The 287,648-nt window shown below is 43.1% G+C and overlaps 9 protein-coding genes across 10 annotated transcripts; 2 read left to right on the plus strand and 7 right to left on the minus strand.

Annotated features, from left to right (window-relative positions):
- Positions 1-31,542: 31,542 nt before the first annotated feature.
- CDC5L (cell division cycle 5 like) lies at positions 31,543-55,712 on the minus strand. The gene is made up of 16 exons (XM_069850790.1): positions 55,575-55,712; positions 53,982-54,085; positions 52,894-53,055; positions 51,608-51,735; positions 50,888-50,987; positions 50,409-50,627; positions 48,678-48,822; positions 47,999-48,187; positions 46,238-46,386; positions 44,363-44,525; positions 42,203-42,367; positions 41,180-41,260; positions 40,584-40,829; positions 39,218-39,415; positions 32,890-33,102; positions 31,543-32,015 (listed from the first exon to the last, which is right to left on the minus strand). Exons 1-16 carry the CDS (start codon positions 55,617-55,619, stop codon positions 31,911-31,913), a joined length of 2,412 nt encoding a protein of 803 aa, XP_069706891.1. The 5' UTR covers positions 55,620-55,712; the 3' UTR covers positions 31,543-31,910.
- A 1,063-nt stretch (positions 55,713-56,775) lies between these two features.
- On the minus strand, positions 56,776-64,139 carry LOC138717296 (zinc finger protein 607-like). Its single transcript, XM_069850779.1, has 3 exons — positions 64,092-64,139; positions 62,399-63,049; positions 56,776-61,527 (listed from the first exon to the last, which is right to left on the minus strand). The coding sequence occupies exons 1-3, from the start codon at positions 64,132-64,134 to the stop codon at positions 58,865-58,867; spliced, it is 3,357 nt and encodes a 1,118-aa protein (XP_069706880.1). The 5' UTR covers positions 64,135-64,139; the 3' UTR covers positions 56,776-58,864.
- Positions 64,140-76,740: 12,601 nt separating this feature from the next.
- LOC138717315 (opsin-5-like) lies at positions 76,741-83,747 on the plus strand. The gene is made up of 4 exons (XM_069850823.1): positions 76,741-76,910; positions 80,563-80,856; positions 81,593-81,924; positions 83,090-83,747. The coding sequence occupies exons 1-4, from the start codon at positions 76,838-76,840 to the stop codon at positions 83,435-83,437; spliced, it is 1,047 nt and encodes a 348-aa protein (XP_069706924.1). The 5' UTR covers positions 76,741-76,837; the 3' UTR covers positions 83,438-83,747.
- Positions 83,748-84,130: 383 nt separating this feature from the next.
- On the minus strand, positions 84,131-98,724 carry MMUT (methylmalonyl-CoA mutase). Its single transcript, XM_069850791.1, has 12 exons — positions 98,346-98,724; positions 95,931-96,298; positions 94,754-94,911; positions 93,421-93,592; positions 92,513-92,761; positions 91,058-91,169; positions 90,535-90,650; positions 89,429-89,544; positions 87,063-87,194; positions 85,042-85,189; positions 84,763-84,930; positions 84,131-84,521 (listed from the first exon to the last, which is right to left on the minus strand). The coding sequence occupies exons 1-12, from the start codon at positions 98,722-98,724 to the stop codon at positions 84,393-84,395; spliced, it is 2,247 nt and encodes a 748-aa protein (XP_069706892.1). The 3' UTR covers positions 84,131-84,392.
- A 1,873-nt stretch (positions 98,725-100,597) lies between these two features.
- On the plus strand, positions 100,598-107,144 carry CENPQ (centromere protein Q). Of its 2 annotated transcripts, XM_069850825.1 has the most exons (9): positions 100,598-100,686; positions 102,139-102,294; positions 103,023-103,080; positions 103,566-103,680; positions 103,942-104,010; positions 104,890-105,019; positions 105,289-105,408; positions 105,657-105,734; positions 106,634-107,144. In XM_069850825.1, exons 2-9 carry the CDS (start codon positions 102,142-102,144, stop codon positions 106,760-106,762), a joined length of 852 nt encoding a protein of 283 aa, XP_069706926.1. In that variant the 5' UTR covers positions 100,598-100,686; positions 102,139-102,141; the 3' UTR covers positions 106,763-107,144. The 2 variants fall into 2 exon arrangements, with proteins under 2 accessions (XP_069706926.1, XP_069706927.1); XM_069850826.1 differs by lacking the exon at positions 100,598-100,686 and having other exon boundaries at positions 102,108-102,294; positions 103,026-103,080.
- Positions 107,145-109,101: 1,957 nt separating this feature from the next.
- Positions 109,102-117,348, minus strand: LOC138717307 (cytochrome P450 2K1-like). Its single transcript, XM_069850811.1, has 9 exons — positions 117,119-117,348; positions 115,807-115,969; positions 114,140-114,289; positions 113,377-113,537; positions 111,574-111,747; positions 111,004-111,145; positions 110,113-110,297; positions 109,769-109,910; positions 109,102-109,395 (listed from the first exon to the last, which is right to left on the minus strand). Exons 1-9 carry the CDS (start codon positions 117,299-117,301, stop codon positions 109,208-109,210), a joined length of 1,488 nt encoding a protein of 495 aa, XP_069706912.1. The 5' UTR covers positions 117,302-117,348; the 3' UTR covers positions 109,102-109,207.
- A 2,985-nt stretch (positions 117,349-120,333) lies between these two features.
- On the minus strand, positions 120,334-137,624 carry RHAG (Rh associated glycoprotein). The gene is made up of 10 exons (XM_069850818.1): positions 137,405-137,624; positions 129,820-130,003; positions 128,199-128,349; positions 127,863-128,010; positions 126,940-127,103; positions 125,897-126,034; positions 125,161-125,282; positions 124,434-124,504; positions 123,680-123,753; positions 120,334-122,018 (listed from the first exon to the last, which is right to left on the minus strand). The coding sequence occupies exons 1-10, from the start codon at positions 137,538-137,540 to the stop codon at positions 121,941-121,943; spliced, it is 1,266 nt and encodes a 421-aa protein (XP_069706919.1). The 5' UTR covers positions 137,541-137,624; the 3' UTR covers positions 120,334-121,940.
- A 7,607-nt stretch (positions 137,625-145,231) lies between these two features.
- Positions 145,232-151,252, minus strand: LOC138717783 (serotriflin-like). Its single transcript, XM_069851617.1, has 7 exons — positions 151,193-151,252; positions 149,365-149,496; positions 148,552-148,642; positions 147,679-147,824; positions 147,018-147,112; positions 146,270-146,358; positions 145,232-145,556 (listed from the first exon to the last, which is right to left on the minus strand). Exons 1-7 carry the CDS (start codon positions 151,250-151,252, stop codon positions 145,429-145,431), a joined length of 741 nt encoding a protein of 246 aa, XP_069707718.1. The 3' UTR covers positions 145,232-145,428.
- Positions 151,253-171,835: 20,583 nt separating this feature from the next.
- Positions 171,836-182,728, minus strand: LOC138717319 (cysteine-rich venom protein pseudechetoxin-like). Its single transcript, XM_069850829.1, has 8 exons — positions 182,443-182,728; positions 179,516-179,577; positions 178,149-178,268; positions 177,584-177,671; positions 175,746-175,891; positions 174,940-175,034; positions 173,464-173,552; positions 171,836-172,451 (listed from the first exon to the last, which is right to left on the minus strand). The coding sequence occupies exons 2-8, from the start codon at positions 179,573-179,575 to the stop codon at positions 172,441-172,443; spliced, it is 609 nt and encodes a 202-aa protein (XP_069706930.1). The 5' UTR covers positions 179,576-179,577; positions 182,443-182,728; the 3' UTR covers positions 171,836-172,440.
- Positions 182,729-287,648: the final 104,920 nt, after the last annotated feature.

Consider the following 287,648-nt stretch of genomic DNA (forward strand, 5'->3'; position numbering starts at 1 on the left):
GTATCTCCAGGGGCTGTTGCTTTGGTTTCCCTGCCCTGCTGGTACTGCAAGAAAACCCCCTCCCAGCTCAGCTCCTCTATCCTGCTGGGAGCTGCTCCCAGAGCAGGAGGTGGGGGAGATGCTGGAAAAACCTTTCAGCACAGATTGTGAGAATCATAGAATCATAGAATAACCAGGTTGGAAGAGACCCACCGGATCATCGAGTCCAACCATTCCTATCAAACACTAAACCATGCAAGAAGCAGGTAGATTTCCCTGTGCTGACAAAGGACCGCTTAGTACCTGCTGTCACAGCATGTCCCAGGAATAAGCAGTGTCTGAAGACCTCTCTAAATGAGAAGAAATTGTTTGCAAGTTGACCAGTACTAGAGCATTCCAGCTTTTGCTTTCCAGCTTGCTTAGCAGGGCAAAACTTTCAGGCTTCATATACAAGAGTGTTCGTCCCCCGAAGCTGGGTGAGTGCTTCTGGGCTTTGTCCCTAGCCCTTTATCTGGGCGAGGATGTGTGCCTAGATGGCTGTGGAAAATTTGATGGCTTTTTCAGGGCTCTTAAACCCAGGGGGGCAGCACTGGTGGCTGCCATGCAGGGACAAACACAAATCATCTGGGAGGAGCTGATGACAGTTCAGCACCATTAACCCCACCTGGTCATTAACCCCCATGAAACTGAATCACATCACTGAACTGGAGGATAAAGGAGTTGAGTGGACCTTGTGAGACCGTGTTATTGGACCCTCTGCAATGTGGCAACATCAGGGAGCCCCTGTTCCAACACTTCTCGGTGTTGTGAGCTAAAAGAATGGAGAAGGGGAGGGAAAGGAGAAAAGCAGAAGAAAGCGTTTAACAAGAACCGCGATGTTATTCATTCAATTTATTATTCCCTCTCTGCTGGCCGTCAGGCATTAGTATGGCCAAAGAGGAGATTTCTTATGGCACAGACCCTCTCAGTGAAAAATTGGTGTTGAGCATCTCATTTCTGTTTAGATGTTAGGAAGGTCTTGATGCTCTCCACCTGGAGCATATTATGGCCAAAAGGTGATGGGCCCTCAATGAGAGCATTGAAATACCTCATCAAGGCAACAATGCTGGATAGACTGTGGCTTTTCTCCTTGGGCAAGTGCAGTTGGGCTTTGTATGATGATCCTCCTGTGCCCCTGAGCTCCATTTGCAGGGATGTGGGTTTTTTCCTCATTTTTCAGCTCATTATGAAATCATTTCATTGCCCATAGAAAATATAAGTAAAATAAGTACTTTTTAACACCCATTGATATTTTTGAAATAGAAACCCTAAGGCATCCGTTAAATCCCAGTCAGTGTTTAAAGGGACAAAGGTAAGTGAAAAGGTTCAGGATTCAGAAGAAAGCTGAAAGAAAGATGACCTAGGAATACCATACAATAAAATAAAAATCCCTTTTCTGTGAATATTAAACGGAGAAGGAAAAATTCTCTCATTTCCCCAAATTGTTCTGTGCAGGAAACTTGATGTGATGAGAAGAGGTGGTTATCCATGATTTTCTGTGTTGCAGAATAAGATGGTAGATACTTGTTTAATTGAGATCAAAACAAAGAAAATCTTCATAGGATGACATTTTATTAAATCCAAGCAAACCCAAACATACAATCTCAAGATGCAACAGATAAAGGCTGTATAAACCTGTTTTTTCATGCCTTCAGTGCACATTTTGATTATTATTCCCATTTTTCTAAAACATCTCAAAGCCCCATACTGGGCATTTCTGTAAATCTGCCTGTTGCCTAATCAGCATCTGAATGCTTTGAAAATGTATCTCCAGTTGGGCGAGCTGACCACTTCTGTAAATCTGGAACAGGTTTTCAAAGGGAATTAGATATTAAGATTTGAAAACACTGGTAGGCATTTGAATACCACCAACAGCTTGGCTCTAGGTGCTCTGAGGATAATAATCCTTTCTCCTCTTCATCTAGACTTTTTTTTTTTAAATTTATTTAGTGTCCTCTTGGATTGTAAATCATTCTGTTTACAAGCTGTTGTGGCAGATGCATCTCCCCATCTCCATTCTGAGGAAATCATAAGGGCTACCAACGCTATCAAGGAGTGTTCCAAAGATGGGGGTGGTAATTTCTGGCTTTGGTCACATCTGCATGGTGACTTTGATCATGTGTGTGGCAGAAAAGGGGTGATAATCACCAACCTGGATATGAAGGTACAGTCAGGCACACCCCAAAAAGCAGGACAATTCAGCCAATGGGTATGACCACAGGTGAGATTTGACTTAGGGTATAAATGAGTCCTCACCAGGAGAACCTCTTTGAGCCAGTCTTCCTTGAGGCAGCAGGTCTGCAGTTGGGGGACTCTCCTTTTGGAATTGGGACACTGTCCAAGGAACCCTCCTGTCCTCCTCTTAATTGGAGAGTGAATTGTGCATTTTGAGTCATCATTCTGAGCTTAGAATTGACTTTCATCATGGAGTAATAGCTCCCAACCAACATCCTGAACATGTAAATAAGTCACAATCATCAATGAGTTTATAAGAAAAGTTTCTATCAAAACATATATTCACTTGAGTTAACCATTCTATATTTTGTGATAATAATTTGGCTTTTGGAACATATCATGGTCTGTCTTATGCTCTCGTGACAGCTCTCTCCCATGCATGTGTGCATCAGAGCCCTGACTCTGGTTAGAAGAGCTAACCCTTGCCAGAAATGCATTTGCGAATATTGATACGGTTGGAGTTGATGATCTCTAAGGTCTTTTCCCACCTAATGATTTTATGATGATCATCCCTTTCACGCCTCTAAGTGAAGAAGCATGCAGAATTCAGGCATAAATTGACTTTTATCATAATTGGGCCCATTATCCTGGTTTTATGGTTTTACACCGGGTACTACATGTGCTCACTGCTTAGAGTAAGTAAACTGGCAGAGTGAGCTTGTTGTGAGTTTAGTGGTTACACAGCCTGAAACCAGGTTTAATGTTATTTCTGACACCCGTGGCTTCGGTGGAGATGCACAGACAAGCAGAAAATGCCTGATGTTGTACCAGGGAAGGTTTAGACTGGAAGTTAGAAAAAAACGTGCAGGGAGTGCTGGGTCCCTCTTTTATGAGCTCATCACTCACGGGAGTTTGGGGAGTCAGGGGCGATTTGCAAGCTCCAGACTCATCTCTGTGGGTGCAAAAGGCCGGTCCATCTGCTGCACGGTGTACGCTTACGTGGAGCCGGCAGAGCTGGCTGCCAGCTCTCAGCAGACAGGTCAAAACAGCATCAAACTAGACGAGTACTTAAAGTCTGGATGGAATTCCCTGACGCTACCCCTTAAAAGTTTCAGGTGGAGGGGATAAAGAAAAATCTTGTAACTCAAAACCTTCTGATGTCCAAATTGTTACGTTACATAGGAAATCTCCTTCTTTCTTACAGCCCCTGGTGGACTTTCACTGATGAGTGATTGGGCCATCTGTTTAATTTCATGATGAACACGTGTCATGCAGTTACAGCCACTATCGTCCCGGCACTGCCCGGCTGCCCATATCTGAAACGTAGCTGATTGCAGTCCAAAACCCACAGCAGGGCATGTAATTAATTAATAAGGGCAATGCTGTAATATGAGAGGTTTACTGCATGAGCCCACTGTTAACTCCAGAGCTGTTAATTTCAGGGTAATGTTTTAAGCTGGTTTACATAGGAGATAAGCAAATTCATCTGTATTACAGCAATAAGACTGCTTTGCACTCACCCAGCTGCAGATCTTAAAGCTCTTCATAAAGATCAATGAATTAAACTCCAGGTTCAACACGGCTGCAAACAAAGTTGCACTGTTCTAGTGCTGTTGCTAAAAACAAAATCCAGAAGAATGGGAGAGAAATCAGTGTTTTCCTCACACCAGCTCAGGGCAACTGCCTCCAGTTTTCATTACTAGTTGTAACCAGTTGATTTTGAGGCTCTGTCCTTCTTTTGACATCTGGGGCAAAACTCCCATTAACTCTGACCATTCAAGGTTAGGTTTCCACTTCCAACTTAACAGTAAAATATCCCTTTACCAAAAGCTAGTGTTCAAAACACACCACTGATAAATGAAGAAGAGGGAGTGGATGAGTTTTTCCCCATGGTGTTCCAATCTATACTAGAAAAATGTCTTTTATGCCCCATTTATCTATGCTTGTGCCATCTCTGTCTCTACTCAACAACAGGATGAAAAAGAATGTCTATATTTTTGCAGCAGGCAGTAGGGGTCTATTCCCAGCTCTGTGTAATCAATTAAAAGGGTCCTAGTGCTTTGCAATGGCTCTGGATCAGACCCTGAAGATAAATACTCCTTGTTTACAGATAGGTAGCTCTGCAATAAGCTAGCCGAACCCATCAAGTAAATCAAAGACATTTTAGCTGCCCTACAAAAATAAAACCCCTCATTGATTAAACAGAACTTATCCTCCTAGGTTTTGCATCATGTGGTGTTGCCCTGCAGGCATTATTTTGTGGTGGGATGGGCAGCGTTCGGTAAGATGGCTTTGATTGTTGTGATAGGGTTTCATAGCAGGAATACAGACGCCGGTGATCCTGATTGCTTGTGCTTGGTGTTCGACTGCTCAGTAGAAATGGCAGCTAGGAACTTGAAAGTGTCAGTAACCTGCGATACAAATATAACCCCAGATGGGGAGAGCTCGTACGCTGCGGAGCATAGAAGGAGGTGCCAAGAAAGGAGCTGCCAACATCCCCCTTCTGCTTGTGGAGAACAGAGTCGGGGGAAGATCATGCCAGATTCACCATGAGCTCCAATCCCAGCATCAGCAGGGTTCACCTCCTAGGCACCTAAATAAACAGTCTTATTTTCTAGAGCATGGGTGACATGCAGTTGCCATCTCTGGCCACCAGTATTACGTGGTGATGGTTCTTACATGCTCTGTCCTCACACATCAGGGAAGGATCACAGTCTCCTGACAAGCTCTGAGAACAGATGCTACTGAAAGCAGCACTCAAACAGGATTTGCATCCTCCAGTCATATCCTAAAGGCCATGTCCATGCTGAGTTGCCTTTGCCCAAATCCCAGAGCAAACCCATGGCCCTGTTGGCAGGGGAATCGCAGGGCGATGCAATTCTTCACACTCATGTGGTGCTGGCAAGGGTTTAGTTGTTACAAGGGCCAACTTGCTTTGCATAAAGGCATCTGGAGGCAGGTCTGCTATAACTGCATTTGTTATTGAGAAGAAAGGAGTGGCTAAGTTGGACAAGTCTTGCTGAAGAGACTGACCGCTGTGTGCCACGGAGTCCATGACACTGCAGTTTGAAGTGTCTTCTAATGTCTGGGACCCGCCCTGTAGAGCACACTCATATCAGCATTTTTTCCTCATATTTGGCATAATTTCTGCATAAATCCCTATTATTGTTGGCTGGGATTCTTCTAGACATCACCTGTCACTCGCTTTTGTGCGGAGCACTGTCAGGGAATGCGTGAAGTGCTTCCAGCTGCAGGTTTTTAACTGCTGGTGTCACTAAAAAGAATGGAGCTTTGCAAAGCTTGTTGAGAGATAGGGACACATGGGAAAGAGAAAACTGCATTTATGGGGTTGGCATTCCCCGATACATGAGCTGGGGCACGCATCGTAAGCCTTTGCTTACAGAAAGAAAATAATCAGTAACAGGAACTTATCTCCTTCAGCTCATCTGAAAGAAAAAGTGTGCCAAGAACAGTCCTATCCAGGGCCTCCTAGACACTTCCCCAGTGCCAGAGGATGATCTTTAAACATCTGCTACAGCTCTGCACATGAAAGGCTCACAAGCACATTAGTTTGCATGCTCAGTCATCCTATCTCCAAGGGGAATGTGCTTGTCGGCTCGCAGAGCTATCTGCAGGATGCAATTGTTCATGCTGCATCCAGGTACTTGGCAAGCAGTGTGGGTGACGATGTTCTTGGCATCACACCTGCCTTGTGTAATCAGCCACGGGCGGCGATTTCCGCATTGCTATCTTGCTCTGCTCGGGGAGGAGAGCGCCTGCAAGCTCCCAGCTGGAGCTGGCCAAGCCGAGCAGCTCAGGAGGAAGGATTTCATCTCTGCTTTCAAGGCAGAGCTGTGAAAAGACTTTGATTTGATGGGTTTTTCCTCTCTAACTAGATTGAAGATGCTCAGTAGACCTGGTGGAAAGTCTTTGACTTTACCTTATGAAATAGTTTCTAGGTAACCTGTTCATCTTCCTTGGGAGGGTATGGAGGTGACCTGCCAGAGGTGACACACCACCTTCGCTCCACCAACTGCATCTATAGCTTTCCTGGTGGTTTCAGAGCAGCCTCAAATTCATCAAGGCAGTGTCAGAGGCTAAATCCAGGTGTTATCAGCTCCTGAAGCCCACCTTCACAGACTGCGGTATCTTGTGATGTGAACAACAATTACCAGCATATTCCAATTTGCCACTCACCTCCTTTCACTTCTCAGCCTGGAAACGGTGACACTCACCACAGCTGAGAACAGACTTCTGGGACCTGTCAGACGTCTCAAGCCTCTCGGTGTTGTGTCAGTGCTGCAGTTCACAGCAGCATAAGTGCCATCCAAAGCAGCATCCTTTGACCCTGTCTGCCATCAGGGTACCAAGTTAGGTCATCGTGAGTTTTCTAGACGTGCTTTTTTACCCAGCAGAGTCAATTTTCTGAAATAGCTTGTGCTTCATAGTATTTGCCCAGCTAGAAATGCCAGCAGTAAGCAAAGCCTCCCAGGCCAATTCTTTCAGGTGAGGAGTCAATAGGAAAAAAGAGGACTGGAGGACTACTGCGGTGTCCTCGGGTCTGAGTCGCATGACTGTTCAAGCCAGGACATGTCTTACCTAAAACTCTTTGGTTCATTGCCCCCAGATCTCTCTCTTATCTCTCAGAGTGGTCTGGGTTGGAAGAGACTTTAAAGATCATCTAAATCCACCCCTCCTGTCCACGGGCAGGGATACTTCCCACTGGACCAGGCTGCTCCCAGCCCCATCCAACCTGGCCTTGGACACCTCCAGGGATGGGGCAGCCACAGCTTCCCTGGGCAACCTGGGCCAGGGCCTCACCACCTTCCTTTTGAAGAATTTCCTCATGTCTAGTCTGAATCTTCCCTCTTCTAATTTAAAGCCATTCCCCCCCCACCCCATCATTCCATGCTTTTGTAAAAAGCCCCTCCATAGCTTTCTTGTACACCCCCTCTTCTACACATTCCTTTCAAAGAAGGTACTTGGACTGCTCCGAGGGCAAAGCGCCCTATTTAGTTCAGTCCCCTGGTATATATAGCAATAAGTCCATCTTGTACTTGGATTTAAGACTTTTTCTGCATGGTGTAGACAATTACCTGTCAGAAACCAGGCACAGAACAACACCTGGTTCCATGGAGCATGTCAGGTAAATGCTACACGAGTAGCAGCTTTTGATCCCTGGTGGAAAGGGCTGGCTACAGCTACTTACCTGAGCTGAAAAAGCTGATCTGCTCACACCATCTGCATGGTCATGGCACTGCCTCTTTCAGAAAAGGACTCACCGTGATGGGACAAAACTCTATCCTAAATCTTACCAGAGCTTTGATTTTTCTCTCTCTCTTTTTCTTCAGTCTCACCCCATTTAATTCAACCCTTGCTTTCCAAATTTGCAATAGCAAATATTTTGCATCTGCAGACACAAATCCAAATCCTGATCCCATTAAAGTTCGTGGCAAAACTTCCAATAACTTCAACTGCACCAGGACTTGGCTCACTGTGAAGAAAATGTTGTTCTGAAGGCAATATGTACTGCCACAAGGACTCAGACACCCATAAATCCATCAAGGCAATGAATATTTCCATCTGCCATCCAGCATTTGGAGCTGGGTGTGTTAACAATATGAGGTAGAGAGTGAAAGTTACCAGCAAACACATTTCTGCAACCATTTCTCCTACTCTTATTAACAAAGTTTTTTACATTTACTGGCAGAAAGATGAAGAACAGCTTCCAGAGCATGGGGAGATACGTGCAGGTTGGGTTCTTGGGACACGAGCTTGGATGCCAGTGTGGTGGGCACCTTAAAAATCTCAGAGCCAGAGCTGCTTTGAAGAGACTGGTTTGGGTCTTGGGGAAGCCGACCTCATTTCCCAGCTCTGCCACAGACCTTCTGTGTGTCCCAGGGCAAATCATTTGATCCCATTGTGTCTTGGTCCTTCTGCTACAGCATTTCTAACTGCCACGCTCTGCCCGTGCAGCCTTGAGCGTGAGGCTGTCACACACACCATAACAACAACAATAATAATAATGATAATAATAATGACAACCTGGTATGTGCACTGCATCAAATCCCAGCCACCCGCATCTGGTCAGCTGCATTCTGGAAGGAATTTCACAGCCGAGCAGCACACACGGGAACCCTTGAGCTGCGAAAAAAAACTTTTCCCTTTCCCGGTGAGTAATTTTGAGGACTAGACTGGTAGCAAAGCCAGGGTGAAACCTGGAGGCAATTTTGCTGGTGTTCTGAAATGAGTTTTATTTAAGTCCATAAATGTTTTTGAAAAGTCTGTTTCAACAGAGGCCAGAGTGCCCTGAGGTGACTCTTTCTAAAGTGCTTTGTTTTGTTAATAATGATTTGTAAATGCCGTCTGTCGGAAGTGTCGCTGACACTATCTTGGAAAAGTCTGGGCTGGGAAACACAGGTACCTTGTGTTACTTGCCGTGCTTCGAGTGTTTTTCCTTGCAATAACGCCTGGTTAGGCTGTGAGGCTCTACATCCTCGGCTGCCACGGTGAAGCTCTGCTCTGCTCCACAGCCAAGGTCTGGGGCTGGATTCAGCCGTCCCTCCCTCCAGCAGCTGTGGGAGGTCAGCACGGGGAGCATTAACCTGGCATTTGGGGAGCTGAACATCTTGGGGAGCTCCCCAGGTCATTTCTGAGTGATGGCATCTCATCCCTGGAAGAACCCTGCTCAACCGCAGCTGGGCTATGCTGTCATATGAAAAAAGGACCCGTCTCACCCATCAGAGGCAGGACCCGGTTCCTGGGATGGAGAACAGCAGCTGTGCGGGTGCTCTGAGCAGAGCAAAAAGGCCAAAGCCACCAGTCCTGGCACTAATTGTCAGAGAAAGGAAAAAAACCACAATTATTTCTACACCTGCGCTTGTATTTAGTGGGAGTCAAGATCCCTGAGCACCTTTAGGAAATACTCGGACTTGTACCTGCTGATATTTCTCCAAGAACGCATGGTGTGAAAACACACTCACTGCAATTTCCCTCTAAAATCTCACAATCTGGTCTGCCCACAAGCACCATTTCAGGCCTCTGGGTCCTTTCAGGAGATCCAGCATCATCTGCTAGGGATCCACAACACTATTTCCACCTCTCAAATCTACTCCAGCAGCTTCAGTTGGGATAAAATTACAACGGCCATCAGTCCAGCCCTCCGACTTCAGCACATCCACTAATCACCACAGAGGGGAAGGAAGCAATTTTCTTCACACTTTATTACTGTCCAGCCCTGTATGTGACAGATCTTGGTGCTGCTCTGTGTTTCGCATCCTTGCGGAGCATCCGTCATCGTCTGCTGACGGAAAGCCTGATGGAAAGCCAGGCTGGACAGACCACCGTGGTGCCCAGATGGGATTTGCCTGAGTGAACTGGAACCACCAGCAAGCTTGGCTAGTGCCAGATATCCTCCTTTAGGCAGTGGAGAAAGCAGGAGAGGGTCAGGGGATGATTCATCCCATGCTTAGAGAGGTGTCCGAGGCAGGAGGGATAAATCACCCTTCAGAGGCCCATCTCTTTGCGCTGGCTGGAGGTGGAGCCCATATGATTTGCCTCTGTGAGAAAGAATCACAGAATCATCAAATAGTTTGGATTGGAAGGGACCTCAAAGCCCATCCAGTTCCACAGGCAGGGACACCTGCACTGGACCAGGCTGCTCAAGACCCCATCCAAATTAACTTCTTGTTGGCTGAAGCGAGGTGTCTCTTCCCTCCTTTGGCCACATGTGCTGTATTCCTCCTTCTCCGCAGGATTTCTTCTTCAATAAATGAAATACCACAAGATTTGCTTATGCTTAATAAATATTATCCAAGTGCACTGCCTCATAGCAGGTTGGCACTGGGACACCAGCACAACGTGGATGTGCAATGATAAAAATTTCTGTTTCGATAATTCATTTCTGCGTTGGAAGAGGGGGGTGTAATAGCTGAAATCCAGCAGATGGGCCCAGCAAAAATTTCTGTTCCAGAGTGATTGAGCACTGAGAGGGGGTGGAGGAGGAGGGGAAGTTTAATTAATTATTGTTCTTAAACCTGAGCGATACAGCAAACATCGCTGTCTTTAAAACTTCCCAGCTGTTCTTTCCTTTGTTCTGGTGACTGCTTGGAAGTCTGAGCAGTGATAAAAGTAAGGACTCTTAAAGCAGTCTGCAAAGTCATAGGAGACTTTAAAGAGCTGGTTTGATAAAATACCCACATTTCCCCTGACAAATGTAAGCTCCACCGGTAGCTTTTGGAGAAGGGATCCGTACCAGAGCCATAAAAGAAATAAAATCGTTAAGTGTAGAGGTGACGTTCTGGGTTTTCCCAGCTCAGGAAAGATATATCTACCCAGGCATTATCACACAGGTGCACGTATATCATTCAACATCAGACATCAAGGAAAAATAATCACCCGGAGTGAGAGAGTAAAGTTCAATGAGAGTTTGAAAGCATTACGCACCGGCGCTCCTGGAAGGATAATCAGACACTGCAAAAAAATTACTCCCATGCTTTTGTTTGGTTGATGAGTTTGGGTTTTCTGGCTTCATCAAATGAGATCTTACACAAATCTGTCTTCATTAAACTTCTTCTAAAAACAATTGTACATTTCCTGGAAGCTCATTAACAGGGGAGCATTGCCAGGCTCTTATTCATAATGACCCTGACTCAGCAAAGTACTTAAACATGTGCTCTGAGTCCAATGATTTATAATAGAGGGTATAAAAGTAACTCGTGCTTTTTTTTTGTTCATAGACAATACTAAGCCATTTTCATTGCCATTTTCCATTTTCAATGAAAATTCTGGTCTATTCCTCTGGCTCCCCCTCTGCGTGCACTGGTTCTTCATCTCTTCTGGAGTTCTTCCAGTCCCCATTCAGTCTGGGAGGGCAGCCGCTGCTACCTTCTGGGCACAGGGACATCTCTGTCTTTGTTTGATATCATCCCACCTGGTCAAAAATTCAACCCATACATTTGAGCTAATTGACCCTAAATGTTTCCTACTACAAATGTCTCTTTCCCCTCCAGTAATCTACATTCCTTGCAAATTTTTGTTCCCACGTTCCCCTGCTGTAAACAACCACCTGTGTTGAAGGACCAACCGCTCTATCTCAAGCATCGCTTCGAGCCTGCCTCCTAAAATGCACGTTAGAGGGCAGCTGTGGAGCTGGAGGGGTGTTGTGCTAGGTTGTTCTGAAGTTCTCTGAGTTCTGGAGTATATTGGAACATCAGGCAGTTTCTGAAGCCCTTTACAAGTGTCTTTCCCTGGTTTGGTCAGGCGGGGGTGGCTCTTCCCAAGTGACCTATGACGGAGATGCTGAAGGTGCTGTAGGATGGACCATTATGAGTACCGTGGGCCATCCAGCTCTGCTGGCTGTCCTGCTGGGACATGCTGAAAGCCTCCAAAGATATTATTGCTTTTGAGACCCTCTGCTTTTCATCACTCTGCTTGAGGCACCTCAGCAGGAGACCAGTTTTGGAGAAGCTGTTGAGTTCCTGCCTTTGCAAACCATCTGCTTGGCTGGGCAGCTGCCTGTCCCGCTCACAAGCTTTTCTCACCCCCTCTCAGCTCTCAGGAATAAGGGTGGCTCCTCCGTCAGATGGACAGTGGGATGTGCAGGGATAACTATCTCTCTCCCCTAACCCGGAGCCCAGCAGCAGCTGGACCGCTCCCAGCTCTGGCCACCCTCTAAAAGCCTACAAAGCCTATAAGCTGAATAGGTGAAATATATAAAGAGGTGAAATGATTTGCCAGGAGGAAAACCTGATTTTCAGATTTGCACCTGCCGGCGCCGGGTCTCAGCGCCTGGTCATTAATCCCCGACTGCCCGGGGCGGCGCGTGCGTTACCTGCTGGAGGTCCCCAGCTGGAAAACCTTTGCGCTGTGGGTTTCCTACTGCAGTTCTGCGGGAGACGAGTCGCTCCTCGTGAGACGCGCGGAGTCGTACAAAGCCTCATTACACAAAACGTTTTATGCTGTCAGTCTTCCAAAGCATCATCACTGGCAGCAGGGCACTGGCTTAAACACGGTTGGATTGTGCTTCTGAAAGCTAATTAAAATCATTAGGAGCTCCCTCAGATCACTTGCCAGAAGCTATCCTTCATGACAATAACCTCGTATTCGCCCATTTAAGAGTTATTCCAAAGTTTACTATCTACCTATTAAAAATTAACTCATGGTTATTTTATGATAAGTATGGAGAGACTTCTGAAAATGACTATGTGGACCCAGATATGCAATAAAAATCACAGAGGTCAAGAAAGAGAAGGCTTGTTCTGAACCTTACAGGTGCTCTGTACCTTCTGCTAGACTCAAGCCCAGAATCTTTGCCTCTTGTGCTCTCTGCCTCTTACAAATGATAGTCACGACGCTGCTCAGTGGGAAGGGAAGGATGGGAGGAGAATTCTCACCCAAATACAGTCACAAGACAGTATCACCACTTAGGAGTTATTTTCTTTGCCCTGAGTTTCTAATTCTGTCATCTTCCACCTTTCCCAGCTTTTTATCCTCTGGAAATGGATAGAAATGAGAGTTTCATGCCAGCTAGTATATGAATATTTATGGTATAGATAAAGACTTTGACAAGGATTTATACTGCTTGTGTGTATTAAGAGCACAGTTGCCCCAAGTCCCTGGACAGCGAAGGGTGATCCAGTTTGCTGAATATAGGCTGTGACCCTCAATAAACTTGTCCTGCTGAAAGTGCATTTGCCTTTTCCCTGTCGTACATTGAATTCCCCAGATGCTGACACAAAGCACGTCAAGATTTTTAAGCCGATTCACACCCACATGGTGCTGGGTGAATGCTGCGAGAGGTGCATTAATTTCAGCTGTGCTGAGAGCTGCTTGCTACGAGCATTTTGGCATCGGGTGGCTAAAACAAAGGATTTTGGGCTACTGTGGGCAAGGCTTGGTGTGTCTGATTGCTTTCATAGACACAGAAATCCATGCTGGAAACATGGTTCTAATAACTAAGTTCATTTAGATATTTAATATAGAATGTCGGCTCAGTTCTGTAATAATAAATTCCAGTTTCTCTCCTGTTCTGTTTGCAGCAATTTAACTCTTGCTGGAGGAATAATTTCTGCTCAGGTTCAGCTTCACCCACTCTGGTTACACCTTGTGCCATCTGTTAAATGGATTTACCTACCTAGCAGGATGCCAGTGACCCCTCTATGATTGTGAGTATATAAAATTAACAAATATTAATCTATGAATCCTAGGCAATTAAATTTGGTCTGAATTTAATGATGCTTTCGTTGTGTTCTGCCTCTTTAGGTGGGCAGCTCTGCCCAAACCGCATTGGTTTTAGTCTGGTTCTCTTGAGTAGAAAGCACAGTTCCCACCAGTGATGATTATTGGCAATTGCAATTGTAATAAAGAACTGGGGTCTGCAGCGGCTGGGTGAGCAGCAGAAGACCCACGGTCCTGCTTTGCCTCCATCAAAGGCTCGTTGCTGATGGACTGTCCTCAATAAACATCTCAGAGTCAATCGGTGTCCCTCTCATGGGCACCACGCCACAAGAAGCTGCATGCAGACCCCATTTTTTCATCACCAAGACCTATAAACTACAGCTCGTGATACATGTGGGATTAGGGCCTTGCTCACAGCCTCCTGGCAGTGACTGCAGAGGTCTCCTTTCACCCATCCCCTCTCTGGTGGCTGTTGGTAATGCTCACATGCTCTCCACATACCTGCTTTTCTGTGCTGAGGAAGCAATTTCAGTGTCTAGGCGAATACTTGAGGCTTTGAGGGAAGATCCCCCACCTTACAGAAGATTAATTTGTTGGCACTTGAAGTCCCCTTAGGAGGAGGATGGGAGGCCAAAGCTGGCTGTGTCACACAGGAGGGATGCATTCATCTAAATGAATGCCCTTGATTAAGGGGTTAACCCACTTTGCTCTTTAGCCTGGTGCCCAGAGCTGTAAATACCTGCTTACTCTGCTGTGCAGCTCTTTTCCATCTGAAGCTCTGTTCTCCAAATGCTCCACATGCTTGGGACCATCCCAAGGCACCTATAAGACGGGACACCCATTGCCCCGTGGCCAACCCAGCCTGTCAGCATTGCTCCTGCACGTGGGTACCAAATTGCACACCAAATTGCAGCTCTGGATGGGTTCACTTAAAAAAAAAAAAAATAGAAACAATGCTTTTGGTGGCTGCCCCCTACAATGAGCATTTTCCATGGTGGTGGAATGCCCTGGTCCAGCTCCTGCTTCTGTTTGAGGTGATGAAACCTCCTGAACCTACCTGAACAGGCTACAGGATAAGAGTTTTTCTGAGAGATCTTTGACTCTCTAAAGGCAGGGCTGCACAGTAACTTGGAACAGGAGGAAAACAGGTAAATGTGAGGGGTTTGCTCCCTTAGCTGGGACTGAGGCACCATAAGGCTCTGCTCCCTGGGCAAATAGTGTACATCAAATTGTATTCCTTGGGTATGAGGCAAAGACTATCTTAGGACCATGGTAGGGAGGGCAGGATCCCCTCCTGCCCAGCCACATGTAAGTGAAGTTCGCTCCAAAGGCTGCTCAGTAGTTGTTTGGCAGGGATCCCTATCAGCATTGCTGAATTCAAGGTTTCGAAGGCAATGCCTAACGCTGCAGGATGAAAAGACAGCGACTGACAAGACATAAGGAGGAAATTCTTCACGCTGAGGGTGGTGAGACCCTGGCCCAGGTTGCCCAGGGAAGCTGTGGCTGCCCCATCCCTGGAGGGGTTCAAGGCCAGGTTGGATGGGGCTTGGAGCCCCTGATCCAGTGGGAGGTGTCCCTGCCCATGGCAGGGGTGGGACTGAATGGGCTTTGAGGTCCCTTCCAACCCAAACCATTCCATGATTCTACAATTCTCCAGCTTTAACTAAGTTGCTGTTCAGTCACGTTCTGCTCAAATTCCTTGAAATAGCTGTTTAAACCCAAATGTGCCCAGAAATGGAACAAAAACTGCTGCAAGCCTGATCCCTGCCATGCACAAGAGCTGTACCTGCAGCATCTGAGCTCAGTGACAGCCACCTCTGCAGGCATCCTGGAGGGGAGCGGCAGCCCCTCCACACTCATCAGCTCACAGTGAATTAATGCGGGAGCTCTGTGCATCATTCACCGAGCGGCAGGCTGTTTTCAAAAGTTTTACAGCTTTCTTTTTTTGTTATTTTGGTAGTAGGAAGCGTCCTTCAAGTGAACACAAGGCCATTTGATGTTACAATAAACCATTCTGCTGGCTCAAATCAAAGATGAGGCACCAAGGTGTTGTAAAAATCTTTGAGTCAACGAAAGACAGCTGGTTGAATCATTTCCCAGATTTTCATATGACTCATAAATTTGTTACATAGTGAGGAAATTCCCTGAAAGCTTCTTGGCAGGCAGCACCAGTCTGACCAGTAGCTAAGAAACACATAACCTTCCAGTTATAAGAGGGGGAAGCGATGTGGGGAGGAAACAAAGAAGACTCTGCCTTTGGGTTTGAGCATGGGGTCAGCAGAAAATGCATTCCTACCACCAAAGCCAGCGTCCTTCTGCACGAGAAGCCAGGAGATGTGAGGGACAGCTTCTCAGTTGTCATGCCTAAGGCCAGAAGAGGCTGCCTCCTCCCACTCCCTCCTTCCTCTTACGCATCTGGGTGTACGTGAGCACAGAAACACACGTGGGGGTGACCTGGTGGTGTACGTACCCGCACATGAGTTGAAGGCATGAAATTCAACCCTGTCCCCGTTAACCAAGAGCATGACATTGGGTTTCATCTCTTGGCAGGCTGCCTAAATCCTGTTTTAATCAGACATCCAAAATTATAGATGTTTCTGTCACCGAGGTCCACGTTTCTTTGGGTAGTTAATGGTAAATACCTTTAAGAGCCTCTAAAAGGAAAAGCCTGTCTACCTTGGGTGGGTAGGTGCTTTGGGTACTTGTGTTTTGGTCTCCCTGCAAAGCCTTCAAATGCTTTTTCTCCCACCACTGACTGTACACGGAGAAGAATGTCTCCTTCAAGCAAACCACTTCTTTAGGCACCTACAGTCTTGGCATGGGTTGGGCCCTCAAGCGTAGGGACCTCAGCTCCCTAATGAGTCCACCCCAAATTAAGCAGTGGGAATATGCCCCAGTGCCCATCTGTGCTAATGCAAGCACGGGGACAAGATCTTTCCTGGCATCTCAGAGACCTTTTGAGTTGTCCCCACTGCCCCAGAAAAATGGAGCGTTAGCCACAAAACTCCCTCAACTTCAGATGTCTCTGGTGCAGACGGCTGGATCTGAATTACCCTGTTATCCCTCCCTCACGGCCAAAGGAAAGAAAGAGCAGGTTTCTCTCATCCCGAGTTATTGAAGCTCCATGTGATCTCTGGTATCATACAGATAAGCCCACAATAAATTTTCATCATGACCTTGAGATACATAAAGAAGAAAACAAGGGACACATGGTTCAAAATTGTGACGTAGCTGGGGTTGTTTAGCCTGGAGAAGAGGAGGCTGAGGGGAGACCTCATTGCTCTCTCCAACTCCCTGAAAGGAGGTTGTGGAGAGGAGGGAGCTGGGCTCTTCTCCCAAGTGACAGGGGACAGGATGAGAGGGAATGGCCTCAAGCTCCACCAGGGGAGGTTTAGGCCAAATATTAGGAAAAAATATTTCACAGAAAGGGTCACTGGGCACTGGCAGAGGCTGCCCAAGGGAGGTGGTTGAGTCACCTTCCCTGGAGGAGTTTAAGGGATGGGTGGATGAGGTGCTGAGGGACATGGTTTAGTGATTGATGGGAATGGTTGGACTCAATGATCTGGTGGGTCTCTTCCAACCTGGTGATCCTGTGATTCTATGATCATTAGTGCTATAAAACACAGGTTTTAGTTGTCCTGTTGGGTCTCTAAACTCCATGCCTAGTTATTTTGTGAGGAAGCACCAAGGCACCTGCAGGGCTCGGTGAGTCAAAATCTTGTACAGTGTGGTTGGAAGTGTGATTCTGTGCTGGGCATGTGCACGACTCGGTAGCAGAGGTGCTGTGGCATGTTGGTGAGCTGGCAGACTGGTCACCTCAAGGTGGTTCCCTGTCACCAGCACCATGGGTGTTGGATTGGATGATGGAAGGGAGACAGCGTCCAGGCTGGAGAGCGTGAAGATGATGACGGCTGCCTTGCAGAGACCTGGGGACCCCCAGAGAGATGTGGGCTCCAGCCTGAGAACAGTGGAGTGGAGACAATTTTAACCAGTGTTTCGGAAGCTGTGCGACCTGGCGATTCGCCCCGTGGAGTTTGCACACATTTAATTAATTCATTACATGATCCAACAGCCATGGACAATCCTGTATAAACCTCCCAGTAAAGTCCCAGTGCACGAGCACGCACGGGCACATGAATCACAGTCCCCAAATCCTGCTGCCTTTAAAAAGGCCAAAGGAGACACAAATAACATTTTGTTTCTTCTCTGTGAAAAAAAACCCCACTTGCAAACTCTGAAAGGCAAGAATGGATTGCATTTCAGGGACTTGTTTATTCATCCAAAGCTCAAAAGATTTAAGAGTTTAAATAAAACGTCTGAATGAGACTCCGTGTATGTGAGCCTCTGAAATGCTCTTTTTAAGAGACAGACGGCTGACGCCTTGGAGGAGCTCCTTGGTGGCAGAGGGGGCTTTAGCAGCCTCAGTCGTGTGCAATTAAAGCTGATCAGGGCTTTGGACTGGTTGACGGCGTAAAAACTCCTGCCCAACGCACCCTTCCAAAATGTTTCCCCGCGTCACATGTTTATCACAGCTTTAGCTTCAAGTTGCAGCACGAAAAACACAGCCAATCACCAGGTTGAGGAGGAAAACTGTTCCTAGGAATTCAGGAACTTTACCAAACCGTTATTCTGACTGCTTTCCAGACCTGAGTCTCTTTCCCCCCCCTCCCTCTCTCTTTCTTTGGGTTGCTTTAATTTAGGAGAGGAAGTGAAGGCAAATAGTTTAATCATAACCATCCCTAGGGGCAATTTAGAATCATTTTCTCATTAGGGCATATAATATGCAGTAGAAGCAATGTTCAATCAGACGGTTGCTACAAAGGCCTGTGCAGACGCTGAAATGAAATGCTCTGAGCAGCTGAATGAGCATAATCTTGTCTTTTTGTATCTTGCTTCTTTGTGGTGAGTGAATGGGATATTTTTTTTCCCCTTCTGTCATTTTTTTGGGGTGAGGCGGGGGGGGGGTTAGAAATCAAACTTTCTTCTAAATAGTAAAATCAAATCATAAATGTGGAAGTTTTCCAAGACTATTAAGTCTCCAGGGAATTCAATCACAAACAGCCAAAGCAGGAAGTATCTGAAGAGGGAGAAGAAAGTAAAAACATGAGAGAGCAGGAAATACGTGCTCCATAAGGATGGGTTAACTGGGACACGTGTCCCACATCCACAAGAAGAGCCCAACAGGACTACCTGAGGGTAGAAGCAGAAGTTTCAAAGGTTCCTTATCCCCCCCGAGCTATTATAGAATCATAGAACAGTTTGGGTTGGAAGGGACCTTAAAGATCACCCAGTTCCAACCCCCCTCCATGGGCAGCGACATCCCACTAGATCAGGGTGTACTCTGGGATTTCCTACTTTCCAGCTGGCTCCAGGGTGGTGCCTGGGGTTGGATGTTGTCTCTGGATATAGAGGTCTCTACATAAATATGTAGTGCCTTCACTGGCCTGTTTTTTATAGGTTGGAAGAGATGTGAGTGCTGCTCCCAGCATCCACAGAGATCAAAGGTATGAAACAGGACTCCATAGCAAGGGGTTTTGCAGATTGTTTTTCAGGATCATTCAATGAAGGTTTGAACCTCCCAAGTTTCACTTAATTCTTCATAACTGAATAAAACCAAAAATTCAAAGTGAAACTCAACACAGAAGTCCATGTTCAGCTTGGTTTTGGATGGAAACCAAAGGAAATCATTTAATCCCAACATGGTTTCCACCAGAAGCTCTGTGTTTGTGTCTAGGTTTGGTTGAAACTCAGTTTTTGCTTCCCTTTGCTGAACAGTTCATGTAAACTATGGGATAAAAAGAAACAAATTTAGGAAATACTTGTATATTTTCCTTTCACGGTTTAAAAATATCTTCTGAATTCTATCAAACGCATCAGTTCCATGAAGCTCCATGAAATAGATCAGTCCAAATTCTCTGTAAACTGGAAATAAGAGAAATTTGTCACTGCTCATTGTCAACATAAATACAGACATGCCAGCACTGAACTAGGAATATGTGCCCTGCAAACTTTCCCCATAGGTGGAGAGAAGAGGCAATTCCAAAATATATTATTTGTTTTAATAAAATAAATGGAAGGCCTGGACACTGTGATAAACTGGTTGTTCCTCTCACTTTTATAAAGTCTGAAGGAAGCAGAAGCGTCACGCTTACTGCTACAACAAACTTGGAGGATGTTTTCCGAGACCTTAAAAATGATGGTGTTGGACTGATGTGGGGAATGCAGTTCTGGAGTTCCCTGCTCAAGAAGGACGTGGATCTGCTAGAGTGAATCCAGAGGAGGCTCTGAAGATGATCTGAGGGCTGGAGCACCTCTGCTATGAGGACAGGCTGAGAGAGTTGGGGTTGCTCAACCTGGAGAAGAGAAGGCTACAAGGAGACCTTAGAGCAGCTGCCAGTGCTGAAAGGGGCTCCAGGAAAGCCGGGGAGGGACAGGACAAGGGGGAAAGGGTTTTCAGCCGAAAGAGGGGAGATTGAGATGAGATCTTAGGAAAAAATGTTTTCCTATGAGAGTGGGGAGGCCCTGGCCCAGGTTGCCCAGGGAAGCTGTGGCTGCCCCATGCCTGGAGGGGTTCAAGGCCAGGTTGGATGCGGCTTGGAGCCCCTGGTCCAGTGGGAGGTGTCCCTGCCCATGGCAGGGGTGGGACTGGATGGGCTTTGAGGTCCGTTCCAACTCAAACCAACTCTATGATTCTATGATTAAGGACAAGTCTATTTATTGTCTTATCTTGTAGGTCATTACAAGGAAAACTCTATTAAAAGCGACAGGATTGTTCAGATAGGATGTTAGCAGTGACCAGTGGATATCAAAAATGGATATATCTTATTCTAGGACGTTCTTCTATGAAGCCCACCAGAGACTGACACAGAATGGCAAGCTTATCTAGCACGCATCCTCCAGAACATGAGAACATGATCCTTTCTAGGAAGGAATGAGAAACCATAATTTATGCTCATGGGATGAGCAGGACTATTCTGCTAAGACAACACTTAGGATTTGCTTGAAGTGCTTGCTCCTTCGAGCACACAGATGTGTTGGCATCAGCTGATCAGGAGGACTGCCGTACATTGGTGTTCCTCCTTAGGCAAGCTGGGTGGCAAAACCACTTCTTTTCCCGGAGTTCTGTGTATGATTTTTACCCCATAGGGAGTGCTGGGCAGCTGCAAGCTACGGGCAAGGCAAACTCACAGCCCAGACATATCTCATGGAAATCCCACTCACGGGCTCCTCGGTTGTTTCTCCTCAAATTCCTCATTAATATGTTCTCTACTAATAAATCTTTTCATTGCTCAACCAGCTCTGTAGAAAACAAAATTACTGTTGGGGGAGTGTGATTGCAACAGCTTTTTTCTGTAAAAATAATTATTGGCCAATAAAGTTTAAAGGAGCTTGGCAGAGTTAAATCTTCCTCTTGGATTGGGTGCTTCTTCATTGGATGCTCTTGAAAAGGCTCAAATAAATTTTGCCTTTGCCATGATTTTATTAGCTCTTGTTTCATATATGGTTGGGCTTCAAAACGGAGATTTAGATCTACATCTCTGCTCACTGCAGGGGAGTTGGACTGGATGACCTTCATGGTCCCTTCAAATCCAAACCATTCAATGATTCTACAAGAAAGCTGGGGAGGGATTTCTTACAAGGGCATGGAGTGACTGGACGAGTGGGAATGGCTATAAATTGGAAGGGGAAACATTTAGATTAGACATAAGGGGGAAATTCTTCACGCTGAGGGTGGCGAAGCCCTGGCCCAGGTTGCCCAGGGAAGCTGTGGCTGCCCCATCCCTGGAGGGGTTCAAGGCCAGGTTGGATGGGGCTTGGAGCCCCTGGTCCAGTGGGAGGTGTTCCTGCCCACGGCAGGGGTGGGACTGGATGGGCTGTGAGGTCCCTTCCAACCCAAACCATCCTATGATTCTATGATTCTATGATTTTATGATTCTACGACCTGTGCAACAGCACTTGTTGCTCCTTTTGATGTTAAGCAGAGCATGAGTGTATTTCATAGAATCATAGAATCATAGAATAACCAGGTTGGAAGAGACCCACCAGATCATCGAGTTCCAACCATAAAAAAGACCATTTAAACCATTTTAAAGACACGTTAAAAAGCAAACATAAAGAAGAGATTTAAAACACCGACTTACACACATGATGATGTTGCTGTGCCTCTCTCCTTACTCTGACCACATGCGAGAACACAGTGTGTTTTGGCCAGCCCTCTGTCAAAACAGACAGAGATTAATTCCTGTGGCCATTTGTTCTGTTACCAAAAAGATAAAAATAGCTCATGAGTCATGACAACAGCGAATATTGTGGAGCCAGATCCTGCATCCTGTTTGCCATTTTCTAGCCTCAGCACAGAAGAAAAGATGTGATTTTGAGCAATGATCCAGTGCTATCTTTAGTTCCTGTGCAGTGTTTACACGGCCAGGGAAGCTGGTGTCCAGCAGTGCCTTGCATGACACGCAGATGTGGTTTAGGAGAAGGGTGTCCTAGAATCATACAGTCATAGAATCATTAGGTTGGAAAAGACCTTGGAGATCATCAACTCCAACTGTACCTGTCTACTACAAAACCATATCCCCAAGCATCTCATCTGACTAGATTTTAAACCCCTCCAGGGATGGGGACTCCACCACCTCCCTGGGCAGCCTCTGCTAGGTCCCGAGAACCCTTTTGGTGAAGAATTTTTTCCTGATGTCCAGTCTGAGCTTGACCCCGGGGTCTGTGCTGGGCAGCTGGTCAGATGCTCCCTTTGCATTATCAATTCCCAAGCTTTGCTCAGCTGTTAGCAAGAGCACATTTTTAACACATTTATCATTCTGGGAGAATGAATGGAACAAGGGCATGGTCATACCCCACCTCAGGGATGGGGGTAGGCACTATAAGAAGGACCCTGTAACCTCACAGGGAGCAGTTCTGGACTCTGCACTCAGGTCCAAGAAATACTCTATTTTTCATTTAACAGTGACTGGGTATAATAAACAAACAAAATGAGCGTCTCCTGGCCTCTTCCTTGAAGCACTCCTGCCTGCCTCTTGCAGGGAGAGGGGAAGAGGAGCCCAGTGCCTCCTGGCTACAGCACAAAATTGGGCAGCTCCTGGTCCAGGCATCGCTCCCCAGCAGAGATCTACGGGGCTGAGTATCTTCCAGGTGAAGCTGTCCCTCCTCTTGTTCTTTACCAGGCCAGCAGCTCTGCTGAGGAGCTCAAGCCAGAGATGGCCAAGGACCAAATACATCACCAGAGTCCCATCGTCTCTGGGAGCGTGGTGGTGCCAGACAGAAGGCATTTGAGGTCATCCCCACACGCGTGACATGAGCAAAAAAGCACCAGGACGCACATTTTTCCTAATTTCACTGGCGCGCATCTCGTGTGTCAGGTCGATCCTTCACACAAACGCATGCGTGCGCTTCATTACCGCTCCTCATCTCCCTCCCTCTTCCACTTCACTCCACCTCCCTGCAGTGTCCTCCTCCCGCCCGGGTCTTGGGAGCTGCAAGAAAATCGCTTCCAGCTGTGGGCTGTGCGAGGCTCTCAGCCGCCGTGCAGCTGTGCTCAGGCTCCCTAAACCAAGGAGATGGGTGGGGAAGGGCTGATCCTCAGTGCTGAGCATCTTCAGGAGCTGTTGCCTGAGCCTGGAGTTGGAATTTGCCTTTGGACACTGCCAGCAGAAGGGACAGGACCCTGCTGACAAGCTGAAGCGATGAGCCCCGCAACACGAGCTAAAGGAAGATTTCAGCAGGCTGGGGCAGAGTAATCTGGGGTCACAGAATCATAGAATCATTAGGGTTGGTAAAGACCTCTAAGGTCATCCAGTCCAACCGTCATCCTCACCATTGATGCAAGAAGGCTCTAATGGCTTCTTGGGGGATCTCCCTTCTCACAGTGAATTCAGCAAAAGAGGATCTTCCATATATTGTGCCCTTGTAGGGGACATCTGGGGACCTGGGGCTGTTCAGCCTGGAGAAAAGGAGGCTGAGGGGAGACCTCATTGCTCTCTGCAACTACCTGAAAGGAGGTTGTAGCAAGGTGAGTGCTGGTTTCTTCACCCAAGTGCTGGCCTCAAGCTGCATCACAGCAGGTTCAGGTTGGACATCAGAAAAACTTCTTCACTGAAAGGGATCTCAGGCTCTGGCAGAGGCTGCGCAGGGAGGTGGTGGAGTCCCCATCCCTGGAGGGGTTTGAAATACAGGCAGATGAAGTGCTTAGGGATCTGATATAATAGCGGACAGGTACAGCTGGGCTTGGTGATCTCAGAGGTGTTTTCCAATGCAGTGGTTCTATGATTCGAGAAACAGCCCAGGTACATTGGCTGAAGATCAACAAGAAGACCTAAGTGCTTGCAAGTGGGTCTTGCAGAGGATTGAGCTAATTTAGCCCAAAAATCTCTCTACAGTCCTTAGGCCCCTTTATTTCTGCGTAACAAACATGCCTAGAACTGGCCTAGACTGCAGATTTCTTTCTAATCTAACCAGCTCTGTGATTTGCACAAGCCCAAGTGTCCCTGAACAGCCAAGCAAGGTACAACCCATGGAGTTCAACACAGTGTAAATGTCCATAACTTCATTCTTACACTTGGAGACTTTCGGAGGTTCCACTCGGTACCTCTGCATCCAAAGGCAAGGAAATCCTTTAGAATAGTCTCTCCTTACATCTCCAAGGGGCTGTCAACCTGCTGTCCTGCTGGAGGCCTTATCGAGAGGTGGGCAGGTGCCTCCTAGCCAACCGGCGTCTCTTGACCAAGTCTCCATCATGGTTTGTGGTTACCTTTCACTTGGTGTTTCCAAGATGTGTCTGCCTGGCTCAAGCTTTTGCTGTGAACCCTCGTTCTTGTGGCTGATTCAGCAGGTTCCTCAGTTGCTGTCACAGCCGCCCCTCGCGTGGCCGCGTTGGCTTGGCCGCGCTCCTGCGCTCGCTCGTTATTGCTGGAACGAGGGAGGGCAGGGAGACGTCTGTGCATCCTCTGGTGATGCACAATCTGTGTCCTGCGGTCACCGGGTAACCGTAAAATTAAAACAGAGCCCTGCTGTTAACCAAAAGGGATTTGCAATAAAAGGAAGTGAAATGCAGTGCTGGAGGGGTTGTTTTGCTGCTAACAATTCATTCTGGGACCTGCTAGGAAATTGCATTCACTAGTTTTAGCCTTGCTCTCATGATTAAGTTCACCCCCAGTTTAATGGGAGTTAGAATTAGGTGGGTTATTTGATGTTGAGGGTAGGTTCAGGGATCCAGCTTCTGCCTGGGCTTTTGTAACATTGCCCTTGGTAAGAGTGACAAAATGAAATCCAGAGGATGGGCTGTAGCAAAAGAAGGGATGTTTTCCAGGGGTCTGGAGTGATAGGATGAGGGGGAATGGCTTTAGACTGGCAGGGGAAGATTTAGGTTGGACATCAGGATGAAATTCTTCATGCTGAGGGTGGAGAGGCCCTGGAACAGGTTGCCCAGAGCAGGGGTGGCTGCCCCATCCCTGGAGGGGTTCAAGGCCAGGCTGGATGGGGCTTGGAGCCCCTGATCCAGTGGGAGGTGTCCCTGCCCGTGGCAGGGGTGGCACTGGGTTCACTTTGAGGTCTGGCAACTCTTTTGCCAGTCCCAGAGATCAATCACCCAGCATCACAGGAAAAAATCCAAATTCCATCAAAGGCAGAATGTTTTGGCTCTCACCTCCTGCTTGGTCTCTAGATAGGAAAGTGAGAGTAGGTGGCCATCCTCCTCCTCATAGAAGGATTTTAGAGATAGGAGATGAGGCTCAAGAGCTGTATTTTATGTATTTCATAGAATCATAGAATGGTTTGAGTTGGAAGGGACCTTAAAGCCCATCCAGTCCCACCCCTGCCATGGGCAGGGACACCTCCCACTGGATCAGGGGCTCCAAGCCCCATCCAACCTGGCCTTGGACCCCTCCAGGGATGGGGCAGCCACAGCTTCTCTGGGCAACCTGGGCCAGGACCTCCCCAAGGCAATAGGTGCATTCAGGGTATTGAAGCCCTGCTCAGCTCATCACCACTGATGAAAAATAAGCAGTTTGAGCAGATGCGATCCATCAACATCTGAGAGCTGAGGGATATTAGTATTTAAGGTATTCTGTCCTCTCCTGACAAAGCACCTATTGCTCCTAAGTTTTGTCTTGCTTTTCTCTAAACTTAAAGCAAGAGAACCAGCGTTGTCTTTTCAACGGAAGGACCAGGAAAAAAATGGAAAGAAAAATCTTTGAGGTCAGTTTTGTAGCCAGGAAGAACTAAGAATAAAAAAAAAGAAACGTGCCTTGAAGGGAGAACATCTTTGAATAAACCAGCTGGAATAGGGAGGTGAGGCTGTAGTTTCAGAGTTCAAGAGTTCATAAATCACAGAATCACAGAATAACCAGGTTGGAAGAGACCCACCGGATCATTGAGTCCAACAATATCTGTGTTCTCCACCTGTCTGCTCTGTGGAAAAAGCCTACATCTCCCCAGCCCCTTGAAAGTGCTTCGGGTAAGAGCATGAATGAAGGAGGGGCAAACCTGTTCTGTGGTAGAAGTTGAGCTTGAATTAAGAAAGAAAAGGCGGAGAACACAATCTATGGAGTAATTTAACTGCTATTTATGGTCTGCCATGCAGAGTAATTAACCTGGCCAGTAAACTCCCTCATTTTGTTAAGATCCAGCTACAGCGATGGTCCTGCCCGAGCCCTTGGATAATTCATGAGCAGCAGTAGATAAGAGAGAGACAGCTTGGGAAACAATGCGTTACATAAGGGCCAGATATTGGAAAGATCAGTGCAATTATTAGCTTAAAAAAAAAAAAAATCATACAGTTGCATTACTCCTGGGGTGCCTCCGTGTCTGAAGTTCAACCAGTGGATTCAGTCCTTTTAATCAGAATTAGTTCTGGAATAGATATTTCTGGCTGTGGAGCTAAAAACGTAATCCTGGTTGGCTCGTTCAACATTATTAAGCATCTATGACTATTTTTCAAAAGAGGATCTCTTTCTTCTCCTGACAGAAAGGCTCATCAGCTACAGACAGGAGAGGAGAGGGAAGGAAATCTCAGCTTCATTGAAGTCGAAGCCAAATCTCCCCTTGGTTTCACTGGGGCCATGATCTCACCTATGCTGCATCCCATGCTTCAAAATGCTACTGGCACGATAATGATACAAAATAGACCCCACATTTCTTTTTTGGGAGAGGGGAGGGAGTGGGAGGAGAAGAGGGGAACCTAACACATACGTTTGTCTGATCCTAGAAGGCACTTACCTGTAGCATGTACTTGGCAAGAGATCTGATATATGAACTGAACGGATAATAAAACAGTCTGTGTTTCCTCGTGTCACAATTCATAAATGCTTTCGATGTACATAAATGATGTTAAAAGAGGTACTTGCATGTCCCTTGAGGAATCTTTAAGGAATCCAGATACATCAGAGCCACGGCTGTAACTTGGAAACCTGAAAGTGATCTAATGAGACAGGCTCTGTCTAATCTAGTATGTGAAAAACCTTTAACTTTGACTTGAAAGTCAGATTTGCCTAATCCTGATACTAAGGCATCTCTTAATAAATTACAAAGGAAACACAGAAAACACCCCCCCAACACCTGGCAAGCAACCAAACCCACTGTGAGGACTCGTACGGGCAGCAGAAGCGATGCGGTAAAGCACCGCGTGTACCCACTTCTTTACCTTTTCACCCGCTGAGTGGACCACGATGATGCCGAGGCAGCAGGAATTGGTTAAAGCCACCTTATTTAAATACATCAAAAAAATAAAAAGCCACAGTCTCGCTGGAGGGGAGAAAAGAGACATCATGGCAACGGAAAAACTCCTTTTTTTTAATCCACCACCACTCCCCTCTGCTTCAAAGCCATTCAGGCCCAGGTTACTCAAAGACAATAATTTTCAAAGTGATGAGACAGCTACGTTCTTCAGTAGAGACACAGGGATGGGGCGGCTTACACATACGCTGAGCACCTCCTTTAAGTCCTCTTCCAAATCAGGGTCTGATCTGTCTCCCCTGTGAGCTAACGCGAGTGCAAGTCCTCAGCACAAGCAGGTTTTGTGTTGTGAGCAAGGACAGGTACAAGCTGGAGCCCGAGACGGGCAGAGAGGACAGTCTGGAATCAGTTATGAGGACACTTGGCTTTCAGAAGAGTATCTGGCTATTTTTCAACATGCGTTTCACTCAGCTAAGAGAGAGGGGGGATCGTTATTTGATACCTCACTTTTAAATCCTGCTTGGAAGACAGGTGTTGCTTTGAACCCGCAGCACGGAAGATAACTGAGAACTGGATTCCTGAGATGAATGTGAGGCAGATTAAGTCCAGACCACACTAATGTCATCTTCTCCAGCAGCATCGCCGTCCTGGGATGGCGAAGGCAAGCCAAAGTTCACACACCAGTCCAAGAGACTGTTAGATAGTTTGCAGCCAAAATGAAAAGTTCAAACATGTTTTTTGACACCTTTTGTTTAGAGATCTATGTTCAGGCCGTGTTTGCGGAAAGCAATGCATTTCCAGTGCTTACCATCGGGGCTAAGATCCAGCTAAGTCACGCGAGTGCTGAGCTGTGGGTAGTTGTCCCCTGCCAGCTGCTTGCCCTGCAGAGCGTGCGTCACGGTCCCTGTAAGGCTCTGACAAAGGCGTTTCTGCCCCCTTCCATCTTCACTGGCACTTCCTACCTCGAAACTCAAAATCATCTTGTGAAACTCAAGCCGTGTTCGTGCCAGGGATTGAACAACCGAGCAGGGTTAACACATTGTAAACTCGATGCCTGCCCCGGTGCTTGCACCAGCAGACAAGAAGCAGAACAAGCAGCACCAGGCAAAGACAAGGTGCTCCTTCTGCTGGCACCGTGAGTCTTTGCTTAAGGAAGGCAGAGAACCAGGATGTCTCTTGGCCAGGGCTGCCTGGAGTGACTAATTACAAAGTTAAAGCAGCGTGAGTGTCTCTGGAGCTCTGCCACGTTTTGAAGAGCTGGCTCCAACTCTGTTGGATTTCTCACAGGGAACCTCCTGTGCCTTAGCAGAGTCTCCCCCTTCCCTCTAGGACACGCTGGGGTTTTGTTATCTGCCGGGTATGGACGAGACATCCAGCTGTTATCATTCAAAGCTGCTGTCCTGTTGGCTTCCCCAGGTACCTGCATCCAACTCAATTGAAGCAAATGACAGTCTTATCAACCCCACGGGCTCGGGCGCAGGCTCCAGCGACGGGATTGATCCAATGTGTAAATGCCAAGTTCAGTTCCAGGAAAGGAGGAAAACGATCAGCTGAAATGCTTTTAAAGACTAGCAGATATGTTTTGGCACGCTGAATGGAAGCAAAGGAATTTCTCAGGGAGAACATTACATAATTCTCAAAATAACTGTTAACACACACAACGCAACCCCCGCCCCACCCCTGTCACTCGGTCAACTTAGGGTTTACCCTCTGCAGTAAACTGTTAACTAGTTTGTGCTATTCCTTGTTCTACTTACTATTGTTCTTGGAAACAAAGAGCAAATTAGTGGCCGGCTTCAGAAGTTTGCAATAAAAAATGAGGGACGAGGTGTGCTGGTCACTCTCCTGTCCACCAAACACCCGCATTCAATTACAAAGCATTTTAGGAAGACATTCAGGAGACGTTGTTCAGGACACAAACTGGGTCTAAGCTCAAGAAAAGGATCTAAAAAGCCCAAGCTCCATCACCGTCTGCTGTTAGAAGCATTGACGCCAGCATCCAGATCTGGTTGAACAAATTTCCTAAGCGCTCCAGTTTAAGCGACCACGCTGTAATTCCTTGTTCAAGGGACATCCTAATCAGGCTTTGCTGCTCCACCCACATCTCTCTGGATCCGACCGACACGTGCGAAGAGCATCCAGAGTGAAGTTTCAGAGGTGATTTCAGCAGATCTAAGCCCACAGCTGCATGCGAATGGGCACTGAGGCCACGGCCCAGGACTGACCACCGCAGGCAGCATCTTAAGCATCTGCCAGTGAGAAGCAATAGTCCTGTGGCATAAAAATACTTCTAGAAAAGGAGGCAGGAGTGGCGCCTCTGTCAATATTCAGTGTCTGCAAAGTAAAGGCCCAAAGCTTGCGTAGCGGTTACCTAGGACGATGATGAATTTGGGAAGGAGTCTCTGCAGCTTAACAAAACCTTGGTACCTTCTGTTGTCCGCTGGCTTGAGTCCTGGTGCCAGCCAGGCTCAGTTAGGACCCTCAGCAGCATCTGCCACCGAGCCTTCTCCAGCACTCAGAGCTCAAGAAGAACCACAGACCCTTCAACACCTGAACCAAAAGCCTCTCTCCCTGGCTCACAGCAGGATTTCCTGGCGGCCCAGGGTAGGTGGAAAGCCAAAGCAGGGTATATGTGGGCTTTAAATCAGACAAGAATCTCTGTGTCATCAAGGTTTGTTTCATTATTGAGACAGGTAGAAAAAATCTGACAGGAGACAGGGCAAACAGCAAATCTACTTAAGCGTTGTCTACACTGAACTGGAGAAAACAGCGAACAAAGCTCCTGTGGGTACTTTTCAACTATCACTGCTTCCTATCTGCTGCATCCAGTGCTACGGATACTTATCTGCTACCAGGAATGATTGGTTAATTGTGTGCATCTCAGCGAAGAAGAGTCTTCTGTGATTTCTCAGTCCTGAATTTGCCTTTAAAATATTTGCTAAGGCAGAATATTTGAATATCTGTTCAGCTCCAAAGCTGCCAAATCCTTCACGCTGAGGTGGGGAGGCCCTGGCCCAGGTTGCCCAGGGAAGCTGTGGCTGCCCCATCCCTGGAGGTGTTCAGGGCCAGGTTGGATGGGGCTTGGAGCCCCTGATCCAGTGGGAGGTGTCCCTGCCCAGGGCAGGGGTGGAACTGGATGGGCTTTAGGGTCCCTTTCAACCCAAATCATTCTATGAGTCTATGATTCATTCTAAAAACACAGGAAACAAAGAGGCTCTGCTGCAGCGCTAAAAAGAGAGGAAATAATTGTAGTTGTGGTATTGGTAAACCTACACAGGTTTTCTGTTAATATCTCAAGCTACCACACAACCATGAGAATGTCATGATGTGCCTTCATCTGATTTTCTCTTTTGGGTACAACCATCCACGCTAAAATACCCCATATGCTCCAAGATTGATGCTTAATACTTCTTTCCAGATGTGCTCTGGTTTAGTTAAATATTTAACACATTTCTGGAAGTACGTAGTCTCTAATTGCATTAATACTTCAGAAGAATGATATCCTGGTGAGTACAAGGAGAAGGGACCTGGGGTTGTTTAGCCTGGAGGCAAGGAGGCTGAGGGCAGACCTCATCCGTGTCTGCAACTGCCTGAGAGGAGATTGTGGTGAGGTGGGTGCTGGGCTCTTCTCCCAAGTGAAAGGTGATGGGACGAGAGGAAATGGCCTCAAGCAGTGCCAGGGCAGGTTTGGATTGGACATCAGGAAACATTTCTTCACAGAAAGGGTTCTCAGGCCCTGGCAGAGGCTGCCCAGGCTATGCTGGATGCTTTTATAAAACTTAAAACTTACCCTGAGCTGGAAGGGACCCACCAGGACCATCGAACTCAGCTCCTGTCCTGGCACAGCACACCCCAACATTCACACCCTGGGGCTGAGGGTGTTGGCCAAAGGCTTCTGGAATATTGTCAGGCTCAGCACCGTGACTGCTTCCCTGGGAGCTGTTCCAGGGCTCCCCCACCCTCTGGGGGAAGAACCTTCTCCTAACGTCCAACCTAACCCTCCCCTGGCATCTTCCTGCTGTTCCCTCAGGTTCCCTCATTATCACCAGAGAAAAGAGCTCAGCGCCTGCTCCTCCATGCAAGGAAGCAGTGACCTGCGATGAGGTCTCCCCTCATTCTCCTCTTCCCCAGGCTGCACAGACCAAGTGACTTTAGCCACTCCTCATAAAGCTTCCCCTCTAGACCCTGCACTAACTTCAATCCCTCCTCTGGACGCTCTCCAGTAGTTTTAGGTCCTTTCTTTGCTGTGGCACCCAGAACAGCACCCAGTGCTCGAGGTGACACTGAAGTTCCGGGTGTCCAGTCACACACACAGAGAAGCAGGAGCACGGCACATGGATCACCATTATCCTGTACAGGTCCTACCTCACACAAAGTAGTCTTGGAAAAGAAAAGCAGACAGGAGAAGGCAAGAAAGACAATTGAGCAGAAAGACCAAAGAGGCCTGGGATTGGGGAGTATTCCATTTGAGTGCAAAGACAGGCATTTTGTTTCTCAATTATTCTTGAGCATTCCAGGTTTATTTTCAAAAGACATCATTCTGCAGGCAGCTATCGTACAGATCTCAAGACTGATAAAACACTAGGAATAAGGTGAGAATCCTAGCAGACGAAGACATGGCTAAAATCATACCAGAGTGGTTCTGCTTTTAATCAGGCTTTTGACGTTTCAATCTGACTTTTAGTACTGGCCAAAGCCAATTCCTACCTAGAGCACTCAGAACAGTCCATTAAAGGGACAAAACGTGACAAGATGCAAAGAGCAGGCGACACTCGATTTCTGCAACTGATGGCAAAAGCTGCTGGAGAAGTATCTGTGCATTCAGAAATGTTACAGCAGTTGAGTATTGTGCTTTAATACTTAGCTTGAAAAGTCTCTTTATCCAACATGAAGTCAGCAAATCTCTGCTGCAGCTCCTTTTCTCTCTCCTGCTGGCGCTGCACATCTTCTTTCAGACACTGAAAAGAAAGCATAATTAAGCATAATTAAGCACCGTTGTGGTTTGAGTTAAAGTAGGATCAGTTTCTAACTTCAGCTCAGCCTCGTCTGAGTAGCCTCATTTTCTGCCAGTGCCCTGCCTGTTTTTTCAGACAGTTCCTCCCCAGCAGCGATCATGGGGGCACTGGGGTGCGGAAAGGCCGATGCCTGCTCTTATTCCTACAGACACCAAGGCCCCTGGAGGCCCTTGATCCTGGATCCGTGTGTTCCAGAATGTAGTTCCAGCTCCCTCCTGATCTCAGACCCTTTCCCTCATGGTTTGTGATGATGGAGAGCCATGTTTGAATCAGTACAGTAATTCCCTTTCAGTACTGGCTTTCTAGAAGTCCAGCTGTCTCCAAGTCTGACAACAACATTAGTTCCAAGCAGTAAGACAGTCAACATGCAAAAAGAAAGGAGGATCTCCTGCAGGTAACACTGGCACTTGGTCCTTTGACTTTTAAGGGAGTCGAAAGCTTTACACAAATTTCAGATCTGCCCTAAGTTCTAACAGTAATGAAAAACAAAACAATCCAAATTAAGAGAGATCTGGAACTTCTGCTGATACACACTGCAGAAGATTAATAAAATAAACCACACAAGGACATAAAATTAAAACAAACTTAAAGAACACACTAGAAGATTGGTCCCAGCTTCTAATATATAGAACACGGGATCTTTGATATTAAAGCAAGCAGCTGAGGAGATTGGCAACAGTCAAAAGTGTCATTTAAAAAGACCATTAAAAACTCGATTCAAAGTCAGGCTGTGAACCGCAGCGCTCATGCTTCATAAAAACATCTTTTTCACAAAGTGCCTGTATTTGCCCTAAGATATTCCAGTTGGGAATCTCACCTCAAGTCTCCGCGGGATTGCGGCGTCTTCATGTTTCTTCAGTTCCTCAAAAGTACGCAGCTCCAGATGAGCCTGTTCGATTTGGTCCCACAAATCATTCAGTTGTTTGATGAGGCCCATTGCTCGAGACTGATACCCACCAAGCAAGATCTTCAGCTTCTTCTCCATCTTGGCAGCTCTCTTTGCCTCAGTCGTCATGTGACCTCTGTTTATCTGTAGAAGGAATCCAAGAATTGTTTTATTTATCCAGGACGCAGAAGTCAAGAGAGAAAAGTCAAGTCCAGCAGGGACACCTCCCACTGGACCAGGCTGCTCCAAGCCCCATCCAACCTGGCCTCGAACACCTGCAGGGATGGGGCAGCCACAGCTTCCCTGGGCGGCCTGGGCCAGGGCCTCATCGCCCTCAGCATGAAGAATTTGAGAGAATCATTAAGAATCCTGCCTCGTTTCTTTAAAAATCAGAGTTTTGCTGGTGAACATCCCTAAACACAAAGGAATTACTACAGATCAAGCAGAAAGCAGAAGCTTCTCACTGCTTCGAAGCCTACAGATACCCAGGACACCACCTTTTATCAATTAAATTAAACTCCATTGGGAGGAACTACTTTCTTATCTGTCCTTTACACTGGGAACAACAGTCAGCCCAGTAACACAGCACTAGGACTGGTATAGTTGTGTGCACCAAGGTACTGCCACGTGCATTTTTTTAGAACCATTCAATCGCTTGTTTGGAAAACACCTTTGAGATGATCCAAGTCCAATCGTCCCTGTCCACTACTAAACCAGATTCCTGAGCACCCCATCTACCCAGCTTTTAAACTCCTCTAGGATGGGGACTCCAGCACGTTCCTGGGCAGCCTCTGCCAGTCCACAAGAACCCTTTCAGTGAAGACATTTTTCCTGATGTCCAATCTGAACCTGCCCTGGCACAACTTGAGGCCATTTCCTCTCGTCCCATCACCTGTCACTTGGGAGAAGAGACCAACACCCACCTCACCACAACCTCCTTTCAGGCAGTTGCAGACAGGGATGAGGTCTCTCCTCAGCCTCCTTTTCTCCAGGCTAAACAGCCCCAGGTCTCTCAGCTGCTCCTCTTAACCCTTGTTCTCCAGCCCCTTCCCCAGCTCCGTTCCCTTCTCTGGACGCACTCTGGCCCCTCAATGTCCTTCTTGAAGTGAGGGGCCCAAAACTGAACCCAGGATTCAAGATGTGGCCTCACCAATGCCGCGTACAGGGGCAGAAATCTCTCCCTGATCCTGCTGGCCATGCTGTTTCATCAACCGTTCAACCACCCACGTCTGCCACAAGCAAGCTCTGCTGTTCAGTGCATGTTCCTGGGAAATGCCCCACTCCTTAGCAATGCATTCACTCATTTAGAACAGTTTTTGTGGGTTGTACAGAGATAAACAAAGAAAGGGGTCAAGGAAAAAACTGTTGATGGGGGAAGTGAAAGAGGAATCCAACTCAGAGTTTGCTCTGGGGGAGATGGGTGCAGACTGCTCTGCTTTTCAGCTTCTGTTTGAAATGTAGACTCAAGCTATGCCCAAGGTGCTTTAAGCATACAGAAAGGCGCCTCTTTTTCAATATTTATATACATCTAGAGAAAATTAAATAAATAGATTAGGGAAAAGTATGAAAGCTTTAAATGTCTCTACTGGTACATAATACACCATTACTGCAACAACAAACCCAGCTGGGTGGCAAATGAACCCTTTTCCAATCACTGTTTCTTGGACCAAAAGCGTGTGTTGAGAGCACTGGCATTTAGAGCTCACGGAGAGATGGATGCACAGGCAAACAGGATTTTGTTTGTGACAGAGGTCCAGTGCTAGAGACAAATCGTCTCTTGTTTCACAGCATCACAGGCAACACTAAGCACCCTTGGTGCATACCGGGACTGCAATGAGAACAGCACCCCTAGAGCAGGCTCCACTGCTCGGCTGTCCTGAGTGAAGATCCGTCAACAACTGCATTTTCTAGTAAAATATAAAAAAACTGAGTGCCTGAGCAGCCTGGTCCAGCGGCTGGAAAGCTGCCTGGCAGAGAAGGACCTGGGGTGTTGGTTGACAGCGGCTGAACATGAGCCAGCAGTGGCCTAGGTGGCCAAGAAGGCCAACGGCATCTTAAAACACCCTTTCTAAAAGCAAGACGCAAGTGTACAGTTTGCAACTATAGGTTGCAAGCTGAATAATTTTTTAAATAATAAATAAAAAGCACGGGAGTTTAATGAAGAAAGAAACATACAGCGAAAGAAGCACCACATTTCTTTTCCTAAGCCATCTCTGCAAAGGCAAAACCTACATTCATTTTAATGTTCTTCCACAGAAAATTGTCTGAAAGCAATATCAGTTGAAATCAATATTTTAATGGGGAAGTATCAGACAACCTTAATGAAAAGCAGGGATATCGGCTCAGCTTTCAGAACCCCGAGATACTTGCCTGCGCTCTTAACTTCCCTTGAGAGAGGAGCAGAAAATGAGACATAGTTTGCTAGCAACACAACCTGCCACGGGTCAGCTTTGGGACTGCTTCTTCCCCTTCAAATCTCACCAAGAGCACTGGGAAGAGACATGAGAGTGCAGTGCTGTTTGCTAGAGGCAGCTGCACCTCGAGCAGTCACTGCCTGAGCCGAGTGGTGGCTGCCCCATCCCTGGAGGTGTTCAAGGCCAGGCTGGATGGGGCTTAGCCCCTGATCCAGTGGGAGGTGTCTCTGCTCATTGCAGGAGGTGGGACTGGATGGGCTTTGAGGTCCTTTCCGACCCAAATCATTCTATGGTTCTATGCTGTTCTCGTTCGCTATAGCTGGTACAGAAGTCAGCAGAACCAAAGCCGTCCAAGACTCCATACAAAATAAATAAGTGGAGAAATCATTCAAATGTCTTTACATTTTCTGGTAGGTTCAGGGGGTGAATGGTTCTCAGATTTTACTGAAATCTGTTTCTTAGCTTTAAGCAAATACTGCAGGCTCCTGTTCAAACACACCTCTTCATAACTGCTTGGAATTTTTAGCTTGGTATCTGAGCCTTAAAATTTTACGAAGCTTGAACTAAAATTATATGCAGTTGTTGGCATTAATGCAGCAGTCAGCAATTTTTAATAAATAGTATTTGTTACAAAAGCCCGGACCTCCTTCTGACCTTTTCATAGTAGGCCTTAAAATCTTGTAGTTGGGAGGGAGGAAGAAAAGTGGTGAGTGTTCACATTTCTGTGTAAGCGAGGAAGGAAGACAGGGCTCTTATTTCTGGGTTTAGAGATTTGGGAGGGTTTTTTTTATTTTCCTCTTTTAACAGCAGTGAGGCCTGTGATCACCCAGGACAGAGAGGAACAGAGTAGAAAAACAACAGCTGAGTAAGCAGCGTACAACCTAAGGAGCTCTAGGTGTTAGAAGTGAGAAACCAGAGCCAGCTTCCTACCCTCGAGCAGATCCACCCTTCCTCCCAGCTTAGTGTCATCCACAAACTGACTGAGGGAGCACTTGGTTCCCTGATTCAGACCATCCATAAGGAGACTGCCCAGAACTGGACCCAGCACTGCGCCCTGCTCAGGCAACAGAGCTGCACTAACCTGCATTTTGCACATCCTTGGGAGAGATTTTCAGCTCCAATTTAACTTTGCAAAGAGCCCACGTGCACTCAGCAGAGAGGGGGCTGTGACATGCAGCGTGGTACACGCACAGCACGCTCTGCCACCCTGGGACTCCTAGTACCTGGAACACACACACGGTTGCTCTCTCACTGCACTCCAAGAGCTCTGAGCTTTGCCCAGCAGCACTCCACGCATCCAGCTGATCTGAAGAGGTGTAACTACATTAGTGAGACACAGAATCCCACAATGGCAGCGACCAATCACAGACACAGCTAGCTGGATGCTGTTGGCTGTCTTCCACGGAGTCCCATGCAAGGCTGGGAGCAAATGAAGCAATCTTTTTTTCTTGGCAAGATCTCCGATTCATATTTTGTTTCCTGGGTGTCTGTCTTGTGACTACAGAGCAGTGAGCACTTACAGAATGAAGACAAGCTTGACAAATGGATGATCTGTCTGCAGGAAGGCTGGGAAAGGGCTCCGCATCAGGGAGTGCAGGGACAGGATGAGAGGGAATGGTTTTAAGCTGAAAGAGGGTGGATTTAGATGAGATCTTAGGAACAAATGTTTTCTTGTGAGGGTGGGGAGGCCCTGGCCCAGGGAAACTGTGGCTGCCCCATCCCTGGAGGTGTTCAAGGCCAGGTTGGATGGGGCTTGAGGAGCCTGATCCAGTGGGATGTGTCCCTGCCCATGGCAGGGGTGGGACTGAATGGGCTTCCAGTTGGCCAGGGCCTCCCCACCCTCAGTGTGAAGAATTTCTTTCTAATGTCCAATCTAAATCTCCTCCCTCCCAATTTAAAATATTCAGTAGCTCCTCATTAAACAACTGCCATCCATCCTGGGCAGCAAATACGTCTGCGCAAAACTAGGCCGTAATCATGAAATGAAGGGCTGTCTCAGGATGCCTGGGCACAGGGAAATGAAGGCAGGCAGAGTAAGGAAGTCTGCACATTGCCCAGCTTTCACTGTTTGACATAGCAGCTTTCACAATGCACTTCTAACGTAGTTTTGGGCCCAAGATATTTAAATTTCAAAAGCGCTTGTACACCCATTCCGTGCAGCCGTGAGCTTGCTGGCGTGGTGCTGGCACAGCCCCTGCTGCTGCGCTCAGACACTGGTTGCTGCGAAGAGCAGAGCAGAGCTCAGGAGCAGGGAGCCTTGGGCAGGGCGATGGTGCTCTCTGCTGGGACAGCAGCAGCACAACATGAGCTCCAGCAGCACGGCTGAACTACTCAGCCGCTGGGCAGGTGACCTGCTCCTGGCCCGCGTAGATGAGTAACACCTGTGGAGACTTCACCTGGACAACATTCTTGACTGACTGACTGACATTACAGGACACACTTTCAGGTTGAATTTCAGATGCATGAATCCAGGGAAAAATTCACCCTTTCTGGCCCCCCTTCTCTTGTTATTTCTCCTGTTAGCCGGCTGACCGTAAGCCAGCAGTGGCCCAGGTGGCCAAGAAGGCCAAAAGCATCCTGGCCTGGATCAGAATCAGTGTGGCCAGCAGGAGCAGGGAAGGGATTCTGCCCCTGGACTCGGCATTGGTGAGGCCGCACCTCAAATCCTGGGTTTAGTTTTTGGCACCTCACTCCAGGAAGGACATTGAGGGGCTGGAGAGCGTCCGGAGAAGGGAACGGAGCTGGGGAAGGGGCTGGAGAACAAGAGTTATGAGGAGTGGCTGAAGAGCCTGGGGCTGTTTAGCCTAGAAAAGAGAAGGCTGAGGGGAGACCCCATCCCTGTCTACACCTGTCTGAAAGGAGGTTGTAGTGAGGTGGGTGTTGGTCTCTTTTCCCAAGGGACAGATGACAGGACGAGAGGAAATGGCCTCAAGCTGAACCAGGGGAGGTTCAGATTGAGCATAAGGAATAATCTCTTTACTGACAGAGTGGTGAAGCACTGGCAGAGGCTGCCCAGGAAGGTGGTGGAGTCCCTGGAGGCGCTGAAAACGATGCAGACGTGGCACTTCGTGACATGGTTCAGCAGGCACGGTGGGGTTGGGCTGACACAGTTGGACTAGATGAGCTTAGAGGTCTTTTCCAATCTTAATGATTCTCTGATTCTATCTGAACCCTGGCATTTTGTACTTGCAGAAAAGTATTAGTTATGCAAATAGCAAACTCAAAATTTGAGTTTAAAATGCACTCATAAGGCAGCCTACTATTTCCTGATAAAGTAGAATGGGATCACAAACATCCATTGTTCTCTTACTTAGAGGCAATTGCTGGAAATGGCAGAGGATGCCAGTCTGGCAAGAACTCAAGACCATCTGGACCTTCATGTATGTAACACTCCATCAGAAACCAAATCTTAACTTGGAAAGAGACCTTGACAGGAGTTTTGGGACAGAGACACTGTTTTTAAGCATCTTTCTCTGAAGTATCTCATAGTGGCCATTATCAGGGATAAAGTGCAAAACTGGAAAGATCAGGTATCTGATCCGCTAATAGCCAATAATCCACATGGAATTATGACAGAGTGGAACCTGATCTTCTCTCCAGTTGACAATAAAGAGGGTGAGATTAGCAGTGCTACAGGTAATAGTGCAGGGAGAAACTGTGGAATACTCTAGGGCTATTTAGAGAACAGGACAAGGACAGAAGGTGATTTAAACATCACAAGAACATCTATGAACTCCCTAGGAGTTCCTCAACAACCCTTTCAGAGGAATGCCATCAAAAGACCTGAATGATGTGTAAGGTGACCTGTAACAGAAAAAAACGAAAAAATCCACAGCGACACTAACCTCAAGCCTCTTCTCAAGTGACTCTATCCTGTCTTTTTTGCTGGCCAAGTTAGCTCTCGTGTAGCGGTTCTGTCCCGGCAGGTACAAGACTTGGCTGTAACACTCTTCCCACACCTGGTTATAAGCTTCACTTGAGAGCTCTCCATGCCCCATTCCTTGCTTTACCACCTCCATCTCTTGTGCCAGCAGATCCTGTGCCTGTTGGAAATAAAGAGAAATAAATTGTGGTTACAATACGCAGGATACAAGAAGATTCACTCAGTCCTTCAGTGTGAGATTCACAGGGGCAGTTTCTCTTTTCATACTGAAATCTCACCATCAGGTTAAGTTAACTATGAAATCTAACACAGATGCTGTGGATTATAAATGAAACCAGGCTCGAAGGCTACTCACAGCGCAACTATCCCTCATTTTATATAATTTGGCCAAACCTGACATCACTCTGCTCTAGCTAATGAAAGCTGCGGCACAGCGAGACACTTCATCTTGCTGCAAGAGAAAAGAGATAAAAGTGAAGACCTTGAGGGGAGGGAAAACTGTACAGACAGAAGCAGCTGTTCTAAGAAACAAAAATCACTTTTCATTTCCTTTTGCTTGCCCCTCTCCACACAATCTCAAAAGTCAACTCTAAACATTAATGGGTGAGCTGTATAAGCTCCATTGCTGGAAAAACTACTCTGATTTTAACTAACACATGAAGCTCGACAGGAGCCGGCAACGTGCATCCACAGTCCAGAAGGCCAACCGCGTCCTGAGCTGCATCAAAAGAAATGTGGCCAGTAGGGCGAGGGAAGGGATCCTGCCCCTCTGCTGCACGGGTGAGACCCCACCTGGAGCCCTGTGTCCAGCTCTGGAATCCCCAACATAAGGATATGGACCTGTTGGAATGGGTCCAGAGGAGGCCAAGAACATGATCCAAGGGCTGGAGCACCTCTGCTATGAGACCAGGCTGAGAGAGCTGGGGTTGCTCAACCTGGAGAAGAGAAGGCTACAAGGAGACCTTAGAGCACCTGCCAGTGCTGGAAGGGGCTCCAGAAAAGCTGGGGAGGGACTTTTACCAAGGGCCTGGAGTGATAGGACGAGGAAGAATGGCTTTACATTGGAAGGGGGAAGATTTAGATTAGACATTAGGAAGAAATTAGGCTCAAATGCAGCACCCTCAGCATTCTGCTGATTGCCCACATGAACATTAGCTCATGGAAAAGAGAACGTGCACTTCAGTTATCCTTACAGCTCTTGATACGACCCTCTGGAGATCTCCCAACTAAACTCCATGCAGGCTTGACTCCACCTTTTTTCCTAAGGTCACAGGACAAGGACATCAGGATACACCAGCTCACTGGTAATTATGCCACACAGTTCTCACCTTCTTGAGATCCTCTTTGGAGAATTTCTCATAAGGATTTTGTTCCAAGTAAGCCATATGTTCTGCATTGTTGCTTCCAAATCCTGGGCCTTTCCCCTTCTTACCACTAGGCTGTTCTCCAAATGGGTGGTGTAAAAGGTCAAAATGAAGCATAGTAATCATCTCTTTCTTTATTAGCTCTTCACTCTTCTGCAAGTCTGTTAAAGGTGGCTCCACATTTAAGGGTCTCAGTATTGTTTCATTAACCTACCCAGGAATAACAAACACATTTATGAGCACCATATCAAAGACCATATTGAATTCACACACCTCCATCTGAGCATGGATTTTATCTATGAGCCAAACTATGCAGAACAGGTGCCAAAACCCCTTGTAGTGGGACACACGGAGAGATCCCAACGCCCCATGAGACTTTCAGTTGTGCATATGAAATACTTCAAGACAAGCTCGCTGTGAAAGTCTGCCATAGTGCTGAAGTCAGCACGCTCAAATAAAGATTATCATTCTCTCATGATCCACCCAGACTGTATTTCTTCCTATGATGGTTAACACCTTTATTTCTATTTTCCTTATATGGCACTTTTGGTTCCACTCACATCTGAGGGCCGCGGCAGGTTCTTCTGAACAGCTTTGTGCATTCTCTTCAGCTCCTTTGCACGCTCTGCCTCTCGGAGAGCCTAGACAAACATGGAAAAGTGTTAGTCCAGCTACGGTGGTACAATCAGATGCTTTCTATCAACGTATCTGATATAAAGCCTAATCCCTTACTGCAGCAAAGATTCCTTTGAGTACAAGACTTCATATTATGAAGCCAGTGTCACTCTGACATGCAGACACTATAATTTATTGCCTCTAAACTAAAAAGGAAGAGCACAGCAGACCAATACCAACAGGACAGACATCCCAGAAAAGTCATTTCCAGCCATCAGATTCTCCTTCAGCCTCAACACGAACAAATGTAGTTCTTCAAAAACTTTTCCACATCAAGTCTGACAACTACTATAACTCTTCAGACAGGAAATCCACCAGGAAAAGAAACACTTTACAATTACAGCCAGTACTCCATTTGTCCTCTTCTATGACAAAGTACTTCACTAAAACAATACTTGTAAAAGCATAAAAATAGCTTTCTCCTTACGTTCCACTTTCAGGCAACAAATAACATAAAAAGGCGGTGATGCCTGAAAGTTAAGGTCAGTGTTCTAATCCCGGCCATGTTATGACTTCACTTGAAAGGCCTTTGTATAACATGACAAGTCAAATTCTTCTCTCTATTCTTCACAGATAAATTATCTATATTTATGCAGACTTTTTATTTGCGTGTGTATGCATGAGACACGCATATAAATGTACACATTCGTTCCTGAACGGGACATACCAGGTTGGATGGGGCTTGGAGCCCCTGATCCAGTGGGAAGTGTCCCTCCCCATGGCAGGGGGTGGAACTGGGTGGGATTTTGAGGTCCCTTCCAACCCAAACCATTCCACGATTCTGTGATTTTACTTCGTTATTCTGTAGCAGCTGCACCGCTTCCACTATACACGTGAAACTATGGGAATCATACAAGGACTAAATTTTATTTTAAACAAGAGACACTATCCCCACTACACCCCCCTACCTGCTTGCGGGCATCTATATCAGCAGCATCTTCTACAAAGGCTTCATCTACTTCATGTTCCTCAAGTTCTTTTTCTGCATTTTCAGGTAAAACAATCTCAAAGTCGTTCTTGGGAGCAGGAAGGGACATGAGTCCAAGGCGCAGGTGTTCCCGAGACTCTCTCTCCTGTTGAAATAACAGCAAGCTGTAATGCTTCTGAATTCACACACCAAGGCGTAATCACATCCTGTTCATCTACATTAACAGACACAAAGAATACACAACTACCACCGTCTGGCAATCTCAGTCTGTTATAAAGACAACAGAAACACAGTGTTTGAAGTCTGACAGAAGAGGCCTGTTACTAATGATACAAGAAGTAGTTACTACTGCAGAAAGTGGAATAATTCTACTTTAGCTTAAAATAAACTAAGTTCCATTTTAGGTAACTATTTTTTGAAAGTTAGACAAAATGTCCCTCTCACAGCATTTTTTTTATAGCATGTTTTTTTTCAACAACTGTTTTTCCAGACACTGCTCTTTGAGAAATAATAACATCTTGTGTTCAGTATCAGTATGAGCTCTGCTGAACAGATGCGTCGTCTTCTACAATCACCTCTGTTTGCAGTATTTCTCTATCTAAAAATGCAAGGCCAAACAGAGAGATGGCTCCAAAGCTCTAGTGGGCAGACACTTGGATGTTGTGAAGTTCATAACAACATTAAAATGAGTCCTTGGAAAGGAACAGAATATGCATAAAATTTCTGGGAAAATTTATACATATACACATAAATGGGAGAATCTCTTCCATCCCCAGCACTTGTCTGGTGATGCATGACTGATGGAGATCCTTCCTTCATGTTTCCAGTGCTGCAATAAAGGATTCTCGCTTTCTAAAACTCCAAAACGAGTCTTGGAGAATTTATTTGCCAGCATTTTCAGTATCACTAATCCAGGCTACAGATGATCACCCCCAGAGTTTATGGGCTATTAAGCACAGAAACCCTCTAAAGCTAAAAACCAACGCGCAGCTTTCCTAAAGATACCTAAAGGAATTTTTAAATGGGCTTAAATAAAGCAGGAAATCAACAGCACGGCACCTTCGCCTCAGTACAGCAGCAGAGATTCAAACAAATGCCTTTCAAGGAACTGAGAATATGTGAAAATGTGTCTGTCTGAGCTGGGACACAGGGCTATTTGCAAGCCTAACTGGAACTTTTTTGCCTTGCAGTTGCTAACAAATGTGGGAACTGTGGCACAGTACAAAAATGAGACAAACATCATCAGATCTGGAAACCAGTGGAGACCATCAGGAAACCAAAGCCCTGGTTTCCTTCTAGCAGTAAAAAGCCTTTTTACTCTAGAAAGGCTAAGACAGAAACAAAGTAAGTATAAGAACACCAAATAAACCTTGTCCTGCAAGCTAAAAGGAAAACCTGAAATTCTGAAATTGAAGAGTTATTTTTGCGAGAAGAACATGTCAAAAACTTGAAGTGGGTATCCTTAGCCAGCCCAAAGAGATAAATATCCATACTGCTGGGGGGAGATATCCAAAGCCGCAGTTAAGGCTGTAGAATCAGCCACCTAAAAGGAGTTCCCAAGGTGCTACCTATTAGGTCTAAGCCCCTTTATACCATGCCTAATTGGCAGGGTACATCTGGCTGAACCTCCACGAATGAAAACATCTGTTGCCAAAGGCGATGAAAGAATCTGGATGGGATTCAGATTACTGGACATCTCAACCCCAAGTGCTTCTAATGGCAAAAATTAAACTCCTTCAGCTCAATGCTGTCAACAAGACAGACTGATTAAAAGATCCTGTAGGTAAGTTCAGAAGCCAAGATGAGAAGGGATTTGAGGGCTGCACAGGACTGCAAGAAAAATTAACCTTTCCTTGAGATATTTTTCCTGCTCAGCTTCAAAGGTTCAAGTAGAACTGAAATTTAATGAAGTCCTTGACAAATGGCTTTAGAGTGCTTTTCCTAAGCACAATGAAAGTTGTTCTAAGAGGTAAGACTTTTGTCCTTCCAAAGATTTGATTTCATCAGGTGATGAGTACAGGCCTGTAGACAAGTGGTAGAAATAACACTTGCTGTAAAATAAAACTCTGTCTAGGAGATGAGAATTAAAAATCTTGAAAGTTAAGGAGTGGAGATTGCTGCTCTATTAAGTCCTTCTTACCATTTGTTTTGCATAAGATGGGTCACTGTAATCTGCCATGCCCTCTTCTGGGTTGATGTTCAGTTTATCACGCAGTGGAGTTCTACCCGGAGTTGTACCAACCACAGCCTTAGGAGTCAGTCCTCCACGCGGAGTTAAGCCTTCCTGTCCATGAGAAGGTGTTCTAGAGGAAGAGCAGATACAGTAATTTATCTTTTCCCTCCAAAAATCTCCAGTTGCACAAGTCTGAATGCTGAAAAAAGTTATGGAAATACCATTAATAAATTAAACCTAGATTTTTTCCTTGGAAGGCAGTGAAACCCCAAGATGCAATTACAAGAATCCAAGAAATAAACTCTTTAAGCCTGCCAAGGTGTGACTAAGTACCTGTCCAGCTGGCATCTGGGCACCTCGTTACATTAAGAGAAGTTTCAGGAACTACATCAACACTAAGTCCTACTACTACTTTCAAGAGAAGAGATTATCCAGTCACCAGGCACTATGCTGGGATATAGGAATCAGGAATACAAACTCCAATTTCTTATCACTTGGGGCAAGTCATACACTCTGAATGAATCTAGCATCAACTGTCCCACCTTACAGCTGGATTAATCACTCTGAAGATGCCTCTTCGGTTTCACTGACTACTGACGGTGTAATTTACATGACAACTATTACTTCTAAGCACCTAAGATTAGGCAATTTGGGCCTGGCCATGTTGCCTAAACTAAAGCAACAACTTCAATAAAAACCTTGGATTAAAATATTGCAAATTTCATACCATCATAGAAAAATTGGCATACTTAAATATTTGCTCCTTTGCCCTAGATAATAAGATGATGGCTCTGCTTCACTAAGAAGTTAAGGTTTCCCTCTATTCATTTTTAACCACTTAATGGATGTATTTTTCTCTCTGCTCAAGGTCTTGGAGTGTCACATTGAGCGAGCATTTCTTCAAGCAAGCCAAGCCGCTACATAGGCACCAGACATGTGCAAATCTGAACTTCAGAAGCTAAAAAAAGCATCACAAACAAATAAAAACCCAACAAAACAACAAAATTAGTACGTCTTGACATTTTTTTCATATAAAATAACCCAAATGAACACCCAGATCGCTCCAGGCCAGACTCTGCATTCATTCATTCTGCACCGCTCTGACGCCAACAGATCTCCAGAAAAGGATTCATTTATGTAGATCCAATTAAAAGAGCAGGGCTTCTACACCCAGCTTTTAAACAACAAAATAAGGCTGCTTTTGAAAAGGTGCCATAAAGGTCCTTTTTATTTCATTCTCTGCTTTTCCCGTTAGCATGATACAACTAAAATTAGAACCTAAGCTGAAAAAAAATGACAGACAAAATGTACCAAGCGTGATATTTTTCAGCTCTCTGGCACTTGGCATTTGTGGGATAGTTATTTATTCAGCATCCACTGTAAAAGTTAAACCCGCAATTCCATACTATTTAGATTGGCAATATAAGAAATATTTTATTTTGGATATATATGGCTTATAAATATTTACTCCAGCTTTTCAAAGGTTCAATGTGGGTTTGGCTACCAGACCTCCCCCACCTTCCATTTGGAGGTAGTACTTTGGGAAGGCTCGGATCCACAGATGGAACGACGCTCCCTCTTACTAGATACAATTTGTTTTACTTCAGTATCATTTACATCGCTCCAGACCACAGGAGATCTCATTTTGGACCAAAACGCCGCTGTACAAATAGAGATGATGTGACTAAGTTTGTGAAAGACACAGAGAAGGAGAAAGTTGTACAGCAAGGGCTTGAGATAAAATTGAGTTCAAATTTGGTCTGAAGCAGTGATCACACTGTAATCTGCCCCCTTCCCTAGATACAAGCGTCGCCACACGCTTATTAGGAAGAGTTTGCTTACCTGAAGGGTGTGGAAAGCACAGTATTTGGAGTCTGAACAACCTGTTTCTGTGGTGTCACTCCCGAAAAGTCACTTTCATGCAAGGGAGTGTTAAGACCTCCTTTCAGTGGGGTGTCCACGTTTGTGAGAGCCATCAAATTCTGTGCTTCCTGCGTAACAGACAACACGTGCAGGACATCACCAAGAAGGCAAGACCTTGAGCAGCCACTGGCATCTCCTTACTTCTGCCAGCTTCCTACACAGTCCCACTCTACTACACGTATTTAACAGATCCAGCAGCAGCAGGAAGGCTGCAGAGTTATTGGAATATCAATCAGTGTGTGGAAAACGTTTAAGATTTCTTAACTTCAGCACCTATACACTAGCATTTACAAACCTTACTGTCCCAGTGAAAGGGATTTTAATCTTTATTTCCAATTAAATATATTATAAATTGGAGTTGCAAAGATGAGCAGATTACTTAATGCTTCAATGTCCATTGGTTTGCTAGGCTCCAGAGATCTGCAAACTCAGAAGGGTTCTCAGGCCCTGGCAGAGGCTGCCCAGGGAGGTGGTGGAGTCTCTATCCCTGGAGGGGTTTAAAAGATGGGTAGATGAGGTCCTCAGGGATCTGGTTTAGTAGAGGACAGGTACAGTTGGACTCTATGGTCTCAAAGGTCTTTTCCAACCAAATGATTCCATGGTTCTATGATTAGTAACTGAAGTCCTCGTAAGGGTCTCGATTTTCAGAGGGAACAGCACTCTCGCTCTCTGAAATCCAACATCAGTGAGGTTTGGATAAACTTCACTTCAAAAAGAATGTTCCAAAAGACATAGTCATTATTCATACCTCTGGTCCATGACTCAATTGGGCTTTTACGAATACCCTCCTGGTTTTTATTTTCTGTTTATTTTTTCATATGAAGAATTAAGGCACTCTGAAAATCAGTTGAGGTACCAAAACTATTGCATACGGCAACTGCCTTTAAAGAAGGCAACTGAACCATCCACAGAACTCTGTGTGTGCTTAATACTGCGACAAGGTGAACGTGACCACACCTGCAAACACTGCACAGATTTACATCATGATCTGTGAAGTCAGGAACTTTCTCTATTCTCCTGAGCTGAAATTCAGCTAATGATCAACATAAGGGTTTTTTTTTGTTGTTTTGGGGTGGACTTTTGTTGGTTTACACACTAATCGCACTGATTTCATTTAGCCATTTCCCCGTTCTCCAGAAAGCATTTCTCAGCACTATCAGCTTTCGAAAGAACCCAGACACTCACACAATTGTTGTAACACAAAGATAATTCACAGGTTGCAAAGTAGGGCTTTGACGATCTTCAAGTATTTTAAGCAAATAAAGTGCTAGGAAAATATTATTGCATTGTTGCAGTTCACTTCTTGTTAATTGAAATAAAAGCTGAACAGCAAAACTAAGTAGGAAACAACATAGAAGATGCTGTTTTGAGGACATGTACATCATATACAGCTTCAAGAGGTACCCAGGATAAGGGGAAGTTCTGTATGACACCAGGAGAATGGTTAACACGAAAAGCTGCACGCAATATGTAATACCAGGAAAGTATCACAGTGCCTCGAAACACCACGATAATGATCCACTGAAGTGGATCTGCTTTCAGTGTGCCCTGGAGATCACGTGCTAGTTCAAACTCCAGTATCACGCATAATCCAAGAATTGTTTCTATGATACTGATCCCTTCTACACAGCTGACTACTGCACTTAAACTAAAAGCCCGTTCCGTACACTTGCGCCGTACCTGTAGGATCCTGTCTTGTGCTGCTGGAGTTTTGGGAGTCCTTAGCGCTATGCTGTTGTTGGTCACGTTATATTCAGAGAGAAGAGTGCTGGAAGCTGAGTTTGTAATTCCAGATTCCTCAGCAGTCTGGCGCGCAATCTCACTCGCCTGGCCTACTTTTACAACTTCTTCAAGTTCTGTATCAGAGATCTTTAAAAGGAAAACAATACCAAACAACATACGATCAAACAGAAACCTCAAATCCTTACTTGTATATTCAGGAAGTACTTGCTGTTTGTTTTAACAGCACCTGATAATAGTCTTCTCATACCATTACCCCCAACCCAGGGGAGAGTTGCATTGATGCTGTTTAGCACACCCAAAACAGCTAAACAAAAAACCCCACTTTCTAAAATATCGTGGTCATAACATACAGCCCGTTTGCCTCCTGCAGAAAGCTCAAACATACAATCATACAACATACTTCTCTTGACCTTTACTGCCAAGTCTGCTTTAAAAATCACACCAAGATATATCTTCCATCCAGACCGATTTGTTTGGATCAGCTTACATCTTCCAGCAAAGAGAAAATTCTAAGACACAGTAAGATAAAATATGACCACAAGATTTGCTAGATAAAAAAGAAACCATTGGTTGGCATTGGCATTGTAAGTCATTTACCGATCAACGCATGGTTTACCTGAGGAGCTGGAAGCACAAGCTTACTTCTTTTCTTGGTAAATTCTGACACTCCGCTGGTCTGCAAAATGGCTGAAGGCAAGTCTGACTCCTTTTTACGTTTCAGATGTTGTTTGTCTTTTTTGCGTTCTCTTCCCTCTCTTTCACTGCCATCACAGGTAAGAGAGTTATTTTAGAACGCACAGAACAGCTACATAGTCAAACAAAAACAAACAAGTGCAGAGCAAAAAGCTTGTTCCCTAACCAAAAACTGGATATGCTGAAATAAAAAGCACTGCAGGAAGAGTGAACCACCTCGTGGTGCAGAGGTTTAGGGTTTTTGGGCCCTGGCAGAGGCTGCCAGGGAGGCGCTGGAGTCCCCATTCCTGAAGGGGCTTAACAGCCGGGTGGATAAGGTGCTCAGGGTTCTGGTTTAGCAGTGGGCAGGTACAGTGGGACCCTACAATCCCACAGATCTTTTCCAACCAAGCGAATCTATGCTGCTATGATCAGATATGGCCTGCAGATGTTGCAGGGAACCTACAACAAAGCAGTATGACACTTCCATTTAATGGAATCAGGCAACAGGTGGCTGCTTCACCTGTATCTGCAGGGTCCCTGAAGGAAGACAAAAATGTCAGGCCCAGCATTTAGACAGCAAGCACCAGAGCATGTGAACAGCCCCTTTTCCTCCAGCAGCTGCTAAAAGAAGGCAATTTTTTTTCTGTGGGATATGGGAATCAAGTTTTCTTCAGTGTTTAATCAAAATGGTGTTTTCTTCAAATAGCAATGGAGCCAGCCTGTGAAATCGTAACTTAGTAATCCGCAGCTGCTTGAAGCTGCTGTCAGACATTCTGAACTAAGGACTGTACAGAAAGAATTAATCAAACACCAAGCTAGTAAAACAAATTGTATGCCGAGTGGACCGGCTCTGTCAGTAAAAAACAGCTGGCAGAAGCAGTGGGACATGCAATTGCACAATTACATATGTGCCATTCCACTGACAAAGATGGGCATTTACCTTCTCAACTGCACATCTGGGGATTTTTTGGGAGAAAGGGGAGAAATTAAGCATTTAAGGAGATTCTTCTTATGAAAATAACATCAAAAGTAATACCACAACAAGTAAAATCTACTCTTGAAGGCAATCTTAACAATGTTATGACTTGGAGAAAGGAGTGCAAATAGACAATTAAATCTACTTCTAAAAGAAAATGAACCTCAAAAAATTAAGATAATCATAAAAAAACCAAGAATGTCCATGAGGCACTTTATTATCATGAAAAAAAGGGTCAACTACAACTTTTACAAAGATTAATAATACAGGAGACTGAAAAGGAAGAAGCAACCCACACTATAAAATCATAGAATCACTTGGTTGGGAAAGACCTTTGAGACCACTAAGTCCAACCATATCTGTTCACTACTAAGCCAGATCCCTGAGCGCCTCACCTATCTGACTTCTAAACCCCTCCAGGGATGGGGACTCCACCACCTCCATGAGTAGCTCATTCCAGTGCCCAAGAACCCTTTTGGTAAAGAAATTTTTCCTAACATCCAATCTAAACTTGTCCTGGCACAACCTGAGGCCATTTCCTCTCATCCTATCGCTTGTCATTTGGAAGAAGTATCCACCCCATGGAAAATAAATCGCCTGCCCGCATTATATTTCAGACATTTCCAGGACTTAACACCTTACTAATGGCATTTTATTCAAATATACTGTTTCCTCCTTAGTATAACACACACTCACGATCTTAATTCTCCATCCAGGTCTTGCTGACGGAGCCTCCTAAAATCTGCATCCAGGGACTGGTAGTTTTCCTCTGATGTATCATAAAAACCAGGAGCAGGCTTCTTTTCAAATGGAATTTCTGCATTATAATCCACACCTCTCTTCTTTTTCCTCTTCTTCTGGATCTCAATTCCAGCAGCCCGAAGTTCTCGTCTCTTCTGGAGAGCAGCAAGCCGCCTAAACAAACAGTAACACTACATGATTCAAAGTGCATAACCTGTAGGTGGCTCCTCTGTCCTAAGATCCCACACTACTCTAATGAGTTGCTGCTGAGATGCGGTTGCACATACTTAAACAATAAGAATGCAGCTCCTGTCACAAACAATTATCGAAAAGTTTGATTCTGCAATGACTTAAGGCTGTGCCTGACTTTATGCATTGTAAACGCTCCCAAGTAAGTAAAAGCAGCCTCAGTACACGCAACTAAGCATGCTTACCTAGCTTCTTCCAGTTGCTTCTCTCTTGCTTTTCTTTTGGCCTTCTTTCCCTGCGTATTAGCCAGACGAGCTCTAGCTTCAGACAGCATTTCAAGTTCATCTACAGATAAACACAGCTATGAATTTCCACTTCAAGACAGGAGTAACGGAAAAAATACAATAAAATCAGAAAGCAATCTTGAAAAGCTGAATGAATCAACATTCTCACAGGCATTCTGCATGATCATTAGATTAGTCATCTCCAAGATGCTCCAATGTATTTTCAAAGTCATTGGCCAGATGAAATTAAGACTAATGTTGAAAATAATTCAACCAGTAACTACAGCAAATCAAAATATCTACATAAAGAGGTAAACTGACCACACTAATGAAATTATAATTTCATTTACATCTTCATCTCAGAGTACTGTATTACAGAACTCATTAATTTCATTTACATCCAGATCCAAGAGCGTGATACTTCTGAACGTGTGACTGTTTTAAAAAACCCGCTGGGCCATTCATGGAATTCTAGCTTTTTAAGTTCACAACATTGCTTTATGCAAGGAAAAAAAGTCATGCAGTCCTTCTATGCTTCATCTAGGAGGTAGGAGCTGATGAGAAAAGATGAAGATAGAGAAGTAAGAATGCAAACAAGCAGATCAGTTGTCAAAGTAAAGAAAAAGAAAAAACAAAGAGACTGGATTTCTGTCAAAAACAGCACACAAACTCCTATCCTACCTTCATCCATGTCAATAGGATCTGGCCTGGCTGGTTTGGTTTCTGGATTTGGATCAATTTCTCCAGGTTTAAGTTTCCGAGGATCATCAGCAGTTTCTTCCTCATTGTCTCTCTGAGCAGCTTTGTCCCTAAAACCACATTGCATTTATGTCACAACGCGATCTTTGTTTTTCTCCAGGCTCTTCATAATCATCCATTCAATGCCCCCAAAGGCTGATGCAGAGAAATAACCTTGCAGTAGGTACCGGACATCACACTGGTTATGCAACTACTGCTGAAAAGATTCAGTTATGCAATCTTAAATCATACAAGAGAAAGAAGCCAATACAGTATGACATTGGACCACAAAATACTGTATAAATATCAGATCCCTGAGCACCTCATCTGACCAGATTTTAAACCCCTCCAAGGATGGGGACTCCACCACCTCCCTGGGCAACCTCTGCCAGGGCCTGACAACCCTTTCTGTGAAGAAAGGTTTCCCAATTTCTCATCTGAACCTGCCCTGGCACAACTTGAGGCCATTCCCTCTCATCCCATTGCCTGTCCCTTGGTTGAAGAGCCCAGCACCCACCTCGCTACAACCTCCATTCAGGCAGTTGTAGACAGCGATGAGGTCTCCCCTCAGCCTCCTCTTCTCCAGGCTAAACACCCCCAGGTCCCTCAGCCGCTCCTCATAACCCTTGTTCTCCAGCCCCTTCTGCAGCTATGTTACCTTTCTCTGGATGTGCTCCAGCCCTTCAGTGTCCTTCTTGGAAGGAGAAGCCCAAAACTGAACCCAGGATTCGAGATGCAGTCCAGTCCAGGGGCGCAATCCCTCCCCTGCTCCTGCTGGCCATGCTGGTTCTGATCCAGGGCAAGATGCCATTGGCCTTCTTGACCACTTGGGCCACTGCTGGCTCATGTTCAGCCGCTGTCAACCAACACCCCCATGTCCTTCTCCTCCAGGCAGCTTTCCAGCTGCTCTTCCCCAAGCCTGGAGCTGCACAGGGTTGTTGTGTCCCAAGTGCTGGACTTGGCACTTGGCCTTGTTGAACCTCATCCTGTTGGTCTCAGCACAAGGATCCAGCCTGTTCAGATCCCTCTGCAGAGCCTCCCTGCCCTCAAGCACATCCACCCTTCCTCCCAGTTTAGTATCATCCACAAACTTACTAAGGGTACATTTGGTCCCCTCGGTCACCTTGAAACCACCACACTTCAGCCTCCCGGGAGAAGGGAATGACACACTGCTACAACAAACTCCGCAAATTTGCCTGGCAGGAACATCTAGCAGAAGAGTAACTCACAGCAGAAACTCATAGTGCTCCAAACACTGCGCAGCGGTTCTTCCAATAATAGGGGCGATGGTTCTCCATTGGGTTGGCATTAACTTGGCCAGGTGCAACAGTTTCTCCTCCTCCTCCCGCGACCACTCTGTCTTTTTGATGCTTGGGTCCAGCCATTCATACCTGGCAAAAGGTGAAAAAATTAAGGATGACAGATCCAAGCATCCATTAATGCGCCTTGAATTAATCCAGAACAGCATTTATCCAAATCATCACAATGAGATTTCAAACCTTGTCAGGCACATTTCACACAAGTTTTTTCCATACAAAAGGACGTTACTCCAGAGTATTTTTATTGCATACTTATTTGAGCTTTAAAATGTATTACTTATCCAATGCTTTTCAAACAAATTTTGACTCTTTTTCCTTCCCCCATCTCAATTCCCGTAAACAGTCACAAAACTAATCCAGAAAAAAAAAAGGTAAAAATCACAACAACCAAAGGTATCGGAAATGGTAAATTTGTTTGGTCTGGATCCTGCAACAATTCTCCTTCTGATCTTTAACTGTGTCAGTACCGAACCTTTATACAGAAGCATTTTAATAAGTATGTGCCATTCAGTACTGGAGAAACTGATTCTCAAATAGATTCATACTGCACGTATTTGCATTAGTTTTCAACTTCTATTTTTCGTTTAAAATGAAATTCCACAGTGGAACTTCTAAACATTTATCCTCGAGTCAAACTCTCATTATGAAAAAACAGAAAAATTATCTCTAACACAGAGATTAATGCCATAGAATTCCATTTTCTTGGTAACATTCACTGAATGAAAATGAGTAAATATAGGAGAGAAACAAAAAAATCACATTTACCATTTTATTAAGTGACCCTGCATTTGCTAACACCGCAGTCACTGGCAAAGGGAACATTTTCCTACTTTTATTAAATTACTTTCAAGCAACAGGAATTCAAACTATCTTCAATAGCCAAAATCAAACAGTCTTAAAACTACGATCCCTCTGTTTACGTAAATTAACCTGTGCTAATTGCTGAACGGCGACTGACTACAAATCTTGTTTTCCCAGACATGGAACTTCTCACTTACCATCTGGCTTTGCACTGCTTTGCTGATTTTCTATGCAATAAAGAAGCAATACGAGACCATTGGTTTTTGCCATATTTCATCACAGCTGCTTTCAGAATTTCATCCTTAAAAAAAAAGGCATTATTATGGATCACAAGAACTTGCAAAAGAGAAAGTCTGAGCTCAAACAGAGGACGTGGTGGATTTCACTCCCCCCAACACCACTGTCCAACACAGTCCCCCACTCCAAGAACACCACCCCAAAACCACCCCCAAACACTCCCCTCCTCAAACACCAACACCATCCCCCCCAAACCAGCCCCCAACAAACGCACACCACAAATCCACCCCCACTCTCCTCCCTCAACACACTTTCCAAAAAATACTCCCCCAACAAACACCCCAAAACCCTCTCCCCAGCACACATATACCCCAAATTATCCCCCCCAAACCACATCCCAACAAACACACAGCCCCAACACACACTCGAAAGCCACTCCAAAACACTCCCCTTCCTCAACACTGCTCCCAAAAGTGACTCCCCCAACACCAACACAATGCCCTCACCCCAACACACACCCCAAACCACCTGCCAAGTCCCCCCAACACCCACACACCCCAAACCACCCCAAAATCACCCCCCATATGCACCTCCAACACACACACAACCCATACGCCCCCCAAACCCACTCCCAACACCCAAACACCCCTCCGTCAACACCACCACCCTCCAACCCCCTCATGCCCCATACCACCTCCAAATCACCCCCAAAACCCACACATCCCAAAGCACTCCCCAAAACCAGCCTCCAACACCCACACACCCCAGACCCACCCCCAAGCCCATCCCGCAACCCCTACACACCCGTACACCCCCCAAACCCACCCCCAACACCCAAACACCCCAAACCCACCCCCAAACCCCCCTCTCAACACCATCACCCCCCAAACCCACCCCCAATACCCAAACAACCCAAACCCACCCCCAAACACCCCTCTCTCAACACCATCACCCCCCAAACCCGCCCCCAACACCCAAACACCCCAAACCCACCCCCAAACACCCTGCTCTCAACACCATCACCCCCCAAACCCACCCCCAACACCCAAACACCCCAAACCCACCCCCAAACACCCCTCTCTCAATACCATCACCCCCCAAACCCACCCCCAACACCCAAACACCCCAAACCCACCCCCAAACACCCCTCTCTCAATACCATCACCCCCCAAACCCACCCCCAACACCCAAACACCCCAAACCCACCCCCAAACACCCCTCTCTCAACACCATCACCCCCAAACCCACCCCCAACACCCACACCCCCCCATAAGCCCCCAAACACCCCTCCCTCAATACCACCACCCCCCAAATCCACTCCCAATACCCAAACACCCCAAATCCACCCCCAAACACCCCTCTCTCAATACCATCACCCCCCAAACCCACCCCCAACACCCCCACACCCCCTATAAGCCCATAAACCACCTCTAACACCCACAGCCCTCATACAAACCTCAAACGAAGGCCGTAACACACACAAATATCCCCCCAACATCCACCCTCCAGCACAACCCCGCTACCCCCCGCCCCGGTCCCAACCCCGAGCCCACCTCGGTGTTCCGCCACACGCCGCCTTTAATCATAATCCGCGGCATTTTGGCGGTGAGGAGGGGTCGGTGCCGGCGGCGAAGGCGGCGGGGTCAGCGCTCGGCCCGCAGCTCCCCGCGCAGGCCCCGAGCCGCCTCCACCGCCAGGACAGCGCGCACCGCGCATGCGCCGGGTAGCGGGGCGGGACAGAGCGGCGCCGCGTGGTGGGGGGGAGGGAGGCGGCCGCGCCACAGCGCCCCCTGCCCGCGGGAGGCTGCGCGGCGGCGCGTGGCGCTGCACCGCCTCGAGCCGGTCCCGCGCGGCGCATGCGCAGAGAGCGCGCCGGGGATTGGGGGTGGGAGGGGGGAACCCGCCCCGCTGCTCGTCTCTGTGAGGCCTCGTCTGGAGTCCTGCGACCAGCGCTGGAATCCCAAACATAAGGAGGAGATGGAGCTGTTGGAACGGGTCCAGAGGAGGCCACAAGGGTGATCGGAGGGCTGGAGCATCTCTGCTGCGGGGACAGGCTGAGAGAGTCGGGGTTGTTCAGCCTGGAGAAGAGAAGGCTCCAAGCAGGCCTTACAGCAACCTGCCAGTCCCTGAAGGGGCTACAAGAAGGCTGGGGAGGGGCTGTTCACAAAGGCCTGGAGGGCCAGGGCAAGGGGCAATGGGGATAAACTGGCGAGGGGAAGACTTAGACTGGACATAAGGAGGAATTTCTTCACACTGAGAGTGTGGCTGCCCCATCCCTGGAGGGGTTCAAGGCCAGGCTGGATGGGGCTTGGAGCCCCTGATCCAGTGGGAGGTGACCCTGCCCATGGCAGGAGGATTGGAAGTTGATGATCTTTAAGGTCCCTTCCAACCCAAACCATTCTATTTCTGTGATTATATGAAAAGAACACCTGTTTGTTCAAGTTGCTTTCAGTAATGTGGTTTCCTGTCACATCTCACTGTTTTGTGCCGATTTGAGATGTGTTCATAAAGATGATCAAGCAGATTCTTTTTGGTCAAAATAAACTTCCCTGTACAATTTAGGAACAAAATTGATTTTTGTCAAAGCTCTGCAAGATTAAAAAACAGTGCACTTTACACTAGGAAAAAAAATAATATGAAGAAGAGCCTGTGTCCTTACTTTAAAAGGAAAACACCTTCACAGTTTCTCTGACAAAGAATCACCTCCAACTCCCCAAAGTGCAGTGCATTTCACGAAGAACAGAGGGGCATCTCGTCAGTCATGAAACACTTTATTTTTATTAGAGGCAACCATCTGGAAAAATAATTTGTACAAACTTATCAAGCCCCATTGGAAAATACCTTCTGTCGCTCACACAACTATAAGAAACTTGAAGTGTCCACAAACTCTCAGAAGTTCCCTTCAACAAATTCAGCCCTTTGAAACTGGGGTCCCTTCCCTGTACACCAGACTTAGCAACAATTATTCTCTATCAGATTTACCTTTCCACATCTCAATTGATACATACAGGCGTATAATCCCCTTCACCATTTTTGTTTCCTCTTTGTACCCATTCTTTTGAATTTATCTTCACAGAAATGATTGGAACTCTATGGCACTGCAGGTATTAGTTGCTCCATGCTTACATAACAGTGTTGATCTCCCAGAAATGCTTTTCTTTATTCATATCAGGATAGTGTCCTTCTTTCCCACAACTGTACCAGGCTGTTAGTTTAATCAGCCTGGTTGCTCATTCCCAAACAGTGACTTCCCAGCTTGGAATAAAGCCATCTGTACTCACTGGGATTCAGTCACAGGTGTTCCCTTGTCTGACTTTACTGCAACTACAAATAAAAGTTAAATACTTTTGCAGGTCTGGCCTTAAATGCATGCCTCTATTGCTGAGTTTTAATCCACTATTGGAGAACCACGTTCCGGATCACAGAACAGCTGTGGGACCTCTGGAAGTCACCTGGCCCCAACCCCTGTTTGAGCTGAGCCACCCAGAGCTGGTTGCCCACGACCACGTCCAGGTGGGGTTTGAGTCATCTCCACAGGGGGAGAGGCCACCACCTCTCTGGGCAACTGCTTCCAACCCACCTGCTGTGTGACCAAAAAGCCTCTGAGAGATATTATCTGTATTGATAAAGAAAAGCATACCTCTGAGAGCAGGACAAAAGCAGCGGTGGGTTTGTGTTCACATTCTCTAAACTAAGCTACAGCTTTTCTCTGCTGTTTTGTGGACTGAAATGTATCATCAGTTAGCACCAGCCCTTTGGCCGCTGGGTCTACTTGCTGCTCTCGATACCACCAAGCATTTTACAGCCAGCAATGTCCACAGTTTTTTAGCACCGAACAGCTCTGCAAAACAGGCAGATATTTGCCTAGATTTGACTATAAATTGGAAGAAGCATCTGTCTGTCTTCACTGTAGCAGGTAACAACTCCTGTTTCACACACACGGTGCTTACATGTGGTCTTTTAGATGCACAGTAAAGCTCTTTAACAAAATACACATTACAGTTCAAGGTCATCAGCATAACTAAGCATCAACTGGTTAAATGAACAGAAGAGTTCTTTGAGAAGTGTGATATTGTCTACTTTAAGAAAGAAATGGCACGGCAACTGTCAGCCTGAGAAAAGATAAGGCCCTTCATATCAGATTATCATTAGACACTTACCTAAAATTAAAGATTAATTCAAGGATTCTCACCATCATAAAATACCTGCTTAAGGCCTTTCTGTCTGTCTGCTTAAAGAATTATCAAAAGCACAGGCAAGAAAAATAACAAATAAAGATTTCATATATACACATAGAGAAAATATTTTTGTATCCCAACTACCCAGTGACAACACGAATTTCTTCTAATTTTGTGAGACTATTTTTCTCCCTGTTGCCTTGCAAGAGCATCTGGGAGCAGGGAATGTAACTTTTAGCAGGAGGGAGGTAGCATTAAGCCTCCAAAGACGCTGGCAATTTTTAAAAGGGAAGATACTACTATACAATATAATGTGCACTCTCTTTCCTTTAACGTTCCTTTAGTTATAAAAGTTATTTTAAATCAATTTTTACAAGAATGTAAGAGGCAGAGAACAACTTATCAATACTGGCCAAATCATAACTGACCTCATGGCATTAAGAAGTTACTTGGGGAGGAAAAAGTGCCTCCAGGATCTTCTGTAGCACAGCCTGTGCTAGGACCGAAGCTCTCAGAAGAACCTGGAGCAAAGCAGTACCCTGAGTTTCACCCTCTGGATGCTTCCATCACCATCCACCCTCTGGGGACAGCAAGGGGAATGAAAAACTGATGTGCAAATTCAGCACATGCAAACCTCCGTGCCTGCAATTCCCAATATGTTATGTTTATGTTCCAAGCTGATGTTGCCGCTTATGCTTTTCCAGCAGTTTTTTGGTAGGCAGCGTCACATTACACCTCCCACACTTGTACTTTCTTGTGTGTGTTTTCACGTGCTTTTGGAAAGCGCGTTTATCTACCGTGGAAAACCTACACCTCCTGCAGCGCAGCCTCAAGTGAATCTGCAAGTGGCGCTTGAGGTGGCTCGACGAGCGGAAGGCGGCCGCGCACTGGCTGCACTTGAACGGCTTCTCCCCGGTGTGAATTCGCAGGTGCAGCTTCAAGTTCCCGTTGTGGGCTGTGGAATAGCCGCACTCTTCACACGTGTACATTTTGACAGGCAGATGTTGCTCGTCGTAGAGACAGCAAACAGACGAGCTTACCTCACCGGCGTGGGACGCCAGGTGCCGTTTCAAGGACAGCCATTTGTTTGTGGAATAGTCACAGTTCCCGCACTTGAGATGCTCCATATTAAAATGTGTGATTCTGTGTCTTTTCAGGTGACTGGAAGTACGAAACTTCCTCTGGCAGACGCTGCAGCTGTAAGGTTTCTCCCCTGTGTGAGTTCTTACATGGAGCTTAAGGTTGCTTAGAAGGCCAGTAGTGTACTCACACTCCACACACTGATAGAAGTGCGGCCGGCTTTGTGCTAGCAAATTGTTTTCTTTGCCCCTCCAGACACATGTCTGCACTCCACAGACTTCCGAACCAAGTAAGGAATGGCTGCTGTTTGAACCTTTCAAGGAACCTACATCTCCTACTGGACACTCGCCCACACACCGCTCGTGGCACAACTCCAAACGGCCGTCTACACAGAGGCAATGGCCAGTCTCATGTTCATTCTTTACGTGAATAAGGTTGTGCTTCTGCAAATCTTTTGATGTCATAAACTTCTTATTGCATTCTTTGCAAATAAACTGTCTTTTATAGACATGGACTTTTAGGTGTACCTTAAAGTTGCTGTGAACAGCGGTAGCATAACTGCAGTGTTGGCACTTGTATGTTTTCAATGCAGACAAACTGGAAGGCCACTCATCCTTTAAGTTCTCCACAACTTTATGATATTCATGATCACCTTGTGCTTGTGAACAAGAGGCACTGGAGTGGAAGACAGGTTCCTCTTTGAAAATGACAGTGTCCATTTTGCAGGAATCCAGAGCAACTTCTGATCTATTCCCGGTAACAGGTAAGCTGTTGCTCCCATGGCTATTTTCAGGGAATTTCTTTACAGAGCATATTTTCTTATCCTCCAAATCACCTGTCCATTCAAAGTCTACTTCTGCAGCCAGCATCGCCCCCCTGAGACAACCATTCTCTTTACTAGACAGAGACAGAGAAACCTGGTCCTGGGAACCACCGCCAACTTTGCCTATTCTGCTTTTATGACATTCATCACTCTGATCCGTGTAACCGTTAGCAGCGGCCTCGATCTCTGCGTGAAACTTCTTATGGAAGCTGAGATGTTCTCTAGCGTAAAACACCACATCACACTCGCCACACGTGTAACACTTTAAAGGTCTTTCAGTTTTCTTTCTTCTAGTTACAACGTCGTGCTGCTGCCCTGGGCTCCTTTCTTTGCCTGCGTGTGAGCTCCTGTGCCTCTCCAGCGCAGCGCTGCTCGCGAATGCCGCCGCGCAGACCCGGCAGGAGTACGGCTTGGCCCCTGTGTGCACGTAGCTGTGCCTCACCATGCTGGCAAAATACAGCGATAAAAAGGTGCAAAACCTGCACTGGTACAGCTTATAACCAGCATGCCAATACATGTGCTTTAACAGATAGGTTAAGCTAACGCAGGAGTAATCACACTGAGGACACAAGTAAGGGGGCCTTTCTTTATGTCTCTTCACATGGCGAATAAAAATCCTAGGATTTGATGAAGCAAAGAAACAAATTCTGCAAGAAAAACTGACCGGCACACCCAGAGGTGCAAAGTCCCTTTTGATTTTGATGAAAAATTCCTCATATTTACTTTCTTTTTTCTTGGCCTGGGATTTTCTTTCTTCAGCTCTCGTCTGCCTAACTTTTCTCGCATTCATTCTATTTTTTCTTGCCTTTTGCAATCTACACATTTTCTTATGAAACCTAAGGTGATTCTTCAGGTTGACAGGGAAGAAAAAGGCTCTTTTACAAAAGCAGCACTTATGTATTTTCTTATCTTTATGAGCCGAATAAACATGTTTCTTTAGGTATGCACTGCATTTATACACAGAACTACAAAACCTGCACTTCAGATTGAATCTTTCATCATTATGTACAGAACAAGAGGCTTCAGAAACAGGTTTGATGGTCACACTGTTACTTAGATGAGCTAAACCTTCTTGTTTTGGCAACTCTTTTGGGTTTGCATGAGGACAAACATCTTTTCGTTGCCGATATCTTCTTTTAGGAAATGGCGTTAGTAACACATGAATATGATCTCCAGTGGCATTTGATTGAGCAGAAGTTGAAGCGTTCGTCTCCAGTTTCTCTACATCTGTTAGCAAACCTTCTGAAGTAGAGTTCTCTTCTGGGGAACATCCGTTAAGGAAGGGAGCAGAACAGTTATAGGTAGATTTTGATTCTTCTTTCAAGCCATGTTCCAAAACAGAACTAAGAGTTTCATCTTCAAACTTGCTTCTCTTGCTTTTCCTGTTATTAGTTTCATAATTTCTAGTGCTTGAAGAACTGGGATCTACAAGGAGATAAAAAGTCACATGCATGACTTTTCATGCTATCACAAATGTTCATGATTAATTGGTAGTAACAATCCCAAGTTGTCTAATGACTTGCTGGCTCTTACTCCTTTGATTCCTTAATATTTCCCCATCTCCACTTCTTTCCTACTGTCTTTCTCCATGCTTGACCCCCTCCCAACATTTAAATAATGTTTAAGAGAAGACATGCTAGTTATGAGCCTCCTTCTTTCCACATGCTCTTTTCACTCAAAGCTCTGAGTTTCACAGGACAACCCTGCATCCCCTATGGTTTTCAGTGAAACACACCAGAATTCCTACGAAAGTACTGTCGTCAAACTTTGCCAGGGCTCTATTCTCACAAGTGTGATGCTCCTTCTGCTGTCTTCTGTCTGTTAGAAGGGTAAGTACTCTCAGCACTTCTCTATGCCTTTCTTTCCAAAAGACTTCCATCCGCTATAAGGAACGGTGGAGTTTAAACCTAAATTACCCCTCTCCCAGTCTCTGCTTAAATAGATGAAAGTAACAGCCTGTTGGTTTTCTCTCCCTAATATCTCTAATTTGGATAATAAACCCTTTAACCCCATTTTTTGTTCTCAAATCCTTATCTTTCATTAAAGTCCTCCTCTTTGCACACTGCAGTGGAATGAACTACTACCAGTTTATTGCGTTTGTTATTTTTCACAGGAGTCTGTGAAAGAACTAAGCCTACTCCAGCCAATTCTCTCTTTCTGCTCCACACAATACTGATTTATATCAAAATCCTTACTCTAAAATAAGTGGATTTGTCATTCTTCCTATAAACTTTCCTATTTCAATGAGATTTACCAGATCTCTTAAAATCTTGCACTAGTCTTATTATGCAATTACCTTCCATTTCAACAACTGTCTCCAGCTCCTTATGGATTTCTGGCTGTTTCTCTGCACTGTCATCAGGAAGAACACTTGCAACACTGACGAGTTCCTCTTCGCGTCTGGATATCGCTGATGATGCCGACTGCACGCTTGTCTCAACAGTCTCATCTCTACTCTCATTGCCAGCGGAGGAGAGGAGAGGAGGAATCACCTGAAACCCACCATCGCCATCACATTCTTTTCCATCACTGGTTCCGTTTACCTCTGCAAGCTCTGTTTCACAAGACAATGCAGGCAACACGTCATTCTGACTGTATTTATCCGTGCCTGCGTCACACCCATCACTTAACACTGATTTTGATTTGTCACACACGCTCTCAGCAACCCATTTTTCTTCAGAGAATTTACTACTACTATCCTTATTTGAAGCAGTCTTGTTTTCTTCCCAAGCAGTCTTGTTTTCCTCCCAAACGCTTGAACTGTTATTGCCATCTGCAGGTGCCACATCGTTTTTTGGGAAGCCGCTGCTGTTGAAGCCAGCCTCCTTCTCCTCCTCAGTCAAAGTGGGAACCGATGCCTCTTGCTCCTCAGCATCATCTGGGACGAAGTCATCATCGCTCAGCACAAGAACAGTGATGGGGAGAACAATTTCAAACACATCTGACTCTGAGGACACAGAAAGAAAATATCAGAAACAGCGTGGCCAGCAGGGTAAGGGAGGGGATTCTGCCGCTCTGCCCTGCCCTAGCGAGACCCCACCTGGAGCCCTGTGTCCAGTTAGAATCATAGAATCACCAGATTGGAAGAGACCCACAGGATCATCGAGTCCAACCATTTCTGTCAAACACTAAACCACGTCCCTCAGCACCTCGTCCACCCGTGCCTTAAACCCCTCCAGGGAAGGTGACTCAACCCCCTCCCTGGGCAGCCTCTGCCAGGGACCAATGACCTTTTCTGTGAAAAATTATTTCCTAATGTTCAGCCTAAACCTCCCCTGGTGGAGCTTGAGGCCATTCCCTCTCATCCTGTCCCCTGTCCCTTGGGAGAAGAGGCATGAGAAGGACATGGAGCTGTTAGAATGGCTCCAGAGGGGGGCATGGAGATGATCCAAGGACTGGAGCACCTCCCATCTGAGGCCAGGCTGAGGATGTTGGGGATGCTCAGCCTGGAGAAGAGAAGGCTCTGGGGAGACCTTAGAGCAGCTCCCAGTACCTGAAGGGGCTCCAGGAAAGCTGGGGAGTGACTTTTCCCAAGAGCATGGAGTGATAGCATGAGGGGGAATGGCTTTAAATTGGAAGGGGAAGATATAGATTAGACATCAAGAAGAAATTCTTCACGCTGAGGGTGGGGAGGCCCTGGCCCAGGTTGCCCAGGGAAGCTGTGGCTGCCCCATCCCTGGAGGGGTTCAAGGCCAGGTTGGATGGGGCTGGGAGCCCCTGATCCATGGGAGGTGTCCCTGCCCATGGCAGGGGTGGCACTGTGCGGGCTTTGGGGTCCCTTCCAGCCCGACCCACTGCAGGGTTCCCGCTCACACGGCGCCTGCAGCCCCCGCCCCCCCCGCGCTCAAGCCCCGCCCCCCCCGCCTCGGCGCGCGCGGAACGGCAGCTCAAGGCCCGCCCACCCTCTCGCGCCGAGGCGTTCTCGCCACCCCCCCCCCACCCCCCCCGGGTCTCGGGGCCGCGCCGGGGTCCCTCCCGGGCCGACCTACCGCTGTGTGCCGCGGGCCCCGCGCCGCCCCGCCGCGCCGCCATCTCCCGCCGGGGGCGCCCCCCTCACCGCGCGGCCCCGCCCCCCGCAGCCCGCCGCGCACGCGCCTGACGCACGGGGGCGGGGCCGCCGCTTCCGGGTTGGGACGGAGGGGGCGTGGCCTCAGGCCGGAGGGGGCGTGGCCTGAGGGGCGCGCGCGAACCCGCCCCCCCCCCCCCACGTACCAATGAGCCTCTAGCTCTGGGTGATTGACCAGCTAAGCCAATTAAAACTTTCCTATATTTCTTAATTAGGTGACAGAAGAGATAAAAGATAGAAGATAAAGAGGTAAAAGATCCCATAAAAATATAAAATATAAAAGGTAATGGTAAAAGTTAAAACATAATGATAAAAGATAAAAGACAAAAGATAAAGATAAAACAGAAAATTAAACTGAAACACTTTTGAACCCACCAAGACAATCTTTTAGAACTGGCATACATTAATCAAGTAAAATTTACGTATTTCAAGAGAAGCTAATTGTTTTCTCATACAAATAACATGATGAACTATTAATGAAGCTTCTCAAAAAATGCCCCCAAGTCCTTTTCACTCCCAGATTATGGATCTTCAGTGATAGGTTCTTTCTGTGGATCATCCCTTCCAGCCCAAACCATTCCAAGATTCCATGATTCTTCTTACTGCTGCTCATTAAAAAATCACTCTACCCTTTCAAAGGTTAAGTAGAGTTTCCAGGTGCTTTCTGAGTGTAAAACTCCTATTGAGCTTACCAGAAAATCCAAACTGGGCTGAATTTTCAGAAATACATACTGATGTCTTATCTCTATTTCTTCATTTAATTTTTTCAGAATAGCAATGCAGCTCTTAGAATCATAGAATCACCAGGTTGGAAGAGACCCACTGGATCATCGAGTCCAACCATTCCTATCAAACACTAAACCGTGTCCCTCAGCACCTCGTCCACCCGAGGTGCCGCAGAGGGAGCTGCGTTCCGTACTAGATGATGTGAGTCCATACAGCTCAGAGAAGTCTGTTAAGTTCACAAAGTGCACTGAGATTTCAAAATAGAGCTATTATGGAAATAGCCCTTGTTATTCTTGTTTATTAGCTGCTGACAATCATGAATATTTTAAGGATAAGTGCCAAGTTAGAAGCTGTGATTCTGAATAGAGGTTTTCAAAAACACAAGGATTCTATTAAGTTGTGGGTAATTTTGTGAGGAGCTTTATGCGTGTGTGTTTGGACTGTCATCTGAGAAAGATCTGGTGGAACGGGATCAGATGGACACAACAAAGACTGGCAGCCGTTCTTACGTGTCCCACGATGGAGCCAGTTTGTGGCTGGCCTTGTGCTAAAGAAGCTGTACCCTCATCTTTGCAGGGCGTGAATGAATTTACCTGAGCTGTCGGAAACTCACCATTTCCATTTCACGGCAAATGTCAAAGTTTCACAGCAGATTTTCATTCTCAATGTGAACAAACCCACAAGTATAAAAGCTTTCCGGCCCACCTGGAGTCCTGTGTCCGGTTCTGGAATCCCCAACAAAAGAACAATATGGAACTGTTAGAAAAGGTCCAGAGGAGGCCACAAAGATGATCAGAGGGCTGGAGAACCTCTGCTATGAGGACAGGCTGAGCAAGATGGGCTTGTTCAGCCTGGAGAAGAGAAGGCTCTGAGGAGACCTTAGAGCAGCTTCCAGCACTGAGAGGGGCTCCAGGAAAGCTGGGGAGGGGCTTCTTACAAGGGCCTGGAGTGACGGGATGAGGTGGAATGGTTTTAAATTGGAAGGGGAAGGTTTAGATTGGACGTTAGGAAGAAATGCTTCATGCTGAGGGTGGGGAGGCCCTGGCCCAGGTTGCCCAGGGAAGCTGTGGCTGCCCCATCCCAGGAGGGGTTCAAGGCCAGGCTGGATGGGGCTTGGAGCCCCTGGTCCAGTGGGAGGTGTCCCTGCCCATGGCAGGGGTGGAACTGGGTGGGCTTTGAGGTCCCTTCCAACCCAAACCTACATCTCAGTAGCAGGCCTGGTAGACTAAACGAACTACCTCTGGTAATGAGGGAACTGAAAGTACCTTTGATAAGATTCAAAGTAGACAAAACTTTTGGGATAAAACTACATTCTTCCTCTCTGCCAGACAAGCAGAGGTGTTGCCTACACGAGGGAGAACCGATAAGAGGAAATATATCACTGAATTGTGTTGCTGAAGCCTGAAACTTCGTTCGTCAGCAATAAGCTACACAAAAGGACACGGTAGCTTTTGGGACGAATGAAGATTGTGGCGAGAAAATACAAGGGCTTAAGGGTTTGTCTTATTTTTTGTGGCCTTGTGGGTGCTTTCGCAATACTTATACTTTTACTCACGCCACTGCTCCAATGTTCCCTTTCAGTTTCTGGGAAAGATTACTCTTTTCAGCCTGGAGAACACCTCAGAGAACATGCAATTGCCTTACTAGTGGAGCCTCACAGGTACCAACAACTGCCTGCAACACCGAAGTGGCAAACCTTGGTTCCCCTGTTGTCCAGGCCAGTGTGACAGTCAAACTGGGATCATTCAAATGATAATAACGTTGTTGTCCAGTCATGTTGCTACAGGAAGAAACCGGTAATTTAAAACCTTTGAGAAAATAATATGAATGTTGGATGGCTAAATAGTTTTTCATTTTGAATAGCAGGTGGGATTCATAGAATCACAGAATCATAATATCATACAATCATTTGGTTGGAAAGACCTTTGAGATCAGCGAGTCCAATCATACCTGCCCACTACTAAACCAGATCCCTGAGCACCTCATCTGCACGGATTTTAAACACCTCCAGGGATGGGGATGCCACCACCTCCCTGGGCAGCCCCTGCCAGGGCCTGAGAACCCTTTCCATGAAGATGTTTTTCCTGATGTCCAATCTGAACCTGCCCTGGTGCAAATTGAGGCCATTTCCTCCCATCCCATCACCTGTCACTTGGGAGAAGAGACCAACACCCGCCTCACCACAACCTCCTTTCAGGCAGGTGTAGACAGGGATGAGGTCTCCCCTCAGCCTCCTTTTCTCCAGGCTAAACACCCCCAGGTCCCTCAGACACTCCTCATAACCCCTGTTCTCCAGTCCCTTCTCCAGCTCCGTTCCCTTCTCTGGACGTACTGCAGCCCCTCAACATCCTTGGAGTGAGGGGCCCAAAACTGAATCCAGAATTCGAGGTGCAGCCTCACCAGTGCTGAGTCCAGGGGCACAATCCCTCCCCTGCTGCTGCTGGCCACGCCGTGTCTGATCCAAGCCAAGATGCCGTTGGCCTTCTTGGCCACCTGGGCCACTGCTGGCTCACGTTCAGCTGCTGTCAACCAACACCCCAGGTCCTTCTCTGCCTTTTGTGTGGTCTAAGGAATTTCAGATTTTCGTTGTAATGGAAACCAGGAGAATGCAAGCTAGAATTTAAAGCCTTAACTCCAAATTGGAGACACTTAGGTTCCAGGTCATCCTTTCCTCTAGGTTTCTTGTGTTGCCTAGAATAAGTTTGTTAGACCAGGTTCAACTCAACCAAATGTAGCCACCTCAAACCAACCATCTTGAGGGAGACACTGCTCTGGGCTCCATGTAGTGCCCTCTTCCCAGTGGCAACTGATCTCCTTCAGATAAGGTGCACCAAGAGAGCCTGTCTCACCGTTGGCTCTACAAGTCTGGATAACCAGTTTAAACTACATCTGAAACTTACAAAGTATTTTATTTAGCTGAAATAAACTTTGTTCTGAAGTTAAGTTTGTAAAATCCATTTCAGTACATGTCACAGACAGATTCTAATCTGTTCAGTTGCAAGCCAGTAAGGTTTTTTTTCTAAAGTTAGGGTTATAAAATCCATTTAAATACATGTCACAGACAAATATTTTAATATATTCAGCTACAGAAGAAAATAGATCAATATTATGTTGTCAACTCCATGCATTAAAGTGGTCACAAGTCAGCATCACAGAAACAATTAGTGAAAAAAGCATCATAATTATGGTTCTTTATTTACCTCGTGGTTTTTGTTTGTGTTCATGCTATCAGAGTTTTTCTAAATAACCATAATAAATAAAAATGGCTTAAAATTCATCCTTCTGAATGAAAATAGAGTCTCTCCTAATGGTGAAATGGAGCTAACAAACAAACAAAAAGCCACATTTGCAACACAGACTGAATAGCAAATGCTCTTGGGGAAGGATTCTCCAAGTGACAGGCATCGCTACTTCCAGATAAACCAAAGTGTGCCATGGGGACCTTTGCCCCAAACAAGAAGCCACCTTTTATAGAACCATAGAATCACTTGGCTGGAGAAGACCTTTGAGATCACTGATTCCAACTGTCCCTGTCCACCACTAAACCAGGTCTCTGAGCACCTCGTCTACCTGCCTTTTAAACCCCTCCAGGGATGGGGACTCCACACCTCCCTGGGCAGCCTCTGCCAGGGCCTGAGATCCCTTTTGGTGAAGCGACTTTTCCTGATGTCCAACCTGAACCTGCCCTGGTGTAACTTGGGGCCATTTCCTCTCATCCCATCACCTGTCACCTGGGAGAAGAGACCAGCACCCACCTTGCTACAACCTCCTTTCAGGCAGTTGTAGGCAGGGATGAGGTCTCCCCTCAGCCTCCTTTTCTCCAGGCTAAACAACCCCAGGTCCCTCAGCTGCTCCTCATAACCCTTGTTCTCCAGCCCCCTCCCCAGCTCCATTTTGCCCCCAAGCTCTGTGTTTATGTGAGTAAAACAAGGCATCAGCTGTGCTCCGAGGGGCAGGGCAGCTGGTGGAGCTCAGTGCGGATCTACACACCCCAATCCTCTTCCATCCCAGCATGGGAGCAGAACAGCCCACCAGGAATGGTCCCAGGCACATGGGTGTCCTTTAACTCATGTCCAGACATTGTCCAAGAGAAAGCTGGTTTGCCCAAGCCAGAATTCCACCAAAAAGCGTGCCAGCAATTTAAAGGATATAAAGAAGCAGAAAGCTTGATGTACACCCATAGTTTAATTTGGGGGCATTAAGGCACAGCAAGTTTTAATCACTTGCCAAGGAGCAGACACGAAGGCCTTGGCAAAGTGAGGAGCTGAGCCCAGCACTCCCCAGGGCCCTCACCACCAGCCTGTTGTTTGGGTTTTTTTCCCTGGGGCTGGCTCATCTCTGGTTTTTGGGCGTAATTGAGTGCAGAAGGCAGTCACAGTGGCTCTTGCTGGGTTTAAGCAGGATCGGTGACAGAATAGTCTTAAAAGTGAGGTGATATCTTTTCCAGTGCACAGCAGATGACTTGGGCAGCAGAGGATTTTTTTCATACCTACCCGCAGAGGCAGAAGGCTGCAGTCATCATAGAATCTTAGAATGGTTTGAGTGGGAACAGACCTTAAAGCCCATCCAGTCCCACCCCTGCCATGGGCAGGGACACCTCCCACTGGATCAGGGGCTCCAAGCCCCATCCAACCTGGCCTGGAACCCCTCCAGGGATGGGGCAGCCACAGCTTCCCTGGGCATCCAGGGCCTCCCCACTCTCATAGTGAAGAAATTCCACCTTATGTCTAGTCTAAATCTGCCCCTCTCCGGTTTATACCCTTGCCTCTAATCCTATTGCTAAAAGCCTTTGTAAACAGTCCCTCCCCAGCTTTCTTGTAGCCCTTTCAGGTACTGGATGTGAAGCTTTCCTGAGGTCTTTGGTTTTCTTAATGAGTTTTAACTGTAGAGTTGCCCTTGGAATGCAAGGAGAGGGGTAACTCAGTGTTAGCAGAGCTGAGCACTGTCTGAACAGGGAGCAAACATGGAAATTTCTCTGTGCCAATACAGGGAATGTCCACTCACTGGATCACAGCAGAGGGGCAGGATCCCCTCCCTCCCTGCTGCCCGCGCTGCTTTGGACGCAGCCCAGGACACGGGTGGTTTCTGGGCTGCGAGCACACATTGCCGGCTCATGTTGAGCTTCTCATCGCCCAGCACCCCAAGTGCTTCTCTGCAGGGCTGCTCTCAGTCACGTTGTTCCCCAGTACAATCCAGGGAAATTACCTTAGCAGGGGGTGGACGGATTAGTAGTTGCTGTGCAGATAGTTGTGGTGAATGCTGTCCTTGACGGGGTCATTTTAAAAGTACTGTTGATGCCACCAAAGCTTATTGCAGAACAGGAGTTTTGTCTTCTCTGTTCTACCTAGTAAGAGATTTGTTATTACCAAGTGTCTGTTGTACCTTTTTCCCCCTAATCTTTATGTCTTCTTTCTCCATTAAACATCGTGTTCCAGACTGAATGAGAAAACCTCTTCAGTTCCATGGAAGAGAAGCATCTCCATCTATTTCCACTCCTATTCCCCACTATGTTTTCACAGGATTCAGTCTCTCTGCTATTTTTCTCTGCTATGCCTCTCTAAATAACAAGTTGTAATCCTGGCATTTCTGAATTCCCAGTCTGGGTCCATTTAGACATTAAGAGCAAAATTAGCCAAATCCTAATATGAATGAAAATTAGCCGCCTCCTTAAAACCATTGTTGTTGTGTCACAATGGTGCTGCGAGGCACAAGCCAATAACGGCACGGGCATTGTTACCAGAGCCTGAGCAGAAAGAGAAGGAGAGCAGCCAAGGCCTGGAAAATGAGCAATCTCGGTGGATAAATCAGAGGCAGAAAGAGGAAGGAGGTGGCTTGCTGAGTGTCACGCAGTAGGCGAGAGCAGGGCCAGAGCAGCACCGTGGAGTTCATCTGGAGGGCCTCGTGACTGCACCCCTGCACCCCGCTCCGCTGTCTGCGCTGGATAGACGGCCACGCTTGCTTTGCTATCACACCTCTGGTCTACCGTGTTCCTGCCTTTGTGGAGAGGCTGGAAGAGATGAGGTGGGTGCATCTTGGAGCTTCAGCCCTGCAGACAGTGTTCGTACACCTGGACAGTGTCCAGAGACTCCGTGGTGTCAACACAACTAGGTTACACCACTCGGGTACAGAATATCAGTGTATGCTTCAGCTCTGGCCCCAAAGGCAGTAAAAATACCTTGGTCTCATCTCCCACTCCAGTGACCCTCCTTCTGACTACCTTTAAATAAATTTAACAAGCTCCCCTCAAAGCAAATTCCCCTTTCCCTCCTCTGGTGAAGTGCACAACACCCACACAAGCAAGAGTGTGGCCAGTGGACTGTCCCAGCGGCAGCACTGGGGGGTTTTACTGTCCTGATGCACACGTTGAAAAGACCCTCTGGTGTTTGCCATTCCATATGATCCTGTCTGCCCAACACCCCCCTTCCAGTTTAACGCCGTTCCCCCTTGTCCTATCACTCCAGCCCCTTGGAAAAAGTTCCTGCCCAGCTTTCCTGTGGGCCCAAATTTAGACTTTGTGAATGACCCCTTAGGCAATACCGTGCGAGTCAGTGCAGACATCCAGAAGAAAACAATTTATAAATGACTGAGCTTGAGGTTGCAAATACCAGCTTAAACAAGATTTGGTTGTTGAGAACATACAATCTCATGAGCAGACTCTGAGACTTCAACTTAAATGCTGATTCTAGTTTTTATAAATGGAGGTGAAAGCTAGAAGCTAAGCTGCAGGTCTCAGCGCAAAGATGAGCTTCCAAAACAAAGACTGCAGGAATACCTAACAGCTAAATGGAAGGGAGTGGTAGGCATTCCTGGAGAATACAATGAAGTCGTCTCCTGCAGCGAGTGTGAAAAAGGTGAGATTTGTTAATGAAAAAGCGAGAGCGTGCATGATGGCAGACTTGTTTTGAAGCAAGGAGAAGGCATCCAAATGAGACTGTCCAAACAGACTGTTTGTAGTTCTCTGCTCAGCTTGAAATCTCAGAGTCTTCACAGAAGAGAAGATCTGGACAGAGCAGCCAGAGATAAACAGGAATAGCAAAGTCACGGTCCTCTTCTAAATGATATATGGCTGGTTTTGATGGACATGAATTCTGTGCAGAAATGAACATAGATTCATAGTCGTCTCTGGATGTAGAAGGCCACAAAGTTGGTGCAGGGTCTAGAGGGGAAACTGTATGAGGAACAGCTGTAGTCCCTGGGTCTGTTCAGCCTGGAGGAGACCTCATCCCAGGTCACTGCTTCCTCACATGAGGAGGAGCAAGCACTGAGCTCTTCTCTCTGGTGACCAAGGGCAGGACCCGAGGGGATGGCAGGAAGATGCACCAGGGGAGGGTTAGGTTGGAAATTAGGAGAAGGTTCTTCCCCCAGAGGGTGGTGGAGCCCTGGAACAGCTCCCAGGGAAGCAGTCACGGTGCTGAGCCTGACAATATTCCAGAAGCCTTTGGCCAACGCCCTCAGCCCCACGGTGTGAATGTTGGGGTGTCCTGTGCAGGGACAGGAGCTGGACTGGGTGAGCCTTGTGGGTCCCTTCCGGCTCAGGGCATGCTGTGACTCTGTGATATCAGGGAACATCAACAATATTGGGAAATGTTACCAAAACAAATCCAATATCCCAGCACCAACAGCTCTGAACCTTGAGACATTTTATATCTGCAAAGTGAACTACCATGTCCTGGCAGACCAGGACAATTACCTTGCTCTTATGGATTCAGAATATTCTCTTTTTTGTCCTGTGAGAAGTAAGAAGAAGGTTGTAGGACATTCTAACCTGGTAGCATCAAGCAATTAGTCAACCTATACCCTGTTTTACATCAACAATAGGAATTTGTTGTATAGAGATGTAAATATTTACGTCAAATATATCCATCTGGTACATGTTTTGTTCCAAGTTTCACATCACCTTTCAGAAGGGAGCAGGCAGCACCTTTACTCTTCTGCCCACCTAACTGAACGACTTCTTTCTTAAATTGATGGGGAATTGCACAAAACCAAGTCTAAAATATAATCCCCCCAAATTGGATCTGTCAAGACGTATAAACTTTGACTGTGCTCTGGTTGTAAACAGATAATCCAGATTGTTCTGAAGTGCAGAAAGATGACGCTGGGTAGAACTTGCTATTGTTAAGTGACACATGAATAATGCAGTGGGTTTGGGATCAGTCATCTCTTCTGGTTTTAATCATTTATTTCCTTTTCTTTCATTTCATAACTGAACGGTTGATGTAATCCTGCCCCATGTGAATGTGAAGTTCAGGGTTTCACAATAAATGAAATGCCATCTAAACCAGCATGAAAGATCCACACAGTGTAATCTAAGGTGCCCACAAAAGCTGGAAGAGGACTGGGCTCCTGATGTAGCCAGCAGGGTCCCCAGAGAGCAATTAAAGTATCAGCAAAATGCTTTAAACCTGCCTCTGGTTTCTCTTTGCTTGCCTGGAGGAATTTAATAACTTTTTTCAGCAGTGAGAGGCTGGACCATGCGACAAGTGGGAAAGCAGGAGATGTGGCCTGGGTCGGGTGACACGAGGCTCCCTGAGTTGAGCCCTCAGTCATGTTTTTGCCCAGAAAAGTGTTTCTCAGAGGTCGGCACTGGGACTGGTGCTATTTAACATCTTTGTCGGGGACATGGACGGCAGGATTGAGGGCACCCTCAGCCAGTTTGTCAGTGACACCAAGTCTGACACGCTGGAGGAAAGGGACGTCACCCATAGGGCCCTGGTCAGGCTTGAGGTGTGGGGCTGTGCAAACCTCAGCAACGTCAACAGTCAAGTGCAAGGTCCTGCACCTGGTTCAGGGCAATCCCATGGGCAGTTACAGGTGGAGAATGGACTGGGAGCAGGCCTGAAGAGAAGGGCTTGGGGTGCTGCTGGGTGAGAAGTGTGATACGAGCCAGCAACGTGCACTCACAGCCCAGAAACTAACCGTGTCCTGGGCTGCATCCCAAGAAACAAGGACAGCAGGGAGGGAGGGGATCCTGCCTTTCTGCTCTGCTCTGTGCCCAGCTCTGGGGCCAGTGGTAGGAGGGATATGGATCCATTGGAGAGAGTCCAGAGGAGGCCACAAAGAATGATCCAAGGGCAGGAGCATCTCCTGCATGAGGCCAGGCTGAGAGAGTTGGGGTTGTTCAGCCTGGAGAAGAGAAGGCTGCGGGAAGACCTTAGAGCAGCTTCCAGTGCTGAAAGGGGATGTATAAGTAAGATGGGGACCAACTTTTTAGTAGGGCCTATAGTGACAGGACGAGGGGGAATGGCTTTAAACTGAAATGGAGTAGGAAGAAATTTTTTCCTGTGAGGGTGGTGAGGCCCTGGCCCAGGCTGCCCAGGGAAGCTGTGGCTGCCCCATCCCTGGAGGGGTTCAAGGCCAGGCTGGATGGGGCTTGGAGCCCCTGATCCAGTGGGAGGTGTCCCTGCCCATGGCAGAGGGTGGAACATGATGGGATTTAAGGTCCCTTCTAACCGAAACCATTCTATGATTCTGTGATAATTATAAGCTCTATTTGAGCACTAAAAATCCTTTAAACCCATCACATTTTATCTAATGGCTGCATCTTGAGAATCTATTCTCAGCTAAATGTTTGCACCCAGAATGAGGGCAAAACCCCTGGGCAACATCTGCATGAGGGAGCAAATAGTATCGCTTTGTCTTTGAAACCAAGGATTTGGAACCCTCGGCTGCTGCGAATGGCCCTGAGAAAGTCCTCACTGACCTGTGCCCGTCAAGCCGCGCTCCGACTGCTTTGTGGATTCAGCCAGGTGAACGGTCAAATTCCAGCATCGTTGCAGTGACCTGGTGTTGTTTGATTTACCAATATTATAATTTGGTGTGCACAAAACTGTATTAATTGGAAAATGCAGCAATCTTCTACTTTTTCCTCACAAGTGTGGCTTTTGCTGACTCGAGCGGGCATTTCTGGGCTCCCCAGGGAAGCAGCCCCATCCCCAAGCCTGACAACATTCCAGAAGCCCTTGGACATCACTCTCAGCCCCACGGTGTGAATGTTGGGGTGTCCTGTGCAGGGGCAGGAGCCCGACTCGATGGTCCTTGTTGAGTCCTTTCCAACTCAGGTCAGTCTGTGATTCCGTGACCTTTCTGTTAACGGCATTTTCCTCAACCCAAGGCATCGATAAAGTGCAGAATTAAACACTCTTAGAGGAAAAACCTGTATCCAAGTCTCTGAAACCAATGGAGGGAGCCTGTTTCTCCATGGCTAAGGTTTTAGGACAAACGTGCCCCGAGAAGGCTGCGAGTGCCCCTGACCCTGTGCCTGCTGAGTTAAACTCCTCCAAGCCTTCAGTGCAGGGAACCCTGATGTATGAAATCCCAGACACTTCCAGCAGGGGCCAAGCACAGAGACATGCCACAAAGTGGAGGTGGCAGCACAGATCGGCACGGGCCACTTCTGTGTTATGGTGAAACCCAAAGATTCTGAAGTCTCTCAGACTCCTAAGGATTTCAGAATTCAGGCTGGTGCTGCTATACTGAAGTGCCTCAGTTCCACCTAGTTTGCATGTGAGGTGCCCACGTACTCTCGGGGACCTTAAAATTCTCTATGTCTGAGCAGAGTGAAATAGGCCAAGCAGAGAGTGATGCTAATGCAGCTTAGCATATCCAGGTACAGGAATTAAATAATTTAGAATAGATCAACTCTTCATGGAATCACAGAATCATAGAATCACTTGGTTTAAAGAGACCTTTGAGACCATTGAGTCCACGCACCTGTCCACTAGTAAACCAGATCCCCGAGCACCTCATCTCCCTGTATTTTAAACCCCTCCAGGGATGGGGACGCCACCACCTCCCTGGGAAGCCTCTGCCAGGGCCTGAGAAACCTTTCTGTGAAGACTTTTTTCCTGATGTCCAACCTGAACCTGCCCTGGTGCAACTTGAAGCTGTTCCTTGTCCTATCACCTGTCACTTGGGAGAAGAGACCAGCACCCACCTTGCTACAACCTCCTTTCAGGCAGTTGTAGACAGGGATGAGGTCTCCCCTCAGCCTCCTTTCCTCTAGGCTAAACAGCCCCAAGTTCCTCAGCCACTCCTTATAACCCCTGTTCTCCAGCCCCTTCCCCAACTCCATTCCCTTCTCTGGACGCGCTCCAGCCCCTCAATGTCCTTCTTGGACATAAAGGGGCCCAAAACTGAACATAGATTTCGAGATTTGGCTTCACCAGTGCTGAGTCCCCGGGCACCATCACTGCCCTGCTCCCAAAAGAACTTTACGATGATTTGAAGCTCACATATTAGAAAAAGAAGGAAAACCTGGCTGTGAGGCATTGATCTCCGTGCTTGGTAAGTAACAACACCAGAGCATCACGGCAGCGAGCTCAGAGTTCGGTTCTGCTGGGGGGCTTTGCAGCTGCGCACACCGGGCTGAGCCTCCACCAGTTCTGCCCTGGAGCAGCTCGAAAGGTCCTGTCTTCAGTGGGGTGACTCGGACCCTTCTGGAGCCCTGCAGCACAGAGAGCCCCCCACCCAACCTCCTGTTTCCCATAGGCAGTATTAAAGGTGGAAACTAAACTTCCAGGCTTCTTTCCCTGCCTGTTCCCTCAGCCTGGATTTATCTCCCAAGGCTGCTGCTGGTGGGACTCAATGATTTTGTGCTCGGCAATGACAGTCTGAAGGGATTTGTGTTGTGGAGGAAGCCAAGAAGCAGAACAGGGTGAGAGGAGGGGGTGGGTGGAGATGCTCTGCCAGGCAGGCGGGATCGCTCTGGCAGTGGCTCTGCCAAGCTTTCATTCCATCTCCCCTGGGAGGGAGCCTTTCTCTCACTCCAGGCTTCTCCCCTGCCACACAAGAGGGAGGGAGAGAGGAGAAAGCAGCAGGGTCCCTTCACCCTGGCAGCACCCGGCGCACATCGGAGGCAGACGAGCCATGAGGAAGAGCTTCTTTGCCCCTACAGTCTCCTCACCTCTGATTTAAAACCTTCACCTGCTTCCACGAGGGACGATGGAGGAGCAATACATTTCCAAACTCCACCCAATAGTGGATTATGGAGCTGGGGTCTTTCTTCTGATCATAGGTGAGTTCTGCCTTCGCTGCCTGCCCGCGTGCATCGAGCTTAGAGCAGAGACACTGGGGCTGCCCTCTCCGTGCTGCCCTCAGCCAGGGGGAATGGAGAGAAAAATCTGTTTCCACGCAGGTTCCCCCTTTTGTAGCGCCTTCGAGTCAGCTGGATGCCAGGATTCATCCCTGCCCTCACATTTGCAGCCTTTTGTTTCGATGCTGAAGACTTGCCAGCACAACTTTGCCTCTGCGGCTTCACAAGTCTGCAAAATAAGTTGTCCACCTCTTCCCCTGGCACCTCGACCCCGTGCACGGGAGACGGGGTGGCTCTGTAGGGGAGGGCGGCTTTGGGCTGACCCTGGGGGGGTGGTCAGGAGCAGCTGTGGCTTGGTAGGAGAAACTGGTCTAAAATAGCAAAGACATGCCAAAAAGCAATTCTGGTTTTTTACAAGGGCCTGTTTGCCCTGCTGGAAGCAGATTGACCACGAAAGACAAGCAGGGCTGAGCTTCAGCATGGCTTTGGCTGAGTGATTTTCTCCTTGTGTCTTTGTTGCATGTCCCCAAGCGATGTCTTTGGTGCCACATCCAGAGGAATTGCCTCAGACATACACTCCAACTGAATTTTGCCACAATGTAAGCGCCTTCCCCTCTTCAGCTCATTTGAAAACCCTGCCTGAGATATGTCTAAGCCAAGTGTGTATTTATATGTGGTTTAATAGAGAGGCTCTAGGCAGCGATGCTGGGCTCCAGCAGTTCACATCTCAGCCCTGGTCCTGCAGGCTGTTCCCTGTGCTGTGTTGTCCCCTTTGCTGTGCTGCACGGGGTGAGAAACATCACTGCCTGCATCATCCGAGGGGTTTTCTTTTCATCCAAGGCGGGATGCCAGCTCCTTTCTCACAGACCTGTAATGGTGTAGATGTGGTTAAGGTGACGGGATGGGGCAGCAGCAAAGAAAAGGAGGACCTGGAGGTGTTGGTTGACAACGGCTGAACATGAGCCAGCAGTGGCCCAGGTGGCCAAGAAGGCCAATGGCATCTTGGCTTGGATCAGAAATGGCGTGGCCAGCAGAGCAGGGAAGGGATTGTGCCCCCGGGCTCGGCCTTAGTGAAGCCACCTCGAATCCTGGGTTCAGTTTTGGGCCCCTCACTCCAAGAAGGACATTGAGGGCCCAGAGCGCATCCAGAGAAGGGAACGGAGCTGGAGAAGGGGCTGGAGAACAAGGGTTATGAGGAACAGCTGAGGGACTTGGGGGTGTTTAGCCTGGAGAAGAGGAGGCTGAGGGGAGACCTCATCCCTGTCTGCAACTGCCTGAATGGAAGTTGTGGTGAGGTGGGTGCTGATCTCTTCTCCCAAGTGACAGGTGATGGGATGAGAGGGAGCAGCCTCAAGCTGCACCAGGGCAGGTTCAGATTGAACATCAGGAAAACTGTCTTCACGGAAAGGGTTCTCAGGCCCTGGCAGAGGCTGCCCAGGGAGGTGGTGGCGTCCCCATCCCTGGAGGGGTTTAAAAGCTGGGCAGGTGAAGCGCTCAGAGATCTGGTTTAGTGTCAGAAGAGATGCTGAGCAAAAACGACCATGAATGCTGCTGAGCCTCTGGAGATAAGACTGCAGAGAGCTTTGATAACCAGCCAGCCTCCAGCCTGAGAAAATTCAACATCAGTGACAAAACCAACAAGGCATAGAAACAATAACAGTGGTCACGAGGAGCTGGGAAGGAGAAGAACAGCTGTGGAAATTTTTATGAAGGACTTGCAGGACTGTTGTTGACATTTCACTAAGGTATAAAGATGAGCTTGTAACAATAAATTTGGTCTTAGCTTGAAATGAAAGCAGAATCTGTGTGTGTTTAATACGCCACTGTTTAGTAGTGGACAGGGATGATTGGACTCAATGATCTCAAAGGTCTTTTCCACCCTAGCGATTCTATGAAAGGGCTGGAGGCTGGAGCTCTCAGTCCTTCACCTAACCTTCAGGCACGGTTTCCAGAATCACACCAAGAGCCCCGTGTGGCTGCCAGGCTTGCTTAACTGGAAACTGGGTTGTATCTGTTGTTTGTCACCTCTTGGGGGGCTGCAGCAGGGCCCGTGTGTCCCCTGAAATCATGTTTTCATTAGGAGATGGCACAGCCAGGACAAGGGCTGCAGCACTCACCACAAGCCTCTCTGCCATCTGAGTGCTCACCCACCCCTGGACAATTCTGTCCCGTGCCATCGAGCAGAGGTGGGGTGGAGGGGAACAGCATCTGTCAGAGTGAAAGAGAGGGAGTGCCTGGATGTCTACGCCTGTTGGCAAGACTAAGAGCTACTTCCCCAACATAAGAAGGAGATGGAACTGTTGGAATGGGTCCAGAGGAGGCCACAAAGATGATCCGAGGGCTGGAGCACCTCTGCTATGAGGACATTTTGCTGCATGTGCCTTTATTTATTCCTCTGTGGGCACTTCATTACCTAGTTTCTGTGTTGCGAACAGCCTTTCTGCTCGCATGGTGACGAGGGAACACGCCAGAGTCTTTTTCTCTTTCCCTGTTTCCCTTCTGACTCTAGAGGACACTTTCTCAGGGAAACCTGTGATCAAAATGCAGCTCCAGGACGATGTTCCCTTGAGAGAAAGGGGGGAATGAGGTGCTTGCTCCATGTCCTTCTGGCACTTGTCAGTAACATTTGAAGCCCCGTGGCAAATCTGAATAATGTATGTCCAACAGGTCCTTGGGCAAAGCAACCTCCGGGCTGCCGCACGCCTCCGGCAAAACAATGTGCGTTGTCTGTCTCGCTGCATTCAGAGGCCTCTGGAACAGCGTGGGGGGCTGAGCTGGGCACGTAGAGATCGTGGTGCTTGACCAGAGAGCACCCCGAGCTCCCAGCCAGCACATTGACTATCACAGAATCGCTTGGTTAGAAAAGACCTTTGAGATCACAGAGTCCAGCCGTCCCTGTCCACTACTAAACCAGATCCCTGAGCACCTCATCTGCCTGGCTTTTAAATTTCTCCAGGGATGGGGACTCCACCACCATCCCGAGCAGCCTTTATCGATGCAGCTTAGAGCCCAGGGGACTTGCACTGGGGCTCTGATGAAAGATAGATGGCAAAGAGAGACTTTCCCCTAGTCAGTAAGTCTTGCCAGCACCACAGGGGGCCGTGAACAGTAATCTGGATCCCTCTTTGCTCTCCCAGGTCCATAGTGGAAATCCAGCCTGACTGGGGAATCCTTGTCTAGCAGAGAAACAGGAATTGAAACCCAAAGGCTGGATGAAACAAAGCAGTGGATGTGGTGAGGGTGCTGAGCTGTGTAGCAGCTCTCAGAGATGCCGTCTAAGTGGTGGTGCCTACCTGCTATCTGAGAGAACGAGTTTCCTCACCATGAGCTGAAGAACAAGCTTCATAGCAGGGCATTGCAGATAGATGCACACTGGCAGGTTCTCAAAGCATCAACACAAGCTAGCGTTGGCCTGGGAGGAGCTGAATGAATGGATGAAGTAGATGAGGTGCCCAGGGATGTGGTTTAGCAGTGGACAGCTACGGTTGGACTCAGTGATCTCAAAGGTCTTTTCCAACCAAATGATTCTATGAATTCTGTCCTGTCTGCTAGGCCAACACTGGGCACTTCTCACACCTTCTGTGCCGATGTGCTAACTCTGCTCTTGCTGTCTGTGCTGATTCTTCTCTCCCAGGCATCCTCACAATCCTTGGAAATGCAGCCGTCCTCGCTACAGCTGTGAAGCGCTCTTCCCTCCTCAAGTCCCCGGAGCTGCTTACAGTGAACTTGGCGGTGGCAGACATCGGCATGGCAATCAGCATGTATCCGCTGGCCATCGCATCTGCCTGGAACCACGCTTGGCTGGGAGGAGACGCGTCCTGTATGTACTATGCCCTGATGGGTTTCCTTTTCGGTGTCTGCAGCATGATGACCCTGTGTGCCATGGCTGTGATTCGGTTCCTCGTTACCGATTCATCCAAATCCAACCGTAAGTCATTCCCCCCCTGGTGACTTCATAACAGCCTTTGGGCTGTTATGGTGAGACGTGCCTTGCTGAACGTGGCTCGGGGTGTCTGTTGGGTCTAGTGGGATGTCCCTGCCCATGGCCCAGGGGTGGAACTAGATGATCTTTAAGGTCCCTTCCAACCTAAACTATTCTATGATCAGTTCAGTAACTGTAGGAATAAGCCCCACATTTTAGTCCAATATCAAACCTCTGATGTTCCTAGAAGGATCTGTTACATTTAAAAGCCAGGGAGATGAAGTGCTTAGAGATATGATTTAGTGGACAGGTACAGTTGGGTTAATGATCTCAAAGGTCTTTTCCAGCCCAGTGATTCTATGATTCTATGATTCTCTACCTGAGGGTGCAAGAGCCCAGATGTTTTGCAGGACCCACCTGTTCCATGCTCCTCTTTGAGTGCAAGCAGAAATACCGAAACTTGAGGAAAGATTGTTCCCCCGCCATTCCTGGGATGAAAGCACAGTACATTTGGGTCAACTAGATCTTGTAAAGCTCCCTGATTTACCAGAGTTTAGATCAGCACTGAAGGCTGCGTTGAGGTCTCACCCAACCCATAGACACCGTCTGTCAGGTTTCTCAAGCAGAACAAAGCTTAGGGAACTGCAGCAGCAGCCCAGCTGCGCTTGTAGCCACTATCCTTCTGTTAGAAGTTATGGCTGAGGTGAGATGCATGTATGTTTGCTCTTTCACTTTCTTGCAGGTAACAGAATAACCAAGAATGCTGTTTGCATCTTGATTACTTTCATCTGGCTCTACTCCTTGCTCTGGGCCATTTTGCCCCTGGTAGGCTGGGGCTACTATGGCCCTGAGCCGTTTGGCATCTCTTGCACCATCGCCTGGAGCGAGTTCCACAACTCCTCCAATGGCTTTTCCTTCATCCTGAGCATGTTCCTCCTGTGCACAGTCCTGCCTGCACTGACCATCGTTGCCTGTTACTTGGGAATCGCCTGGAAGGTTCATAAAGCATACCAGGAAATCCAGAATATTGACAGGATCGCTCACGCAGCTAAACTGGAGAAGAAGCTGACATTGGTGAGTTATCCCAGCTATGAGAAGGGTCTGCAGCCATCAGCAGCTTGCGCAGAAATGGCTCTGCTCATGGCACGTGGTGACCCTTCATTGCTTTTGTCTGGACCAAAGATGGAGATGTGTTTCCAGCCTCGCCCATACCCTGCACTCCTCTGAGGAGCTGGGGCCTCCTGGAAACCTTGTCATTTCAACAGCTTAATCAGGTTTAGCATAGGTGCAACACAGCTTGTTAAACCTTCATTAGGTAGTTGCCCCCATGGTTTTCATGAACACAGAGACTTCACTTCATCTGGAACAGCTGCTGAATCCGTTCACACTGCAGCTGGGGTGAAGATCTTGTTCTGTCACAGAATCATAGAACAGTTTGGGTTGGAAGGGACCCCAAAGCCCATCCAGTCCCACCCCTGCCATGGACAGGGACACCCCCCACTGGATCAGGGGCTCCAAGCCCCATCCAACCTGGCCTTGAACACTTCCAGGGATGGGGCAGCCACCACTGCTCTGGGCAACCTGGGCCAGGGCCTCCCCACCCTCAGCATGAAGAATTTCTTCCCAATGCCCAATCTAAATCCTCCCCTCTCCAATTTAAAGTCATTCCCCTCACCCTGTCACCCTGGCTGTTTCTGACAGAGCTACACAGAAATTCTGTAGGGAAACAGGATTCTTTAACATTTTTTTCAATTAAGCCCTTCAGTAGCTCCTTCACGCTGAGGGTGGGGAGGCACTTGAACAGGTTGCCCAGGGAAGCTGTGGCTGCCCTATCCCTGGAGGGGTTCAAGGCCAGGTTGGATGGGGCTTGGAGCAGCCTGGTCCAGTGGGAGGTGTCCCTGCCCATGGCAGGGGGTTGGAATTAGATGATCCTTAAGGTCCCTTCCAACCCAAATCATTCCATGATTCTAGAGGCCACTCTGTTGATGGGTTTTACTTTCCTGTTGGGCTCCGTCCCCGTGACGCTGCAGCCAGAATCAGGGAAGATGAAAACATCCACTGCCTCATGAGAAACCTGCAGTGTAGATCTTCCAGGTGGGAATAAAAGCAGTTCTGCCCTGTCCACTGTCACCTGTGCTCGTGTCACAACAGAGCAAGCAGAGAGTTGGGGGTATCTTATCTGGCTCCTCTCGGCCCCAGGCTGTGCCAGCTGAGAACTGAAGCCCTGTTCCCCTTTCAGATGGCCGTGCTCATCTCGGTGGGGTTCCTGAGCTCCTGGACTCCCTATGCAGCAGCCAGCTTCTGGTCCATGTTTAACTCCAGCGATTCCCTGCAGCCCATCGTTACGCTGCTGCCCTGTCTCTTTGCCAAGTCTTCGACAGCTTACAACCCTTTCATCTACTACATCTTCAGCAGAACCTTCCGTCGGGAGATCAAGGAGCTGCGGTGCTGCTGTGGCTGGCGAGTTCACTTCTTCAGCGCTGACAACTCTGCTCCAAACCCCGTGTCCATCACGTGGAGCAGGAGAGACAACATCCGTCTCTCTGCAGCTGCCGAGGTGGAGAACCAGGGAGCTGCAGCTCGATGAAAAACCCAGCAGAGCTTGAAACTTGGGCTCCCTCGTGGGTCCAGATGAGTAGGAAGGCAGCGCCTCGGGTTGTCACTGCGTATCTTATGTCAAATACAGAGCTTTAAGCATATGTTTTTAAGCAACTCTCAAATATTATCTTTAAGCTACACAACAACAACAAAACTCACTATTTTTTTCATGAGTTTCCACTTCAGAGGAAATAGGTTGATGTATTAAACAAAAACATGTAAACTAAACTTATTTTCAGGGAAAAAGCTTTAAATAAAAGAGGATTTATTATTTTTGTGGGTTTTTTTCCTTGTACTTCTGACTTTCCGTGCAATCTCCTGCAAACCCCTGGCTCCATCAGTACAACAGCCATCAGAAAACTAGAGGTTGAACACAAAGTGAGGGCCTTGAGGCCCCTGGGCCAGTGGGAGGTGTCCCTGCCCATGGCAGGGGGGGAAATGGATGAGCTTTAAGGTCCCTTCCAACCCCAACCATTCTGTGATTCTATAAAACAGGACAGTTTATCTACTTGTATGTTTCCAAAGAGAGTTAAGTTTGATTAACCTTAGCATCCAAGTGCTGCTGGATTCAATCACATCTCCACTGAACTTCAGTAATTTTTCCTGAAGGCTTCCAGGTCTACAGATGCCTGCCAAAAAATTCCAGATGAGTTATGTGCACATAAAAGATCAACCCTAGAGCTGCAGCAGAATTTTTATTTATCAGTATAGGTGAAAAAAAACCCAACTCCACCTCCTGAATTCCCTTCATTCCCTGAAGTCATAGTTCTAGAGATGCAGTTTTCCTTTGGGCACATGTATAAATGATCCTCAAGTACAACAAGCAATTACAACTTTCTCAGAAAGCACAAAATATGGAGGAGTGGGGCTGGGCAGCCCTTGCTGATGATTCCCTTCTGTTGGCAGTTAGCGTCAGGCTGGTTGTGCTCTGTGACAGTTTCGGGTTACATGGATTGCTGCCTCTTCTCCAGGTTCTTCTCAATTTCATCCAACACTTGGACGGCTGATGTTGGAATACGAGTCCCTGGACCAAACACATTGGTAACGCCAGCTTCATACAGGAAGTCATAATCCTGTTTGGAAAGAAATGGAAGAACCACAGAATGGTTTGGGTTGGAAGGAAGATTAAAGATCATCCAGTTCCACCCCCTGCGATGGGCAGGGACACCTCCCACTGGACCAGGCTGCTCCAAGCCCCATCCAGCCTGGCCTTGAACCCCTCCAGGGACAGGGCAGCCACAGCTTCCCTGGCAACCCAAACCATTCTATGATTCTAGGATTCCTGGTCTTGATGAAAATGATGTTGACCTATACCTGAGGTGGGATGACACCTCCACACATCACAAGAATGTCTGGTCGGCCAAGGGCGTTGAGTTCTTTGATAAGTTCAGGCACAAGAGTTTTATGACCAGCTGCTAGCGTGCTCACGCCCACACAGTGCACGTCTGCATCCACCGCCTGCTGGGCCACTTCCCGAGGTGTCTGTGTGGAAAGAGGACAATGTGACAAGCAACAGCCCCAGCCTGGTGGCTGAACAAGCATGAAGGGAAAAATCACTGCCCAGGGAACAGGCCGGACACTGCTCTGTCATACCTGGAAGAGGGGACCGATGTCCACATCAAAGCCAATATCTGCAAATCCTGTAGCGACAACTTTGGCACCTCTGTCATGGCCATCTTGACCCATCTTTGCAACGAGTATACGAGGCCTGCGCCCCTCACGATCCATGAATTTGTTGACTCTGGTGGAAAACACATATTGTATCACTAAGTCACTGAGAATCATCTTAAGTATTTCCACAAATAAAAAATGCATGAGCTGTAACTGCACATCAAAAGATCTCCTAAGTCATGGTTTGTCTATGTAGTTGGCAAACTATGCTAATATTCATGTTATAGGATTGCTATAGATTTATTATAATTACTATCCAGAATAATATATTTTTTTCCAAAGAAAAACATTCTGCTACTTTTGTGGTTTGTAATGGACAAAATATTGAATTCTCTGGTGGTTTAATGAGCTGAATTACAGGCAATTAAACCACAATTTTTAGATTTGAAGCATAATTATGACCAATTATTTCAATTAATTTCACAACTCTGCTGAGGTTATCAATGTATCTTAAAAGATGTGGGATATATTACAATCCTTATCTCTCTATTATTTTCTGTTTTCATGTGCTTGTTCTCTTAATTCTCCACCCGTGGGCTCCTTCCCAAAAGGACCAGCCTGCCAGGCTCAGGCCTCCTCAGTCACAGCAGCTCAGGGGCTTTAAGTGCTTTAAGTGTGGGGCAGGTGCAAAATCTCTTGTGAGGGCCTGGGCAAGGTGACACATAGTAAATCCAGTTTCGTTAACACGTTTACTAACTGAAACATTTGATCTTGGACGTAAAGGCAGGCCAGTAAGAAAGGGAGCTATCTCTTGATTCTCAAGGAATCAGCTCAGTTCAGTTTCAGGTAAATGCATAATTACAAATATTTAAATAGAAATCAAGTAGCTCAAATAAAAAATGATGGTGACAGCCCCACATACAACTACTTTTAAGTCAGGCTAAACACCAGCCTTGGGAAGCCACCGAGTGATTCCCTTTTAAGAGATCCTGTAACTCTTTTGCGTGTAAGCCCCAGCACAGCAGGGACTTAGCAGCATCGATTCATTTTACATCACCACCTGCTGCACCAATTCAGTCTCTTCACCCAGGAGGACAGCAGCAAAGGCAGAAGCTGACAAAAGGCATAAATGGTCACTCTTTTCGCTCCTACTGCCACCTCCTGATGTCTTCTCCCTCGTGGTATGGGGCAGTAACACCCATAGCCTGGAGGCTGTGTGGATATCCAGACAGATTTTAGCCTTAGAATTTTAGTAACAATAAGAGTGAAGCTGCAGGGACATCTTATAAGCAGACCCAAACCAGATTTTGCAAGTAAAAGCTGCTGGACATATTTGTGGAGATGACTATGACAGTCTTCAAAAGAAGCAATGCAACAGACAGGGATTTCAGGCAACGTTTCTCAGCTTCTGAGTGTTATGGCTGCCCAGTCGATTTGAGAAAAGGCCTCAAATCATAATATCAGCCCAGGAGCCTTTCTGTACTTAGAGGGGCTACAAAAAAACTGGGGAGAGACTTCTTACAAGGGCCAGGAGTGATAGGACAGGGGGGAATGGCTTTGAATTAGAAGGGGGAAGATTTAGATTAGGCATTGGGAAGAAATTCTTCACACTAAAATGCAGCTGCCCCATCCGTGGAGGTGTTCGAGGCCAGGCTGGATGGGGCTTGGAGCCCCTGATCCAGCAGGAGGTGTCCCTGCCCATGGAAGGGGTAGAACTGGATGGGCTTTGAGGTCCCTTCCAAACCAAACCATTCTATGATTCTTTGATTTTGTTTGCAAGCAAATGCAAGCTGAATTAAGTTTTGACTCTTCTCTTATTGCACATATTTCCTCTCATTCTGCTCATTTGCATAGAGGCACGAGAATGACCACGCAGCTCTTTGTTTTGTTCCAGGGGTGTCATTCAGGTTTGGGGAACGCTTTTTTAGGGCATGGTGAGTAGCTCATGTATCTAATGGATCAAGTGCGAGGTTGTGTTCGGCTTCCTGGGAAGCTATTCCCACCTGTTGATGGCATGAATGATTTCATCGCTCTCTCCAAACTCCTGGCGATAAGCTCCGCTCACCATTCGGTCGCTGGCTTTGTGCTCCCCAAACACCTTCTTCATCGCGTCTGTTATCTCTCCAACAGTGCATCTGGGACACAGAAACAAAGTGTTAATGCTGTCAGGTGGCCTGCATGAAAACACAACGCAAAGATCACCAGCAGTGGCCCAACTGTTTGCCTTGCTGCAGGCCAGCTCCGTTTAAACTCGTTTCCATGGGATCATGGAATAGTTTGGGATGGAAGGGACCTTAAAGATCACCCAGTTCCAATAAAGCCCTGAATAAAATAAACCAAAGATCACAAGGACTGAAGCGTAACTTTTTCACTGGAATTTTGTTTGTCTTTCTTTTGATGTTTATTTTTTCGTATTTCTTCTTCTTCTCTACTCCTGATACAGCTCCTTTATCCACTAAGATGCAGAAGGAGCTGGGAAATCAATTTCCACGCAAGTTTCCAGCAACAAACAAAGCTTGTGACACTGGACATTTGAAATAATCCACATTTTCCTGCTGCAGCACAAGTGCTAGAAGCAAACCAGGCTATGCTGTCCTCTTGTATAAACACCATAAACAACAGCCTCTGTCCCAAAGCACTTAAAAATCTCATGATAATGGATTCCACCTTTCTGTGGAAAATCTGTAGTGCAGACTGTAAAAAACCCCAGTGCTGTGCTCCAATTACAGCTGAGCAAATATGCAACCAAATACTTGATGAAGGGCACCTACTTAGAAGGTGGAGAACAACTCCTCTGTGGAGAAAGAGCAGTTCAATATGTCTCCATAACAGCAAGCTTCTTACTGCTGGGATGAAATTTACTGGGATTCGGTGCTGTGTAAAAATTTTGAAGGGATACTACTGAGTCCTTGATGAAATCTTTCATCAAAAATATCTTGATGAAAATGTCTTTTCCTATTCAAACACAAGCTAAACCAAGAGAATTTGTCCATACTAAAAAATGAATCAATTTGCTACAAAATTTGTCAAAGGAAAGAAAGAGAGAAAAGGAAGCTGAGAGGAGATCTCGTCACTGTCTACAACTGCCTGAAAGGAGGTTGTGGTGAGGTGGGTGCTGGTCTCTTCTCCCAAGTGACAGGCAATGGGACAAGAGGAAATGGCCTCAAGTTGCACCAGGGCAGGTTCAGATTGGACATCAGGAAAAATGTCTTCACAGAAAGGGTTCTCAGTGGTTGTACTGGCCTACTTGTCTACTACTTGTCAAGGATGAATGTGCTCACCTAAACAGCTTTTCCCATGTTACCCCTAAGAGGACTCCTGGAAAAAGTTCACAGAGCTCACAATCCTCTTTCAAACACTCTTCATCAGATGCCACGACAACATTTTTCTGTGGTCACGTGCTGTAGTGTTTTGAGGCAGAGGTAAATTTTCATGTTTGCAGCTTACAAAGTGGATCTACAGTGCATTAATACTTTTACAAATAATAAAAACAAGATCACCAAGGAGAGAAACTAGCAGTTAACTGGTCAGTTTTGGAACAAAGGATACAAATCCCCAAAACTGACATCCTGTGACCTTTACAGTTCAAAGACGCAGTAGACATTCTGCTGACAGCATCCTGACAGGCTCTATGGGAGAAAACTGTATTCAAAATGTGTTCTAGGAAAGGGAGTGCAGGAATTTGAGACATCCTAGTGAAAACAGGACAGTGCCCCATTGAAAACTGAACTTGGTTTGCTCATTCCTGGGGAATTTAATTAGCAAAAAGACAGAATGTACTGCAGAGACTGATGCTTAATTTGAAGCAGGAATAAAAACTGTCTTAAAAGCACCTTAGGTGAAAAAAGTTAATGTTCCACTGGACTCTAAGTGACTCCTCACTGCTCTGCTCAAGACAGCCTTCTAGCTCTTTGTCTGCCTTGTTGATCCTTCAATCAAGAAATGTTTTCACACCAATCTGTGGTGCAAGGAAGGACAAAGCAACAGACCATGATGAGAATGTGAATATCCATTTTCGCATCTCAAACACTTCTTAAGCTCCCTGAACTATGAAACAGAAGGGTGGCAGAGAAACCCAGCTACATCCTGAAACTGGAAAGTGTCTTGAGTTGTAAACACCAAAACGTGTGTGAAAAACATTTCATATGAGATTCTTCGTACTACTCTTTATAAGAAATTAAATCACAGCCTTAAGAGACTGTAAAAGATGATAGGCAAACTTTAGCTATCTTTTACTTCCACCTTGGAATCAAGCCCCAAAATGGTTTGAGACACCAGCCTCACTGACACCACGCTCAGCGGTTAACAAGGTGGAAATGAACCATGGATTTTTAAACAGCAGTTGGATATTAACCCTCACCCCCAATACCTTGAACGAGCTGCTTCCACTGCAAGCGCCAGTAAGTTGCCTTCCCCAGTAGCGGCACATTGTGTCAGAGCAGCAAGACGTTGCTGGGCTGCGGCTTCATCTCTACTGGCCTTCACCTGCAGCAGAGGAGAAAAACACTAGGTTAAAACAAAGTGAACTAGGAAGTTGAGCATGTAAGACTTTCTCATTTCAAATGTTAATTCTGGAGGCATGAAGTATCAATTGTCAATATATGCTATGTTTTTCAAAAAGATTAGAAGTAAAGAAGTATCTCAGACTTCAACACATGTACAAGTCATTTTATCTACATTTCTACCAGTTATGGAAGTGGATGTGACAGGCTGAGAGAGTTGGGGTTGTTCAGCACCGAAAAGAGAAGGCTCCAAGGAGACCTTAGAGCAGCTTCCAGTACCTGAAAGGGACTCCAGGAAAGCTGGGGATGGGCTTCCTACAAGAGCCTGGAGTGACAGGACGAGGGGAAATGGCTTTAAATTGGAAGGGGAAGATACAGGTCAGACATTAGGAAGAAATTCTTCACGCTGAGGGTGGGGAGGCCCTGGCCCAGGTTGCCCAGGGAAGCTGTGGCTGCCCCATCCCAGGAGGGGTTCAAGGCCAGGCTGGATGGGGCTTGGAGCCCCTGATCCAGTGGGAGGTGTCCCTGCCCATGGCAGGGGTGGGACTGGATGGGCTTTGAGGTCCCTTCCAACCCAAACCATTCTACGATTCTACGATGCCGATAGCCGATTCCATAACCCCATCCCTTAACTGCAACTGACAAGCTGCACTGTGAGTGCAGTGCTTAAGCAATGTCACATACTTTCAGAGAGAAATATCATATTTACTGAAAATAAGATAGGAATTAGTTATGTGAAGTTTTTAATTTTGAGAGGTTAGACATATTTTCATGATATCTGAAATATCTGAAATAACAAGATAAACACCAAATGAATATAACAAACCCATTTCTGTTTAGATTCTAAAGCTGCACTCCCTGGGGTTTTCCATCAGCCTCCATTGAAGCTGAACAGAAATCAGGGGTCAAGTTTCTAGCAAACCACTAGGCTTATTGCAATTACAAGAAGTTTCATGCATAAGGTAGTTCCCACCTTATTAATCTTCTCGATCTGCTTGCTGCGGACTGAAGTGTTATCAATGGCCAGAACTTCGACTGTCTCCTCCTTTTCTAGCTGATACTTGTTTACTCCGACAATTACTTCAGCCCCTATTTCCAGCAGAAAAAACCAAAAACTCAGAACACATTTGCAAACTACTGCAATATTGATAGGACAAGAAAATTTTGAGCATTACAACGCAGTACTCTGCTTTATAACTATAGACGTTTCAAACACTTTAAATTTGCTCCCATGGGAAGGATTCAAGTCTGTATTTTCCATATTTTATGATAAGATTAGATGCATGACCATTTAAATCTGTGAATACAGGAAAAAGATTTGTAAAGCTTCTTTCCAGAAACCTTCACTGCCATTCAACTGAAATATTACTATTTATCACTCAGAATCTGCTACTACTACACTAAGAAAAAAGAAACAATCAAAATAAGTGTAAAAAATCCTTATAAGAAGGCATTCTATCATCTATTTTCCCTTCTGTCACCTCCATAGCCCCTACCAGAGTCAATCCTGGCTTGTCTTCGGGCTGCACACTCTTCAATACGAAGTTTGGGAATCCCCTCAGCAACGGCCTTGGCCATTCCACCCATTTCTTCCACCTCCTCGATGAGCTGTGGAGTGAAAAGGATTGAGAAAATGAGTAGGAGTGAGGTTCACGAAACAAGCTTTGCCCTTGCACTACCATCCAAATTATTATTATATCTATTTACACATATACAATCCTGTGCTCTAGAATTATGTTACTGCCCTCATGTCTCTGACAACAGCTTTTGATATAAATTAAGAGGCGTCTCAAGCAAAAGAGCATTTTTATTATCAAAACTCCATGAATCCAATAACAGCCCATGGCATATTGTCCAAGCAGTAACGCTCATCGCTTAAAATGTGACACCTTGACTCTGCACTGCCTTCTGCCTGCTAGCCAGCCCTTATCATAGAATCACACCCATCATGGGTTGGAAGGGACCTCAAAGCCCATCCAGTCCCACCCCTGCCATGGGCAGGGACACCTCCCACTGGATCATGCTGCTCCAAGCCCCATCCAACCTGGTCTTGAACCCCTCCAGGGATGGGGCAGCCACAGCTTCCCTGGGCAACCTGGGCCAGGGCCTCACCACCCTCAGTGTGAAGAATTTCTTCCTAGTGTCTAATCTAAACCTCTCCCCTGCCAATTTAATGCCATTCCCCCTCATCCTATCACTCCAGGCCTTTTTACAAAGCCCCTCCCCAGCTTTCTTGTAGCCCCTTTCAGTACTGGCAGTTGCTCTAAGGTCTCCGTGGAGCTTTCTCTTCTCCAGACTGAACTGCCCCAACTCTCTCAAGCCTGGCCTTAGAGCAGAGGTGCTCCTCTTACAGTTCTGTGTATGCAAATACAAATAATTGACAAAAGCCAGGGTGAGTTCGCTGATCTCAAGGACAAGCGGCCCAGCACGGTTCAGCTCACACATGCCATAAGCCCATTCATCTCCAACAAGGGCGGCTGTATCCAAACTGTCAACTGAGAACAGTTGTCACACCACACTTGGCTCTGTCCAGAAGAGCCCCAGCTTACAAGGGCCTAAAAAACACGTGTCAGATACTGAGCAAACAGTGTCTGCACAGTCACAGGCCTGCGTTTGAGCCTGTGTTAGCTTAGTAATCTAGGACTTTGCAGAAGAGCAATAAGTTGCTCAAAATTATCACTGCGTTTAGCTGTGGGCGCGTATCTCCATGCAGGACTGCCAGCAGTCAGATACACTTCCCTTCTGAAAGCAGTCTACTAGCAGGCCAAAATCTCTCTATAAATACACACTGTTTTTGTAAAGTTCATTGACAAAGAAATCACTGAAGCACACACGTAAAATAATTCCCTCTTTAGAAGATACCAACTTCTTAAATAGTCCCCAAAGGACATTGCTAAAAACTTCCACACCTAACATTTTCCCACAAAACATAAGGGGTTATGCAAACTGACCTTTAGAGCAGCTTCGTAGACATCATCGGTGAGACACTCCATGAGGTAAGACCCTCCCCAGGGGTCTGCCACTTTAGGAATACCCGACTCCTCCTGAATGATGATCTGCGTGTTCCGAGCAATGCGAGCGCTCTTCACTGTAGGCAAACCCAAGGCTTCATCAAAGGAATTGGTATGCAAAGACTGTGTGCCTCCAAACACTGCAGCCATTGCTTCGATTGTGGTACGGATAACGTTGTTAAAGGGATCCTGAAAGGAAAAGGAGAGCTTTGGAGCTCAACAGTTCAGCCACGGGGCTGAGGCACATCAGTCACACATACACTACTGCAGTGAAATGAATGCAAGAGTCCCTGCTGAAACACTGTAAGCATAGCAAAAGCTGAAAAAGAAAACAAGTCAGTAACTATAGAATGGTTTGGGTTGGAAGGGACCTCAAAGCCCATCCAGTTCCACTTGCCTGCCACAGGAAGGGACACCTCCCCCTGGACCAGGTTTACTAGTGGTTGGTCTTGATGATCTCAAAGGTCTTTTCCAACCAAGCAATTCTACGACTTCATGAAAATGCAGCCAGACAACGAAAAGTTGGGCACCGAGCCTCTGCCCGTCACCATATCAGGATCCCTCTGTGAATACAGAACCAGCTCTAGTCTCTGCCCTTTACCCAAGCGCTGCAGGGCAGACCTGAATACTGAGATATTTCATAAAGCAGCATTTTGGGAAGCAACAGCGCTGGCACTCATCCAGACTTCATATATTATGTATGCAAAAAGATGTAACCCATGCTAAAGTGTGCGTTTGTCACAGAGAGGAGGAGAGGCTGTCTCCTTCAGAAAGCTGCAGCCCCCTTTAAGACAGACACCGTAAGAACATATTTAAATGACAAAGTTGGCAACAGTCCAATTTCTAACCTGCTCAGTGAGTGACCAGCCTGAAGTCTGACAATGAGCTCTCAGCAGAAGAGATTTAGGATCCTTGGGTTTAAACATTTTCTCTATCAAGTGAGCCCACAGCCGCCTCCCAGCTCTCATCTTTGCTATTTCCATATAGAAATTCATGCCAATGCCCCAGAAGAAGGAGAGCCTGTAATAAGAGCCCATGAACAAGATAACGTGTTACTGAAACAGTTATTACAGTGGTCTGAAGGAGGAGTCCTACAGCAAGGTGTCTGATTAACTTACTTTTACAGATATAACCCAGACCCATTATGATGGGAACGCTGCTGGACACAAGCTACTCATGTGGTTACGCTCACAAAGTACTTATAATGAGAAGACAATACATATCCTAAACATGCTTTCATCTTCTTCACAGAATTTTAGAAGTTTTGGTTGGAAGGGACTTCAAAGCCCATCCAGTGTCACCCCACCCCTGCCATGGGCAGGGACACCTCCCACTGGCTCAGGCAGCCCCAAGCCCCATCCAACCTGGCCTTGAACACCTCCAGGGATGGGGCAGCCACCACTGCTTTGGGCAACCTGGGCCAGGGCCTCCCCACCCTCAGGGTGAAGAATTTCTTTCTAATCTATTTTTTCCCCTTTCCATTTAAAGCCATTGCCCCTTGTCCTGTCACTCCAGGCCCCTGTAAAAAGTCCCTCCCCAGTTTTCCTGGAGCCCCTTTCAGTACTGGAAGCTGCTCTGACGTCTCCCAGAGCCTTCTCTTCTCCAGGCTGAACAACCCCAACTCTCTCAGCCTGCCCTCACAGCAGAGGTTCTCCAGCCCTCGGATCATCTTTGTGGCCTCCTCTGGATGATTTTAATCAAAACCCAAATCAAACACCGGTTCAATACTGGATAGCACCAGTTCAATACTGGATAGCATATCAGGGATCAGATTCATTGATCTACTTTTTCCTACTCATAGCTGTGATTTACAAATGCAAACATGCCTTGTCCAAGCCAGTAAAACTCATCATACTAAAGGTGCACTTTTGCAACAGTGAATTACCTACTAGAACAGTTTGCCAAAGGCTCCTAGGGATTCTTCCTCCCTGGAAAGTCCGAAAATAAGGCTGTATCTCTTTCTACCTGATCCACTTTGATTTTGGCACAGATCTTGGAAACAGGTTAATTCAACAAACTCCTAGCACGGCCAGCAGGGAACGGAGGGGATTCTCCCCCTCTGCTCCTTTCTCACGAGACTCCACCAGGAGTCTTGTGTCCAGTTCTGGAATTCCTGACGTAAGGATATAGAACTGTTGGAACGGGTCCAGATGAGGCCACTTATAAATTTCTTTAACTCACCTTGGTGCAAATTCATCGATGGTGAGGCCAGCTTTAAGTCCCGTTCTGCAGTACTCCAAGCCATCCGCGATAGTGTAAGCCAATTCCAGAATGGCGTCAGCTCCTGCCTCTTGCATGTGGTACCCGCTGATTGAAATAGAATTAAATTTTGGCATATACTGCAAAAATAAAAGACAACAGGGTATAACATTGGAAGGGGATTGGACTCAATGGCTTTTAATGGTCCCTTTCTACCCAAACCATTCTGTGACAGCAGAAGAGGGCACAAGGACCTATAGTGATGAGGGAGAATAGCTTTACATTGCAAGGGAAGGACTTAGATTACACATTAAGAAGAAATTCTTCATGCTGAGGGTGACCAGGAAAGCTGTGGCTGCCCCATCCCTGGAGATGTTCAAGGCCAGGCTGGATGGGGCTTGGAGCAGCCTGGTCCAGTGGGAGGTGTTCCTGCCCATGGCAGGAGGTGGAACTGGATCATAGGATCACAGTACGATTTAGGTTGGAAGGGACCTTAAAGATTATTATTATTATTAACCATTTTATGATTCTAAGAAGGGACAATCTGATAGTTGTTTCAATAACATCCACAAACAATCCATTCTTTGTAGATCACGAATACACCCCATCTCTATTAAAGGGTGCTTGCAGATGTATGCTTTAACCTGCTTTTACCTTTTTGCACTATCCCTTGAGCTTAAACTACCACCCACCATGTAATTTCTCAATGTGGGGCTGCGTTCCACCTCTCCAATGAGAGCACAGCTAGGAAACCTGTACTCAGGACTTCATTCCTTTCATTATCTGCATCTCATGCTCAGTTTTGCAGTAGAACTCCTTCAAGAAGTCTTACCTCTTTACTCCTGCTCACAGCCGTGTAGCATTTACATATATGGCTACTTACTTTCTATGCAAACAGCCTGTCTGTTCCTCATTTCCAAACTTCATATCACCCTTTCAGGCTCAGGTTCATCTTACTCTAACTCTGATTTGGATTGAATTAAATGTCTTAAAATTTACATCCTAAGTGATTTGGGATTTTAACTTCTTCTTCCCAGCCCTTTTCACAGCCACATGATTCTTCACTACGACAGGTTATCCTATCTTCTGCTTTGTTCCCCAAAGTGCCTCATAAATAGTTAAGTGGGTAAAAACAGAAGTACATTTAAACAACAAATACCTTTGAGGTGTACTGGAAGATGTCAGCAATAACTCGCATGGATGGTTCTGGGGGGAAGATGTACGTATTTCGGACCATGAACTCCTTCAAGATGTCATTTTGGATGGTCCCTGTCAGCTTGGCCTGAGGCACGCCCTGTTCTTCCCCAGTTACAATGAATGTTGCCAGCACAGGAATGACTGCCCCGTTCATTGTCATAGACACAGACATTTTCTCTAATGGAATTCCATCAAAAAGGATTTTGGTGTCTTCCACTGTATCAATGGCAACTCCAGCCATCCCAACATCTCCTCGAACTCGTGGATTGTCTGAATCATAACCACGATGGGTGGCTAAATCAAAAGCAACAGATAATCCCTGCTGGCCAGCTAAACAAAAAGCAAAACCAACAAACAAAACAGAGAGATTGATTCAGAAGCATTAAAGAGGCTTGCACAAGAAACAGATCTAAAATAAATTTTATTTTACATGATCCTAGCTTGGGCAATAAACCAATTTTAGTTATTAAAAACTGTTCTCTGCCCAGACTTGTGCAAGTTCTACTAGTCTTATTTGTTAAATGAAAAAGATTTCCATAGACAGAAAAGGATATTGTAGTCCCAGCTCAGCCACACAACCTTCTTAGCATGCTTAAAAACTTAGTGAATAACAGCCTTGCCATAAGTTAGAGAAGTGCATAGACAGGCAGTAGCAGGAATAGACAGAAACTCTACTTAGCTTAGCTGGAAACAAAAGCATGATAAACTACATCCCATTGCTTCTAGCAACAGATGTCCATAAAATCATAGAATTGCTTGGCTGGAAAACACGTGCAAGATCACAGAGTCCTACCACCCCCGTCCACTAGCAAACCAGATCCCTGAGCACCTCATCTGCCTGTCTCTTAAACCCCTCCAGCGCTGAGGACTCCATGACCACCCTGGGCAGCCTCTGCCAGGGCCTGAGAACCCTTTCCGTGAAGAAGTTTTTCCTCACGTCTAATCTGAACCCGCCCTGGCTCAACTTGAGGCCATTCCTTCTTGTCCCATTGCCTGTCACTTGGGAGAAGAGACCAACACCCACCTCACTACAACAGGGACGGGGTCTCCCCTCAGCCTCCTTTTCTCCAGGCTAAACAACCCCATGTCCCTCAGCAACCTCTCATAATCCTTGTTCTCCAGCCCGTTCCCCAGCTCTGTTCCCCTTCTCTCGAGTTGTTTACTTGTAAAGCACAGCAATGCGTTACTAAGCCTGCAGCAGGAGAAAAGCCATTCCCCCTTGTCTGTCACTCCAGGCCCTTGGAAAAAGTCCCTCCCCAGCTTTTCTGGAGCCCCTTTCAGTACTGGAAGCTGCTCTAAGGTCTCCCCAGAGCCTGCTCTTCTCCAGGCTCTACTCAGCAGCTAACATTGCTTCATATTAGCTAACCATGACGTGGCAAGTGGCAAAAATCCCCCAACAACTCTTCTCCCAGCCCTAAAGGGTGATGTTTTGATTAGGAAGACCTGTAAAGTGGAGAAGAAAAGCACCACAGATATATTACTCAGAAGGTAAATTTCAGTAGTCTTATCTTGACTGTAAGGTTATAATTAGCCTCTAACATTTGCTAAGATTTATAGCTGTTGTAAAACTAATGCTTCTGTCCACCAAGGAAAGCTCTTTAACGCTGGTTTTACAACAGCTGTCTCTGTAATATGTTATGATGCTGGCTTGTAGCTAAACTAACTGCTGCAAAGCATCACACTGTGCAGAAATATTGGGAAAACTGCTCTCAAATAAGGAAAACATCAATGCTTCTAGAAAGCTGCCTTTACCAGTACACCACGAGTGACACTATTCCTACACGTTTGTGTGAGTTCACTTAAAATTTACAACAGAAGATGGAAACCCAACATGCTGGAATGCACCAACAGGAGGAGCGCTATGTAACAACATCCAGCAGGTTTTTCCACTATAATTTTCTTCCACAGCCACAAAACGAGTGGAAAGTGCTCCACGATCTCTGCTGGTTGGACCTTGGGATGCATCAAAATTCTGTGTCTAAGCATCAAGGTGGAATAACTACAAATAACATTTAACACGTTTATTTCTCTATCTCATTAGCAAAACAAAGTGAAGGCACTTTCAGAAATCATCCAGTTTCCCACTAATGAAGAAATACAGCATGAAATATCAGAAATCAAAACACTGAAGGCAGAACAATCACATCTCATAGAATCACAGAATGCCAGGCTAGAAGGGACCTCAGGGATCACCTGGTCCAACATTTTACGTGATACATAGTTTAAATGAGAAGGCCCAGCACCCTGCCAGGTTAAGCCTTGAAAGTCTCTAGCGTAGAGGAATCCACCACTTCCCTCAGGAGATGATTCCAACGTTTAACTGTTCTTATGGGGAATGATCATCTTCTGGAATCCATTTCCAAATCAGCTGTCTTACCTTTAATGTTGTCCTTGTAGAATTTGTTGCTTTCCTCCACCGTACTGAAGCCGGCGTACTGGCGGATAGTCCATGGCCTGTAGGTGTACATGGTCGGGTAGGGGCCACGAGTGAAAGGTTTCACCCCTGGCAGCTCCTCGGGGATGTCTTTTGTGTCCCTTTTGGAGTACAAGGGCTTGATGTTAATCCCCTCCGGGGTGCGCCAGATTAAATCCTTTGGGTTCTTGCCTTTCAGCTGCTTTTCAGCAAGGACAGCCCACTCGGGGTGCAGCGGCTGCCTGTGCAGCGAACGCCAGGCGAGCCGGCAGGCTGGAATCTGTCCCAGGCACGTGCAGCGGTGAGGCCGCAGGCATAGGAGAGCATCCTTGGCTCGGAGCATGTCTGTCTCGCTGGCTGGCAAGCAGGGGGTCAGCTGTAGGAAATAAAACCACGTATTTTGCATTATGACATAAATCCAATACGGGAGAAGGGAGCATGAAGAGGTCAAGCAGTTTGCCAAAGTCTAAACAATTATTCAGGAATAAAATAAGCATATTTATTCACTCACTCATTTCACAGAGTCTTTTCCAACTGTAAAGATTCTATAGACAGCCCCTGCCTTTGACTTTCAACCAGATAATCATAGAATCACCAGGTTGGAAAAGACCTCTTGGATCATCGAGTCCAAGCATTCCCATCTAAACCATTTCCCTGAGCACTTCGGTTTGGGTTGGAAGGGACCTCAAAACTCATCCAGCTCTACCCTGTTGTCACGGGCAGGGACACTTCCCACTGCCCAGGCTGCTCAATGCCCCATCCAACCTGCCCTTGAACACCCCCAGGGAGGGTTTGGGTTGGATGGGATAATAAAGGTCATCCAGCCCACCCGTCCCCTGCAGCACACATGGACATCTTCAACCTGATCAGGTTGCTCAGAGCCCCATCCAACCTGACCTTGAATGTTTCCAGGGCTGGGGTTTCTACCACCTCTCTGGGCAACCTGTGCCAGAGTTTCATCATCCTCAGTGTAAAAAATTTCTTCCCAATACCCAATGTAAACTTCTCCTCTTTCAGTTTAAACGTATTACTCCTTCTGCTATTGCTACAGGCCCTGCTAAAAAGTTTTTACAAGCACTCTTTATGTATTGAAAGGCTGCAATGAAGTCTCTTCAGTATTGTTTTCTTCAAGCTAAATCCCATCTTCCTCAGCCTGTCCTCAGAGCAGAGGTGCTGCAGCTCTCAGATCACCTTTGTGGCCTCCTCTGGACCTGTTCTAACAGCTCCATCTCCTCCTTATGTTGAGGATTCCAGAACTGCATCCAGGACAACAGGTGGGGTCTCACCAGAGCAGAGGGGCAGAATCCCCTCCCTCCCTGCTGCCCGCGCTGCTCTGGATGCAGCCCAGGGCACGGGTGGTTTCTGAGCTGTAAGTGCACTTTGCCACCTCCTGTCAAGCTTCTCATTCTTCTCCTCAGGGCTGCCCTCAGCCACATCACCCCCAGCCTGTATTGAAATTGGGGATCACCCTGACCCAGGGGTACGAACTTGGCCTTGTCGAGCCTCACGAGGTTTGCACAGCCCCACAGCCTTAATAACCAGGGCAGGCCGTTCATTAGGCTCCCTGATGATAACCCTGGTCTCAGAGCAGTCACAAGCACTTCACAGAATCACTAGTTTGGAAAAGACCCACTGGATCATCGAATCAGACACAAAAACCACCCTCACGCTTATCTCTGAGCATGGAAAGACACCAGAGGCCTTCCCGCAGGAGGCTTCCCATAGCGCTGGCCGCTGTACAAACACCCAGAGAAGCAGCCGCGTAAGAAAGGATCGTAATTTGATACTGAACTCCCGGCAGCAGAGAACGGCAAACAACGAAACGACGCTGGAAGCAGCCCAGGGGACGCTCGGCCTTGTGAGGACCGACCCGAGCTGGAAGGGACCCACAAGGCTCAGGGCCCTGCGGGGGAAGAGGAGCCTTTCCCTCATGTCCGGCCTCTGCACCCTCACCCACTGCGGAGACCCCTCCGCCCCCCTAACCTTGCACAGAACTCACCCCCCCGCTACCTGCTTATATCCCTCCGCCAGGCGCCGCGCATGCGCACTGAGCCCCGCCCACTGCGCCCCCCCGCCCCGCCCCGCCCCGCCCCGCCTCGCCCCGCCTCGCTGGCAAGGAGGCGGGAAGCAGCGCTGCGCATGCGCACGGAGCGCCCCCCCCGCGGCCTGCACGGCTCGCCCCGCCCACACCGCGGGAGGCGGGGACCAGCACTGCGCATGCGCCCCGGCTGCGCGGGAAAGCCGCTCGCTTAACGGCTCGGCTCTAACGCGGAACGGGCCGAAGAGCTGAGGATTCTCCGCGGCGGTGAGTCTGCGGGAGAGAGGGAGGGATGAGCCGGCAGCTTTTGCCGGCAGCTTTTGCCGGCGGCAACGGGAAACAGGAGTTTTGGGCGCGGGCGCGGCGAAAACTACAACTCCCGGCATGCATTTCGCTCGGCGGACCCCGCCCAGCTGCCTGGGCCGGTCGCGGTGCATCCTGGGAGCTGTGGTCCGCTAATCGAACCGCGGTGCATGCTGGGAGCTGCGGCCCGCGGCTCGCGCGCGGTGCATGCCGGGGGTTGTAGTCCGCGGCTGGCAGGTGGGGGCAGCTGTCCCGGGGGAAGAAGCAGCCTGAGGGCAGGAGGGGAGAGCTGGGTGACTCCAGCTACTCCATCAGACTCCTCTGATGTCTTTCCATGCTCAGAGATGAGTGTGAGGATGGTTTTTGTATCTGACTCGATGATCCACTCTACCAGAGTGGTTGGGCCTAGAAAAGAGGGCGGTAGGGCGTGAATGTCATGGAACCATGGAATTGAGGTTGGAAAAGGCCTCTCGGCTCCCCCAGGCTGCTTCAAAGGATGGAGTTTCCAAGCCCTGCTGGTTTCTAACCCTCCACAGCGAAGTGAGCAAGGATCCCCAGATCATAACACTATTACAACTGGATAATCACCCTTACTTAGCAGCGCCAGGTGCGTGGGGGCATTAATCCTCAAAAAAACCCGCATGCCAAGTGAGAAAACTGTGCTCCTGCTATATTACAGATCTCTGTGCATATTCATTTCATCACCCGAAAAGGTATTACATATTCATTCCTTTTCAAAGAGTAATTGATAACGTATCTTCATGCTGTGTTCGCATGCACAGTCAGTCTGTTGAGGGGTCTGAAGAAGAAGGCTAGAAGTAAGGGGGTGCAGCCCAAACTTAGAGAAAAACAGTCCTCTTTCTGCTGGCCAGCACTGTGGATTCCAGGCTTCGTCATATTATCTTGTGGAATGTGTGTTCCTTGCACTGTGGTTCCCCTTTTAAATAAACATCCCTCAAGGCACAGACCTCTATGGGATATACAAGTTTAGACAATTGCTATAGGTAAAGACACAAGCTCAAACATTTGCCATTCGTCAGTCCCCCTTTAGAAAAAAAAATTCTCAAGACACATATCATTATAAGACTTACTAACTTAGACAACTGCTATTGACTAATATACAAGCTTAAATGTTTGGCTCTCATCAAGTCCATTTCTGCTCTTTGGCACAGACATACTGGCATTTAAATTTAGAAAGACATGTTGAACACACAAAGACTCATCTAAAAAAGCAAATGGTGATGCTTTTCTAGTGGTCCTGCACTTAAATATGCAAGATTTAGGCTTTGGGTTAGAAAATTTGCAATCATGTGGGCTCATTTAGCACAGGGTATTTCTGTTGTTTTGCTTGCTCGCCTGTGATTTGTACTATATGGATTATAATTTTGCTTTTGTTTCCTCCTGTGGAGTTTACAGGTCATGAAACGCCACTGCCCACCTTCCAGTAAAATGGGGGAGACTGCTGGTGGAGGATCTGCAAAAAAACCCTTTAAATCACAACATCAGCGAGGGCCTTCCAGCAAGAAAAAGGGGACAAATGAAGAAGAAAGAAAACAAGATCAAAAAAGAAAGGTAATCATTATTTTGGATCCAACAAGTTAGCAAAGTAACCAAAGAAATAGCAGGCTTTCCCTCCCCCCTCCCCTGGTTTTCTATTGGAATTTAAAGGAAATATTTTGTTAAATAAATGTAGTCCTTTTGAGGACAAATATCTAGTGTGAAAACTCTTTTGAGACCTTCTGCCTCAGCTGCTCACTGTTTTCCGGAATTCCTAGTTGCGTGCTGCTGGGCGCAGGCGGAGGGAATCATTGCCTGATGATAAAGAAAAAGGCAAGGCGGCTGTGCAGTTTTGAGGTCTGCATAGAGTCTGTTTGAACAGAGGGATGAAATCAGGGTTCGCGTAGCTCGCATGATGTTCACTCGGTTCTGGAAAACAATCTCTGCCTGTCTCAGGATTGGCTGCGGTGGCTTTCTGTCAGAGAGAACTCCCACAACCACTTATACATGGTGTGATCTTAAGAGGTAGCTGGATAACAAAACATTTAATGCGTTTCTTATTTCGTGACCTCATTCTACACATGGGAAGAACTAATAAGAGTGAATTGCTTTCCTTAACCTGCTTGAGATTAATTACTGTTTCACTGCCCAAAAGCCTTTCTTGTGGTCAACAGCAGCAGAACCTGTCAAGCACTGAAGTGCTTTCACAGCCTGTTTATAGCAGGGTGCTGGTAGGGAATGAGCGGTTGCACACCCGAAGATGTTTTGAAATTGCCTTATTTGCTGTCAATTTTTCTTTTCAGCAGATCTCTCAGGTAGTCAAAAGGAAAGCCAAGGAACATGAGGACTGTTCCCCTGCAGGTAGGATCGCATTCTTTCCTTATGCTTGTCTCACGCACATTCTATGCTTTGAAAAGACGCTGCAAGCAGCAGTAGTAACTGAAATCATAGATGTCTGAGGTGTCACTGAAATAAGTTTCAGAGCTTTCTTTCTGGACAGTAACAGCAGCTCCCGCTGCATTGAGTCTCTCACTTATTTAAATTCCCACTCTTTTTTTATTTTTATTTCATTCTGGGTTTTTTTTTGCTTGTATCGCCAGTGATTTTGGGAAAGCATCTGTTTAGAATGAAACTGCTGAAAGGAACAACCTTTCCTGTTTTGTGTTTTTTAAACAACTTGTGACTTACAAATAATAAGTACCATCAAGACTTGATGTGCTAGCTTTGAGAGATGGAAAAGTCTTACATGGTGCACCCATGACTGTGATCTGACTAAATTGAGCTACAAAGCTATCTACCCAGGTTTCACAAATCCTATCTTTTCCTTTATTCCTTTGTGTTTACAGGAGAAAAAGGTTCTTCAAAAAAGATGAAGCTAACCAGTGCTAAAACAGCATCTTGGCAGACTCTCCCAGAGAGCACCAGGCACTTTCTGGAAACTGTAATGGATTCAGTAATGCTGTAAGTACCAAATATTCTGGTGGTTCTTTGTTTCCACAAGGAATAAAGTAAAAATCATAACACTGCCTGAACTGGAGAAGCTTTGGAGCCTTTTTGAGCAATATGGCTGGCTGTGTATGTTTTGTCCAATGTAATGTAACACTTTCTATCTGAAGTTGGAAAGTTTTAGCTAGAGAAGTTCTGACTATGTTCATTTCACTTGATGTGTTCTCTGTGCTTGCAGGCTTCATGATGAAAATTCTGCCTTTCTTTTCTTTCCAGGTCTATCTTGTGCCAGCAAAATGAGAGAAAAGATGCTATTCAGAACCACCTCAATTTGCTGAAGGAGAGGTGAGAAATAATAATTTAAACAAAAAAAAGGAAGAGGGGGATTTAGGTGATCTGGTTGTTTTGCACCAAGCTTTAAGAATTGCTCTTTGGAGCAGTTACATTGGGGAAATCTTGGTAGAGCTGATGCAAAATCAAGGAGTGAAATATCTTAAGCACGTTGATTAAAGGGGACAAGGGAAAGCTGAAAGATCCATTTTAATGACTTCTAGATGAGTAACAGAACCTAGGAGGTGTTCTTAAGAGCTCCTTGAATTGGCTTCGTGCTCTTTACACAGGGTTTACATTTTTGGTAAGCAGTGGCCCAGGTTGCCCAGAGAAGCAGAGAAGCTGTGGCTGCCCCATCCCTGGAGGTGTTCAGGGCCAGGTTGGATGGGGCTTGGAGCAGCCTGGTCCAGTGGGCGGTGTCCCTGATTCTATGAATCAGAAAGATCTGTGAAAGCAAGCTAAAACTCTTCCTCTAGCATAAAACTGTATGTCCTATTTCACAAAAGCATCGACAGATTTTACCAAAATGATCTTTGTTTGGAAGCAATTAAAAATGCTTCTTCTAGAGCTTAGTTTTACTTTGCAAAGCAGAAAGGTCAGAACTGGGAAACTTGTTAGTTAATGTTGATTTATAGTCAGAGAGCGCACAGGCAAATGGGAAAGAAACTACACAGCATCAGCAGAGGGTGGGATGGTGGGATTTCTTGTTCCTAGTTCTGTCCTTACGCATCATCTTGGAAAACAGTCCATGGCAGCTCTTCTTCCTGTCTGAATCCTTTTACTTCACTGGGTTAAGCTGAGTTTAGTTTTTCCCCAGGTGAGTCATTAGTCGGTTTTCTTTTTGTTTTGCAAAGAACTCCAAACAAGCCCTGCTTTCCTTTTCCTCTAATAAAGGGTGCTGGAAGTTTTCAAGACTTTAAAGGTGCCTCCAGGGAAGCTGGGTAACCTGAAGAACCTCGTGAGCCTTCACAGGGCAGAGAAAACAATGCTTGAGGCAAATGAAGAGTCTTTGGTAAAATTGCAGGTATGAAGGGCAAGGAAGGGTAGGAAATAACTCCCCTGTCTGCTGTGGCTCCATGTGCTGCAGCACCTGAGTAGATGAACTGCTGGCTGTGCACGTGCTGTCGTGGAGTTGTCCACTGTCCCATCATTGCCACCCACCTTTGCTACCCAGTTGTGTATCTTGCTGGGTGGTTTTTCAGTGACCTTGGCTGAGTATCAGTATCCTATACATGAAAGACTCACCATCACTAGAGTTAATTTTGTTCTGGTTTTGTGCCTGTTTTGTCTTAGGAAGAAATAATTGAAGCTGAGAGATCAGCAGAATGCACTGAAGAAACCATACAGCAGCTGCAGTACAAAATCCAGGTGCTCAAGAATCAGTTAGAGGAAGATGAAAAGAAGGCCAAGAAGGTACTTCCAATAGATGGTGCTGCATTCCTCTAAGCCTGTGGAACGGGCTTCCTTCCTGAGCTGTCCCACAGAAGCAGTTCCTGCACAGAGCACAGGAAGGCTTTATTTGCCCTCCGGAATGTCTCTTTTCAATCTTACCAGCTTCAGTTGCCAAGAAGTTTATAAGTTGGGTGATGACAGACAGTTTATTTTCTTATGGTTTTTTCTTGATGCTTGGTTTTGGATGATTTTTTTTTCTACTTTTCAAGGTATTCCAGGAGAACAGTAGTGGAGCACTCCACCTTCCAGAACTCCCCAAGTGCAGTTTACAGGCACCCCTTTTGCAGGTGAGCATGGAAAATATTTTCAGAGACAACTTGGCTATGAGAAGGAAGGCAAAAGAATGTCCTCATATCACTCAACCTCTGCCAGAGGGGACAGTTCTGAAAATTCAAAAATATCTGAAAGTTTTCTCTTTTTTCTCTGTTTTTTTCCTTCTTTTCATTGAGAACTCTATGCTTACATTTCAAAAAGAGAACAAACTCCTAGAAAGTTGCCATTTAAAGGGTCACATGTCTTTTCCTAGGAACTCTATGGTCCTAAGGAACCTGTAATCATTTCTGAATCATAGATTCATAGAATGGTTTGGGTTGGAAAGGACCTCAAACACCCACCCAGTTCCACCCCTGCCATGGGCAGGGACACCTCCCACTGGACCAGGCTGCTCCAAGCCCCATCCAGCCTGGCCTTGAACCCCTCCAGGGATGGGGCAGCCACAGCTTCCCTGGGCAACCTGGGCCAGGGCCTCCCCACCCTCAGCATGAAGAATTTCTTCCTAATGTCTAATCTAAATCTCCCCCCTTTCCAATTTAAAGCCATTCCCCCTCGTCAAATCACTCCAGGCCCCTGTAAACAGTCCCTCCCCAGCTTTCCTGGAGCCCCTTCAGGTACTGACAGTTGCTCTAAGGTCTCCTTGAAGCCTTCTCTTCTCCAGGCTGAACAACCCTATCTCTCTCAGCCTGACCTCATGGCAGAGGTGCTCCAGTCCTTGAATCATCTTCATGGTCTTCTCTGGAAAACATCTTTTTGTAACTGATGGAAGGAAACTTATCTCATTTTGTCTGTGAATCTCTCTTACTTTCACTGTGTTTAGGTCCAGTTAGGCTGCATGAAAGTAAAATTTATGTTGAGCTCAACAAAAGCTGTTATTTATGTCTTGTCTATTAAACTGTCTTTCCTTCTGTAGGAAGAAATTTTGAAGATAAAAAATCAGAAAGGCCTTTTAAAGGATATGAACACTGTTCAGCAGTCAGCGGACTTGAAGAACATGTTAACCCTTATTGAAAAGATCTATGAGAAGGTGGACTTGCTTTGAGTATCCAAAATACATGGATTCTGCTTGGAAGCATGGGAACCCGTGCCAGCTCTCTGTGTTAGAGCAGAGCAGCAGGATGCTGATCATGGAAACTGTTTTCTTCCTAACACCTTTGCTGTTGACTGCTGAGTTTCTGAAAAACATTTTCTGTGAATATTGATATATAAACCTGCAGCTGCGTTATGACTTAAGTAATCAGTCAGGTTTTTTTGGAACCTGTGGTGACTTCTAATGATGATATTTACTGTCTTAGGAGAAGGGATGGATCCTGGTTATATTCTGCACTTTTATAGAACCTAGTCCATTGTATTTGGACTTTTATGTGGAACCTGTAAATCGGTGAGGGCAGCATCTCTTACCAAACTGACTTTTGTTTGGAAATTAAATTGTCTTTAAGCATATTTTTCCTGTGTGTTTCAGGTTTATCTAATGCTCAGTTGCAAATCCTCTTGCCTTTTTATAATAAAAACCTTCCATGACAGGAGATTGAAAATTTTTATCAAATATAAAGGGTTTTTTTACATTTTCATATTCATGAAAAAAAAGGAAACAGCCCAAAGCATTCACACCTGGTTTTCCACATAACTGCAGATGCTGGAGAAAATGCTTGGGTGGAATTTTCCAGAGTTCCTGAAGGTGACACATCACTGAGCTGCCCTTTCCTATTGGATTTCAGTGAATCGGGATGCTTTTCAGGGAATCAGAACTTAACTGGATTCAAAATCAGACTGACCTCACAGCTGATTTGTTGATCTCCTGCAGTCCTTCCAACCTGAAATAGCCTGTAGTCTTTTGAGCCTGTGAATCTATCAGCATTCCAGTTCTGCACCACAATTTAACCTTTTGGATTTGAATGGGTGTGACTGGAAGGGAGAGTTGACTGCGAAGGGGTGTTTGCTACAGGTGCTGCTTCCTGGTGAATTTGCTCTGTATCTCTAGTATTTTGTGGATATCCAGGTGCAAACATGGGCCCAGCACTGTAAAACTGCAGATTCCTTCCTGAGTTCATATGGGAAGCAAAGCGAAAGAGAGAAAGGAAAGCAAACCATGGGAGGAAGGGAAAGAAAATTTGAGGGACTAGTCTGTGGGAGAAACAAGGTTAAGTCAGTCTGTCTATTTCAGCAAATGAGCCACAAGCTTCAGGGGGAGGAGCTTAGAAAACAAAGCCTACCGAAAGGCTCTGAAGGGGCTGGGGAGGAAACGTGGGCCTGTTCATTACATTTTTTATCTATTTTGTCTGGTTCTGACAGCAAGGGTGTCCTTAGTCCTGTATGAAGGTGAGTAATTGGCTCCATTGCTGTGAAGGTTTAATGCAGACAGCATATGCCCAGGAGGTGTTTCATAGAAAGCAAGAGAGGAAAAAGTGCATTCGACAGAGATTCAAGTGAAAAAATAGATTGGTTAATACCCAAGAGGCTGTTGCTTCCTTCAAGATTTGCCTGTCCTCTGAGCTGCTGGCTTGTCTTACGGCAGCACCGTCACTCAGATCTCTTTGGTTCTGACAGTGGAAGCACTGCGGTGCCCCAGCGCTGGCCAAACAGCTGCCTGGGAGCCGCTGAACAGCAGCTGATAAGCTGCTAAAAAGTCAAATAATACAAGTTCTGGGTTCATGGAGTTTCAAAGCTTCACATAGCATCCAGCTGTGTGTATAATTTCTGTTGCAGAGTTAGTCTCTTTCTAGTTTCCTACCTTGCATTGTTTGGCATCACTAGCAATTGATCTAACAGAGTAACTAACATCGGCCTCGGGGAAGGGAAAGGTAAATAGTTTATGTACATAGACCTTTGGAAAGGCCAGGGTGATACAGGGCTGGATTCCTGCAGGTCTTCAGGAGGTGGGGCTCGACACATTCATGATCAGGTATTCATGGGCTGTGCTCGCAGCCCAGAAACCAACTGTGTCCTGGGCTGCATCCAGAGCAGTGCAGTCAGCAGGGAGGGAGGGGATTCTGCCACGCTGCTTCTCTCTGCGAGACTCCTCCTGGAGCCCTGTGTCCAGTTCTCAACAGAAGAAGGACTTGGAACTGTTGGAAAGGGTTCAGAAGAGGCCACGAAGATGATCAGCTGGAGCACCTCTGCTGTGAGGCCAGGCTGAGAGAGCTGGGGTTGTCCAGCCTGGAGAAGAGAAGGCTCCAAGGAGACCTTATAGAGCAGCTTCCAGTACCTGAAGGGGCTCCAGGAAAGCTGGGGAGGAGCTGTTTACAAGGGCCTGGAGTGATGGGGTGAGAGGGGTTGGCTTTACCGTAATCCATGAGTCCTCACTTCCAGTCCACTTATGCCCTCTCCCAGTAAATGCAAAATAAAAGAACACCACTTTGTTTTAGAAGTACCAGAAACCTTCATTTAGATGTAAAGTTGTGAATTATTTGGCCAAAGAATTAAGAAGGCAGGTATAATGAAAAAGTAGTGTAACCACCTTTTAAACAAATTGATGCTGATTAGAGCTCTAGGAACGTGTCACAGCACACATTTTATAGGGCTTGGGGATGACATTAAATGAAATAGCAGGGCTGAGGTCCAGGTCAGAGGTAGAAACTCCAGGGGGAGGGTGGAAGCTGAACCTCTGCAGGAGGCTGGTGAAGAAGAGGAACAGCTCCATTTTGGCAAGAGTCTCACCGGCACAGATCCTCCGTCCTGGAAAGAAATGCAGAATATCCATAAGAAAGTCTGAGCGAGCTGCTTCCTTCAGCAGCTGGAAACGAGATTTGGGGCAGCCACACCTTCCCTGGGCAGCCTGGGCCAGGGCCTCACCACCCTCATAGGAAAGAATTTCTTCCCAATGTCTAATCTAAGGAACATTAGAAACTGGAGGAACAGGCAGACATGTGTGAGTGCTCCCTCTTTTCAGAAGTGTGTCCTGAAAAAGCTGTGAAATATGGGTTGTGAAAGGGTCCCATGAAAAAGACCGTGTGGAGGCCAGTCTTCAGTAGCAAAAAAGCCACTGGTACAAATAGTTCTTATCTAAGATCTGTAGTTGCGGCAGCAGTAAATAAAAATAAGAAGGCACCTGCTGAAAAAGGCATGAAAGCATCTCTCTTCACAAATTTTCCTTTGGCGTCGAGAAAGTGCTCGGGATAGAACATGTCTGGCTTCTCCCACTGCGATTTGTCTTGCAGGACAGAGGCCAGTAAGGGAATGATGTAGGTTCCCTGCAAATAAGGCAGTGAAATTAATCCGTGGACAAACACGGCGGTGGCAGTACTGGCAGTAAGTCTTCAAGACAGTCAGCCTGGAGGAAGAGATTCTTCTCAGTGCTGTTATGTGGCTTCGTTTGAGAGTTCATGTTTGTCACGTTAACCAGATTTAAGGAAGAGGAAATGCTGTAGAGAAATGATCCCGTAAGCATCTCACCTTGGGAATGAAATAGCCTTTGAGAGTGACATCTGCTGCCGTCTCATGAGGCAAATCCATGGGCAGGATATTAGCAAACCTCTGGATTTCATGGATTACCGCATCCGTATATGGCATCTGCATTCGGTGTTCGATCCGTGGCGGGGCTGATCCTATCACCTGCTCTATCTCTTCTTGGACCTTTCCTGAGGAAAGAATCAATTACAGGGAAGAGACAAGGACTCATTCATCCCTGAGACATACTGTGCTTTACTGCTGTAAAGTATAGACCTTCAGTGAAAACCATAAGTTCTCCAAACCCCGTTTTTTCATTCCAGAAATAGTGGGAGGTGGGCAGAACTGCAGTGTTTGATTATTTCTTTACTAACAAGAAACCTAAACACCTGTATTTTCCTGCCCTTTCTTCTGCCTAACGTTTCTTGCTCTGACCAAGAGGTGTCTCAAAAATTCCTCTTGACTCCTAAGAACCCTGGACCATAAACTGGAATGCAGATGTCAGCCAAAGAACAAGTCTCTGAATCTTCTCAGGTATTTAAGTCTTTGGTACGGTTTATTTAACGTTTACATGGGCCTTTGGTTTATCAACAGCCTATTTCTGAAGGAAACCTGGAACAACTTTGTTGCCCAGCACAGGAGAGCTCTGTTCTTTTTAATTAATGAGATTTGACTGAGAAAAGGACCTGGCTCATACGAGCTCAGTAATTTACTGGTAGGGTGGTGGGTATGGCCCTCACTGGGTCTGAACCACAGGGCACAGTGCTACCTAGACAATAATTAGCTGCAAATCTGGCTTTTTCTAACGTAGAGTGTTAGCAGATGTGTTGACCCTCAAGGTTTCTGTTCAGTTCCTAATGCACTGAGTTTAACAGCATCTGTCATAAGATCACTTACTCTGAATTTCAGGGTACTTTAGCATCAGCAGAAAGCCCCAGTTTAACGTGGTGGAAATTGTCTCAACACCAGCAGTAAACAAATTGCTCACCAAGCTCAGCAAGTTGCCATTATGGAAATAACCATTGGTAGTGCGTTTCTCCTGCAAGAAGTGGTTGAAATAAAAGAGTAAAAACTTAACGCTTTCTACGTGAAAATGCAGTTTACATAGCTACACATTTATTAAGAAATATATGCTATGTTTAAAAGAACAGAGGACAGATAAGAAGATGCAGCCTCTTTCAATATATTGTAGTCTGGAAAAAAAGCATAAATAAGGATAAATTTTTGCTAATTTAAAGATATTGAAACTACAACAGAATGAAATATCTCTTCAGCTCTACTGGTTCCTTAGATGTGTTTTGTCAAAGATAGATCCCTGTAAAGAAATATAGCTATAAGTGTAAGAAAGGAAATGGTAACTCATAGAATCATTAAGGTTGGAAAAGACCTCGAAGATCATCCAGTTCAACCATCAAATAAATTCATATAACCCTAAAAGTTCAAATAAGTGAAAAAAGATTTAGTTACCTCCTGCTGTTTGACAAGGAAAGCATCAATAAAACTTCTTTGATCATGCTTGTCCAGAGTTTTGAGATGTTCTACAAAAGTAACTCGTACATAATCATGGAATTCATCTCTGTTTCGGAGAAGCGTCTTGTTAGCCCTTAGGAGGAATCCAAGGTATGGGAAGATGTTGTACATCTGAAAGAGTGAAAGATAGAATATATTGGCCAAAGGTCTGAAAACACTATAGAAACAAAGGAATAATACTATACCTGTTTTGCAGGTAGAGGGACTTAAGGTAAATATTTTGATCTTTAGAACATGAAAACATAATTGGACAAATTCAAAGACCACTGAATCCAAGGAAACCTGCAAGCCCTGAATTACTGGAGGAAGAGACTATTTTGCAGGAATAATATTGTGTCAGACCCAAACAACTGCAACTTGCCAGCAGGGAGATGGAAATGTTGTCCAGAACCTTCTTTTATTGCTTTGGCCAGCTCTTCTGCTAACATTTTTTCCTGCTTCAAGGCCTAAAGAAAGAGAAGTGACTCTCATGTGTGGCAGCATTGCATGTGGCTGTCAGAGAGCATTTCTTACTCACTGAGACATTTCAGTGTAGTGGAAACATGGGAAAATCTGTTTTGCTTCAGAGCTCCTCGTGCAGGTCAAGCACATACTCTATGACTTCTCCCTCCTCATTTTCTGTGAGAGAGCAATGTGTTGCCCCAACACTTTGTCTGTGTGAACTGTAATTTTGGGGAGTCCTGTGCTCACTGTCCCTGCACTACATGGTAGGTACGTGTGCACAGATAAATCTCTGCTTCCTCAGAAAACTGTCTGGCAGAGGGCTCCATCCTCAGAAGTAATTTATGTGCTATGGTCCTGACTGTCCTTTCCCCCCATGGTCCTTGGGACTGTGCCAAGGGATGAACGATAGCTCTGGCAACATCAACCGTCTCCCCACTCTCATCTCTAAGGAGCCTCGTAGCTCTTTCCTGATGCAGAGTTAGCGTGGCACTTTTTTGTTCCCTGGGAAAGGAGTTGCTGCTACCTTCACACTAATTCTTCCAGCCTACTTCCTTCTAGAATAAGTGTCCTGGAAGTCATTTCATGGCCCATAAGCTGGAAGCTGAGGATCACCTCATGTTGTATCATGACTATTGCGTTTACCAAGTTGAGTATGAAAAGCAGGGAGGCCACTCAGTGCTCTCCCTACCCTGAGGGGCATCAGCTTAGAAGGCTCCATTGCTTTTCTTAAAGTCAAGTTCAGTGGCATCTTGGCCAGCATTGCTGCCAGAAAAAAATCTTATTGTCCTCTTTTCTCAGATAATCCTTTCTTTGCTCACTCCAGACTCTGCTGTGCCAACACAAGCATCGGTGTGTCTGAACAATACATGTGATTGGGAAAGTTGTCTCATAGAAAATTAAACTCTCCAAAATTTCTTGACCTATATATAGCTGTATATAAACTTGGATCATTTTCTACATCCAGTTCTCCTCAGAATCCTGCAAACACAAGTCGGGCACAAGGGAGAAAATAGCTCAGAGCAAAGTGGAAGGGAAGTAGAGTCTCATTATTTTGATCCAGATTTAGCACTTGTCAAACCGTAGCTTAATTATGGTTTTAAGAGACTAGGGGTTTGATTGTTGGCTTCAAGTTTCCCAGACTGTCTCACAAGCTTTGTTTTGCCCCAGGAAGTGCTTGTAAACCTTGTAACTTTCAAAGTCTCAGATTTTTCTGTTTAATAGAAACAATTGACTTCCAGTACTACTGTGTTCCTCTGGCATCCAGTGGAACAGCAGCGTAGAAACGTTTCTCATTACCGTAACCAAAGGTTTCCCAGCGAGTCTCATGCTTTCGTTGGTCAGAAGTTGGAGTCTCACAAATCTGGAGTCTTTGTAGTCAAATCGTTTTCCAAGTAATATCGACACAATTATATTAGCAACTGCCGCGTTAATCATTTTACTTGCATCAAAGGGCTTTCCTGCACAAAGAACAAAAGAATACATTACACCGTGTAAATTTAATAATTATTAGGGGTATTTATTTATTTTGTTATTATTGAGTACTGATATTATTATTCGATTTTAGAATATCATGGAAGTAGTTAAAAGAAGCCTGCAGGAAAGCTGGGGCGTGGGGGGCTGTTGACCAGGGAGTGCAGGAACAGGACGAGGGGGAACAGTTTTAAGCTGAAAGAGGGGAGATTGAGATGAGATCTTAGGAAGGAATTCTTCACGCTGAGGGTGGGGGGGCCCTGGCCCAGGTTTCCCAGAGCAGGGGTGGCTGCCCTATCTCTGGAGGGGTTCAAGGCCGGGTTGGATGGGGCTTGGAGCCCCTGATCCAGTGGGAGGTGTCCCTGCCCATGGCAGGGGTGGGGCTGGATGGGCTTTGAGGTCCCTTCTCACCCAAACCATGACACAAAAAAGGTTCTATGACACAAAAATGCCGGAGAAGCCAAATGCATCCCATTGCTTCAACCTAAAGTAAAACATTTTTTACGAAGGTCTGAAGCTGAGGTCACTGGGAAGCCTCTGGGTACCTGAACAAAACCTTAGAAGTTGGAAAAATGATTCATCTACCCACCTTCTTGTGATTCAATGGTGTCTGCCAGGTACCCGTACTCCTCCACAATACGGTCCTCAATGGCCCTTTTCCCCATTCCAAAGTCTCGTAAGGTTGTGAGAGTGAATCTTCGCATAACTTTCCAGTTTTCACCATGAGCAAAAACAACCCCTGACATAAAGAAAATGTTTCAAAGTGACAGGAAATTTTAAATAACTATTTTGTAGACAAACAATGTAGATATTTCATAACAGTTAGTTTTGAAACAAGACAAATTACATCTGAGTGAGGAAAAAAGCAACTTTCCCATAAGCATTTTCAGGTCTTAGCAACAGGTTTATTGCACAAAAAAGGGAAGGATAAACTATTTAAGAAGAATTTAATCAAATTTTAAGAAGAATATGTGTCTTGGAGAGATGTAGTGGTAGGACGAGGGGAAATGGCTTTAAATTGGAAAGGGGGAGATTGAGATTAGAAATTAGGAAGAAATTCTTCATGCTGAGGGTGGGGAGGCCCTGGCCCAGGTTGCCCAGGGAAGCTGTGGCTGCCCCATCCCTGGAGGTGTTCAAGGCCAGGTTGGATGGGGCTTGGGGCCCCTGATCCAGTGGGAGGTGTCCCTGCCCATATCAGTTGCCCATCTTTAAAATTTCGGTATGGTCTTAAAACTTCTTCGACCAGTTTTGCACTGGGATTGTTGTACCATGTAAGCAATAACTTAGTTATGTTTCTTTTCAAAGAGAAAAACAAGGTGTAAAGAAAGTTTACATGCTATAATGTGTTAGGAGCAACTGTTAAAATGTTTGCAGATTTATTACTGAATTTCTCAGAGGGTCTTTGGAGATGTAAACATGAAAGTCTCACACAAAATTGCAATGAAGTTTGGGTGTGAAATTCTCATTTGGAAATCCAGCTCAGTATATAGCATCTATATTCTATATAATATCTATATTCTATCTCCCTTATTAAAATAAATCCCTGAATCTGTCTGTGTTTCATTTTATGTTCATATCCAGGCTTTAAAAGTAGTATTCACCACTTGGAATGAGAAGCAGCAGTATAATACTTAGGAATTTCAGCAGTATAATTTCAGGAAAAGGAGGTCCTATGATAATACCAAAAAAACAGAAACCTGGAGCTGTATCATGAGAACATTCCCCAGCACATATGCCTCTGTTCTAGATCCTGGAAGTCACACTATCCATTATCTGTTGCTGTGATTATTGTTATAGTTATGATTGTTTTGTGGTCACAGAATCACAGCATGACCTCAGTTGGAAGGGTCCCACAAGAACCATCGAGTCCAGCTCCTGTCCCTGCACAGGACACCCCAACGTTCACACCGTGGGGCTGAGGGTGTTGGCCAAAGGCTTCTGGAATATTGTCAGGCTCAGCACCGTGACTGCTTCCCTGGGAGCTGTTCCAGGGCTCCCCCACCCTCTGGGGGAAGAACCTTCTCCTGATGTCCAACCTAACCCTGCCCTGGCATCTTCCTGCCGTCCCCTCAGGTCCCTTGTCACTGCCAGTAGTCTCAAATTTGAAGAAACCCACTGAATTCAATGAAATTTCTCACTAATTTCAATGACACCCTTGTTCTCTCGTCCAGAGGGATGTGCCAGCCTCTGATTCTTCTGTAGGAAAAAAGCATTTTGACGGAGTCAAGCTGATGAAGAAAAAGAAAAGCCACTCACCATTTCCTTTAGTCAAATCTTCGAAGATTGGGATTTTAGGTCTCTCTGCAAATGCCTCTGCCTGGTTTACGAGCGCTTCCTTCACTGTCTCGTACCCAGAAATCACTACGATCTTCCTTAGCCCCATTTGAACACTGAAGACTGGACCATATATTTTTGACAGCTGTCGGAAGACAATAATAATATTTTACAGCTTTTACAGCTTACAGAGAAATTCACCATGCGTTCAGTGCTGCTTATTTTCCTGTTCTGCTTTTACATCACTAAAATGTTAAATATTTTCCTAAGTACTGGGAAAGAGAATTGATTTAAGTAATGTGAATGTGCCAGACGTGATGGCTAAAGACTCAACAGCACAGTCAGGAGCGGAGACGCTTTGAGGTAGAATGAGCGGAAATAATAACGGTTGAAACCCCAAGTCAGTCAAGGACTGCGTTGACAGCTCTGTCTTCCCTCAGGAATACCTGGAAATTAAATTTTTTACTTGTGTTTTCACATTGACTTCTATGTTATGGTGTTTCTGGGCCAGGATCTGGCATTTGGTCAATTCTCACTCTTTACGTATGACCACGTCCACTCAGTGTTCCTGGCCCTCCTGACAACAGGAGGGGATTTTCCTGACTTCGTTTATTTTCTAGTGCATTTGCACAGAGAAACAGAAGGCAACCATGAAGCATCGATATGCAAAATGATAAGCAACTGGTAAGCAAGCCCAGCCAGATAAACAAAATAATTCAGATTCACGGAATGGTTTGAGTTGGAAGGGACCTCAAAGCCCATCCAGTTCCACCCCTGCCTTTTATTCCTTTGGTTTGCTTGCAGCGTTGCAGTCTGTTCTGGCAGCTGTTGCCCCTGAATGTTAAGAGTACATAATTTCTTCAGCTTTTGGGGAAGAAAGGATAGTCAGAAGGGCTGCTAAATCAGCAAAGGCAGGAGGCTGCAGTGAGAATCCCAGCCCCACCAGTCAGTGGAAGGTGGGGGGAGCTCTACTGCATGTCCAAGTCCCTCCTTATTTGGTTACCTGTTTCACAAAATCACCACAAAAAGGAGGTGAACACTTGTGATGAATTTGAGAGTTGTTTCAGGCTGAAACCGAGACGTGCGAAGTTGCAGCGGAGGGGGAAATCATTACAGTAAATAACAAATCCCACTGCATGCCAGTTTCTGCTTAATTAACAGTCTCCTGTCCTTTGATAAGGATCATCTGGGGGTGCAGCACATTGGGTGCAACAGAAGGATCTCTCTGACATCCTCGACTATGGGGCTTGGTGATGCGTGCCGTTATGGGACCAGTAGAAAAGATAGTGACTACCTGTAGGTACGTCCTGTAGGGTCGCTTCAAATCAAACAGATGCAGATTTCCAATGATCGGTAATGCTCTCGGTCCCGGAGGAAAATTCTTTCTCCGGTGGTTATTCCAGAAACCTCCCATCTTCAAAATGGATAGCAAAGTCAGTATGAACGCTAAACCAAGGGACGTGCAGCTCCAGTCCATCTCTGTTCAGCCAAAGATTTGCTAGAGAAGAGAAGAGAAAAGAGAAAATGTGGGTTCTGTCTTCTGGCAAAAATTTCCCTTGAGAGGCGCTTGTACTCATCCATAAACCTCTGGCCCAGCGAAGAGTAAGTTCTTGCAATTGGTGGCTGGTTTTGTTCTCTTCTCCTGTGCTGGTTTTGTTCTCTTCCCCAGTCTGGTATGGGGACAGGTGAATGTTTGCCAGCCCAGCGTGCAGCTACTGGAGCGTGTAGCTCACTGTCCGAGAACGGAGGTCCAAGAACGTGGAGAAACACAGATCATCAGCTTGGTATAAAAGTCAGAAATTCTACATGCCCTTCAGGTTACTGATTAGCTATGTTTTCGTCATTAGTGCAGGCGCAGCCTTGATGCCCTGAGGACTGAAACCCGAATGCCAATGTCCAAGTGATTAACGCACAGGGGTTTATTTTTTTTAAAAAGTGCTTAGGAGCTGGTATAGCGTTGCTTCCATTTAATCCATTAGGAATTTAAAGTCCTGGATTAGTTAAGGTTGTAAAGGACCTCTGGAGGGCATCTGGTCTCACCCCCCCCGCTCAAGCAGGGACACCAAGAGCTGATTTCACAGGGCTATGTCCAGATGACTTTTGAGTATCTCCAGGAGCCTCCACAACCTGCCTGGCAACCTGTGCCAATGCTTGGACACTCTCACAGTGTTTCCCAGTGTTCAGAGGGAACCTCCTGCATTTCAGTTTGTCCCTGTTGCCTCTTGTCCTGTCACTGGGCACCACTGAGAAAAGCCCGGCTCTGTCTACCTTTTACCCTTCCTTCAAGTGTTTGTACACAATGATAAGATCCCTCTGAACCTTGTCACCTCTAGGCTAAAGAGCTTTAGATAGAGAGCTCCAGAAAAAGGAACAACAGAAGATACCTCTAGCGTTGCCAGGTAAGATCTCTTCAGATCCATGATGTACAAATTTCCAGTGATGGGTAAAGGTCTGGGTCCTGGGGGGGATTGTTTTCCCTTGAGTGGCTTTTCCAGACATATTTTAGAATCAGCAGGAGAGTGAGTATAAACAGTAATACTACAAGAACCCAATCCACTGTCTTTAGTAAGTTTTAGCTGAGAAGATGAAAATTCAGGCAGAGTGCAATCTCCTGCCAGAAGTTAAGAGTTTCAAGCATTAACGGCAGTTCCACACAGAGATTTGTGAACTTCACCTTTAAGAAATGGTAGAAATGTCTGAGCTTTTACCCTTGGAGAACCCCAACTAGACACTCACCACCATGTATACTCACTTCACCCTGTGCTGGTTACTATTTAATGGGTAATGTCTAAACCAGTCCTGTGGTTTGGCAGAGATGTTTGTGGGCGAGTCCAATTTAGAAACAGCAACTCAAACAATTCCTTGAACTTTGAGAGTGGGAGGAGGTGTGAAAAGAAGGAAAAGGTTCCACTGGTTGCTCAGGAGTTTAAAAGCTGGGCAGGTGAAGTGCTCAGGGATGGTTTAGTGGTGGGCGGGTATGGTTGGACTCGGTGATCTCTAAGGTCTTTTCCAAACAAACGATTGTGTGATTCTATGATTCTATATATAGTTTGTTAACAGGCTGATCCAGTGAGAGAGGAAGAAGATTGGCTGTCCCCAAGAAATATCAAGCAAATACAATGGATCATCTGATCATTTAATTCATGCATTTAATCAGCAACGGATTTAAATATAAATGTAAAAAAAATTTTTTAAGCAAATATTCATTAGATGGCTTTAAAATAAATTTACCTTTTGGTAATGAAATACAAATATTTCTTTGAAAGAGATAGGACTGAATATCTGTAAAGCAATCATTGAAGCTATGACCATTCTCTGCTAGTATGGAAAAGGAATGAGAGCCAATCAGCTGGATATTCTCTTTGTTCAACTCAGAAATAAATGGTAATATGAGGAAATAATAGTAAGATAATTTTTTTTATTTCTTTATGTTCACTCATTTGTTTCATTTAATTAAAATCTAATCTTTCAGTATTGAATCTCTTTCAAAAAAATAAGAAAGACAAAAAAGAGATAACACGGCAGTATAGGAACATTCATTTTGAAGTTTTCACTTAGAAAACCATGACTCCTGGTGGCTTCTGTCAGTTTGACGCTTGCAGAGAAGGTGATTTGCTTTCTGATTAGGACTGGGTATGGAAGATATCTTTGAAGGGATGGCTGACCTAACCTCCTGAATGCTACTAATTTGGAAAATATGAACAGACCACTAAGATTTCTCCCAGGAATGACAGACATCCAAGAAAGAGCTTTCAGCATCCTGATGGTGGAACCTAATTTCAAGTTGAAAGATATAAACAGCTGCTGCCATTTAACTCATATTTTTCAGATATTTTTGTACATGTACTGAGTAAGTTTTTACTCACTTAAACAAAAATAGCTTATTTAAGCTTATTTAAGCTTTTTAAGTGAAAAAAATTCAAAGTGAGAACAAACGTAAGACAGAAAGTGTTCAGGGGTTGTTGGAGAGGAGGAAACATTGGCAGACTTTTATGAGAAAGAAAAGAAATGCTGTTCATCGTGAACCTCAAATATACAGTAATTGTATTTTAACTTTGGGTTACTTTTCAGTCCTGTCCTCAAGGCTCATCCTTGACCCTGTGTCTCATTTAACTCCTTGCCTTCCTTTACTTCTGTGTATGGCTTCCTCTTTAATGACCAAAAGGATCCTTAGCAAAACTCTTTCCATAGCCTCCAGCAACGTATTGCACAGAAGTTGTAATGAGGTACAAAGTCATCTTGGTGGATGAAAGTCCGGGTTATTGTGGAAAGTTTATAAGAAGAACTGGAGAACAAAACCATAGAGTTTCTTTTTTTTCCCATTCTGTCCTAGATAACTAAATATAAAGGATCATTGGGCACAGTGGGGTTGGGCTGAGGGTTGGACTGGATGATCTTAGAGGTCTTTTCCAATCTTAATGATTCTATGATTTGAAGTACTTTGTGTTTGTAAATTTTGCACAGAACACTTCACCCATGCAATATTTACATTGTTAAATGCCTTCTCACTTTTTACAAAAATGAATGTATGAAAGCTTTGAAAGGCTAAAAGATTCCTTCTAGACAACAAAGTAGAAAAGAGTCAGTCCTTGCACAGCTGAAAAAAGAGAGTATCTGAAATAAAGTGTGTTCTGACAAATGTATTTTCATTCGTAGATAGAAATCTGACATATCTAGCATCATACAGCTGACATTCCATATGGGACAGCCCTGTCTAGTGTCTGTCTAATGTTTTCCAAGGGAAAATACATCAACAGAAACAAAAACACCTGTGGTGCTTTATCTGAGAGAAGTTTTCCACTTAAATCTGAAAAGACTTGAAGTATGTTGCCCGTATAAGAAGTCTGAAAGTTCATCCATGGTAGCTTGTCCTTCTGAGATGCCAGTGGCAGCTTTCAGTGTCTGAATAATGCCTACAGGCACCGGAATCCTTCTGATAGATTTTCATCTCCCGCCCATTGCCTCTCCATGTAGTTGTGTGTCCCTGCTCCCAGCTATCATCTCATAGAGTTCCTTCAGATACTTCAATTTTTGTCTCTCTTAATTGAGCGGCCACTACCAGCACTTCCCAGGTGGAGTTAATTGACCTTTGTTTATCTCCAGTTCTCTTCTTTCTGCTTTGTTTTGTTTTAGGAGGCAGTGACATCAGAGGCAGGGACTCACCACGTGGAAAGGGACTCCATTCACTCTTCTGTAGGTTGAACACAGTTGCTTCCCAGCCAGTTCTAAAAACTCCCCCTTTTTCTTGGAGGTAACATTTGGTTCAGCTTAGATCTATCGACATTAGGGGTTCTACCAGCCACTTATTACTGTTGGACTTAGTAGGACGTATTGTATAGTTTCCTATTTTTCATAGCTCCTACTCAGCTATCTTGTTGTGTCCTTGAAACAGTCTAAATAAATCTGTGCCAATAATGACATTTTTCACCATTTCATTTTCTTCTCTCTTTCAGTAAGTATATTAACAAAGAATTTCAATATACAATTGCCACTTATTATACCTCATCCATCACTATATTCTGTGCTTTGCCATGAAAATGATATTAACACTTTGTTTCCCATCACAACCAGCTTTCAAATCAGCACATTTTCTCCCCCTTCCCAAAGACTTTCTTAAAAAGTTAAACTGGGATGCTCTGGTGAAAAGCTTGTTAGAATATGGATAAAAAAAACCCAATCCATTTCTTCACTGCCACCTTCTTGTTTAGCCCTGTGCACGTGAAGGATGCGACTGTAACTTGGGAATCTTGTGGTTAAATGTGATATCCTGCAACAGGCTTGAAACACAAAGCTTGTTTCCATGACTATATTGGCTCAGTGACACCAAAAGCTAAAATACAAGTAACTTTACAGAGCAGTTTGTGGTGGCTTCTTTTTTTTTTATCTCTTCTTATTTGAGATAAACAAATGTGTTCAAAGGCTTTAATTGTTTCACTTGGGCTTGGCAAAATGACTACGTATTCTAAAATCAAGCTTATTTTATATTACAAAGGTACAGGTATCTACAGCCCCTTCTTGAAACCCTGGTGTGGTTAGGATAACACTCAGATGTTGTTTTTAGCATTAGAAACTGAAAAGAGCATAATTAGGACAGATACTAGAGATGAATCATTTTTCTACATGGTGGCTTCAAATCTGCTGTGCTCGTCATAGTTGTTGAAGTGACTTTCATGCTGTTTCTCCTCTTCTGGAACCTGTCGTGACAATCAGGAAAGAGTTCAGTTGATGAGATATAGATTTCCTTTTACCAGTTAAAGAGACTAAAGTGCACTGAGAATGTTGTTCTGTTTGTATACGTTATCTATCTATTTTTTAACGGTGACCTTGCCTGACATGAACCAATAGCCCTGAATTCTGAGGTGTGAATTCAGGTTTTTTTAACAGAAGAATTCCGTAACATTGATGCTCTAAAGAACTAAGGTGATCACCTCTAATGAAATTTAGAGTAAACTATATATCAAATATCAAGGTCCCTTCTCATTACATGGTCAAGCTCACTTACCTTGTTCTGAACAGTTCTACTGACACTACAGGACCTTCAGTTGAGCACAGCTATGTGATTAAGACTGGCTGAGAATTCTTCAGCCATGCTTTAAAACTTCCCTTTTTCTATATATTTTATCATTTAAACATGGTAACCTGAAAGGTCTTGCTGAAAAACGGTGCTTTGACTTTTCTGAGGTCAAACAGTGAATGACTTGCTAAGCTGCTGTTAAAAGTTGGTGCTTTTTTTTTCTGATTGTCATTGCGACAGCTCGTCATTTGGTTCAGAACTTCCCCTTAGGCTGCAAACTTTGTCTGACCCAAAGCCAAGTTGCACGGTTCATACTGGAGTTTAATTCATTAAAACACCTAATAAAACATCCTTTGGGGTTTACAGTGTTTTATTTACAAGGAATTTATGTAATGTATTTCTTCTGGTCTTATTATTTTGGTGTAAAAGATAAAATTCATACTGCCTATATTAAGAATCTGTTATCAGCCTCTAAGGAAGGGAGATGTAAAAAGCCTATAGACAATACCATTAGCTAAGAGGAAGGGTATGTCTGAGTTTCTGCTCTGCACTTGATTGTAGGCATCTAACTCAGACCCGTGAGTAGGACTGAACTGATCAAATCTACATCTCTGGAGTGTAGAGCTCTGCATTCGAGGGAGGCCATGAAAGGTCTCTCATTATTGGTGGGGAATGTGGAGGCTTCCAAGGATTTCATTCATGTAACCGTAACATAGATCTGGAATGATTCAAATGAATAATCTAGAGTGATCTCTTCTTGAGCATAAGGGGAGCTCAGCAAAGCCGTTTCAAATGGACTTGTTTCTCAGCCGCATTGTTCGTGTCTTCATAAGAACGGTGCCAGAAGGCCCATCTCCTTCTGAACGACAACCTCAGGGGTCAGATGATTCAACCAGGAAACAGAGGAGCTTCTGCTCAGCCCAAGGGAGAGTGTCCCTACAAGTACTGAAGCAGTGTCCTAAGTGTCATTCAGTGTGAAATTTTAGATAACACTAGAAAAGCAGCACCACTTAGGCCAAAATGCAAACGTCATGTGTCTAAACTACAAGAAGCAAGACCTGACAGACTAAACACCTTAAAGGGAAATAAAGAGTTCCACTGAGGTTTTAATTTGTGGCTCTATTTCTCCTTTTTTTCAAGGTTAGTCCAATGTCAATGGCACGACTAGCTAGCAAGTTCAAAAATGATCTTGAAGGTGACCTTGAGAAATTCACAGCCTGAGGCAGAGCATTATTTCTGAAAGCTGACTCGTGTGTGCAAACCACAAACCCCAGGAGAGCAGGACTGCAGTGTGCAGTACATCTTCCAGCATAATGAAAATAAAGGGAGGTTGTATCTTACCTCCCAATAAACTGAGTCGTCAAAGCAGTTCTGGTCAGATGCTTGTCCCAAGAAGGGTAACTTTAGAATAGCACCTGCAGAAAAAACACCATCAGAAGTTAAAAAATGGACAAAATACACAAATAAACGTTCCTCAGATGTGCCCTGGGGAGTCATCTAAGTCTTCTGACCCATTTCCTAGTCTACAGAAATGCCCAGCCATCCTGGGACATCAGGTCAGTCATTCTGAGAGGTGAAGTAAATTTCTTCATGACTTTTACAAGGACAATTAGAGTAATTATTACAGTTCTTACAAGTAATAATTAGAGTAATTGTTACAAGAGTAAGAGCTTGAGTTTTAATTGCTCAAACCTTTTCCAGGTTTCTGACTGGAATTTTCTATTTCAGCCTGAATTTTTGTTTGGAAAATATCCACAATCACATGGGAACATGTGACACTTAAATAAAAATGCCTTAATCTCTGTTGAAAATTTTAAGTTAGAGAAGAATCCCATCCCAAGCAACATCTTACTGCTTCTATAAGTACAACCTTATATCTTCGAAGCATGTATTCAGTAAAATATTTAGGCTTCATTTGTAGACAAAATTACTGGAAAAGTCCTTTTTCTTTTGGGTTTCTGCCAATGTGCCACCACATATTATTTCTGCTTTGTTGTTTTTTGTTATTCGCATGGAATTGTTGATATGTTGATGTTCTCTATGGACAAACCTTGAAATTCACAGCTATTTCAGTTGCTGTGTGCATCACACTGACCTGTCAATGCTCCACCCGCCAGTGCAATTCCAACTGAACTGCCCAGGGCAGCTGCCTGCCTGCCAGGTTGCCTGAAAAGGATGGGAAAAGAAACAGTTGGTAACCAAAAAATTGTTACACTCTGGCACTGATAATTAGTCTTCTGACACTGTACTTGCTGTCTGCTGGACAAAGCGGCTCGCAGTAAAATATCCTCGTATTCCTGTGTGCAAGACAGAGATCATAATGGGATTGATTATAGTTTGGGCTTGGTCTAGATTAGAGATGAAAACAAGTTCTTTGAAAACCTTATTAGTGTACTGTAAGCCTTTAGGGAATGCTCCCCTTTATAAAAGAGACCAGCATTTCATCTTCTTGGAGGTTTTCACAATAGCGGAAACTGCCAAATTGCCAGTTTGCTTGTAAATCTTACAGTTGCCAGCAGTGTAATTGTAGAATGCTAATACAGATTCTCCTGCACTCACGTGGTTCCATATGTTGGGGTTTATAATATTTTAATTTATTTATTTTTACTTGATCTTTTCGCTCGGAACAAGTTTGGCAGATAAAGTGTGTTAAAGACAGGGTATCAAGAAATGTCCAGTTTAAAATAGAACACGATAACTGATATCAAATCAAAGGTGGATTTTCTGAAACAAAAGTCATAATTAGATCAAAGGAAGGTGAAAAATTAGCATAGACCTTCATAAATCAACAAACTCCACTTTCTCTTCTCTCTATAACTCACCAAATGTCTTCATTTACTGCAGTTACTATGATGCCAGCGATACCTCCCAGTATTCCAGGCAAACCATGTAAATTATGAACTCCGCAAGTGTCTTGAATGTTCAGCTTGGATGCCAAAAAAGGCTGAAATGAGGGGACATATGAAGTTTATAATGAGTTTATAGTCATCCATTATCTCTGGAATGATATGCAAAAGAGAGTAGTGCAAGAAAAACTCTCACTTATTTCATGCGTGCAAAGTTTAGCGATAAAACCTGCTGTCTTTTCCTTCACTTGTTTATTTCCAGAGAAACCCAAGTACGTGCATATGATGGTACAAATGTCCAAGCTACCATCATAAATGCAGTGGTACAAAACACAGGACATTCCAGTGATAGAATCATAGAATCATAGAATAGTTTGGGTTGGAAGGGACCTCAAAGCCCATCCAGTCTCACCCCTGCCATGGACAGGGACACCTCCCACTGGATCAGGGGCTCCAAGCCCCATCCAACCTGGCCTTGAAAACCTCTATTCCCAATTGTTTCAGCCACGGCACATCAACACCTGTTCTGAGTGTGGTAGTCAGGTACTTTCTTCCAGAAAAATCACACTGGTTTAAAATAACAGGTATCTAGAGCTACTCTATAGTTTATCGGTCATTCCCTAAACTCCTGTTCTAGCAAGCCAAGGGAGTCCTGATAAAGAAAATGAAGCGATAAGTAAAATGAGAGCAAAGGTGTGTTCTCAATACTTACAGTCAGGTAGTGGTAGCCAAGGACTGAGATGATTGCAGCAAGGCTCCCGATGCACATGGCACAGAAGGGGGGGATTGGCATATCAGCACAGGTGCCCACTGCTACTCCTCCTGCCAGGGTGGCATTTTGAATGAGAACCTGCAAAGAGTAGACGGTGGTGGAGATGATACGTCTGGGGCACAGGCTTGCTCTAGGGCTGAATGACTTCTAATCTTTGCTTGTATCCAAAAATGGGGTTCTTTGGGTAGAATTTTTCCAATGAAGAATGAACAGAGATGTAAAACAGGGTTCCCTGTTACGTGTTCAGGGTGCTGTTTCTAACCTGCTCTACGGGAGTTTAACTGGAGCTAGTTTAATGAAACCCAACTTTTGCAAAGTCACTAAAACTGGTCTGGCCTCCGGAGAAGCCGGGCTGAGCCAGGGAATCTGCTTCCTGCAACAGCAGCGAATTCCACCAGCCTGGTGAACCCTGCCTGCTCATGCTGGGCTCAAACAAACGCTGCTGGAAAGAAGAGGGTGAAAATGTAGGGCTGGATTTTAGGGCATGGAGGTGAAACGCTGGCAGCCCAGCAGCCCCAGCCTAGTTTGACTTTGGCTGTCGTGCAGCTGCACTGTGAGATCACCAGGGAACAGGTCATTTCCTTGAGAGACCAGCTTTGGTTACTGCAGTACGGTAACTCACATGGGGTCACCTTTGGAATAAGACCCAGAAGTCCACTTGAACCATGGACTAAGGTCTTTATGGTCCAGCAGGTTCTGCGGACACGAGAGAACAAGGGTGCAGGACCATCACTATAATGGCTGAGAACTTTTCACTCTCCAGATACAGAAATCCCGATGAGGAATCACATCACATACCTAAAGGAGGGTGGGTTGCCTTCAGGCCCAATCTGACATTATAGCTTTTAGAAGTATAATATCTCTAATTTCACCCACAGTGTGAGAAAATGTTCCACATAGCTCATGGACACTGGGAATCTGACTAATCATCTTTATTATACAGTAGTCCTTCAATTTAACGGAGGTTGGGATGTGCTTCTTACCATACTGAATTTGCCTCTTTGATCCACCAGACTGGAGAGGGCAAACGTCACGACAGTACATGCAGCCAAGGAATAGTAAGTGTTGGCAGCTGCTTTAATCTGCGTCAGTTCAGCTGCAACGGCAGAGTTGAAACTGGGCCAAAAAACCCAAAGGATCAGGGTACCTGGTTGGATAGAAGACAAAATGAAACAAAGACGTTCGGTCACAAAGGGTGTTTCAATGGGAATGATCCAACACAACAGGACTATCTACAAGAAATGAGTGAAGTGATTGGTAGGAAATATGAAATAGCCAAAATGCTGGAAGAAGTAATAGATTCTGCAGAATCTTTTGATGCTGGCAGCTGGGATGTTGATACATGACGTCTGTCAAATCTTGCTGGAAGGCTTCAACACACTGTAACCCCTTCTCATGCCCCATTTGTTGCCAGAGGTCATCGCCACTGTGAAGCCCACACCAGCATGGGCTGCATTATCAAGGCAGTTCACATGCAAATCACTTAGCATCTATTGATTTAACTATATAGTTTTAGCTGCTAAATTGATCTATGCGCAGATCTTATGAACAGATGCATGTATAGTTCCTAAAACATTCATTAGTGGGACAGAGTACAGCTCAGAATTTTTAATTATGGCCAATTACTATGGAAATGATGCTTATAATGAGTAATTTATCCAAAAAAGGAGCCACTACAAATGCGCAGTGAAAATCCTTCTTTAAATTGATCTTTCCTTTTTTTTAACTAAGAAGAAAACATTGTGCATATATCAGACAAAAGGAATAGTATTCCTTTTCAGAATGTATTTAAGAAAATGCATTGTATTTCAGAGTGTATTTAAGAGAACAAATGCAGTGTATGAATAGACAGTCATTAAAACGTAAGGACCAACAACTGATCTGCGCTCACTGTTGCTCGACTTACCAACCATGGCAAAGAGGTCTGAATGGTAGGTCGATTCTTCGTTTTCGTGTTTGTTTTTCAAACCAGGACGATACAAGACTAGGGTTACGGCCAAACCAAAATAAGCTCCAAACGCATGGATTGTCATTGAGGCTCCAACATCTGAGGCCTGTAATAAGGACCCAAAATAATGCCATGAAATTTATACTGCATAAAGATGAGGATGTGATGAAGGACAAGTCTGTATGACTTTATTTTCTGTGGTAGAAACTAGAACCTAGAATATGTAAACTCGAAGTTACAGGGAGTGGAAACATTTATTATAAACAGAAAATAATTATTACTAAATAATTGTACCCGAAATATTTCTAAAGCTAGATGTTCATTGCAGGCAAAGATTGTGATCTCCAGAATGGTCAAGATCAGCATCTGAACAGGACTCGTTTTCCCCAGGACTGCTCCAAAGGAGATCAAAGCAGTTGCTGTACTGAAGTCTGCATTTATCATACTGTAAAGAAAGAAAAAACAAAGCAAGGTAAAACAAAAACACACACACACAAAAAAATCAGTTTAAAGAGACCTTAAATAGGGGTGTAATTTCAAACCTGTCATATCATGAAAATGATAGAGCTTTAACTCTTCAGGATCTTTGTGGATGAAAATTAATTCAAGCCTTCACACCTGGGTTTTATGGAGATCTTGCCCCAAAAGGTTAAAAAAAAAGTAGAAAACACATAGGAAGGTTCCCTCCTACACGTACAATTTTATGTGCCCAGCTGTTTCAACTGACAGTGAAAAGTCAGATGGGATGCGTATTGCGGATGTGCAGGGATGTTTCCAGCTCTGTCACCTGAACTCCAAAGATGACAGGGAGCTCTTAGGTTTGGTCAAATGGTTTAGCTCATTTCATAGAATCATGGAATCGCTTGGTTGATCACCTCTGAGATGATCGAGCCCAACTGTCCCTGCCCACTACTAAACCAGATCCCTGAGCACCTCATGTACCCAGCTTTAAATCCCTCCAGGGCATTTTAAATCCCTCCACCACCTCCCTGGGCAGCCTCTGCCAGTCCCCAAGAACCCTTTCTGTGAAGAAATGTTTCCTGATGTCCAATCTGAACCTGCCCTGGTGCAACTTGAGGCCATTTCCTCTCATCTCATCACCTGTCACTTGGGAGAAGAGACCAACACCCACCTCTCCACAACCTCCTTTCAGGCAGTTGTAGACAGGGATGAGGTCTCCCCTCAGCCTCCTCTTCTCCAGGCTAAACATCCCCAGATCCCTCAGCGGCTCCTCATAACCCTTGTTCTCCAGCCCCTTCCCCAGCTCCATTCCATTCTCTGGACGCACTTCAGCCTCTCAATGTCCTTCTTGGAGTGAGGGGCCCAAAACTGAACCCTGGATTCGAGGGGCGGTCTCACCAATGCCACGTACAGGGGCAATTTCAAAACTTTTCCCTGTGTTGCTGTCACTGTGCATCATGTCTGCACTGACAGAGCATGGGGGAGAGCAAAGATGAATCAGAATACAAATTGTTCAATAACTTTGAGTACAGAAAGGCACCAACTTATGGATCCCTCTGCAAATACCTGCTAAGAAACTATTTACATTATTTCTGCTTGTCCCTCAGTAATGTTTGGATGGTGTTTCTTTCAAAAATGTCTATGAGCTGTCTCAGAACTGCTTTCCTGTAGCCCCCTTCAGTACTGGAAGGCTACTACACATCTTCCAGGTTCCAAAGCTCTAGAGATACGATATAGTCTTTCTACACGACCTGTAGCCCCTTTGGTTCCCTTGGCCCAGCACACCAGGTGTTGCTTCCTTAGAGGTAAAGGGCAGATCAGCATTTAGAGCTGGACAGTAAGGCTCAATCAAATTTCAGCGAACTTAGAAGTCTGACCCCATGGACTCTGTAGTTTATGGCTTCTGCTGATGTCTTAAGAGATAGGAATGTCAATATATACAATTCAAATGTACCTTTTGAAATCAATGTGAATTTTCCCTTCTCGCATGTGCCAAAATCCTTGCATCAAGGCTCCCCACTGGAGACCCAAGGCAGCGATGAGCATGTTCATACCAACACTGCTGAATCCATATTTCTTCAGAAAGGTCATCAGGAAACCGATTCCCACAAATATCATCACATGGACATCCTGAAAGACTGAAGGGAAACCATGTCTGTGTCATAACTATGAAACACGACTACGACGGGGAGAAGGCCAACTGAGGATTTAACTCATGTTATCGATGTGATCCATCCTTCCCCATTTCATGAGCTACTAGTTGAAGACTGAGCATCTGGAAAATGCAAGACCTGTGTTTCTTGCTATATCATAATGGAAAGAACTCTAGATGTCTGTAGTGGCAAATTGAATGTGTCTGGAAGTGTTCTCTGGCTGTGAAGCTTCCTGGAACATCACAGCTTCGTGTCGTTACAGAAAAGTTCTCTTCCCCTTCAAATGTAGGTTGTCACATCGAATGTGGTCTGGCTAACTCTGAAATTATACGTGGGCTTTGTTTGGGTGAGTGCTAATTGCCTCAGTGCAAAGATATGGATGTGATCCCTAAAAATTGCTGTACGAGAGATTGATTTCTTTACCTGGGTGAAAAAAAAGCCATTTAAGGTAATGTCTAAACTAGCAAAATAATATTATTGATCAGAAGATACTTAGCCTCCTTCAAATATGCTGCTTTATTTTTTTTCAAGTATGAATTTTATTAGCAGTTCTTCTTCTGGTTATTTAAACAAAAATCCTTTTTTCAGGCCTTTTAATACAAGCTAAGTGTATCAGAACACGGATATTTTATATTTTAAAATGTTTTTTTACTCTGAAGTGTTTTCTGTTATTTAATAGTCTCTTCAACAAACCAGCTGGACTCCTGTAATTAAGGTTTTTTCTCTGCTTTTATTGTTAGCAAGAATAGTTTAGGGAAACTATTTCTTGTCATTTCCATTTCATTGCCTCTTACATGTAATTATGCAGGAAAAACTTTATACTTTGACCTAGATAGTATAATATTTGTCTTGAATTTACAATTCCCAGTTATGTACTTTCAGCATTCCCGTTTTCCTATATGTGTTACCATCTTTAGCCAAAAGAGGGCCCAGAAGTATAAGTTCCTAGAGGTTCCTAATAAATGCTGTTTAAATAAATGCTGTTTTGTAATATATGCACTGTCATGTTCCAGCCCTGACTAGAAGTGAAACACCTGCACGCCTGTGCTAAAATCCTTTACACTGGGCTACACGCATCTAAGAAATGGTGTAGAAACGCAGGGCATTCACAGACATCCCCAACCCTTTTGCTTCTTCTTAAAGCTGGACATTTTCACATTGATTTCCTGACTTAAGTAACAGCCATTGATGGGGCTTTGGAGTCCCCTGCACTCTTCATAGGATCATAGAACATTTTGGGTCAGAAGGGACCTCAAAGCCCATCCAGTCCCACCCCTGCCACGGGCAGGGACACCTCCCACTGGATCAGGGGCTCCAAGCCCCATCCAGCCTGGCCTTGAACCCCTCCAGGGATGGGGCAGCCACCACTGCTCTGGGCAACCTGGGCCAGGGCCTCCCCACCCTCACAGTAACAAATTTCATCCTAAAAGAAGTCCTTTAGAAGCTTCCAGTTTTCCTCAGTGTTACTCAGTACCCAGAGCTACTTTCCAAAATCTGATGTTGTTCTTGTTTTGAAGGATACACCAATCAACTTAACTTCCCAATTTGAGCTTCTTCTACTGATACAGTTGCATATTTTCTGTTGCAATGCTGTGTGAAAATAACTGCCTCGCTAAGAGCTCGAGAGCTGTAAAAGATACAGCTGGGGACAATGCAAGCCATGCTAAAATAACCTTCCCAATCCTACCAGCAGCAAAGCCTTTAGTATCTTAGTGGATGGAGAACCCAAAACACAGCTTAATTTGCCCATATCTCTGTGTCAGAGGGAGCAATAAGGGTCTTTAGGGAAAGGATATTAAAGTACAAGGTCAACTGACAGGTACATATGTCTGTGCCCCCTCCCAGCTTGCAGCAGGTTGTGCAACAGGAATGCAGAGCAGCGGCTCCATGCCTGAGCTGGCTGCGGTGGCCGACAGCCCATCCAGAGCAACTCTCCTCCAAATGTCTTAGGAAACATGTAGCAGTGGTTAGTAGGACTGGTGGTTAGCAGTAGCTGGTAGGACTGGGGGTGTATAGGCTTCCTAGGCTTCCTCCAAACACCATCTTGATGCCCTCAGGTACATATGATCATCCACTTTTATTTTAAAGTGGGAAGAAAATATGTTTGCAGGTCACATGAGAAAGATGTTCTCAAATAAAGAAAGGTGGAACCATAGATCTTTCCCCCACATTTTTGAGGATAAGTGGAAACCGAATGCTGAACAACGCTTTTCCTCTCCTTTTTGAAATAATTTTCTACTGGTGACCATTCACCCAGTAACCTGTAGGTTCAGCTCCTTCACATTTGAGATGTGGCTCTGGTTCTTTGTCTGACTGTTGTAAAAATACTTTATTAAAAGCTTGTTGTTACCAGAAAAATCACAGAGCTAGAGGGCAAACCCACAAAAACTGCACAGTCACAGCCACAGAAGTAGCCTTTTTGTTGGACTTTAGCAGAAGAAAATGGCAATGTATTAAATAAACTCTTCACATGACAAGTCAAAGTCATATATGACTTCGATGGTTTTCAGTTCATATCACACTCCAGTTCCATACACAATATGACAGGTGCATTTGAAAAAGGTCTACTTCTGCTCTTTTTATTATTTAATCCCCCTGCACCATGGGCTCTCCTATAAAGTTTTAGTTTGTCCATTCAGGGTAGTCAGCTCCAGGTAAGAAAGATTTTCCAGTCTCCCAAAGGAGATTATGATTTGTTTCAGCTTAGTACTTGATCTTGTTTGCCATCCTCTGGTTAAACCATTGCAGACAAAGCAAGTCAATTATTCTCACCAAACAATCCCATTCATGTGTGCAACATCTCAGTAAATCATGTCCGGGTTAAAAAAAGCTGTTTTACTGTTTACGTAACCTGACCCTACACATGAGCAAAAGAACAGGTTTCAAAGGCGCTTTGATTACTGAGGAGTTTAATTCTCAGTGCCCATCAATAAGGTTTCTTTTTTGAAAGGTGGTTTCACAAATTTTACCCCAGCCCTGAAGATTAGAAAGAAGCAGCTGATTGATGTTTTAAAGCTGTCTGAACTTATTTACACAAAAGATTAAAAATCCTGGTTAAAACCAGGTTAACTCATGGATGTTGAGGACAAATTTCCCAAACTGAGTGGGGTCAACCCTTCTAGCCTAGACCTTGTGCTTTAAACTTCCTCTTATGCATTCATTTTAAGAAGAGTAGGTCTGGAATGGTTTCACATGATAGTGAACAGCATAGTTTGAAATACAGCATAGTTTGAAATGAACAGCATGATTTGAAATGAACTGTTTCAGTCACTAGTTGTGTTAACAAAACATAACACTCCTGTTCTGTGAGACAGGAAAATCATAGAATCACAAAATCATAGAATAGTTTGGTTTGGAAGGGACCTTAAAGATCATCCAGTTCCATCTCCCCTGCCATGGGCAGGGACACCTCCCACTGGATCAGGGGCTCCAAGCCCCATCCAGCCTGCCCTTGAACCCCTCCAGGGATGGGGCAGCCACCACGGCTCTGGGCAGCCTAAGCCAGGGCCTCCCCACCCTCACAGTGAAGAAATTCCTCCTTATATCTAGTGTAATGAAGACTGGGAAAAACTACAGCAGATCATGAACAAAACATCTGCATAAGATTCCACAAAGCTGCACAAGGCTGACATCTTAATGCTCCTGCAAGGTCTCCACATGATGGCAAAGGTAATTCTGGCATCTTGATTTATATGAATGATGGTTCATATAAACCATCTTGGTTTATATTTATTTCATATAAACCTTCTTGGTTTATATGAAAACCGACTTTTGCTCTGCCTGAAGGAGTAAACTGTAAAGCCTTGAACAACAAGCGTGGCACATAAGTTTTCCTAAGCCTTGAGCCATAGACCCATTGCAGGACATTATGTACAGGATACCAGCACTGAAGAAATCTTGTAGGAGCACTTACAAAACCATCACAAACCCTTGTCCTCCCATTCACAGCTCACCTGAAGTTGCCCATCCCATGCACCATGCTTGTATTTGGATCCACCCAAAATAGATACAAAGCATTGGGAATGAGCTCGACTCAGGGTCCCTCATCTAAGTGCAAAACTATGGTAATCATCATATCATTTTCATCTTTCTTTGGTCTGAAAATACTGAAACAGCTTGGATTCATGGCGCTGAGGTATTTAAGGTGCATAAAAGCAGGTTGAGCACCACACTTCTGAGAATACAAATTGGCCCATGGATCAAACCACATAATCTATGAGGAACGAATGAGTTAACATCCCTGGGGATATCATGGGAGGCAATTTGAACTCATCATTTTGTGAACTCAGGGGAAGTCTTGGCCCAGGATAGGACGTAATACGTCTGTGTAACAATAGCATGAACTTTCTGACTGGTCTGCGGGCAAACTGCGCTCTTGTGTGCATTTTGTAGACAAAGAAGTTTGAGAGGAAGTAGGAATAAAAGGGGAAACACAGGTATTAGGAGATCCTGCTTTTATTCCACTTGTTTATTGTGAATGAGATTCATTGTGAAGGAGATTCATCTAATCCTAGGTCAGCATCTAAAATCTCAACGTTACACCTGCGGTGTTTGCTTATGATTCTTTCTACTGGCAAATGGAACAGCCTGGCCAAAGGGGCACAGCTTGGTTCACATGGGTATGGTCCTTTCTCCCAAAACACTGGTCCCACCTGCATGCCCGGTGTTAGTAGCCTCTTATCTACGCTGTGCCAAAAATCCATACCCAGGAGGAGGCCAAGATGTGGGTTTGCATGAGCCGAAACTGTTTCCAGAAGCTTGGTAGAAGTTCAGTAGCGTGGACGATGGGATACAGGTATCACACAGTCATGCACTGCTGTGCAGAAGGGCATGGGAGACAGCAGGCAATGTCTCCCACATGTTTTAGATGCTGCTATTAAGGAAGAAATAACTATAGGTGATCCCTGACTGTATAGGTTACATCTAAAGGCCTGTATTGTAGCCTAGGATTCTGGTGAGAAGAATCCTTTCCTCTGTGATGTTGATGAGGCTCTTACTCTCTCTCTGACATCTTTTTAAAATGGAGATATTAAATTTAAAAAAACCCCAAAACAACAGGGCTCCAAACAAGGGCTGGGAGAGGGTTTTAAGTGTGAGAACAGCCTATACCAGGAGCTCCCCAGGGAACACAGCATCCGCATTGCTGTGTGTGGCCCAGCCTATCTCCATCCAGAATTATAGAATCGTAGAATCACCAGGTTGGAAAAGACCTCTTGGGTAATCAAGTCCAACCATTCCTATCAGAAGTCTCAGTGTTTACTGAGAAATGCACAACATCACTGTAAGGGACCATGAAACACTTCTAAGCTGCTGGCATGAACACAAGGACACCATGGATCTTTCTTCGTCTTCCTTGGAAAGGTGGACTCCAAGGCAACGAAGGTCAATTTAGTACCAGAGTCAGCAAGTATGATATTCAGACTGGAGAAGGAATTTTTCTCCGTTCTTTTGGGGCAAACAGACCTTAATTGGTGTCTGCAGGACCGATGTCCTAGATAGCATCCTCCTGGTTACTAAATTGTACAAAGATGCCCAAAACATGGTTGTTTTGTGGCTGCATTTGTTGTTGATGTGTTGTTTTGGAGTAAAGGCCCCATCCAACCTGGCCTTGAACCCCTCCAGGGATGGGGCAGCCACAGCTTCCCTGGGCAACCTGGGCCAGGGCCTCCTCACCCTCAGCATGAAGAATTTCCTCCTTATGTGTAGTCTAAATCTGCCCCTCTCCAGTTTATACCCATTCCCCCTCATCCTATCACTACAGGCCTTTATAAACAGTCCCTCCCCAGCTTTCTTGTAGCCCTTTCAGGTACTGGAAGGTTGCTATAAGGTCTCAGATCCTTCTCTTCTCCAGGCCGAACAACCCCAACTCTCTCAGCCTGTCCTCGTATGGGAGGTGCTCCAGCCCTCTGATCATCCTTGTTGCCTCCTCTGGACCCGTTCTAAAAGTTCTATGTCCTTCTTATGTTGAAGACATGACCAAGCTGCGTCTCAGAGAGAGAACAGTCTCTGGAGTAACTTAATTTACTGTCTCTCAGGAACACTGCAACATCTCAGAATCACAGAATCACAGAATCACAGAATCACAGAATCACAGGTTGGAAGAGACCCACCGGATCATCGAGTCCAACCATTCCTATCAAACACTAAACCATGTCCCTCAGCACCTCGTCCACCCGTGCCTTAAACACCTCCAGGGAAGGTGACTCAACCCCCTCCCTGGGCAGCCTGTTCCAGTGCCCAATGACCCTTTCTGTAAAGAATTTTTTCCTAATGTCTAGCCTAAACCTCCCCTGGCGGAGCTCAGTGCAATTAACACAAATGTGAGTAATTACCCCCTGAGGTTCATCAGCTGACTGGCATCAGGAGCTGATTAACACCATAAATTCACTGTTCTCTCAGCTGGACATTGCTCTGTGAGAGAATACACAGCACGAGGCTACCATGAAGTGCCCCCCAAGGCTGCATTCCCCTGGGACAGTCACTGAAAGGCCAGTTGGAACGAGACAGAAAGAGGGTTACATTCAAAATCACACAGATATTACATCCAGACAAGGAGTTTGAACCATTATGCTTATCATTAGGAGGGCTGCAAGCAGGGCTAGAAGCTGTTAAGACATCAAAGCCCCGAACAACAGATTAACCCAGAACAACAATTAACCTTCAGTACTGCCAGCAAGATACGGGATGCTCCTCTGCAGGCTTGTTTTTCTATTTATTTACAGGACCCTGTTCGTTGCATGAGGAGGAGAGGGAGAATGGGAGAAGTCAGCAACTATTTCTCAGGACAAAAGTTTTTGTCCCTGAACTTCGTCAAGCATTTACAGAACAACAAATCAACAGAAATATTTGCAGGCTGAACTATTGTTGTCCACAACTGAGTCACTGCTTTGAAAGACCCAAGGGGTTATCCACCTTGTGCCCTTCGTGGAGTCCAGTTTCTACAAGCACACGTTGAACGTGCTGCCCAATTTCTATATTCTCCTAAGACAGCCTTTTGAAAACTGGACAATAGTAGTGAAATGTTTTGTTCATTTTCATTATTTGATGCAATAATCAGGATAGAAGTTCTGGCAAGAAGCATTTCCAGTCACCTCCAGAAAACGCTAGCATTGTTCAAAGCCCTTCATATTTCTTCAAGTTTTAGACTGCTATGCAAACTCTAGAACTACTTTCAAGACTCTTCCCTCCCAGAACACTAATTTCAAAATTACTTAACTTAAATTTGTCTTTGAAGCCTGCTGCTTTCATACCTCAGAAGTTTATTTGCTCCAAAACATGCCTTCTCTTCTACCTATATTGGTAGGTCTCATAAGTTATTCAGAAATCTTGCTTAGGATTTGTTTAAAGAAATTCTAACTTCTGTAAGTCTTAGACAGCAACACTTACTTGGGTATGGTTCTACACGGGAATTATTGACGTCATATTCCACAAATATCCCAAATAGAACAATGATGATCACTTCCAGAAGAAGAGCCAGGATGGAGAACTTGAACCTCATGTTGGTGTCAAGGGCTGAAGGCATTGCAGGAGAGCAGGAGGCTGTGAGTGCCTGATAAAGGACTCTTGCCTTCAGTGGAGCTGCCTAATTCAGTGGATCTGGGTGATACAGCGAAAAAAAAAAGAGAAACGGACAAACACACCGTCACACCCACTATGGGAGGGAAACGGCGTGGGCCAATATAGCGATTTCTATTTCCCAGGCTGTTTCTGTGCATGAAACGCTGGCTTCGCTGTTGTTTTTTTCCAGTTTGTAATGCAAACCAGCTCATGTAACCACTGTCTTGTATGCATTTTAAAAAGGAAACAATCTAGAAGGAAATCTCACATAGCCTGGTTTGCTGCGCATGGCGAGGGGTGTAGTGGCAGTCAGTTGTGTTTCTTGTAGTCACTAATTACTACAAGTTCTACCTTTTATTTTAAAAGGTAAAGGATTTTTCATCTTATGGATAAGCTTCTGTCTCTTCACACAGGATACGATAGGCCAAAGGAATATCTTTCAGCAGGCTGAAAAGTTATTTACTCCTTTTTCACAGTGAATGAAGTACTTATAGAGGACAAGTTCTCACTGTGAACTTGTATTCAAAGACAAAGTAATTATACTTTTTCATAAGAAAATAGGATATTTTTAGTTGTTGGAAAATAAAGCTGTAGAATATTAAAAAAATCTGAAAATATAATTTTTTCAATTTTAAGATTTTTTTTTGCATTTTCTTTAGATCAGACAATGAAAACTAGTCAGAGACCAAATTTCTTAGATTATTTTAATCAGCCCAGATTGTAAACTTCCTCATGGATAAAGAAGCAAATTACTGTGAGACAGCCATTGGAAAGCTGCTCACACACCATAAGATCATGGAATCATAGAATGGTTTGGGTTGGAAGGGACCTCAAAGCCCATCCAGTTCCAACTCCCCTGCCCTGGGCAGGGACACCTCCCACTGGACCAGGCTGCTCCAAGCCCCATCCAGCCTGGCCTTTAACCCCTCCAGGGACGGGATGGAGGATGCCTGCTGGAGATGGCTGCTGTGACATTAGGAAGGAGAAGAGCCTTGATGCTGTTCTGTTTTCTAGTATAAAGGTAGAATTAGACCGTTGTCCAAACTGAATTTAAAATTATCTTAGGCTTTTCTCCTGAAAAACAAGTCAGTGGCTTTGGAGTAGAAACCAAATTCTCCAGAAGGTAGAACATACCAGTCTATTATGGAATCAAACTTGCAAGTAGTAAGGCTAAAATGTGCATATATGTATTTTTATTTTGTAGCAACTCTTGTTTTTCACTTGAACAGCTCAAAGAGAGGCAGCAGAGCTTTGTTAAAAAGCTATTGCTCATCCTTGCTTTACCACAGGATAAAACCATTGCAGACGGCAATGTTTGATTGTAAGGACCTGTGAGCTCCCTTGTTTGTACAGGAAGTGATTAAAAAAGAACTAAGTCACAAGTCTAAGTCCCTTTGATTTTTACCCATAGCTCAGCTATGAACATCTTGTACTATTCATGGCATAATGTTTCCCCCAGTCCGTGTCTCACATGACATAGGTGCAAACCTTAAATTAAGCCCTTTCTAGGCTCCTAGTGGTAATCTTATTGGGAAAAGTGACTTTAAATAAATGTTTACATTTTAAAATGAGTCAAATTGAGCTCGTTCAATCAGGACTTTCACTGAGTTTATTGCTTTATATCTTAAACTGCATGCAGGTACATAAAAAAACACACACACAGACACAACACATGAACACAATCTGTACTGAAAGACTATTTGCACTTGTCTAAGTCAGTCATGTTACGCTGCCTTTGTAGTTAACGAGAAATTATGCACACCTCAAGAAAATGATTAATCTCAACTCACTTAAAAAAGTTGTTTTAGGAAAAGATGTTAAAATTTTTAGAGTTTCTCATTTCCCTGCATTGAATACAATGCAAGCCTTTGGTGAGTAATTCAGATTTAAGCATCCAAACTCAGGACCAGGCTTTTCACCCAAGGGTTTCAAGGATTTGCCAGGTGTACTCTTATTTCCTCTGCTGTAATTCACATGGCCTGTTACCTGAGAGTACAAACACGAGGTGTTCTCTGGCTTGAGTGTCAGAAAGCTGATGTACCAGTGCAACTGGAATATGCAATCCTTCAGAGTTACCTTAAGCAAACCTTGTCTGTGACAAGTTGCATTAAAATCCTTGTCTTTTGGCCCAGGAACTTTTGTTCCTCATATCAAATTTTTAACTAATTTTCTGTGTTTCTGAGCTTTAAGGAGTCTATTCCATTTTCTGTAAATATAATATGTGATTTCCATTTCCCTGAAATGTTGAAAACTAGGTAAAACCCTTTCAGCTTTGCAAATCCTCTTCTTTTTTTTGCCCCGATGGTCTTTCACAGTCACAGTTTTGCTCAGTGCTGTGCAAGGGTCTCGTGTGCTCCGTTCTCTGTAAGGAAAGGCTGTGTTGCTGGAGTGATGCCTACAGGAAAGTTGCCATGCCTTCTGTTTCAGCAACAGGGCCTTCTCCTATCTCTTCCACTTCATCATGCTCTCCTGTTGAGAAGGTTAATTTCTTCTCTCCCCACTAAATCTCGCAGGCTGCACAAATGGTACAGGAATCTTAAAGTGGCTACAGAATGCCACAATAATTGCAATGCATGCATGAAGAGCCAAAGAGGATGATTAGGGAATATTCCTCAATGAAAAGAAGTGTTCAATTTCAATTTCCTTAGCTCAACTGCAATTTCCCTAGCTCATATAGCTCCCGGTGCGACATTTGTATGACAACACAGCCATAGCAGACAGATTGGAGAGGGAGGACTGCAGACTCCGACTGCAGGAAACAGGCTCCGGGGAGCTGATCCCAGAACACCTCCTGCTACGTGTGGCACTTTCATCATTTCTATAAACATCAGCCTCTCAGAAATCAAGCTGTAGTGCCCTTAGTGGTAGAGCAGCAAGGTGCCATTTAGTGGCGATGCATGAAATAATTGGTCCGACCCATGTGAAGATTTGTGAAGACAGAGAGATAAGTAAATGCCTGATTTCAGTGGCTCAATGAGCACTGCAAGCTCTCAGCCATTTGTTCAAGTTAAAAAACCCAACATAAGCAGTGCATTTTTTACATGTGTTGACACTGATCTACAAACCTTAATCAGTGTGACCTTGGCACAAGTTGCAAGTGTAGGTAGAATAATTAGTACATGAAAAAAATCCTACAAGAAATCGCTATATTGTTTATTTTCCCTATGTACAACTCACAACTCCTTCAGTTCTCTGAGTATTAGGCAAGTAAGCACTTCTTTGGAACCTGAATGCTGGCCAAATGTAAGACATGATTTGTGACCTTTATCATTAATTTACATGACTGGTTTTTTTTAGTTACCAGGAAGTAGGTACTAAACCACTGACCACCCAGAAGTGCTCCTGTGCTATTGAACTGACAACATTAATTTATTATTTTCTTGCAACGGGCCAAGCACAAATTCAATGAACAACTGTAACTCAACTTACTATCTAAAATACAACACCCCTTCCGGGACAAGTCAACACTGTAGGTTCTATGATGAATTGAGAGCAAGTAAATGTGGGCATGAAGGAAAACAATTTCACTGGAGAAGTCCAGTCTCTGAAGTGTTCGTACCAGCCTGTGTAAGATGCAGGGTTTCATGTTGTGTAGAATTATAGGATGCAAATAACAGGACGTACCTGTTATTTACGGCTAAATGCAAATATGTAATGAAAATAAATAGATATCTTAAACACAAATTGCTTTAATTTCTCCTAGGAACAGGAGGGCCTGAGACAACAGCCCTTCTGCATGCAGTCATCCTCTTGGTACAGGTGCCTGAGGAAGGAGGAAAGGTGAAGTGCTGATCTTCCTCTTCTTCTTTCCTAAAGTGGTAAACAGAACCCTTCAATCTGCAGCAATAGGTCTCCAGGCAGTTATGAGACAGCAGAATTCCAGGAAAACATGCCAGAGCCACAACAATAGTGCCTGTTCTGGAAAAAAAATACTAGGGAGGAGATTCAAAACCTGATTTTGATCTGGAAAGGCTTGTCAGTAAACTGTGTCCAGATTTACTGAACTTTCAGACAGACATGAGGTGTTTGCGTCATTTCCTGCCATTGTCTCAGATACCCAGGGTTTGCCTTGAACCAACAGGAATAACACTGTCCTTACCCTTCCAGAAGAGTCAGAGGGTGTGCAAAGCAGCTGTTTCCAGATCTTCATCTGGATCTTGCCAAATAGTAACTGACTTGCTCTGAGCGACGCTGTTGTCACAACCAATTAGTAGGGTCTTCTACCTACTGGAAGTATTGGGCAGGTTGGGTAACCTGATCCAGTGGGAGGTGTCCCTGCCCATCGCAGGGGGCTGGAACTAGATGATCTTTAAGGCCCTTCCAACCCAAACTATTCTATTATTTATGGCTCGAATCCTGTCTCATTAGACTTTCATTGCTTTAGGGATCAAGGCAGTGCAAACAAAACTTGACTTTGAATTAGTCTATCTCTAAATGAGAAGTCTGCATTCATATACCAATGGAGCATCCTGCCCACCGCTTCCTAGCTGGAGAGACAGCTTTTGCTAGTACAAGAGGTCTTTTGATAACAAGTTTCCAATTTAAAAAAAAGAATATCTGATGAAGGACATCTGCTGTGCACTGGGGTGCTCATCACTAACAGAATGAATGGTTAACCTGGGCAATTTCTTTAATGTATGCAAAGTTATTTCCATGCCAATCTGCTACCTCAACCTGTCCTAAAAACTACCTTTCTTCAAGACTAATTGTTTACGTGGGTGCCAGCATAGCTTTGTTAGCCCTAGGGAGCAGCCCTTTGGCTGCGCTACGCAAACAACGGAGCCCAGGGACCAGTCCATGAACCTTCAGACACCACCAGCACGGGAGGGAGTGTCGTTTCCTTGCTTGTATCTCCTGGTGCCCCTTGTGCCCTTGACTTGTGGCTAAACTGAGATATAATTATACTGGAGGTGTGGCTGCCGAATGCGATATTACAATTAACAGGTCTTAGAGCTTCATAGGCTCTTCCTCAGCGTTTATTAATTAATCTTCCTTGCCCTGCCTGTGTCCATTTGTCTCTGTGTTGCAGTCAGTGAGACCAAAGCACGAAGGTTAAATGTCTCACCTGCAGCCTGGAGCAGAGGCAGAAGCTGTCAAGTAGCTTCTTAATGAGAAAGTCCATCTCCTGTTTTTCACAGTTTAACCATTCCCCTTACACTTAGAGGGATCCAGGTTTTGGCAGGCTGGCCTAGAAAAGCTTGGAGCAGCCAAGGGGTGGGAAACATCCTTGTCCTGCCCAGGCTCTGATGACCCTTTGCTGTTTGGTCTTGCTCAAGCATCTTGCTGTGGTTTTGTTCCTTGGGCATTAACTGGATGTTCTGACAACACAGATTGCTAAGGGTATGTCAGGGGTTCTATCCCTTGTGTCCCACTTGGTATAAAGTCCTGGATTAACCGCCGGATCCACTGTTATTGTAGGTGTGATATGTTAAGGAAATAAGTGAGGCAATATTCATGGAAGAGTTGTTCTCTATAATTCCAGTAGATGGAGAAAAACAGGGAAGAGTTAGGCCCATGATGTTCAGCGGGACTTTTTGATACTGAAAAACCTTCTGTTTCACTTAGCCCAGGGGCTGATTGACAGCCAAATTAGATAACGTAACTACTGCAGTTGGTGCATTTTCAATACAAAAAATATTCTTTCTTCACAAGCCACAAGATTGTTAAACTTATTTTATAACACTGGCTCAAAACTCTGTGCCTAAAGTCCTTGTCATGTAAGGTAACTCCTGAAGAGCTCTTACACCACTGTCCACAGATAAGTTAGACTTGTACCATGGAAGTTGCTCTTATCACTCTCAGCATATGCGCTTCTTGCTGGAACCAGAACAGAAATTACAAGAAACTCCTGGTGTTGCTCTCCTTGCCTGCACTACTCAAAAGCAGCACAGTTCTGTGGACCTAAATTCACCACATACCAAAAACCATATGCTAGTACTGCAAAGTACTCTCAGGACATTAGAATTAAACACAAGTTTGTGAAAATACAGTCAGAAATTGGAGAAAAGTGTTATTTGACAGGTTAGGTCTCAGTGACTGTCATATTGCATAGGGGAAATGTATTCAGGAACATCTCAGCCTCTCCAGGGACATGAATAATGGAGTAACCCAAGCTCTCCTTGAAGTTTGTAGTGAGAAACAGGATTATCCATGTAGTATTTCATTGTATCTGCCATTCCTTTTATTCCATATCATTAGGGAAGCAGAGTCTTTTGAGATCCACTATGAAAATACAGAGGTTAATGCCTGGACACCCCACAGCAGCTCAGCAGGGTGGGTGACACTCCAAGGTCAGACACCAGAGCTGCGTATCCAGAGCACTAACCCCGACTGTCTGGGAAGAGAGATCTCTCAGAAAACTCTGATAATAAAATCATTCCTCTTCAAACACTCATTGGCCCAGAGCGAGAGGGAGGAAGAAGAAAGTGTGTGCATGGAAGGAGGTTCAATATCCACCTCCTTGGATGGAAGCAGAGATGAAACCTTGGAAAATGTCCCAGAAAGCACCCAAGAGTTTTGCCAAAATTACGTGTCCTCCTGTAAGGGATCTGGGGATTCCCAAATGAACATTTTCTGAGGAAAACAGGTTTCTCAGGAAATTTTCACCCAGTTTTGAATTGCACCGTCTACAGTTCTCGCTGTGGTTGTAGGAGCCTGGAGCAGCGGCACAGAGTTATGGTGTTGAAACTGAGCTTCATGGTAGAAACGAAGACTACTAGAATTAGCCATTGATAACCATAAACTGCCTTAATTTGATGGTATAAATTGCTGTAATACAGTAGCAATTTGGCCAATAGATAGGATGAAACAAGGGAAGGGAAGAAACAGCTTATTTATTCATCCAGTATTAAAGAAAACAGCCTGTTCAGGCAAGTGCTAAAATCAAGCCAGAGCTCAGAATTTCAATTTCAAGGAGGAGCCCTTTATGCAGGCAGCAAAACGAAAAAAGGATGCAGGTGAATTTCTGGGTATGGGTCACCCTCTTGTGTTTTTAACCAGAATTGCAGTCCAATAGGGAAAGCGATTTTTGTCATCTAAAAGAGGGAAGGGAGGTGAAAAGCGGGATCCATCCTGCTCTGGCTGGTGTAGGGGGCTCAGGACCTGTGGGAGACCAGCAGCTACCTTGAGGAGCCTCATCTCACCTGTGTCCAGTTCTGGAATCCTCAACAGAAGGAGGATATGGAACTGTTGTAACGGGTCCTGAGGAGGCTACAAGGATGATCAGAGTGCTGGAGAGCCTCCTGTACGAGGACAGGCTGAGAGAGTTTGTTTTTTTCAGCCTGGAGAAGAGAAGGCTCTGAGGAGACCTTAGAGCAGCTTCCAGTGCTGAAAGGGGCTCCAGGAAATCTGGGGAGTATCAAAGAGCCTTGAAGTATCCACAAGGAATTTTCAAAGTGAAAAAAAAAAGAGTTATAAATAACTTCAATGAAAAGCTCTGCTTATGAACAGTGATAAATCATGGATTTATTTAGGAGGAGTACATTCCATTTTAATCAAAGAAAAGGTAACAGAAGAAAGTGGCATTTAATTTATTTAGTGAATAAATGACAGTGTTTTATAGGTGTGTTTCCTATTAAAACAAAATGAATTGGTGGAAGATCCACTGCAAGGAAAACTGGAGAGTAGCATATTAGTAGCTTAAGCACGATTTCTACCAAGTCTAAAAACATTGTAGGTTGTTTTGAACTACTAGATTTATTTAGGACTGAAGTCATGGTGCAATTTCAGAAAAAAAAATGTTCCTTATAGGTCAGTCTGAGCTGCTGCACCGAGAGTGAATACACTTAACTGCAAGTTCTACACTTCCCTAACAGGTGAGTCTCACAGCAGCTGTGGTGACATCCACCAGGACATTATATGATTTGAGTGGTGCATTTACAGGTCGCAGGACAATTCCTCTTCACCAGTGGATGGTTACAGCCAAACAGGGCTTTCAGGTTGTTGCAGTTTGCGTAGGCATCGTGGTACTTGCAAGGATTGGCTAAAACACGAGAGAGAAACACCACCATGAAACGTGAATTGAAAACCAAGTCCCTGTCTGATACTTCTGCATTTTTACAAAACTGCCAAATTTTCACATCTGCGTAGTCTGTACTTTTGTTCTGCTGTTAAAATTGCTGTATATTATAGGAAGGAGAATGCAGGCAGAAAGGTGATGTCTTACAGTTCTCTTCTATTGGTAGCTTTGACTTTCTGCACATGGAATCCTGCAGAACCCGGGGGCCTGTGCAGATCTTTGTATGGATGGATTTGTGAAGCTTGACAATCTGTTCGTGCCCTTGGATGTCAGTGTTGTACATCAAGACACTTCGTCTTGAGCTTTCCAAAAGAGGGCAGGAGCAGATTGATGGTGTCAGAAGCAACTATTTGGTAGGAATGGTTGGACTCGATGGTCTGGTGGGTCTCTTCCAACCTGGTCATTCTATGATTCTATGATTCTAATATACCTATTGTCATGGGATGGTCAAGGTAGGAAGGGACTTCTGGAGGTCGTCTGGTCCAACCTCCTTACTTGAGATGGTGCCTGTTCTGGTGGGATATTTACCCACGGCTATTTCTAGGGGGAAATGAAAGCAGCAGTTCTAGGATTTTTCATCCAGATTAGCAGGAAGTAACTATGCAAAAATGAGATGCTACTCAGGTGTAATGTCATTATCTGATGATCGTTGTAAGGAGGAGGGTATATTCACTTACTGCACAGCCCATTTTTGCAGTGGCCAGGACAGTCAGCACATTTCGGTCCACTTTTGTAAGGTGTAGCTATTTGCATTGCATTGTTTCCTCTGAAATTGGAAAGAAACACAACACAAAACAAGATTGCAGTGCAGCTCTGAGTCATTAGTGGGAATCCGTAATTTATTGCAATGAACACATTCAGAAGATTTTGGATAAAATTATTTTTATAGAAAATCCTGTTGTAATTTCGGATATTCAGGAATACAAGAAGCTCTAAAGAAAGGAAATTGATTCTTTGCATTTGTGTAACAATTAAGAAAACTCACATGGGCTTCCTAGTTCTGCTTTCCCAATGGCTTTCAAGTGATTGTGGCTAATAAGGAAACCACCTCCGCAGACCCCTGACACGCAGCTGTTTCAGCTGCTCTTTACCTCAGTGAATATTCATTTACTAGTGGCTTTCACTGATTTCACGGCTTGTAGTGAAAGTTACAGGACGATTAGTGCCCACTGCCCCATTCTGACAGACAGATCATTCTTTGTCCATCTGCTAAAATTTCCCTAGTGAAAAGTCAATGTGAAATAAAATAAATATTACTCTTTCACCTGAATTTAACCTCACCACTTGCATCGGTAATTTAAGAGTTAGGAATAGTTAAAAGGAATTGTAATCATTTTATCCGACATGTGACCAAAGGACTGCAGGAGGCTTCAAAACCAAATCCTTAATTATCACATCTGAAATGAGTAAAAAGGCTGTACTTACGCAGGACAGTACTGACAAACGTAGAAGTAGTTGTACTGGTCCTTAGGACAATAGGCAACTGCACATCCGACCTCGTAGCTGTTGTACCAGATCATCTGTGGAAAAAAAATAAACACATTATTTTAGACTCATGTTATATTGAATTCTCATCAGAGAGCTCACAAAATAACAGAACCAGAAGATAATTCTTTATTTTGTTTATTCGTCTTTTAACTTTACAGCTTATAATAAATAATAATAAATAGAAAAAATGAGTTAACCATGTCCTCTGGTTTTCAAATGTCTATGAGTACCGCTTCTGGCAGGGAAGTTTAAATTCAAATAATTTCATTACAGATAGTTTGCCTTGACATTTCTTGATCACGTATTTCAATCACTATATTGAAAATATTTATTTCTGAATTAAATGTATTGATTTTTTATTTCCCTATAGAATAATATTTCTCTTTGGGACAGCTTTTCCAAAATGCTGGTTCCATTGCCTCGGAATTAGATGAAAAAGTATTTTAATTTATCATTTATCTTTGGATCAGAGTGTGAATGATAGATAATGGTTTGATAACAGTGATAATTTTTTTCTGATGATAACCATCTCCCAGCTCCCTCAAGCTCACTCCTGTAGCACAAGCGCTTCATCGCACTTGGTTTCAATTTTCCATACCTGAGTATAACTGTCAATGTTGGCATGTTTTGCGGTGGCTCCATATCCATACTTGAAGTTTGAGGCCTGACTGTTCCAGACTTGGATTGCTTCAGGCCATGTTTTTGGGTAAGACGATAGCAATATGTTCTCACCACAGATGACACCTGAAGTAGAAAGAAGTCTGCTGTATTACTTAAAAGAGAAGCAAGATGTAGGGTGGGAGGTATGACAGGGGGGTTCATAGAATCGTATAATTGTAGGATCATTAAGGTTGGAAAAGAACTCTAAAATCAAGTCCAACCATCATCACAACAGCAACATGCTTACTACACCATGTCCCAAAGCATCATATCGATAACTACCTGAAAGGAGGTTGTGGAGAGGAGGGTGCTGGGCTCTTCTCCCAAGTGACAGGGGACAGGATGAGAGGGAATGGCCTCAAGCTCCACCAGGGGAGGGTCAGGCTGGACATTAGGAAAACGTTTTTCACAGAAAGGGTCACTGGGCACTGGAACAGGCTGCCCAGGGAGGGGGTTGAGTCACCTTCCCTGGAGGGGTTTAAGGGACGGGTGCTGAGGGACATGGTTTAGTGTTTGATAGGAATGGTTGGACTCGATGATCCGGTGGGTCTCTTCCAACCTGGTTATTCTACGATTCTATGATTCTATGAAAAGCAGACACTTAAAGAAAGGTGCACAAATAGGCAAGTGCATAGCATATCTTTCTCTCAAGATCCTACAATTTCTCTTTCAGGGTATTTCTTCAACACAGATGATAATTTTGTGCTTAACAATTATCGAAATACATTCTCCAGTTATCTTTGTTTCTAGTTGACCTGCACAGGTTAGTTGTAATTAACCCATCAGCTTAGGCTCCATTTTGGCCACATACCATCAAGTTGTCTCTGATCTCTTGGACTGGTTCTCATCTCACACATATTTGCCCATTTCTGAGCATTTCTGGCAGCTTTCTCACTCCACACCTGAAAGACACAAAGGAAGAAGCATCTGGTTCACAGATAGGTTAGTGCAGAATATTTGGGAGAAGACAAAAATTGGGTAGAGTCCTGGGAGTTGTGTTCTGAGTGCTTCCACGATCCTCGGCAGAAAGCAGACGAGTTGTGCTGGTTTACACTAATGCTACAGGGTCACCACATTTCCTCAGCTATTGAGGGTTGCAGAGCAGGTAGTTCTGCACAATATCACACAGTCCTGATGTCCAGACAGTCTTAATTAATAGGACTTTTATGACATACTGTTGCTTTCTTTTGCCTGTGTGGGTTAATCTGTGAGCCATTACTACATTTTTATCCCCACTTTAAATGTTTTCCTTGAAAAGATGCTTGTGCTTGCTGTCTGTTGCAATGAGCGAACATAAAGCAGGAGCTTGTGATTCTCCGTGCAGGCAATGTTAACCTAGATCTGACAGCAGTAAATAGAGGTGGTTGGAGCAAACCTGTATTCATCCTTCATGTAGGCAAATAACACTAAGCACAGAGCAGGTCCTGTGTTGCTTAATTAAGTTTTTCTAAGTGGAGCAATGAAGACATGTTGGTTAGGAGAGAGGTTTCAGATGGCACTTGTGGCCCATCCTGAGACCTTTGCAGTGATTTTACAAGTGCTTGCAGCATCAAGGTGTGCAAAATTAAGCACAGAGCCTGCAGAAACGATGTGGAAAGCAGGTTAATTGCAATGCATAGCTTACCATCTCTAGCATGTTCCTGGCTGGGGGAACTACAGATCTCCGAATTTCATTGAATTGCTCAAGGATCTTTCTCTGGTTTGCAATCCTAAGATTAGATAAGGAGGAAAATTCCGTTCGTCTAGTCCATAAACCCTGGAAAACAATAACACACAAGGTTCCAGTAATCAGAAGTTTAATAAGCAATATAAATGATGAGCTTCTTGTCAAAGTAAAGCTTCTTGGAAATTTCTAAATTTCCCTTATTGGTTCTTCTATTCTTATAATTGCTGATTGTTTCCTTCCTTCATTAATTTGAACGACACTTCTCATTAGGAGACGTGATAGGAATTCTATCTTTAAATGCCTCTACATCAAACATGGAGAAAGTTTGGCTCTGGAACCAAATCTCATGACTGCCTTTGACCTTTCCTATGCACTAAAGAAGTCCCTGTCTCTTTTTGGTTGTAAGCGTTGGAAGCAGGTGAAGTTAGATCAGAACTTACAACTGTTTGCAGACCATCTTCTGAAATACCTAAGGTCAAGAAACCAATGAATGATTTAGATTGTCTTTTACATAGTGATGTCAGGTCACAAATCCTTGCAGAGAAAAAGAGTTGCAATGCTATCATTGGAGTTTTCAGACTGAAATCTCCCCCAGGAAAAAATTCTTCCCACTTAATGTCTAAAAATGAGACATCTCAGTCTAAACTAGACATCTTCACTCTCTTTGTAATTACTGGAGAGGGCAGAAGTAGCTCACCCACAAAATCTGAGCACCCTTTCACAACTGGAAGTATCTCTACAAGTATCTCTCATCCTTTGTAGAGAGAACCTGATGGAGATCAGAACAACTAATACTTTGATGCTTAAGACATGAGTTCTGCTGGTGGTGTGCTGGTCTCCTTCCTAGGCATTAGTTCATCTTATTTAGTCTTAGATACCTATATCATAGATGTAAATATCTAAAAGTCACCTCAGTTTGCCTTTAGGGTCAATGAGAAAACCATAAAATGGGAGAGATAAAATTATGAAATGTCCAAGTAAGATGAATAACCCCACTGCTTTGCCTCCAGAGCTCAATTCTATGGTCTAAAATGGTACCTAATTCGATCTGAAATGCCCAGAGAGCCCTATGTGACATCAGATTATTGCTCCAGAAAGGTATAGCTGTCTGTACAACCTCCATGAATAGCTCAGATACTCTGGAGAATCTCAAGCTGCACTAGGATGTTTCTGTTTGGGCAACTGAGTCTAGCCCAAGAGGTGTTGTGCATCTTTTTTAACTGAAGACATTTACAGTAGTAGAAACAACATCTCATCTGTTACTTTAGACTGCTGCTATTCTCCAGCAAAGGAAACAAGCAATTTAAGACATCGCTTACCCAATATTTATTGATGAAAGAGTTGACTGACACCCTGAATTACTTATTTCTTTTCACTCATTAATAAGCAGATCTTGACAAATAGCTCACATTCAAGTGCCTGTGCAGCAGATATCTACATCTTACGAGATTAATCCTCCCTAAGGAGAGGTAAAGACTAGATTTCCAATACACAGCAAAACTATTTCAGAATAGATTCAGTTAGTTGTTTTTTTTTTTGAGGGGGGGAGTCGGAATGCATTTTTAAAATTAATCACGTGAAGAGAAGAATATTTTGATAGGCGGAAGAAATATCTTAATACAACCTTCTGAGTAAAAAACATTGAGAGTACATGTTTATTGTGTTATGTTAAAATGTTAATAGTTTCAGCCCTGAACTGTAAAGCTCTAGAGCTCACTAGACCAGATTACAGATATTTATACAGCATGCCCAGATATGGCTCTTTTGCATAAATGAATGCTCCTACCTGTCCATCCGACTGGTGTAGCAAAACAGCCAGGAAAATGATTGCAGGTCGTAGCCCCATTTCTACAGAGAAAAAAACAAAAACAACCCCCCAGATCCATTAATCTCTGTTGCATAAAGTTTATGGTGGAGTGTGGTTTGGGAGCAAGATACAAAACCTGTTGCAAAGTCAAGCCTGCAACGCAGAAGATTAGTTGATAGCTTTGTTAGATGCCATAAAACTGTGCAAAAGAGTGTAGGATGGTGTGTGGGCATCTCTACTGTACAGGAAGAAGACTCTGCCTTGTGTTGAAGCATAAAGTATTACTGCATAAAGTTGCATGTTTCTTGTAATAGGTAGATCAACTCCCTCTTGACTTCTTTATTCAAGATATCTTGAATTTTCAACATCTCCTTTATCTTTGCCTCTTTGTATAAAAAAAAGCCCATTAATTTGTTCAGGTGGGTCACATCAGTGTCTTGCTCAAGCAAGCATCATCCGTATTGGAAACTGATATTTTGGAGTTGAGCACTGAACACATCAATGTTTGCCTCCATTTCTTTCCTGCTCCCTGTTTCCTAATTAAATCAGCATCCTAATGGCTCAGACAAGTGGTGGGGATCACTCTCAGGTTACATCTGACACCTAGATATGAACAAAATCTTCAGAAAATAATGTTGCCTCTTGCCCTTGGGCTGCAAATACCACAGTAAGCGCCCAAACAATCTGAAACACTTTCATATTCATGGGATATTTTTTCTACATGTCAGAAGAACCAAATGTTTTTATATAATTATATTATTGAGGGCATACAGGAAATCATGTGGTTTGGTTGATGAAGAGTTCTGTTGTGGCAAAATCCTGAAGAAGAATAACTTTGAACTCAACAGGTTGCCTTAAAACAGACAGAAGCAAATAAAGAAAATAGATACAATAAAAGCCATCAAATATAATAAACCTTACAGTTGACTTCTGAGAAAAATCGATAGCATAAGTGATTGAGCTCTAGGAACTCCCGCTCAATAGGTAGAACATTAGGGTAACACCTGCTAAAACTCTAAATGTACAACGAAAAAATAAACAAACCACAAATAACCTCTGCTAAGTGATTAAGTAAACACACTGATGATAGGTGAGAAGAATGAGTTAAGAAAGGCTACAGGGAAACGTTTCTTCTGGCAGAAACTGAAGGATGGATTCACATCTCAAGAACTGAACAGTAAGTTACCAGGGTTCTGGAGAAACAACTGACATTTCATCCCTTTTTTACTGAATGGAATGAGTATTTCTCATTCCTAAAATGATGACTTGGAAGAGACAGCATTTATAACATTATTCATATCCTGTCCACTGGTTAACATCTGAAACTGCCTCTAGATTTTTGATCTGATTTCTCTTTTATTTATGTTGGGTTTACATTGCTGAAGTCAGTGGATTTACTTGCTACCTCGTCCTGTGTGAGTGAGTCAGCCTTCAGGGTGGTGTCAGAAATTGCTGCTCATTGTAAGGAAAACAATGATAATAATATAAAGAATAATGATGACGATCTGGAAAGAGTGTTTGTTTTCTTCTCAGATGCTTCGGTGCAACTCTTTCATTTGCAGATAATGCAGTGGCTCTGATATTTTCATCTCCACTGGGGAGTAAGTTCCGTATGTTGTGGTCTCTGACTGGGCATAAACAAATCCACTTATAACCCTTGTCTGGGGCTAAATTTCCAGCTAAAGGTCAACCCTGGACAGAGGGCCAGGGAAAGGCCTACTGGAGCACGGGAAAATAAGAAAATTTTCAAACGTCATTCTTTCTGCACGAGGTGTCCTTGCTGTTCACATTTGATGAGTATCTCACACTAGTTTGCAGTCAGAGTATTTCAACACATGTCAGTCTGTAATGTCACGGGAAAGGGCTTGATGTGGCAATGCTCTTGTCAGCATCTACCTTTGAGGCTGAGAGTGAGTTCCTCTGAATTTACACGCTAACAGGAATAAGCATATCTAAAACACTGATCATTTTTACAACATGGGAAAGTCTTGCCTCTACGGGTGGAGCTCAATCAACTAGAGAATGCAAATGTACCGTGTGAATTTTACACCCAGCCAAACAAATAATGTTCACAGCACAGTGTTCATGAATAAACATAAGGTGTGAGCCCATGTATCAGAAGGTGGCAATCAGGACTCTGTCGGAATAAGAGACGTTCTTTATTTTTCAGATGTCTACAAAGAGTTTCAACCTACCTCTAGGGAAATTAAACCAAAGAAGAAAAGAGAATTCTTTTTACACTTGCATAGTAGCAATACAAGACTATGTTGTCTGGGTTCAGACCAAAAGCTGCTGTGTTATTCTGTGCAGCATTCTTTCATGAGCTCAGAAGGTAATGAGTTTGACATGTCTTTTCCCAAACTAATCCTAACAAAAATGGTAGCACAATATTGTTGTGGAGTTATGTAAGTTTGAATCCAATGGGCTTCATATTTCCGTTATGCTGGCACTGTGCCTGGGCTGAGAAATCTTAACACTCAGGAGCCCTGTGCAGCCTGCAAAACCACCAACAGACTGTGATCTGGTGACTATAATGCTCCTGGTGTGAGGTAGGTTGCAGATAGAGTCATCATTTATTCCAGTACTGTATTCCATTGCATGATATAAATCAACAAGACGTATCCTATCACGCTTGAGACTTCATGTCACTCAGATATTCAGTCTTTAGCTTGTTTTCCCACACTTGCATAACCAAATCACTTGCTTAAGGTATAGTCAGGGATCTCACTCATATTAAAAAGGAATAAATTCTTAAACTGGAAACAAAAATCCTTTCTATTTCAAGAATTAAGTTTAATTAAAATACTACTGCATGTCATTGATTGTTAGACTGTGCAATCAAACCTGTCCCTTGGAGTAAATGTTTTTGGCACTGCTTTCAAAGTCAAAAGATGACAGTTCCCAGATAACAATTATCCTGCCTTGTCAATAGTATTCAATCTACAAAATCTCTTCTATTTTTCTGAAAAGACAAATGCTAGCGATGCACTTTCAGGTAGGTCTGCCTGAGAACTGGAATTTCATGCAAATTTGTTGGAATGTAAAAAAAATAAGATCTATAGCTAAAAGGGTAGGAACAAAATTTTATATGAAAATTACAGCCCAGGCATTTCCCATTTAGTCTTGGTGATTCACTGCTCAGAAGAGCTGTTTTCCTGCCAGCTATTAAAGTTTTTAGGGTATAACAGGTTTGAAATTTTGTAAGAATGGGGATATTTGTCTTTTCAGTTACTTTGATCTAAGTTTTTCTACCTTCTCTGAATTTGCATCTTTAACCTTCATTTTGTAAAATGAAACTCACTCTTCGTTAAGGAAATTCAATCTATACTGCATTAAGAAAACACATACTATAAGAGATAATAGACATTTTAATAGTGCATACATCTAAAGCTTGGACAGATTGTTAAAATTTCTAGATGTCAAAGTTCTGAGTTCAGCTGTGCTGGCATACCCAATACTCAAGTAAAATAAATAAAATATAAAAATAATTTAAATTATATTAGAAAAATATGATTTATGATAACCACTCTCTGAAAAATATATTAATTTATGTTCATGTTTGAAGAATAAAGTAAGTCGAAGTGTTACCTTTCAATCTGAAAACATATGGGAATTAAACTTCACTGAAGCCGTTTCTTACACTTTGTAAATAGAAGATATTATTTATCTTTAATGAGAATATCACAAGCAGAAAGTTTATTTAATTATCACATTTGGTACAACTCAGATATTAGCTACATTAGCCTTTGTAGCAAAGTGCCCAGTGATTCTATGGATAAAAACTCTTAATACTGAAATGAAATGCTGCATACATTACCTTCGTCCAGCCAGAATCCTTCTGGACCTTAGGAAGGGTGGCAGGAGTGTGAGACTCTCCTCCCTGTAGGGTTATATATATATATATGTTTGTGTTTATAAATACATACGTGCACGCTCCCTTCTCTTTCCTTGTCAATATTTGCTGCTGATAACTGCCATCAGCTTTGGGCTGTGCATTTCAGAAGAAAGAACTTTGCTTAAGGAACAGGTGACTGAAACCAACCCAACCCAACTGCATTGTTCTGGTTTTTTCCCTTGTTTCCAGGGCAAGGAAAGTAAGAAGATTAAAGGCAGCACTTTGACTTTTCCTTTGCCAAAATGCTTGTTGTCTGACCAGCAAGTGATGGTGCTGTGTTCACAAAATGAGAGCTCAAGTTTAGGGATGGATGCTTTGCCATTGCCTTTTCTGGCTCTGGCAAAAGAGTGGAATAAATATTTCAAGGCAGAGACATAAGTCAGTAACTCACTTTGTAGCCACGCACGAAATGACCTGCACACCAGGCAACAGATTGACATTTGCTTCCAAACAGTTCATGAACTTGTGTTTGCTGAGTACCATTCATATTGCACCTGCTCGCTGAGGCCAGAGGCCATGGTGGGAGGTGTTATTATACACACAATTCACCCCTCAAGAGTAATCTCCTTGCAGGATGGTTACAGACGTGCATGTCTTCCCTCTTTAGTCTGAAGAGCTGCATAGCACGTGTTTGCTTTTTGTCCTCCAGTGCAGCATCGCTCAGCTCACCTTCCATTCTTTCAGAAGCTTTGCTTCCACTCTTTTTTTGGGTAACGTCACAAAGCCTGTTTTCATAGAATCACCAGGTTGGAAGAGACCCACCGGATCATCAAGTCCAACCGTTCCCATCAATCACTAAACCATGTCCCTCAGCACCTCGACCACCCGTCCCTTAAACGCCTCCAGGGAAGGTGACTCAACCCCCTCCCTGGGCAGCCTCTGCCAGTGCCCAGTGACCCTTTCTGTGAAATATCTTTTCCTAATGTCCAGCCTAAATGTCCTCTGGTGGAGCTTGAGGCCATTCCCTCTTGTAGAGAGCAATGAGGTCTCCCCTCAGCCTCCTCTTCTCCAGGCTAAACACCCCCAGCTCTCTCAGCCGCTCCTCTTGTTCTCCAGCCCCCTCACCAGCTTTGTTGCTCTTCTCTGGACTCTCTCCAGAGCCTCAACATCCTTCTTGTGCTGAGGGGCCCAGAACTGAACACAGGATTCGAGGTGCGGTCTCACCAGTGCCGACTACAGAGGGAGAATAACCCTCTGTGGCACAGCTGCAGCTTTTCAGGATGGAAATTTTCTTTCTCCTTACAAAGGAGACATTCCAGGCACGGTTGCCTGCAGGTGGTTTTTCAGATCCCCTGTTGGAGGCAGATCTGCAGACTGCTTGTTTGCTGGGCTGCATCAACTTGGCTTGCTAAGTTTAAGCCTTGGGATGAATGTGGCTTAATCTGATCTACAGTGGTGAGGGACAATAAGCAGCTGAGAAAGACCCAAACCATCACCTGCTGACAGGATTTGGAAAGACTCTTCCACTCAGTCCTAAGATTGGTTTGGTCCTGACTTTCTATTGGAAGCTACTGAGCTTTGTGTGCTCACACGCATCGTATAATGTCAGTGACTTGTAATTATAAACTACTGTGAATTAATATTGTTATTTTCTTTCTGGCCAGCAGTAAGGAAATTTGCAATAAGTGAGGCTGTGGACTAAGCACACGAGGCTGTTGTAGGGGCTGGAGAGCAGGCCTTATGAGGAGCGGCTGAGAGAGCTGGGGGTGTTTGTCCTGGAGAAGAGGAGGCTGAGGGGAGACCTCATTGCTCTCTCCAACTCCCTGAGAGGAGGTTGTGGAGAGGAGGGAGCTGGGCTCTTCTCCCAAGGGACAGGGGACAGGACAAGAGGGAATGGCCTCAAGCTCCACCAGGGGAGGTTTAGGCTGGACATTAGGAAAAAATTTTTCACAGAAAGGGTCATTGGGCACTGGCAGAGGCTGCCCAGGGAGGGGGTTGAGTCACCTTCCCTGGAGGGGTTTAAGGGACGGGTGGACAAGGTGCTGAGGGACATGGTTTAGTGTTTGATAGGAATGGTTGGACTCGATGATCAGGTGGGTCTCTTCCAACCTGGTGATTCTATGATTCTATGATAACCGAATTTGACAGTGTGGTTCTCTGAGGCAGCATTATTTCAATAATTACTTCTTTCTGCCCATGCAACCATTCATAACCAAGGAAAAAAAGACCTGAAACCAAATAAACCAGCAGTAAATGTACATAAGCACAGTATAACAGAATAATGGATAAAATTGTGAGCCAGGAACTCTGAGACACCTATACCCTCCCTTCTGCCCCCAGAACAGGGCCTGTTATAAACAGACTGTGCTTGGCATATTTTTCTGCATGTTAAATCTTAAACATGCATGTTAAATGTTAAACATCTTAAATGCTTGCAGTGAGGAGAATTCATGGTTTCCTTGCATAACAAACCTCCTTCCTTTCTTTGCTCACCATTCAAAGTCTAAAGTCTAATGTATGAAATTGCAAAGCAAAACGTTTTTGTGAGTCAAAGTCATCTGTGTAAAGTCCGAAATAGTTTAGGAAATTATCTAATTACTAAAATTGTGCACATTGCATATCAGAGCTCATTATGTGCATGAGTTTGTGCTTTTTTCAGTTTCTCAGCTGAAACAAGGCAAAGCTGAGCAATGTAAAACTGTAGCATTGCTCATTTTTTACCGTATGCGAATTGCACTCTAGCTGCAGTCTAGGTCTAGTAATTAACTAGAAACATTTTCTGAATCTATACTATGGGACATCAAGGGCCTGGCTCCAGAAAAGAAATCTGTGGTTAGATTCATTCCAACTCCTGGGACGACTCAGTAATGAAAGCACTTGCATTTGAGCTATTTTTTTTTCCATCTCCGTTTCTTGCAAATAGCTAAAACCACTTTTAAAGTCACCTTTAGGAAGTGATATATCTAATGCATTCAAAATATAAGATTAGAATAGGAGAAACTATCAGATACAGGTCTGTGAGACAGATAAGCTACATCCCTGCAATCGCATTTCTCCCATAAAACAAATAAACCAATTCCTGTTTTAAGTGAATGTTAACAGCAACATGGAAGGATACAAAGAAAGCGAACATGGAAGACTTCTGTATGGAACCCTCACATGGAGCAACAATTTTTATTAGCTATTTCTTCCCCTAGGGGATTCTGACATAGCCAAACAAAACGCAGTTCTGCCCAGCTGATGTTTTAGAACAAATCCAGTATTTGAAATAAAACTTGCCAACAGGAGACAAAGTAAGCAAAGAATAACAGCATTTCTGAGACTCCAAATTGGCTTCTGTGGTAGGTGATTTATTGAATGATTTTTTATTTGGTTCAAACAAAGGCCTTGGAAAATACTTTTGTTCTGCCTAATAGTGAAAGTCTCAGATATCTCAAACATAATGCTGATCTGGAGATATTTGTTTCTTACTCATTGATAAAAATGGTTTTATGGGCTTAACCTCAGTTGCATGGTTAATGCCTTCAGCAAATGGAGACAGCAATGCACTAACTGTGGTCATTGCTGCCAACCTGCTGCTAGCACACATCCTTTGGACCACAGCTAAGTTATGAAAGTATTCATATAATCATAGAACAGTTTGGGTTGGAAGGGGCCTTTAAGACCATCCAGTCCCACCCCTGCCATGGGCAGGGACACCTCCCACTGGATCAGGGGCTCCAAGCCCCATCCAACCTGGCCTTGAAAACCACCTCCAGGTGCGTGTCCTTCCTGTGCTGAGGACTCCAGAACTGCCTGTAGTGCTCCAGGTGAGGTCTCACAAGAGCATTTAGCAGCTATGTCAGTCTCAGAACGATGTTTTTTTCAGCCTTCATTGTCTAAGTACAATTAAAATTATAACACTTAACACTGCCACTGAAAATATTTTGGTCAAAACTTAAGGCTCTGGTTCATCTTTCTGCCTTGAAAAAAGACAAATAAATACATTTCTTTGTTCTGCTTGCTCAGACTGTTACCTTTTTCACCTGAAAGTTCTCAGTCTGACAAGCACCTCAAGAAACTGGGGAAGGTCTTGATATATTTATTGTGTGAGCCAAAGGTATCCTCACTAAAATTCCCATTGCCTGAGGTAAAGAATTGCTCTGGGTGGAGAAATGATCCTATTGGGATTATCCGAGCTGTAAACTTCTAGTGGGAAATAAATCCCCTGTATTTCAAATACCTGCAAGAAAGAAGCCACGTTCTTGCTTACTGCAGCCATGTAATATTTTAAGTTATCATGCAAATTACGTGGACTTAGTTGAACATCACTCTTCCAATAAACTGTGCTAGGAACTTCCAGCAGGTGCGGTGTAGTAGTTAAATACTGAGTAATCTTTGTGCTAATGTTTACATTATGACACATTAGACTTCAGAATATCACTTCTAGTTCTTGCTTGCAGTATCATAAAATCATAGAATCATGAAGGTTGGAAAAGACCTCTGAGATCATCCAGCCCAACTGTCAGCCCAACACCAACATGCTCAATAAACCGTGTCCCAAAGTGCCACATTGACACATTTTTTGAACACCTCCAGGGAATGAGACTCCACCACCTCCCCGGGCAGCCTGGTCTAGTGCTTATGGATGATGGTTAATGCCTCCCAGAAAAAAACTCACCTCTTCTGATGTCTTATCCATTTTAAACCTTTAGGTCAATTTCTGCCATGTTGTGTTTTAGCTTGCTCACCTCCAATTTGCATTCATACATCTTGTTATTCTGTTGTCCCAGCTTTTCCTAGCCCAGATAACATTTCTAATTTATCAGAATCTTTCTTGAATTCCAGTCCCATCCCCAACACAATACAGGACCTCAGCCAGGTACAGTTCTAAAATTGTTCGTAGAATTGAACTCCCTGTTCATCTGTACAAGTAAACAATGAAATTTATGACTGGCTTTTGCAACACAGGAGTGCTTAGAGCCCTTACCTGGCAACAGTTCTCTGGGTCAAACAAAGACCTAAATTGAAAGGTCTTTGAAAGACCAATTGAAAGGTGCTCCTGTTGAAAGATGCTCCCTTCAGAAACACATAACCTACACCATGTGTTCTTTATGTATGATAACGTATAGGTCAATAGTGAAAGTCTTATTAAAGTCAAAATATATCTTGTCTTTTGCTTTTGGATTACTCATTTTGCCAGTTACTCCTCTGTTACAGCTAAGGGTTGATATTCCCTGCTTGAGATGTAACTTATGCAAACAGATTAAGGTATTTGTTTATTAGTGAACATGCTTTGAGGTAATGAGCCAGTAATCTCAATCAGTAATCTAAGGAACCCAAACAATACATAATCCAATTAACAAAATAACAAGCTACTAATCTTAATTGACTGTGATATAGCTATGCAGGTGTTTATGTGCAACTGTTAATTAAAGCTTTTAAATATAATTAGTCACATAGATCAGCTGTTACATTACAGCTCCATAAGAACTAGGATTCGATGCTATTTCTTCCACACCAGATGTTGACCTGGTGCAAAATGCAAAGAGCTGTCCAAAGGGAGGCCCTCAAATGCCCTGGTGGATGCAGGTCCACAGGTTGACATCACTGATTGTCATAGAAGAGTCCCCAAGGACCCTCTCACTGAGTCACAAGGTTTTCTCATCTATCTCTAAGGTTTAAAGCTGGCACAGCATCCCTATCCTTTGGCTCAGCTTTGGTCCTGGGTCCCTTTCCTGTGTAATTCTGTGAATGTTCATTCTCTTGTCTTATCTGTACCAAGGTCCCTTTGTAAATCTATTCCTGGATTTGGAGTCCTTTTCCCTTAGGTCATGAGTTTTGGTCCTTGATATCTTGGCAAGGCAAGATGCTCTGTACCTCTTCTGTTTTGTCATTTTTGCTGATAAACAAAGTTCTCTTATGTCAAGCTCTCCACTCATGCTAAGCTATAAACAAGTTACAGTTTAACTTAAGTCTAAGCCATTAATTCTAACATTCTATGTGTGGCTTAATTCCCAGCACTGATGTCTGTAGGTGGCAATGCTCTTGCTGCCAGAGGATTCCCTGACTATTGTTTTTTTTTTTTAGTTTTATTCTTTAAGTTTCAATTTTTCTAAGTTCAAGCCCATTTTTTCACTGCTTTTGCACACCATTTCCCCTGCTCAACATCCTCTCAAATAAGCACTCCTTCCCTAATTGCATTTTCCAAGCTGATCCTAATTTTGCTTCTAGTTATCCAACACCCAATATTTCTGATAACATTCCCTGGGCAATCTTGCCCTGGCTTGTTATTGCTGACATTGTGTGAGTGCCACTGGCACCCAAACCACACACGTCATTTTCCATTTCATCCTGATCGTATTGACTTTGCCATATACAGCCACTTGGCATAATTATTCTGCTTTAGCCTAGATTCTTCTACCTAGCTCCAAGGGAACAAAAGCAGATTGCTGTCTTATGGGCCAGTAGTTTGCCTACCAGAGCAGCACAGTAAATTTTTTTTCACATTTCTGCATGTAAAGGGAAATATAAAAGTTCCCCTTTAAGGGCTTAGCTACCATAAGGCCTCATCATCTCGCTTGATGGAAATTTGAAATATTAGATGTTTTATTCTCCACAAGGCTTCCCTGGGCAACCTGGGCCAGGGCCTCCCCACCCTCAGTGTGAAGAATTTCCTCCTTACATCTAGTCTAAATATGTCCCTAATATAGCTGTAAAACTGGAGAGGGGCAGATATAGATTAGACATGAGATTTATTGCATTTCTCCTGTGTATCACTAGGTATTTAAAGTTCACTGCTTGGAACACCCCATAACTGTGTAGCTTTAGGAGGGAAATATAATAGAAAAAAAAGCTTTTACATCCTGACTTTGTCATACAACAGATTTATAGATTATGGTCTTGCAGACTTCTGTCTTGCTTGTCCTTCACTTTGTGGAAAGCAAACACTTTGAGTTAGTGAAGTACCACTCCCACAGATCCAAAGAGTGTTTACCAGGAAACTTTCTGTTTGTCAAAGTCATTTTTCTTTAATATTCCATGTTGTACAACCAGGACAATTTTTCATCTGCTTCAAGAGCACTTCTAGTGCTAAGCAACAAATCACAAGCTCTATTCAGCTTATCTAATAAACAACTTAATGTATATTTACCTTAAAAGAATGACATCATCTGAAAGCTTGAATTTGAATTAAAACTGCTTTCCTGGATTTTCTTTTCTAAATCTTCTTTTTCTCTTATTGTCCCTCACTCCTGTGTGAAAGGCCTGAGCAAACACCGGGAAAAACATGTGTGGTGAGAACAATATTGGTCCAATGTGTGGGGCAGGGTGAGGGACGGGTAGTTCAGAGGGAGACTCGGTGCATGCCTTCAGCTTCCCAGTTCTTTCTTCAGTCGCCTCTCATATTACAATCTCTCTCTTGGGTCCATTTGCTCTGGTCTCTTTGGTCAGGCACAGTCCATTCAAGCAAGAGATATAAAACATGAAGCAATCATTTATTGATTTCCTTTACTCTTTCCCAGCAGTAGGAGTCAAGGGTATGTGCTTGGGCTGTGGACATCAGGAGCTCACAGCCAGGATTGCAGGGAGTAAACTCATTCTATGTGTAAAAGTTGAATCTCAAACTCCTTACATCTATATGTGTCTGTGTTCTTTTCTATCACAAGCCTCCTTAGCAGTTTTGACTCAGTGATGTCCAGTGGCATTAATTTTGTTGGGTGAATGAAGCTTCATATGGTGGCTCGTTCTCGCTGTCCCCTCCATGTTTGCAGCAGGAATGGTTGGTTTGTTGGGGGTGGGGATGCTCAGCTGCCTGCCAAAGCTGTGCATCAAGTCAGATATACAAGGACAGTTAAGCCAGTTGAAGTTTCTGGCAACATGGAGGAGAAGGCTGGTAAATCTATGCAGTCCAAATACTGGTTTAAGGCGTCTTTTCTGTCTTGCCCTCGTGCAAACGAAAGGTACAACTAAGAAGGGATATTCACTCCAATCCTGGTTGAATCTGTTTCTCAGTATCTTGTTCTGATTAGACTGGTAATAAATTAGATGGATATTTTTCCCCAAGTCAAGTCTGTTTTTCTGGTGATGCTAATTGATAATGATACCCCTGTCCTTATCTCAACCCACGAGCTCTACTTTTGTTCTGGTAGATTCTTCTGCTGAGTAGGAATCAGAAGGAGAGGTGAGCGAGAGGCTGTGCGGTTCTTCATTGCCTGCTGCGGCTACTGGCTGGGTGGCTCTTTGTTGTCAGCTGGAGCTCAAAAACAGGACAGTGAGTTCAGTAGATGTGCTCAGGATGTTTTATGGTTGCACCTTCAAATGTAAACACACTGACATGCAGACAGAATGGCTTTACACCAGCACAGATTTATCATATTAATACAGACCCGCTCCCACAAGGGGCAGCTGTATCACTATGGAACTGTTTTATGTCACTGCAAGTGAAATTACAGCATTGGCTTGTGCTGCTTTATTTTTTTCATGAAGTGATGACAGTATCACTCAGAGACCCTGGAGATTTGTTAATTTGAAGTAACCTGCTTAGTAATTTTTCCTTATAGAAGAGGCACCTCAGTTTTCCTTTAAGGCTTATAAACAAATGGTGAGCAACAAAAAGTGCCTCACGCTTTAGGGTACTTGTTTCAATAAAAAATAGAGTTAGAAGAAACTTTGAAAAGACCAAATGCAGAATGCAACAGACTTGAAGCATTCCAGACAGCTCTTTGCCTAAGTTTGCTTCGTCTCTGTTGAATTTAGTCTCTGCTGAATTGGCTCTGGGAGCCAATTGCACCCCCACCCCCTCAAGAGATTGGTCTCTCAGAGTAAATAATAAAATAATATAAAATCAAACTTTAAACACAGTACTGTTCTCATAGATATGATATTTTGCGTGGCTTTTGTTTAGCAGCAATTTAGGATTTATTAATATTTTTGAGATAGGTCACAAGGCGAGGTTGTGTAATTCTTAACAGCGCTTAATTATCAGCCAATTTAGCAGAGCAATTAAAGGAAAACTGTTACAATCAAAATAGTGACTTAGTGAAGAATTCAAGAACGATGAGGTTCACCCAGGACTTACAGTAGGTTCTACAGAGGGATCTGGACAGGCTGAATGAGGTTCAGTGGTATGAAGTTCAACAAGGTTGTGTAGGTTCCTGCACTTGGGCCACAACAACCCCATGCAACCCTGCAGGCCTGGGAATAAGAGGCTGGAAAGCTTCCTAGTGGAAAGGTCCTCGAGGGAGTTGGTCAATAACTATTAAGCAGATCGATAGGCTTTTGAAGTTGCAGGAGATGAAACAGCCTCCAGTCCACCAAGATGACCTGTGTCACAAGGATTTTATTAAAGTCAGAAAGAAGATGTAATCTAAACCAAGGAGTTTTTTAAGAATAAAAACCCCCAAAAGACCAGGTTGCATAAGCAGAGGCAATTTCTTGTTTCTAGGAAAAATCATCCAGTGATGTGCTTAAAAACTGGCCTGGGACCTGCAGTTACTGTTGGTTTACCAGTAACAAATTGCGTGTATTTGCAGTTGGGGAAAAATGTAGTTTTTAGTGACACTGAAACTTCAGTTTCAGATGTTCAGTTTTCCACCAGAGGGCACTCCTATATTTTTAATGAAAGCAAATTTCTGACTGGCACTGGCAGGTTTGAGGAGCTCAGAGTGTGTGGCACCATCCTAGCTGCGACATGGCAGGGAGAAAAGTGCAGGGTTGGATTCACCTCATTGCACATCTCTCAGCTTTGGGCACCATTTGACACCCTCCCCTGCCAGCTGACCATGCACGGGAACTCTTCAGCGTGCCAGCTGTCTCAGGCCGCCACGTGTAAATTAAATAGTTGATCAGTTCATACATAGAGTGTCTGACGTGGCCAGGGTACGACACAGGTTGACCTGGGATCGAAGAGGCCACCTGTGGCACCAGGGTTGGTACCGAGGTCTACGGCAAAGCTGGGGAGGGGCTCCGTGTCAGGGGGTGCAGGGGCAGGATGAGTCAGAATGGTGAAAGAGGGTGGATTTAGATTAGATTTTAGGAAGAAATGTTTTGCTGTGAGGGTGGGGAGGCCCTGGCCCAGGTTGCCCAGGGAAGCTGTGGCTGCCCCATCCCTGGAGGGGTTCAAGGCCAGGTTGGATGGAGTTTGGAGCCCCCTGATATAGTGGAAGGTGTCCTAGTCCAGAGGGATTGGAACTGGATGATCTTTAAGGTCTCTTCCACCTCAAAGCATTCTGTGATTCTAAGATGAGATCTCCTAGAGATCTGCAGTGTTGCTTCAGGAGGAGACAGATTCAGCATTCATACATGAAGTATCTTTAGCTGGTTTGTCTAGTGTCAAGGATTAAGTTTATAAAGGTCGCACCACTGGAAAACCACATCAGTGGACAGGCTTAAGACTGTGTTCTGGCTCTCTTTAGCCTATCAGTATAGATAAAGTCATGGAAAAAGTGTGGATGGAAAGAGTTTGGAAGAAGATCTAGAAAATGGTCTGATGCTAAGAATAGATTCAGGTCACACCATGTAGACACTATTTACTCTTCCTACTGCAGAATGCCAGCAGTAATTGACCAACAGTGTGTGAGTATCCTCTAAAATACACAAGGAACCTGTTAGACTGCAATGCACATGTGTAAGGAAAACCTATCTGAACTAGCTCACATTTATTGGAAAGCCTGCTCTTAACTGGTTCTCTTCAGTGTTCTGCCTTTAGAGTCTGCTTGATGATGTTTCTGTAAGGTCTGTAAGAAAGATTAAAATGTGCTGTGTTTTCTCTGTGAGAAACAATGCAAAATTGCACTTCTCCTCTTCTTCAGCTTCTTAGCTAACCACAACTATCTTCATAGCTCTGGTGTATGCACACACAACCCATTCCTTCCCTAAATCTTTCTATTTTTAGAGAGCAGTGCAGTTATTGATGGGCTTTCCAGCTGCACAGTCACACAAAACCTGTTCATGAGGGTGGGCAGTACTACACGCTCCATCTGTATTCCATAATTCCATATACATCAAATGTCCAGGCATGCTGCACAACTGCTATTTTGTCTTCAAAACACACCTGCTGCTTCCACAGGATTAAGCTCATACACTCATTCACCTGCATGAAGCACTTAGATGACGCACTTGCTGGAAACTGTTTTTCATGCAGAACTGTACATCTCATAGAATGCTTTGGGTTGGAAGGGGCCTTTAAAGATCATCTAGTTCCAACACTCTTACCATGGGCAGGAACATCATGAGATATGGGAAAGTTTTTATGAATGTCGTGGTTTAGTCCCAGTAAGGAGCTGAGTTTCATACCACCACTCACTCACGCCCCCACCCTGGAATCACAACGGTAAAAGTGGAGAGACTCGTGGGTTGAGATAAAGACAGTTTAATAGGTAAAGAAATAGCTGCACACAAACATAGCAGAATAAGGAATTAATTTACTACTTTACATCTGTCGACAGATGTTCAGCCATATCCATGAAAGCAGGGCTCCATCACGTGTAGTGGTTACTGGGGAAAACAGATGCCCTAACTCCAGATGTCCCTCCCTTACTCCTTCTTTCCCACAGCTTTTATTGCTGAGCATGACACCATATGGCACAGGATTTGCCTTTGTTCAGTTGGGGTCAGCTGTGTCCCTTTTCAGCTCCCTGTGCACCCTCAGCCTCCTCACTGGTTGGGCAGCGTGAGAAGCAGAGACTCCTCGCCAACAGCTAGAACACCACGGGTCACCAATCCAAAACATAGCACCTTACAGACTACCATGAAGAAAATGACTTCTATCCCTGCTAAAACCAATGCAAACAGCTTCATTGACTGCAAGATGAAGACCCCTAACAATCGCTTTTAGCGATCTCAAACTATTGCCTTGTTTTCTTGTAGATCTTACCGAGTACCCACCAGCCCTAGATCTTTGCTAACCCAGAGTATCACACAGTGTCTCTGAAAAGGAATTTGGAGTTTCATATGACTCGTTCCACAAACTTACCCATTTCTCTCCCTTCTCCCCGTTAAAGGCTGCCAGGATGACCAAACTGGCTGTGGATGGCTCAAGTAATGCCAGATGGATCCCACCCCCTGGACTGATATTCCTGATGTTTTAATGGGTAAGCTCGTCTGCTCTGGTTGACCCAGGAGGTGTGTGGTACCTCTTGGCTAACAGATGTATTCAGTGCCTAACCTGTGCAATCTTCTTTCTTGTTAACCCTTTCCTGTAATGGGTGGACTGGCTGCCAGTGTTGAGCCTCTTTAAGTGATGGGTTAACGTGAACGGCCTTGTTATTTGTTGCTAGTTTCTTAAATGGAGCAAAAATGTAACCTGTGCATTGTCTATTACCTCCTGGCAGGATGATCCTCCTGCTATCAACCACTAAAGGCAAAGCAGGTCCAATCCTGCAGTTTATAAGGTGAACAAAGAGAGCTTGGGCTCAAGGGAGATGCTTTACGTAGAAGATGAGATCAGGCTCAGACACTGAGCTGCTTGGGGCGATGTATTATTAAATGCTATCTACTGATAATGCTACTTTTGTACAAGCTGATTAGTGACATCCTACTTTATTATTCCTTATCTTTTATCTTCACCTTGTTTCACAGATGTAGCTGGCAGTACACGGCATTAACCAAAGACCCGTGGCACTCATTAGATGGTGGCTGCTCCTCACAAGTGCCATCAGGCATGCAATTCCTGTTCACAATTTTGCTAACGATGCTGGTTAACGTGTTGTGGTGTTGCTGTTCAAGCAACATAGACAACACGGTCTTGTCAGTCTCAAACTAACTTATCTTTTACTTCTCATTTTCTTTGACACAACCTTCTGATAAGCTGAGAGATAAATACGTGATGGCTCCGCAATGTATTCCCCTGGCACTAAAATCTTAGCAGTAACACTGTGGAGGTTTTTCATCTAATGAGTGCTTCTTTTGACCTGTTTTCTATTTTGTTAGACTGTTGCAGCTGCAGATCGTAAGGCATAGTTAAACTAGAAACAAATTCTTTTTTATCTGTTCCTTCTGCCTTGGCAAGTTCTCTGTCTTTGTGCGAATGGGGGTGCTTAATGCTGCCAGCTCAGGACAGGTACAGGATGCAGGTGAGCCAAACACATTAATTGGTTAAGGTCCTTGTTTATATCAACTTTGATGCTGTGATTAGAGGAGTGATCCTCTCTAAGAGAAAAGGAACTAGAGAAAAATGTTCCTGCTGGGCTAGTGTGCTGGTTTGTCTCAGTGAGGGTTACTCAGACACCAGAATCAGATAAATAAGACAGCTAAAATTACCCTGGTTAATTCTGAGGGCAACCAGATGTGGATTTGAGGAGAAGGGGTGGATTAGGAAAACACAAAATCCATATAAGTCACAGATAAATAGCAGGGCAGCTGCACGCCACGAAACCCTGAAAGCTGCTGGTATCACCAGAGCTGTGGCCAGGATAAAATACGTTAAAAGAAAAGCATTTAGAGACCCATAGGCCTCAATCATTAAAATAAAAGGAGCATGGATATACTGTGGTGATAACTGGAGAGCCCAGGAGGATGCTGTGAGGCAAAAGGAAAGCACAGAGAGCCACAGTGTCACTGCAGGTAAAAGCTTGGTTTTCCCTGCACCTTTCCCACTCCTAAAGCTGGCTGGATGACTAAAGAGCCCAGTATGCAGATAGTGTTTGCTTTGGCACAGGACCTTGTGGAATACAGCTCTGTTTATTTTATTTCAGTGGTGCACAGGAAGCCTGATAATGATGCTGAACTGACTTGCAGTATGTGCTCTCTTTAAATCAGGACAATTTTTATACCAGCTTTCTTGGTTCCCTCTCCCCTCTGGGCTTTATCCCATGATACGGTACAAAGCAGATCCCTCAATTAGCCAAAGTCTGCTCCCCTGAAGCCCAGGGTAGTGAGTTTTGAGTTATCCTTCAGGAGAGGTCCCACATTTTCCCTAATTTTCCTTTTATCACTGATATATCATTCAGAGCATAAGACTTTCTTCAATAACGCCTTTGAATACTATGGAATTTTCCATATTTTGATCAATGCATTCATGTATGCTTGCATAGCAGGATGCTCATAGTGACTGCAGAGCCTGGATTTCTTGGCTTCCTCAAACATTTATAACTTACGTTTAGTGTGAAAAGGGAAAAACTACTTGATAGATTCATTAAAAATCATGTGCAGGGTGTTACATTTCATTAGCATATTTTGAAGCATTAATATTGGTGAACTGTATTGTTTAACGACGTTGTCTCTTGCAGCAAGTACATTTTTGCCTTTGCATTGCATGCCAGGCAATGCTTTGCTGAAAGCTGTCGGGCAGGTTAAAAAAAACACTGCTCCTCTTCAAATCTCAAGAAAGTATGGAAAAAAATTCACTGAAGATGTTACATTATCAAAAGTCACTTTTCAACATTTTAGATTCAGTTATAAGATTCTTTTGGTTTGTCATGCCTTCTCTCAAAGATGTTCTTATACTAAGCCCACGTGACTGTCTGGTTGCTAGCTCCGTCATTTAAAATGTTGAGGAATTTGCTCCTTGGATGTTATTTGGAAATGAACAAAGAAGCACAAGTAAAATGAAGTAAAAAAAAATGCCTAATTCATGTAAAAATAGTCTTCCAGTATACGCTTAAATGAAAATGTGTTAGTGGAGGCCGACTTTTTACTAATTTCCTTTGTAGTGGAAGAACACATCAGGGGAACTGGAGACTTGATACAACATCAGTCTGCCATACAACCAATGTTTACGAAGAAGGCATTATAAGAGCTAAATTAAATGTTATTTGGGATAAGTGAGAAAAACATTCTGTACCTCTCTCATCAAATCTGTGTCTCTTTGCACAGAAAAATATTATAATACATCTTGAAGCAACCAGGATCGGCTTAATATAGAATCATAGAATCATACAATAACGAGGTTAGAAGAGACCCACCAGATCACTGAGTCCAACCATTCCTATCAAACACTAAACCATGTCCCTCAGCACCTCATCCACCCGTCCCTTAAACTCCTCCAGGGAAGGTGACTCAACCCCCTCCCTCGGCAGCCTCTGCCAGTGCCCAATGACCCTTTCTGTGAAAAATTTTTTCCTAATGTCCAGCCTATCTCTGCAGCACAGCACAGAACGTTTCTGATTTTCTGCTACAAGGACTATTTATTCTGTCTTTGATCTATTGATTGTTATCACTTCTCCACATCCTGTTTCTCCCAATACCAGTAGTTACTTTTATACTAAACTTTAATGGATTAAAATTCTGGCATATTTCTCAGAATAGAATTGGCTCTTATTGTTCGTTGGAAGTGATGTAGGAAGTTAGAACTTGTTCTTGTCCAAGAAAATGCCCTAAACGTGCTTGTGGTAAATGGAAACATGGATCTGATCCTCCTTCACCCTAGAAAAGTACTCATTGAAGGTTTTCTGTACCATTGACAAAGACTGTCATCCACACACCCCTCGTATGCAAATGTCTTTCATGGCTTTGTCAAACCTGATACCAAAGCCAGAACAACATCCACCCCGCCATGTTACTCATTGAAGAAGACAGTTTGGTTTAGCAAGATCAGCTCTTGATGAATCCTTGCTGGTATTTTGTACTTTACTGATTACAAAGTGGCTGGCAAACAATTTGCTCAATTATCATTCTAGATATCTAAACTAGGCTTACTGACTTTTAGCTCCCTGGGTCCTCATGCGTGAGGTGCATGACGACTGATTTTTGCATCATTACACCACCTCTTCCCTCTTGTGAGTAACTGGGGAATCAGCTCTTGTGTTATGGGTTACAGCAAAAGGAACAGATTTCTAGACCTGTTTCTCGTAGTAAACAGACTTTTAGGGTTCAAGGGTAATGGAAAACAACAGTGGATTATCTATTTCATTATCATCATTGTTACTTGGATCTGTACTGTCTATTTAAAAGTGCAGTGAGTTGTATTCCAGAGCTCACATTTATGTCCTGACATTGCTTAATTTCTTAGCAGAGGTGCTCCCGAATGAGAGGGCAGGAAAAAAGAGGTGGAGGTGAATGAGAAAAAACCCAATGGAAACAATAAGCACTTTGAATTGTGAGACCAGGCTTTTACCTTAATGCTCATCTTCTGTATGAGAAGAAATGCCACTGAAATGAATGAGTCAGAAATGTGTGTTGAAATTATTCTGTGCCAATAGCTCTGGAACCTGAAATTGCAGCTATGACGACAGCTTCCTTACTAAAAGAAGACTGGAATGTGGAACCACTCTAAGGTTAGACTAAAATAATCTTTAGTCTCACTGTTGACTGCACAAAGGAACACTTGCTTCCCAAAGGTCACAGAAGTGAGTATTGCAGGTTAACTATGCTAATGATCATTGTCTCGGAAAGACAGTCTCAAGGATAGTTGTTTACCTGACTTCTGGTTTTGCCTAGGAAATATTCAGTTTCTCCCATGAGCTGTGTCTGTTTGTACTGCCCATCAGGCTCCTTTCAAGACCTAACACTCATGAAATCATGAAGCTGGTGGAAGTTAAGCAGACTGTATTTCATGGTAATAAGACAGAAGGAAAATTACAATGAACTAGTCATTGAGGAAGGAGCAATTTAATGATTGATATGTGAAAAGCAGATATTAAAGAATAGCTTTGGAAGACATTCCTACTTGTTATTAAAAGCAAAGTTTCCAAATGCAAGGACCTTTCCCCTTGGCTATGTATTTTTGTGAATCAAGACCTTCTTTCTGACAGTTCTTTTCCATTAGAAGGAAGATTTGCTTTTCTGTGCTTATGCTAAGTGCAATGGTATACTATAAGCAGGATTGTTAATTTAAATGAAATATTTTTTTTTTTTTTAATGTTTAAATACCACTGAGCATTATACATGATAGAGATTCTAAACCAGAATAGATCTAGTGGACTCTGCTCTGCTCTTCTAATTCTTTTAGGTAAGTACATACTTCAGGTAATCTTGTTTGTCTTCTGGTCCTGTGAACAGTGTAATAGTTCAAAATGTTGGTCAAGCTATGGCCAGTTTCATGACCATTGATTATCCATCTATACCAAGAACATATGGAACGGCAGAACTTTAAAAAATGCTAGGTAACACTTTGGAAAAATAAAAATGTAAGAAGCTAACCATTAAACATATTTGGTATCTAAATGCCAAATCTCAATTAAGATTTGTACTCTAGACCGTTACGCAAACAGAGTAAATACATCCTCCTACAGCTTTTCCATCATGTGAGTCACCAGACTGAAGTCAGTCCTTCTTCATATGTAGGAGAGGCAGGGTAGAATCTGTTTTTTTTGTGAAAGAAGTTGCTAAGGAGATGGTTGTCCAAGGAAGAAAAAGGTGAACGTGTTATTTTATTTGTTTTGCTTTGGCAGGAAGCAGGGCAGTGAACTTGATGAAGCTGTGGGTACATCCAGGAGACTTTGCCAAGGCAGTTGGATTAAACATCTTTGAGCTTTCAAAGCTTGGCTGAAAATGAATTGAAGCACAAAATTACTCATAAATCTCGTTTAAACTATACATCACCTAAAAAGGTTTGACCAGGTGATCCTAGAGGTCCCTTCTAGCCTGGCATTCTGTGATTCTATGATAAATGAGCAATGAGAGCCCATAGCATCTCCTTATAGAATAATTTTTCTTCAGTATTTCTTTTATCTGTATTTTTTGTCTCTTTGTTGTCACTTATTTCACAGTAAACTCCAAAACCTTTGACCACAAACCAAAATTTTTAGTTCTTTCAGGGAGGTTTCTCACTGAATTTGCAATGTGTTTTGAAGCTTTCTTCCTTTATGCTGCAGCTCATGATGAGAATTAGGTAGATTATGTGACGGACTTGACATTAAGTCTTGTATTATAAGACTCGGTCCGTGTGTTTTATTTTCTGTTAGAATTCTTGCTCTTATCAAGTGTGTTGCTGCTGATCAGTCACGTGGTGTAAAGGAGGAAGAAATAAAAAAGTATGAAGAACCCCCTCCTTTCCTGGTATTTCCTATATTCAAGGATAATTACTTCTCCCAGATATGGAAAAGAATTTAAACTGCATCTGGAGATCTGGAGCTGAGATTTCTGTGTTGCCATTAGTATAATATATCTTTGACCTCACTGCAGTCAATACATCTTCACCCACTAGGAAGTAATCCTGAGTTTTTCCCTATGGAGACCAAGACATTGCCATCTTTAATGAAAGGTCCTAGGCCATGTGAGTATTTTGATCCATGAGGTGGAGGGTACCCGCATCCCGATGTACACCAACTACTCTAACCTTTATCCACCCTTGTCCTAGACTCCTTCTTTGCTTTCACTCCACAAGTCATCCCACCTAGGCGAAGAACACAGCATGTTGAAATGTTGCTCTGAAATGGTGCTTTTGACTTGGTATTTGAACAAACAATTGTTAAAAAGTTCCATTTGCACAAATTAACTGGAATTCTTTTAAAGCATCAGCTTTACCCGAGTCACAAAGAAAATGTTTAAAACTTACTGCATAATCCGTTGTCACAAGCACTGGGGCAATCACTGCAGGGGATTCCTTTCTTGTAGGGTGTCGGAATTGAACCTACTATATTTCCCCTGAAACATCAAGATTACCAGCATAAAGTCATTATACCATATCTGAGGATAAAACTGAAGCATATGGGTGCGTACATGCATTAACTTACACTCAGTCTTTAGTCGTATGTCAAACAATTTTTATATGTATGTTGGCTTTATCTGGAAAGGTTTTGGCATCAGGAGGACTGGCAGGGGTGGCTTCTGTGAGAAGATATCAGAAGATACCCCCAGGTCTGACAGAACCAACTCCAAGTCAGAGCCAACCAGCAACAGGGGTAGCACCTCTGCGATAACATATTTAAGAAAGAGTAAAAACTGCTGTGTAGCAGCAGCTGGGAGGAAGGAGTGAGAATACGTGAGAGAAACAGCTCCGCAGACACCAAGGTCAGTAAAGAAGGAGGGCGAGGAGGTGCTCCAGGTGCTGGAGCAGAGATTCCCCTGCAGCTCATGGTGAACACCATGGTGAGGCAGGTGGTCTTCCTGCAGCCCATGGAGGTCCATGGTGGAGCAGATATCCACCTGCAGCCCATGGAGAGCCCCACGCCAGAGCAGGGGGATGCCCTTGAAGGGAGTAGTGACCCCATGGAGGGCTCAGGCTGGAGCAGGCTCCTGGCAGAACCCCTGACCCGTGGAGAGAGGAGGCTTGTGACAGCATGGGGGACATAGGAGCATCAGAGACAACGTGTGATGAACTGACCACAACCCCCAGTCCCCAGGGAGGAGACAGAGAAATCATTAGTGAAGTTGAGCCTGGAAAGAAGGGAAGAATGAGAGGAACACATTTTCAGATGGTTTTCTTATTTCTCATTATCCTACTCTATTTGACTGGTTATAAATTAAATTAAAAAAGTCTGTTTTGCCCATGATGGTAACCAGTGAGTGGCTTCCCTGACCTTACCTTAACTCATGAGTTTTTTGTCACAACTTTTTCACCCCATGTCCTGTTGAGGAGGGGGAGTGAGAGAGCAGCTTGGTGGGTCACTGGAAGCTGGGGAAGGTCAACCCACCATGATACAATGAGAATGTGAAAATGAATTTTAGACAGTTTTTAATATCATCGTTCTGTCTTACAGTTCCTGTTAAATTTTTTGGTATTAATTGTAGTCTTAGCTGTGTTGTCCATCTTAATATGCCCTTCTGAGCCAAGATTTCAAGTTAAACATGGAAAATATTTATTTGTGATTTACTGTTATGAAAATTAGGATTTTTACACAAATGAAATATAATCTGAAAATCACTGATATTTTTTATGCTTTTGCTTAATTAACAATTCCTTTGAGTTTTTTTCCTGTCTTTTAATATTCTTAATACACTCCTCACCTGTGGGCCCTATTACAAATTTCACCATCTCCCAACTAATTTTCTCAATGCAATGAAAGGTTCCAGAATCAGAGTGAGTACGTACGCGGGGCAGTACTGGCAGACATAGAAGAATTTATATTTGCTGTTGGGACAGAAAGAGACAGCGCATCCGACTTCATAAGAACTGTGCCAAACCACCTGTAGGTATAACAATAAAAATCAGCAGAGAATAAGAAATATATATTTGAAAATCACTTAAGTACAATATACATCAAAGAAACATTTTTAACCAAGATAAGTCACTTTATTTACCCCTTAGAGCAAAATATAAGTCCTGCCTTGCTAGAAAAACTTTGTTTCTTCCCTGCTTTCACCCCTGAACTGCATAACATTTAGGATATAATGATAAATTTTTCTGCACATCTATATATCATTTATATAGTTTTTCATTCAATTAAATCTGTTAAAGAAGATGTAGGAATCATTATGTGAAATCTTGTATCTTGTGTTTCATTCAGGTATATGGAGGAGGTTATCATATGCCATTTTCCACCTGGAATCTCCGAGTCAATGGAGCTCTGCAGACTATAACACACTTACTTATATTTTCTTCCCTGTATTTTAATAACCCTGTTTTTCCAGTGTTTGCACAATTTTCAGGTGTTAAACAAACAAATGGTTTTCTTCCCTTTGTTTCTCCTGACGTTTTGAAATTCTCTGTAAAGACATCAAGCCTATTATTTTCATTTTAAATCTGTTACTTTGAAAGTTTTCATCTTGTTTTGTCAGAATAACTCTCATGTCTCCATTGTGCTTATGACCTTCAAAGATAATGAGAGGGTAAGAGTTGCTTAGCTAACATTTAGGTATTTATTTATTAAGTCTGAAATATAAAAAAGTTGCATCTACCTGAGTGAAATGGCCAATCACAGCACCTGGTTTTTTTTCTCCAATTCCATATTCAAAATCTTTCTCCTCACTATACCAGGCCTCAACAACACCTGCCCACGGGAAAGGGGCGGATGACATGAAGAGGTTTTCACCACATTGTACAGCTGAAAAGAGAACGCATAAAAGATCCATGTGTGAGAAAAAGACAGCAAACAGTAGCATGATTTCCAGGGAACTTCTCATCCCAGATGGGACAGCAGGGTTTTTTGTTTTCCGATTCAGTGATGGTGCCCTAAATTCTCACCTGACCAGTTTGCAGCATGGCCAGCCTGTTCGGCTGGTAGTTTTGTTGTTGACAGACCTTCTGCTTGTAGATGCACCTGCCCAAGTGCAGCACAGATGCATGACTGGAATTGTGTTATTTGGAAGTTAGCAACGTGGTCATTATACAGGTCACAGCTCAGAAACCTTGGGAAAATCCCAAGAATTCAAAGGTCACTTGTGGTTCAGAGGAAGCTGTCCACCCTCTCTTCGCTTGCTGTTTCTATTTAGGTCCAACCCTACTGCATAGGCAATAGTTTTCATCTGGTGTTTGCCTTAGTAAGTACAAGAGGATTTGTTTCCACATCTTACACGCAGCATAGAGTGAAGTCAGGCAACACCATACTGGGCACTAATTATGTCTATTTTTAACCCAGCGCAGCTGTAGCTTCAGTATCCGATGACTTCTACATACATATGAACCTCCAAGACAGTTAGAGGAGGTTGCAGAGAGGTGGGTGTTGGTCTGCTCTCCCAAGTGATAGCTATTAGGACAAGAGGGAATGGCCTCGAGCTGTGTCAGGAGAAGTTTAGACTGGACGTTAGGAAAAGCTTCTTCACTGAAAGGGTTCTCAGGCCCTGGCAGAGGCTGCCCAGGGAGGTGGTGGAGTCCCCATCCCTGGAGGGGTTTAAAAAGTGGATAGATGAAGTGCTTAGGGATATGATTTAGTAGTGGACAGATGTGGTTGGAATTCATGATCTCAAAGGTCTTTTGGAACCTAATGATTCTGTGATTCTATGATTCAAGTTGCCAGGGGATTCAAAAATTATGAATCTTGTCTTGGCAACTATGCTTAGCGCCACAAGTAGGTTTTGGACCTTCACCCTTTGCTCCTTCCTCCCCAGACAGTTTCAGCCAGCACGTGAGCTGGATTTTGCATGTGGTTCCCCTTTTTCTGACAGATGTTTTTAGAGAATAAGCTTTCTCACTATGACTTTTTTCACATACTGAAGAAAACAGGATATAGCTCTCTCAGCCTTTAGAAGAGAAAGCTCCAAGGAGACCTTAGAGCAACCATCTAGTACCTGAAGGGGGTGAACAAGAAAGCTGGTGAGGGACTTTTTACAAAGGCTTGGAGTAATATGACAAGGGGGCAGATTTAGACTAGACAGAAGGAGGAATTTCTTCACACTGAGGGTGGGGAGGCCCTGGCCCAGGTTGCCCAGGGAAGCTGTGGCTGCCCCATCCCTGGAGGGGTTCAGGGCCAGGTTGGATGGGGCTTGGAGCCCCTGATCCAGTGGGAGGTGACCCTGCCCATGGCAGGGGTGGAACTGGATGATCTTTAAGGTCTCTTCCAACACAAACCATTCTGTTATTCTATGTAAAACTGATGGAATTGGGATGAGGATGGGATTGAACTTTTATCACTTACTGGAGAGATTTATGTCTAGAATTTAGCCTTTGTCCCTTGCACCAATAAAATCATATTACATATAAATGGTATCTCAGAAAAAACCCCAAATCCCATTAAGACCCAGACTGTTCACATCCGACACATATGACATTATCTGCTTAGCACTCATGCTTCACTTACTCGTTTTCCTCATGTTAGCAGGACTGTGACTTAAAGTACATTTATTGGCCCATATCTGGGCGTTCTTTGCAGCTTGAGGAGACCATTTCTTAATAAAAGAAGAAAATATTAGTAATTAAGACACAAACCGATTAACAACCCCTCACGAAGGAACAACATTTGGAAATTGCACTACAGAAATAAATCATATACAAAATCCTTTCCTTCCCCTTTTTTGGGGGCTAGAGGGAGCAGGAACAAAGTTACTATGCACCCATGAGGATAGAAACTGTGAGGACTGATGAAGAATGCAACACAAAGAAATGAGCAATGGTGGGGTTCTTCTTTTTCCTTTTCTTTTTTCCTCCACAAGAAAGAGATATTATTGTTCATATGCCACAAAATATTCCAGGCTTTCTTTTTCACATGCCCAGCTTTGTCGGTCTTGGTGGTGGCCATGCATAATTTTTAGGTAAGGCCTGGAGAGTGAATTTGTGGCTAAAAAAAGTGACGTGATCTTGTATACAGCCCTGTATCTCTCACAGAATCCATTTTCATTAAAATAGGTTTACAACACACAACTCACCATCTTCATCATGTTGCTGGCAGTTGGTTTTACTCCTCTCCTGAGGGCATTATGCTTGTCAACAATTAGATTTTGTTGGTCTGCTTTGCTAGTTGACAGAGCAGCAAAACCTTCAGGTTCCTAAATTGAAAGAACACGTTATATTTCTTTTTTATTTGAATGTAACTAAATCCTGAATCCCATCTAGGAAATATTAAAATACCTAAATACTAGCATCAACCAAGGAGATGCTCCTTGTTGTGGAGGGGGTACTGTGATGTTGTCTCCTATGTATCTCTAGCAGTGCTTCCATGTGGAGTAACACTTTCAATGGTTCTAGAGCATAGAGCTTAGCAGTAATAACTGGTTCCTGTATCTGCCAACCTTGTCTGGATGGCTGAGATATCCTGGGGCACCTCATGCACCTGTAGATTCTTATATTTAAGCAACTGAATCAGAATTATTTTACTATTATTATAATTTCCTTCATGAGGTTTTGAGGAAACAGGTTCTAAAAGTCAGCTGAAGATTTAAAGTGCATATGATGTGTCCCCGTTCTTCAATATTAAACACAGCTATCAATGCATTTATTATTGAAGGACCTTGCCGTTTGATCGCAGGATCACCCCAGACCTCTTGTGGGACTTTATAGGACACCCCACTGAACACGCAAGCATGACAATGTTTTTGTGCTGTAGATTTTCTTCCACTCCTGCCATAACTGATAACTTTTCTCAAAGTTTTTGTGTATTTTCTTATTAAAATCCAGCCACATGAAGGGCTCGTCCTTCTCTTTAGTGTTCCAGACTGCAGCATGTAAGAGGGAAATACAGTCAAGCCTTCAGTCATTTTAGCATTTCTGAAGCAGAAGGAGCAAACTTCAGACTTCAGCCTAAGTATGGGATGGGAGGAACAACTTTAAATACATGTTGAGTATGTTAGTTCATTTAGGTTTTTGAAAGAAATCAGTGGTAAGTGTTGAGAAGGTGGGACTGTGAGCAAAGGGAGAGGCACATAGCTCAGGACCTGCAGGACGAGAAATGGAGAGTTACGTAACGGCTGCCTGTAAAACTGTGAGCAATTAACAGGGAGAGGGCTGGATCTTTGGGAGACCTGGATTGCTGGATCTGTGCGCATGTGCTTCTGGGAAATCTAGTTATCTCTGACCCAAGTCATAAGAAACACCGCGGCTATAGATGGCTGAGTGTGGAACCAGCCGACTGCTTTGAAATGAAACAGACTGTGGGGATAAATGCTTTCCAGATCCTAGACATCTAATCAGGTTCTTTCTGCAGCTGCTCCATGCAAACAGGAAAAGTCACATTCAGTCAGACCATGAATGCCTTGGGTCCCATCCATAATTTCTGAGTAAAAAGCACGGACCCTACCTTTCCAGTGGATGGAGGCAGCACAGCTGCAAGACACAGGAACACCACTGGCAGAATCATCTCTGAAAAGGGAAAAATGAGGATTTAATGATTTTTTCCTTTATGGAGCAAGCGTTTATTTCTCTGAATGCAGGGTGACTGTGTATTTCCTGGCATTTCTCAAGTAGTGAAGTTCTGTTTTATTTCCCTGCTCCTTCTCTCCTCCTCCCTTTTTTTAGAAGCAGAAAAATAAAATTCATCCCCCCTCTGCATTTCCAAATTTTTATGAATCAACTGCTTTGTACATCTCATACTTCTTTCTGTAACCCTGGCCGAACACTTCCACCTGAATTCACAGTACGGGAGGACATTTGTGCTTCTCTTCCTATAGGAAGCCTTCTGCTCATCGCCGCAGCGTGGAACAGCTGGTGTGCCATGCTGCTTTTAGCTCGTTTCTGTGTCTGTGTTAGTCTGAATTTCCCCTGACTGGATTACATGGATTGAGAGGGGCATGAGACACTCAGCCCACACCTCTGCGCTTAGGTGTCCGAGTCAGGATTCAAACCCCCTGCTCAATGACCGGCACTACGCCGCCTTTCCTGTGAGCTGGGGCAGAACTGGTTGGATCAGAAATGGACAAGCACTGGCTTCCTGGGAAAGACTTATTTCAGAAATATTTTTTTTTTTTAAAGACAACTCTTGATTGTATTGCAGGTAGTATGGAGTGGGAACAGGAATGAGAGCCTTCTCTAATTTAAGAAACAACCACCAGACCCTGGAGTCAAGAATCTACTGGCTCAGGAGCTCAAAGCACCTACCGGCCCTCTAGGGTGATCCTGGAGGTAAGAGGTCACTTCAGAGTTCAGGTGTCTGATTTCAATCAGTCACAGGAGCTGCATTCAGCTCAGCCACCTTGGGCAGCGAAGCAGGTGACTAGAGTGGAATTTACTTGTTTTGGCATTTTTCCCAGCTTCCCACTCTAAGGGAATTTATGGGTGTGTTGCCACAGAGATATATTATTGGCTGAAATCCTTATTTGGTTTTGAGGGTCTGCTGGTTTTAGTTTTAATTTATTCTTAGGGAAAGGCCAATAGGATCTGCTGATCTTTCCGTATTTGGCAAAGGCCCTTTACCTGGAGGCAACTAGTTTATATAAAACACAAGATGTTTCAGCTTGTGGAGAACATGTGGGTAGGAAAAAATACCCTTTTACAAATGGTGCAGCAAGACCCATTTTCCTCACCAGCTTTCTTACATCACTCTAGAGGCAACCACAGCTCCCAGCCTGGAAGCAGAGCGGCTGCTCCAGGTCTGCTACAGAGCAAAACCCACTGGAGGGGACCGTGACTGTGGGCAGGAGTAGCTCAGAGGCCAAAAAAATGGACAGACTGGCCATATTTGTACAATTAAACTCTCCCTGCCTTCAAAATAGGGTGGCTAGTTCCAAACATTTAAAGTTGAGGAAAGATCAAGTTGATCTGAGGGGAAAACAAACTGGTAACTAACAGTATAAGTCATCGATTTCCCATTCTTGATTTTGCCTTGTCATTTGTGTTTAATTTTGACATCACCTATGGCTTCTTGAAGGTTTTGGGAAGTTTTTTCTTACTAACTTCTCTACTGCTTACTTTTCAGAGCTGTTGCAAAAATTCGCAGTGTATATGACCAAGATGTCTAGCAATAAAAGATTATATTTCCAATAACATGAAAAATGATTTTCACTTAATTTCTAACTAGAAAGTAGATAGAGGTGAGCATTGTCTTTAACTGTACTCAAGTACAAGAAAAAAATACATATCCTGAGTGCAAAATGTGATCATATGCAAATAGAAAATAATCCTTTTTGCCCCTGAAATGTAAAAATCACTTATCTGTTTCAATAGAAAAATAACTCTTCAATGAAATCATAAAGCTTTCTATTTTGCAAAGCAAAGTGAGGAAGCTAACTTAAAGATATAGGCAAAGATCATTCACTGTAATATTTTCTATGAATTAGCTTACAATTAAATATAATCAGTAATGTAATACATGATGCAAGTCTCAGAATGCCACTGGAATGTTTTTTAAGACCCACCGGGTTTCCTGCTCCAAGATATTAACATGCTTTTGGCACTCCCACTGATTCTAACCAAATGCTTATGGTTTATGAGATGTAAATTTAATTGCTCTGCATTAATTTCTAGGCACTGATCCTAAAACCAGTCTCTCTGTTCCCCTCCCCTGCTCCCCCTCAACCAAACATAAATCAGGACACGTGCCAAGTCTTACTGACTTTCCTGCAACTCCATCTGTGTACAGGGATCTGCCACTGAAAGATGGTGCTTTAGTATCCCTAGTTTGTATGAGTTTAGCAAACTTATGGGAATATCTTTTTCCCATCCCTCTTCCTAGAAAAAAAATTTTAAAAAAGCTGTATCCTAACTTATCCATACAATTGAATATCTATTACAATAAGAACATCTTCACTGCTTTTTATTATTCTTGAAAAATACCTGAAATAGAATAACAGAAGCTGTGGTTTCACTTGTACAGCATTGTTGCATGAAGTCCACGTTAGCAACCACCTTGCACAGGAACAGTAAGTTGCACAAGTGGCAATTTCCCCACTCTGAAAATAAGTGGTGATAGCTACACATAGCAATAAAATATACTGAACTGAATATACATTTCGAGTTCAATATGTTCATTCTTTCTCTATGTACACATACACAACCTGCCAAGATACTGCTTTCTTGCACACACACAGCTTTTCATCTGTTTTTGATAGTTCATCAGTATTCTCTCCCCCTTTTTTACACTATTTCCTATGTAATCTTACTTTTCACTGAATAAAATTGCCTTCCTGTGGCTGTCCTAAATTGTCCAAGAAGTCTTCTGACAGTAGGTTGCATTTTAATACACAAAAATAATTGCAATACTTTAAACAAATAAATCAATCTCAGTCCTACCTTTTGTTTCCAGGAAGACAGGAAGTTTCTTCTGTCCTTCTGCAGGTGGTTGTGGAAGTGGCGGAGTCGCTCACTGGAGGGTATTTTATAGCTTTTTCGTTTCCTGATAGGACAAGGTGACTCAGCGTCACAGGTATTATAAAATTCAATGAGTGACCAGATAGTTCACTGTATTTGTCAAGTGCCCATTCTTCCAAGAGGGAGGTTGGTTGCTCATGTTCCATTTTTATTTCCTCTTACTTCTTGCATGGGAAGAGATGAAATACTCTGAAGTGATTTCTGTGGTTTTGTTCCTTTTGTGTGAAATTTGCAGTCAATGTGAACGCCAGGTACAAAGCCTTCCTGCTAACGACTGATCCATCCAGTGCTAGTGAGACTTGATCTTCATCTCCAGCGATGAGAATAAACTCAGCTGGCTATTGAGGCGCATCCAGACAGACATTGTGGTAACCAAGATGCAATCTTGCCTATTGATTCTTTCCATCGATGTAAAAAACTGCTTGGGCCAAGTTCCTGTTCAAGTTCTGGCTTCTGTACATCAGTCCTAGAGAATAAAAGTCAAAGATGGAGACAATATAATTCTGTAATTGATACTTTTATCCAGTATGGGATAATGATTAAAGGATTATCGTGTGCACTAGCATCAAAGCACATATAGTATCTTGATTTGACCTTTCCATGTACATGAAGTAAGTTGAGAATGAGTGGAAATCCTATCAGATCAGAAGGGCATTTGCATGCACATGGACGCTTTCTGTCCACATTTAATCTCAAGCAATTATTGACCAAAACAGCTGCTCTTATCTGTCTTCATACAAAATGTTTCTTTCTCCATTTAAATCCCAGTCTTCCTTCCTCATAACTGCTCAGCTCCTACCCTAGTCTCTCATGAAGTGTGCCTTCAGAACAAGCTTTTGCTTTTCATTACCTGAGAAGCTTGTATCAGTGTGTGGGCTCTGCCAGACAAAATGTTAGTGCTGTGATTCATTGGGTTGTAATTGTAGGGAAAGGAACGCGCTCTCAGCCAGTTGGGTTTGACACTAAATTGCAGGGAGGAGCCAATATCTTGGATAATAAGGCTGTCGTTTAGGTGAATCTTAAAAGAACTAAAGAAGTGATCTGACAGAAATGATCTGAATGTGAACAAATGGGAGAGACCAGCAGTCTAGAGAACAGCTCTAACAGAAAATGCTTAAGGATTGCAAGTTGTGTAGGAGTAAATAGTGCTCCCTTGCAACAATGAGGACTAACCACATACTGCACTTGCCACTATGCAGTGAGAGTACCCAGAACAGTGACTATGTCCATTTTTTCTACACTTCTGAATGTATCTAGACCATTGTGTCCAGTTTTGGAGCCCACAGTGCAAGAAAGGCATTAACAAGCCAGAATAAGCCTAGCCAAGGGCCCCTGTGTTGCCAAGGGCAAAGGCAGAGATGGACTCTTACAGACGTGAGATAAGGATCATGGATTACAACCCATTTTTTCACAATAAGGCTTGCAGAGCACTGAAGCAGGTTGACTAAGGAGTGATAGATTGTGCATACTTGGAGATACTGAGAAGTGGACAAGGTACTGAACAACCTGATTTAACTTTCAGGTGGGCAATGCTTTGAACACGATGTTAGACCGGATGAGCTTCAGAGGTCCTGTAGCACAAAACCTGTTCCAAGTTTGTGTGATTTTTATATTGTTTACACTGGAAAGGCACCAAATGAGTCTTGTCTTGATTTTAATTGTTGACAGATATGACAATTTAATTAATTACAGTGGGAAACACGAATTGTTATGCAAGAAAGCATTATCAGCATAATTGTTACAAGCAATAGTAGTGAAAAAGGTTGCATTCAGATGTTCAGTGAACCACGGATCCTAAGGTAAAGACTATATCCTAGTATGTCGTTCATCTCTCTGTCCAATATACACTGAGACCTTATGAATCAACTCCCTGTTCAAGAATAACGGATGTTTGAAAACCTGAGTGAATGATTCATAACCAAAATCCTATCCCATAATAGCATTTCTGTGAATAGATTCTGTCATGATTGACTTCATAAATTGTTCCTAAGGTTTGGCATGTACTAACATATAGGACTACTCTTTCTCAGGGACACAACTTGATGTTTCCCATTGTTTAACTTCATGAGGTTCCTGTTGGTCCATTTCTCCGTCCCGCTGAAGCCACTCTGAATGGCAGCACACTCACCCGCTGTATGAGCCGTTCCTCTCAGTTTTGTATCATATGCAGACTTACTGAGCATTTATTACTCCCCACCACCCAAGCAGTTTAAAGACATTTCATATTATCAGCCCCAATATTGACCCTCTACAGAAATCAGCGTTTTTTGATGCCCTCTCCACAGTTTACTCCACACTGTTTTCTTCTTAGAACTGATTTTAGAATCATGCTGAACTGAAATGCTTTATTATCCCTAATCAGGGAATTCAGTATCAAGCCTACTGTTACAAGAAGATAAAGAAAGATGTGAATTCTTGAACATTTAGTGAAGTTGATCTACTAGCCTCCTCTCTGTGCCACCTCTCCTCTCCCCATCCCCCCGAAAATATGTTCTTTTTATGCTTGGTTGGTCATTTTCATTAAATTTGGGAAATTAACTTCTTTGATGCCATTGGAGCAAGTCAGGCTCATCTCCCTCGACAGCACATGAAGAAAAATGGACACTTCCAGGATGTGAATAATTTCATCCCGTATTACTTATCTAAAATAGATTATATCCGCAAAAGCCTACAAATGTCTCTTTTACTTCATTTTCTCTAAATACAGCCTAGAGCAACTAACTCAGCTGTAGCCTGCTGTACTGAGGATGTCTAAAGGTTGATGAAATAAATCACATCCACTGTGGAAGCAAAGTGGTCATGCACACAGAAAACATGATTATCTAAACCTCACTTCTATAGTAAATCACATTAAGTCTCAGGCAGCTGTGATGGGTCCGTATGCCTGGCATTGCTCATATAGATATAATTTCTTATCTTTCTTAAAATGTTCATGCCGACTCCACCACTTCAGCCATAACCTGCTTGTTTCCATTTCTCAGATCTGTAGAGCCCCTCTCGGTCTCCTGACAGTCATCTCTCATCCACCCTTCAGATTCTGACCCTCACTTCCTCAGCCCCTGGTGCTGGCTACCACCTTGTAATTAGTGGATTTTCAGCACCTTTAGTTTTGTTATCAAAAAGCAGTCAGCAAACATTTGTAGAGCTATCTCTGAACCTTCCGTGTAATCTCTTCTGTGCTTTGATATCTACAATATATTTCACTGCAGCGAGGTAGCTCCAGTCTGTGGGTGCTGTCTTATAAAAAGGTCAAAGCCATTTCATTTTGTCCTTATTATCTCCATTTATTATCCTTGTTTATCTGTATCTCTCTTTTGTCTTGTCTGGTAGCTAAATATTCACACTTTAGGAGGAAAAGCATCCGTTTGTACAGCATCTTCTGAAATGGTTTCTTAGCCCAGAACAGGGTCCCAGAGACTATCACAGTAATAACAAAGAGCATTAATAAACTAGATGAAGAACCATACTTCAGGTTTTCCTACTCTGTCTTTAGATGTCCAGGTGATGCATATCGAGCACAAAATAGATGTCTAGGGTCTCCTAATAGTCAAAAGAAAGTAAGAAACACTTTTCTCTTTTCTGAGACACTTATCTTAAGTAAATTAGTTTCTGAAAGTATTGTTCCCATTGGCTACAAAAAGAGCCTGACCTAGTTTAGGTGCCACAAAAGCATCCCAAACTCCATCTGCTGAAACATTCCTGTACGTTGGGGTCTTCAAATCTCTAAGTGTTCCTGGGTTGTTCCACTTTGTGACTGTGGAAAGAAATGGATGAGAATTAGATGTAGAGAGAATTAGATGTAGAAAGAGTTAGTTTTTTTCCAGGAGAGTAAGAATTCTTTGCAGCAGAGGAAAAATTCATTTTTATGATAGACTAGTAATCATCTCAGCTAAGTTTATCAACCTATAAATTCATTTTTAGTCTTTGAAGTGGTGAGTCACCTTCAGATCCATCTGACTTAGAGACCAACCTTGGGTGCCATACCTGTTCACTGATTAAAACAGACACCTGAATTAGAGATGTCAAAACATTTGAGAGAGAAATTTCATCTTTCCAACCATATAATTACTTCTGTTCAGCAGTCCCACATTGTAAGGGGGTGGAACTGTCTCATTTTCTGCCCACCACCAACTGAAAGCTCAAATGCTCATCTGGGGTTTCATGCCTGTTACACAAATGGAACAGTCAATAAATTCATTGCTCTTAAAGCCCAAAGAGGCCTCCTGGCACCTTTCCCACTGGTATTTTAGACACAAACGGTCACATTCTTTTCTCATACTCCATATGATGAAAATGTTCTCAATTATTTGAGCATATCATTTTTTTATTACCCTGAACAAAAGTGTGCTCTTTTCTAGGTCCCATCTGCATTTATCTCAGGGATGTAATTCCTTTGTGCACAGCGTAGCCTCAGATCACATGCTTGATAAATATTTTGAGTCCATTATTGAGATTCCAAACTATATTAATAATCCTGAAAGAAACTTGATGCCTCAGCTTTTATTTCTGCCTCGCTTTTGTGTTTCCCAAAGCATCGTTGGTTTTGCCATTAAACTCATTGAAATATTGTGCCATTAAGTACAACCTTTGGAAAGCAGCAGCCTGAAGGCCCCACTCAGTATCTCTAGGACTAGACTGGATGTAAGGTCAATCACTGAGGCACAGTGCTTCTGTCCTAGACACGATGCTGGTTCTTCCAAGAGTCAATGACTCTTTCTTCCTTCCCCATCATCCCTAATTTCTGTGCATGGAATGTAAACCCCAGGCTCTTCTGTGGCTTTTCCCAGAACACTAAAGCCCGGAACTCTAAGCAAGCATGACTTAGAAGGTTAAGCAACTCCTTTATTTAGTAACCTCAGACTTGTGCTGTAGCAAATGCAGTTAGCAACAGTGCATTTATTGGAAGGGATTGTGTTTCAAGTGTCTACAATACTAGGCAGTCAAATAAAAAAAATCAGCTAAAAATAAAAGTGAATTTCCATAGTTTATCTGAAAGAAGTGTTTCCATATTTAGGGTGAGATGTTGCCTGCCAGTATTTTAGCAGTGCGGCAAGGCTGTATAACAATAGCCTCATACCATACCAGACTTTTCTCTAAGGAATCCCTCATCTAGATCTTCTAGATCCAAGAAGGATATGGAAGTGTTGCAACAGGTCCAGAGGAGTCTACAAAGATGATCTGAGGGCTGGAGCACCTCCCATAGGAGGACAGGCTGAGAGAGTTGGGGCTTTTCAGCCTGGAGAAGAGAAGGCTCTGAGGAGACCTTAGAGCAAATGCCAGTGCTGGAAGAGGCTACAGAAAAGCTGGAGAGGGGCTTATTACAAAAACATGGAGTGATGGGATGAGGGAGAATGGGTATAAAATGAAGAGGGGAAGATTTAGACATAAGGAGGAAATTCTAGATCTTATTTTTATGCTATACATCCACTAAAATGTTGTAAGAGTAAGATCTGCACCATCCAGAACTCTCCGAATGGTATTTTCTGTAAAAGAGGAAGAGAAGAAGGTCTGGCTCAATTGAGAGTCATAGAATCATAGAATCATAGAATAACCAGGTTGGAAGAGACCCACTGGATCATCGAGTCCAACCATTCCTATCAATCGAGTCCTCTTAGGAGATGCCCTCAGTAGCAAGTGTAGACAAAGGTCAATTAGCTTGGATTATTTGCAAGAAGGAGCAAATGTCTCCATTCACGGAGAGATGAGCACTGCCTGGTGGTGAGGGTTACCTGCCCCAGTTATCTGCAAGGGTGCAGCTGTATTGCCCTGTGCCTTAGCTGCCTGATACCTGCAGCTCTGGTACGTGTGGGGTGACTGGCAGGGCTGGGTCTCCACACGCTCAGGGAAGTTTGCAGCGCAGACATAAAAGAGGAGATTTTGTTGCTGAAACATGAATATTTTGCTGCAGCGTATTTGAAGTATATGGAAGGTACAGCCAGGTATTCAACAGCACTAAAGGGAGACTCTTCTGCTGGAGTGTCAGGTAGAGGCTAGGTAGGAATTCCTGCAGTACCTAAAATACCCCAAAATGTCTCTATACAGGGAAATGACTTACCTCCCTATTGTTTCAGGCATCACTGAGTTATCTTACCTGACTGGCCTCAACCAAGCTTCAAACCCTTGGGGATATCCCAGAAGTTGTCATATCTGCGTGGCTTTTAAGATTACACTAAATGCTCAAGTCTGAGAGGGTGGATATAGCCCACTGTTCGCTGCAGTCAGTTTCCTTCAGATGTTGAATTATGTTCCTTTAACTTCATTAACTTTATGTTCAGAGAGTTTGAGCTTCCCGTTGATGTCCTGTCATATTTGACAGCCCTGGGTGTCTGTCTCAGATGTGCCAGGGCATCTCACACAGCCGAGAATGGCTAAACCCAGGGAAAGAAATGGAGCCTCAACCGTCTAAATGCGAGGCATTTATTCCACCTTAGGACCCAATCCATACTCAATTAAAATAACATTCAGGCACTTCTATCCAATTTATCTTTTACATGTCTTTTCTCAACCTCAGAAAATGGTGAAGCACACTCTACAGGTGCCCGTGCCTCTCCAGTGACTAAGGGTGAGCCTATAGTAGGACTCAAGGTCAGAAGTCATGATTGCAGGTGTCTACACTTGACCTGCACCTCCTGACTCTTGTTATAATCCCTGGCAGTAAGATTCAGTTGCCTACAGGCATCCTGAGGTATTAGGAATACCTTGGAATATTAGAGATATTTATAAGGGCCGTGTTGTTTATTTAGATTTACAGATTAAACTAAAAAAGTCACGCAGTTTGGAGGAGCTAAAACAGGTCTCTGAGAGTCATAAGAAAATTAAGAATTTTCTTGCGTTATTTGTATGCTACAATCCAGGTGCTTTATTTGGCCAAACAAAGTTTTTAAGTCTTGATCTCAGGCTGGGTCCAGCTGAGATGCTTCCTTTGATTTCCCTGAATACTGCACTGTCTTTACAGGCAGTGTCCATCTGGTGCTGCAGGAGAAGACAACAGGGCAAGGTCTAAAGAGGATTTTTCACTTGGAACGCTGGCACTGTGGATAAACACTGGGACTTGACTGCAACGTACCTTAGACTAATGAGCTAAGGGTAAGCATCCTAAGAGAACAGTCCTAACCATGCTAGATATATATAAAAGTAAGGGCCCACATAGAATCATAGAATCACCAGGTTGGAAAAGACCTACCGGATCATTGAGTCCAACCATAAATAGAATCATGGAATCATAGGATCATAGAATCATGAAGGTGGATCGTGATGAGGTGATTTATAGTTCATACTCCAATAGTCAGCCTCAGCCAATCCTCCGTTCACAGGTTTCTCATCAAGCCTCTTCCTCTTACATTTCTCTTGGCATTAATGGAAATTAACTTTCCAAGTGGAGGTGCCCTTCAGTAAATACCACTCCAGTTCTGGGTACAGAGAGAAGGCGTTACAAACCCTGAGTCGCAGTTTATATCTTTTGATTTTAATGAAACCATAAAATATGACTTCTTTGTTTTCAAGATCTCAGACTTCTACAGAAACACTTTCTTCCTTGCAGTTTTTTGTGTGTGTTTTGGTTTTGGTTTCATGCTTGGACCCGAGCAGTAGCCAGCGACGGCTGTTTTTCCCTGTTCGTGCGTGTGTACGTGTGTTTGTGAGCTCAATGCCATATTTGAAGTCTTTCACCTCACGCTTGTCTGACAGCTGACCAAGTACCAAAAGTGTCTGTCACAGACAGATTTTCACTGCAGTTCACAGCTCACATAACAGAGGGAGAGGGGAGGGGAAAGACAGTTCACAAAATGTATGAGGAAATGTGTCGGGAAGATGCAGGGATCTCTGCGCAGACAGAGCGTCTTTTGTCTCTCGGGCAGAATGACTCCCTGGCTCAAAGCCCACGGCAAAGCAAATAACAGAGCAGATTCATTATGCCCTAGTGCTACTACATGACAGTACATCTGGGAATTAAATTATAGACAAAGGTGGGCTCTCTCGATATCATTATTTTTGTGATCTCAAGAAGTGGCCATTGTCTCACCATTCAGCCCCCCCTTTGTGTCACTAGATCCACACGTGAAGCCCCAAATTACCTGACTCAAAATAAGTTACAGCAGCACAGTGAATGTTCCTCCAGATTAGCTTTCACTTCATTTCTAAAAGAACAAGGGCCTATTATTGATAAGAGTTATACAAAACAGATGGCATTTTTCTTTTTTATATCAGAGAATAACACAACCATATTTAGGTACGAAGGGTGAGATTATTTTTTAACAAAGTTTTCATATGTTCAAGTCTGATGTCTGGTCTAAACTAATCAAATAGATGTCCTGTAGTGACTAAACTGAAAAAGGCATCGACGGTGCATTTTTTAATCCACTTGAACAATTTAAGACATTTTGCCTTCTGGAAATGCTTGCACTGCTCCATTCCTTACAGAGCTCTTTGACACACATGTCTGTCTTACAGATCACAAAGGCAAAAGATCTTCATTTCTTCTGAAATTTCCACACTTTAATGAAGATATTTATTTTTTCTTTCTACTTAGACTTTTTCTATTTTTTTTTTTGAGAGCCAGGTGCGATTTTACTTTTTTTTTTTTAATTCTCTGAGTACTTAAATAAAACTTTTAACAAGGTTACGTAAGAATCTGTGCACAAAGAATCAAGGAAAAGTCCCCACCCCCAACCCATATTAAATATTCACACCAACTGTTCTTATAGTTATTTACAGGTGGCATTTTACGCTTTCACCATTTAGCTAATCACGCATCTCTGCGAACTGCCAGGACTGATAAATGTTTTATTTTCTTCTGAGGTCCTTGACATTTTCTTCTAAGCTTTGGTAGCTGTCATTCAGCTGCAATGGAATAGTCAGTGCTTCATCTTAGGGAGCAATGTCTTTGCTCGGAAATAGTTTATTTTTTCAGTAAGACAAATCTCCATGGGATTTGATATGTCAAGGGAAATCATTTGGTGTTGTGCCTCTTCCGGATGAGTGATTTCTTAAACATCCAGCAAACTCTCAGGAGTTGCCATTGATTCTCTAATGATTCCCACAGCACCTTGGATCCTTGCAGGTGTACAGATTTCTCATAAAGGATGCTGGCACCCCAAATGGAGCTTGGGAAGAAGAGTCTGGAGAAAACACCAGTAATTTAGTCAGTAGACAGACAGGAACATTCAGATTTTGAATTTGCACAGTAAGCCCAGAAGAACGGCACAGCACATAAAACCAGGAAACATAAATATGAGCCTAAATGCTGCCAAATATACCGTTTTCACACATTTAGTTTGTATGAAATACAAGGTAAACAGAATTTTTTGAATGGAAGTGCCGGAGTTGAGGTCTTATCTGTCTATGTTCTAAGTCCTTATCTGCTATATGAGTACTTATATATTTATGTGCATACACACACTTATGTACACCCTCTATACATAAATGTGCAAGTGTTGTAAATATATTAACTGTTCTCTAGCTCTGAGAATAGTTAGTGACACAGCCTCCAAACTAGATGACTGTATTAAAATTGTCTATAGAGGAGGGTCTCTGCCCCCTGCTGAATCTTGAACCATTCTTGGACATTAACTGGGAAGAATTAGATAGACAGATATTCTTCTACCTGCTACAGGGCTGAGTGCATCAGTGGAATCTGTAGAGCTATTAATTTTGGCTGTATTGGCTCAATCTCTGCTGGCTGTGGTGGGACCTAGGTAACTAACAAGCATGGACACCTTTGTATAGAGGCAGATAAGATGAAATCCACCTTCATGCTCTCAAGACAACTCTGGAAATAGAAATTCAAGGCTAAATTTATTCACTGAGACAGATATATAAAGAGTTCTCTAAATTACTCTTGTTCATTGTGTATCTTATTTTTTTCAAAACAGAAGCTTTTCTTGTGTCATTTGAATATTCTCAAACAACACAACAATGTTACAGGACAAAAAACTCCCAAAACAGAAGAAGCAGACCCTTCCAAAGCCCAAAAGTAATGCAGAACATTTAAAATCACTGCTCTTTCACTCCTGATGTTACTAATCCTGCACCAGTGAAGTCTGCTGCTCATTTTGGTAAGCACAGAATAACAGCCATCGCTTAATCTACTATAAATCAGCATGAATTTGGGGTTGCACGTTGACTGCACACTACAGGTACCTCACCTGGACAGTGAAAGCTTCATGGTTTATGATTTAAACAGTATTTAGACCACTCAATAATTTTGGTTGGTCCATTGGATTTTCTTAATGTGGGTGACATTGGCTTGGTGCCCACACTCTAAGCAAGATATTTGCAGATTGCAGGAGGTCCAGAACAAGGCCATGAAAATGACTGGAGGCTGGAGTTATGTATATCTCCATTATGTAAGTGGAGATGATGAGGGAGCTGCATTTGTTCAGCTTGGAGAAGAGAAGCGATGAATATCTAATTTATACTTCATCAGGAGCCCTAGAGAAGACAGATACAGCTTCTTCTTAAAATACACAGCAAAAATACACAAGGGAATGGGTATGGGTTCTAAATCAAGGTGGGATAAAGAAGCGCAGCCAAGAGAAAGTCCCATTTCATGGTTCTTATATTGTGAGAAACCCATTAGAAAGGAAAACAAGAGCTTTATCATCACTAGCGCTGGGGAAGACAGCAGTTTCCCACACTTATAAGATGGGAAATGTTTAGTACCAGCAGAAATATATCGGTCATGTGTCCTGAGGAAACCAGGCCACCGTGACAATCATGAGATCCCAGGAATTAATATGGATGATTTGGGTCCTTGAGCTTTTTTTCCTTCCCTGCTCTTTCTTCCAGCTGTCTTGCAGTCTAGCAGTCTAGAGATGCTCACAGAGGATGACAGCTACTGCTTATTCTGCTTTCCTTTTGTGTTTTGGTTTTGTTTGTTCGTTTTTCTAAACCATATCTGCTTGAATAATGCCTCCGTGTCTCCTCAACACTCTCTCCTCTCCATTTTTCTAACTGGCTGCCAATCTGAAATAGCTTTAGTTATAAAAGATAACCTATTTTGCAGTGCCTGTTGCTACTGTACATATGGTCTGTGAAGGAAACCTCAAGTTTACATTGAAAATGTAAACCTGCATGTAAACCAGCATACACTGCTGCCTTTTCCAAGCTGTCCCCACCTCTGTTCTGCGCAAATGAATGTCCTAAATCTTGTCAGTTCCAGATCAATTGAGCAAATGACTTGCTGAAAACCATATTCTGCCAGTTGTTAAAGTCTGCAATTGACTTAAAACAGAGAGCTTGATATTCTGGGGACTACTCCAACCTTAATGTTAAGTATTTCCTTCCTGAGTCGGCTGACATTGACTATGACTGTAGGCAATTAATATGAATTTCCCAAATGAGAGGCATTTTCTCTTTGCAGTTTTCCGTTTCCTTTCAACTCAGAAACTGTTTCACCTGGGCAGACCCTGACAGGTTGCTATTGTGAATCTGCTGCAGTGTTTCCAGGTATTCATGATATCGTCTGCATTGCTAAGAGCTGTGAGGGAACAATATCAAAGTTAAGGGATTATGCTCTGCTGAACCTGATTAAACTGCTCCTTCAGTTTTCAGAGTTATGACAAATAAAAACCTCTTCCATACAAACCCACATTTTCCACGTTGTCTTTTAATGAAACAGATGTCAGTTTGCTTAAATGCCAGGCTTCCTTTTTTTTTTCCGCTGTGTTTCAAATCCTTCAATTTCTGCCTGAGCAAAATTTAGAAGTGTGCTCCTGCATAACATTTGCCTATATGATAAGAAAATTCCTTAATTCAGCTCTTCTTGAATTAAAAAGGTGTCTTACATAAAAAAGAAAATTTAATAGAAATTGGACCTCATTTCTTTGTTCTGGTTTTCATCCTTTTTTTAATTACGCCATTGAAAATGCAATTATAAAGTAGTTAGGCAGAGAATAAAATTCATCTGACCTGACTTAATCTTCTCACCCTAAGGATCTGATCTAACAGGTTGTGTAGGCTTCTGTGTAGTAGATGGAGAGAGAGAGACAGCTGCAATAGGGCTGTTCATCACATCTTTGCAAGGGTGTCTCTGTAAAGTAGGAGAAAACATTCTCCACAAGAGACTCCCTTTATCCAATGATAATGAACAGACTAGCTTGGATCAGATCCTTAAGTTCTAGAAATCTGCAGTTAGGTAAGATACCTTGAAATTTTTTAGGAGTTAAGAAACACGAGGAAAAAAAGACATTGCAGATTCTCTGAGAATTACATAGTAATGAGAAGCTAGAAACAACAAAAAAGGGTATCTTCCTTGAGTTTTCTGAGGTGGTGTCAAGGCAAACTACATGAAGTTAAAATAAGATTGTGAAGGTGCAGATATTTCAGTGGGGAATTTGGCTGACATGCAAGGAAACTCAAAGGGGAAATATTCCTAGTTAACGCTAGAAAGATTTAATAGAAAACAAATTCTAAACAGAAGATATGCTACAGCTATATTATAATACGGTCACATTTCAGAGTATAATAGTCAGAGAATCATAGAATGATTTGAGCCAGAAGGGACCTCACAGCCCATCCAGTCCCACCCCTGCCATGGGCAGGGACACCTCCCACTGGATCAGGGGCTCCAAGCCCCATCCAGCCTGGCCTTGAACCTCCAGGGATGGGGCAGCCACCACTGCTCTGGGCAACCTGTTCCAGGGCTTCCCCACCCTCAGCGTGAAGAATTTCTCCCTAATGTCTCGTATAAATCTTCCCCTTTCCAATTTAAAGCCATTCCCCCTCGTCCTATTGCTCCAGGCCCTTTTAAACTGTTCCTCCGCAGCTTTCACAAGAAAAGCCCCTTCAGGTACTGGAAGAGATAAATTCTCCCCTCAGCCTCCTTTTCTCTAGACTAAACAACCCCATTTCCCTCAGCTGCTCCTCATAACCCTTGTGATCCAGAGTGTATCTAAATTACGAGTGTATCTAAATTACAAACGTATCTGAATTCAAGAGACTAAGGCCATGTTAGTATGTACTAAAAGTAACTATTAGCAAAGGTTGCAAGACTTAATGTTCTTCAGTCTAAAACTGAAGTAGGAATTTCTGTTCTGTTCATGAGACTCAGATATCACTCTGTCAACATCTTTGATGCACAATGAAATACTTGTAGATAATATTCCTACTGATTTACTCATATTTGTTTTGAATTTAAAAGGCTGTAACAGTTAATCCCATCTCAGGTGACACAACAGGTAGTCCGTTATGTGCTGGATATGAACATATTTGCTAATACAAACATGTATTTTTAAAGCAAACATGCAAGTCAAGTTCTCTTGACTGATCTTGAAATGGATTAACCAACTCAACTTCACCAAAGCCGCATCAAATCTTGACAACCGTTACTGTCATTTATTCATCTACTCTGCTTAGCCTATTGTTGCAAACATGAGGACAGATTCTGCAGGGATTTTTTTTGTGGGGAAATAAAGTATAAGTAGAGCTCATTAGGTTTTCTCTGAAATTTTCACATGAAGTAGAGTGGAACAACATCTTTCCCTTAGAGCTCTTTCAAAGAAAAGAAGTAACCTTGCTCCCTGGTTCTACAGCTGCTACTCAAAGCAAGAAACAAATATTTAGTATCTATCTAATATTCAGACAACTGAATTCCAACTTAAAGTCCTAGGACTGGCAGAGATATGCTGGTGTCACTCATGTTCACAGCCTTATGTATTTAGGGAGAACTTAACAGCAGTTTAATTCCATGGGTCCTGAAACTGGGTGCTTGTATGGCTGGCAGCACTGAGCGATACCCAGCTTTGCAAAGTAGTAAGAGCGTGACACAGTTCTGGGAGATGCTGCTGACGTTGTAATCATGATCGGCCGTGCTACACAGCAAAATTTTGGTTTTCCTAATGCAGCACGATTTCCCTCGTTGTCCTGGATGTTGTTGGTCCATTAAACATGAAGGTTTCATCAAACTAGTCCTGGACTGAAAATGATCACCAGGTGTGTGCACTTGCATAATAGGATTATAATCCTAGGAAAAGCGTGGACAATGCACAGTATGAGAGCTTGCTTGCTTTTGCTGAGGAAAAATTATGAAACCATTCAGGCATCTCCATAACCAAAGAGAATGGCATGCAAATGAAAGAGGACAAATGCTTCAAGACAGGACTTTGGTCACCTCTCAGGTATCCTTAGCAACAATAAGCTGATTATTTTTGCAAGCCTACATGTACGTGAAACACTTTGGCCTCACTTTTGTGGATGCCAAGGTTTCTTTGATTTGCTTCACAATGTAAAGAGAACTTCAAATGTGAACAAATGTATTTCTGCTATCCTACCTGCCTCAACTGCTTACATTGTTAACATCATGCTCATATATGCAAAGATTTTGTGTATATGAGAATCTGGGACCATAATTTAAGCTGATTCACCTGTAGAGTTTGTAGCATGAAACAGTTTAAACCTTGTCCCTTTCCTGACACTCGTTATCAATGCCCAGGTTCCACTCTGGCAGATTTAGTTTTTGAAGAAAGGCTTTCTCTTAACTGTTTCTGACCCTTGCTTTGCTTTAGTGACCCCGTTCCTACCTTAGATGACAACTGACAGAGACTGTTAGCCTCTATAACCTTCACAGCCTTCCATTTTCCTACTGTAGGTTTTAGCAGCTTGATTAGATGTCTGCTGCTTTACATTCTTTGTCCCAGCACATCAGACAAATCATAGAATCACACAACAGTTTGAATTGGAAGGATCTTTAAAGGTCATCTTGTCCAGCTCCCCTGTAATTTAGTCAGATCAGTTTGCTCTGTCCTTCCTGACCTGGAGTGTTTCCAGGGATGGGGATTCTATCACCTCTCTGGGCAACCTCTGCTAGTGCCTTACCACCCTCACCGTAAAAGATCTCTTCCTTAGTCCATATGTACCGTCTTTTATCTAAAAACCATTGCTTCTTGTTCTTTTGCTACAGGCCCTGCTAAAAAGTCTGTTCCTATCTTTCTTATAAGAACCCATTAAGTATCGAAAGGAATTTGGAATTCTAGTGCTTTTAGAAACAATTATGTTACAGTTCTGCTCCTCTTTTCCCTGTGCACAAAACAATGCCAAGAAGCTTAGACCAGCTGGGGAGTGCTTGAGGAAAGCAAGGAAGCAAACAAACAAGCAAGCTTACTTTTGCATTTCTTCCATAATTAGAACTATAAGGTAAAGTGCACTTGTTTGCCTAAGGTTTAATGTTCTTCACAGCTTCTTCATTTCACACATTAAGAAAACATGGATCAAGGAACACAGTAAATTCAAATGATAAAATAAACTACTCAAGGAAACTTGTCTAGGACCTGTTGAATTTCTTAGCCCAGCATGTCTGGGTACTTCAGCTGTCTGCAGAACAAGTGCTCAAAACTGCTTATGTCTCTCATGGACCTTGTGTTTCTGAGAATCTATAAAAACTGGCCATGTAATCAGGTTTCTCCCTCAAGAATTAGATTCCCAAATACAGATATCTAATCTTTTAAAAGAAACTCGCTCTCATTTGCTTAGCATACCACACGTCTCATGAGATATAATGATAAACTTTCACCTTCAGCTAACTGTTTGAATTTTTAGTTAATAAATACTGAGCTAAACCCACGCTCCTCAGTTACCTGTCAAACTGGTTGCTGATTTCAATTCGGTACTATTTGAGGAACTGCTTACTGAATAAAGAAAACTTCCATACTAGCACAAATTTCCAGCATTATTGGCTAATTAAGGCTTTGTCTACACTGGCAGCTGGGGACTTTAGGCAATTTCATGCCCATATGCACTAACCATTTACATTGTAAATCTTTTGGCTAGGTCTTAAGTGACAGTCTTGCCTGATGCTGCAAAAAATGTTGGCATGAGGCTGATCTGACCCCTTCATACCATGTGCTTTGAAATTATCTGGGCACACAATCTGTAAGCACTATAAATCGATCTGCTGTAGTCCCACGAGTCCCTGGTTTTGACTTCTTGCAGTTCCTGCAGATCCTTTATTTTCTTTTTTGCCATCCCTAAGCACAGACAATCTCAGAAAGAAAGGCAGACAATTCACAATAGATTGACAGAAGAACTCAACTTCATATAGTATAAGTGAATGTGTGGTTCACCTTATCCTTTAGTCAGGTGATATGAAGCAACAGACACATGATTTATAGTCCTTGGGAAGGGGGAAAAACAAGTTCACTGTGGACAATTCAAAGTTGGTCATAAATATCAGATTAAGTTTCCTTTGTACAACATAATGAAGCCAACGTTTCCAGGTAGCTCATGGCAGAGGCAAAACACTTACCAGGATAATATAAAATTTGCCTTGCAAACTTTTTAATGAACAAATTTTTCCTAGTCTTACTTCTTGCCAAGATCTTGCTTTCATTACATGAGCATCTAAGGACAAACTGAGCCTGGTGTGCATATGAAATGCATATTGAAGAAAAATAGTTTCAAGACTAATGCACAAGAAATGCTAGAGTTTCTCTTGCAACTCAGCAGCCTGTTCTTACTGAGTCCAAATGGAGCATTTTTTCACCACTCTTCACATTTTGCTCAGTGGTTAACAGCAGTTTGGCTTTAAACCGAAAAAGGTGAGAATTAGATTAGATTAGAAATAAGGAAGAAAATCTTCGCTATGAGGGTGGTGAGACACTGTGGCTGCCCCATCCCTGGAGGTGTTCAAGGCCAGGTAGGATGGAGCTTTGTGCAACCTGGTCTCATGGAAGATTTCCCTACTCATGGCAGGGGGTGGTACCGGACAGACTATAAAATCCCTTTCAATCCAAACCTGTAAGGAAAACTAAAATACATGTGGGATATTGAGTAGGAAATTCTACTTAGTAAGTCTTTCAGCCCATCTCCAGATGAACCCCATAATACTGGCATGTTTCGTGATAGTTTCCATCAACAGCTCTCCAGCTAATGAGTCAGCTTGTACATTTATGGTCATAAATGACCTAGGGCATGATTCTACACACTGCAGCTCAGGCCATAGCTGATGCTCAGGTCGATCAGTGCTCTCTAGACCATCAAGGCTCAGGAGTTACTGTAGACCAAGGACCATCTCCAACTGATAAAGTGGGATCCAACCATACTGTTTAGAGTGCGGCAGCGATGGCGTTTCCACCACTTGTATAGATGTAGTCCCAGCTGTAGAATGGAAGACAATATGCTATTGCCTATATGAATAAACAAAGATACTTCACCTCATAGTGTAGCAAATTCGGGCTCTGTGTGTCATGTAGACAGTATAGTTAAATCCTGGAGGAGGATATATGGGGGTTGGTAGCAAATTATAGGCTAAATAAATAGTTCTCAATGGGTTTATAAGCCACAGCTACTGACAACCATCCCAAAAAGTTAAATAATTGTAGTCTCACATAAAGGTCACATCTGCTCCTGAATTCACTATGGTGCAAAGTGTAGAAAAGCTCAAGGTGAAAATAAAATTCAGTGTTGGTTTATGGTTTCTTAGTAGTTATAAGTCAACTAAAGGCCCAGACAAGTTCCTTGAGCTTTTTCCTAGCACAAGGTGTCTGTCACAGGACAAGGGTCTAAATGGCCTTTGTCTTCCAAGCTTGGCTTCCATGACTAGCTCTCCCTCTTTTCCAGATAAAGGTAGGTTGTTGCTCTAGAATAAGAGCAAGTCACTGCTCGTAGCATGTTGTGATACCTTAGGTTGTTATATTTGTCTTGGCAAACATCCATGGAAAATTCCCATGTACAGTGATGAGAGGATCCTCTTTCCACCAGCCGGTGAATCTGAGCCGAATGCAGATCTGACATGAGGACACATGGTGTGCTTGGTACATTTCGGAAGATACTTCTCACAACTGTCACTACCATTTGGGGATTGCGTCTTGCAGAATATTTTTATTGTTTCATTTTTAGGCAACAAAAACCAAAGCTACATTTACAGTTCAGCAGTGAACTGGAACCATAGGACCATAGAAATATGTGTTCTAGTTCATTCTCGTTGAGGACAAGGTGGGAAACAGATACTTTTAGCACTCTTACTCACAGTCCTCTGATTGTAATGAGATTTTAATGCGTTCTTTATCTTAGGCAAATTTTAAATGCTGTTTTGAATACAAATCACTTTCCAAAGAAGAGTCTGAATAATTATGGGCCCTCAATAAAAAGGTCCATTGCTCAGGTAGGAAAAACCAAAGGTATCTTTCTTTCTGAAATATGGAATAATTAGAAAACCATGGAAACTGCCTCATTCCTACGACAGAAATAGACCTATTGCACAAACTCCTATAAAGTAGAGGTGGAATGGTAAAACAGATTGGTGAATGGTTCAGCCCTTCTGCTGTGTGTTTGATATTTCCATCACAAAGCACTGGAGGAGCCAAACTCATAGGAGCTCAAGTCTCTTATGATAGAGATAGAGACTCTAGCCCAGTTTTGTACTGGTGAATCACATCATTGTCACTTTTGCTCACATACTGCTAGGAACTGAAGGATTATCTACTCAAAAGAATATGCTTATTTAAAGAGAAAAGTGATTGTGAATCCACTAAGATTAGCTTTTGCAATTTAGTGTGTGTAACAGATAAAAGGCTTGGCATATATCGTGCTTTTGGTGGTTTTGCAGTTGCAAATTATTCAAACCAGCCAAGATAATCTAATCATACTAAGTTATCACCAAATACATTGCGGCAGCAGAGGGAAAGTTCATAACACTGGCTCATTTGGAACTGAGAGAGAAAAAGATTTCTAGAATCATAGATTTACAGAATCGCTTGGTTGGAAAAGACCTTTCAGATCATTGAGACCAATTGTACCTGTCCACTACTAAGCCAGATCCCTGAGCACTTCTTGCATTGTTTTGGCAAGAAAACAATCCTTTCTCTATGACAACCATTTTTAAAAATTAAAATCAATGGACTTTTAGTGAAAAGAATAAGAATTCATCCTCCTGCTCTCTAGGAGGGCTAAAATTAACAGTATCAAGATACGAAGTAATTTGAGATAGTTGTAATCCTTTTAACATTTTTTTTATTTTATTTCTTAAAAAATATCTGATCACATCCCAGCTGAGAAACCTTTTCTTTCTTTGTTGTGTGTTTCTGAGTTATATAAGCAATATTTGATTTTTTACCTGGCTGTTACTGTAGACACCAGTAGCGTGTGGTGTGAGCAATACAGTCAGAATATGGAGTTATCTCTGGGTTAATTTTCCTCCTGATATTACAGCAAATTCATACAACAGTCACAGTACTGCAGGTTTCAGGATCTGTGGAGTCTCGCCTATATATTCCGAAGGTTTTTTTTGTGTAACAGGTGCTCTTTGGCTATTTAATCTTATCACACCTGTTGCAAGTTTCAGCTAACCCCGGCCATTTACTTAAGTGTTATCTATCATTTAAAATCAAATACACTCTTACAATCATTTCACAATCAATCCAACCTGCTTTATCACAGAATGACTCACAGCAACTCCTAAGGGAGTGTCATGTTTAAATAATCCTGAGCTTTAATGTCTGTTTTAATGGGCAAACAAAAATAGATTAAAATATTTTTAATAGGACTAAAAATAAATGAAGCCTTACATTGTCTCTGAAATATGAATTCCATCTTAGAGTAATGATGTGAGGATTGAGGAATGAAAAGAGGCGATGCAGATCTTGATGCTGGGTCCCTTCTGGTCTGGTGCTTCAACCAATACTGTTCCAGATTTGCATAGCTTTGGTACCCATGGAAATGCAGAAAATGGCACTAAAAGCCACTCTGCCAGCTCAGGAGAACAGCAGCTACGGTGTTCTCCCCAATACTGTGTGTATCTTATGGGATGGGCAGGTTGGGCCATATTGACTCCTTACCAGCTGAGGACTCCTCACAGCACAACCTTTCCCAGTTAGCTTTGAGGTATTCTCTTCCATTCTCTAGAGTTTAAGCCTCAACAAGGGTTTCAGGCAATTTGTTCTATACGAGGCTTCAGGAATATTTAATACAGTTGTGCAAATGACAGCTGGTAGAAGTTTAAACACTGACCGTCAGGCACAACAGGAAAAGCAGGCTGGGAAAATACGTACATGATGGAAATAAGCACTTAGATCATCTAAAGGTTTTAGAATCACAGAGTCACAGTATGGTTAGGCTTGGAAGGGAACTCTGGAGATCATCCAATCCAACTCAGCTGCTACAGCAGGGTCACCTACAGAAGGTGGCACAGGAACCCACCCAGATGGGTTTTGAAGATCTCCAGAGAAGGAGACTTTATGACCTCTCTGGGCAGCCTGTTCCAATGCTCTGTCACCCTCACAGTAAAGTTTTTCCTCATGTTCAGGTGGAACTTGCTGTGTACTCTGTTGTGCCTGTTGCTCCTTGTCCTGGGCACCATTGAGAAGAGTCTGGCCCCACACTCGTGATACCTGCCCCTTAGATATTTACAGGAACTGATGAGGTTTCTTCTCAGTCTTATCTTCTCCAGGCTAAACAGACCGAGCTCACTCATCCTTTCCTTATAAAAAAGGAGCTCCAGTCCAGTCATCATCTTCATGGTCCCACACTGGTCTCTCTCCAGTAGTTCTCCCAAACAGTGATTTGTGTTCTCAAAACATAATGTAGCACAGATGTTTGCTACACTTTTTATGACTCCCTGTCAGAAGAAGTCTGGAATGCGGGACTAGAAGGGATATTCTGAAGTGTTAAGTCTAGTCCCATTGATATTCAGATAAGTGGATTGGATAGTTTTTTCCACTTTGTAAAATGTCCTCTTAAATCCAGTTTATATTTCTTGTCACAATAGGTTGATTCCAAACTTTGGCCAAGATCTTTAAACTATTTACAGCTGCTGTTGGGTTGCTAAGGAAGTGTGTTGAACAGAAGTTCAGATTATACCACTCCTCAGTAACTGGAGTCAATTTGTTGCTGAGCACGATTTATCTTTCACCTTGGAATATCATATTATCTTTTTCTCTGAGTACAGATAAGGGTTCCTCACTGCAGCTTACATCATACAAGCATTGAGAGTCTACAACCAGGAAAAACTCTCCTAGTTGTCCTTGGAAAGCAAGAAGGAGAACACCAAAGTTTTAGATGGGAAATATTTAGATAAAATCAGTTTTTTATTCTCCCTTTAATCACATTTTTGGAACCAATAGAAGTAATTAAGAGACTCTGCTGCTATGGACTGCAAGTTGAAAACTATGTTAGAGTACAGCAGCAGTATCTAAGCCATATATCAGTAATTTCTAGGCTTAGTCAAGGAGACTCACTCACGGCCCACATATTCTCTGCTTTTTCAGTTCTAAGGAACAGCATCTTTTATGCACCCTTTCTCTTGAATGTATGCAAGGTATTACCTTGGAAGTAATAAGTTCATAGCAAATGGTATAGAAACAAAGAGACCATAAGTCTGAGATCATGTGCACATAGTCTAAACAGAGGGTCATTATATTGCATTTATTCAATCATGAGCACTCAGCATTTACCTTTTGCAGTTTAATGGCATGCTTTGTAGTTTTAATCTTGCAATTTAACAGAAGAAAGGAATAAGGCAAATGTTTTCATTCATGAAGAGGTGCTGATATTTAATATTCAGAGTAACCGTAAAGACTGAAACTCTTCACATGGCTTTATGCATTCACAATATCAACGGTGAAGGATGGGATTCGATCTGCCTGTCTGCTCCACTGAAAGGGAAAGTACATAAAGCATAAAGAAAAGCCATTTCAAAGCAAGTGGGTAGCTACTCTGTGTTTTAAAAGAGAAGGTCCCTTCTTTTGCATCATGTTCTTCAATTAAATTTGCTTTGATTAGAATCACAGGGTGGTTTGCATTGGAGAGGATCTTCAAGATCATCCAGTTCCACCTGCTGCCATGGGCAGGGACATCTCCCATTGGACCAGGCTGCTCCAACCATCATCCAGCCCGGCTTGAACACCTCCAGGGATGGGGCAGCCAGAGCTTGTCTGAGCAAGAAATGGATACCTAAAAATAAGTAAAAAAAGTCTTGTTTAGTCTTTCAGTTGCAGTTATAAAAATATAATTTTGCCGTATAATTATTATTATTTAAAAATGGAATCTGACTAAAGTGCCAGAGACTTAACATGCTGATGTAATAATCAGATCCATTGGTATTTAATTGATTTTTTTTTTCTTAAGATGTACCTATAGGTTGCAAATCAATGTTTACCTGACAGAAGACTCCTTTTACAGAGCCTGGGACATTCAGACAAGTTGTTTTCCAGTCCGTTTCCTTAATCAACATATGCTGTGGGATTTCATGCTATATTTCCTGCTTTGAGGACAAATCTCTTATGGAATTAAAAGAAACTAGGATGTTGCAATTACTCTGTAGTAATTGCTTCACGTACTCTACTTGCAAGGTTGCCACGTGTCAGTTAGTTCACCTACAAGAAGTCCTTTCCATGACCTCTCAGCGTTGGTTTATAACCAGTTCTCCTGAAAGTGGGTGGCAGTAATCTTATATTTGTATTTCTTTTGGGATGAACGGAGAGAGGAAGCGAAGGTGACAGTCTGATCCCGACCCATGGCAAATGAACATGCTGGGTACCTAGAGTATCCTTTTCTTTTTTCCCCAAAGTTTTAGTAGCTTTAAAAGACCAAACAATTTGATCTTTTCTTACTTTTATTCAGCCTGCTCTCTGATGCGAAGTGATATAAAATTTTACTCCAAAACTGATAGATATGGCTTTTCCAGTATGGTACATATTGGTATACACTTCATCCCATAATCAATGATTTCCTGTTGCTTAACTACATCCTTTTTTAGATGTGACACGAGACACGGGTATTTCAGAAAACTACTGACTGCTCACAGTATTGAAATATTACTCCAGTGATTCATGAAGAGTTTCCTTTGGCTGGCACTGAATGCACTGATTGATGATTATACAGTGACCTTTTCCATGCTTATAAATATTATACATGCTTTTACAGAAGTCGGTTTCAACACTGTGTCAAAATATTTACTTATTTATTGTGGGTTTGTGCTTGTAATGAGCTAAAGGATCCTGTCTGACTCATCCAGAGTAATTGCAATTATAGACTGGAAGCAGTTTGTACCAACCACCTGAATGAAGAAGCGTTTGCTGAAATTGCCTTTTCCCTGTAAGCAATTATCAGATTTCATACTGACAGTGTTACATTGAGCTTCATTAACCAGCAGCTCCTGAGTCCTGCAAACTGAATGTGCTTAATTATAATCCCATCCTGCAATACTTATTATTGCAACTACATCCTAACCGTAAAAATTAAAGCAATTAATTGCAGCTTTACTGCTGAATTAAGCAACAGCTGAACTAGATTTTTCTAGTTTCTGTTTGGCATGGAGTTTGCATGGCTGGACAGGGAAACACTATAATTACTGACAAATGAAGGGAGTTTTCCCACCTTTCTAATATCCTTAAAAAATGAGATTTGATATTGGGCTGGATGGTGTGTTAACACAACTTTATATTGCAGCACTCTCACAACTAAACAACAGTTTGGTGAGCAGTGGAGCTACTGAAGCTGCAGATGGGATTTAGGTGGCAGATTCAGACATTTATATCTAAGTGGCTGTATGTAGGCGTGCACTGGGTGTTCAAATCACGTTGCTGTCAACAGAGCTCAGTCAGCACAGGGAAATCTAGAGCAGTTGGGTTGATCAAGTGTCTGAATAACTCCAAGGTTATGGAATGAATCATAGAATCATAGAATCACAGAACGGTGAATTGTAGAATGGTTTGGGTTGGAAGGGACCCACAAGCTCACCCAGTTCCACCCCTCCAAAGGGCAGGGACACCTCCCACTGGACCAGGGGCTCCAAGCCCCATCCAACCTGGCCTTGAACACCTCCAGGGATGAAGAAGCCACAGCTTCCCTGGGCAAACTGAGCCAGGGCCTCCCCTCCCTCAGGGTGAAGAATTTCTTCCTAATGTCTCACCTAAATATTCCCCCTTCCAATTTAAACCCATTCCCCCTTGTCCTTCCAGGACCCTGTAAAAAGTCCCTTCCCCAGGCACTGAAAGGTCTCTGTAAGATCTTCCTGGAGCCTCCTCTTCTCCAGGCAGAACAACATCAACTTTCAGCCTGTCCTCAGAGCAGAGGGGCTCCAGCTTTTGGATTATCTTTGTGGCCTCTTCTGGACCTGTTCCAATAGTTCCATGTCCTTCTTATGTTGGGAATTCTAGAACTGGACGCAGGACTCCAGGTGGGGTCTCACAAGAGTGGAGCAGAGATCCTCCCCATCACTGCTGGCCATGCTGCTTTGGATGCAGCCCACCTTTCTGTTGCTAGGGACACAAATTTTCATTTCTGTTCTCTGATTACATCAGTAATTTTAATGTAATTTCAGAAATGTAATACCTGCAATGAATTTGATGCCACCAAGCAAAGGAAAGCTAGGAAATAAACCCAAGCACTGGCACCTGGTTGCTTTGTTTGCCTGGGTCCTGGCTGCTGTTGGCATGAGACAGCGTGCACCTACCCAAATAATTGCTGGGCATCATCTGAGAGTTAATATGGACCAAAGGCCATCAGTTACAGACCATTTGGAGGTGGCTGTCTGGTTTTGGAAGTTAAAAAACTGTATCAGTATGGCATAGCTTGTCTGTGCAGTTGTGCCTGTAGGCACAGGGTTTAGTTAAAGCCAGCAAAATCCATCTTTTTTGTAGAGCACAGTAAGTTGAAGAATGGGTTCAAATGCTGTTAAGGTAAATAGTTGCTGGCAAAAGTAGACATGTAGATGAAAGGTGACCAGATATCACAGTAGCATTTAAATAGGCTAATGATGCACTAGCTGGTCTAAGCATGACTCAGTTACACTAGCTTGAGTTCATATAAGTAACAGTTGGGGTACAAATACCATTACATGTTTATTTAAAAGTGGGTTACTATGGCTTCTTCTTGAAGGTCATATCTGAGACATCTCAATCACATTCCTGCACTGGGACTTGTGCATTTGCCATGGTGAGTATTTAGTGCATTCTGTCACATCCACAGGTGCCAAGTGCATGCCAATAGACCCCTCATTATTGGAAGACTACTTGGGGAAGCTAAGGGTTGTCAGCTCCATTTTGCTGCCATGAGACCAACTACCACAATCTGCTACATTCATGCTCTGAAAGAGGAGACTGCATCTCACTGTGTACTCAGACCAGGTCTGGTGAAGCTCCTGATCCCTGCCTAGGATCTATATGGGGTAGCACACATGGATCCAAGCCCAAACAGCTCTTGGGACCTTTCTAACACCTCAGCAATGTACACAAAAATTAAATTCCAATGCAAAGTCATGTTCCCTGGCCCTGTTGGAATCACCGTAGTCTTCCACTACCTTTGCACATGACATGCACTTTGAGTACAGCACAGCATGTAATGTCCCACTGAGGTGGAGCAGTGCACTGTGCAGGTGGAGCTCGGAACAGAAACCTTCAGGAGAGCTCTTACAGTCTCAGGAAATGATCTTTGGTCTGAGGATTTATAATGAAGCATTTTATTCTGTAACAAAATTTGCAACTTAAAAAAAAAAAGTGACTATTTTAGGGAGAGATTTAAATGCTCTCAGCTTCTGTCCACACGCCAGCAGGTGTAGTGTGAATTAACCCAGAACCCGAAGTGCTAAAAGTAAATTTCACAAATGCTCAAGTTAGCATATCTGTACCAGGAAGCACCAAACTGTACGTGCTTGCTGCCTCGAGTTGGCTCCGGTCTGATGATTCTTTATTACGTGTCATTCCATGCTGCACGTAATACCATCCTTGCTCTGCTTTGCAGATCATTCATTGAATTCAACAGCCCTATCTTTCAAGCAACACGGTTTTGAACATGAACCATGAATTCTCTCTTTTAGTTGACATTTGATTTGATCTTTTTCTTTGGCTACTGATGATAAAGAAAAACAAAACCTAACCAACCGAAACTGAACAGCACTGGACTGATTTACAAAGCAGATCCAGAGGCAGCCTCTTAAATTGGTGGTGCTCTTTTTGAAGAACACAAGTCATGCAGAGTAAATATTTTGTTACTGTGTAAAAGGACTTAATTCAGAGTTGCTGCACTTTTTCATATTCCCTTCCAAGGCTCATAAACAAACAAATCCTATCCCTAAACATTTTTCTTACCTAGTTCTGGATTTCCATAAAAGAATTGCTGAGTGCAAGGTATGGGTCTAATGAATTCATAGAATCATAGAATCATAGAATCACTTGGTTGGAAAAGACCTTTGAGTCTTTTGAGTCACAACCGTACCTGCCTGCTACTAAACCATATCCCCAAGCATCTCATCTGACCAGATTTTAAACCCCTCCAGGGATGGGGACTCCACCACCTCCCTGAGCAGCCTCTGCCAGGGCCTGAGAACTTCAAGGCCAGTCTGGATGAGGCTTTGAGCCACCAGATCTGATGAAAGATGTCCCTGTCCATGGCAGGGATGTTAGACCTACATGACCTTTAAAGTTCCTTCCCAATGCAAAACATTCTATGTTTCTAAATTAAAATTTATGTAAACACATTCAAGCAAAGAATGAGTATTATTCATCCACCATCAAGCAATCAGTTGATAAAGCACTGTAGAGCAAGCTGTAAAATTGCATACGGATTCAAAAGGCCTCCTAATCACTTTGTCTTTAAAAAATCATAATAAGAAATTTTCAGGACCAAAAAGGCAATATGTGCTGTCAGTCATCAGCTGAAATAATCTTTTCCTGAGAATACTAATGAATTTCAGCCAGTGATAATGAGAAAATGATTTTAAAATGTTTTAACCACAGTTAACAGAAAGTGAAGCCTATAAGTATACCCTGAATTTGCAGATTCTAATCCACCACTACGATCAGCATTTCCTAGAGTCATTATCTCTCCATTATAGCAAATTATATTGGAGACAGGATTTAGGATGTTAAGCATTTTCCATGCAAGTAAAAACCCAATGTGTCCTAGCAAACCCCACGAGCCTGTTTACAAAGCCGTTAATCGCAACTTACATCAAATGACCTGATTGAAAAGTACCAGATTTGTGGAAAGCTTCCAATAATTTTTAAAAGCTTCGATGAAGTTTAAAGATTGGAACAACATTTTTGGTCAGACAGACAATAAACTCTCCTAAATATGGCAATGCATGTGTAGAGGAGAAGCAGTAGCTGTAACTGGCTATTAGGTGACTAATTATTGTAATGGGTTTATTCTGCTGTGCACTCCAGTCCACTATGACACATTTTAGATTAAGAATTGTCCTCTCCAGAGATGAGTAAATGCCTTAGTTCAGTCCCACTCTGCTGTTTTTTCTTTTTTTTCATTGAGATTATGAACAAGTCCATTGTGAAATGTGTTTTTTAATGTTGATTCCTCCTTGCACAGAGACAAAAACCCCTTTCACTTGTATTAGGACATAGGTCATATTTTCAGCTACATGTTTCAAGTTTTTAGCTTGCTTTTCCTTTTTAGACATGTCTTTATCTTAATGCAAGCAAGACAATCCACAAGATATAAATCTCAATGCATCTGTGATGAGTTTCATCATAAGGTGCTTGTTTCCAAATCTATGTGTGAAGTTTGAAGGGATTTACTTTGATTCATAAATACCTCTCTAAATCATATCAAGTATCCATAAAACATCCTGCAAGGCCTAAGCCACCTAAACCAGTGGCATGCAGGGTTCTTCCTTAATGTATATGCAGAGCTTCTCACCTCTTTGGCTTTTCCTGCTTATTGTACCAGCATATTGGCTTAAAAGACACCATTCATGAACTCTTCGGAGAAGGTGTTTCTTCATCCTCCGAACACACCATGGATGATGGGTCAAATAATTCATCACTGATGCCTTTGGACACTGATGCCGTGTAACTCCTAGTGACATTACATATCATATAAACAAGGCTTTCTGCAGAGTCCCAGGTATGTGATCTGGAAGCAATAGCCCATTATTTTACAGCACTACCACGAAAAGAATGTTAGATCACATTAAAATTTTCTCATGTCAAAAATATGACTTAAATAGATAAAATCTGAACTTCACAAAATTTTTTTTTTTTTCCCATGGTCAATCTGTGAAATGTGTTTCTGGTTTTGATTTTGATAGTACAGACCAAGATGAAACAAGAGTGGTAACAGGCTGTTGCTGCCAGTGTATCTGTGTAAGAAGTGTGATTTTCACCAAAAGCTTAGACATCACCGTGGACAAAGGGAGTGGAAGAAAATTACCTGGAGTGGAGCAGGACAACAGAACTTTTACCTTATGTATTATTGCAGTGTTCCTGTAAATATAGATGCCTACATATGAAATAATTACTTGATTTCTCTCCAAACTGAATAAGGAGAAGAATGTGGTGTTTTAATGACATGAAACTCATTGGAGATTTTAGTATTTGCTGTAGGATGAGATGAACCAAAATCTGAAAACACCCTTTTCCTCTTTTGACCACAACAGGGAAACTAGTAGGGTTGCAAGGGGATTTTCACATCATTGTTTGACAGAACTGGAGGAACTATACATTCAGGGCTTACTTGAATAGTCTACTTTGCAAGCAAATAACTTGAAGAGTAGTATCCAAGTAGAGAACAATTGTTCTCTTGTGCTTTCATCTTTGTCACCTAGGAAAAGACCAAATGTATAAAGAGCAAGTTGTTTTTTATCTATGGTAGAAGTTTCCTTGAACATCAGTCTGTGAATAAATACAAATGAAATATATCCAGAAATACTTCTGTGTATACATCTATACTTCTGTATATACAGGTGTGTACAGTTTACTTTTTCCTCCTTACTGACATCATGAAGAGGTATTTTTTCTTTTTGACCTGAGACATTTTAATTCAAAGATTAATTTTCTCACAAATTTTAACCACGAAAGTTGACAGAAATACCAAAAACGCATTTTCAAGAGTGTTATTGAAAAGGTCCTTCTTCCCTTCCAGGATGACCATCATCCTTAATTAGTTTAATGTGGAGAACTGTATCCTGGTCTGCATTAAAAGAAGCATGGAAGGTTGAGGGAGATGATTCTGCCCTTCTGCTCTGCTCTGGTGAGGTCTCACCTGGAGTCCCATGTCCAGCTCTGTGGCCTCAGCACAGGAAAGATATGGAGCTGTTGGAGCTGGTCCAGTGGAGGCCATGGAGCTGATCTAAGGGCTGGAGCATCTCTGCTATGAGAACAGTCTGAGAGAGTTGGAGTTGTTCAGCCTGGAGAAGAGAAGGCTGCAGGGAGAACTTAGAGCAGCTTCCAGCACTGAAAGGGGCTCCAGCAAAGATGGGGACAAACTTTAGTGAGGCCCCATTGTGACAGCACAAAGAGTAATGGTTTTAAATCGAGGGAGGGGACAGTTGTACTCTATAACTGCCAGCGTAATTGTTTATGAAAAGCAAGGAAAAGGACATTTTATAGGAGGCACTCCAGTCAGTCTTGCTCCCAAGACACAAGAACTGGTACAGAGTAGAAACAGTGACTGAATTAGCAATGAAATCACTGACGTGGAAAAGGAACATCAAATATGCTAGGTGACGTCTTGCTTGCTTGGATGAATGAGCTGCGGAAGTATTGACTCAAAGGAGAACTGGAGTTGTATAGTTGAACTTCGCAGTCATTGTGGGACTGAACAGGATTTTTCTCAATGAGAAAAATGAGTCATTGACCCACCTCTAACCATGTTTGGAGTTCTTGACTATAATAAGGTTTTTATGAGGCATTAAAAAGGGATGACTACTGCCTAAAAAAAATATTTAGTGAGACAAATCTATTACATTTTCCTATTTCTACATGTACAGAAGTCTCATTGATATACTTGATAGCTGAAGATCTTCAAAGATATTTAAAGTCTTTATTTTATGTAGCTATCTAAACATAGTGGAAATAAAGACTGAATAAGCAAAACAGCAATGTTTAAAATTAACAGCCTGAATAAGACTATTCAAATCTTCAATCAATAAATAAAAATCTCACAACTTTTCTTCTTATTCTGGTAGTTGCTTTTAGCTGAAATCAGCACTGAACATACTTTCAAGCTTCGATCTACAACAACTTAAAAAGAGAGGCATAAACAAATTACGTTTCTTTTTAAGTCTAAACTTGGTATCTACAAAGTCAACACAAAAAAATGGAGTCTGTCCTTGCTTAATCACCTACAAAAATTGTTTGGATAAACCTGTGCAGCTGCAGGTCGTTGTATGATTATAGTTAGGAGGTGTTTAATGGATTGGTCCTTTATAACATCCTGATCCTTATAGACCATAGATAAAAAAGTGACATTTGTGTTTTAAATGAAGTAAATGAGTGTTGGCACACACTTTGTTTAATTGCAAAAATATTGTGCTAATATAAAACAGACCTTACATGGAATTATGTGGATGGTGACTCCATGAATCTCACTCTTAAGTGACAACTGCATTGTGTTTGGACATGGGGAACTCACTTAAAACTAGGAAATCTTCTCTGAAGAAGAAAATTTAAATTAGATTCTGCAAAATGGCAAGATCCTTTATGCATTTAACCCTTTAGTGCAAGGTCCTCATTTTGAAGAGGCATTAGCATGGCCTTTGAATGTCTGCCATTTATGCATCTCAGAAGAACTATACAAAGAAAATACAACGGAAAATAAAAAGATAAAAGCCTAAGCATGCATTGTGTGAGGCTGTAAATTAAGATATTTGGACATCCTAGGACAGTATTGTTTCTTTAGATCTGGTGGAACTCTGTTTAAATGACACGCGCAGGGTCTGCAAATCCAGCCTGTGAAGAAAGGAAGGTCTTTAAAAATTATCTGGCAAGTGCACCCATGTTGCCTATTCCTATAAGAAATAGAGAGCAACAGCTAGCAGAATGGTGACACATCTATTATTTCATCATGTATCTTTAAACTCTCAGTGGGAAAATTAAAAATTCCATCTTATTCAAAGCATTTATAATGACAGAGTGTGTGGGCCACTGGTCATTCCTCCTATTATGAAGTTATGACTTCTGGAGTGAATGTAACCTACTGTGAACCTGGGAGCTTTGGCAGATGATACTCAGCTGCTGAACAGCCTAGTCTAATTACCAGATATTTTAGTGATTGAAAAAAAAATTAGGGAATGGCTAATCCGTGCTCACTGAGGACTTAAGAGCTTTAGAATAACTGAGAAGTTGAATAAGGGTGGGTGCTTTTGTATTTAGATTTTTAACATGTCAAGTTCCTTGCCTGTGCTGGATTGAATCTCTTAAAAAATGACGATATATGAGATACAGCAGAAGGGTGAAGATAAAATTCCTGGTCTCCTGCATTTGTCTCTAATTATATGCACAAATTATCATAGAATCATAGAATCATAGAATCACCAGGTTGGAAGAGACCCACCAGATCATCGAGTCCAACCATTCCTATCAAACACTAAACCACGTCCCTCAGCACCTCGTCCACCCGTGCCTTAAACCCCTCCAGGGAAGGTGACTCAACCACCTCCCTGGGCAGCCTCTGCCAGTGCCCAATGACCCTTTCTGTGAAAAACTTTTTCCTAATGTCCAGCCTAAACCTCCCCTGGCAGAGCTTGAGGCCATTCCCTCTTGTCCTGTCCCCTGTCACTTGGGAGAAGAGCCCAGCTCCCTCCTCTCCACAACCTCCTTTCAGGTAGTTGTAGAGAGCAATGAGGTCTCCCCTCAGCCTCCTCTTCTCCAGGCTAAACACCCCCAGCTCTCTCAGCTGTTCCTCATAAGGCCTGTTCTCCAGCCCCCTCACCAGCTTTGTTGCTTTTCTCTGGACTCGCTCCATTACCTACAGCTATTTAAATTCGCTTTCTGTTTTATTCAATCAGTGTTCAGAAAAGAGCTACTACAGACTGGATGCAGTATGATCACGAAATAAACTTTTCTTGGGTGCAGTTGATTTTTTTTCTCTGTATTCCTCTGCCCAGCAGTAGAAAATATCTCTAGAAGGTTGAAAACAATAGGTTCCTCCTAAAGGGGACTGAGAAAATGGTGATTTTCCCATGTCTAAAGTGAAGACCTCAGGTCTCCTGAACCCTGACCAGGCAGCACTGTAGCCTCACTGGTGCGTATCCTTAGTTCAACTACATTTTCTTCCAAACTGAGATTAGTCCCTTTTCCGAGAAAACGAACATATAAGTTCACACACAGTGATCTGGGTTTTGTCATAAAGAGAAATGTCAAACAGCTGTAGAAGCTATTTTAAGTTAATTCTTTTACTGCTCAATACTTAATTAGAAAGGAAAGACAAGTCTTCAAGCAGTATCAGTCTCTACCATGTAGACTATATCATGCCCCCCACTGTGCATGAACACATACACATACAGATGTTCATGAGCACTTGCGTTCACTTGAAATACGTGTTTGCAACTGTTAGTGATTTCTCTAAAGTCTGTTGGGGCATCTTAAATCATTTCCTATGCCTTGCACCAAAGCTAATTTGAAACATCTTAGGCAAAAATTACATTTTGTGACTGTGACAGAGGAAGTGTGAAGGTTTTTATGGAGATAGATGTGATGATGAGTGACAAGAAGTATCAGTTGGGTTCTGGAAGATGAAGATGCAGATTTGAAGGAAGCTCCAGGGATGTTAAGAGGGGGGGCAGGGATGAAACCAAGAAAGTTGGATGAAGATTTGAAGAGCAGTGAACAATTTCCGGAAGATATTCCTGGGAGGAAATGACCTTTCCCCCGTTCTTAACTTGCATTATATTCCCTTGACAGCTGATCAGACTGCGAGATTGCAGTGGGACTCTAGCATGCTCTTGCACCATGAATCTCCTTCTCCCCCAAAAGCATCTTCTATTTTACACATTCTCTTATAGAATTGTGGAATTATAGAATGGTTTAGGCATCCAACTCCAACCCCTGACATGGGCAGGGACACCTCCCACTGGTCCAGGCTGCTCAAGGCCCTATCAAACCTGACTAGAGGGAAGAATCACCTGCTGTAATGCAGGAGAGTGAGAAGGAGACATTTGGCTCAGAGTTCATATTCTTTTCTCCATAAGCCCTACCTCCAAGCAGTTCAGGAAGCTGAAAACCTGCTTGGACCTGATGAACATGAAAATCTACTACGGTTTGGCTAGTATTCACTGGGATTTGATCCATTGCATAAGAACAAAAAACTTACTCCATGAAGTTTCAGAGTGTTTGAGGTCACAGCCTGGAACTGATGACAAGCATTGCTCCAGGCTCATAGTCTGACCTAGTAGAATAGACAAGCTCTGTCCTGTAAACTGTCCTCTGAGGTGAATCTTGCCAACAATAAAGATCTGGACAAAGGGGAAAGATGGCTATGTTCGATTTTTCCTACTGTGCCTCAAAGTGTAATTCATGGAAAACATACTGACCAATCAGACAGCTGATGGGTTTCTCTCAAAAAGGTCTCAAAATATCTGTTGTAACACGCATGTTTCAGTCTCCATCTATCTACTGATGTCTTCAAGCCTCAGTCTACCTTCTACCCTGGCCACTCTTCCTCAGCTACTGGAAACTAGAACACAGCTATCCATTGTGAATAATTGAAGTTGTGGGAGCAGAACTGAAATGAACAGTTTAAATAACACACAAACACAAACAAAGGCAGAAGGGTGGGGAGGCCCTGTCCCAGGTTGCCCAGGGAAGCTGTGGCTGCCCCATCCCTGGAGGGGTTCCAGGCCAGGCTGGATGGGGCTTGGAGTCCCTAATCCAGTGGGAGGTGTCCCTGCCCATGGCAGGAGGTGGAACTGGATGGGCTGTGAGGTCCCTTCTGACCCAAATCATTCTGTGATTCTCTCTTCATGAGAAATGCAGAGGCTAAGGCCTCTGATACACAGACATCCTGGATGGAGGGCTTGAAAAATTTTTTTAAAACTCTTTTGAGTCACTTTTAGGAAACTAAGAATAATGACCAAGAAAGCTCTGAAGTGAACTCGTTCTTAGTTATCCATTGCTTAAGTACTGGGCCAGGCTACGTGCAATGGTGTGGAATAAGAAAATGAGTATACAAAGTATACACACACATTTTATGCCACCCCGTTGTGCTTAATCCTCTGTTCACTAAACCACACTGTAAAAATAAATTGGCATAAAACAAAGTATACTCTGAAAAGAAGTAGGAAGTTCCTCCTGAGTGACAGCAGCTTGCAATGCCAGGGCTTGTTCTATATTCATACTTACAAAATGCAGATTATATTTCTCTCGTGCTGGCAAGCCAATAACTAAGCTTCACTGCTTTTGGCATCCACTAGATTTTTGTCATACCTCCCTAATATGCCTTAAGGGTACTTGTTGATACCAAGAATTGAAACAAAGCTTATGCTTTCGGTTGCCAAGTCACTTCAGCCAGATGGAAACATAAATCTGGAGCCAGAAAATATTATTAATGTTATTTGAATTTGGAATGTACAATGGTGGCTTTGTCTTTACCATGTAAATGTTTCTTCTTATCATGGAAATGTCCAACATAAGAAAAGACATATATCCTTAAGGCTTCCTTTGTTGCTGTCCTAACTACTTGGCTTGAATATGTTGTGAGGTCTATAACCTAGTTCTGGCAAATAATTGTACCGTGTTTCTTTATGGAATTTACTTCCTTTTCAACTGAGGATGGAATAACAATGAGTAACAGTTGTAAGATTAAGCCATGCAAAACACAGGAGAGCTGTGCACATGTATTTAACCAAGAAGGCTGAACAACCCTAGTAGTTCATCTTGGTGCCTCTAAGTCACAACTGGATGTCTTTCTGGAAGATCTGTTCTCATGCAGCTTGAGGGGTTTTTAGAAAAATACAGTTGAGTCTGTACAGGACATTATTGCTTTATTCCACAAAGGCTATTAGGAGTTGTAAACAACTCAGCTGGCTTTACAAACCAAGAAAATTCTAAAGTCAATAGCAAAGGTCTTCATTTGCTAAGATTGTGCTCAGGAAATCTTCAAATCATAGAATGTTTTCAGTTGGAAGGGACCTTAAAGATCATCTAGTTTCACACCCTGCCATAGACAGGGACATTTCCCACTAAATCAGGCTGCTCAAGCCCCCAGATAGCAGTTCATTTTGTACTTTTTGTACAAATAATATTTTCCTTCATATTTTTTGGGGGGAAGGGGTAGGAGATATAGTAAAAGGAGAAAAGTGACATGGAATAGAGAGCAAAGCATTACTGCAACACTGAATTTCTTCAGTGAAGGGAAGTGTTTGTGTGAAACAAAACAGATACTAAGGTACTTTTCTGAATGTTAATACTTTTTTTGGTATTTACTCCTAAGGCTGGAAATTAAATTGATCTTCACAAGATAACAACTAAATTAGGCAATGTGTATTATCTAATGGAAGCAAGCTGGTCATAACAGAGGTGATTTGAGACCACACAGTGTCACCTGAGGATGATGAAGCCTTCAGCAGCTGCTCTTGCAGCACTGTAGTCAATGCAGTCCCATATTGTTACACCAGAAACTCCTTAATCTCTCCAGGAAACGCTAATCCAATTAGGACAACATTTCCAGCCATCCTAAATTTAGGATCTGCTTCAGCTCTTCTTTAACAAACGGCAGCAAAATAATCAGGTTCATCAAGCTTTCCCAAGCCGTGGCACGGGCCAGACTCCTGTCAGAGGCTGCAGAGCAATGATTCTCAAGAGAGGTGCTATATTTTCTTCAAACGTGGAGCTGCCCATGCGAACCAAACCCGATGGGCTCGCGCTGCAGGAACCAGCAGGCTTCTGGTTTAAACTTTGCCATCTAATCTCCTGGTTAGCACAGAGTGACTGGAGAGAAGAAGGGTTGCTTGGGCAGAACGAAACACAGGAGAAAAAGTGAGAGTTAGAATCATAGAATCATAGAATCGCCAGGTTGGAAGAGACCCATCGGATCATCTATTCCAACCGTTCCCATCAATCACTAACCCGTGTCCCTCAGCACCTCGTCCACCCGTGCCTTAAACCCCTCCAGGGAAGGGGACTCAACCCCCTCCCTGGGCAGCCTCTGACAGGGACCAATGACCCTTTCTGTGAATTTTTTTTTCCTAATGTTCAGCCTAGCCTCTCAGTTGAGGAGAATCTAGTGGCTTTTACGTATTACTTGCCTCCTGCTAAGGGACAGCAGAACCTGAGCCCTGGCTGGACGGTTGTGCAGCCGAGGAGCCGGCGGTGCTGCTCGGCACGAGCGGGTCAGTGTCTTGGCCGAGGTGCTGGGTCCCCAGAGCTGTCTGAGTGCAGGGCCAGCTCTCTCCAGGCTGCCCGAGCACCTGCATCCCTCTGGCTGGTGGCTGAGCCAGGAGCCAGATGGTCTGGGAGTCTGGAAATAGGAGGGCTGACGCTTCCAGGCCGATCTGCATACGTGCAGCCTTTCAAAGGCCGATCCGGAGCTGCGAGCCCTCCAGCCTGTGCAGCCCTGATGGACCGAGGCCAGGGCCTCCTCTAAAAGGCTCTGCTGCCACCGACCAGATTGTCCCTTACTGCCAGCAGCTGTCAGGATACCTAGGGAGGCTCCTTTGCTTCAGCATCACAAGCGCACCGATACTGTTGAAAGAAGGCAGCGCGGAGCATCTTCTTTTACTCCTGTATCCGTGTTCCTGGTTGTCTTTCCTCATGCGGGATCAGTTTTCTCTTCTGCGAAAATAAATAAATAAATCAATCCCTTTCCCCCACACCTCCAGGGTTTCTGTGTAATGAAAAAAATCAAGCAAGCCAGCACTGCAGATTTTACCAGAGATTAAAAGCACCATCTAGTGGCATCAGGGTGAGCCTACGGGGAGCACAGAAATCCTGGCTCGTTTGCAGTGGACAAACCGAGTCGCAGGCAGTGGAGGTGTGAGGCCCTTCCTCTGGTGTTTCTCTCCAGGACACCTTATGGAAGGATGCTTGCTGTGTGAAAGACACGTTGAGGGCTGCCCAGAGCAAAGCCTGCTTCATCCCAGGGATGTTCAGCATCTCCCTGTCCCCCGTGCCGCTCTATTGCTCATCCACAAGTAAGACGAGGGCAGTTTTACTCTGTTCTCCCAGAGGCTGCTGGCAAATCCTTCAAAGCAGGACTTGGATACTGCAGGGAATTCACCAGGAGGGGTGTCAAGTCCAAGGAGTGTTCTGCCCAGTTTCTTTTTTACCCCCAAGACTGCCATCCTTTCATATTTGGCTTCAGACCAGGATATATTTTGCTGATGCTAAGCTGTATATGCAGGTTGCAGCAGCCAGATTTGGGCTGCACCTTAGCTCGAGTGACCAAACACCTTCATGTTTACCCAGAGAGAAATATGGATTCACCAGTCTTACTAGAGACTCACTTTCCAGAAACATCTCTCTGTCCTGTCAAGCTGTCCCACTGTTCTACTGTGTAGGATACCCTGTCTCTCCAAACTGCAGCGTACAAGTCTGAAGCACTGAGAGATTAACTACTGGAATGATAGATGGAGCATGTGGGAACTAAACAGTTGAGTAGTAGACTAAGGAGTTGGATGCCTAGCATCTAAGGATTAAACAGCAGCCTGCAGAAGACAGCTGATGCATTGGTGGAAATCCAAGGAAGTATAAATACGGCGCTTCAGTTATGTATGAATCATAGAATCACCAGGTTAGAAGAGACCCACTGGATCATCGAGTCCAACCATTCCTATCAAACACTAAACCATGTCCCTCAGCACCTTGCCCACCCATCCCTTAAACCCCTCCAGGGAAGGTGACTCAACCCCCTCCCTGGGCAGCCTCTGCCAGTGCCCAATGACCCTTTCTGTGAAAAATTTTTTCCTGATGTCCAGCCTGAACCTCCCCTGGTGGAGCTTGAGGCCATTCCCTCTCGTCCTGTCCCCTGTCACTTGGGAGAAGAGCCCAGCTCCCTCCTCTCCACAACCTCCTTTCAGGGAGTTGGAGAGAGCAATGAGGTCTCCCCTCAGCCTCCTCTTCTCCAGGCTAAACACCCCCAGCTCTCTCAGCCGTTCCGCTTGTTCTCCAGCCCCCTCACCAGCTTTGTTGCTCTTCTCTGGACTCTCTCCAGAGCCTCAACATCCTTCTTGTGGTGAGGGGCCCAGAACTGAACACAGGATTCAAGGAAGACTAACGAGACCTCACTGTCAGTGACTGGAGCAGCTACAGGTAATTAATCTTTTCCAAAGGGTCATATTGATGATTGGACTCGATGATGTTAGAGGTCTTTTCCAACCTTAATGATGTTATGATTCTAAACTGATAAAGAGAAGGAACAGAGTGCTCTGTGAGCGTTTGGTGAAGGGAAAGGAGAGGAAGGGCAGGAACCAGAGCCCAGGCCTTAAACACCTAAGATTCTGCATGCTGCTTTGTCGTGCTTGAAGGCATATGAATAAAAATTTCTCTTTCCCATCGATCAGGGGCCCCTGTCTGCATCACTCCTCTGCCTCCCTGCCATTATCCACTCCCTGATGTATTGTATCATGCATTTTCCTTACCACCTTTCATTATCAGCCTTGCTTCCAGCTGGCTGAAACACTTCAGATTTTGGGATCATTAATGAACTTGCAATTGGGATCATTAAGAAACTTGCAAATTCTCATTAGCCGCTCTTTCAACCTCCGCTCTCTTACGCAGCTTGAAGTACTCTTATGTTGCATAGGAGAAATAAAAGGGCTTCTGTTCAGTGCTGGTGTCCTCCATTGAGAGCAATCGTGAGGTCCATCTTCTTGTAGGAACCGGCCATAGGGTAATTCCAGTTTTGTCCTAATCATTTTCTGTCTTGGCAGTGGCTCGAGCATCTTTCTCACCTGAGCTGATAACACGGAACAGTTTGGAGTTAATCTCATTTCAATGGTATGCGTTTAATTTATTCAGCAAGGAGGTGGCAAAATCGCATGGAAATCACTCCTCCCACCAGTTCAAGAAACTTCTGCTGGCGAAATTGTTTCTTTTCTATCCAGCTACTGGACTATGAAGAATTAATAAGGGTAGTGAGGCCCCTTAGCCTGGCTAACCCATGAACTTTGATTCTTGTTTATTGGCTGCCTCAGCAGTAGGTCACTGCCTGCGTGGTGATGGGAATTGAAATTGTGGTAGTGAAATCAATTGTAATAAGTTACATATGTTAACGACAAGAACAGATCTTATTTTTCATAAGAAATACATGAGGAAGATATCTTGCCTGCCTGCCACATACAAAAGAAATGTTAAGACTTGTCTTAAATATTAAAATATTACAAAATAAAAATTCTGCCCATACCACTGTCACATATTAACAACAATACAAACACAATATTTTGATAGATTAAGTTAATTAAACAACTAATGTGTATGTATTTCTGTAAGGCTGCATTTACCCTAACCTGGAGAAAAGCCTTCCATTCTTCATCTGTAATTCTCTGTACCTGGTTGGTGGGTTTTGTTCTGTTAAAACTAGGTTTCAGCTGGTTAAATGTAAGTAGCAGTCTAAAAATCATCAAAAAAAGTGGGCAAGGTGTCCTTTAACATACTGAGTTACGCGTACTCATTGGTGATATAAGGTTGGCCAAATGGCATCTCTTAAGTTTCTTGTTACTCTTCTGGGGTGAAAAAGCAGCTCTTGGAGCATAAACAACAACACAAGTAACAATGATTAATGATCGTGGTCTCTAAGCTCAGCTGGAAGTGTGAACTGGGGGCTCACACTGAGGCGAAATGTGTGTGAAGCAGCAGCTCCTGCCTTCTGCTGAGTTATAAAATCAGCTTTAGCCAAGGAATAAAAGGAGGCTGAAGGCGTAAGGTTGGGGTGATTATAGAGGAGAAAAGCAAGGGACACAAGAAAGCATTTTGGTGGCAGGAGTGGAAGGGCAGTCCAAAGTCAGTAAGGTCAGTAATGGTTCCTGATATGATACATTTTCTTTGTTTTCATTTAGGAAAGATCGACTGTTTCTGGGCTAAATAACTTTCAGTTGTGCAGGAAAGCAGTGCCCTTGATGCCAAGTTATATTATGCTGATACAATTCAAGAGTGGGTACAAGAAGCAAGCACTTTATGCAGGAAAACAACCTGTTCTGAATCTGAGTTAAGTTGCCGAAGTTAATAGAAATTAAGCACGTCCTTAATTAGAAAGGTACCTACAGGCTTAGAATCATTCATAGACTTAAATTTTAGCTTTATTTTTTTTTCTTGAACCCAAGTTTTTGTTTTTATTAATACTTCTGTAGTGTCACATATGTATACACTTTCACAAAGGAAATATGAATTCAGCATAGAGAGAACAGAGGCAGAAAAATCAAAACAAAATATTAAGATCACCAGCTCATGCTGACTTCTTTTGTATGATTATTTCATCTACGTAAAGTAAAATGAGATTAATCCTTCTTCTGCAGTTGATCTGATCCAGGGATCTTCACCTTATCAATTTTTCTTTCCTTTTCCCTTCTGCTTTCACATTTTAGTGAAACACATGCAAGTTCTGATATAGACCAATCTGATTTCTTATGCCTTTGAAATCCTGAACTGTGCTGACTAGACAAGTTGATGCTGATTTGTCAATAGTTCATGTTTGATGCACTGGAGAAAATGCAGACAAAAGATAAAAATGCAATGGTTTTAGAGAGAGATTGAACTTAATCTGTTCTTTCTGGACGTACAAACATTAGAAGTTTCAAAGTACTATCTCAAAAGCATTTCTCTAGAGAACACCTAATCTTTAGGGGAGTTAAAATCAAGGGAAATATTGGAAGGTAAAAAGAATAGACTTAAAATTCCCCAATCACTGGCCGCATTGCAGCGTGAAGAGAGCAGGGATACGTCTGCAAGGAACATCATTTCAGGAGTGTGTGGATCCTCTCTGGGATATGCTAGTATCTGGGTTATTTAAACTACGGACAAAAAGACTTTATACAGACAGACTGGCTAACAAGACAGGTCAGAGGAGAAAAAAAATCCTTCGCATCCTAAAAGAACAAACACAAATTTAGCAGAAGGAAAAGAGCCTTTGACCACTTCTCACATCATCACTGTCCAGCAACGTACGTGTTCCTGCATCATGTAACTGTCATTAAAAACACAGAAATCTTCCTAGTGCTACACATCCCATTTTGTCTGGAGGTGTGCCCATCCTGGTGAAGCTCATTAGGAACCTATATAGCTAATTTTAATAGAAATTGTAAACCATAGCCACAAGTTCCTTTAATTTTTGCTGTATGAGGCAATAACTTGGGCATGTCCATCTGATCTGCAGAAATACCACGTGTTTCACTCTCAGAGGGCTTAGGCACTTAACTCATCACCAGCTATTGGGTTGTGTCTGCAGAAACCTGAGTGCTAAACACCTGATGACTATTTGATATTTGCATGCTTTAGGGGAGGAATCTGGGCAAGAAAATCCCAGTTTCAAGAAGGAGCCACCACAGAAGTTGAATCCTATTTTATTGGGAAGGAGCTATCTGACTTGGCTTCATTACAGATTCACACATTCAATCACACCATCACTTTTCAAATACCATCTCTTACAAATGGATGTTGTTAACTTTCCCCGACAGTAAAGGCACAGCATGTGATTTTCATCCATCAGAGGAAGCTTAATAAATCAACCAGTACATTACAGCTTCACGCCAAGTTAGCACCTTCATCATGGAATGAAATTAGCAAAGCAAATACACTGGCTAATTGTGAAATATGCTAATTACCATCTCAACCCGTGAAATAAGGCATGAGTGATGTGTGACGAGCTTTGTACAGAGTCGTGAACACTTGGAAATGCGACACTTAAATAAAGTCTAAAACTGCTTATGCAGAGAGAAAGGAGAACAGACAGGGCTAGGGAACAGGCATGGTGGAAAAATATTTTCATAAGAAGTTTGAAACCTTTTCACTTCTGCTACTCTTGTGGGAATAAAGGCTGGGAGTAGGAAAATGCACTGATAACAGGCTACAGACCATTTTTCATCTATTTCACACCAATATAAATCTATTCAAGGTTGTTACCAGAGAGAACCAAGCTAGCACTTCGGGATAAATTCACAAGTTGGCATGGTCTCACTTGAAGTCAACAGAGTAGTTTTCCTTCATTAGAGAATTTGTCTGTTTATTTGATGAATTCAGGCTCTTTTGCTCACGAGCTGGGCACTGATCTTTGTAAATGTCTTCATTATTGAGAATGAGAAGATGATGCATGGGAGCACATCCCAGCCTAGGGGTTTCTCCACCATTAACCTCAGCTATTGTGTACTCTCTTACTTAGGCTTCTATGCACATTTGCTACTTGTATTTCTGTATTGATCTTCTAAATCATGTAGTGTTTTCCCTATTTAAACTCTCCCGCTGCACGTTTTTTCATCCCACTACAGGGAAAAGAAGTAGTGTAGATCAGAAACAGGGGAAAACAGCACAGATGTAGAGAACGAGGCATCTTTTAAAAGAGTTGCCCATTCAATGCCCAACAGTTATAGTTTCAACTCTTCCATGGAGTCTAACAAGCCTTAGGGAAAAGGTACAGTATCTAAGCCTTCAGAGACTTTGAAAAGCAGTGTCTGTGTCTGAAAAAAGTCCGATATTTGGATCCCCCCACCCAACACTTTATTCCATAATAAACAAACGAACAAATAAGCAAGAGAACTCTATATCTTTAAAAGTTCTTTTCTGAAATTGCTACCTGAAGTGTTCCCAACCCTCCTTTAGATTGGCATAAATTCCATATTTTTTTAAGTTCTCCTGTAAAACAAGTGAAAAGATGACATGACATTTCATCAAATAAACATTTGCAGAAGTGCTCAAAGAAACTCAAAACCGAAACTGAAGAGAGTTTAACTTTTTATATCTCACCAGATCAAAAAAAATTGCAATTCACTAAAGAAAAAATGAGATATTACTTCAAGATTTAGTATGAACAGTAGGGTGATCAGCAGTTGGCCGTGTGTTAGTAAAATGGAAATTGTATTGATCCTTAGCTTTTCTGCCTTTCCAGGTTACACGGCCACTTATATTTGTTGACAAAGATACAGACCATGTCTAGCTCATGCAAGATTTCTATAGTAAGCTCAATTGAGAAAAACGAGTAAATACATAATCACTTTAGTTAACATGGTGCAGTAGTGTTGCCAAATATCCTATTCCCCAGCTCTTTACTCTCACACCCTCCCTCATGCCAGCAGGGGTGCTTGTGTGGCCACACTGTGGGTTGGATCAGGGAACTTATTCAGATGAAAACTTGAACAGAGTGAATTTCTAAAGATATCAGATTTAATTTATTGCATGCATGGGCGAGTCTTACAGAAGATCTGCCTTTTTCAACACCATCTCCAGCAGTGGCTGACGGCACATGCTTTGGGAAGAAGATAAGACCATGCAACTCCAGAATGAATTGTCTCCACAGCTGGTAGCTCTGGGACTACAAAACACCTGAAATACTGTCTTTTTATACTGGAGTCAAGCTTCAGAACTATGGAGTATATCTTCACCTCCAGACACCACAGAACAAGTTAAAGGGATGAGTGGATAGTAGCTTGGAAGGCATTAACATACAGATTTCTAATAAGCTCCTGCAGAGCAAGAGAACCTGATGTACATTCGTTCCTTTTTTTTTTTCTGATTACCAGCTACTTGTGAAAAACATAACTTCAACCAGAGCAAATGAGGATAGAGGTGTTTCTATCAGCTTGACATTACAAGTTTGTCTACCTGTCCCCATCTCTACAGCTAATTTTAAGAGAGTCATGAGCACTTTAAAATTAAAATTGAATATTTGCAGTAGAAAATTGCTTTGTAATTGGTAGGTTTGTTTCAGCTCTGCTGAACAAAATATTACCCCCAATCCCTGTTTGGGCTTCTAGATAAAGATCTTCTTGCAAGACAGACATTCTGGTGGAGTTCAGGTGCTGGTTCATCCCATGAGCTTGTTTCCCCTTTTTTTATTTTTTTTTAAACTTCTTCTATTCAAGGATTAAATCCCTGAACTGGTTTACCAAAAATTTGTTGTGGGATCCCAGCAAGAGTACGGAGAAGAGAAAAACGCAGTCTGCAGGTAGCACCTGTTCATTTTACCTCTGACAGATCTGCAGAGGATCAGGTTGTCGAGAGAGGATGTAGTTACCCTGTCCCTAGAAAACTTCAAAGGTCAGACTGCACGGAGCTTTGAGCAACCTGATCTGGTTGGAGATGTCCCGGCTTTCTGCAGATGGGATTGAACTAGATGGCTTTAAAGGTGTCTTCCATCCCAAACCGTTCTATTATTCTGATTCTAAAGGGTAAAGAGAGATGGGTAATGCTGCAAGAGCTCTTGGCTTCTTGTCATCACTCTGGAAAAGGTGATGGAGACACTGGTGGCAGTAAGGCCATCCTGTCAGCCAAGGACAGTAGAGCATTATAAATCAGATCTACATAATATGGCCAAGATGAGTAATTTAGAGCAGAAGTGCCAAAGATGTATATAGGCAGAATATGGATGGCTCCCCACATGTACATCCAGGCTCAGAAGCTGACCACAGCCTTTTGAGGGTCACCTGTGGAACATTAAGTACATCCAGGTCATGGCTTACACTCCGTGCTGAACTTGGGATCCCCTGCCCCACACAAAAGCACCACCAGACATCTCATCACAAGGATCAAGCCCATGGCAGAAGGGGGTGTGCCTCACCCCTATGCGAAAGGCAGGTTGGGGGCTGCTTCTGTCAGAGCCCTAAGAAAAGAAGGTTTCAGACTCTGGTAAATTGTGGTATAAGACTTTACTAACCTCATTTTCTTCTCGCTTGCTGCTGTACTCAATCAGTCAGTGAAGTCAATCCCACACGGGGCTGAGAAGTCTGACAGGAGATCAGGTGTGAGGCTTTAGCATTTGGAATATTAGGTGTACAGGGGATTGTGGGGGGAAGGTAAGATGATGTAAAGAGTCACAGTGTGTTTAGAGGAACTTATGTGTTCCTCAGTGAATTTCCCTTGACAGTTTGCAGAAATACAGTGAGTCAGCTGTCATCATATAATATATTAGTATAAAACAGTGTAAAAAGGGACAATATGCTTAGGCACTGATTAAAGAGAAAAGGGGAAAGGAAAAAAAAAGTACCCAAGCAACCAAGGTCTTTGTTAGTAAGAGGGAATTGTGAGAAAGTTTGGAAATGTGCCTCCACTCAACTTCAGGAATTAGTTTTGAATGAGTTGGAAGTATTTTCATTCAGGCTGCAAAGCAGCCCAGAGACCACCTGCTGTGAAATAAAGGAGCACAGACCAGCGGTTATTATAGCAATAGCCATAAGTTTATTGCTTATTGGTACTAAACTTAAATCTTAGTAATTTTGAATTACTGAGTTAGCTTAGATTTATGGAGATGCAGGATCATTTAGATGTGCAGTCATTCCAGAAGAGTAAATTATCTAAACCAATTTTCTTATAGTGATGCAATTGCAATATCATAGTTACGGTTGTATCAACGTTTCCATTATAAACTCCTATTTTCAGGGGTCTGTAATTTGACCATAAAAATTCACTCCTTGTTGAATCTTGGTACACAAGGCCTGAGATGAATAACTGTTTTTTACTGTTTTTTTTCAAAATTTAAAGAAAACAAATCTGATTTGTTCAGCCATTTCAGCTCTGAAAACAAAATAAAACAAAATAGAATCAACAAAGCAGAAGTCAGCTATTGGACATCCTTCACTGTCCATTTACCATAACTTAGATGAGGCCTTTCTTGGTAAGCAGAAGATGGCAAGTGCTTCCTGAGTTGTGATGGGGAGGGGAACAAATCATACACATCATTGAAAACACTTGCAGGAAGATTTGCACTTCTGTGTAACTTTTCTAATGTGCATGGATGAGATTTCAAGTGCTCGTAAATGAGTTAAGAACAACTTTTTAAGGCTCTCTAGAGGCAAAAAGGAGGGCTTAAGTTTCAGAAAGTTAAGTGACAGGTTGGATGGGGCCTTGGGCATCCTGATCCAGTGGGAGGTGTCCCTGCCCATCACAGGGGTGTTGGAACTGGATGGTCTTTAAGGTCGCTTCCAACCCAAATTATTCTATGATTCTGTGATTCTGTGATTCTATGATAATGGTGTGGGCCCTATGAAAATCTTTTCTCTGATTTTTGTTCCTCTGAAGGTTTTGCTCAGGAACATTATCAACCTCTTTCCTCTAAAGATTTCCCACAAATGTTGTTGGGCTAAAATATTAATCTTTAACTAAATTAATTCAACACTGATTCAATGTGTTGATTTTAATTCTGCTTTACTTATTAGCATTTCCTAAGGAATCAGTTCTGCTGATGTAGTGTCTCAGCTTGCTTATTTCGAATGTATCTCTCTATCCACTAGAAGGCACACCTTACATTCAGATTAATGTCTTTAAAAACGATTGAGTCTCATTCAGAACCATGTTTAAAAGTACATTTTTTCCATCTGTTGTTAGAGTAATGCAGATAAGGGCTGACATTTCAACCAAGAGAAAATATATTAGTTTTGGTTTTAACCTTAAACCAAACTAGCAATGATTATTTTGCCTCTGGCTGCTAATTATTGCCGTACAGCACTTCAGAGATACTTAAATCCACGGAGTGTGCAAACCTACAGCAAAGTTCGCAGAGTCGTAGTTGGATCAAGTACCTGTTAAGCAGTTGCTCTGGCAAAGCCTTATTTTAATCTCATGATGCATTTAGGGATTCTGTACAAACATCCTTATTTAACAAGTTTTTTGAACTGTAGGAGGGACTTGTATTTTTGTTTATTTTCCCTGTGGTTAATATACCATTGAAATGGGAGGTTTGAGTTACCCTCAGAAAGGATGCGAGGGACTGTTGTTTCTTGAGGGTTTAGTCCTATGCTCTAGGCAGGTGATGCCAACACACCTATTGATTGTAAAGAACTTAGATTAAACAAAACAAAATAGTAATAAAAAAAAACCCTCACAGTGTATCGTATTCCCAAAAATCTGAATCTTGATATGATTTTGAAAGTGGAAATGATGTGATTGTACATTAGCCACACATTTTCCACCTATTTAAAATGAAACACTTGGTGATGTTTCTGATGAAGAACGGGAATGGGTACCAGCCACAAGATTTAAAGTATAAATCCCTTAACAATTTATGCAAATCAGCATTCATTCTTGTAGAAAATGGTGAAACTTCTTATAATTTTATTGAAATTATGTAATCTATTTTTAAGGCCTCTAAAACCCACTTTTGTTTATTCTTGTGATAAGGAAGAAAGTTGGTAAAATGTTCAATATCCATTAAAAAGCTTGGGATAATGTCAGAATTTATTTCTGCTGGCATTTGGATCTTTGACCTCAAAAATTTAAAGCTATATGCTAGAGAAATAATTGGCAGTGCATACAGTTTCCTGCACACAGTCAGCAGACCTAAAACCAAGTGAAGGTTTAAACATAAATAGAAGCATTTCAAGGAAAATTATTTCCCTTGCATGTAGTCCTGAAATGCGCTGGTAAATTGTGTGCTGCTTTGAAAGAGCTGGTAAACAAAGCCTCCAGTTATTTATACAAGATTTCATCAAATCACAGAATCGCTTGGATGGAAAAAACCTTTGAGATCATCGAGTCCAGCTGTACCTGTCTTCTACTAAACCAGATCCCTGAGCACCTCATCTACCCATCTCTTAAACCCCTCCAGGGATGGGGACTCCACCACCTGCCTGGGCAGCCTCTGCCAGGGCCCGAGAACCCTTTCCATGGAGACAATTTTCTTGGTGTCCAATCTGAACCTGCCCTGGAACAACTAGAGGCCTCTCGTCCCATCTCCTGTCACTTGGGAGAAGAAAGCAACACCCACCTCACCACAACCTCGTTTCAGGCAGTTGCAGACAGGGATGAGGTCTCCCCTCAGCCTCCTTTTCTCCAGGCTAAACACCCCCAGGTCCCTCAGCTGTTCCTCATAACCCTTGTTCTCCAGCCCCTCCCCCAGCTCTGTTCCCTTCTCTGCACACATCACAGCCCCTCAACATCCTTCTTGGAGTGAGGGGCACAAAACTGAAGGCCAACTCTTGGCATGATAATCTTTTTCTTAAAATAAAAATAGATAACACTGGGTAAGACCAAAGAACTATCAGCCTGTCTATTTTATATATACAAAACCAAGGCACAGAAGAATTACAAGTTGGAGGGCACCTTTCAGATGTGGAGAAGGAATTTTACATCCCATGCTGTTCTGTAGAAGAGAAAAAATAATGGAGAAATTCAAAGGAGTCGGTTGGTCTTTTTAGGTTCCCCAACATCTTGACTAATTGTTTCCTGATTATTTGTCTCACTTGCTCTGGGCATGTTTTGATGATGACACAAATGAAGCCGCAGCAGTGGACTTTGCCCCTACTCTCTTATGTGACACCTCTGTGGAAACCCAGGAGTAATCGTCCTGACAGGTGGAACCAGCCTGCATTATCCTAAGTCCCTATAAAATCTATTGAATATTTACTACTTCAGGAGGTTTGTTCATGCTCTCTCTGATGGCAGCGTGGCAGAGGTGAATGAACCAAAAAAAATCAGAATTGGCAGAAAAGAACCTCTAAACCACGATAATATCAAATTTTCACACTTTTTCCAATTCTGGTACAAGATGAGAGAGTGAACATTTTCACTAGACAAAATAAAACTAATTAGATGCTACTTTGGATCAGGTCAAAATCAATGTTTTCATAATTTTAAAACATTTTGTTTCCGATCCAATTTGTGGGGTTTTTTTACACATTCTTAAGTGGCAAGTTAGCTTACAGTTTGGAAAGCTCTTGAGATAGAAAAATCCTTGAAAATGATGCCTTCTCACACACTGAAAAATTGGCATATTCTAATATTCTGTTAAGGGGGAGAAAATAAAACCCTTCCGTTGTAAATTTCCTGAAGAGCATCACTAAAAATACTTAGCTGTGAGAAAAGGTAGGGGGAAAAGTATGGATCCCAGGGGTTATCTTTGATGATGCTTGTACCTAGTCTGGGGTTTGCCCCTGTCAATGAGAGGACACTTTGCTTTTTCAGGAGTTAATTTAGCTCTTGTTTTCAGGTATTCCATCTTCATTGCTAAAATTGCCTGCTACCAGGCTCCCACATGGAAAATATATTCACCTGTTCTTCCTGTTTCCTCAGCAAACAGGGAGCAGAATTCTTATGGGATCTCACCTTATAGATCTGTCATCTTTACTCTCATTTCCCACAGTGGACAAGACTAATGCTTTATATTTTATTTTCTTTATTTTTAGTGTTTCTGTGTTCAGAGTCATAATGCTGGATTAAAATTGGGGGTAAAAAAAAAAGTGTGACATCATTGGCAAAGACAGTGATGTTTATCAAAGTTGAACATAATATTCAATTAGAGAATTTGTAAATTTCTAGTGCTTATTTCACAACAAGCTAAAGATTGCATTGATTATGTAAAGAAATAAGGCATCCTCATAAGGGGAGGCACAGATCTGTGATGAGGGATGAAGTGTTCAAGGCCAGGTTGGATGGAGCCTTGGACAGCCTGATCCAGTGGGATGTCCCTGCCCATCACGGGGGGATTGGAACTGGGTGATCTTTAAGGTCCCTTCCAACACAAACTATTCTATGATCCTATGCTTCTATGATCCTATGCTTCTATGATCCAATGGTTCTATGATTCTATGATTCTGTGATTCTATGGCTTGGAATTGGTTTATTTATTTGTACAGATGCAGTCTGGGAAATTGCGTCCTGTTCTTTTCTCAGTTTTTTTTGTATTTTGAAAAGAAGCAAATCCTTCATAAACTCACTTCACCTGCTTATGTCTGCTTCACCGTGTGTTAATGGGCAGAAAAATACTGACCTCCTTTGCAAGGTTCCTCAAGATCTGCAGATGAAAAATGCTGTATGTTTTTTTTCAGTATGCACACAATAAATTAGAAGGACAATGAAATCAGACCTCGTATCGTGAGCATGGATGACTTTGGCACCAGTTGCTACAATGTGGAAGCACTGGTGTGACTAGGCCAATAAAATTGGAACAACTCTGGTCCTTCCAGCCAAAAATGTGGCTTGCTGGCAAGTAGAAACCTAGCCAGACCTCTGCCAGGCACTTCATGCACAGCTGTATAGCTTATGTGCCATTGCTATTCCATCTGTAAAAGAGGCCCACAAATCCAACACTTCATGACTGGACTGGGGTTGAAAGGGAATTCATTAGGAAGCAAAAATAAAAAAGAAAAGAACGACTTGTATCTCAGAACAAGAACCTTCATATGCATTTGCCAGATTATCTTCATTCCTTTTTCATTTATACAAATCCACTGAAGTACAAGCTATGAGCATTGGTTTATATATTACTGTAGGGACTGGCAACCCTTGTTCTGATCCTGGAATCTACTGAGACGTGGATAGAAAATACTCCAGAGACAGAGAATCAGCCAGACTGTGTTCAATCATCGAGGGAGCTGAGACAAAGTACTCTCGTGGAGTGACATATCCAGGGAGCAATATGTGCCTTAGATAACTATTTTAGGAAAGTATCAAATATTTCTGTAGCAGTATTCTCTTTCTCCCTGTTCATGCTAACTCGAGAAGATGCCTAAATGACCGTGGACACAAAGATGGAATCTTCTGGCATTTCCTCCTTCACTTGCTGAGATCTAGGTGGTGAAGACTAAAATCTTATAAAAATAAGGCTGAAGGAAAATTTAAAGTGGTTGGAGGACACTGGAAAATAGACAATTACGGAAAATAAGGAGGAAGCAACATGATTTCAAGAAAAACAGCTTGGATTTTCTTGGCCAGCTTTGCAGAAAGAGACTGGCAGGAGAAAGATGACTATGGGAAGCTGGTTCTGAGATACGACTGAAGAAGATAGTATAAAGAGTAAATTAATTTCGTGGATGCTCGGGATGCAGTTCTGAAAGGTCCAACGTGGAACAGTATAAAATGAACTTCACTTATGAAGTCAAATGGGATATAACTTTACATTGAGGGGCCAGACGTATTAATAACATGTTCTTGCTCATTCACTTATTATTCTTTGAATAAAGATATGAATTTGGAATGCTACTTACCCCCACAATCTGAATTACAGAGAGACCAAACCTTCCCCATATTTGTAATTGGGCAGAATAAGGTTAGGATTCTTTCAAGATGAGAAATGTATCAACCTTCGGACAAAAAGACACTTGAATTCAGAGGCAGAACAATCTAGAAATCGCAGTGTAAGATCTGGGCATGTCAGGTATCCCAGTCTCTAAAAACACTGTTCAACTCCAGTGATCTTGTGCTCACACGCCTTGATACGCTTCCCAACACATTTTCTTAAGAAATCTTCCCCTTTTCTGTACTAGATCCACCTCAAAGACAGACCTCCAATCTTAATTTCTTTCAGAAAATATTAACATTTATAGCTAAGACTTTCAAAAGAGGTCTGTTTTGTGTCCTTTGTGGATGTAAAGTTAGGCCAGCGCTGGCTGTGTTGAACTGTTATAACCAGGGACCCTCACGTGGCCTAACTCAATACCTACATTAAGCATAATCAAAGAGACCAAAAGGCAAAGGTACTGGACACCCAACAAATAAAAGCTGTTGCTTTCTTATTTGAGTTAATAAATAAATAAATAAACTCTTTATCTTTCAGGGCAAGTTTAATTTTCTTGTTCAGCTCAGTCTATTCCAACTGTTTACATCCATTCTTTGTCAAGTCACTTTTGTTCATAAATTACATATTCTTTCAAAGATCTCTCAATGTTATGACCTGGTTGATAATTTTCCCCTAATTCAGTGACTTTCTTTCTCATCCAGTGATCCTGCCGATCTAAACCGAAGCATTTCTTTGCTAGAACCAGTAGGTATGTCCTTGTTTATTTTTTTCCCTTTGCTGAACACAATATCCAACCAAATGCACTGCAAACCCTCAGTCTGAGATACACTTCACTCTGATTCTCTGTTTTTTTCTACCATAAATTTAGATTGAGAATTCCCTGCCCAGTAGGAAAGGGAGCAAAGATGCATGCTGGTCATTTGCATATTTTAACAGACGGAGCGGATTTTGCTGTGCAGCTGTCGATGCAGAAGAAATATTCTTTGGGGTAAAGAACTAGGCTAGGCAAAGACGTCTGTGAAGAATTCCACCTCTTCCACTCTTGCTTTTCCACCAATGAGGACAGAAGACGTTGTCATGGTATAAGATTATCTACCCTCCTGTAGTCAGAAGGACAGATGTCCCTGGTGGCTTCTGGAAAGCTCAGCTCCCCGAGATGCTAAAATCCTTTCTATTTTAATAGCTCCAAGAACAGATGAGTATGGTTTGCAACTGCTTGGGTTTTGCTAGACAAACAGATTGGACTAAATTTTGCGCTAGACCCATGAAGTAGAATGTTTCTAGCTCAATGGTCAGCGATGACATCTGCTGCAGCAAAACTCAGTTATTCTTTCTCGGAGAAATTAAGACTTATGGTCACATTAAATTCTGCTTCTTTTCAAAACGAGACATTTGTCATCATAAGCAATAAAAAAGCCAACAGAAATTACAAATGTTACTGAAGATGGCAGAGTGGTAGGGTTAATCTATATATTTTTAGTTGAGTACAAATCAGATATACAAGAATGTTTTATCTAATTCAAAGCACTTATCATCAGAGGTCTAAAAGTTAAGCTGAATACAAAGGCCAGTTCTTTAGTCAATGAGAAAAAAAAGCCTTATTGAAAGAGTTATTCATCATACCCTAATACCTAATGTCTAGTGTAGAGTATTCCCCTGGAGTGGCTCCATTTTCTTAAAGGTGAGGAAATATTGATGATCAGCTTAAACTGAGCACACAAGTTTTAGAAGGTTAAATATGGATGTGAGAATTCAAGTTTGATTGGATTTACTGAACTGGAGCAACAGTGATTCTTCTAGAATTTTGATTATGATGCTTAAATATCCCTGGTTTACAGAAAGTTTCCTTGTTTTTAAATTTCTGCTTTTCAGATTTCTGTTTCTGAGCACAGGGTTTCAATAGGCTTTATTCTGTTTAACTAAACTGTGTCCAAAATTGCTGTCAGGATGTCATAGAATCATAGAATCATAGAATAGGTAGGATTAGAAGGGATCTCAAAGTTCATCCAGTTCCAACACCCTGCCATGGGCAGAGACATCCCACTAGATCAGGTTACCCAAGCCCCATCCAACCTGGCCTTGAACCCCTCCAGGGATGGGGCAGCCACAGCTTCCCTGGGCAGCCTGGGCCAGTGTCTCACCACCCTCATGTCCCCGAGTCAAAGGCAGCAGCACCAAAAGACTGACAGAAAAAATGGGAACACAAGAGACAGAGGGAAAACAGCAATATTTTATATATGAGAGACTGCAGGGAGATATCAAGGAGTCACCAACTCCCTCTATCTCCATCCGACCTTTCACTCTGTCCACTATCACCATCCATGTGACCCAGAGCATATTTATCAAGCTAAGAAGTTGTACTTTAACTCTTTTTTGCAGCTGCACTGATAAATTTGCAAAGCTGTGTTTTCCATTATTATTGTTCAAGCATAACCCAGTTAATTTATACACTTCGCTCCTCAATGCAAAATGCCATGTCTTCTTCATCGTCCGCCCCCCCCCATTTATTTTGTGTTTCTGATTTGTGTCCAACAACGCTGCCCACATATTTTAAACATGGCAACATAAGGAGTTATTTGCAAGAAGTCTTGAAGCACCAACAAGGACACCTGCTTGCAAGATTGTATTAGATTGAGATCAGCCAACATTACGGTGTATTTCAGCACTGCAATCAGCCAAAAATATGTCCCTAGCAGAGCTATTTTCATTATTCAGACCTTCACCCAAAATCTGTGTAACTGCCTCTTAAATTAATTTTCACACTTGCCCGTTTCTATAACTAGCTGCAGCACTGTGCTGTGTATTTTAACTACAAGGAAATACGCAGGTAGAGGAGTACTCCCTGAAGTCACTAGCATCCTCCTTAAATTCAATCCACGGTCTCTCAGTCCCACACTTGCAGTGGGGGGCACCTGTCATCTTTTTCATCACGGCAAGCTGTGCCCTAGATTCTGCACCCCCTCCCCTTCCAGGTACTTGTGAGTGCATGTTCTTTTCCCACTGAATTTTTTAGTCGATAAATAAATAAAACTTTCCTGAAGTTGCTAAGGTCTCAAAGGTGCAGGAACTTGTAATGTGAAAAAAAAAAAAAGAAGAAAATAAAAAAAGAAAAGGGAAAAAAAAAAGTTCAAAGGCAGCCAGACAAGGTAGAAAGGAAAAGATCTCTTCAGTGGGACATGACAGGCAAATGGAGAAAAGGAGTTGTTCTAGACTAACGCCAGTGGAAAGGATGGAAAATATCAACAATGTCCAAATAAATATCGTGTTGACCTTATGAATCTGGGCCAAAGTCATCTGGGTTCACTGCAGAACTTGCAATGAGCACCAGGGTTCTTAGGGGGTGCAGCAGAATTGGTAGCGAAATGCAGGTTTTCCACAAAGGTGGTAATTAATGATGCTGTAATGAAAGCAGCACTTCCTTCCCAGTCAGATGTGGTTGTACCGGACTCATCCTCTTAGGTGATGGGTAGGTCAGGCTTTACTAGTAGGTTAGATGAATATTAGCTTCTCCTGAAATCAGACTAAATATCAGAATTTTTTGAAGTGCTTTCCCCCTCTTTTTCACTGTCCCATACGCTGAGGCCGTTACGTGACCTCCTTATGACACTGGACATCATCTCAAAACTTTTTGGACTCTGTATGCACAGCTGTCCTGTTTCTATCACAGCAGACATTTAGGTGTCTTAGAGGTAGAGAAAAATAATTTTTAGATTATTTCACCACATAATTTTCACCATTAAGCTTCAGGGTCCATCTAAATAAGAGGCAACAAATAAAAGGGATTTATCCCCACCCAGCCTTTCCTCTCCAACTTTCTGGCAGCAACACAGACCTCATTGTTCTTCAAAAATGTTTGTTCAGTGAAGGCCAGATATTGCACCCCAAACTTTTGATTATGGTGAGGGAGCAGCAGAGAACAGACAGGTTCCCCTTCAAGTAATCCACAGAATGAATTTTTCAGATATTGGAATGTCCCATACATTAAAATTTCCAGTTTTACCCACAAACAGTTCTGCTGCTGAGCTACTTTTTTTTCTGTCTCTAGACTGATAAAAAATCAACATGTTTGTTGATATGGTTTTGATTGTGGGACGAAAGGAAGCGTTGGAAACATGTTTGTGAAACGTCTCAAACTGATGTTTGTAGGTACTCAGTGTCAGGGCGATTCTTGAGGTTTGCTTTGGGGTCCCTAAAGAATTCCCGTAATAGACTATTACCTGAATTAAATTAGAAGGTTTTTTTTTTTTTAATTTTTAACGTAAATAGCTTAAATTAGAAATCATTTTCTCTGAATGGAATGATAAATGATTTATCTCTACCTTGCCAATCTCTAATCGCAGTCATCTGAAAGCTGTGCCTGGGCAAAATTCTTCCAGAGGTGTTTCTCAGAGCTTCCTAGTCTGTCAGACACAGGCAGCTCGCAGAACGTGGGTCAGAAAGGCTCAGATCAGGAGATGCAATTTCTTTCACTCACCTGTTTGTAAGTTTAGGCACTGCACGTCACCTCAAGCTGATTTGTTGATTAAAATGGCAGGGTCCTTGGGATATGAGCTTTGTGGACAATGCTGGGTAGAGAGAGGCCTGAGTTCTTGTCCTCTAGACATTTTTGTAGCATGAATAATAAGCGATAGCGGGTTAATGATGTGCTTCTGCGAAAGGGGAATTTCACCTGCTCGAAAAACCACACGCTGGAGTCAAAGGAGCCTCTGCAACCTGAAGCTGCTGCCACACTTCCAGCTCACACTAATTTATCCTTTCCTCCCTCCATATGACAATATCCCAGATGAGATTTCAAAGGCCATTGCCTTTGCCAGATATTTAATTTTTCTGAATGATTCTTTTGCACCCTTCTTAATACGACTCAAATCATGGGGGAACAGAAAATACAAAAAAAAAAGAGGAGAGTGAGACCGAGAAAGAAGTTAAAAAAAAAAGACAAACAAAACCATCAAAATGATAATTGCTAAGTTATGATTTGCTTGCTCTTTTCCAGTCTAGCTGCTGCAGCAGCTCCTCTCTTGTCTTCCACTCTGCTTTAGCTCCCAAATGGTATCAATTATCCACAAATCTCACAGGGCCTGCACCATCTGAATAACAATTCATTAACCTTCACTTTTCTCCTGCTGATTAACTTGCCCCCACCACCTCCCCAACGCAGGAGACAGCGTGTCGGAAATTCAGCCAAACTTTTTAATTATGCAAATAATACAATACCTGGGGATAATTATTTAGCCCAGGAGTTGGGCTGCATAGTCTGTGCTCTGCTCTGCTCTCATAGGCTTTTCGGCTCTGTTCTCTTTACATCATCTTAGTTGTGTCAAGGAGAATGAAGGATTTTCAGCTTCACTCGGTGAGGCTGTGCACAGACGTGCCGTGGTTTGGGGAAGAATAGGTTGCTGCGAGGCTGGCCGGGGAGCACAAAGAGCCAGTTTAGGTTTTCAATATCTATCTTCCAGTCAGCCAGCTTCCAAGCAGCCTCCAGATAAAACTTGTGTGGATCCAAAATCTTTCATTGCAGGGCTGAATTTTGCCACTTACATCTGGTAGGACCCCCTGTGCGTAGCTCGAGTTTTTTTCATTGCTCATGTCTGGGATGGCATTGCTGTGCACAGACAGCTTTTTTTCAGTCCATGCCCTTTCTTATTCCAGTCAAATTTAGTATTTTATACATGAATAATTGGAAATCAAGCTTAAGCCTTTATACTTTTCTTTTTGACAGAGTTAACGTAAAAAAAAAACCAAACAAATTTCTAACTAGAATTTTGTTTTATACACATAACTTTCACCCAGAACTAGCTCAGGAATGGCAGGATGGATTTGTTTCAAACTCTCTAGCGTGCTTGCTGACAGACACATATGGGATTGTTTCCCTTTTGCAAAGGGTAAGATTCCAGACACATGATATTTTGAATTTGGATCTGCAATCAATTCCCTGTAAGTCCCAGAAATATGTCTGAGCACCAGTACAAGTGGTCTACGTACAGACCTTTGTAGCTCTGACTTGTCTGTTGAGTTTTTCTACCTGTAAAATAGAGGTGACATTGCTTTATAAAGAAGTTTTAAGTGTCTGAACTGAAACTTTCTTAGAATTACAGATCACATTGACAATATCAAATCTTACCATCTGTTACATTCAACATCATTCCTATACACTGGAAAAGGATAATTGATTCTGCTTGATAATCAGCCTCAAGTATAGCAGCATAAGCAAACCTTTGTGAGATTAAATAATGAAAAATTCAGGAAAGATTTGGTTCCTCTGGCAATATTTCATACGTCCTAATTGAACAGTGTTTGAATTTCATTCTTGGAAGTAGACCCTGGCTATATACTCAGCATAACCAATTTCTGCTAGAAATTTTGTAAAATTTCAGAATTTCAAACACATTCAGTCTGATTTCAACGTCTAGGATATAAAAAGAGAAGAAATCTACATCATTATGATGTTTTGGTGATAAATATAATAATTATAACTTCAAAACAAGAAATAACTGCACTACTACATATTATCTTTTAGTTCTCAATTTCTTAGATATTTCAGAGTAGCTGAATATAATCATCTCAGTTTGGTAAGTGGGAAAGTGAAGATATAGGCAAGATAAGGCCCTGTTCTTAAATAAGTTTTTAAGCTTAAGTAGGAATTGCTAAACCTGTGAATGACCTACGGAGAATGTTTTCTCAGCTGTTTCCTAACAGAAGAAGAGCCCACATTTCCCTGGTACCTTGGCTGTTCTCCAGGAACACCTCCTTTTCTTTCAACAAACATAAAGTTCTCAAATCATGATGCTGGAATGTTCAGCAGCCAAAATCCTTTCAGAGGAAATGCAGTCCCTGACCTCTCTTGTCAGTCAGACTCAATCCACCAGGAAGCTGAAACAGGTCTGGATGACACAAAATGTATAAATATTCATATATTAAGAGATTAAGGACAGATTAAGGATCATGACCACAGATTCATTCTTCCTCTCTTTTATGTATCTCATAGGCAGTCCCTTGCTCAGGCTGCTGACTTGAACAGGTCTGATCCTTGCGTTCCTCACTGTTCTCATTTATAGGAAACCAAACTGAGAGCATCAACCCAGTAGCAGGAGGAAGATAAGACAATACCAAGTCCAAAATCAACCTGTAGACCAAATGCTAGAAGAACCCAGTGTCTGAAGAAATAACCTATTTCACAGAGATATTGAGAACCTTTAGCCATTACTGAATACAATGGAAGAGTCAGGTGGTCTCCTCTAGAAACAGGTCATATATTTAATTGCTTATGTATGGTGCTTCATAACTAATTTTACGGACCCAGTTTTCATAGCTTGTCCTATACAACTGGACAAAAATCAGAGTGAAAAGCAAAGTCAGTACTGAAGTGAAGGTAAGGGCAGCTTTAGCTCTCTGGCCCATGTTCAGTGTCTTGGATTATATTGCTTCTTTATATCAATGCTACAGATGAGTAATACTTTGCCCACCTAGAGGTTGTTTCTGTCTTTTTCAGTGGCCAGAAAATGATAGACACTTAGCAATACAGAGAAATCTAGTTAGGAAATTAAATTAAGAATAATAGTTGATCTGAATGAAGCATTTGCGACACAATATCAGACCTATGCAAGGATTACTAATGGAATCAATTCATTTTCCCAAAGTGTATATTTAGAGAATATTTTCTGTGAAGGCATTAAGTGGGAGAAGGTAAAAATATTTAGCTTTAAAATGTATCCAGGTCATCAGTCTTGCTAGATCTTCAACCACTATGAACAGCCAAGATTTGATTTTTTTCTCGGAGAGACACCCTAATAATGTTGATCACATAATACCATCAGGGGATTTGGGTCAGCAGGGATTTCACAGTAAAAACCGTTCCTAATGGAGCTCCAAGATTGTGTCTTACACCATTCTGAAGGTCTCCACACCTCTGGTTGCACATTTGTCCTTCAAGTTTTCCTACTCAAGCATAAAAACACAGAAGCCCTCCACGCTAGTACTTTGCTCTTAGTACCCAATGAGATATTGATAATTGGTTTAGCTCTTCCTGGATGCAATCATGTTCACTCAAATGAATGCAAATGATCCATGATATTTTGATGCCATTTTTTTTTGAAGAGATATGACATTAATTACGTGTCTTGATTTTTCATTGGTACAAACCAACGCTCATCGTAGGACTTTTCAGATTTAGAGCTCAGATAAGGTTTCCAGTTACTGATCCTGTTTCTCTGTCCTGTTGGACTGACCTTCAAAACCAAAGTTGGAGAAGGACTCAGTTAATGTATGTCTACAAACTTGTAACTTGATTTTTATATAAGTGCTAAGCTAACTCTGTTTAATTGATTTTCCACATAGTACACTGAGAAATAGGATTTTTATGGCTCTTGAATAATTCAGAACTTTGATTCCTAAGGCAAAAAAATTGGGCAAGGAATAAAAGCATAATTATCATTGTAGCAGAGGTCAAAAGGACAAGCTGGCCATAAGTTCATAATGTGCTTATGCTCTCAGACTCGTTGTGGACTGTGGAATGTTACCTTGTGGAAATCTTATTACTTAAGGAGAAAAAAAAAAAAAGCACACAGGCAGTTAGCTGCAAAAGAAATGGAGGAAGTGTTAATTTTTAAGCAAGTTTGACAAAGATTGAGTTTCATGTGACAAATACTGTCAGCAAGACAGGATTCTGTCAGTGGAAGAAGTTTAAACATTAACAATTTCTGTCAGGCTGTTGACACAACCACGGCAGACATTTCCCAAGATGCTGAGATGACTGCTGGCATTTGTCAACAATCCTGTCACAGTGACAGCAATAAGACCATGTCTGGAAATGTGACAGTTTTGGCTTTGTGTTCCCCTGAGCATTGGCCCAGGTGTTCAGAGAAAGTGTGGGAAAAACCCGTATTTCTGCATTGTCATTCGAATGCGGAAAAAACACAGGAGGAAAATGAGCTGTCACTCCAATTCCCATGATGCCTTGCTGCTTAGCATAACTCTACTCTGTGGCCCAGGGTCCACTGGTCCGTACTCTGACAGATAATTAAGAAAGCAGCAGCTTTTTCTAGACGGCTCTTCCTCATGATTTGCATTTTAGCCAGAGGCGACCAGTTATAAAAAAAACATGATGGAAAGATGGTAAGAAGCCAATTAGATGGATGGATGGCTGACTGACAGCTCTCTGGTATTACTACTCCAGATTTCATTGTATGTAGCCTGGCAGTTTTCAACAAGAACCAACTTTTGCAGGTTTGTAGAGCTGTTAAATGACGATCTATATATAGAATGCAATGGTTTTGCACAAATCTTTTACCTTTTCCTGAAATAAACATTTATTATTTCCATTCTAGTTCAAGCACGCTAATCTTTCTTAATTAATCGCAATTACGTCATTGCATTTAGAAATTCCAGAAGACTTTGTATTAAAATAGCTCAGTCAATACAGCAATGATTAGAAAATGAGCTGTAGGTTAAACTGTGATACTTTACAACACAGCAGAGGTGAAGCCAGTTAGCCATTAATGTTTCCAAGGAATAAGTCTGATTTTTAACATAATTAAATGATACAGGTTCGTTTGAAAGTATAAAGTATTTGCTTTAAAAAACATAAAGTATTTAAAAGAAGAAAGAGAAACCTGAAATTTCTCATCGCGCTGGGAGAACCTGCTCTCAATGGATGTTTCCTTTCTTCTGGGGATCTTTTCTAAAATTTCTTTTCCTGTTGTTTTTCACAGAGGGAAAAGATTGTTTTGCTCAGGACCTAACAGTTTTAAATATGAAATAGCTTGTAAATTGCTACTTTTCAGCTCATCTGTTCAGCTCCAACAGCTGGTAGCCAATCAGAAATATTCTTCTGTGCTAGTGCCTTGTGGCTGTATCTCACTATAAAATTTAAACATTAGCAAGGCTTTTGTTTCACTTTTGTGTTGTTTGTGGATTTTTTTATTTTTTTTTATGACTATCCAAATTTAACAAAGCACGGCAGCGATTGCTGTTCCAAAGCTGCAGCTGCCATCCGATGAGTAATAGTCTTTGCCAACATAAAAAGTCCCTGCACTTTCTTTGGGCTCTGCAAGTTCATCCAATGCTGGCAATTATCTCTTGATGAATGGGTGGTTGTTTTAGCAAAGTTTCCCATAAATCAGTGCTTCAAGGAATGTGACTCTGTGGATGCGAGTCATCTGAGTTGTTGGGAGCACAGAGAACTGAAAAAGTTATCCCATCCTTTTTCCTGATGTGATGTGACAAAAGCAAACCAAACCCATTAGAATCTCCGTGTTTAAAGCTGGCTAGGATTTTCTTCTTTTCAGATTAAAAAAATAGAAAAAAATATAAAGCGAATTCATAACATATTATGCTAATTCATATTAAATAGCAGTTTGAGTTTTCCATTGGAACAAAATAGACTATTCATATCAATAGAGTAAGTGAAGCCATTTTACGGTGAGTTACTCAGAGCTTGTAAAACTTTCAGAACACTAAGAAATCTTCTTCCAGTCTTGCCTTCTGTTTCACTTCATTCTTCTACATCCACATTTTTCATACCCTAAGGGAAACCTGAACCATGAGCTGCCAGACACGAGTGAGCCTCCTTGGGGAAAAAAAAATGGCCTTCTAACGCCACAGCTTGTAGATCTTCCCAAAAGTAAAGTCTCTGCTGCAAGGTCCTTCACCTCCTTTTTATCGCCCAGTTCCATAAAGTCCTCCCCCACATAATCTACTATCACATCTACAGCAATAGATGCCCCTGAGGAATCTTCATCACCTTTCCACTGTATCTGAAATTTTGTACTGCAATTAAGACTTCTCTTTTATCCTGAAAACCCTTAGTCTAAAATGTTCATTTTTCAGTGGGAATACTCAACCACCTCCATCTTATAGCGATAATGCTAGTAAACCATAGATTTAGCCCGAAAGTATCATTTCTGAGAAATACTGAAGGCAAAATACCACACAATTCATGAAAACTGTGGTACAGAATAAATTTTCCCAGCTAAACTCCTTGAAGGGAAACGTGCTGATCTGTGATGGGACTTGGAAAGCTTGTACAATTCTGAAAAAGTATGAGCATAGGAATTGTGCCGTGGTGCTCAGGAAGCACTGTGTGGCTGGGCAAAATCTCATGTTACTTTTGCTGACCTGAATTTAAAACAATGGGAGAGCCCTCCATGAGAAAAAAAAATCAGAAACTGGGCTCAAATTTCTCTTCATAATTTTTGTCAGGAACTTGTCATGTTTCTTTCCAATAGCAGCAAAGATACATGAATGCAGTTCAGGACCATTTCTAAACTGAAATGACCATCTGCCATTGGGAGGACAAGGAGAACTTAGGGCAAAGTATTGCCAAATAAACTGGAAAGTCTGATAGTCCTGCATCTTCCAGATCATTTAAATATACTTTGTCCCATTAGGTTTATGCCCACATTCACTTATTTCAAAATATAGTTCAGTGGCTGTTATTTTGTGCATGAATATTCCTGTTATTTAAGCACACATTTATTCCTCTAGATCTTTGAAATACTTAGAAAAAAAAATAATGAAATCGTCATTTTTAGGGGAAGAAAATCTTCATGACGTGGAGATCTAATCAAACCAAAATATATTTTTTTAGCTTGTTCCACAAATCATGACATATGTATAAAAATATGCACAAATGGGTACATCCATTCGAAGGGAGGATTCTGCACATAAAGTCCAGAGTTAAAGATCTGTCCTCACAGAAAGCCATACAGATTTCAAGAGGAAGATAGGAGGGTGAGAAAGAGGGAAGGCGGGATATTAATGTAAATTTTTATTCAAATGGTCTTTCACTGTTTATATATTTATTTAAATTCTAAAATGTGTATTCATTGCAATCACTTCTTCATTTGCAAACAATGTTGGAAATGCTTATGGATTTTATTTCAAGGTATCTAAAAGTGAGGTAACGCCGATCCAGAAAATCCACAGAGAAAGTTGAATTGATTTGACTCACCACATCTGGAGAAGAAAGAAATGAACAGCCATGGAATGTTGTTCAGTGTTTTCATCCAGTAGCACCCTAAAAGTAAACATTGCATACATCGTTTGCTTCAGCTATTTATTTCATTACAGTTGAGTTTCAGAGGATTGGAGGACAGGGAATTCACTATTAACACAATCATTACATGAGGGATGGAAGAAGGGATGATAAAGACGTGCTAGGGGACGGTTAGGCTGGACATTAGGAGAAGGTTCTTCCCCCAGAGGGTGGGGGAGCCCTGGAGCAGCTCCCAGGGATGCAGTCACGGTGCTGAGCCTGACAATATTCCAGAAGCATTTGGCCAACACTGTCAGTCCCATGGTGTGAATGTTGAGGTGTCCTGTGTAGGGACAGGAGCTGGACTCTAGGATCCTTCAGGGTCCCTTCCAACTCAGGTCATTCTATGATTCCATGATTGTATGAGTCTACAATTCTATGAAAATGTGTTCCATTAAAACCCCAGTGATGATTTTACTATGACGGTCTGTAGTAATGAGATTTGGAATGTGCCTATCAAACCTGAAGCTGCTCCTGTTAGAAAGACTCAGGGACATTTAGGGTGGAAAACACCCAACCTACTTTTACCTACCTAAAAATTACACATTTGATCTAAGCTTGATTTTTTTTGATGTCAATCTGAGAAAGCTGCTCTGGGACATTCCATCCTTTTGCAACACCAATGTCTTGACAATTCAGTTATGTATCTTCATAAGCCCTAGGAAGAAGCTGAATCTCTAGCTGAAAGTACTTACACACTTTTCGTCGATGGTTCATGTTGGACAAAACGGATCCCAACCCCCTTCTGCACCGGTTGTGCTCTGGGTTTCCGATCATACTCAGTTCTTTGGCTTTACCCAAGAAGGGAGGCTGGGATATTGCTTGGATCTGACACAGTGGCTTGTATGATAAATCACTTTCTTGAGGAGAATCTAGAAATTTCCTTGTTGATCTTTTGTCTGACACTGAATTCTGTCCGGCTTCCTACATGAGTAATATTATAAACCTGGCAGTGTTTTAAGCCCACCGTTCTTTCTTCTTTCAATGTAAGTTGCTAAACTGCTGCTTCATTATTATATAGTGAAAATTATTCTTCTTGGCTGTTTGATGCCCTATTTCCCCCACAGCAGTGATGAAAAATTGTGTATGAGATAAAGGCTCAGATAATACAGAAGGTAAGAACTACTTTATTATTCACCACTGTTTATTGTTTCTGGTGCTATAAAATGCTAACATAACAATAATGCACAAGCCAAATATAGCCAGAATATTTTAGGAGAAACATTTTGCCTATAGTCTTAAAGCCAGCACAAGCATAATTTAATGTTAGATGATATGATGGATGTACCTAACATGACAAAATGCCAGGCTCTTCAATGCAAACAAACACAAACGTGTCAGATGAAAACAACTCTTAAAGAGGAGCTTAAAAGCAAAGAAATCTTTGTGAAGGAAAATTGTAGCAGGTCCTAAGATTTGACTAAAGACCAATAAAAAATCCTTGTATTTCCCCTGTGGCCCAGAGAGCAGGTTCAAAAAGCATAGGGCACACCAGCAAGAAGTCTGATCACACAGGGGTTTAAAACAGAAAAGGAGAATCACAAGTATTCCCTAATTGGAAGAGTGGTGAGAACAAGGGTGAGAGCAGATTTCTAGAATTCAGAAGAAGGAGGAATGAGGAAGATGAGGCAGTCACTGAAATGTCAAGATAAAATCGATACAGCATTTTCTGGGAAATCAATTCAGAGAGTGGAAGACATTCAAGATAACAGGGAAGCAAATGCTTCCCCAGGAACAGATGAAAACTCCAACAGTGCCACTGAAAACAGGTGTTGTTTTCATAATTAAAACTCAAGGGAAACCTGCCTAAAGGGAGCTGTAATAATGAAACAGGGAAAAAATACCCATGGAGAACAACATCTCATTAGGAGCGATAAACTTCACATGCAAACAACGTTGAGCTAAATGATAAATTGTTTTTCTTAATGGTACTCTGGTGTGAGACAGGTTCAGAGGTTCTGCTTATTTTGCTGCAAGCTGGTGATTAATGACTGCAAAGGTTTTTATAGAAGGGTGAAAGGCAGGACTGGAACATGAAGATGCAAGTTGTCTCTCCAAAGGGACACTTTGTAAAGCCAGAGCCTGGACAGAAATAGGAAAACCTTTGAGAGGTTAGAAAGCCCTTATAATAACCGGCTGTGGAATGACCCAGTTTAGTTATTTTCTCTTTGGTTTCTAGTTAATACTGTTTTCCCCTTGTAACCGATACATGCTAAAACTCAAGAATAAGACCCTGAGGCAATTCTGAAATCATCTACAGTGTATTTTCTCAGAGATAAAAAACATCAGCGACTCCAGTCCCTCTGACTCAGCTTGGTGTTCAGGTACCATGGAGTCAAATGTGATACAGACAAGCAGAGCGTTGCTGGAAACCCTCCAGGAAATTGGAAATGTCTGGGTGATTCCACGCTTGATTTTCATCAATACGGTTCCTCAAATGGGAACGCTTAAAGATGGAGAGAAACTGCTTATGTCAAGGGGCGGCTTGTAGTGCAGAGGAAAACTAGTTTGCTCTAAATAAAACTCTTCTGCTACGAACAGAATTTTTAGAGGAACTACACAGCACAGGGATTTCTGATAAGGGATTTTTTTGGATAAATGTCTGCCGCAGATCCAATGTTCTCCACTTTCTATGTGCTTAGTAGGCACAGCTGGGATTTAGGAGCTGTTACAGTTGACTAAATACCTGCTGCAAGTCCAGAAGTACAAAATAGGTCAATAAGTTCTCAATTCTGTAAACAAACTAAAGACGCTTGTCCAGCCGGTTCCTGGGTAGAAAGCAAAGTTATGTCATAAAGAAAATTGTAAATGGTTCAGAGGTAATAAATGTGGCCATTGTCATACATAATGACTTGGAATATCTATTCTAACATGTTTTTTCAATGACAACATGTTTAAAAGAAGCAATTACAAAGTCATATTCTAAACATAAAAGCTTTGTTTGAGGAGTCAGTTGATCATTTGCAAGCAAAAACATTGGAAAGGTTAAGAATTAATAATGTTCTTATGTGTATAATATATGGTTAGTAATGAATAGCAGTGATTTTGTCTCCAAGCACATCACTGAAAAGATCAATACTTTATCGAGTTCAGATCTCTAGACATTAAAAAAGGATGTTGGAAAACTGAAAAACATGCAGAAAGCTACTATCAGCACTGAAAATCCTCCACCTGAAAACTTACTGTGTTCCATGTCTTCTACTACATTGACAGATTTAGAGCAGCCCTAAAGAGAAGGACTTTGGGGGGGTATTAGTTGATAAGAAGCTCAACATGAGCCAGCAACATGCACTCACAGCCCAGAAACCAACTGTGTCCTAGGCTGCATCAAAAGCAGTGGGACCAGCAGGGTGAGGAAGGAGGTTCTGCCCCTCTGCTCCGCTCTGGGGAGACCCATCTGGAGTAATGTGTTAATTCTCGAGTCCTCAGTGCAGGGAAGAAATGAACCTGTTGGAGCAAGTCCAGAGGAGGCCACAGAGATGATCCAAGGGTGGGAACACCTCTGCTATGAGAACAGGCTGAGAAGCTCAGGACACATTCCTTTGCTCCACCAGGTTTGACAAAATTCACTTTATTTTAGGAGGCACTGTTGCGAATATAAAACACAATTGAGTAACACACCATGAATTCAAAGGAGACACATGTAAGTTTTGCAATTAAAATTGCAGGGGCAACATGGATAGGTGAAATAGTAATTACCAAATTGGAGCCTTGCCAGAAAAGTGGGACAACCTTGTTGTCTTTGTTGGGTATCTTAAACTTTTCTATTTCAAGAGAAAACAGTTACAACATCCTCTGGAGGCCTTATGCACTATCCTCACTGAGGGACTGCCTGTAAATTTATAAATTTAGGACTGCTACCCTAACCACAGGGAGAAAGAACAGCAGTAGCTATTGCCCAGCTAGGACTGAGAGCCCAAGTCTCTCAGCCAGGACTTAGAGACCATGAGAGCAAAACAGGTTACGTACCTTGCAAAAGAATTTTTTTTAGTTGAATTACTTTACCTAACTAACCTGAAAAGCCAACAAAAACAGCATGTCCTACATAATCACTTCTTTGCAGCTCTGGGATAAGTATTGCTCTGAGCCTGGGGTTCACTGTTGGAAGGTTTTTCTAGATTTCCATTATGTACAACTGAATCATCGGGTTTCAAATATCTACACAGAGATCTATTCTTGACAGGAGGTGAGGGTAAAATATAGAATCATGGAGTGGTTTGGGTTGGTCCCAAATGGTCCCACCTAGCTTGTGGCTGGAAGACCTCTTGGTTTAACCTGATCTGCATGTTGAAAGGAGCACAGAACCCAGGTTTTGACTCTCCTACAGGAGCTCTCCAACCTCTAGGTGATGTTTAAAACTGAGCCTCCCCAACATCACTCTTATCTTTGGTTTTAAACGGAAGAGGACAGCAGTGCTTTCTCAGGCAAGTCAATGCTTCTGATCAAGGCACCCATGTCATGACTTTCCTCCCTCCTAGACGTCCCAGCCCTGTGGGTCCTGAATAACCCATAGATGTGGCATGAGTAGCAGAAGTCTCTGCAGGCAAAACGTTTTGAAGTTTTGCACGTCCCTCTCTGTTGATACTTTGGTTGCATGTTCCTCTATCAAGGAATTTTTCTGTATTTGGGTCCCTTTGGCTGCAGCTGAGCTACTACAGCACATCCAGGCCCTGGTTCAAACACTGCCATGCAGTAAACTGTACTGTTAATTCCTAGAATGGTTCCTGGACCCACAGTTCAGTTTTGGACCAGGCCAGCCAGCAACAACCACATCCCCTCTGGTGATGTGCACATCTGGGTCATGTCTAGCAGGAAATTCATGAGGAGTCATTGGTTGTGGGGGATGAGAAAGCTGATCCGTGTAGATGTGAACTCTCTTGTCTTGGATCGAGGAAATAAAACGGACTTGTTTTATAGTAATAAAATTACAGCACAGTAATAAATAGTAATTAAATTAAATTACCAGTGTAATAATAAAAGGTTGAACTTATTTTATTACCATTAGAGGCAGATCAAATGACTGTATAGTTTGGGAGCCTGTCCCTAGGTAGTGACTGCTGAAAGAGTTGTGAGAAAGACAGCAAGAACAGGGATGATATAGGCAGATATTTCCTCAGTATATGCTCCAGACCTCACCAGCTGATGGCCTGGGGCATTCTTGAGCCACTGGCTGTGCTGATGTGTTGAAAATCCTTCCTTGTTTCTGGGGTCAGACTGCTGCAGAGTCACCCAGCTCCTGGAAATTTGCCTGTCTATGAAATAATATTTAATTGGCTGAATTAGCAACCAAGTAGTATGTGATAGCCAAGCAGTACTTAAGCTGTGCAGAAAGCAGAAAAAGAAGATTTGCTGCAGTCCAACAGGAATGTGATGTGACAAGGACACGTTTATATTGCAGGAGCTGTTAATGTCCACGATAAGCATTGGAGATTGTGTGGTCTATGTACACACAATAAAAAGCATTTTTTTTTTTCCTGAGGAAACTTAAAATAGGTAGCAACAAAAGAATAAAACACAAGCAAAGGAAAAAAATATTCTTTCCCATTCTACAGACAGGGATCAGAGACACAAAGGGATTAAATTATTTGCCCCAGACTGAACAGGGGGGCTGTGTCCTGACCAGGAATTTCTCTCCTCTGCCTTTGCACCAAGATTATCTTTAGTCAGATCGTAGCATTCAGACCACTGACACATGATAATTTCTAAGAAGCCCTGCAAGTAAAACCTGTGTCTCCTAATGTCTGAATGGGCAGAGGCACTGGAGGTCTGTAGGAATTTGGAGGGTTTAAAAAATAATAGAATTAAGAAATCTCCTTGAAGTAGACCCCAAATACACTTTAAAGCTTAGGAGAATGGATTATGTTTGCTAATGGGTATTAGCAACAAAATGCAATGACAGCACACACCCCCAGTCAGACATCATATACTCATTTTAACAGACCTGCCAAAACCCCTAATTAAGGTCTCCCCTAGGACTCCTCTTTTCTATCTCATTATTCTGATAAAGTGGACACCAATGACTCTCTTAATGAGGATTAAACTGTAGGTTTTAGTTGAATTTGCATCTCACACTTGCTGTTGATGAGACTGAAATGTACCTGCCAGTTTCTAACTCAGAATTCAAAATGTTGCATGAAAATTCTGGTAATAGACTTTCCAAAAATAAGAGATAAAAATTGTCTGGTTTGATAAATACAGCGTTTTCCCATCCACAGTCCACCAGTGTGTGTCATATTGCTATGGATCTGCCTTAAAAGGGACAGCTGCTCCAGGGACCTGGAAACACTCTCTTTAGTTTTAAACAGAAGGAAAAACTGAAACGGAAGCAGATGTTTGTGACTGTATCATGTGTGAGATGAGGCCTTTAGAGACTCTTTTTTTTCCCGACAGTGAGTGTTTAAAGTCTCATCTTCCTTAAAGGAATTTTGATTTCATGCCTGACCCAAGAAATATGTTTTGTGTAAATTCACATGGCAGAGTTTCTTGCTGATGGTTTCAGTCAACACTGGGGCTAAGTCATTAGGTTGCTCTGAATCCTGGTGACCGCCTGTGCTTACCAGAGATGATCCACTGCCATGTGGGGGCTTGCTCTTCTAAACCTCCTCCCTTGCCATGCTGGTAGTTGCAAGGTAGCATCACTAAAGCCTATGAACACAGAGAGGCCAGGAGCCTTCTAGGTGCCAGGAGACAGAAGGGTTACCTGAAAGAAATTGGACAAAAAATGTTCACTCAGCATTCCTAAACTCCCCAAGTCCTGAATCAATGTCTCAGTCAATTTATCCAGAGTGTTCAACAGACCTTAATTAGTACCCTCTAAATGTAATTTCTGTGTCTTGCACAGATCTTCAGTGAACCAAGAAGCTCATTTCTTTCTGAGGATTACCTTGCTCTTCAGCATAGACAAGGATCAACTCTGACACTTCCAGCAGCTTCTCCATCACATTTGCTTGGCTTTTATTTCTCATCTTCTTGCCTTAATCTATTCATTGACATCTGACAGCAGGTCGGTGAGAGAATTTAACCTTCAGAAGAGAAGCCAAATGTTTCCCTCATATATGGTGGGAAATGCACACATACACATACCTGTCTTTGTTATTACGTACATTTGGAGGCATTTTTGCATGACTGTTTTAGTTGGGAAAGACTCAACAATTTGGTTGAATTCTGATGCCTAGATTATCCAAACTCTTTTACACCTATAGTAGATTTTGTGTTTGCAGAAAATATATTTGATAAAAACCTCAAAAATTTTAGACTTTTTCAGATGGGTTTATGAAGGGCAAGTCCTGCCAAACCTGATCTCCTTCTACAACGAGGTGACCCACTTGATGGACAAGGGAAAGGCTGTGGGTATAGCTCACCTATACCTGTGTACCAAGCCCAAACATTGGTGTGAATGGAGTTCAATCCACTTGGAGGCTCTACAGAGGGATCTGAACAGACTGGATCCATGGGCCGAGTCCTGCACCTGGGACACAACAACCCTGTGCAGCTCCAGGCTTGGGGAAGAGCAGCTGGAAAGCTGCCTCGCAGAGAAGGACTTGGGGGTGTTGGTTGACAGAGGCTGAACATGAGCCAGCAGTGGTCCAGGTGGCCAAGAAGGCCAATGGCATCTTGGCTTGGATCAGAAACGGCGTGACCAGCAGGAGCAGGGGAGGGATCGCACCCCTTGATTCAGCACTGGTGAGGCTGCACCTTGAACCCTGGGTTCAGTTTTGGGCCCCTCACTCCAAGAAGGATGTTGAGGGGCTGGAGCACATCCAGAGAAGGGAACGGAGCTGGGAAAGGGGCTGGAGAACAAGGGTTATGAGGAGTAGCTGAGGGATCTGAGGCTGTTTAGCCTGGAGAAAAGGAGGCTGAGGGGAGACCCCATCACTGCCTGCGACTGCCTGAATGGAGGTTGTAGCAAGGTGGGTGTTGGTCTCTTCTCCCAAGTGACAGGTGATGGGATGAGAGGAAATGGCCTCAAGCAGTGCCAGGGTAGGTTTAGATTGGACATCAGGAAATATTTCTTCACCAAAAGGGTTCTTGGGCACTGGCAGGGGCTGCCCAGGGAGGTGGTGGAGGTGCCAGAGGGGTTTAAAAGCCAGGCAGATGAGTTGCCTAGGGATTTGATTTAGTAGAGGACAGGTATGGTTGGACTCAATGATCTCACAGGTCTTTTCCAACCAAGTGATTGTAAGATTCTGCATCAGAGGAAAACTTTGAAACAAATTAAAGTCTCCCATCCTAGAACATGCATTCCCTGTTACCAGAAACTGTTAAAGCAAATGCTAAAACTTTATATGAGTGCAAGTGCTGCCTATACAAGTTTGCAGAGTATTAGTTCATTGAGTTAGATACAAAGCAAGATTTCAGGCTCAGGAAATCCCTGAGCTGTAAGGTGTTGCAGGCTGGGAGAGAATTCTGAAGAAATATTGTTTTATGCTTTTCCATAGACGTGAATTTTTGGCTCCTACTGGAGATGAGATACTGGTCTGATACAGTACTTTGTTTTTCTGTTCTTAAATATCAACATGGAATCATAGAATCATTATACCTCCAGTTATTTATACAAGATTTCAGCAAATTGTAGAATCGCTTGGTTGGAAAAGACCTTTGAGATCATCGAGTCCAGCTTTACCTGTCCTCTACTAAACCAGATCCCTGAGCACCTCATCTACCCATCTCTTAAACCCCTCCAGGGATGGGGACACCACCTCCCTGCGCAGCCTCTGCCAGGGCCTGAGAACCCTTTTGGTGAAGACATTTTTTCCTGATGTCCAACCTGAACCTGCCCTGTGCTGCTTGAGGCTACTTCCTCTCATCCCATCACCTGTCACTTGGGAGAAGAGACCAGCACCCACCTCACTACAACCTCCTTTCAGGCAGTCGTAGGCAGTGATGGGGTCTCCTCTCAGCCTCCTTTTCTCCAGGTTCAACAACCCCAGTCCCTCTCTCTCCCATAACCCTTCTTCTCCAGCCTCTTCCCCAGCTCCATTCCCTTCTCTGGACACGCTCCAACCCCTCAATGTCCTTCTTGGAGTGAGGGACCCAAAACTGAGCACAGTGTCACTTTGCATTGCAATGTGCAACAGTTTGTCTTCCCAGTCCTAGTCTCCCACTTAAGTTGCTTTGTTTTGTTTTTTAATGCAAAATTTAAAGGTAGAAAGGAAAAAAAACAAACTTTTTTCTTCCTGATTAATTTTAGCTGATTTTTCTTTTTATTTTCTTTCTCAACATTAAATTGAAAAATCTTCCATTTGCAGTCAAAGCTAAGATTTGCTTTATTTAGTTTAGTTAATAAAACATTAGACTTAAATTTAAACAGGTTTGCCAAATGACAGTCTGTTGTGCATCTTAATTTGAGAATTAGGGAGTTGGAGGAACCCTATTGTTTACCAGCTTCAGTAAAAAATACATTTTATATTCATTTCAATGAGTTCTGTTTTGTCTTTTCCCCATGGACAAGCACACCTCATATTAAGTGATTCACTAGCTATCCTGGCCACCCTAACTGATGGATAACAGGTGACATTAGTTTTTATAGATGCAGCAGGGACGCTGATTTTCAGGTAAAAGCAGATTTTCCTGTTTTACTTCAGAAAATGGACAGAATTTAACCTTGGTTAAAAGTTCTCAAAGCTAAATCATCTCTGGTTCAAGATCTCCCGTACCCCAGAGACCAAACTTCTGCACATGAGATGTCACAGCTGACAGCTCTAAGATGTGTTTGTTTGTGGACAGCGATAGAGAAATTATTGTAAGTGAAGGGCTTGACAACTTGGAATTTGCTTCTGCCCTTGGTATAATGTAAGTCAGGGCATTTATGCAAAGCTTGTGTCCACATGAAAAGGTTCCCTGTGATTTTACTATAAAGTATAACATTTTGATATTCAAGCATTAACAATTAAACACTTCATCACACCAATTAAGAATTTAATAATTTCTTTCTTAATTTGGCAAGACCTACCATATCGGTGCTATTCAGCCCTTCCACTTTCAACTTTTGCTGTAACAGTTTCATTCAGGGATGATTTCTCTCCACAGGGAATCTCCAGATTTCCAGCCAGGTTCCTACATGTAGCTGGGTGGCTGTAGATGTACACAAACATCTGATGCAGTTCACAGGAGAGCTGGGATGCCCAAGCTCCTGGGATTTATGCACTTAGGTGTTTTAAAACCCAACTGTGACCTTGCTCCAGTCAATCCACTAGGTGAGAGGGGTAGCATCCTTTTTCGTCACCACTACAGGAGGGCTTTGGTGCAAACAAGACCCAGTTGTTAAAGGCCAGTGTCATCGTGCCTGACATTTTTCTGCTGAGCATCTTTGCACCAGCAGGTGTGAACTGTCTGAAGTTAACGGACATTCAGCCTATAGATATCATGGAATTTGTAGTTACAACACTGAGGTCAGAAAAAAATGCTTTTGAGTCACAAGTTGACACTGGGAAATAAGGTGGATGAGCTCATCCCTACCCTACATAGCAGTGCCTACTGCAAGTGGGATCAGTCTAGCTACATTGACATCATTTATGCATTTTAGATCTCTAAGTCTGAGCTAGACCTTTTCAAATCTATCCAAATCCATCTCAGAAATACCAACATAGCCAAGGTGGATATTCTTTTCTAAAGGAGATCAAAAGATGTGTGTGCCACAAGAGCATACTTGTCCCATTTAAAGAGGGTGAGACTGTCTCAGAAATAGATCCCTTCAGTTAGCAGTGATGAATCCCACTCTTAATATCTTCATTTAGTTGATACTCAGATCTAAAAGTCAAAGATGGATCAAGAGTAGATCAAGCCCTACTCAGTATTTGATGGCAACAATAAATGCAACATACTAGTATACTCAGGTTTTATTTTTAACACGGGTTTTCAAGTGCTCACTTGAAAAATAAAGCTTTGTTCATCTGTTATTTGCACAAATGGAGATTATGACACAATAAGAAAGATAACATGCATATGACAGAGATAACCAAGATCAGATGAGTATCATGTCTATAACAATAAATTTTAGAGCACCAGAGTTTTTTCCAAGAAGTTACAGTTTTAGTGGGATTAGTCTCTGTGCAATTGTGTTTATTACTTTTAAAAGAGAAAACACTTCGTAAAACAATTGAAAGGAGCAGAGGCTGTTTGCTTGTCTGCAGGTATCTTGTAAGTCATGTGTAAAGCCAAGAGCTCCCAGCCACCCACTTACCAGTTTTATAAGGAACATGACGCTTGCTAAAGAGGCCAAGTTACCACTGTGTATTTTAGTATGGAAGGAAAATCTGTCTCCAATGGATTTGGACACCATATTACAGCCCATTCCAAAATCTGTCAAGCATCTAATGACAGTTAGGTCACGCAGGAATACTCTCCAGTTCAAGAACAAGAAGACCCACAAGGAAAATTTGCTGGTGTGCTAAACCCTTTACATTTCTGGATACAGCTGTAGGACACTGAGAATATTACCGTAAACTGTCACAAATATCAGGACTTTTGCCTCTATGGGTTATTGAGCCAGGCAGCTCATATCTGAAGAGTTCCCCTGTTAACTTGGACACTGCCAACAGAGTGGTCCTGATATCTTGTATTGACGAGTGGAGCTGAATTTGGCTTTATTCAAATACAAGCTGTCTAGAGATTTCAGTGGAACATTTTTACAGCAAATTTCAACCTGAAACATTAACCGCTTGTATTTGCTGTCGGTGTAATAACACATTTCACTCCAAAAAAGCAAGTGACTTGTAGTTTTGTGTGTGTTTTTAATAGATTAAATGGCATCAGTGAAGAGAGTTAGTCCTAGAGGAATGTCCATGCTGGTGTTGCAATTCATATAACTGTTCAGTGAGAAGGTGTACTCAAGGGGGAGGTGATTATCTTTTGCTTATATTTCACAGTCGAGTTAGTACACAGAATGTACTCCCTGGCTTAGTACCAATAAGACAAAAAGATGTGGTGGCATCAGCTTAAGTACCAGATACCTATTTACTCTCAGAGCCTTTGGCAGACTCATACCACTTTTGCTAAAGCCAGAAGCAAAGAGTCTTTGTTTTAAGCCCATATGGGTGGACAAGAACTACCCCGATGATGCCTGAAATTAGATCACGTGTGAAAAGGTACAGGTGACCCAAGTGACTTCCAAAATCATGCTGGGTAGGAACAATGCAAGAACACAGTCTGTACCCAGACCATTTCAATTTCTTCTCTACAGCTTCCCTGCCAGAAATCTTCTTTCTGGAAACATTCAAGGCTCTGAAAGAACTTATAGCTGCCTTCTAGTACCTGGAGGGGCTTTGGGAAATCTGAGGAGGGGCTCTTTACAAAGGTATGGAGTGATAGAACGAGGGGGAATGGCTTTAAATTGGAGAGGGGAAGATTTAGACTAGTCATAAGACAGAAATTCTTCACACTGAGGGTGGGGAGGCCCTGGCCCAGGTTGCCCAGGGAAGCTGTGGCTGCCCCATCCCTGGAGGGGTTTGAGGCCGGGTTGGATGGGGCTTGGAGCAGCCTGGTCCAGTTGGAGGTGTCCCTGCCCATGGCAGGGGGTTGGAATTAGGTGATCTTTAAGGTTCTTTCCAACTCAAACCATTTTATGATTCTATGCAGCTATTTCACTTGGAAAAAACTCAAACCAACACAGAGTGAGCAAAACTTCTGCTCTTCTCTCCAGGACTGTCTAGAATAGATGCTCTTAGTGCTATTTTCTTTTGGGAATAAAATCCTACCTCTACCCTGCAGGTATCCTTTCTCTCTTTGTAGCAGCATAGTCACTAGGATCAAATTTAATATGTTCAAACCCCCTAAATTCCTCAAAAGATAGTGTGAAACTACACCTCACACATCATCGCAAAAGCAAGCAAGCTTTGAATTATTTCTGAAGTGGCACTTTCCTTCACTCTTACTAAAAGTTGGTTGTACAGAAAACATGGTAGTGAAGACAGAATACAAGGTTTTAAAGATCCTAGTTATTTTCCTAGTTTTGTCATAGAATCATGCCCAGTCTTACCTCACCCCAAATTACCTGTGAGTTAGGCATTCAGACTGAGTCCTTACAGCTCCCTAATTGATAAGCAGAGAGAATAAAAACACACAGAGGGTATTAATTACTGGTTTTTTTCATTCTGCGTATTAGTAAACACATTTATTAATAAATATATTCTCATCTAAGTGGGGTATATTATGACCTGGGAGTGCAGCCTGTCTCTATTTATGACAGAAGGAGCCTAGATGACTGATTTAGGCTTCAGAGTGGACAGATTTCACTGCGATGACTCCCACTTTTCTTTTAAAATGTGTGCAGTGGCTCCGATGCCGACGCCTCACCGCTCGGGAGCACTTCATGCACACTTTTACCATGCCGGATCGCATGCTGAATTTCTCGCAGCCCGTCCGCTCCTATAAAATGTTTTTAAAAAAAAAAAAAAAAGTCAAACAAACTTGTTTTATACTTGCTTTGGCTGCTAGAAGACATTTCCCAGGCCCTGTCTGAACTGTACCACAAGAGCACTAGGTGGCAATGTTGTTACAACGAAAACTCCTACCAGCTCCCCAAGCCTTGGGTACTTTGTGCCACCAGAGAACCCAGAGATGCTCCACAGGCAGTGCAGAAGCTCAGAGAGCTGTCACTGCTTCTTCAGTGCTTCCATGACATCATTTTGGTTGCCTTAGCTTTCGCTGAGTTAAAAGTTGTTGGTTGGTTTGTTTGTCTTTTCATCAAAAGAAACAAAAGAAGACGAGGCAGTGACATTTAGAACTAATTTGGTCTTCTCTATAAAATACCCAGTGGGTTTGAGGAATATTGGATAGGACACATAGGAATGATCTGGCGGTCCTACCAGGGTGGGGTTCAACCATCTGAGGAGGTGAGGACTCCAGGCTGATCCTAAAAATATGGGTGGGACCACAAAAAGGCTTCACTTGTAACTTCCATTGTTTTTAAATTGAGACGAGATATTCGAAATAAATGTTTTCCTGCGAGGATGAGGAGGCCCTGGCCCAGGGTGCCCAGGGAAGCTGTGGCTGCCCCATCCCTGGAGGGGTTCAAGGCCAGGCTGGATGGGGCTGGGAGCCCCTGATCCAGTGGGAGGTGTCCCTGCCCATGGCAGGGGTGGAATTGGATGGGCGTTGAGGTTCCTTCCAACCCAAACCATTCTATGAGTCTATGATTCTATGAATTAATCAGTATCATCAGGATATGATTCTGAGGGGCTACTGCACACTCAAAGTATTTATTTTAATCCACTTGAACATGCATCATTTGCCACTATAACAAACTGCGTGAATTTCATCTCTGGGTGCCAACAGGATAAGCAGCAGTTCTGGTCTGAGTTTACCCCATCACTGCAAGAACCATAATGAAGTTTTGGGTTTTAATTTATTTTTTAAGAAAACACTGCATCCCACTGACAGCAGCTCTTGTGACCAAAAAGCAAAAATATCCACTGTGCAAAAAGCCTCTCCCCACTTCCCAAGGAAGGGGAATGAGCTATCTTATTTCTCAGGGCTCCTTCCAGCTCTGCCTTTCTACTCGGCTCTGAGCAGCTGGATCCACAGTGGGTGTTAAGCTAAGCCATGGTGTGGCCTTCGTGGGCTGTACCAGAGTTACACAGGGGTCAGCCTAGTCCCTGATACAGCTTCTCAGTGATGGTCAGGAGGGCTGGAAGATGCATCAGTGGTTGGACCAAGGATCTAAACAACCCGCCTACTTATTTACCCAACCTGGAGCCTTTGCTGCAGATTCTGAGCAGTATTGTGCCAGTTACTCATTCTGCCAGTGTTAGTTATTAGCTAGGTGGATATTGCTTTACTCCATATCTTACATGGAGGTCATCAGCCAGGTCATTTCTAGAAGAGATTCTCACAGTGTGCGTTTCCTCAGAGTATTAATTATACCACAAAACCACAGCAATATTGCAAAGGAGCAAGATGTAATTTTATCTGACTGGAAGAACAGGAGAAAATTAAAGGTCTTACTATCTGTTCTAAGGGGACTTTTGAATTACTCTGGTTTGGTTTGGGATGGTGAATAAAAAAGCTTTATCTTCGTTATTTTGGTCCTAAAATACCTTTGAAGTGCTATGTAGTTTATATATAAGTCTAAGTAAAAAAATAATAAAATTAATGGATGAACACCCATGGATTTTAAAGAGTTTTGTGAGTATGTGTACTGAAATATGTGAGGCTGCTTAATGCTCTTATACTTGAAATGCTGAATGCAGACTTGCTTGAGCATTTCCAGTGGGAAAAAAAAATGTGAGTACAGTTGCTGCTCCAATATGCAAATATATTTTCCTTTGGAAACCTCTCATTTATTTATATAGGTATTTTTTTAGTAAAAATGCTATTAGATTTTTTTCCACAAGGATAAAAATTTGGCTAATTTGGATGGAATTGATTTTGTTTTTGCAAGAGCTCATAGGTCCTGATTTCACATACGGTATAAACTTGTCAAGATATAAGCTGCCCCAAAAGGGTTCCTGCTTTTTCCCCTGTCTTTTCTGACTTTTTCCTATCCCTCCCTAATCCTTGCACTCTTTCACAGTGAGTCAGAGCACAGATACTACCTATTTGAACACAGGCTTCTTGTTTGTTGGGATAAATTCATGCCCTAGTGATCAGGAAAGCCAGAGGAGGTGGGCAAAGCCAAGCAACCTGCGTTTAGTTTGGTTTGAGCAGGCAGTAAAGCCATTTTCCTTATGCTGGTAAATTTTTTTCAAATTCTGGATCAAATTCTTAATTTTTCAAGTCCCCTTACAAAAAAAGAAATGAACAATCAAAAACTGTGGAGAGTCATTACCAGTCCTGAGGAATTTTATGGATTTGGAGTTTGTTTGCTTACTTTTACCATAATGCGCTGAGTTGGGATGGAGAGGAGGAAAGATTTTATCCATACCATGAAACCAGCAGATTCTTTTTCTCACCCAGAGCCATCCATTTAGACAGGAATTAAAAAAAATAAAAGGATGAAATGAGAGATTTTTGCTAGTTTTTAGCCATGTGATCCTACACAGACTTTGACAGCAGAGCGAAGTTGTGCTGATATCAGAGGAAAAAATCAGAAGCAGCTGAAAGACTGAAAGTTTAAAGAAGTGAAAAGATGTGCATTTCTGGCCTTATTCATGTCTCATTAGCTTCTGGCACAGTAAATTGCCTAGACCAGCAAAACCAGTTGTTCTTTCTCTTTTTTAATGCAAATTTGGGGAAAAAATTGTAATGTCAGTAAGAAAAGTGATGCCCCAAGAATAGATCGGATTTAACATTTTCAGAAGTATCAGATATTATGAGTAAAAGTATATGTCTGTTACACCCCTTTTCCAACAGGTTTATCTTCCTATAATTCCCTTTATGACAACTTATTGATGAGTTTTCAAAAGCATATTCCTGATGTCAGATTTTCTGTTTCTGTATTCATTCAATAAATTAGAAATAAAAAAGTCCTCTGGCCCAGAACAGAGATATGAGAAAGTCTACAAAGGAATTCATTCAACGCAGGCTGAAATCAGAGGGTTTGGATGATCCCTGTTTCTTGGAACACGCCCTAGTATGAATTTCCAAAGGATGTTGGATGCTGAAAGATGGGGCTAAAAATTCAAGTATTTTTGAAACCTCCTTGTATTTCCAGGCACCGCAATGTCTCTGATCTGCACCCAAGGATCACGGTGAAGTGACAGACAAATACTTCTCCCAGAGACCTCCAAATCTTCCTTATTATTTCCAAAATACATGACTTCCAAACTCCTGGATGAAAAACATGAGGAAAGGCAATACCCTCTCTCCTTACCTGTGGAAGACACCATGACTCAAAAGGCCTCCTTAACATAGCCCGTTTGTGAATCCTTTGTGAATTATCTTTTACATTCTTAACTGAATTTTCTAGGAAGGACTTAGTGGAGAAATTCAAGCTTGATAACAGACGCATGAGCCCAGTCAGAAATCCTGGTGCGGGCTAAGTCAAGCAGGTAATTAAAGCAGGTGCAACAGTCTTGAAAAATGCCAGCTTCTTTGGAAAGCCTCTGGCTGGAATGGGAAAAGAGGTTTGATTTATTTTTTTTTTATTATTCAACTTTTTTAAAAAGTGTTTTCCCCCAAACCCTGCCCTTACACCTCCTTCCCATTAACAACTTTTTCCTCAACATATTTAATAAAAAGATTTGGTAGACAGTGGTGTTTACTAAAAGCCATGACCAAAGAAGGTTTTGTGTTATTTAAGCTAAAAACTACCATTAGGAATATCTTTAGCCTCAATTCAATACGGATGTTTAAAAATACATATTAGATTTTAAAAAAAAAAAACAAAAAACCAACAACAAAATCCAAACTCTTTCATTTTTTGTTGAAATACCAGTTCATGTATGGTTGGACTCAATGATCCGGTGGGTATCTTCCAACCTGGTTATTCTATGGTTATTCTATGATTCAGTTGTGTCTGAACTGGGACAGTGACATGGGGACCTTTAGGTTATAACCAGAATCGTCTGATAGGAAGAACATGTAAGGAACTAAACTTTGGTGCTCTGCCATGTGATATGATGCTTAAATTAAACACATGTAGGAAGCAGAAAATGAAGGGTGGTCTAAATATGGCTCTTTGCAATGAAGAATACCCCACCTTACTGCCCTTAAAATCACAGGAGAAAGAAATGAGATGAGGAAGAGCAAAACTAGCAATGCAGATTAACGTGCTTGCAGTTATCCTGTGGAAATCGCATGGTAGAAGTTGTGGAGTTGCCATCACTCCTCTTCATCTTCAGCTGAAGTGGAGTAGTGAAGACAGGTGCTTTCATGACTTCACCCCATAAGTATAAGACTCACATGCCTGCTCTGAAAGCAATTTCACTCACTATAACTCCATTCTCAGGTAGGTAAAGGAGCACACAACCGTGAAAGACATCATTCCTGCTGCTTCTTGTATCCAAGGAAATCTTTCAGGCTGGCCTTGGCCTCCATGAACTCCTCTTCTCCTTGTTATAACTGTTAAGGCAAAACTTGGCTGTCAGAAATATGTTTATTCTTAGCACAATTATTTGGAATATTTCATGCCATAGTGCAGCTTAAAACAGTAATTAGATCAAGAAACAACAAACAACTCTTTGTTTAAATGGTGTTGTGCAGTCTTTCAAAGAAACAGCTACACAGTCCATGACTTTCCAGTCTTATTAAAGCAAAAACCTTAGTCTTTCAAAACCATAAGTTCTGACAGGATTACATGCCAAGATGATTTAAAGTGGTTGCTCAATCAAAAGAAAGCGTTGACTCTAAATTCAGTGCTTTGTAATCTTCTGAAGCAAACTATAGTCTGTTTTCATGGACAAAATGAGACTTCACCCTTCGGATTTGGATTGTCAAGCTTTTTATTACTGGTATTATGGGATAGTCATTTTCTTTGGCTTGTTGGTTGGTCTGATTGGGGTTTTTTTCTCTTATTTTTTTAAAGGACTCATTGATTCTCCAGCATAACTTTCTTGATGTTCTTTGGAACTTCAATCTCACCTGCCAATTCAGGTCATCACATATAATTCAGTAAGGAACCTTCCCCAGAACTGTGCATGGCATAGAGGACTAAGCCCTTCATTCTTCAGGCACTCAAGATTTCCATTGAAGCACTGAATGTCAGATTCAGCCCTCTATAGCAAACATATGTCAATACACAGATGGTCACAACAGCAGCATTTTCCCACAGATATCCACTTGATAGTTTTAAACAAACTCTCTTCCATTTGTCCTCAGACCTGGTTTTGTTCACCCAAATATTCCAGGCAATTTAACCTGCAGGCAGATTTTTTTTTCCGTATGGAAACAACATGGATACAACAGCAAAAGGAACCCTAAAAAAAAATAGCTAGGAAGATTAGTGAGCCAGATGGACAGATGGACTGATAGTTTGATATGCAGGCATAGTTTGCTTGGAGCAAATTCAGGAGAATGTTCAGAGAACACAGATTATATCTTGTAAACGGGGAGAGTTCAAAGCAGGAACCTGGTATGCTAAGACAGGCTTGTGTAGGCTGGAAAATAAACGTACGTGGGACACATAAAGGTTTTTTTCCTCAAAAAAACTTCCCTTTCCCCCCTGAAAAGTAAGGATTTTAGCTGGAAGGTAAATATAGAGAGATTGAGACACACTGCATAGCAGGAACATCATTAGGAGGATGAAACACCCTCTGTAGGTATCTGCCTCCATAGTCCATGAAAGAAAACCCAGATGACTGAGATCAAGGATTATCTTTTACAAGGTCCTAATAAAACAGTACCAAATCAACTGGTGGGGGACAACTTTAGCAATCTTGGGATCCTGTGATTCACTGCAGGAAGCAGAGACCTGCATTGAAGGAAAAGCTACTGAAGTCTTATAACAGTGTGGAGAGAAGCACAGGGTCAGAGGTGCGAGACAATTTTACATTAGGGTGTCACTCCTGGGCATGGTACCAGGTAGGTCATCTGGCTTTAAGAAATAAAAATAAACAGGCATGCTTCTGTTGTGTGGAAACTTGAGCACTTTATCAAGACATGGCTTGTATGCGACGTTGCCATTGATAAATATTGATGAAATAATACGCAGAGAACTTGAACAGGTATAGGACATGATTCACTCTTTCAGCTTCATTGAGTTCCAGTGCACAGGCCAGTCCAGTGGCCCTATTTCACGTGTTGTTAGGTAGGTATATATATACCACATGTTCTCCAGGTACAACATAGTCGAAGAGTGTCCTTTCATCAGAGATTTCAGTCTCTAAAGAGTTGTATTCCTTCTCTGTTGCAAAAGGCACTGTTAGACCTCTTTTTGCTACTCAGTTTTATGAGTATAAACCAGAACTGCCAGAAGAGACAAGATACGTAAGACGGGTCATTTCGCCAAATCTTTCGGTAGTTCCTTCCATTAGCTAATCTATCCGGCAATAGATTATTATCTGCCAAAACTGAAAGTCTTAAAATAATTAACCTTTCTCCAGTACTCTATTGAGCCCATTTTGTTAAGTTCAAAGCAATTGATTGCAGTTTACCACATTTCCCTCTTCAACACCCTGCTGCCTCTCCTGCCTCTCCATTTCGATCTCTGCCAGCCCTTTGTGACCATCACGCTTCTCAGGCCTTCCCTCCACACCTTGTCCACTTTCCCCTGCCTTTCAGGCCTGATTTCTCTTGGATCCCACACATTTACACCCTGCTCTGCTCTCTCTTTTACATCTCTACCTTTATCCACATCTCCTCCCCTATTGCCTCCAGTACAGCTACCTCCAGCTTACACCAGCTGAGGATCCAAAAGGACTAATGATTTTGCAGAAATATGGGTCTCTCTCTCCCTCTCTTTTCCCTTTTTCTCCCCAGCATGGAAGATCTAATTACAAATTGCTAAAGGCTTGCTACAAATAAAATAAAAAAGAGAAAAAAAAAAGAAACAGAAAAAAATAGATACTCTTTTGACTCTGCATTGTCTGTTACGAATTTACTGAAAGGAATTGGATCCATATTTTCACCAGAATAAATATTTCTTCTCATGAGTACCGGGCACAACTATTCAGTGAAGTATGTCCATGGAGAGAGTTTAAACTTATTTTCACCACTGTGAGTTTGTTCAGGTGGATATTACTGGGTATCAGCACTGTGAATGATATCAACATTACCACGGTATAATGCTGACAGAACCATCCAGCCTGGGTTTCTGCTCTCAGGAAATACCAATTTTCATACCTCCCAATAGCTTCAGTCCAGTGGATGGAATGTGTGCCATATTTTTTATGTGTAATGATTATATTAAGGGTGATGACACAGCAAAGGCCAAAGGCAGCATTCATAAAGTGTGAGGGCCTTTTCTCAACAGCAAAGGCTATTTTGGGTTTCTCCTTGGAGAGGGGTTAATGCTTTCTTAAGCTTGATGGACACAAAACATCTCACAATCAAAGGAGACAAAGGGACTATTGGGAATGAGGAAATGCTTACGTTTTGTGGTGGTAATGTCAGCAGTAAGGGGCTGAAGGGCAGCAGTTGGGGGTCTGGGGTCCTACTCTCCTCACAGTTTAACTTCAGGAAGGTAATTTTCTGGATCTAGGGCCTCAGCAATTTGTCCAAGGTGTGGAAGCTTTAGGCAGACCTGGAAGTGGTGACAGTGCTGCCTGACCCCAAGCTCACTGCCTTGAAGGCAACCACCCAAGCACTGAGCCCTGGGCAGCAGGTGCCTCTGTGGAGACAGGGGTTCACTGAGGCCAGCCTGGGCTACCAACTGGGTCCCACCAGATACACCCATGGAGGATCCCACCACAAGAGTCCCAGCTGATGGTAGCTCCTCCAGGCAGAGAGATCAGCCCTTGATGACCTCAAGGAGGAGACTCAGGGCCTGTCTGAAGTCATCAAAGAAAGGTAGACAGCTCTCCCCTGGGCCATCTCCAGTGAAACAAAGAAATTTTCGCTTAACATTTCAATTTAACCATTAAGGCAGGTAGACTTTATTCATAGAATCATAGAATAATAGAATCACTAGGTTGGAAAAGACCCACTGGATCGTCAAGTCCAACCATAACCATTCAGCACTGGAGAAGACTCGGGGTTTGTCCTGAGTGCTTCTGAAGTGATTTCAGAGAACATATATACACAGAATTGTTTCCATATCCATATTTTCCCCAAAATGACAAGAAAACTTCATTCCTGGATCCTCATTGCTATCCATGGGGAGATGAGGTGAAACCCACCTCAAGTGGATTAAGTTGTGGGATAAGGATCGTTATCATTATCTTAGTTGTTAATCTTGTTTCTAACACATTACAGCTGACTTTCCATCCCACCATTTACAAATCACCATTTCACCAGCCTGGCCTCAAGTCCCAGCTCCAGGGTGGGGTGTGTGCTCAGGCCCCTGATATTGTCTTTGTGCTTTAGTGCTCTACAAAGGTATCAATTTTCCTTAATTGAGTATATAATATATATATAATATATATATTATATATATATATAATTTGAGTAATTGAGGCAGAAAAGACTAATTATCTTTCCTTTTGGCAAACTTACCTTCTGGACATTTAAAGTTAAGAGACATGAACCCAATTCTTAGCCTCAAGTGCAAGAACTTCTAACATGAACAACAACAGTAAGAATGACACAAACGATGAGACTCCATGGGCCTGATCTTGTTGTGGAAAAACTCAGATGCAGAGGATGTTCAGCAAGAATGAGTCCCTTGTGGACTCAGGTACTGAGGTAGGGCAAACAGTCATAAAAAAAAAAGCTGCTGGCAGAGGCCTGCAAAGATCAGGGGGCACGGAGAATCCTGTCATTCCGTTTGCCTTAGAAAACCCTGATCTCTTTGGAACAAACTCCTGGAGACAGTTCACCTCCTGCTATGAAGAGTTAGTCTATGGTTAATCGAATAACCCAGATTATCCATAAAGAATCCAATAGATTTCCTTAATCCTTAGCAGTGAGCCTGCTCTTTCCAGCCTCTGAGAACGTTTTGCTTTAGCAGATCATTCCTTATCCTCTTATGGTATACAATGCAGGTCATGAACTTGGAGTATAATTTTCTAGCGCTTATGTTTTTAAAGTGCAACCCGTGTAGCATTTGAAGCAGAGTAAATACTCAATTAGAAGACAGCAGGATGCTCCCGGTACAACGGTATGTGACAGGGAAAACAGGACAAGTAATTGTATTTGTTTAATGTAAGAAATCAAGTGGACAAGGGTATCCAGACCTTTCTCTTACCCTTATTACTTGTTTCAATTTTGTTGCTGGTGTTTTTCCTCCTGTTTAATAGGCAAGGCAGCTGACAACTGAATTAGTACTCTTTCCTTAGTGTGCCACTGCCTCATGACAATAGCCTTAGGGGTAAGATATAGATAACTGAGAAGTTTTCTCACCGTTGTGATATATTTTTTCATATGGCTAATAAGGCAATTGAACTGACATTCTGTCACAGCAGTACAAGCCATGGAATTGGGAGTTTTCCTCTTGCTTCCACTAGGAGGAGATGCATTGTGTTCATATCCCCCTCTGTTTTTCTTGAAAAACACATTTAAAGGATGTGGCAGTCTGCAGACTAAGGCCTCCTTTCGTGTTGCTGAGGATTAGATACTGTTTATTATCACTAATGGGGAATGGCTTAGGGTTGAACAGTTGTTGTTCCACTGTGGGTTTTGTTTCAAAAGCATCTCAAGAGTGCCCTTATGTTCCAATCAGTGAGTTCAGCTAAAGAAGCACAAATAAGAGAATCATCAGCAATAAAGCGAAGCAACTATAATGCTGTGTAAAAGGATATTTAGGAAATATCTTCTAAGAAGTTCCATTTCTTCTCTTACAATAAAGCCTATGAAAGTGTGTTGGGCCCAGTTAATTTCTGAAATAGCTCTGTTAAGGTCCTGATGCCAAATCGTGCTGCTGCCAGTGAAAGTATTTGCACCAAAGGGCAGCTCAGCTGAAGAGTCCGCTTGGTCTATTTGCATCAAAATGCCCTGTCCTGAAGGATGTGAAGGGACCAGTGCTGAGCACCTCGTGAGAGCAGGGCTTCTATCAGCAAAGATCTCCATCGGGACACATGCTATGCTAGTGTGTTAGTTGATTATTTTCCAAATAATCAATTAATCCCGGTACCAGCAGTTCAGATTCATTTAAAACCATTGCCTTAGTTCAAGCATCCATCACAACTATAGCGGCTGCAGGGGAAAGAGGTGGTTGGAGTGGCAGAGGCTGCCCTGTTCTCAGCGGACGGGCAATTGCCCCATGGCGAGATGGAAGAGGATGCTGTATTTATGCACAGGCACATATTGTTGCAGTGCCTCTAGATGCACTGTCTGTACTCGAAGGGCTCCAGCTTGTGTGTTGCAGGCTATTAATCTGATCAGTGTCTAAGCAGAGAGCTTTCAGCTGGAGCTTTGCTTTCTGCAGGTCACTGGGAAGCACGCTTGGCTAACGGCTTGTGAACTGCTTATCAAAAACCTCCAAGGACATAAATAAAAGGTTAGAATTTTCTCTTCTTATTGCTGAGATTAAGGCACACTATGTGCATACATGGATATTTATTTTTCACTTTACTGCTGTTGACAGTTATCAGAAATCTAGACTCTCACTGTTTCTCCTCATCTTTGAAGATCATCACATGCTCAAACATATCAGGTCCTGTGCTTTAAGAATGTTCTGTATTTATCCAGTCTTATATCATTACATCTCAGCTTACATCCTTTACACAGGCTTGCTTTAGTCCTAGCTGCTTTCTTCTTCAGCTGTGTGACCTCCCTTGCTTGTTACAGGCAGTAGGCATGTTTTTTTAGCCAACAACCTGTGAAATCTGGTGTATGGGGTGAATAGAGACAGGGGTGTCAGCTTAAGGGAAACCCTCACTGTGGCCTCTTCCCAGAAGGCGGCCTAATGTCCCTATCTACTGGGAATTGAAGATCTTAAAAGTCTTTTCCAATCTAAATGATTCTATCCCATGATGCTATGATATCTTGACAAGATCTTGCTCTGCAGCCTGAGCATTGCGAGTTACTTACTTAACATAGATGTGGACACGTAGAACTACTGGACACTGGTCACCTATATCCCTGTGCCACACCTGGTCATGCTTCTATATGACCTGGATACCCCGTCACATACCACGCTGGACCCCACTGCATTAGAGTCTGCCCACTTTGTCTATTTGTGCCCTTCTCTTGTGCTTATTTATTTATCATAAACCACTGGGTTTCATGCAAGTTTGTATCTGAGCAGTTTAGATACAGCAACTGTATATTCCTGAAAGGAACCAAACTACATGCAAATTCAACCGTATTCTTTTAATAGTTTCATTGAAATAAAGCATTATGAAAGAGGAAACATTAAACGACTTCGTATAGACTTTCCTTTTTCAAGTTAAACGTTTGAACTTTCCATTTCAGAGGGATGTTTTATTTTAAAATCAACTTACGTTTTAAAAGGGAATAATAAAGAAGCAACAAATTAGCCCAAGATACTTTGCTATTCCGGCTCTCACTGATCGTAGCCGTGATCCTACAAGCAGGTATGCACAGTTTAAGACCAAAGACTTGCTTCACCCTTGTCATGCTCTTCCAGTGCTCAGAATAACACATGTACAGATTGTTACAGGACTGGGGCCCAGTTGATTAATATCTGATTTTATGTATTTGGAAGCTTTGAGCAAATGAATAATACATCTATAGGCCTGAAGATTTAATGGCGTGTAGGAAACGTGACAGGGTGAATGCAGAGTGCTGCAGAGCAAACACCAAATTTCCAGTAACTTAAAGGAGATTCAGAGTTAAATAACAACAGATAAGGGTCCATGCAGTGAACAACAATTCCTGCTATTTAAGCAGAAACAATTTCTATATACATAGAATTCTATACATAAATGAAAATTCAAAAACTAATTCTTTGTTCAAGTAACTAATGCTGTAGACCTCAGCATCAGAGACCGTAACAAAGTCTGTTGGTTGGAAGGAAAGCTCTCCAAAACTGGAGTGTGAAAAGCGGCACATGCAGTGACGTTTTTCTAGTTTGCTATTTTCCCATGGCACTCAGCACTATTATTCTGGTCTCTGAGCACTGGAGGTAGTTTTTCTCTATCCTCCTAAACACCAAAACCTGGTCTAAAACATATTTTAACTTGTTGGGCTTTATGTGTTCCCGAAGCACTCATGGAAATCTAACTGTAACCAGGAAGAGGTGATGTGGTGGGAGGTGATTTTGATTTTCTGCGTGGTGCAGGTCAGTCTTTTTGTCCCACAGTCAGGGCCAGTGGGGCTTTGATCCTGAACCTGCACAGAAACACCTACATGGCAGGTGGGTCCAGAATAAGTTTGAACACCTCGCCTTAACTTTTTTGGATACAAAAGCACCTCGGTTATATGGCTACATGGGGCCAAAACCTTTTGAGGCTGAGCAATGTAAATGCTGTCTGACATACTGGATAAGCATCTTGGCTGCTTTAGGCACACATGAAGGTGCTGAGAGAGGCCACAAAAAGGAATAAGGGCATGGTATTATATGTTATGATATTGCTCATATCAACGATGTTTTCCTATCTCAACAGTGATTTTCTGGAATGGCTTGGAAGTCCACGTTCCCCAGGACCCTGGAGTGTTAGGCATTGTACCAACCTAGAGCCAAAAATGCAAGGGAACTTAAAGTCCAAGAGGACCATATCTGGAAGAAAAGAAAGTGATTGGGAGTGGTCAGTATGGGTTCACCAAGAGGAAAACATGCTTGACCAATCTGATAATCTTCTATGATGTCATGACTGGCTAGGTAGATGAGGGGAGAGCAGTGGACATTGTCCACGTTGACTTTAGCAAGGCTTTCGACACCATCTTCCACAGCATCCTCATAGTTGGGTTTAGAAAGTGTGGGTTAGATAAGTGGACATTGAGATGGAAGGAGACGTGACTGGATGGCAGATCTTGGAGGGTTGTGACCAATGGCACAGAGCAGTGAAACATGATGCCCAGGGAGGTTGTGGAATCTCCTTCTCTGGACATGTTCAAGACCCACTTGGACACATTCCTCTGCAACCTCCTGTAGGTGAACCTGCTTTAGCAGGGAGTTTGGACTAGATGATCTGAGGTCCCTTACTATCCTCTATCATTCTATGGTTCTGTGATTATTTAACTTGTCTGTGTGTCAAGTTGCGTGGATTTGGCAAGAGATCATTTTGAATAGTTTGCAGGGACAGACTTGTTGTGCATTGCACAAGACTTTTTTCCACACCATGATTTTGATGAAATAGCTCATGAAAGAAAAGCATTACCGAGTAAGGGCAAATAGATTAGGCCCAAACCCTTTGAAGGTTTCTAGGGCTTGTGCTATTGACAGTTTCTTTCCTGAATTTGCTTTGGTTTTTGTGCCTGGTGAGTATCTGACTGCTGGTTTACAGACTACTAACATATTCTATGGAGCACTGAATTTTGCGGTACCCCTACAATAATCTTAATACTTTCTATTTTGAATGCTGTAGTGCATGTACAGCCTGTGATGCTCACTAGTGTTGTACTTTTACCATTAGCACTCCAGGAAATAAAAGAACTGTAACTTGCATTATGACAGGGGCAATTCAAGGCAGTCTTATTTGTCAGAGCAGCTTTCATTTAAACTGGAGCCTGAAGTGGTCTGTAGGATTAGAGTAAGTAAAAAGTTACCAGAACAAAATACTAGGAAAAAATCAAATTAGGAATTATAAGTGTAGGAAAGGACATAATTTTGCTTTTCAGTTAATTTTTGAGATGAATGGAGTGGAGGCAGAAGGATTTAAAGAGACAGTGATTTGCGACTGAAAGATAGAAGACACTTCTCTGCTACCCAATGGCATTAAGAAAGGGGAGAAAAATATAGGAAAGTGTAGAAAGAACGAAATCAGAAGAAGAAAGTCTTGAAGAGTGGACAAATAAAACTAATTCATAGCACCCAACCTAGGAGCATGGGTTTTTTGTTAATTTAGTTGTGATCACTCTCTGAAGTCATCTAGTCGCTCTCTTGAGTTCAAGAGGAGGATGGGTTTTCTGCTGTAGGCAGTTGGGCTACATTTCCTCTGCAGGAGGTATAAAAGCCTCTAAGGATAAGACAACAGTGTTGAAGTGAGAAAACCAAACTGAGTGATACAGAGACCCTGAGGGACAGGAGAAAACATCTAGTGAGGCCATTACAGAAGTGAGATGGAGGAACAGAACAAACGCTAAATGCATGTGCCGAAAAGAGGATGGACACAGCTCCATCTTGTACCACGACACCTATGAAAGAAACGCAAGGGTGTTTGCTGCATATCTGTGTCTGAGCATCATGGATACAGTGTGCTGGTTTTGGCTGGGATAGAGGGAATTATATTCATAGTGATTTGTATGGTTGGACTCGATGATCCGATGGGTCTTTTCCAACCTGATGAATCTATGATTTTATGATTTGTGGTCCTGTATGGTGCTATTTTAGATTTGTGAGGAAAACAGCATTGATAATAGAGGGATGTTTTAATTACTGCTGAGCAGTGCTTACAGAGGGACAAGGCCTCTTCTGCCTCTTGCATGACCACACCAGAGAGGAGCCCAGGGTGCACAAGAAGCCAGGAGGGGTCACAGCCAGGACATCTGACCCCAACTGACCAAAGGGGTATTCCATACCATATAATGTCATGCTTAGCAATAAAATCTGAGGGAAGATGAAGGAAGCAAGGATGTTCAGAGTGATGAAGTTTGATACGTCTTCCCAAGTAACTGTTAATCATGATGGAGCCCTGCTTTCCTGAAGGTGGCTGAACATCTTCCTGACAATAGGAAGTAGTGACTGAATTGCTTGATTTGTTTTGCTTGTCTGTGCAGCTTTTGCTTTACCTGTTAAATTGTCTTTACTTCAACCCACAAGTTTTCTCATTTTTACCCTTTCAATTCACTTCCCCATCCCACTGAGGGACTGAGGGGGAGCAGGCGAGGGGCTGTGTGAGGTTTAGCTCCCTGCTGAGGTTAAACCACAACACGTGGTAAGATCACTCAGCTGGGCCGTGCTGGACACGTGCAATTCAAGTGGAGATTTTCAACTGGGGCTGAATACTCTGGAGCTGGCCAACTCCACCTGTGCATTTGTACCTGCACAGAGGTAATACAACTTGTTCCATCTGAAGGAAGGTCCTATATCCAATGTACTAACAGGTTCCTTGCATTTTTTGTGTTATAAACTGCACCTTTGGGAGAAGCACCTTTTATTATCTACAAAACAGATTATAAGGAATACAGAGTTCCTGATCCTGCTGACAAAGCGTGTGCTGCTGATCAATAACAAACTTGTATTGACTCGAAGACCATCAAGCCCTATAGATGAAAGCAAACTGGGATCACAGTGATATTTTTTTTGTATTTGCTGGCAGTGAGCTATGCTACAGTACAAAAAAAAGTGGGCTTGATTCTGCTTTCCCTTCCCAATGTACAAATGAGGAGCAATGCCACTGGGTTCAGCGGGGTTTGCGTTTGTAAGTGGAAAATCAGATTTGGGTCCTCTATCAAACCCAACCCCACATCTTGTATGAGGCTGCATTTCCACTTCTTTCTCACGGGGGCTCTTTATTTGTATTTTTCCCCTCTGTGTCTCTCTTTATTTTCCTTTCCTTTGAAGTCCTAAATCCTATAGGTGACCAATCTTTCATCCATAATCTGCAGCGTTCAAATTAAAGGGAATAGTCTATAGATTCTAGGATTTTCTGCACACTATGGCTAAATCCTAGCAGAATCCCCTATGAGCTAAGAAAGCCAGAAGCAGAGTGTGAAGCTAAATTGATCTAATCAATGTGCCACATGCAGTCATGTTGTGTTCATTGCTAGTCAACAAACAAGATAAAATATTTCTCCCTCTTAATAAATTTTTGTTTTATTGAGCGATGACTTAGCCAAATATGTTTAGCAATCACATAGTCTTAGTTCCTGTTCTAATTAATCATTGTGTAACCCTGGAATCTGCAGGATTCCATGGATCTTCCTTCACCTGAATGCTTCTAAAATCCATTTGGTTAGGTTTTTGTCGTGTTGGGAATAAATGTGATCATTTTTTGTAGTGAAGCTGTATATTGCTTTAAAAAAAACAGATAGAATGAAAATAAGTGCATTTTCCTCCAGTAACATTAAACAAAAAGGTTAAGCTCCTACTGACAGGAAAGATGTATTTGCAAGTGATTAGTTATATTTCTATTATAGCGCTTGTCTGTGTTCTTCTTTTGATGTTTAAACAAAGCTCTTGAACACGCTGGGTTGTAATCTCTGATGTTGATTTATAGGTAGGACTGAATTCCAAACACTGAACTGGTAGGCAAGCATTAATAAAAAGGAGAGACTTTCTTCCTGCTGGTTAATATGTGACTAAGCTCTCCTGTTTTAGGCCTCAATCTGTCAAGAACAGGTGTATAATAGGGGAGTCCTTGAGGCGCAAAGACTGGAGCTATACACCAAGGGTTTTGTTCAGCTGCACTCAGGACAAATGTTGAAACACCAATTTACAAAATTGTTTTGACACAGAATTATTTTATGGCTATTATGACACAGACACAAAATTATTTAGGTTACTCCAGGCCCAAGAGGCTTGGTAGGAACTCCAGGTGGACTTAACTAAACCACTGTAGGTAACTGGGCAACACAATGGCAGATGAAATTCAACACAGACAAGCGGAAGATAAAATGTATTGCAAGAAGAGTTTAAGTGCTAAAAATTCCATAGGCTTCAGGGAGGTCAGACCTTCAAGAGCTGGTAGGAGCTGAACAAATATTACTCACTCAGTAGAAATCTCTAGCTCAGTGTAGATGGCAAATATGCAAAGAATGAGGAACAAAATAAATCTCTCTTTTATATTCTATTTCCAGTTGCAACCAACCTCCTATATTTCCGAAGGCAAATCATCAACAGCCAATCTATACCCTCCAAGAAATCTATCTCTCAACAAATATCAGATTGAAATTCAGAAACATTAAATGTGATTGCAAATATTGCTGACGCATAGGTCTGTGTGCTTCCCAAGCATCCCAAGGACATACCACCATCCATTCCTTCCAGGAACTTGAACTGAAGCTTTCAGATTCCCCTTCTCACTGACCCAAACACAGGCCCATTAATCCAACAGCTGAATAAAACCTGAGATGAAGTGTTGTTCAATTAGACTTAAAAAAATCCAGAAGCCAAGGACATCTACACTGGTTAGGTGCCACTAAGCCGTAAAATCTCAGTGCTAGAAAATTCAATCTTATTCTAAAGTTGCATTTATGTAAACTTCAGTTTCCAGCCATGGATCTTGTCATGCCCTTGTTAGCAGGGATGACAAGCTCCCTGCTATCAAACATTTCTAAGTACCTTACGGAGTGATCAACTCACCTCTCCACTTTCCCTTTGATAATCTAAGTTGAGCTCCTTAAGCCTGACATCACAGAGCTTGTTTTCCAACCCATGGATCAGTTTTGTGGCACTCCTTTGAACTCTCTGTAGTGTATCCATATCCTCCTGAAAAACAGCTGCATGCTCTTATGAAATGCAGTCTCTGGTCACACAGTTCCACTGCCCAGCTTCTCTGGACTGCTCTCTTTGTGGTGTTTGCACAGTTAATGTTGTATAGCAACAAAAAATAGTTTGGTGTCCATGACATACTTGACTAGGTACCTGTTTTGTATCTCATATTGAGGTTGTTAACTTCTTTCTTAAAAGACATCAGTGCCTTAGGACAGCAAAGCTTCGTCTGGTGCATTTTTCTCAATCGAAAAAGTCATCAAGTCATCTTGTGATGATGGCAATAGGATTGGATGCTGTTCCATAAAACACAAGTGATGTGTAATAGAAGTTCTCATTTTCTTGTGTCGTCACTCTTCCAGGGTTACAAAACCTTATATTGCAGGTATTTATTTATTGATTGCAGTTATTTATTAACTTTACTATCCACTGAAGCTGATTTCTTAGATATGCAAGTAAAAGCAGTTATAAACCCCATTTGTTTAGAAAGTCTGAATGTCAAACCAATACCATATGCTTAAAACAGGCACAACTGCACTTGTATAGAAGGCTTAAGGTTTCAACATTTGTTTCCAAACCTTATTGCTGCCCTTTAAACAAGATCCTCCAGTGACTCAGCAGTAGGACAAATCGCAGTGTGTAATCTAGAACCAGGAATTTGCAGAGCATCCATTGTATTCCTCTTGCACTACAAAATTCTCCTAGTCTCAAGGGAAGAGGGGTGACCACCCCGCAAGTATTCATCTGGACAGGCGGAGGTCCTCAGTTTCAGAAGCCTGGACTCTTTTAGTATGCAAAATAGTGGAATTTCCTTATATCTTTAATCTTCTGTAACTTTATTTGTGTGTATGTATGTGTGTGTATGTATGTGTTTATATGGGGGGTGGTTTTACCTCTTATTTCTTTTTTTCTGTATATACCACATCAGGCTTGTGGTACTGATCCCGAGTTAGACCATCATCTGGGACTAAATAAGTATGGTCCTATTGACTCCAACTGAACTGATGAAGGTTACATAAAATGAGCGTATGCAGTTTTATTTTTAGTGGTGTAAAAACACAGATTTCCTTACTGATGTCAGGGTAACTGAGACCAGCGTGTCTGTAGGTTACAATTGTATTGCTACCTTTACAGCAGACTGTGAACATTCATTTCACTGGTAAACTGGAGTAGGGTTGGATTCCTCTGTCACAAAGAGTTTCAAGTAGGTGAGAAAATCCCAAGAAACGTTGTCTTCATTACATTTTTGATGTCTATTTGGTACTTTAGTGAAGAAAATCAACTAGATAAATTCTGAAGGGTCGATTTTGATTTTGTTGGAACAAATATGTATGAAGAATTGCTCCAATGGTGTTAGTAGAGATAAAACAGCATTGAAACAATATGCAAATCAAGGGAAGACGCAAGTGCAAATGCAGGAACTGAAATAAGAATCATCATTGTCTTCATCAGGGTGTAGAATCCCTCTTTCCCAGCCTGAATTCTACCTTTAAAAATCATTTGATACAGAAACATAATTATTGAAGCCTCATCAGGGATACGTTTTACTGACAACAAACTGATACAAAACATAAAACTGCTGGGCTTTCACATATTCCAATATGAAACAGAGAAGAGAGGCATATCAAACCCACAAACACAATTGTAAGAGTAGTTATTGTGGTTTTATCCTGGCTTAAGATTCCCCTTAAGTCTGCGTTGGTTTAATATATTAAATCAAAGTCCATGTGCATCTCCTTCATATATGAGGACAGGCTGAGAGAGTTGGGCTTGTTTAGCTCCAGGGAAACCTTACAGCAATGTTCCAGCACTGAAAGGGGCTCCAGAAAAGTTGGGAAGGGTCTTTTTATCAGGGAGTGCAGGGATAGGACGGGGTAACAGTTTTAAGCTGAAAGAGGGGAGATTTGGATTAGATCTTAGGAAGAAATATTTTGCTGTGAGGGTGGTGAAGCCCTGACCCAGGTTGCCCAGGGAAGCTGTGGCTGCCCCATCCCTGGAGGGGTTCAAGGCCAGGTTGGATGGGGCTTGGAGCCCCTGATCCAGTGGGAGGTGTCCCTGCCCATGGCAGGGCTGGGACTGAGTGGTCTTTAAGGTCACCTCCAAACCAAACCATTTTATGATTCTGTGATTCTATGATTCTCTCTTCTCTGTGGAAGGAATGGTTGGGCTCAATAATCCGATGGGTCTCTTCCAACCTGGTTATTCTATGATTCTATATAATTCAGTATGTTGCACCTGTTCACGTGGGACTTAGCTGGATTTGAAATCTTCTAACATTCTCCATCTCCTTATGGGACTGAAATCAAGCATCTATGAGAAAGTTGCTGCAGATTTTCTCACTGCATCCAAATGGCTTTCAGGTTGACCCTGTAAACAAAACAGTCGCTGTTATCTGCAGTGACTCCTGAGAAATTCAGGAGTATAATGAGACAGCATTGTCACTTCTGTTTCACTGACAACCTTATTCCAATAATGACCTCAGTGAGCTACAGCCAGGGCCCTAAACAGGAATCAAATTTTCTTGAAAAATTAAGGATGCTAAAAGCAAATTAAAAAGATGTAAACGTCAGCTGGGTTAGTCCAACAAAAAATGAGGTTTGATTTCTTTTTAAGTGTCTTTCACACCCAACGATTTTTAAACCACAATTGTACATTGATGAAATCATTTTTAATAACCGCATCAATCAGTCTCTGTTTTTATATATAATTGCCAGGAAATTCAACACACAAAACACACATCTTAATGCAGTCCTCAAGGTCCCTATGTCTCATGCCTGCAATCCCCTGTCACTGTTATTAGGTGGCAAAGGGACTTGAGACTTCTAAAAAGCAGAGAAGAAATAGAGCTGTGCTAGGGAAAAAAATAATAATAATGAGAAATCAGGATGCCTTACTGAACAGCCAAAGTCGTTTTATGTGGAGTTTTCCCCTCCAGCAACCAAATGGAACCCAAACAAGTCTATTTCTCTGAAAACTTGTTCTACTCACCATTCCCCAACTAAAATACGTTGTAATAATATCATAAAACAGCCAAGGATGAAGAGCTTATTCAGATGGACTGCTCAACATCCTAAAAGGGTGGATATTAATATACCTGGGAATCTCACAGTTGAAGCATTTTAATGCAAACTCGCAGTTTGCAGGGGACTGAAATACTTCACCTAAATAATTTATCTATCTATCTGTGTATATAAAAAAAATGGGAAAACCAAAATTTCATAATAGCAATAAGTCTGGGGATGTTGTTATCGGGAGATAATCACATCCCGTGGGGGTTCTTGCACTCAGCTGTGCCTCCTTTCCCTTCTCTTTCCCAGTCCTTGTCTTGCCCCTGAGGTATGATTTTTCTCATGATAATTCTTATCGCGCCTTCGTGGTTAGTAATAATAATTAAAATAAAATACTTTATTCACAACTTCCCTGGGTGCTTGGCATATGATCTACTTTCCCACCCCCTCCCTACCCCCACTTTCCTCTGTCTATCTCTCTCCACTGTTTGATTAACTGCCTTGGAAAGAGAGAAAGAAAAAATTCAATGAGTGGAGTTCTGTTTTCTGACAGAAAATGCAAAAGGCTGTTGTGGCTGTATTGATCGGGCTGGAAGAGCAGCATCGCAAACAAGCAGAGCTCTCCTGAGAAATATGCACTGAAGATCCATACGTTCATTGACATTTTATAGAATGTCTAGACTTGCTAATCCACTGTGAAAAATGCAAGCTTTGTAGTATAAGAGGATGGAGAGGGGGCCGTGTCTCGTGTTTGAGGGAGCAGTCCTCTCATGTACCAAATCACCGACAGATTAATAAGGAGGAAATGTGGGTCCAAATTAAGACTTGGTTTCAATGACTTGGACGCCCTCTGTATTTCCCAGAATGCAAAGCTGCAATTAGCCTCAAGCCAAAAAAAGGTTTTGAAAGGTTGGTTGAGACGCTGGCTGGATTTTGCCAGTGTATTGGGAGGAGAAGAGAGTTGTAACTGAAATTTTATAAAGTAAAAATGTCTCTGTACTAAATGTTCCTTTCCAAAGTCAGACACTTTTCCACTCCATCTATTCCCCTTTCATAGCAACTCTTTTTCCCCCTGCAGACTGGTAGAGGATAAAGTAGTAAATACGACAAGTTCTCAGTGCCCAGCCGTCCCTTTCTTACCAGCCTCCATGGAGACTTCTGTAGGCAAAGATAAAAACAGAGGGAGGGTTGGTGGAAACCACATCTAGGAATGAGGGCTGAAAACTTACTACCCCAGAGATGGCAGGAGTAAGGCAACTCTAGGTCACCTTTGAGGCTTCTAATATTTGTTTCATCGCTCCGAGACCAGGCAGAGTTGCAGCGTGTCTTACAGAGCTCTGAGTCTGGCTTGATTGCTCTAGCATCTCAGTGACCAAAAGTGAACTTCAACTGCCTGGCATCTTATTACCCTTGGGGAGAAACACCTCTTGCTGCCCTTCCAGTAAAATTTGGTAGAGAATCTAAAGTCAATTGTTATTTTTATCTGATTAGATGGGAGTTTTTTTGTGAAAGATGAGGGCAAGGGCACGATATTACTGTAATGAAACCAGAGGTCTGTGACTTCTATTAAAAAATAGATTATTTAGATTTTAATTAATATTTCTTTGTCTTGGACCAAAATATAAATGTACAAAAAGAGTATATTTTGTATATATAGTTAAGGTTATGGTAACTGTTGTTGTTATAGTAATAAATGTGTAATTAAACATTTGGGGGGCGGGTGTTGCTAGCTAGATATAGTGTGGAAACACAATGAAAGTAATTCCCATACTCAGAGCACAACTGCATGACCAAGAATAATTACTGTTAAAATCACCATGCCTTAATTCCAAAGCCCCTGTGTTAATTCTGACTTTCTTCTTCTGGACAGATGATCTTAAAATCTTCTAGGAAGCTACTGGATTCATGCAATAAATTTTAGTTAACACTTCGATCATTCACAGAGTATTTAGGGTCTGTTGGAGAAAATATTGCCTGTCACGCAGAAAGAGATGGTCTCTAAATGGAGTTGAACTTCCCAGCGCCAGGAATGCCTTCCAAATGTCAACAGCTGATATAGGACTTCCCTCATAAACATGGAGTGGGCACTAGCAAAGCAGTATAACCAGTAGAAAAGAACTACTCCTCCTCCATCATTTGGGCAGTAAAGCCAAAAACCATATTAAGATGGTTCAACTAGTTTAGGGAAAAATTGCAACTATTGGTGGAAGAGGTCAGGGTAAAGTATTACACTCAACCCCTATTGAAGTGAGAGAGTCAACAACCTCAAACTGACAGGGGCATGCACAGAATACCTATTATATGATACCTAGTTCAGATAAAATACTCTTACTGTCAAGATTCCAGTAGTCTGTGCTACCCTATTCAGCTCTGTGGCTTAGAAGTTGGACTTCATATTCTGGAAAACCCATCACCACTTATCAAGAAGTAAGTTTTTCACACTTTATGCATAATGTGATCTGTTTCAAAGGGTGAAGGGATGAGAGGAAATGGCCTCAAGTTGTGCCAGGGCAGGTTCAGATTGGACATCAGGAAAAATGTCTTCATGGAAAGGGTTCTCAGGACCTGGAAGAGGCTGCGCAGGGAGGTGGTGGAGTCCCCATACCTGGAGGAGAGACAGGGAGATGAGGTGCCCGGGGATTTTATTTAGTAGTGGACAGGGATGGTTGGACTCAGTGATCTCAAAGATCTTTACCATCCAAGTGATTCTATGATTCTATGTCTGTTGTAGTTATTTTTCACCGACACTATTTAATACTGTCATGTTCTTCTCAATATTAAATTTAATAGACTCTTTTAGAAAAAAATCTTAATGGATTTATTGGTGATCTATTATAACGGATGGCTCACATCAACATTGAATGAATTTTCATCACCTGAATTACCACATGTCTTAACAGATTGCAGAATCAGGTCTGATATTACCATTTAGGACACAAAATAGAAACAAACAAAAATACCTCACCCACACACCATTTTTGAATACAAATGAGTAGTCAGCCAGACCTTCACATCTAAGTTCCTCAGACTTCTCGAGAACTTAAGATTTTCCGAAGTTACTGCTGATCTCAAAATGGGGTCTCAAAATGCCCAACACAAAAACATTGAGGTGTGAATACTTTTTTGAACATCAGTCTCATTTATGCTGTTTTAAGAAGGGAATTAAATATATGTATATAAAAAAATGTCAGCAAGAAATCCAGCTAATAATAAGGTAGCCTGAAAATTCATATCTGAATACTTTAAAAAATCAAGATAAAATACCCTAGATAATTCTTTAGTTATGGAACCACCCGTTAGCTATTTCTCAGTTCCACCTGCCTCAAGGAGCCAGTGAAAATAAGAAATTACTTTTTTTATAATATTTTCTGGAAGCCAAGTAAAGTATTCCAGGAAGTTCAGCTCTGTGAGAAATTTGCAACTGCTTTCCTTTTTGAAGTCCCTCCAGTGACAAGAAAGTCATTTGCCTCAGAGTGTGTATATAAATAAAAAAGAATAACCACAAAAAAAAGACTTTTTTTTGCTTTTGCAGCTCCTATGGAAAAGGGCATTTGTCAAAAGGAGTAAAGTAGGCTGGATCGTGACTTGTATTCATCGCAGCATCCTCAAAGGGAGCTTGAGTTCAAAACCACTTATTTTTAAATTAATAGATAAAGGATCAATTTTTTTGTGGTTTTGAATGCTTATGCTATATGGACACTTTTGAGAACTTGGTTGTATTCCATTATGGCAAATTCTCTGACTTTACGTAATATGATTCAGACCACATTATGGTAAAAAACAGAATGTAGTTTTACTAAAAACCTCAGTCAGTGGCAATGAAGAGATCATTTCACTTAAGTACAACAGAAGCTGCAGAACCAACACATGAATGTTGAAACAAAGGAATGTTCAACTGCGAAGGTAATTTGGAGTTACTTGATGAGGTCTTCAAATAAATCTCAGCAATCTAATAGAAAGCTGTGGAAGCTGATCCTTCTATATTGACTTATAATGGAAAATCTGAATTAGAAGTGTTTGAATCATTGTTTTCCTTATTTCATTATTATTGTTTTGCCATAATAGTGTGATAAGGCTCAGCCAGGGATGTCTGCCTCACTGGAAGATAAAGGCCTTTCAAGGAGGAATGAAGATAACGTGGCTCACACTGAGTCATCAGCTACTATTGCTAAGTGTTTTACGGATCAGTGCCCTAGTTTCTGACGAAGGGAAAAAATAAATCCTGGGTTTCTTAGTAAAAAGTTGAGAATCAGTGCCTTGCATCTGTGCCTTGGAAACTCTGTTAAACCCCTTCTAATACAGCTGACTTACATTGACCTCTGCTGAGCCCTTCACTGTAAAAAGGATCAGATTATGGCAGTTCTGTAGGTGTATGAAGAAAACAGTGAACTTGACAAAGGATTTTTTTTTTTTTCACCTGAATTCTGTAGTTAATTTGACTCACTCTTTCTTTGGTTTCCAGACTCAGGCTCTAGATCATCAATACTGCATAGATGCTAACTCTCTCTGGAGTTCCCATGTGGAGCAAGGCAGGTAATTCAGCTGTAAAATCATTTAGGTTGCTCAGGATCTCAGAAGATCATCCAGATCAGACCCCTTTTCAAAGAAGGAACAACTTTGAAGTGATATCAGATTGTTAAGGATCATGCATCATATCCTTGGTGCAAATTAAAGGAACAATACAGGCATAAGCTTTGCAGACTGGACTTGGGGAACTGGAATTTGCTTCCTCCCTCCCCCCTGAATCCTGAAACAATACCATAACTGATAACAAGTTAAGTTTTTTTAGTCAACCTTCTCTCTCCCCTCCTCAGGGGTACTGGTTGCAGGTCAACGTTCTGAATGTACAATGTACTGTGGAAAAAGAAAACAAAAAGTTCATGTGATTTACACTACAGAACTTCAAATGACATTTCAGACTTCCCAGATTCACTGCTTCTACCCAAGAAGAATTAATTCTAATAGCATGTCTACTGCGATCATCACTGTACGTACAGAGTAGGGCAAGTACTCATTAACACCATAGTTTCATTTTTTAGAATCACCCAATTTAGAAATGAAAAAGCTTTGCCAGTTCAGCTCATCCATCCCCTTGTCGATACTGAATTGATTCTCAAAACAATTATCCAAGTCCTTGCCGAACCAAATTTTAAATAATTCAAGTATTGAGGTTTCCACTACTTCTCCTGGGAGAAAATTCCAGTCAAGCAAACCTTGGGGTCTGGAATAGATACTTCTCTTGATCTTAACTAAAATATTCAAAAGAATACCCAGTTCTGTAATCTTATTCTTTTTAAGACTTTGAAAGACAAAGTCAAGACAGATAGCACTAAATCCCTTTACAAGCGACCTATGAAATAATAACTCATCAGTGACACCAGCAGCAAATAGAAACAAAGGTAAATTGTATTAAAAGTTAAGGTAAATGTCCAGTTTAACTGACTTTCCTGATGAACAGTTTAAGAGTGCACAAAGAGGTTGATCCTGTTGATTCTGTACTGACACCAACACTTGAAAGGCCCAAGAATATTTGAGACACCGACATGGGATGTCAGCTGTGATGCAAAATGTAGATGAGTTCTGCAGCCTCCTGCACTGATGGCTGGAGGAGAAGGTGCGATACTGTAGGGTATTTAAAATGTTGTTAGAGGCGATGATGTTTAAGGGACTTAAATGAGACCCTGCAGCTTAACTTTACTTTGAAACCGTGAAATAGGTTCCTATTATCTTGGTTATGCTGGCTCTGCAACATCCTTCTGAGCTGCTTACAAGAGAGATTAGCGTGATTATGTAGTAGGGTGGAGTGTCTTAACCACAATGCTTTCCACACAAAAAAAAATGGCATGATATTTTCCTAACAATTCTTTCCTAACAGTAATAGTGCTGTTTTCCTAAAAGAGAACTAAGAAATACCATAACCTTGATGGCTTTCAGGCACCTAATTTCCACTGCTTTTGACATAACTTATCATTATCCTAAGTGCATTTGAAGCAAAGTCACTGAGAGTCTTACAGGGACAGCATGGCTAAAGCAAGAATTTAGCACGGTTATTTTGATCTGGCTCAAATATTTTGACCACAAACCCATCCTTGCCTTTTTCAGTCAATAGTGCAAGGAGTCCATATTCCTTTTCATTGTGTGCAAGAGAGTCACAAGCTATTTCCCCAGAATCCTGATGAACATAAGCCTCAGGTGTCTCAATGCTCTTGTGTGTGTCAGAAACAGTCTGTGGAAGTTGCTCCTTTGAGAAGAGCACAGTGACTAAGGCTCAACTAACACAGCACAGATTAGGCGTGTGACATGGGATAATAGGCAAAGTTTGCTGTCATATGTAGGGCATTTTTCTTGTAGCTGAACTATCTTCTGCGGACTGTAGCTCAGGAAGCCTGTGCTTCTGGGTGAAAAAATAATATATACTACATGGCTGTTGGCTAAATTATTAACCTGCAAACCTTAGAGAGAAGCTAACTTATATAAAAAGTCCAAGCGGATAAAGATATACTGGATCATTATGACAATGAAAATAGTGTAAGAATACAAGAATGAGAAATACATTACAAGGTGTAACATATGCTTTATTTTTGCTTGATTGCTTAAACGACATAGCAGTGGGAGACCACTATCCTGTGACAATGTTCTGCTCCATTGACTTTATAAACCAAAATAGAATTATCCCTAACCAATCTGAAGAAAAAATTGCCGTACAGCAACTGTATAGATATTGCTCAGTGGAAGACATGAATTCTTGCACTCAGGTTGTCTATAACCAGGAAAACACTTGAACAAAATACTGTTTGAATTTATGAATACAATTACAGGCTTTTCCCATCCTAACGTCCCCTGTACCAATTGTGTAATCCACAAAGTTTTTCTTTTTCTCTATTTGTTTGTGCCACAGTTGCACTTTAAGATCCCATTCTGGATGGGAATATATTTATGTAAACCTCCTCATCCATGTGCGTATTCAGACTCACACATGTCTATACGTCTTCAAAAACTGCCCCAGAGCTTCCTCAGGAAAGCAGTAGCTGTGATCTTATTTGCACATGGGGTTTTGAACAGTGGTTGGGGGGAGGAGTGGAAGCAAAGACCCCTCTGGCAGGCAGTCTGAGAATAGTTCAAAGCAGTTAGAATTTAAAGCAGAGTCTCTGCTAGTAAACTGAAGCTACCAGAGCCTGCTCTCTGGCCAGGTTTATTTGCATCTTTTATATTTCAAACCAGACTGGTATCATCTGGGAGACCAGGGAGGTGATTCTGCCCCTCTATTCTGCTCTTGTGAGACCCCACCTGGAGTCCTGTGTCCAGTTCTGGAATCCCCAATGTAAAAAGGACACGGAACTGTCAGAACAGGCCCAGAGGAGGGCACAGAGATGGTCTGAGGGCAGGAGCACCTCCCATCCGAGAAGAGGCTGAAAGAGTTAGGGTTCAGCCTGGAAAAGAGAAAGCTCCAGGGATACCTTAGAGTGACCTTCCAATACCTGAAGGGGCTCCAGGAAAGTTGGAGGTGTCCCTGCCTATGGCAGGGTGTGGAACTGGATGGGCTTTGAGGTCCCTTCCAACTCAAACCATTCTATGGTTCTAGGATCATTCTGCCCCTTGGGAATAGTGCTGAGACCAACCGCAGGACTCAGTATTTAGAGGGGGTGAGCACTAGGTGGTCCATGCCAAAAGGTGTTAGTGATTACTGTAAATATTTATTCCTGTAAACAGTTAATTTTGGCACCTGAGTCTTTTTATCTGCCACTGCTCAATTTACTAGCAAAGAAGCAACCTGCAGATATGAGCCCCAAAGCTGATGCAATGTGATGAGGATGGGGCTGCCCAGAACACACACTGCATAGTGGAAAGATGTTTTGAATAAGAAGTTGGAGATGTACTTGTTTGTGGAGTTAAAATTTTTTTTTACGTTATTAGTGAGAAATCAGATTTTCTTCTTTTGAGGCAAACTGGATCTCATATAGGTCTGTGTTCCTCATCTTCTTTCTGTTGGAAGCTTTCTCTGCCCAATAACTATTTTTTCCAAGACACATGGCTTATTTCATGGCTGAATGAAAAGAGAATGCAATAATAAGAATTTCTTTTGCACTAAATCACCTTTGATTTTCAAGGCGAGAAGCTTTTTGGAAATGAGAACTGACCTTAGGCATTGATCCTGTAAAAAAGTGAGTGTATAAACTTAAGTATTTGCTCATACATGCCCTGTGAATTCAATGGGATCTTTCACATGATGGGAAATACAAAAGAATACGAAAGTTTTACTTTTGACTTCAGTGGAAATAGGCCATGACAAGTGTGTTTAAAATTCATACAGTAAGTTAAATAGTTAGTGTTTGCGATGTAGGAAAGTTTTATTTGAGATACCTCATTCCTTATGCAACTTGACATTTTATTTATGTTTTCAGTATCCATTGCACCGTAACAGATGTTCACT

Source organism: Phaenicophaeus curvirostris, chromosome 2 (genome assembly GCF_032191515.1).
Source record: "Phaenicophaeus curvirostris isolate KB17595 chromosome 2, BPBGC_Pcur_1.0, whole genome shotgun sequence".
Taxonomy (NCBI): Eukaryota; Metazoa; Chordata; class Aves; order Cuculiformes; family Cuculidae; genus Phaenicophaeus; species Phaenicophaeus curvirostris.

Excerpts from the sequence above, each read along its gene's own strand:
- CDC5L (XM_069850790.1), bottom strand. The coding sequence starts at position 55,619 with ATGCCGCGGATTATGATTAAAGGCGGCGTGTGGCGGAACACCGAG. Across the intron at positions 40,830-41,179 it reads ACCTGCCGCGGCCCTCAGAT|GTTAATGAAACAATACTGAG; the intron begins GTGAGTGGAACC and ends ATTCCTGGGTAG. Across the intron at positions 32,016-32,889 it reads CAATCCCGCGGAGACTTGAG|TGTCTGAAAGAAGATGTGCA; the intron begins GTGAGATTCCCA and ends CTTTCTTTTCAG.
- LOC138717296 (XM_069850779.1), bottom strand. The coding sequence starts at position 64,134 with ATGGCGGCGCGGCGGGGCGGCGCGGGGCCCGCGGCACACAGCG. Across the intron at positions 63,050-64,091 it reads GGGGCCCGCGGCACACAGCG|AGTCAGATGTGTTTGAAATT; the intron begins GTAGGTCGGCCC and ends CTGTGTCCTCAG. Across the intron at positions 61,528-62,398 it reads GACAGTTGTTGAAATGGAAG|ATCCCAGTTCTTCAAGCACT; the intron begins GTAATTGCATAA and ends ATCTCCTTGTAG.
- LOC138717315 (XM_069850823.1), top strand. The coding sequence starts at position 76,838 with ATGGAGGAGCAATACATTTCCAAACTCCACCCAATAGTGGATTATGGA. Across the intron at positions 76,911-80,562 it reads GGTCTTTCTTCTGATCATAG|GCATCCTCACAATCCTTGGA; the intron begins GTGAGTTCTGCC and ends CTTCTCTCCCAG. Across the intron at positions 80,857-81,592 it reads CGATTCATCCAAATCCAACC|GTAACAGAATAACCAAGAAT; the intron begins GTAAGTCATTCC and ends ACTTTCTTGCAG.
- MMUT (XM_069850791.1), bottom strand. The coding sequence starts at position 98,724 with ATGCTCCGAGCCAAGGATGCTCTCCTATGCCTGCGGCCTCACCGCTGC. Across the intron at positions 90,651-91,057 it reads ACAAGCCAGGATTGACTCTG|GGGCTGAAGTAATTGTCGGA; the intron begins GTAGGGGCTATG and ends TGCTGGAAATAG. Across the intron at positions 85,190-87,062 it reads ATCATTCATGCCATCAACAG|AGTCAACAAATTCATGGATC; the intron begins GTGGGAATAGCT and ends GTTTTCCACCAG.
- CENPQ (XM_069850825.1), top strand. The coding sequence starts at position 102,142 with ATGAAACGCCACTGCCCACCTTCCAGTAAAATGGGGGAGACTGCTGGT. Across the intron at positions 103,081-103,565 it reads TGAGGACTGTTCCCCTGCAG|GAGAAAAAGGTTCTTCAAAA; the intron begins GTAGGATCGCAT and ends TTGTGTTTACAG. Across the intron at positions 105,409-105,656 it reads ATGAAAAGAAGGCCAAGAAG|GTATTCCAGGAGAACAGTAG; the intron begins GTACTTCCAATA and ends CTACTTTTCAAG.
- LOC138717307 (XM_069850811.1), bottom strand. The coding sequence starts at position 117,301 with ATGGACTGGAGCTGCACGTCCCTTGGTTTAGCGTTCATACTGACTTTG. Across the intron at positions 114,290-115,806 it reads AGATTTGACTAAAGGAAATG|GGGTTGTTTTTGCTCATGGT; the intron begins GTGAGTGGCTTT and ends TCTTTATGTCAG. Across the intron at positions 109,396-109,768 it reads TTTCATGCCTTTTTCAGCAG|GACGGAGGATCTGTGCCGGT; the intron begins GTGCCTTCTTAT and ends ATTTCTTTCCAG.
- RHAG (XM_069850818.1), bottom strand. The coding sequence starts at position 137,540 with ATGCCTTCAGCCCTTGACACCAACATGAGGTTCAAGTTCTCCATCCTG. Across the intron at positions 127,104-127,862 it reads AGACCTCTTTGCCATGGTTG|GTACCCTGATCCTTTGGGTT; the intron begins GTAAGTCGAGCA and ends CTATCCAACCAG. Across the intron at positions 123,754-124,433 it reads GGCGGGTGGAGCATTGACAG|GTGCTATTCTAAAGTTACCC; the intron begins GTCAGTGTGATG and ends TTTTTTCTGCAG.
- LOC138717783 (XM_069851617.1), bottom strand. The coding sequence starts at position 151,252 with ATGGGGCTACGACCTGCAATCATTTTCCTGGCTGTTTTGCTACACCAG. Across the intron at positions 147,825-148,551 it reads AGATCAGAGACAACTTGATG|GTGTCATCTGTGGTGAGAAC; the intron begins GTATGTGGCCAA and ends TTTCTACTTCAG. Across the intron at positions 147,113-147,678 it reads ACATTGACAGTTATACTCAG|ATGATCTGGTACAACAGCTA; the intron begins GTATGGAAAATT and ends TTTTTTCCACAG.
- LOC138717319 (XM_069850829.1), bottom strand. The coding sequence starts at position 179,575 with ATGATTCTGCCAGTGGTGTTCCTGTGTCTTGCAGCTGTGCTGCCTCCA. Across the intron at positions 177,672-178,148 it reads CCAGCAACATGATGAAGATG|AAATGGTCTCCTCAAGCTGC; the intron begins GTGAGTTGTGTG and ends TCTTTTATTAAG. Across the intron at positions 173,553-174,939 it reads GTCTGCCAGTACTGCCCCGC|GGGAAATATAGTAGGTTCAA; the intron begins GTACGTACTCAC and ends TTGATGTTTCAG.